A 288,358-nucleotide genomic window follows, 5' to 3' on the forward strand; every position below is an offset into this window, starting at 1 on the left:
AGACATCATCTACAGATACAAACAATCTTCAGACAACAGAAATCGAGGTCAGTGTCCTACAATCCATCAATAAAAAACAGACTGACTGACTTACTGGTTATATAAAAGAGCTTTGCTCAAGCCTGGAATTTGCCCACAAATACATCGAAAAGTTAGAACAGTCCAACAGCTCTCTCCAAACCTCCGTCAAAACACTCAACGAAAAAATGGACTTGGTCACAAAAGAAAACAAAACAATTAAAGAAACTGTTGTCTCAGATTGTTGAAGGAAAATATACCAGATCAAAAAACTATCTTTTGAAAATAAAAAGGGAGTCAGAGGTCCAAGCAGCAAAGTGTTCTTTAATGCTGGCAAAAAAGGGGAGCAATTAGCACTTTTACAACAAACCAAATCGTTTTTTTCTTCGGGGCGTAGTTTTTATTCCCTTGGGTGGGCATAGGTCACACCTATCGTCCACCCTTTTACAAAAATACTTAAGTAAATCCCCATTTTATTTGTGGTCACTCCTGTATTGAACTGGACCCTTTTATTTAAAAGCTTAACGTTTATAATTTAAGAAATAAAAGTGTGCCAGCGTTATTTTGAAGTTATTTATTTATTCATTCACTCATTTTGTTCAAGCTGTGAAGACAAAAAGAAAATTAAATAAAGGCCAAACCATGTCCTTCTGCTGTGTTTAAATGTAGGCTATACAGTATTAACTGCTTATAGAAAGCAAAATTCACCGCTTTGCCTTTTTTGACACCGGGGAAAAGAAGGAACTTGTCACTGGCAAAAGTCAGAACCTGCTGCTTCAAAAATGCACACAATGCGTTTGAAACAGCTGTACTGTATTTTGAAACAGTCAATAAAATTCAGTAACTCTATATTCACATAGGGTAATAAATATACAAATGTCAATTCGATGGTATTCTGCATGAGAAATAAAGAAAAAAAAAGGTTATGATATTATAGTGATATTTGACCCAGACAGATGTGATCACTAAGCAGTTTCCACTGTTCTTATATCCTTCTTCAGTTTCTTTATCTCCAACTGCAACTTAATTTTTAACTTTCATTGCCGCTTGTTAATGGACATTTTGTGAAAGAGAAAATGTGTCAAAGAGTATGACAATTTTGGTTGTTGGTTCTCTTAGGTTGCCGACACTGTAATTTTAATTATACATCTGATATTATCTAGCCAGTGATAATACAACCACACTGATCTGAAGGGCGATACTACTGAATGCTGATTTATTAACAAATAAAGATAAAACCATGAACAGGGACAAGCACTGCTCTTCACTTTCCCCACCCAGACTCATCAAGCCGGATACAGGAATTGAACCGTCAACCTTCTGGTGATAAATTAATTCCTCTAACCTTTAGGCCATCACTACTCACCTACAGGAATGTATCTAATCTGTCATCAATTTTGTGCCAAGCCATCTCCTTCACCTTGTTAATTGTAGTAGTATTGGCCTTTTTGGTGAAAACCCGTTTATTTTCTTCATATAGTTTCATTAGCAGGTTTGTTCTGCTGTGGAGAAGAACACTGCTCCAGTTTTCTCTTCTTTTCGCGATATAGTATCGTCTTTTCTACAATCAACTGTTCTGGGCTGCTTATGTACTCTGTGCATGCACACACCTCAAGCTTATTCCAGCCTAGTTAGACTTAGCGCTGACTAGAGGCAGCTAAACTGCGTTAGTGGAACGGCTTGAGCCTCAAGTTAAAGTTGACGTTAATTCTAGTCAGGCTTTTTCAAGTAAGCGCAGTTTTCTTTAGCTGTGTTGATGGAACACCCCTCTGGTTGTGGAAAAACTATAACTAACTATAACTATAACTATCTAACACTCAGTGACCGTTATATGCCTTATTAAAATCCAAATCTCTTCCATTACTCTCCCCTATCTCTTGCTGTGTACTATTATGCTTGTTTACATGTTTTTTTGTAAGTGTTTATTGTTGTTTTTGTTGTTATTATTTCCCCCTCTCCTTCTCATTATATGTTGTATTATTATATCATATATGACATCTAGTGACAGCAGAGGCAAATACACACACACACACTCACACACACACTCTCACACTCACACAACTCAAAGCAAGTATTTACCAGGATACATTTCACCAATAATCTTGAATCATGGCTTAACTTAAATTCCTAAACTGGAATTTACGTGGGACTGGCTCCCAAACTAAAGAGATTAAAATATTTATTTTCTTAAATAAACTAAATCCAGATATCTGCCTACTTCACCAGAATTCAGTCAAGTTTTCTCTGCTCCCTATAACTCAAGACAAAGAGGTATATCCATACTGATTCACAAGAGAATCCCCCTAATCTCCACCATCATTGACCCAGACGGCAGATTCATCATTTCAAATACATCAATAAACAATACCAGTCCAACCATAGCAAATATCTACGAACTCGACACACATGATCCCTTCTTCTTTCATAGATTCTTCACTTTATGTAGTTTCACAGAATCCAAAATTATCATTGGAGGTGATTTTAACACAGTTCTCAACCCAGCAACAGACCGAACAGGAACAGCAAACAGGAAATGGAAATCCACAGAGACAATAAAACAGTATACGGAAGAGTTTGGACTTGACGACAAATGGCGACTAAATAATCCAACAGCAAAAGAATTTTCATATTTCTCACCACTACATCATTTATCCGCTCATATAGACTTTTTCCTAACTAGTAAATTGATCATACAGGGCATAACTGACACCTCAATCCACTCAATTATAATAAGTGATCATACTCCTATCTCATTACATCTACACAGTAAACAATTCCATAAACAACCCTCCAGATGGCACTTCAGTACCTCTTTGCTTAAAGACCCAGACTTTGGCAGGTTTTTAAGTAAAATGTGGGCATCCTTCATGGACATAAATGACTCTCCAAATAACTCACCGACAATAATCGGAGAAACTGCAAAAACAGTCATCAGTAAATTGGACATGCTACGGTAAGCGTTTCTCATTTCTGGTTGCCGACTGTGGTTACTGATATGTTTTTGCTGCTCCCAGCTCAGTTACCTTTGCTATATTTCTCACTACTGTGGATAAATACCTGCTGTATATTTAAACGTACACTACGACTTTACTCACTAATCCCACAGTTATCTTCAGCTCAGCAGTTAGCTCATAGCTAAACTTGGCGAAACAGTTAGCGATGGCTTCTCTCTCTCCCTCTCGTCCTCCTGCTCTCTCTTGCTCGGTGTGTCAAATGTTTAGTTATTCCTCTGCCTCCATTAGTGAAAACAGTACATGTAATAAATGTAGTTTATTTGCAGTGTTGGAGGCGAGGCTTAGTGAATTCAAAGTGCGGCTCCACACCATGAAAAACCAATCAGGAAGGAAGATAATAAAATATAAGAGATTAGCTCCATGGTATAACTACGAAACCCGCAAATTAAAGCAAACATCATGAAAATTTGAAAGGATCTGGCGTTCCACCAAACTGGAAGAATCTTGCTTAGTGTGGGAGGATAGTCTTAAAACATATAGGAAGGCCCTCTGTAATGCCAGAGCTACCTATTACTCAGCATTAATAGAAGAGAATAAAAACAATCCTAAGTTCCTTTTCAGCACTTTGGCCAGGCTGACAAAGAGTCATAACTCTATTGATCTATGTATTCCTATAGCTCTCAGTAGTAATGACTTCATGAGCTTCTTTAATGATAACATTCTAAGTATTAGAGACAAAATTCATCACCTCCTGCCCTCAACAGGCACCGATTTCTCCCCAAACACAGGCACCTTAGAAACAGCTGTAAATCCTGACATATATTTGGACTGTTTTTCTCCAGTCAACTTTTCTGAACTAACTTCAATGATTTGTTCAGCTAAACCATCAACCTGTCTCTTAGACCCCATCCCAACTAGGTTGCTTAAGGAAGCCTTACCCTTAGTTAACACTTCTTTACTAGGTATGATCAATCTGTCTTTAGTAACAGGCTATGTACCACAGTCTTTTAAAGTAGCTGTAATTGAACCTCTTCTTAAGAAGCCTACTCTTGATTCAGGTGTTTTAGCTAATTATAGACCTATATCTAACCTCCCATTTCTCTCTAAGATCCTTGAGAAAGCAGTCTCTAATCAGTTATGTGACTTTCTACATAACAATAGTTTATTTGAGGTTTTTCAGTCAGGATTTAGAGCACATCATAGCACAGAGACAGCACTGGTGAAAGTCACAAATGACCTCCTAACTGCATCAGACAAAGGATTTCTCTCCATACTTGTCCTGTTAGATCTTAGTGCCGCATTCAACACAATTGACCATCAAATCCTATTACAGAGACTGGAACATTTAATTGGCATTAAAGGAACTGCATTATGCTGGTTTAAATCCTATTTATCAGACCGATTTCAGTTTGTACATGTTAACGATGAATCCTCCGTGAAGGCACACAGAGTTCCACAAGGTTCTGTGCTTGGACCAATACTATTCACCTTGTATATGCTTCCTTTAGGTAATACTATAAGGAAACACTCCATAAATTTTCATTGTTATGCAGATGATACCCAATTATATTTCAATTTATATCAATGAAGCCTGATGAAACCAATCAGTTAAACAAACTCCAAGCATGCCTTAAGGACATAAAGACCTGGATGACCTGCAATTTTCTACTACTAAACTCAGATAAAACTTATCATGCTTGGCCCCAAACACCTTAACACCTTAGAAACACATTATCTAATGATATAGATACTCTGGATGGCATTACCCAGGCCTCCAGCTCCATCATAAGGAATTTGGGAGTTATCTTTGATCAGGATATGTCATTTAACTCCCACATAAATCAAATTTCAAGGACTGCCTTTTTTCACTTACGTAATATCACAAAAAATCAGACACATCCTGTCACAAAAAGATGCAGAAAAACTAGTCCACACATTTGTTACTTCTTGGCTGGATTATTGCAACTCATTATTATCAGGCTGCCCTAACAAGTCTCTAAAGACTCTCCAGCTGGTCCAGAATGCAGCTGCACATGTACTGACTAAAACTAGAAAAAGAGATCACATTTCTCCCATTTTAGCTTCGCTACATTGGCTTCCTGTAAAATCTAGAATAGAATTTAAAATCCGTCTCCTAACTTACAAAGCCCTTAATGGTCAGGCACCATTGTATCTTGAAGAGCTCATAGTACCGTATTATCCCACAAGAACGCTGTGCTCCCAGAATGCAGGCTTACTGGTGGTTCTTACAGTCTTTAAAAGTAGAATGGGAGGCAGAGCCTTCAGCTGTCAGGTTCCTCTCCTGTGGAACCATCTTCCAGATTCAGTCCGGGGGGCAGACACCCTCTCTACATTTAAGAGTAGGCTTAAAACTTTCCTTTTTGATAAAGCTTATAGTTAGGGCCATCCAGGCTCACCTTGGACCAGCCCTTAGTTATGCTACTATAGGCCAAGACTGGCATTCATTCCAGGTTGCAATTGCCTGACCCTCATTCCCCTACAATATATATATATATATATATATATATATATATATATAATTACACAATAGAAAGTACAGTACAATAAATCAACGCAGCAACAAACAAAAAAAAAAACAAATAAAAAAATACACATCATTCTTGACATAACAAAACAGAAAAGACAAGATGGGACGAGACAGACAAAACCGGTTGATGGGACAAACTGCACAGTATGTTTTCTTGTAGGTTTGTTAGAGCATAAAGAAAAGACAGAAAAACAGAGAAATTGAAAAATAAAATGAAATAAAATAAAATAATCCAAGTTGAAAAGAATAGTTAAACATACACCTAAATTGGGGGCCATATGTGGAAAGAGGAATCAGTGTTGAAGGTATTGTAGAAAGGGGGACCTGGTGTTTTCATAGGATTGAATGTTGTTTTTCAAAGATGCGGTAAGTTTTTCTAGATTTGAATGGTCTGTTAGTCTGTCTTTCCAGTTCAGTAATATGGTCTTTTTTGGCAATGGTTAGTGATATTAATATGAATGGTTTGAGATGTTTGGGTGTATGTAATGTAGGGACATCGCCAAGTAAAGCAATGATAGGACATAAGAGAATGCTGACGCTAAGGATCTTGAATAGCTTGCTCATGACCTCCAACCAGAAGTTTTGGACGTATGGGCATTGCCAGAGGGCAATATATGGTCAAAGGTCATGAACAAGCCACCACTGAGCAACTGTCCCAGGCTGGTTACTCTCTCAATTCCAGCTGAGAAAAGAAAGGGTTTGTTACTGAGTAGAAACATGGCATTATGCCATAATGGAGTATGGATGCTGGAGAGCTGGTGAGAGGCTGTAATGGAGAATTTCATTTGACTTCTACCAAGCCGTTAGAGTGGTGCTGATAGTGCTGTTGTTTTTGTAGCAGGTGTGAGTTTTCATGGATTAATCCATAAATGGGAGATTTTTTATGCTCAATTCTTGAACTAAACTATTTTCGATTTCTAGCAAAGGTGGATTGGTGTTACTTGTCCAGTGGTGTATGTACAGTAACTAATGTGAGAGGAAATAGTAGAAGAAATTTGGGGCCCCAGGTCCTCCGTATTGTTTAGGCTTTTGGAGAGTAGCTTTTGGAGGGTAGATAGTTTAATTTGTGGTTTTTGGGTTTTCCAGTAGAATATAGTGACTGCACTATTAAGAGAGAAGAACCAGCCCGAGGGTGGGGTGACAGGAGTCATAGCAAGGAGGTAATTTATTTTTGGGAGGATTTTCATTTTAATGGTTGAAATTCGGCCAGTTAGAGATAGTGGTAATTTATTCCATCTTTCCTGATTGTCTTTTATTTCTTGTAACGGGGGGGTGTAGTTGAGTTTGAATATTTCGTTTAAATTTGGAGAGATGTGTATTCTAAGGTATGTAATAGATTTTGCTGTTTGTTTGAAGAGGGGATCCCTAGTCTCAGCATCCCAGTTGAATTTGGTTATAGGCAGAATTTCAGATTTTGTCCAGTTGATGGAGTAGCCAGACACCTTATTATGATTATTGATCAGTTTATGGACTGATGGGAGTGAGGATGAGGGGTTTGTAATGTATAACAGAATGTCATCAGCATATAGACTAATTTTATGGTGGTTTGGTTTTGATTGGATGCCTGAGATGTGGTCACATTGCCTGATGGAAACAGCCAGAGGTTCAATGAAGAGTGCAAACAATAATGGAGATAATGGGCATCCTTACTGAGTGCTTCTTTGTAATTGAAATGGTTTTTGATATAAGTCCATTGGTTATGACAGAAGCAGAGGGTGAACTGTATAGTGTTTTAATCCAATTGGTGAAATATGGCCAGAATCCAAAGCGATTAAGGGAGGTGAAGAGAAAGGACCAATCTACCCTGTCGCCTTGTTCGGAATCAAGGTTTGCTATGATGAATGGTGGCTCATTTGGGGAGGTGCAATTCTTATAGAAGTTGATCAGGTTAAATAATCTTTGTGTGTTTTCTGAGGAATGCCTCCCCTAATGAAGCCAGTTTGATCTATGTGTATTAATGATGAGATTACAGAATCCAATCTGACTGATAAAGCCTCGCTTATGATTTTTATGTGTGTGTTGATTAATATGCAGCAATAGTTGGAGCATTAAGTGGGGTTCTTATTTAATTTTGGGATTAGTGTAATATAGGCAGTGTTCATATGATGGAGTATAGTGGTATTTTGGTGAATTTCAGATATCACTTTAAACGTATAATATGTAATTTCGGCCGCTAGAGATCTCTCAATCAAAACAATAATAAAAGATCATTGGAGTTGTTGTCTTCATTGCAGCTTCTTCAGGTTAGGATTACTCCAGTGTTCACTGTTCAGGATGTTTTTACTGAGAGCTGAATTATCCACAAAGGTCTCCTCCTCTCCAAAACAATGGTGATTAAAACAGGTAAAAACACTGAATAAATCAGTTTCACACAAAAAATTTGTGTTTCTCTGACACTGTTCAGTGGGCACAGGACGTCTGGTAGGGGCTGCTAACCGAGCTGCTACTAACGTTTGCTCAGCCTGTTTCTCTGATAATTTAGGATCCAGACGTTCAGCAGGTTTTTACCAAGAGCTGAATTATCCTCAGAGGTCTCCTCATCTCCAGAACAAACAGACTCAGTGATTTAAACAGGTGAAAACACTAAACAAAACAGTTTCATGTAAAAAAATCAGTGTTTCTCTGACGCTGTTCAGCTGGCACTGGACATCTGGTAGGGGCTGTTAGCTGAGCTGCTGCTAATGTTTGCTCAGCTTGTTTTTCTGAAAACATCAGATCCAGACATTCAGCAGGTTTCTACCAGGAGCCGAATCATCTACAGAGGTCTACTCCTCTCCAAAAACAGACATACACGGGGATTAAAACTGTAAAAATACTGAATTAAGCTGTTCCACATAAAAAATCAATGTTTCTCCAACAATGTTCGCTGAGCATTGGACTGCCGGGAGGGGCTGCTAGCTGAGCTGCTGCTAACATTTTTCCAGCTTGTTTCTCTGATAACTTAAGATCGAGATGTCCAATGACTAAAATCCTTCATCTGGTTAAAAGATATATTTAAAAACAACCAAGATCTAAAAAGTTTGTCTTAAAAATGTGGCTTAAAACTGAATAAAAAGTCAATTTAAAAGAGTTTCTGTCGAACAACCAAAATGCCAATGTATTATCTTGTAGGTGTATGATCTTTGGTAGATGCCATTGGGGCAAACAGCCACAACACCAATGTATTATCTTGTAGGTGTACACTCTTTGGTAGACGCAATGGTAGTGGACAAACACAACGCAGACGCATGCATCCTGTGTGTGTGTATACTCTTTGGTAGAGGGGTATGACACCATTGACAGGTGACCAAATGAAATGGACTGTTACCTTGATTAAAATTACAGATGTCTCTGGGTTTGAAAATTGTTGGAAACATTTGGGATAATGTAAGTACACAACTCAACAAAATATATAACAGGTCTAGTTGTTTTTAGATATTTTAATGTGGAATAGTTACATATTATAGCTTTAAAGAGTAGAGGTGAAAGGAGAGGCCAAAACTGTTTATAAAATTCTGTTGAGTAGTCATCTGGTCCAGGGCATATATTGTTGGGCATGAGATGGAGCCCTCTCGTGATTTCTTCTTGGGAGGGAGGTACCTCTAGATTTTCTGATTGGGTTTGAGTTAATTTAGGTAGGGCGACGTTCTTCAGAAATCTGCATCTTTAGACAAGGTCTTCTGGATTGTAGTGTAAAGATTTGAATAAAAAGATCTAAAAGAGTCATTAATTATGGTGGGGTTTTAAGTTGTTTCCAGATGAAACTATGATTGAGGTAATGATAGATTTCTCTGTTTGTTGCTTTAGCTGATTTGCTAAAAATGTACCTGTTTTATTTCCAAATTCAAAATGCTGCTGTTGGAGATTAAGGAGAATACCTTTGGTGTTTTTATTCAGTATGCTTTTTAGTTCATTTAGTTCAGTACTTTTCAGGAGTTCCTTCATTAAGGAATCAGTAGGCATGTTAGAGGCCAGGAGGTCTGTTCTTTTGTGATTTCTTATTTCCTTTTGTATGTACAGTATTATTTTCCCTCTCTTGACAGTCTTTGCAGTTTCCCATAATGTACATGCTATTATTCCAGGAGTGTTATTGATTTCGATAAAGGATGCCCATTCGTGTTTGAAGTAGTTTTGAAATTCTTTGTCTTTAAGTAATGAGTTATTGAATTGCTATCTGGGAGGAGGATGAGGTTGCTGTTCTGCTAAGAAAATAATACTACAGAGATGATGATGCCATGGATGGCTGGATCAGTTATTTTGTGTGTAGTAGAGTTGTAAACCAAAAAGTAGCCTATGCGGGAGTATGATTTATGGTAAAGGTGAATAATATGAGTATTCATTAATACTGGGGTTACTGGGTCTCCAGATATCAGTCCATAATCTAGGGGGATGAGGAGTGGTTGGGTTTGATAGTGGAGGTTGATGATGAGCGATCTATGTGTGGCTCTAATACTGTTAAAATTGCTGCCTAGGATGATATGTGAATCAGGAAAATTAGATAGTGCTGAGAATAACGAGTGGAAAAAAGAAGAGCCTATGTTGGAGCCATAAGAGAGGCAGAGACTGATGAAGCCATGAGTTTCCCCTCCAAAGAGGCAGAGACTGCTGGAGCTGTGGGTTTCCCCTCCAAAGAGGCAGAGACTGATGGATCTGCGGGTTTCCCCCAGAGGAGGCAGAGACGAGCCTCATCTCCAAAGGGGCAAAAACCAATACAACGAATGCAAGTACAAGTCTCACCTCCGAGGGGGCGAAGATCAATACATTGAGTGCGAATACAAGACTCACCTGTGAGGAGGGAGAGGTCGGTCAAGAGTAGTTCATCCCCAGGGAGGCATAAGTGACCTGAGCAAAATGTAAGAGAGGGTGTTGGGGGAGAGCAGGGGTCAAGAGTGCATTCTGCCCAGCACAGGAGAGAAAGGGAGAGAAGAACCAAGAAGATCCTGGATCTAATTCACAAGACTGAGAAACCACTTGAAAGCTGAACTTTTAAGCATATGTGCAATGAGCTGTGGTTACTGTTGTTGAGAACAGTTGCTGCTGTATGATGTACTGTTCTTAACTGTGTCAGTTAGGGCTGTTGCTTAAAGAAGGCGCACCTGCATAGACTCTCAGGAAACAGGACCTTTGCTAAGTTGGTCACGTGCTTTGTGCATGCACGCTTCATGCATTGTTAGAACAGCCTTATTTGGTACCATGCTTTGCTATTTTTCATGCTTCTTTTTAATCCTTTTTTGGAATTATCCGCTTGCATATAACCAATGAAATGCTTTGAATTTATAATGTATGCATGTTCCATATAACCAATTAAATGTTTTGCATTTTTTAGTCAGTTTTTTGTGAGTTTTTGGGGGGCTTTGTGAGTTTTTTGATTTTCTCGATTTTTTTTTTAGTAAATTTGCTCTTTTCAGATATTGTAGTTTGCTTGTTGTGATGAATATTTTTTAGCTTATTAAATTTTACTCTTTTGAGATTTTGTAGTTTGCTTTTTGTGCTGAATAAACTAAGTAAGTAGAGCTTGATCATTGAAAGACAAAAACTTCTCATCTTTTTGGTCCTGATTCTTCATTCATCCAAGGGTCTTCAACTACTTTTTAAGTAAGGCCCATTGCTTTCTAATAATTCTCTAATATGTTAGAAATGCTAATCTGTGCCTAGAATTGCTAGGGCAGGACCCACTGCATGGGGAGAAAGCCTAGAACAAGGGGCTTCCACGTGTTAGGGCTTTGATAGGAGCAGGTTGTGGTTATTAGCAATAATTAATAATTGTGTTTGATAATTATTAATTATTAAAAATCAATAAAATTATTAATGTGAATTCATTAACGAGGCACCACGCTGAGGTCAGGGACTAATAACCAAACAGTGAGAGCAGTCTAAAAAAGGGGTTTTCACTTAAAAAATGTCAATATCTGAGAGACAAACATTTATAATGGTGAACACGGTGAACCACGTGGTTCACATCCTATGAAATCTATAAGGAGCTTCTAATCAAGCACCAGTCCTCAGTTAAAGATGCCAAAGCAAAATACCTCTCAGATATCATCACCAATAACCGTCATAACTCCAGGATCCTATTCAGCACCATAAACTCTGTAGTTAACCCCCTCTGTTTGCTGCACAACAAATTCCTTCCAAATCAGCTGTGAGCAGTTTAAGGACTTCTTCCTAAACACAATTGACAGCATTAGGTCAAATATTTCGCACCCTATCAAAAATGTCTCCTTTGCTATTGAGAACCCTCCTGTTTTTAATAATTTCCACCCTGTCTCTTTAGCCCTGCTTGGTCGCATAATTGCAGGCATGAGGCCCACGAACTGTCAGTTTGATATAATTCCAATAAATTCCAATTTGCAGCGGTTGGTCCTAACATACTGATGATTTGTAACAGTTCTTTAGCCACAGGCACACTCCTGTCTTGTTTTAAACATGCCATAGCTCAGCCACTCCTTAAGAAGCCTGATCTTGACCCGGCTATTCCAAATAATTCCATAATAATTCCATTTTCTAAGCTTTCCTTTTTATCTAAGGTTTTAAAAAAGATAGTTTTTAATCAGATTCTGCCCTCTTTAAACCAAAACAATATTTTTGAGAAATTCCAGTCAGGGTTCCGCGAACACTACAACACAGAGGCAGCTCTACTAAGAGTGACAAATGATCTCGTCTGTGCTGCAGATGCTGGTAAATGCTCTACCTTAAGGCTTCTAGATCTCAGTGCAGCCTTTGACACTGTTGACCACACGATTCTCCTGGATCGCTTGACACACTGGGTTGGCATCTCCAATCCAACCCTTGATTGGTTCCACTCCTACATTTCAAACAGACAGTTCACCATTGGCAGCTCATCCAAAGAAGGTTAACACAATTACAGAAGAGGAAGTTGAAGACATAGTCTATACTTTATGTCAGAGGAGATTGCAAATATCTCAAAACAACAGAAACTGATAAATGGAACAATACTCCAGGATGAACGACCTAATTGTCAACAGCTTGGAAACCAGGCCCTGGTCATACACCAGGGCTGTGGTGGCAGATGAAGAGCCCACTGAGTCTGATCTGGACTCCCTTGAACAGCAGGTGATCTCCTTGCTCGACAGCAAGGGGATAAAAGTGGACAGGAGAGATATCGAGGCGTGTCATCCTCTCCTTCCAAAAAACAAAAGCATGAAACCAGCCATAACAATTTGCTTTGTGAGCAGAAAACAAAAAACAGCACTGCTCAACCAGGAGAGAAAGCTGAAGGGAACCAATGTGTATATCAACCACCTGACGAGGAAAAATGCTGACATTGCCAGACAGGCACGCATCTTGAGGAAACAAAGCAGGATTCAATCAACATGGACATGTAACTGTAAAGTATTCATAAAACTAAATGGACCACCAAAGGAGGCCAGAGTGCTGGCCATCAAAGACATTGCAGAGCTGGACAAGTATCGGAGATGACAACCCACAGGAGATCAGTAAAGGTAATAAATCTGCAAACCATGACAATCACAACCCATGACAAGCTATGACAAATGTCATTTATCTCCAACTGGAGATACTGATCAACAAGGACTGATATCTGAATATGAAACACTTGGATTGAAAACCTTTGAATTCAGTGAACATAAAGGAAAATGATATTGATCCAGAGAACAACTTCCACATCGACACAAATGGAGTAATATACATTTCAATAGTAGGAACCTGAATTTAAACCTTTCTAAGATCAAACATTGTCTGACACAACTGAACAAGCAATTCACTGCAATAGCAAACTCTGAGACTTGGCTTAACGAGGAACAAACTGCCATGGTTGTCATAGAGGGATATGAGATGTATTTTACAAATAGAAATCAAAAAAAGGGTGGAGGAGTTGCCATATACATCGACAGAAACTATAAAAGTAAATCTATGAAAAGCATGTCACAAGTAGTAGACAATATCATGGAATGCACGACAGTGGAAATATAAATACAGAAATCAAAAAACATACTAATAAGTTGTGTATACAGAACTCCAGGATCACGTATTGATACATTTAGGGATAGACGGTCTGGGATATATGAGAACATAAATAATAAGAAAATGCTTTTTGTTTGTGTGGACTTCAATATTGATTTGTTCAACCCACTCAAACACAATACCATTACAGAATTCATCAATTCAATGTACAGTATGAGCCTATACCTTTCTATTACACGCCCAACCAGAATAACAACACACAGCGACACTAATTGATAATATATTTACTAATGTAAATGATAGGAAAGTAATAAGTGGACTAATCAAAAATGACACAAGTGACCATCTGCCGGTGTGTGCGGTCATTCAGAGCTATACAAGGGCAAATAAAGATGTGACAACTTACAAAATAATTAGACAAAAAACAGAAGGGGCACTTAATCATTTTAAAAAAGATCTGATGATACAAGACTGGAACAAAGTCTACGTGGAAAATGTAAATGAAGCATATAACACATTTTTGTCCATAACAACCGCTCTTCATGAAAAAACTGTCCTCTAGTGAAGACAGTCATAAAACAGAAAGGTCCTGAAAGGCCTTGGCTAACTAAGGGGATATTAAATGCATATAAGAAGAAAAAATTAGTATAGAAAGACTTTTTAAAGAAGTGAACAAAAGAAGCAGAACACAAATATAAGACGTATAAAAACAAACTGACAAGAATTATGAGAAGCAGTAAAAGGGATTACTACAGTAATTTACTGGAGGACACCAAAAATAACATAAGAAATACATGGAAAGTATTGAATAACATTATTAGAAATAGAACTGGGAAAACATTATAGCCAAACCACTTCCTAACCAAGACCAATAAAACTATTAATGATATGACCTTAGTTGCAAATGAATTTAATGAATTTTTTGTTGCTGTCGGTCCAGGTTTGGCAGGAAAGATCGTAAACACTTGCAGTGGGAATGAAGTGGAAAGTAAAAATGTAAATGTAAAAGAATCAATGTTTTTAAAGGGAACAGATGAATAAGAAATTATTGACACTGTTAAAGGATTTCAGAAGTCTACAGACTGGGATGACATTGATATGTCGTTCGTCAAAAGTATAATTGACTGTGTGGTGAAACCCATTACATATATAGACAATCAATCTCTGTAAACTGGTGTTTTTCCAAGTAAAATGAAAACAACTAAAGTCATACCCATATATAAGGCTGGAGATAGACACATACTCTCAAATTACAGACCTGTTTCTTTGCTTTCACAATTCTCTAAAATACTGGGGGGAAAAAATGTATTCAAGATTAGACGACTTTATCACAAAACATAATATAATTGTGATCAACAGTATGGATTTAGAAACAGGACTACATCATATGCACTCATGGAATTTGTGGAGGAGATAACAAACTGCTATAGAAAATAAAAATATGCTGTTGGAGTATTCCTAGATCTGAAAAAAGCATTTGACATGGTTGACCACAGCGTATTATTGGTGAAACTTCAAAAATATGGAATCAGAGGAGTAGCATTCTCTTGGCTAACCAGTTACCTAGAGAATAGGAATCAATATGTGCAAATTGATCTTGTTAAATCACAACTATTGAAGGTTAAGTGTAGGGTTCCCCAAGGCTCAGTTTTGGGACCATTGCTGTTTATTTTGTACATTAATAATATATGTGAGGTTTCCAGAACACTAAAAACAATTTTATTTGCGGACAACACAAATTTACTCTGCTGTGGGGATAACTTGGAATAACTTTTGGATACAGTAGGAGATGAACTGAATAAACTGACGAGTTGGTTTGATTCAAATAAACTAACACTTAATTTAAACAAAACAAAATTTATAACATTTGGGAATTGTTCAACTAACTCATGCAAGAAACTCATGATAAATGATGTACAAATCAAAATATCGAGTGTCTGAAATCAAATTTCTTGGAGTAATAATAGAAAATAGATTATGTTGGAAGCCACACATAAATTATATTAAAACAAAAATATCAAAGTCAATTGCAATATTATATAAAGTCAAAGATCTCCTAAATCAACCATCACTATACATTTTGTTCCTTCCAACTCCCATACATTACCTACGGTGTGGAAGTGTGGGGTAACACATACAAAACAAACACAGATCCAATCTTCATCCTTCAAAAAAGCCATAAGAATCATAAATAAAACCACTTACAGCAAACCAACAAACCCACTCTTCATCAAACTAAATGCACTAAAATTTAAGAACCTGGTTGACTTCAAAACTATTCAAATCAGTTACACAGTGAAAACTCAGCAGGTACCAAACAGTATCCAAAGGTTGTTTCAAATGAGGGAAAGTAAATGTGATTTCAGAGGAATATATATGTTCAAAAAACGATTAGTGAGGACAAATGCAAAACTTCATTGTATCACCACAAAGGGAGTTAATCTATGGAACAACTGTAGTGAAGAAATGAAAACATGTAGAACATTCAGTAAGTTTAAACAAATCAAAAATAACATACTAAACAGGTATAGAATGGAGGAACAAAGAGGTGGACTGGAATAATATGATTTGGTACAGTGTGTCTTTTTGATTTGTCTTGTTTTTGTTTGAATGTTTTTTGGCCTGGATTTGATTGATAAAGTATTGTAATAAACCTTGCTGTAGGTATGAATATTTAATACTGGACTGGCTGAAAAGTTACTGCTGCCACCACCTTTTTTTCCCAGCATGGTCTGGTGTCAGAGATCTGAGAAAGTTACACACTGACAACAATTTACAAAAAATATATAGACTTTATTTTACAGCAATGAGTTCAGACAACAGCATTTTCATGGACCGAGGATAGTACTGGCCAAGCTATAACATAACCACCTCAGACAGTCTGTCCCCCAGCTAAATAGCTGCCCTGAGTGTCACAGCACACAAAACCACCCCACACAAGTAACACACTAACAGCTGACAGGTGGGTACACACACACACCCACACGTCCTGTTGCAAGAAGCATTTAAGAAAACACATTAGACTTAACACAGTGAAAACCACATGATTCCACCCTAAATAGGCACACTTGATCTCACACTACTGTGGGGCTAGTTTAGTCTGCAACTAGCCGAGACAGTCATGTATCTCCCCCATACCTATCAGCTATCTTTCCCCCAGTTTGCCCTTGTTGCCACCAATATACTGCTGCTGCTGCTGCTTTTAAGATCTATAAAAGGTCACAAATAACCATAGAATAAACCAGGACAGTAACAGACCAAACTAAACACAAAAACACTTAAATGTCCTTATTTAAAATGACCACTTAACTGTCCGGTCAAACGAGACCCTCCCCCGGGGTCTAGGCTTGTGGCGCTGGTCCAACACGGCCCATATGCAGCAAGAGCCCATGGGGGAATTGTCGGTCCAGCACCGGAACAGCGGAGCGGCTGACAGCGTGTCAGACGCTCCAACACAAAGCTGGGAAGAGGCAGGGCACTCCTAGTGTTCCCCGGTCCCTGACTAAACTCAGCCCTACCACAGGAACATCTCCCCCTGTCCTATCTGTCTTTGCTGCCGGCAGCCCTAGACGGCTACGAACGGCACCCGCCCCCCTACCGTGAGTGCAGTGTCAGTAGCTTTGCCAGGCAAACTACCCGCGACATACATGTTCCGCTCCCCAGGACCTACTCCCGCTCTCTCAGCAGCCCCTTTACCAGTTCGCCACCTCCACAATCAAGGCCAGCTGAGTACAATCAGCTCACCGAGTCTCTGTCAGTGGCAACAGTCCAGATCAGGTGAAACCCATAGTCTTTAATTAGTTGTCCGCACCGTCACAGCATATTATAACCCAACTTCACTACAGTATAACCAAAAAAAAGGGGGGGGGGGAGTCATTCATGCACTAATATCATCCAGGCTGGACTACTATATATCCCTCAATCTAGGCATCTCTCAGGCTACCATTTCCCGTTTACATCTTATCCAAAACGCTGCTGCCCGACTATTAACAAGGTCCAAATAATGAGACCACATCACCCTTATCCTTGCATCCTTACTCTGGCTCCCCGTTCATTACAGGATAAACTTCAAAATTCTTCTAATTGTCTATAAATCTCTCCATGGTCTTGCCCCTACATATATCTCGGAACTTCTCACCCCTTACAGCACCACCAGACCCCTCAGATCCTCCAGCCAGAGGCCATTAGACAGGCTTAGTCTGTTGATGCTTTTGAGATGCATCTAAAGACTTACTTTTATTCTCTGGCTTTTAGTTGTGTTTCATCTGTTTCATTTATATCTGGTTTCTTGGGTTTTAATTTGTGTTTAAATGTGTCAATTTTACTCTTTCTTTATTTTTCACAATTATCTGTTATGCATGTATATTTGGGATCTGCAGAGAGCCCAGTATTTGTATTTGTATCTGTATTTGTTTAGGCAGCAATATTTGTATTTGTATTCAAATAAAAGTGGAAAGCAGCTTGAAAACCCTGTTTTTGTTTTTGTTTTTATTACGGTTTTAATTTTAGAAAATTAAAGCATCACAATAAGTGTTCATAAATAAACTACCTGACGAAGGAGGTCCCCACACTGAGTCTTGAACTGGAGTCTCCCATATCATAGACGACTGCACTGATTACTGAGCTAAAACTTTACTCATCATCTCATTGCAGACAGACCTCTACCTATTTATACACCTATAACACAGAGACAGCACACTGTGTAACGTGTAGGGAGGAACTTCAAAGACGATTCTTGCTTTGCACTTTTCATTCATTGCCTATTTCTTAAAACCTAACTTTGTGGAAAGGAGAAGGGGAACAAAAGGTTATGGAGAGTCCCTTGGGAGCACTTTGCGTGTGTCAGTAACTCAGCGTTATCTCTAGCGAACACCCCCAACTCCATGAGTGATGTACAAATTAGGAAATGTGCGTCATGTAGTAGGTGGATGTGACTCCCCTTGTTGAGACCTGCTGATAGATGTAGCAGGGGAGTGAGGACAGAGACTGAGATAGCGATGTAACTGACATCACTATCTTCTCGCTATCTCAACAATCAAAAATGTCAAAAACCTGCTGGTATTTGACAAACAAATATTCATAAAAAGCACACTATTTGTACTTTGCCGAATAACATATTTGTATTTGAGCACACCCCTAGTAGGTGCGTGGGATTTGGAGCTGTTTCAACTCCTGGAGTGAGTCTTGCCAGACTTCCCATTCACTTCTTTCTCTTTTTATTTCTCCTCCGGAAGTGAAACATCCCATATAACTGTTGAGTTCCCACAGTAGAGCTCTTCCTTGTACAGTGACTGGAGAGGCCAGACCAACGGGATCAAAGACATTGTTTACAGTGGACAGAACCCTGCACTGCATGAAAGGTGAATGTATCATCGGCATGTATCATATCTCCCAGCACAACCCAAGATTCCACTGTATAGGTGTCATCTCCCCGCTTAGGTCCAAATCCTTTATGCCTTGAGCATGATCCTCTGGTGGTAAGCCTTCATTACAGCTGGGCTGTTGGAGACTATCTTGTGGAGGCAAAGGTTTGACTCAGTGAGAGAGGCCTGGGTCCTTTGGAGAAGACTGATAGCCTCTGTGTCAGTGGGCAGGGACACAAGCCCGTTGTCCATGTAGAAGTGTCTCTCACCCTCTTTGGCAGTAAGCCTAAGCCCATAGATGGCAATGGAAGACGAAGGACTATTGCCAAAAACATGGACCTTCATGCAGTACTCGATGATGTCTTTTGTCAGATCATTATCCCTGAACCATAAGAACCTCAAGAAGTTGTGGTGGTCCTCTCTGACAAGAAAGCAGTGGAACATTTTTTGGATGTCTGCCATGATTGCCACTTGCTCCTTTTGGAAATGGATAAGGACTCCCAACAGGCTGTTATTGAGGTTAGGCCCTGTCAACAGCACATTGTTTAGGGAGACGCCACCTTCCTGCGCACTGAAGTCGAACACCACTCTGATTTGGTCAGGTTTTTGAGGGTGGTAGACACCAGATGTTGGCAGGTACCAACACTCCTTATCTTCCATCAAAGGGGGGCTGGCTCAGTGTGATATTCCTCAAAAATCTTTCCCAGAAACTATGAGCTGTTGTTTCATCACAGGTTTCCTGTCAAGAGTTCAACACAGTGAGGTAAGATGAGTTAGAGCTTGCTTACGGTTGTTCGGGAGTCGTCTTTGTGGAACTTTGAAGGGCAGTCCATAATGAGTCCATAATCTTTAAAAAGGCAGTATCTTCAATGGATAGAGTGAGCTTGTTGTCATTTTCAGTTGTTTGGAACACACTGCGATCCAGGTTATGCTCTGTAACTCTCACCAGGTTGTATTTGTGTGTGCTGATGAGACTCCTCCATTGCTCCTTGCCGTGACACACACTCTCTTTCAGGTCCATGAAGCTGTTCCAGGGTGTTCATTCTCTAACACATGTGTCTTGAAGGTACTCACTTTAGGCTTGTGGGCGTTCACAAGGCATACTTCCCCAACCACAACCCAGCCCAAATCCAATCTCTGTGCAAATGGGGCATTGTGTGGTCCATTAACCTGCTGTCTCACTTTATGTACTCTTACAATGTCTCTCCCTTTCAAAAGAAGGATTTGGGCATTTGGATCAAGCTCCGGGATGTGACTTTCCACAGATTTCAGGTGAGGATAATAACATTAAACTTTATTTTATAGCACTTTTCTTAACAAAGTGCTTTACAAAAGAAAAGAAAATCAACAAGGCTGAAAAAAATAAAGCAAAGAGGAGCACAGAACAGAGGTAAAGGCAGAAGTAGAGTAACAATAGAAGATGCACAATAATAGTAACAATAAAACAATAAAATGCACAGGAGTAAAAATAATAATAAATAAATAAATACAAAGAATATGATCAATTAATAGGTGCAAAATCAGTAAATAAAACATATCAAACATTTCCAAAAGCTTTCCCAAAGAAAACAAGTTTTAAGAAGACTTTGAAAAGAAGCTAGAGACTTTGTGTGTCTGAGTTCAGTAGGCAAGGAGTTCCAGAGTGTGGGAGCTCTAACAGCAAAAGCCTGATCACCCTTTGTCACAAGCTGCGACTAGGGAGTGACCAACAGGGCTCCATCTGAGGATCTTAAGGGTCGAGGGGGCATATACCAGGTCAATAATGCAGATATGGAACAAGGAGCAAGGCTGTTTAAAGCCTTAAAGGTGAATAATGAAATTTTAAAATCAATGCAAAAGCTAACTTGGAGCCAGTGTTGGGAGGCAAGCACATGGGTAATGCGGTCATACCTTTTTGTCAGAGTAATGAGACGAGCAGCAGTATTTTGGACCAACTGGAGACGGTGAAGAGAGCCCTGGCTGATACCTGAATAAATGAATAAAGTGCGTTGCAGTAGTCAAGCCAAGAATACATAAAAGCATGTATAATTTTTGGAAGATCGGCATAAGATAAAAATGACCTAATTTTAGAGATGATCTAAACACAACTTGACAACATTTTTGACTTGGTTATCAAAACAGAGGTTGGAATCAAATATTTCCCCCAGATTCCTAGCAGCCTGTGTAACTTTTCTTTGACAGATCGCCAAGGTTTGCTCCAATAGAGCTGACAGAATGTGGGGGACCGAACAGAATGACCTCAGACTTGTCATCATTAAATTTAAGAAAATTTTGGGACATCCAGGATTTAATGTCAGAGAGGCAAGATTTAAGTTTGACTAGGCTGCTCGGATCTAAGGGTTTTAATGGTATAACTGCGTGTCATCAGTGATAAAGCACATCATGATTCTGAAGTTGGCCAAGGGGCAACATGTATAAGGAGAACATAAGGGGCCAAGAACTGATCCTTAAGGGACCCCACAATTCAACTGAGCTGTTGTGGAGGTGGAGATACCCAAAGCGATAGAAAAATTTCTATTGAAGAGGTATGTTCGTAATAAAGTAAGAGCCGGGTCCTTGATGCCAACCCAAGTCTCTAGGCGATTTAGGAGGACACATTGACTGACAGTGTTGAATGCAGCAGTTTAATCTAAAAGGACTGAATTCAAGCAGTCACCTCTGTCTGCAGCTAGAAGTAGTGCATTAGTTACCTAAACAAGAGCTGTCTCAGTACTGTGAAGTCCTCTGGTTAAAAACTGATGCCACTCATAAAACAAATCAATTGAGATGAAATTACTTTCTGCAGGACCTTGGATAGAAAAGACAATTTGGAGATGGGCCTGTAGTTGCTTGAGGACAGAGGGTCCAAATTGGGTTTTTTAAGCAGAGGGTGGACAATGGCATGACATGGCCTTGCTAATAAAATGAGCAAGAAATCTGTCAGAGAGATCAACATCCGGTTCAGGAGAAGAGGTGGAGGTATCATCAATAACAGAGTTAATTAATGTAAGGAGAACTTTAGGATTATGGTTGTTTCTGGAGATAAAGTCTGAAAAATAAGCTGATCTGGCATCCTTAACTGCATTCTGGTAGGTTAATATTAGATTTTTAGGTTGATAAGCACTGATTCTGACTTGTTGGCCTTCCATTGTCATTTGGATTTCAGAGTCTTAGTGCTCGAGTGTGGTCATTGAGTCAGGGGAGGTCATGATTTTTGTGTCCTTGTTTTAAATGGTGCAATATGATCTAGGATGGATAGGCACTGATCATTAAAATAATTTAAAAGAGCATTAGGGTTAAGAGGAGATAAAAACAAATTAAAAGATGAAAAATTAAAAGCATCACAGACTTTGGTAGCAGAACCAGCATTGTGACGACCCTCTCTCACAGACTCTTTGTCCTCTGCCTGCAGGAGCCTGGTGGGTGGAGTTGGGTCATCAGGAAGATTCAGCTCACCTGGACTGCCCAGCTTCTATATAAGCTGGAGGCAGTCAGTTATCTGCCCTCTCCCCTCTGGCTTCTACCATGTTGGTTTTTGGTTTTGTTTAGTTTCATTTATCTCTAACTTATTTATGTAGAGTAAAGGAGGTGAACCAGTGATTAAGAAACTAAAACCTTAAAAGAAGTTAAAATTACCAAAAGTAACAGGATCGTATTTAAGATCTGACTTATAAAATACAGCAAGACCACCTCCTCTTCCAGAGGGCCTAGGATTATTAAAATAAGCAAATCCAACCTCATTCAGAGGAATGGCGTCCCCCTGAGACAGCCATGTCTCAGTGATCATAAAACAGCCCAGACTATTTGAGACAATAAAAACACTGATGATTAAAGATTTATTACTGATTGATCTTACATATAGGAGACCAGTTTTTTGGTGAGAGAGCAGTGGGGGAGACAATGGGGATACAGTCAATAGGAAGTAAATTGCCCATATTTGCTCTCCCATGGGGCTTTCTAGAAAGTGAGAGGTGCTCTGTCTTAGAAGCTGCCAACCTTCAGTTGCTCGCTGTCTATGTGGTCTGCAATTTACAATAACAGGGAAGGGGTGAACAGAAGAGCATTTTTGGCATGCTTGGGCTTGCATACATGAGGGGCCCTTGCACATTCAGTGGACATCATGACATGAGTCTACACGTAACTCAATCTTTTGTTTTTTTTCATATGCTCTTGTACGATCATCAATCTCTCTCTCTAGACATCTTGCTGCGAGGTGCTCTAACTTGTTCTTCAGTTGCCTCCAAGATCTCTGCCTGTGCATTGGCAGCAGCTGCCTCTCTCTGGAGATCCAAAGCTCCCAGTTCAGCATCCAGTCTTGCCTTCTCCAGAAGCGCCTGTGCATCCTCTGTTCTCTGTTTTGCCTCTCTCTCAGCCTGCTTGTGTTTCAGTTTGGCCTCTCTCTCAGCCTGCTCAAATTTCATCTTAGCCTCTCTCTCAGCTTGCTCCAGTTTTAGCTTAGCTTCTCTCTCAAACGCAAATGACACACGTACATGTGCTGCCTCTGCCCTTACACAGGCCCTTGCTGCACTGGCAGAAGATGCAGAAGTGCAGTCGCTGTTTGTGCTGACTTGAGAGGTTCTGTCATTCTCTTCGGTTGGATCCATGATGCAGTTTTATGTGCTGTGTCTGATCTGTTGCAGTGGTTGACTTTGCACCAGCTGGTCGCTTGCCTTTTTACTGTACTTATCCCTCTAATGGTGTTTCCTAACTAAAATTAGACAGCCAGCCTAACTCTATAAGAATTCCTCAATAAGCAACACTATAGTCAGGACATAGCCTTCCAGGTTTAATACAGACTTGCAGAACATGTTGTTGGGCCTCAAACCATGAGGTCACACAGAGAAGGCCTACATGTAACCTGTGAGGCCTGACCACGAAGTGCTTTGTTCCTTTGTTTCCCCCGGGACAAAGGAATAGCGCCAAAAATGCTGCTTAGACAATGGGAGTCCATTGCAAACTCCATTTCCAAGGATGCTTTGCGATTTTCACACCTCAGCAGGGAGCAGTCAACATACAGCCTCATTGGCGGAGACGCTCCTGCATAGCGGAGCGTCCTGATGATGCAGCCATGACATCACCGCCCCTTTAAAAACTGAACGTGCCCTGAAGCACACGCCTTTCCCATGTCACTGAGCTAGGGGTAACTCCTGTTCCTCTGTGAGTCAGCTGACTAAAGGGGGTACCCCACGCACGTGTTTTCCCCTCATCGAAGACTCCCCTCGCTGGACGAGACGAGACTTCACCCGTGTTCACCCGAACACATTCCCGGATCCGAGAGAGACCGCTGCTGCAACCAGCGTCCTCAATTTCCTCGAGACGGAAGAAACGCTTCTTCACCGAGTCGACTCTGCTGTTCTCTCCGCCACGCTGCCGAGAGCCAGCTGCCGTGCTTTTCGCCGACCGTGCGAGAACGACCACCGTCTGCATCCGAGCCCAGGACAAAGCCGGACATAACGACGGATTACACACAAACCCAGCTCGCTTTCTGAAGCGACCAAGTAAGAGGCATAAGTCTGGGCAGAGGCAGTGTTAATTGTGTGTTCTTATCAGCATTAGTTGCTGTTTTGCTGACATCTTTTGCACATCTGATGGTCAGATAACGTCGGACAAAGCTTCGCTTTGTCTTTCTTTATCCGCTATCAGACACGTGTGTTTTTCACAGAAGTGGGTGAGTGCGAGATGCCGTCCACCAGGCGGCGCCGTCTTGTCTCTGTCTAACCAAGACACCGCCACATTTCTGCCATCCGGTTCTCCAGCGACGTGACTTCCTCCCATAGTCACGTCCGCATCGCAGACTGACGACGTCATCACGTCAGGCCCCGTCGCCATCTTGTCACACGCAAGCTCACACACACACACACACACACACACACACACACACGCACGCACGCACGCACGCACGCACGCACGCACATGCATTCCCCTGCATGTGTCCAACCCTGTACATAGCTGTTGTGTTTGTTTGGTAGGATTAGATTTTAGAATAGTCGTTTATTGAATGAAGCATTTGTTAACTTTGTTAATTTTGCTAAGTTTAATAAACACTGTTCTTTAAAGAGAAGTTCTTCTGTCATTATTGTGTGTAATATTGTGAAAAGTGGCTGATTGAAGGAGTCAGAGCTCGAATTCAACCCTTCTTTGTTCATCCTTGAATGTTGATATCTCTCAGATATTAACATTCTAGGTGAACTCCCATTTATGAGACTACCTGGTTTGGTTATTGGTCCCGGTTTCCGGGTGGTGCCCCGTATTTAATTCATATTAATAATTCTATTGTCATAATTAGTTACTTATCCTTGATAATTGATAATTATTGCAAATAATCAACTGTGTTCCTCACAGATCCAACAGTTGATGCCCGAATTATTGATTAAGGTTAACAATATCTTATTTTCATAATTCATAATTATCTATGATAATTATGAATTATTGCTAATAACCAAACGCACTACTGCCCGTCCTGACAATGTTGACAAGTAAAAGAGTAAAACTGAAACAACAGAAACATACACTGAGTTACTTGTATACAAATAGTAAATGTATAGACATATGTTTGTTAAAGCACTCCATATAAAGCCAGGATTACACAGACTGTGCTCAAAATATACTAAATGTAAACTATATGCTTCTGAGGCAGTATGTACTGAACATTGCATATAGCATGAGCACCAATCAGCTAGTATCTAGCATTAATTTAATGCAAATATAAAAACATCCTATCAACAACATATATTCTTCAACACTGAAAGATAACCTTGCAAACACTAAAAAATCACTCACAGGCAATGCTCACGATGAGACAAATCAAAGGATTATAACAGATGTTAGAACACCACATTGATCTGCTGAGATCTCCCCTGCAACTGTAACATGCCGTCCTGCTTCCTGTTTATACTACAGCAATACTACATTTAAACAGAGAGTGGTGCTAAAGTGAACCAAAACATTACACCAACTTTCTGAAGGGCAGAACAACCTCAATAATAAGCAGAAAGTAAAATTATCACTTTTCTGACAATGTCAGAAAAAACTGAAAATGTATAAGCTTCATAAAAGTGGAATTTATGGCTGAGTTGTTGTATTAGATTGCATTGGATTGCACAGTTGTTCCTAATAAAGTGCTGCTAAATGTAGATTTTTGCTTGATACTTGCTTTATACTTCTTTATTTTTACCTGCAGTAACTTTTGATTTTGTATAGAGTTGAACTAAACTGTTACTTTATTACCAACTAAGTGATCTTTTTGTCATTAGAAGTGATGGCCAAGTGACATTTAGTTTCAAAGGGAGTACCTGATAGGATCTTTTTTTTCTTTTTTTCAACAATTCCAGTGCAGTTGTAGAATAGCTGCAGCTGATCTTGTGGGTCTGTTCATTGAGAGCCCACAACAGAAGAATTTTGGTTATTTGTTTACATTTCATTAGTTCATAAATTTATGAAAACATTGTGAAGTGTTGCTACACCTACTGAGTCACCATCCTTAGCACCAGCTGCACAACATTTTCTAGGTTGTGTGTTCTTGCTGAACCAGTTTCTCATGCCAATAATCAAAGGAATCCCAGGATGGTATGGTGATTTTTAGGTCAGCCAGTCAGACCGTAGGGGAACTGGATTTAAAAAACAACACTCCTGAAAAAATAGGTGAGTCTCACTCACATCACTCAAAATCTCGCTGTCACAGTGGTGAGCCACTAGAGGGTGCACATACCCTGTAATCAGCATCTTTGAACAAGACTCACATATACACAGTGTTGTGTTGTTGTGTAAATGATGCATGGCAGAATTTTTCTCTTGTTTCTCTCTTCCAGCATTTGTAAAAAATGCTTGACTCAAAGTATTCCACAGTTTCCTATAACAGTATGGCAACAATGTAGCAGGTTCTGCACAATGGAGCTTTAGAAGCCCAGTCCAGCCCTCACTCTAAGGATAAGAATCAATCTGCCCATGGTGAACAGCACAGGACTTTTCCAGTGGCTAACTTTCTTTTTCCTAGAGTCATCCCTGCTGCACAGATCCCCTCTACCTTGCTGGCCTGAATACAAGAGACAAAGCAGTTGCTCAATTTAACAATAGGTCTCTCTCATGCAAGTATAATTTTGTCTTTAAGGGGGTGTTGTTTCTGGGTCCATGGAACAACCAAGCAGAACTGATTTCTGTAGATTTGACTTACACACCATTTATTATTACACTTCACTCAAAGAGAAACACTTAAAACCTGCATAAGTAAATATGAACCCTTCTGATTTGATTCAAGTAAACTTGACATCAAATTTCAATACTTCAATGATCAAGTATATGTAATAAAATATTAACCTCTCATTTAATATTTCAGTTATATACGTGAACACTGTTTCATTATTGAAGTGAAGAGTGTGAATAAATCAAACTTCCATTTTTCTTATTGAAAATTGCACTAGTATTACAAGAAAGACGTAGTAAGACCAATGCAAGACTTTCTTATAAGATTAAAGTTTGTGAAACATCTTTTAACTCTTGATTTTATTTCTTGTGAAGGATCACAGATCTCTGGAGACAATATCCATTTCACTAATGGAAGTGTTTAATTCAACAAGTCCTACATATTAAGCAACAATATACATTGTATTGCCTATTGTAAGGTTCCCATCATTTCAGTTTATAATATGCTGTTGTGCATACATACACTTTTGCAATTAATTAATTTTACCACAAAGTAATTGCCATATGGTGAACCTATCACCAGCTATCAGATGTAAGGTTTGCCTGACTGCACTGATATGTATGTATGTATGTGTGTGTAAGATTTAATGTTATAGTGTTTTGTGGTTTGTATTTTCTTTGTTTTGTTCGTTTTCCTCTAGCAGCTAATAACGATTATTTTCAGTTTATTTATAACGGTTAGTAACGTTTATTTTCAGTTCCAGTTTATAACGGTTCATAACGTTTATTTTCAGTTGTTTACAACGGTTATAGAATGTAGTCAGTTAGAGCCAGAGCCCGAACAGCTGATAAGCAGCATTATTGTTTACTGTTGTCAAGACAACCAGGCAGCTCACGTTGTAATACGTCACGTGTAAACAGAGAGGATGAATGAGGGAGATTATATTGTAATGCAAATGTTGCGTGATTGAAGTTATGAGGGAATGAGATCATTGTTTTATACCTGAAATGATAAGAATTGTAAATAATAGACTGATATAGTACTTTCAATGCTCTGTTATAGAATTGATCATTTTTAATAGCCTATTTTTTATATATATATATATATAGTGATTCTGTTAGCCTATTGATAAATGGATATTAAATGGAAATAGCTAGTTTGTACATGATTACTGTATTTTGAAATATTGAATTTTTATATTATATTGTCATTGTTTTGCATTGTTGTTCTGTTGTTCTGTTGTTCCAACTAATTTAAGTTGGCAGTTAATGTTAAGAGTAAAGCCACTGAAGATCAGCCAACTCACAAAGTGTCAATTTGTTCTTTCAGGTGGGTAAATGTCATAATAAATTATTTTTCTAAAATATGTCACCCCTTGAGTGAGCTTCCACTCTATGGGTGTAACATGAGCAGAAAAAGAAGAATATCAGAAAATAAGACTAAAACCTACAACAGCAGAAGAAAAACAACCTACAACAGCAGAAAAAAACAACCAAACAAAATCTATATAAATAAAAGGAAAATTAGCACAGGTTAGATTTTCAATTCTGACTTTCATTTTAAGTTTTACATTTTATTGGATTGAGGAAAAGGCAATGTTTCAACCCTACTGGACTTTCAGCATGACAAAGGACAGGATATGTATAGACGAATCTGGCAGCTGATTTATGTGTTGCGCTCTCAAGCACTGCCGCCATTACTGTGGCCAGTTCATTACAGTTGACAGTTACCCCGTCCAACAGATGATGGTAGTCTGTGTGACTGTGGAGGTTGTTCAGTCTCTAAACTCTAGTCTGAAATGAATTATGACAAAGGCTTTGTGAAAAAATAACATGAAAGTGGGGAGTAGCTAGCATGAAGATTTGAGAGAGATATATGAAAGCTGTGGGGAGTAGCTAGTTAAACCCAGCATTTAATCATCTAAATCATCAAATTCCACGATTTCTTGCATTATACTTAGAATAAAAGCATCATTTAAAATTTAAAATTTTAATTTTTAAAAATTTATAAAATATTGAATGATACACATGATACAGAAAAGTAGAATTTGGCTAGGAAAAGTACTAAGCTAGCAAGACATCAGTGGGGTGGCAGCCCACCATCAGCCCCGTGTAGACAGATCGCTCAGGTACCTGGTTGGTCAGAATACGATCAAAACATGAATTTTGAATGGAGATATATGACAGTTAAGTTGGATTCATGGGGCAGAGGCTTGTGACTTTTATTTGCCATTTTTTTCCAGAGTTTCAGTTTCTTTGTAGAGCAGCTGATAATAACAGCACAGTAAAGAGTCATCTGTAAAACTGGACTAAATTTTGCTGCAAAACTCAATTTAATAGATTATAACCTGTATAACCCAGATTTGTCTACAGGCATGAAAGTGATGGTGGATACGAATTTCTTCCTGAATTGAATGTGTTATTCTGCACCTGTCCTAAATATAGAATGTGATGTGCATACATCTACCTCTCTGCATCTAGATTTTTGATTCCTCCATACAGATTCTGATTCTGATGGTTAAGACTGATTCCTTGCCATGTGGCATATTTCAGCTTTGCTCCTCATGGCAAAAGGGCATTGACGGTTTGTGTAGTATAATAAAAGCTAAATGTCAGCCAGTAAATTCATGAGATTTTCCTCCTTTTTTTGTCCTTTCAATTTTTATTTTCACACACAGTTTGTGTAAATTTGAGCTGGTTAAACATTAATTTCATGCCTTTAGACAGGATTTCTCTTCTCTTTCTGGGCTTTTCTTTTGTCTCCATCTCCCTGTTTGCCTGCATTGGTGTTGGCTTTTCAGCTCAGGGAGGGGTTCAGACCAGCAGAGAGTCCTCATGTCTTATTGGCTCATGCCTCCTCTCTGTGCCTCTGTCACTGTAATGAAAAGGGGGATCGAGCAGCGTTGTGACACAGCCCCCCTCCACCCATTCACTCTTGTCCTCTCTCTGCCTCTTTCTCTCCTTGCTTTCATCCCCTCCGTTTCCTCTGTGACTAATGGTGGAGATGGGTGGCCATGTGATGTTTTAATACCCAGGGATTTTCTGCCGGGCATGCTCTGTTGCGTCCATCCATCCCTAACTGAGGAGAGGTTGCCTATTATTGTCCTGCATCCAGCCGCTCGCTCATCTCTCCTTCCCAGAGGATCTATTGTTAGCTGTTAGTGACATTTACCATGGGTCTACCTGAGGGCTGGATAGTGTGTTAGAACATTGTTCTTTCACACACTCATTAATACACACACGTTGGAATACATGTGCAGTGGTAACAGGCAGCAGCAGGGACGTGGCAGCATTTGTACAGGTGGCTGGTAAGTGACATGCTTGGTGATCGTGTGCGTGTGTGTGAGCAAGTATGTGTTAGGGTTGGTGCAGAACATGTAATTCAACAGGGTTCTTGTCTGTTAGCACTAACGGTTACTATATTGTGTTTCTGATAGCGCATGTGCACCACTGATAACAATACAGCCAATTTTGATATAAACACATACCGATCTGTCCAGTATGTGTGTGCTTATGTGTGTGTGTGTGTGTTCCAGAAACAAATTTATCTATTAACTGCTTTATCCTCTGCTCATTAAATTAAACAGCATTCCTGTCAGTATGCTTTGACATTATTTATGCAAAACTTCATTTATTATTTATTAAATGATTATTGATGTGTTGGCTAAAAGTGATGTACTGATTGTGTTTTTTTATGTAATGCATGTAGTTCAAGCAGGAGAGGTGAAAGCCTCCTGTTTGTATAGTTTGTATTCAGTATTTGCTATGGTTATTTATATTTTGTGCCTCCCTCACTGGGTAAAAGACATTCAGATCAGATTCATATCATTTGCTTTAAGGTGCACCTGTGCTGTCACCATCATAAACACCGCAGCAACGGTGAGGACAGGCTGGGTGGATGTTTGCTGTTGCCACTTGAGCCGATGGTCATTGACAGCTTGTCACTTAACATCACCATTACAACCACAGGAAGCCCAACGCGAAAACTGTAGAAGAGTTTGTTTTTACTGTATCTTATATGACAATAATGGGAACTTATTCATAAACAAGATCAAGTATTGACCAACGTACTGGACAAATAAAAAATCTGACCTGATGAGGGTGCTATAGGAAAAGTCAGTGGATCACCTAAGTCATAAGGATTCATCCTGTGGGGACAATGAATGTCTATACCAAATTTGCAGTTGCAATCCATACAGCCAGCTGGCTAAAACATAGGCATGGACAGCATGTACTTCAATCTACCAATAACCTTTCTATTATTAATCATGTTGCTAACTAATACCTTAAAGGATTATTCTACTTGATTACAACTTGCTTCTTATTTTGTAGTTTTGACCATCATTCCTCTTCATTTCATATCATTCCTTAATTTAAAGGAGGGGTTCACAGTTTTTGTGTGTCTTAAAAGTCAGGTACCCATATAAACATTGAAATTGTTTTTTCTTGCTCTTCATATGTTGTTCATATCATTCATAATGAGCTTCAAATGTAAGTGATGGGGGACAAAATCAGCACTCCTTGTTCTGTACAGAAATGCATTCCAAAGTGAATCAGAATTCAGTATGAGGCTTCAGTAGTCTGAGTTAATCAAATAAATGGGCAATCTTCTGAAATGAGTCTTTTTAGTAAAAAACACAGAGGGAATTTTGTACAAAAAATACTCATTTTGGAAGATACCCACAATTTGATTAACTGCCTCATATTAACTTCAGATAAACTTTGGAACTGTATTTTTGACAAGACAAGTATGAAGAGGAGGAAAGATTACAGCAAATACTGTGAATGTGAACATGCCATTTACTAGTTGAGTCCAAAACAATATATTAGTGGGTTAAAGTGACATAGTCCTAATTAAAGCTGCAAGCAATGTTGGTCGGGACCTCGCACTCTGGCCCATCAAGATCAGATCATTTTGCTTTTTAAAAATGAGGGATGTTTCTTACAAGTGCGGTGTGCTTTTATTTTTAAAGTTTGATTGACATGTGTACTGTCAGGTGTGTAAAGACAATAAGTAACTGCAGCCGGACACAGAAAAATACTCATATATTTGAATGGAGAGTGTGAGCGAGTGTTAACATTTACTGCTTCCACATAGTTTTAGATACAGACTTCATTTGAACTTTAAATGAGTCACAAGACTTTGACCTACAAATCTTGAATTTACATGTTTTTTCTATCTTTTACTGTTTTTGAGATATTAGAGTTTTACTTTTAAAGTCTTTTCTTGCTCCTCCTGTGATTTTATAATGAGTGTGTATTGCGGAATGTTTCACAGCACCGAAGGAGTGACATCACCAGGAGAAGTTGGAGAGAAGGATTTTAGCGTACATTTCTTGTGAAATCTCTTCATAAATCCCATTACTTTGGCCAAATCTTACATTAAAAATCATATTTTATTAGGAAATTTTGTGGCGAATCCATTGATACAAGTTTGAAAGTAGCCTCTGTTTTAGACAAAGTTCCCCCCATTGTTTTACATTGTAAGGGTGATGTGGCACTGCAACTCTGAGGGTTTATAAAATCCAAACCGTTCGAGTTAGAAGTTTTTAACAACTTTTTTAAGCATAGTGTCATAAGTCATCTATTAAAGTTTGAAGCAGATACCATTAATCGGAGGAGATAGTGTTTGTTCGGGAGCCAAAATTGGGGCAAAGTTATTTTGAAAGGCTAACTGCGGACTTCCTGTTGGATTTAGGTCAGGGGTGTCAGTGTATGATTTGTAGGTCTTGATGAGACAAATAATTTCGTTTTGGTTTGATCTCTCTACGACATTCCTACGGGCCATGGCTGCCATTTTAGTGACATAGGTGGCGCTAGAGAGCACATTTTGGCACTTTAGGGGTTCATTTTTACATTTAATCAAATTTTTCACCAGACTTGATGTTCGTGCCAAATTTGGTGAGTTTAGGGGGTCAAATTTAGGTGTGATGTCCCGTAATAATAAAGAAACAAACAAAGAAAACAAATACACGAAAAACAATAGGGTCCTCGCCCTTAGGCGAGGACTACTGCCTTTTGGGCTCGGTCCCTAATTATGACAATAAGTCAGGTGAAGTTATTATTAGGTGACAAAGTGCAAAGTGTGTGTAGGGAGGAGGTCAGGGTGGATGGATGAGTCAACAAAACATTGGACTTTAATATGGAAGATCGCTGCTTGGTCCTGTTTCCAACCATGTGTCAACATTGATTTCTTTTAAGCAGGACCACAATTGCTCCCCAAGCTTAACCACTTGGTTTTTAGACTACGATTGCTCCCTAATCTTAATCACATGGTTTTTATTCTAACCAGGATGACATAGGTCCCCTAACTATAAAAAAGTAGTCATTTCAATCCCAAACTCTAACCAAGTCATTCTTTGCCTAAACCTAACCAAATCTTAGTGTCACATCATAAAATAGATTTATTTTCTTTGGAAGGCACGGATGTCTCTCTGCTGACAGGGGCATTAGATCCAGTGCTACAAAGTGCATTCAAGTCCCCAAAAGGGAGAAAGTTATATTTTAAATTCTTTGGTTAGCAGGCTAGGTAGCTAATTAGCTGCGCACATTAAACAGCACGTAAATGTACCTGCAAATGTTACTTGGGACCTGTTAGATGCTGGTGTGGTTCTTACTCTTTAACACTGCTAACAAAACACTGTCTGTCCATGACTTGCAGCTACAGCAGTTGTTTACTTTGTTTCTGTTCTGTATGGTGTAACACCAGCACTATGACAACCTGCCAGCTGCTGTCAGTCACGCACAGACACCGCACCTCTAGCCACCCAAGACAAAGAGGAGCATTTCTGATATTTCCCCAAAGACCTTTTTTCTTCATTTTAATAATACAAAACTGTTACCAATATACATATTTAAGAACTTATTTTAAACCACCACTCAACCTGAGACAGAAAGCAACAACACTAGGGACAAACATGGCCCCAACTCCTCCTGGTTGAAGACAATAAGCGACGTACTGAAGTCATTTACAAGGACATGCATCCATAAAGCCATGACAAAAATGCTAGATTTACATGGATAATAACAGCCCTACAACTGAGGTACACAATGCCCAGTACTTCCTATCTCCTGTGTAGTATGCCATCATTCATCTCATAATGTGGGATGAATGGTAGAGGTGTTTCTCCAGATGATGGTATGCAGAGTTGGTTGTGTGAGGGTTAAAAATATTTTGCATCAATACTTTAACACCAATACCCTTTACATTTGCATTTAATTACCTTGAGTGATGGATTGAGGCATCCATATATGATTTTTCAGGCATTTCCATATCATTAAGAACTAAGGCACATTGATTCTTTTATCAAGCTTTCCAAATTAGGTTAGATGTTAATGTGAAGTGTATTTACAGTAACAAACTGCTCCAACAGGTCAAGAAGGCATTATTATTAGTTATTATTATTAAGCTATTGTTTCATATTGCTGGTGTGACAGTTTTGGGATACATTTGATACTAAGTTTTTTGTTGCCTCCTGCCAATCATGTACAGGTAAAAATATGGAATTGTATGATCAGGGACTGTGAATGTGAGCTAAACTGAATCATATGAAATCAGCTTTAAATTGCAGCGAACTGGTTTGGTTTGGAATTCTGTTCATTGGTAAATTTATAGTATACAGAATTGGACAAGGAAAAAGCCCAGACCAAACAAGGGCAAGCAGACGGGGAGATGTTGGCAGCTTCCATTCAGTTACAGACTGCCTGTCAAACAGACAGAAGGGACTCTCCACTTCTATTAACCCTTTGTGGAGCAGCCACAGTGATTCTTTGTGACCAGCAGGAAGGAGTCCCTCTGCATACAAGTGGCTGCCTTTTTCTTGTTAAGATGCAGTGTTTTCTAATATTTGTACAGGCTTGGCGGGCCGACAGGCCAACGAGAACCCCTGCCAGGCAAAAAAAATTTTTTTTAATGCCAAAAATAACGCCAAATATCCATTCATTCGGAAATCAATAGCATTTGGGAGCCTCTTTGCAGTGCTGTTCCGAAACGTGAGTTAGCCTCAGTGTCGTTGACTGGGAAACTCTTGGTAGCATAGCTCCTTTTAAGGAATGTGGCAGTACGTAATATGTGTGTGTAGCAGGTGAGTGAGTGGTTGAGTGAGAGAGCAAGGGGCAGAAAAGTGACGGTGAATGCAAATGGAGCAGAGGAAAAGGTTTGCAGTAAGTTGTCAGTCTGGTAGTAAATGTACAGTACAGACTACAGTGTGTCAGTTAATAAATGCTGCAGCCCTTCAAGACCAAGAAAAATCTGTTGTTTCCCCAAGTGCTGGAAAATTGAAGGGAGTTAGCTCCAAAGTTAGCAACAATGGGTTAGCCCAACCCGAAGATGCTAAACAGAGAAATGTGTGACTGCTGAGTCTCCCAACTTTTGCTCAGCCCCCACTCTCACTCCCCACGACCGCCCTGCCACCAGGGCAAAACCGTCAACCTAGGGGAAACACTGAGATGTTACTAAAACATGCTCTTAGATTTTTTTGAAAACACATCTTAAGACTGATTGTAGGTACAGAAACATACACAGCAGTTAAAAACAGACTGAGAGGTTATCTCATGGGTGTGTCTGCATGGCATTTGGCAGCATGCTGTGCTGATTGCCACATGGCAGCGTTATACTAATCCCAGCCAATTCCACTTCAATCCGCCCGGCAGAGCTGATCAGAAGCAAAGCAGGATCAGAAGGCTTTGATTCAAGCCTTCAGTCACACTGTCATCAGTGTGTGTCTGTGTAGACACCAAGTGTATGTGTGTGTGTGTGTGTGTGTGTGTGTGTGTGTGGAGGGGGTGGGGGTGGGGGGGGGGGGGGGTCTTATGACTATTGCTTTTCTGTCTGGAGTGAGCTCATTCGCCTCAGATTAAGTGTACACTTAATCCATATATTGCATGAGTTTGTGTGACACTTTCAGTCACATAATAACACAATAACACAGACTATGTAGAACACCTTGTCTAATTGGTGGAAAATGTCTGAGTCAAAATACTTTTCTCAAAGTGCAGGTGATAAGGTATATTTTGTTTCTTAATTTGCTAATGGCTGCCATGTGGTTAGGATTAAAAGGTTAAATACTCGACTACACACACACACACACACACACACACTAACACACACACACACATACACGCGCACCCTTTGCAACCATGGCAACAGCCATAGTCATGGGACAGCCCTTTTTGTAGAGAAAGGAAGTAGGGACAAAAGAGGGTGTGGAGGAGGGGATGGAGGAAGAGAAATTAAGTAGAGGTCATTAGGGTGAGCAGGGAGGGAGACATATAGGAAGGAGAAAGAGAGAGAGAGAGAATGGAAGAGGCAAAAAGCAAAAAGAGTGAGAAGACAGAATTTGGAGGGTGGTAACACTCTTTATATATATATATTTTTTTTTTTTGTTTACCCTCAGGCTTTCAGTGTATCATCATCATCATAGTCTATGCTTGGACCCAATAGTCCAGTCAATAGTTGTGTTGCACATGGTCAGACTGTATTATGTTTAATTATATTCCCTACAGTAAATAAGCTCTTCATCATTCTTTAATTCACTTTAGAGTAGAGCAGCAACAGAAGTGTTTGCCTGGTCTCATACTGTATTCACATTATTATTCAATGTGACAATGCGACAATCATGCTGAGCAGAACGCAGCAGTGGAATTGACTTTATTAGATGTGTGTTGTAAGGGAGAGCATTACTGAGTTGTTCTTGCTTGCTTGATGTTTCCCTCAATATTGACGAAGTCAACAATCTCCATAAGACAGTACCAATTATGTTCAAACTGGACACCAATAACTGATGTATTTTCAACAACAGGCAAGCATTTGGTTTGGAAACAACAGCTAAATCTTATATGCATTAATTAATTAATTAGATTGAATAATTCAACACAATAAAGGAGAATTAAAATAGTGACCTTAAAATATTCAGTCATTTTCTACATTGGATATCCACACTGTGTCTAACTGATGTGAGTGCAGGAGGTATTCATCTGTGACAGACGGCCATTAATGACGCTGGGAGGGATCGCACACACAGACAAAGGCCATTAGCAAGTCCCTAAGGAGATGAGAGAGGGAGCAGGAGGAGGAAGAGAAGGGAGGAGCGTTTTCTCATTAATTATTCCTTCAACATCCCCTCATAATAACTGAAGTCTGGTTAAAATTTGCTCAAGGTTAGGGGAGGATCGTGGTCATTATTTAAGAGACCTAATTAATGACTGCGTGTTTGTGTCAATGTGCAAACTCTAGTTTCCAGAGTTTGCATCCTGTGTTAGATATGCTACACATACCACCACCCTGACCTCCACACCACCACCCTTCACTGGCACCCTTCACCACTGGCTCCTATGGATCAGGGTCGTGGACCCCCTAGCTATGGATTGCGCGCTTCTATGGACCGTGGCTGCGTGGACCTTGTGCTGCCGTGGACCTGCTTGACACCTGTTATTATTATTAGTCATATTACTATTATTATCATCATTGTTATTGTTATCATTGTTGTTATTGTGCTTCTCTGTGTCTCTCTCTCCCCTCTCCCCCTCTCTCTTTCTCTCTCAACCCAACCAGTCAAGGTAGATAGCTGGCCACCTAGAGCCCGGTTCTGCTTCCAGTTAAAGGGAAGTTTTTCCTTGCCGCTGTCACCAAGTGCTTGCTCATGGGGGAATGTTGGGTCTCTGTAAATTAAAGAGTATGGTCTAGACCTGCTCTATGTGAAAAGTGCCCTGAGATAACTTCTGTTGTGATTTGGCGCTATATAAATAAAATAAAATTGAATTGAATAAAGAACACACTACTTCCTGAATGAATGACGTTCAATATAAATCATGTGCTGCAGAATCAGGCAATCTGAGCATAATTTTTAGGACTGCCCAAAACGAGACTGTCCTCACCAGAAAAACAGTAGCATTGGATTTGTTCAAATGCCTGAAACAACCAATCTTTATGTTTTCCTTTTGTGGTCTTTCACATTCCTGTATAGTACCAACTTTCGTTGACTATTTGTCTCTAACCTAACCAAGCACTTTTAGTTACCTAACCTTGAAGATATAGCCACTTTTATTAGATTTTCATCAGTATCATCAGTATTCATGCTGAACATTTTCTGCATTAACCATTCAATGTATTTAGATTCTGTAATCACCCGTTATTGTCACCTATTATCTCCAGCCCTGTCAGAATTGTGTTATGTTGCCACTTATGCAAACTGAACATTTTCTGCTGCAAAAGTGTTCAACTGGTGAACCACAAGGTGGCTTTTATTATGAAGCTGCCACAGGAAATGCAGTGGGGTTAGCAATTAGCGCCTATGCAGTCATTTTCAGCCTCTTCTGTTAAATATTTCAAACAAATCATGGAGCAGCCTCAGTGAAGGGGTAGGGTTAGGGTTAGGGTTAGAGCTGCAGGCAACAGACTTTTACTCAGGTGTGTGTGAGGGGTGTGAGGACCAGAACCCCTGAAATATGTCATCAAACAACTCTTTTACTGTGCCGTGCTGTTGTTTACTACTCATGTTGTGTGTAGCATTGGATCAGTTTGTGGTTGCTCATGACATGATGGGAAAAGGCTGATTTTTGGTGGTTTTGTGTGCCCACTAACTGCTTAAGGTATATATACTGCCCCCAGTGATTGATACATGTCATTTCAAATGGATTTCGGGCACATGTAGTAGTAAAACACCACACCATCTGAAGGATTATAATCAAACCTTAACCATAGAGGTGGCAGATCAGAAAGCTCTCATATGAATAGGTTTTGTAATAGTCATATGTGATGTTTTGGAAGGCACTGATCAATACGGTATAAAGACTTGTTTCCCAAAACAGCATTTTTCCATGATATCTGAACATGCGCCACAAGAACTTATGTCAATTCATAAATGTTGGTACTCCTGCTATCTAGAAATGAACTGGGATTCTCTTTATCTTTCTGTGTGAAGAAACTCTCAACATGTCCAAAACTGAGACAGTGTCAGGATCATACAGCTGACTATAATCATTGTGTACTGCAGTTCTGGGACATTTTTAGATTCTGGCTAAAGCAAACAATCTGAGACACTTCAACTGGGTAAAACAAGCGTTTAAGCTGGGCTACCCAGTGTGTATGAGTGTGTGTGTTCTTGTGTCAGAGAACAAGGCAACAATAGCACAGTGAACACTGTCACTGCGTCCCAGCAGATATACAGTCAACAATCAGACTTTCTTATGTGCCTGTTTGCAGCTGCTCAACAAATCTGCAGTGTCATTAGGTCTGCAGACTGTGAGTGTAGGCTCCCCCACCCTCAAGCATCACCCACACACCACCCTGGTTATATAACCCTCACACCACCCTCTGGGCTGTTTCATCCCTCAGTCTGCTTAAGAATGCAGATGTTCCTCTCTCATCAAATGGGAGAGGTCTAATCCACTGCAGCAGCTATTAGCCCATCCTTGTTGTACAGCAGGACATGTGCCAGCAACAGGCCGCACAGGGATTATGATGCTAAATCTTGATTCTTTAAACCCATGAGTTGGATGGAAATAGAAATATTCTAATGTTGATGCTTCATCATCATTTTTGAGGTTTGAATTTGTTCTTGTAATATCCCACATCAAATACTGACCTTTACTTACAAGGTTATACTAGAGACAGGCTGTTTCGTCACAATAAGAAGCCTCCCTGTTTTCTGATCTTCTCCTGGTTTAATTTGCTGTAAATTTAACTTCCACACATCCTCCATATTTACCTGCTGTACTGATAAATTCAACATGTCATATTCATCACTGAGTTCCTTTTTTAATACAAAATACTGTTCTCACTAAATAATTCTAATCAGTTCTGCGTTGATGTTTTTTGGTCTGGTGGTTTAGGTTTTTTGCAGTTACACTACCATCAATGAAATGATGAATGAATACTTCCTGCAGATGTTTCAAAAGGTAAGCATGGATGAAGTTTTACCAGCATCAACTGCAAATTAAAACAGGAATGGACCAGAAAACAGGAAGGCTTCTAACTAAAATATGATAAATATGCTTATTTCAAATGAAAGCCTGTCTCTAAAATACAGTAAGCATGGTTCTTTCTGCAGTTGAGGCAAATAAAGGTACCGACTACTATCTCAGATTTTACAGTAACTGATAGGAACAATGCACAACTACAAAATTCAAACTCAAATACTTATAAAAAAGGATTGATCCTTTAAACTCTGTATCAGTGATGATGAATTGACCTTTTTTTAAGCTACTGCCAAGACTTCCTCCACAGATGTATCAAATTAAAAGCCTTCCAGTGTTTTTTGTGGGTTTTTAATGTGAAATATCTGCAGGAGTTTCATTGGCAGCATTGAGTATAAATATTTCCCTCAGGATCTCTACATTCATTCAGCATCACAGTCACAACCTGTCAGTTTGTATGTTCTTAACCTGGTTACTCAACTAATCTGACTTTAGTTTTGATGGAAAAAATGTCATAACTAGGCTAATAATGTTCTAATAATATTACTTAAAGGCACAAGCAGTCATTTTCAGACTATATAAATAACCATATCATAACCATATTCACATTCATACAGTAATTTGTGAATATGTGTATTGAAATTAATTATTTAAATGAATAACTTGAATGTTGCAAATCTGGGTAATGTTAATAAAGTAAGGAGTCATGTAAACATGTTGAATTTATTTAGTTATTTCTACTGTAGTTATAAGCATTTCAACTCTGTGCTGATATGAGGTGGCTGGATCAAGCAAAACAAAGCAAAACACAATGATTAGACTATTGTCTCTTTTGAAGTAGTGGTGGTATTTACATAATTGCGGTTTTTTAACCTAGCAAATCAGTGCAACCTAATTTACACTTTTTGGCAGAAAGCCATGAAATGTACTAAGCATTTTTTTTCATGTTGTAGATGCAAGGGTCTCTGGCACAACTTCACCTACTTCCAAGGTGCACAGAGGAGAAAAAAAAAAAAAGGTAAAAAATATAAAAGACAACCAATCATGTACATCCAGACACATATCAGCCAATGGGGCACCTACAAAGATGGGTTGGATATATGGTCATGTGGCTTCAGGCCAATCGTTGTCCCAGATTAAGGGGAGTGTCTAAGAAGGGACATGGGTGACACCATATTTGGTCCATTAACTAGAAAGGTGCAACTAAGGGGTGGTACTTGGGTTTGTGTTAATCCAAAAATGTGCCTATTAGATATGGCATACAATAAAAACACTTATTAGGATAATGATAATAACAATAATAATAGTAAGGATAAAAAGCTTTTTAAAGTGTTATGTATAGAGAGAGCAGAAAGATACATCATACAACAATATGAAATGATACAAAATAATCAAAAATAATACATTATAAAAAACCACTACGAAACCACATAAATAAGAGGTATTAAAAAACCACTACAGAAACTCATTAATTGAGAAATCTTCATTCATGCCCCATGGAGATAAACTTTGCAAATAGAAAGTCCAAAATGCTTCTTTCTTTTTCCTGAGAAAACTAACATTACCACCTCTTGGGCTGGACTTAATCACTTCTATGCCTGTGAAAAATAGAGATGAGATGTGATGTTGCTTTTCATTGAAATGTCTTGCAACAGGGCTGGTTACATCCTTACTCTCAATAGAGCTCCTGTGTTCAGTGATACGCTCTTTAAGAGAACAAGATGTCTCACCTATATATATTTTACCACATGGACACATATAGACAACATTTTTCTTTTTACAGGTAATAAAGTCCTTAATGTTAATTGTCTTTCCATTGGTAGGATGACTAAAAGACTTAAGGTTGCTGGTATATTGGCAATTTACGCAGGCTCCACACTTAAAGTTGCCTTGAAGAGGACACACCCTTCTGATTTGAAGGACCCCATGACCTATCCTGTAGTGCCACCCTCCAGCTGCCTAGCCTTCTCCTTTGGGGACACGGCCTCTGTGCTTAGTGTTGCTGTCCATTGGGGTCTTTTAGTACTTATTTATGTATTTCTTGGGACCATGTACAGTGTTAAACATAAATGCATTTGATGTACTGTACCAGAGTTAGCTTATAGCTAATTTTCATCTGTAGTTCCTTAGGCAGGTCACAATTAAAACATGTAACAGCACAATAACAAACAGTACAAAGCAAAAACATACAGGACACATAATACAAAATACAAGGCTACTGTTAACCTTTCCTGCTTCAGCGTTCAGACCGTGGTCGGGAAGCACAGGGGAGACTTTGTTTACTGTTCCAGGGCCGAAGTTGCCCCTAACTTCGGGGTTAACTCCCTCCACTTTATCAACAGGTAGCAAGCAAGAAACGGGAACTCAGCTTCAATCTTGAGGAGTTGCAGTGTTTATTCTCTGTCAGAACAGCTCAAACTGTACATACACTGTAGTATTACTGTCACAGCTAACTGCTAACTTAACTCTCTCTCACTACTCCGGTCGCCCCTAACACAGTCACACCCGCTCGCTCTCTCGCTCTCGCTCGACCACACACATGCGTCATGCGCACACCCTATGCACTAGGCTATTTCTTAAAGAGACTACGCCACTCGTATAACACTACACACAATAGCACATCACATACCCACACAATGTCAACTAGAAATTAATAATGTAAATGTGTCAAATTAAAAGCAAGATTATTTGCGTGAGATGAAATTTAGAGTCAGTGAATACAGAGCTGAGTAGTTTTTAGCAGATTTTTTAATTTGGTTTTGAACATACTGATGGAACTGCAGCTCTTCATATCATCAGATGGGGCATTCCACTGAGTTGTGGCTTTCACAGAGAAAGCTGAAGAAAGCTTGCCCAAATGCAGTGTGACAAAATGGTATGGTACAATCATGTATAGAGGATATTCTGGAAGATCTAATACAACTTACTGAGCGAGTGTACACAAAGTCACATAGTGGAGGAGGGGCCAAACCATTTAAACTTTGTAAACTAGGCACAAATTTGAGAATAATCTAAAATTCTCAAAGCTCAGTAAATTGTATTTCTTCAGTACCCTACAGTGACAGAAATGCATTGGCTTTTTGTCCAGAGTTTTTAGAGTTTGTTTGTATAAGAACTCAAGAGGTTTTATGGCTGTTTTTCCAGCCCTCCTGCCCCCAACATGTGATGCAATAAGACATATGGGAAAGAATCATAGCATGCTTAAATATCTTGGCTGCATCCAAAGAGAGACAGTTTTTAATATGTCTAAAATTTGCTAAGTTGTACTTTATGGTTTTAACTGTTTTTAACATGTTTCTTAAAGTTCAAATTTGGATTCAGTGTCAAACCATGATATTTAAAATCAGTGACTATGTCAATCCTTTCACCTTTGATGAGAATATCATTGTTAGGAGGTTGTACCATGGTTTTAGAGAAAAACAATCCCTTTGTCTTATTTACATTTAGACTCAGACATGATTGATCAAGCCAATGTGTGATCCTTTCTAATGCAATTGTTAGCTTAGCAGCAGCTAACTCAGCTGTTTTTGCATGTGTGTTCACAACAGTGTCATCTGCATACACTTGCAGTTCTACATCATGACACTGTTGAGGGAGATCATTAGTATATAGGCTCAATTATAGAGGACCTAACACTGACCCTTGTGGAACACACATTGTGCACTTTATGTTACTGGACAGTGCGTCACAAACTTTAACACATTGTATCCTATTAGATAAATATGACGACATCCACGCCAGTGCTCTAGATGAGAAGTTAAATTTAGAGAGTTTCGACATTAAAACATCATGATTGACTGTGTCGAATGCTGTACACAGATCTAAAAATACAGCACTAACTACTTCTCTTTTACCAAGACTTGATTTAATTTGCTCCATTTAAGTGCATGGTAGCAGTTTCGGTGGAATGATTTGCTCTTAAGTCCTTGGCTCCACAGTGTTAATTTGATAGAGGATAGGCTTTCATTCCATAAAAGAGTACACCTGGTCAGCACCAATGCTTCAGTGTTGGGTCTTAAATGGTGTTTCATTATTATTAAGGAGCTTAGTGTGTGAGAATCACCGTCCACGCCATTACTCCTTCACCCGCAACATACGGGCCTGCTGTGGGGACAATCCAGCATCAGCATCTGCTGCTGGTGTCTATCCACCTCAGACATTATTTTCTGCACACCACTGTTACTCAGTACAGTAACTTGGACACTTGTGGCTAGAACTGGTGATGTGACAATACTGTATATGACATGAACTGTGATTTTGCCATACCGTTGATACTGTGGCAGAAAAGCTTTTAAAGAAGACATATTCTGCACATTTCCACATCCATATTTTTATTCTGTGGCTCTACTGTAATATCTTTTCATGATTTACAGTTTAAAAAACTCTTTATTTATTTCTCTACCTTTACACAGCCCCTCAGTTCAGCCACTGTCTGAAACAGGCTGCTTTAGCTCCTGTCAATTTAAGCCCACGTGATGATGACCCCACTTTGTTCAGATCGGCTAGCTTCCAAAGCAGACTTCCGTTGACTCTGTAAACAAACTATAGTAGTAGGATTTCACTTATTCTCCTCGATCTTTACTCAAGATCGCAGCTTCTCAATTATATCCATACACGCTGGAGCCTGAATCAGATGTGGTGTGGGAGTGTGGGAGTGGACAATGCCAACACCCTCAGCAACAAAGATTACGGAACAGACAGCTGTTCATGGACATGTGGGATGAGCTGATGTTGTCTTGTCGTGAAAGCAAAAAATAACATTGCAAATGAAGCATCAGGTCAGGCTAGAACCTGGGCTTTGGCTTACAGGTAGCATATGTACATAAATGACAGAAAATCAAAAAAAGAGCAGAATGTCCCTCCTTTAATATCTCTGCAATATTCATTTACAGGACATACTTAATGTCAACAAGATCACATATGTTGCCTATTATACTGTTTAGTCAAATAGATTTGGTTTGCATTAATGAGCAGGTGTAGGAGATACATTAGCTTCTGTCAACTGTCTGTTTTGGAGAGCCCCAGAGGGATTTGTTGCTGCTTCCTAATTGGATATTAAAACAAATGTAACCTTGGTTCTTCAATCATACACTGCCTGAAGAATGATGTGCTGGCTGCGGTGTGCACCCACCATAATCTGTTCAATTCACAAACACAGACTTCATTCTTGCTGTCCAACTCAAGGTTTCATCAGGAGTACAGCTACGTCTGCATAAATGGGCCTGGACTTAACAAATAGCTAATCACAAAACAAATGTTTTGTAACCCTAACCAAACCTTAAAGTTGGTACTCTAAAAGTAGTATAAAGCCTTTTGTGCCTCCAGAGGGAGCTGTGTGAAATCTGATAAATTGCCTCAAGTGATGTCACTACAGTCAGTGTTGGTTGGGGCTGAAGACTAAATGCTTCCATGAGTTGTTTTGGGGAACCAACAACATACTTGGTTATTTAATTTGGTGTACTTGTTGTGTTAGAGATGTCGTGGGTCAGTAGAAGTGGGAATAACACTTTAAAACTTGTCGTGAGTGCAGTGCTACAGAAAGGTTAATGGATTTTTTTAATGGATTTTGGTTCCTGTGTACAAGTCAAAACGTGAAAAAAACAGTGAGGCACTAAAGAAAGCGTCAGGTCACCAAAATGATCAGGAATTACCCCTCTGGGGATATGAATATTCATTCATTCATTAATATTTAACAGCAGTCTGACCAGTGGTTGTCAAGAGATTTTATTTTGGTCTAAAACACTGGATAGACAGTTGACCTAACAACAAGCTCCACTACAAGAGAGCTGATAAAGAGCCACATTGTTTGAAAAATTTAAACAAAAGCAAAATGAAAAAACCAAAAAATAAATACTACACAATAAAACATCACATTCTAACATCCTCCTTGAATATCTTAAGCATATAGCATTGAACCCACAGTCTCATAGTACAAGCATGTCAACCATGGGTTTCTCCAGCGTGTGAGTGATTTCTGGTGACATATATTTAGAACGAATGGTTGTGCCCATGGAGCCATGCAGAAAGATGAGTGAGCAGCCAGTCTCACAGCAAATTATGATGGGAACACATTGATTATAGAGTGGATGTACAATCAGGAGCTATTTCAGGGACTGCACTGGCATCAACACACACTCACACAACACACACACACACACACATACAGAAGAAGATTACTATCATTATTTTGTGGCAATCAAAAGAAAACAAAAAAGCCCCAAAAATGTTGGTTGTTAACAGCATCTCTTAAATAAACTCATGCATGACTCAATTAGTGCTCCTTATTATGTTTCTATGGTAAGTGTGCATGTTTGTGTGTATTTTTATATGGGGTGCGCTTTAAACCTGCACTATTCAATCATTTTTATATGATTTTATATATATATTTTATATATATTTTATATATATATATGTGTGTGTTTGTGTAATGTAATGCTTATAGTAGAATTATCACCAAATCTGCAGCCCTTCTCACCTCTACTAAGTGTTTTAGCCTCTTACAGCTCATTGTTTTGGATTGACAATCTATGATGTTACTGTTTTGGTTCAAATTCACCGCTCTTGTTCAGCATCGTTTCTAGCAGCAGCAAGCAACAGTTTCATACTGACACACTACCTGTCCAGCCTCAAACCGCAGACAGCCACAGTTAGAGACTAGCTGGTGAACATAGTGAAGCATTTAACAGCTAAAGAGCCAGATATTTCCCTCAGGAGTTTTCCAACATTTTGATTTTTTTTAACTTGCAGCTCTAATGAGTTTGGTTCACACATAAATGCATGAGCCTGAAGACAATTTTTCATTTTCTACATTTTAAAAGTTTTAGAGACATGACCTAACTAACAATAACATAAAATACCATAACTCTTGAATACATTTTGATATCATCATTTAACTGAGATATGTGCACAAATAGTCTCTGGGTAATCCTGAGTTTGATGGCTTTTAGCCTGCAGGTTGCACTACAATGTGACAATAACTTAGCAGTCATTAGTCTGACTCACCTGAGATTTTGCAGAATTCATCCTAGTGTCGTCAATCAACCACAATTAATCTTTGTATTATTATCATCTTTATATATGCACATTTTTTGCTAATACTCCAAGAAAGGCTGCTGTTACCTTACCCTCACTGATGAACACTTAAATACCCTGAGCAGCAGCTTGCTCCCAACCCCAAGGGAACACATCATGGTTTTCCAGCAGAGTAATATGCCCACTTGAAGGTGCTGATTCTCATTCTGGCTAAAATATTTCTGAAAGTAACAAATTTAGTGGATTTTGCTGCCTTGGCAAACAGTATGTGCTCACTGAGTGCTTTCTAGTTGTTGTTTAAGTAAAAACATGGTATGGTCCTTTAATGCTTCCTTGCTGCAATGGAGCAGGGTGTGTGTCATCTGTGTCTGTTGCTGTGAGTTTCTCAAGGAGTCTGGATGAAATGATTAGACTGCAATGGTGTGTGTGTGTGTGTGTGTGTGGCGGGGGCTTGTGTGGACATGTGAGCGAGACAAAATGTGAGCAGGGTGGAGGATGAGTTGCAGCCCTCCGGTCATGTGCCATCCAGTCCTCTAAACCTCCTTCAAGCCACACATCCGTCCTTCCTCCACGTCCTCTATCTCTTCAGCCAGGAGCCCCTCCCTACACACCTGTGTTTTGCTAAGAAGCCCTGTGACTAATGCAGGTGTGTTTGATCCAGAGCTGGCCTGTGGCTAAACAGCTGGGGCCTTCAGCCAGTAGGGGGCCTCAAACAAACAATGTCTTAATCATTTGAGTTCATTTGAGATACTTCATTTTTATGTCATATTCTATTTGGGGGGACTGTAACATAGTTTAGGATTTCTGGATGCTATAAAATTTAGGTAGTGTACCTAGTTATATTTATCTTTTAAAAGTATTTCTGATGGTAAACAATTGGGAACGGGGTATTAAATCCTGGTTAAGGCCCTAACAAGACTTTTGACTGAAACACATCACCAAATATCAAAGTTCAAGGTTAATTTGTTGTCATTTGCATGCTTACACATGAAACGAAATTTGTACTCAGGTCCAGCAGCGTACAATACAATAAGTCTAAAAATAATCTATAACAATTAGTCCTATACTAAGAATAAATAACAATAATAAGCATATCTAATAAATACCATAGTGCAGTAGATTAAAAAAACTGAGCAGCATTTTAAAAACAGCAGCATTAAAAACAGAGCAGCATGTTAAGTTAAGATAACATGGCAGCATGACAGATAGCAGCACAGCAGGTAGAACGATGAAAGTGCGTTCCATGAGGCATGGAGTTCACCAGTCTAACAGCCTCTGGGTAGAAGCTGTGTTTGAGCCTAGTTGTTCTGGTCTTAATGCTCTGCAGCCTCTTGCCCAAGGGGAGGGGGTCAAACAGTCCATGGGCCGGCCTATATCTTTAAATTGTAAGGAAAACCTTATTTAGGTATATGTTTGTGTTGGATTACAGCATAAGCAAGATTTAGTAGCCAGTGAAGTAATTCATTTAGTTTGGGGACAATCTGTTTCATAAATCTGGTTTGAAAGGTATGTATGACTAGCTTGGTCCCTTGTCTGTGCTTTCCAAAACCGTTACGTAAAAATAAATACTTTGTAGGTTTACACACAAAAGTGACTTAATCAGGATTAGAAAAAGGTCATGGTTTGGGTTAAAATAAGTACTTTGTTAAAGTTAGACAAACGTGGTTTTCTCTAGAAATTTTAGAAATTTTCATTCTGACTTATGTGATTTGTGCTTTATGTATCAGCTCTGTGTTATTAAGTCAGAAATGTGTAACCTTGAATTAGTCTTATCAGGTGGCTCAGTGTTATGGAAAAGGTCATATTCTATGATTTCCTACTCTCAACAAATCTCAAACCAACAATGACTTAATAATTGTTTCCCCAAAATTATAAAAACATATAATTGAGCCACACTGGCAGTTGCACTTGGTGACATGGTCTTTCATTACCATGAACGCACAAAGTTTTATTTTGATTCCTACACACACCAGAAATACTCAATGGAGCACCAAATGTGGATTAATCTGCTGCTGAAAATAGTCCCCAATAAATCTCCCCCTTTTTTTTTTAGTGTTTGTTAAAAAACTGCCCAGCTAGAAAATTACGGAGCCCTTTTAAAAAATTAAACTATATATTTGTGAGCTGTTTTCATCCAGCATGGCTTTAGTTGGTTGCTTGGTCCTCACTGAAATATCTCAACAATTTATTGTGTGCAGATATTCTTGGTTCCCAGATGATGTATCCTAATGACTGGTGATCCCGGACTTTTCAGTGTTAGCATGTTGATGTTAATAGTATGCAGTTAACACAGCTTGCTGTACTTAGGCACAGTGGTGATTTGAGCTAAATGCCAACAGATTTATGGCTTCCTTATCCTGCAACCAACATATTGTTGGTTTAGTCTTTTCATGGTATTTGCTGATAATAATAAACATATTGAATAATTTCAACCTTTTCTGTTAGGGTCATGTTCAGTTTGTTACGTTCACTCACACCAGGGTATTTCATAGCAAGTCCCTCTTTTCTTCATAAAAACCCTCTCTGTCTGTCTCTTCATAACTTCACTATAATAATAATAAAAAAGAATCTGATGAATATGGACCATGTTTGAGTGATTTGTATTTTACAGCCTAAGGTTGTTTTAGATATGCTGGGATTACTGACCATGGTAAAAATTTGGAACAGAAGGTAGTTTTGCTTTTTCTCCACTCAACCCTTTCTACTTTCAACCTCAACTGTTTCAGAAAAGAAGAAGGTGAAAAAATAAAGAAAGACAGACATGGAGGTCTGAAGAAGAAAAGAAGAAAAAAAAGAATGAGTGGAAGTGACAAGAAAAGGCGACATGATGAAGGGATCAGTGGTTTGACTTATATACTGAATGAATGAGTGGAAGATGAGGCAGAGGGGAGTAAAGGGAGGGAAGCAGGGAGGGAGTTGGAGGTAGACAGCAGTGAGGAGGAGGAAGGGAGGGGGGTGATTGTTTCTGGAGCTTTGGAGGTTTCAAATTTCTCTTTTCTTTCGATTCTCCGCTCACATGCAAGATTGAAACTCTCCTCCTTTCTTTTCTCTCTCTTATTTTCTCCAGACCAGTGGGGTTTTCTGCAGACTGGCCCATTCCAGCCAAGCCCCAGCATGTTGTAGGCGGCTGCTACAGACAGCAGACTTGAGTGGAGATAGCAACAAAAAAGAGAAGAAAGTGAAGGAAGGGAAAACAGAGGAAGGTAAGCAATGCTGCACGTGTTCTTTACTTAGAACAGTGAAGGAGGAGAAAGAGGGGGCAGAAAATATGGAGGCATCTCTAGTTTCTTTTCGCTTTGCATTCAGTTTCTGTTAGGGGAGACATTTGTGTGTGTGTGTGTGTGTGTGTGTGTGTGTGTGTGTGTTTGTGTGTGTGTGTGTGTGTGGTCCAGGTATTCCTCATATTGTGAGGACATAAATCTGTTTACACAGTCATGTTGTGGGGACTCGCCTTCCTCATGGGGTTTTTAAAGTTAAGGTAAGTTTAGGTACTTGCCTGTGTGTGCTGTCAACACTCAGAAAATTCTCAACACTTTTTCATATAAACAACATAAATATTTTATGTCTGTGAAGATTCTCAGTCCTCCAGGTCATGGTTATCCAAGCCCTTGATTCAACCCTCCTTGGATAGATATCTTATATTTTCTTTGTTTACATTCACACAGTTGTGCATAGAGGAAATATTTTAGACTCCAGAGACAAACTGTATAACCTTTTACAAGATCTCAAACAGTTTGATGTTTCTGAGGTCACAATATTTGCAACCAGATTTCAGTGCAGTGGGTTTGGTGACAAAGCTCCTGCCCTCTTATTTGATTGATAACATAAAAACTACAGGGACTTCAAGTAACTATAGTGTTTAACTATGGAGTCCTGACAGATGATATTTTTTAATTTGTATTCAAAAATTATTATCTAAATAACTGATATATCTTTTATGCAGAGTATAACAATGTGTGATGATAAGATAGGTTATATCATCTTTAGGACCTCCATACTTGTGCATTCCTCCATTATTTTGTAATTTTCCAGCCTAATGTTGGAATATATTTATTTTTTCTAACATTTTCTTTTTAAGAATGTTCCTCGTTATGTATTGTGGTGGAAAATAAGTATCTGAAAGTAGTCTGGGTAAACCAACTCTTTAAAAAGGTACATGGACTTCATCCGACACATGTCTAGTTGGATCCCTGTTGTGTTAAGTTTCTGTATTTTATTACAATGAAAATGCTGTGTTGACTGTGTAGCTAGAATGATGAAGGTTGAAGGCTTCAGAGAACAGTTGGGAGCAGTATGTGGGACTAGGGCTGAGCTGTATATCCCTGGCAGCTGGCAGGCTACAGGTTGGCATCAGTTCTTTGGAGGTTTAGACTGATATATTGATTAGCTGTTGATATATTACAGATATGTCAGTATATATAATTAAGGTAATAAAACAGTGCTAGTTGTCATCTAGTGTTAGTTTAGTTTTAGTTTGTTTTACAAGATCTGTCAATCAATTTTAAAGTGATAGCAGCTTCAATCCCTGTAATTAGAACTCTGGTGGTGGGCAGGGCTGCACTTTGAGTTATATTTGGATCAAGGACTGTGCCTTACATGAAGAATTAACTATTTTGTCTATGTGGTCCATCTCTACTGTGACCACAAGCAGTTACCACTTCAGGAAAATGTCAGGAACATCACAGGTGCCTCTAGAAAGCTAGTGAAACAAAGAAAACAAAGATAATGGATTTTTTTATTTTTTTTATTTTAAGATCCCTTACCAGCTTCCCAGCCACAATCACTGACTGTTGAGTTCAATAGAAGCCAGAAGCGCTGCAGCCAGAACCAGCAGAACTGGCAGTGACTAGAGACACTAGAAACAGAGACCAGAGCAAATGAGAACCACTGGCCTAGTGAAGCAGAAAGTAAGAGTGTAGTGGTTGGGCTGGTGGATGGGTGTATGGCACATCTGGCTTTATAGCGGGAGATAGAAGTTCAGATCCTGTCACAATACAATAGTGGATGTTTGCTTTTTAAAACTGCAGCCACAATCTTTATTCAGAATCATCCAGGATCAATGTTCTGTCTGCTGATTGGGCTGCTTATACTACTACATAACATTCAAATGAGCCTTTTCTGATCTGCAATCTCTGTGGTTAGGTAAAAGTTTAGGCAACTAAAACTACAAGGAAAACATTTTGTATGAATATATTCAAATGTGTGAATGTGTAAAAACGTTTTGATCAAATGAATTCAAATGGTTGAATGTGTAAAAAATATCTGAACAAAAAGATCCAATTTTTGATCTGTAAGAAGATCTGTAGCTGTGCATGACATTTTGTAAACAAATGAAAAAGATTTGCACAAATAATTTCCAATGTATGAGTGCATAAAGATTTGCACAAAGATTTGCAGTTACAAAAAAGGTTTTCTGTTACACATCAGGTTTGCAGTTCCACATCTATCTGTTTGTGGATGAAAAAAGTTCACACAGAACTCAATTATATGTGTGAATCCCAAGTTTGTGGCTAGGAATAAAATCTATGAGTAAAAATCAAACCTACAAGTACAAATACTTTTGTCCCACATTTCACGCTTCCTCCTGAATAACTAATGGGGATGCTGCTGAAAGTGCTGAAAGCACCCCCCAACTGAACAGACTTAGCCTCTGAATTTAACAACGCTCTTGAACGGTTTAGATATTATAAGCCCTGAAAGTTGTAGTGCCACATCACACCTTACAATGTAAACCAATGGGGAGGCAATCTCTGGGCATGGGCTTTGTGTCAAACAAATGCTTCTGATGTGTAAACTATAAGTCTGACCACTTTAAAACCTGTATCAATGGATTCGGGACAAAATTTCGTACAAAAAATGTGATTTTTAATGTAAGATTTGGTCAAAGTCCTGGGATTTAGGAGGATATTTCACAAGAAGAGTATTAAAATCCTCCTCTCCAACTGAGAGAGAGAAGGAGGGAAGAAAGGGGGGGGTGGGTAAAGTCAGACCTGTCAGACCGGGTCTGACTTTATGTTGTCTTTAGGGGTGCTCGATTATGGCGAAAATCATAATCACGATTATTTTTGTTCAATATTGAGATCACGATTATTTAACATGATTACATTTTTGCCAATTGCCAATGTTGATATAAGCACATATTTTTTCCCACTTGGCTGAGGAGACTATTACACATGTAATCATATATTGTACTAATGATCAAGAAAGACTATAGCCTATATGAGGGAAGAACTCGGGAAGACTGGAGTTCCGGAGCTCAGCATTAAAACTTTAATGGACCTTCCAAGAGGGTGGAGCGGCAGTTTTTTTTTTTAGTTTATTAGACAGACAGGATTAATGTGTAGGATTTAATCATTGGTTAGTAGTCCGAAGTAGAGGTTGGCAGTAATGCACCTAATTTGCTGGTTGCCAACCGCTGTTATGAACCAAAAAGAGGAGAATAAAAGATTTTTCCAAACAGAGTGGTACATCCTGTCAGCCGAGGGATTTCCTATCTGTGCAGCTGAACACAGCAGCTCCTCTACAGACTGTTTCACCAGGATGGTACCGGTGTTTCTTCCACAGGTTTCACTTCACTCAGCTGGCCGACAGACTCACCAAATTTGGCACGCACATCAGGTCTGGTGAAAAACCAACCAGAATGCAATATTGACATCGAGTTGGTCCAATGATAGTTTCCAGACCTGAAGGACTCTTTATACATCCATGGAAGGACTATTAAGGACTGTTGTTAAGCTAATGGGAGAAAAGATCTGGACTGTGCAGCGCAGCAGTAGCAGGACACCGCCAGGGAGGCTGGAGAGAGAAGCAACCAGAGAAATAACCAGAAGAGTTAGCTTGTTTGTCATTGTTGCTAATGATATCAGACTGGTTAAGCAGCAGCCATAAAGTTCTGTTAACTAACAAACAAGAAGACCAACGGCCACAAATGGATGTTATGACATGAATATTTCATCTCCATGATAGAAGAACAAGGCGTCAGATAACGTGTGTCAGATACAGCTTCTCTCTCTCTGTCTCTTTGGTTGCTAATTTCATCTCTGATGGTTAAATGTCTCTCTGTGTGACTGTTGTGTGAATTTATCTCCTTAACAAGAATGCAGCAGATATATATATATAATGTGCTGTGGGTAGTTTGCTAGTTGAAGTTACAGTGAGATATCTGAGCTCACTCATTCATGTGGAATTGATCCTGTTTTTAATTGAAAGGTCACTTGTTGATTTTGTGTGATTAGTGTGCTGGAGGTCTGGCTGCTTGCTTCTGACAGTTTCTTTAGTTCGTTTTTAAGCTGAGCCGTATATTGAGTAATAAGCTTAAAGTAACTAGAATAACAAGTGTTAACTAGGGGTGTTACAGATTGTAGTTGATCCGTGATCCGTACGGATCCCCCATGGTTCGGCAGGCATATGAACTGTGGATTAATTGCAAAATTTAGTGTCTCAAAGGAGTGGACAAAGGAAGTGATGTTTGTCTCTCCTTCTTGCACTGTCTGAAAACAGCCTGGGTCTGAAGACATCTACATGCCCGTGACAGAAGCCCTTCGTTTGCACTGCAGCCTGATGTGTGCAGAGGCGCGAGGGCCTGTTCATCACTGCTTGCAGCTTTAATTTAAAGCTGCCTCAGTCTACCTCCCATTGCTGCTTCCTCTGCAAGTTGCTTACAACACGCCTCCACCCAAGCTCCTCCTTACATGCTGTGTCTAACTTAAACAATGTCATTTCTGTTGTCATTGTTGCCCGTTCTGTTCTGTAGCTGGAGTCTTTGCTGCTCTCACTGCCTTAGGCTTTCCATGTAAGCACATGGACAGGCATGGAGCTTCCAGAACAGAGCCATACCGCCAAATATAACTACTGCAAATGGCAGTAAAGTTTTTCTTTTGACTAAAGTGGTCCTGGCTGAAATACACATGCATTATTATATACAACTTTCAGTACAGGACTAATAGAGTGGAAACTCTATGTCAAAATATGAAATTGACTTTTAAGAGAATGTACCTCGGTTTACAGTTTGCTTTTGTTTTTTGTTTTGTTTGTTTTTTGTTGTTTTCATGAACTGTTCTTTCACTCACACAAGTGAGTCAATCCCATAGAGGAATTATTATTCCTCATGGAGGTGCGCCTTGCGGGTGGCAGCCTGGCAGCCTGTTGCAGCAGCGCTTGGTGTCTAACTCTTATTCATTTCTTTATTCTAACCCAGCTTTCTTTGTTATTTCGTTATTCTAACCCAGCTGTTAGCTAGTGTTTAGTTGTCCTAAACAAACTGGACTCACCAGACAATGCTCACTTACACAAGGGAAGAGCTCCTGGAGTATCGAGTCCATATGGGAGCCCCACCGCCAGACATCCTAGCAGAGCTAAGGAGTCGTCAAAGTGAGAAGAGAGCCGGTGTGAAGAAAAGGGAGAGATGGCAAAGGAACAGGTAGAGATTTAAACCTTGCCTTCCATCGATTGTCATGGGAAACATGAGATTGCTGGCCAAAAAGTTGGATGAGCTCACAGCACTGACGAACAGTCAGCATGAAGACAGTGGAGTGCAGCTTGTTGTGTTACACAGAGACATGGCTGAATGTGAACATACCGGACTGCTTGGTGGAAATAGCCGGCTTCATACTGGTGCAGACGGACAGGGGGACACAAAGCAGTAAGAGGAAAGGAGGAGGCTTGTCGTCTTTGTTAACTCCAAATGGTGTAACACCAGACACGTAACGATGGGGAAGAGCATCTGTACTCTGCTGTTGACTATGGGACTGAGACCATGTTACCTGTCCCGTACTCACGTTGTAGTGGTAGTTGTTTACATTCCACCGAGTGCGGTGGCAGTGCACACTGGTGACGTCATCCACTCCACCATTGCGGAATTACAGACAAAACATCCCAAGGCATTTATTGCAATAAACAGGGACTTCAACCATGAATCCCTCTCAAAAACAATGACAAACTTCACACAATATGTGAACTATAAGACAAGGGGGAACAAAACCTTCAACCTGCTGTATGCTAATGAAAAGGAGGCATACAGCTCCACTGTCCTTCCTCCCCTCGGCAGATCAGACCACAATCTGATACACCTTGTACCAACATACAAGCCTGTGGCATGTCAGCAGTCTGCCACCACCAGGACAGTCAAAGTGTGGTCTAGAGAAGCTGAGGAGGCCCTGCAGGACTGCTTCCAGTCTACAGACTGGGACCTGTTCCTGGGGGACCACAAAGAGGACACTGAGGGTCTATCCCACTGTGTTACTATCTACAGTTCTACAAGGACAGTGTTGTTCCAACAAAAAAGATCCACTGTTTTCCAAACAACAAGCCATGGATTAATAAGGATATTAAAACTCTCCTTAACAGGAGGAAGAGGGCATTCATGGCAGGAGACAGGGAGAAGGTGAGGTCAATCCAGAAGGAGTTGAGGAGGGAGCTGAGAAGGGCTAAGAACAGCTACAAAGCCAGGCTGGAGAGCAAGCTCCAGCTGAACAACACCAAGGAGGTGCGGAGGGGGGTGAAGGGAATCACTGGACTTAATTCATCAGGTCCAGCTGTGGAAGGGGGCCATGAACTCAACAATGAGCTAAACCTGTACTTTAACAGGTTTGACTCAACCCCCACCATCAGGACCTCAGCAGGACATGTCTCCACTAACATCCCAATCCACAAACCCTCTGCCCCTATCCATACCTCAGTTGCTGTCCTTCCTTTTTCTTCTCCATGCCCCACCACAGCTGCTGCGGAGGACAGTGCAGGAGGCAGTACAGCCCCCTCCCACTTCAACACCCCTCCCAACAGAGATGACCTCACTACTAACACATATTAGGACATTTAGACGACCCCTTTCCCCTCCCCCAGGCCACCCATTACATTTAGCAAGGTGAGACAAGAGCTATCCAGGCTCTGTTTCAACAAGGCAATGGGCCCAGACAACATCAACCCCAGGCTGCTTAAGGCATGTGCAGGACAGCTTGCAGAGGTGTGCCAGCACCTTTTCAGCCTCTCGTTGAGACTGAGGAGGACGCTCCAGCTGTGGAAGATCTCCTGCATCGTCCTGGTGCCATAGAAGAAACATCCCAGGACTCACAATGACTACAGGCCAGTGGCACTGACCTCGTATGTCATGGGGGTATTCGAGAGACTGGTTCTGCAGCAGCTGAGGCCCCTGGTGAGCAGCTCCCTGTACCCTCTGCAGTTCACATACGTGGGTAAAGTTGGCGTGGATGATGCCATCATCTACCTGCTGCAGCCATTAGACTGTACAACAATACCTGAAACAAAACTATCCCCTTCCGCCCCACCCCTTTCATGGATCCTGCCCACTCACCCGGTCACTCTGTAGAGAGCAATTACAGCTCTTATTGTGTTGTACATTTTTTATTACTATATTTATTTATTTATTCATATTACAGATGGTTACTTTTATCTGCTGTCTATCTTTACTGCTGTGACACCATGAATTTCCCCCCTTGGGGGATCAATAAAGTGTTATCTTATCATATCTTATTTGAATAGAGACAATGGCTAATGGCATCTGCCGGCTTTACATGTGTCTCTGACAATAAGCTAGCTTGGGGACAGAGCTGAGCTATGCTACTGAGTTATCTACTCACCAAATGTGTGTGTGAGTATGTGTAGGATTTGGTATTTGCATGGTTAGTAAGAGGAGAGAGAGGGGTGAAAGCACCAAAAGCATAGAGACATGCTAGCAGCCGTGGGAAGACGCAATAATTGCTTTTTAATCACTCAGAGACTTGGTGAATGGACTGCAAGGTTGCTGGCCTTTTAACAGATAAAATGTAATTCACTGGCTTTGCACACAGTGGAAAACTAACACAAAGCAGCCCAATGAAGCTGGGCAAAACACAAATCAGCTTAGCATCATAAACACAACCAAAACAAGCAGCAATATTTCCACGTTATTAATAGCAGCATGGTCCATTAACTTCACAACAACAGAAATAAAGCTTAAAATAACACACACTTTAGTAACCATCTCTGCCCAGACTTAAGCCTCTTACTTGTATTGCTTAAGGAAGTGAGTAGGATGTGTTTCAGTCCGCCTTTCAGGTCTGGCTCAGTTCCTCGGGCTTGGATCGTAACAGGGCCGTCTTCTTGCTCTGTCAGTGGGTTTCACAGCAGCTGATCCTTGGTGGAGTTGTGGAGGAAACAGTGGAGTCCACTCAGTCAAAGAAAAGTGGGGTTATCCTCCTCCTTCACTTCTACAGGAAAGGGTGAGAGCGCTGGCTTGCTTGATCCTGTAATGTGGTCAGTTGGACACAGAGCAAATCTCTACTCGTCCAGTGAGGTGGAGATTGTGGGGCCTAGTTAGAGTTAACATACGTACGGGGGTACTTCCTTATTTCCTGGAAGTGCAGTTTTGAGAGCGTCTCAGGTGTTTATACTCTTGGTGACATCACAGCCAGAGTGGGTTCCGGCAGGTCTTGTCCAATGGGAGCCAAGAGTTTGACTCTGCTGGATTTCGCACCTGCGTGTGGGAACTGAAGTCCATTTTGGACTCCTTTTGTTCGACTTGGTGCCGTTTCTTTGTTATCAGTCAGTCAGGTTTTATGACTGTGTGTAGGCCTGCTTTTGTCTCATACTTGGGGCATATGAGGCCCAACGTGTGTGTGTCTGTGTCTGCATTTCATACATCATATAGCTGCAGAGGTGGGGAGAGACATTTCTAACAGGAGAAAGAGAGAAAGACAGTACAGTGAGAGTGAGTTAGTGTGTGAATGCCAGCAGCTGCTCTGTGGGGAATGTAATCCATATGTGTGGTCAGTGAGAGCTGCCCCAGAGGAAAAAGAACAGATCCTTCCTGCAAAGACACAATTGTTTCTACCTCTCCCTCTTGCTTAAAATCCTCTCATTCTGGCCTCATGAACCCTGGCAACCAGTCAACTGTCTGTAGAAGAGGGAGAGAGGACTGTGTAGTGGCAGAGCAGTGGGAAGGCGAGAGTTAAACATGAAAGTGATGAGGGCAGGGGGATTTCAGATGGAGGGGAGAGAGGAGGGGGTGAGTGTAGGAGCTGCAGGGAGAGAAGAAATTTGGAGGGAAAAGGAGAGAGGGGAGGGAACAGAGGTAGGTCTGTTTGTGTGTTTCTGCTGTATCACACTCCTACTGTACAGACACATGTGCGTGACACAGATGTGCTGTCAGACTTGTACACTGCAGAGTTGTGTGTTGGTGTGAGAACAGCGTGTGTGTGTTTGTATGTTAGTCACAGAAGCTCAGTCCAGTACTCACTCTAAGGTGGATAAGAATTAGCTTGTCCATGGTGAACAGCACAGGAATCTAATAAAAATAATCTAGTTTGAAGAGACTCGTCCAGTGGCTTGCTGTCTACCTCCTTCCATAAAACTGAAAGGCACAGAAAAATAATGTCATCCTGCCAGTAACTGCTGATGGAGGTCAGATCAGAAAACTAAAATATTAGATCTGGCCAAAGTGTTGCCTGGAGCTCCACATTTTTAATTGCAATACATTTAGACTTGTGGCTGTGATGAACATGTTGTGATAGAGATTGTTTTGGTTAAACAAAAGAGTGATATCTAAAAAAATCCTAATTTACTTGTAGATCATCACCAAGATCACATTTAAGTCAAAATATGATGATTAAACAGGCAATTATTGAGGTTGTCAGCAGTTATTTTTGCATTAAAAACAGTATGATCTAACAGATGTAAACTTTAAAAACATGCTAAATCCTAGAATATTTGAAGTGCCATTTTATATATGGCACTAAGGTGATATTTAACTGCAGATGGTTATTGTGACACCAAGTAAAATTGTGCGCTATTACGCACAGAAAACATGGTGATTACTGGATCATCACTGTGTCCAGAAAAGTGTATTTAACTTAAAAAGAGTCATCATCTGCTCTCGGCAACATATTTGAGCTGTTGGGTTCATGTTTGAAACTTTGCATGTCCCAGACAACAACAAGGATTCAAACTGTCAGTGAAAGCCTGTGCATGTTTAAAGGGGATGAAAGAAGTGGATGTGAAGCCGCCTTATAATATATGATGATGTGTTCTTTCTGCTACCTCTTTTATCCAAGTGTGCCACAGGTGTGCCTGGCTCTTTTGGCCACCAAGTTACCAAAAGTGTATTTGGAACTCCTCTGAGTGAGGTCACACTTGACTGTGAGTCGCAATGCTGAGCTCATGAAAATAGAGCCCTGAGTGACAGTTGAAATCCTCTGTACAGCTGAGTACAGCTGTCCCTCACAATTGAGCAAGCTTTTCAGAGCCAACTTCCATTTTACGCACAGGGTGAATATTATATGATATAGTATATTTAAGTATATTGTGCAAGCATTTGATAGTCTCGTAAATGGAGAAGAGGGACAAGATATGTCCTGATATCACTCCCATGGATTTACTGGTGTGTGTCAGGTGTGATCAGAACCAGAGGGAGACCAATGCGAAATTTAGTATTAAGTTTCTATTTTTCTGGACAGTAAGTATACTTTGGGAGTGCACAGCTGATGTTGTTTATGGGTTTTTTCTCATTTTTCCCTGTCAAAGGTTTTTTGTTGAGTTATACCTTATCTAAATTGAGAGTCTAAGGATAGAGGGCTCAGAGGTGATGCAGTGCGTTGGCGTAACGATAGAAATGTGATGTTGATGATGTGACAATAACTTCGTTTCTCTTTATTTCCTATTATATGTCATTATGTGTCACATACAGTGGTGGCTGGTGACTCAACAAATTGGGGAGGACAGGAGGAAAACCAATATAGAATCTTACAACAAAGCGCATCATACTATATCATTGTTCCTCACCCGACAAAATCGTAGGGGTGGGGGGGCAATTTTATATGCCAATAAAACAATTTGCTTTCAAAAGCAAAAACCCCTGAGTGATGAAAAGGCTGCTTCTTTAAAAACATTTAGCATGTACATATTGTTTCTAAACAAACAAGTGCTCATTTTAGCTGTGGAGTGGTACAATGTGTCATTTTACCAACAAAGTTCAATTCACTCACATGATTTACATGTTTCCTATGTATTTTCTTAGTATACATAAATATATAAAGTACCACAAAGCTTATAATCTGATACAGGTACAGATCAGTGCTGAACACTAGAAAGACTGAACACTAAAAATATTCACAGGTCTAAAAGTGTACATATCAGAAAATATTAATGCATGTATCAAATACATGACTTACACACTCTTATCTATATGCACGGCATACAAAATATATTCTACAAAGCTGACATGTTAACACTTGTTATTCTAGTTACTTTAAGTTTATTACTCAATAGGGGTGTGCCCAAATACAAATACGTTATTCAGCAAAGCACAAATAGTGTTTGTTTTTTTTATGAATATTTGTTTCATAAAAATATTTTTAAAATGATTTGTTGAGAACCAAATCAAATACCAGTGCTCAGGTTAGTTACATTGCTATCTCAGTCTCTGTCCTCTGCTCCACTGTTAGGTCTATCAGCAGGTCTCAATGAGAGGAGTCACATCCCCTTGCTACATGATGCACATGTCCTAATTAGGACATCACTCCCAGAGTTGAGGGTGTTGTCCGCAGATAAAGCTGAGCTGCTGACACACGCAAAGTGCTCCAAAGGGACTCTCCATAGCCTGTTGTTCCCCTTCTCCTTTCAACCCTCTAAAACAACTTGAAACTAATACTGTAACAAAGAATTAACAAATAAATGACACAACCAAACACAAATCGAGAGAGAAAGGAGTGAAAGTTGAAGGAAAAGGAAATTCTAAATCTGAAGTCACTCAGATTCAGAATTTCATGAGGAAATAAAAACATTTGTGTGCTCTCCAGTTAGCATAACATATCACCATCATTCCATTAGTCTTGTCTTGTGTGTACACTTCACACTCACTTGGGTTTAATATGGTTTGATTATGATCTTGATGATCTTGCACTGAGATATGTGGATAAACTTTGGGTTTTGACACAACCAAGGTTCGACAATAATAGTGGCCCGATGACCTAGGGCCAGTCAATTAAGCAACTCACTGGCCTAATCAGGCCAGTGGAAAAAAAATTGAGATCGCAAAGAAAGAAAAATGTATTATAAACTCTGGACCCTCTCACAGTGCCCAAGCCAAATGAACAGAAAAAAACGCGTTTTGGTGCCATTTATGGTCACACTAGCTTGTGTCCTGTCCTCCTGACCAAGGGTGGGGCTCAGCCCCTCCTCCACCTGTGTTGTTTTTGTTTAATAAATATTGTATTGATAATGGTCCAAAATGGTGTGAAAATGTTATAGTATAGTTTTTAGTCAAATGACATCAAATTTTCTTGAGGGAGGACCCCCAACCCTCCTGGCCTGCTGTATATCAGCATTGAGGGGCCAGAGGTTGCTGAGTTCAAGCCGGATAGGGTTGTTTAGAGATGGCTGTCAAAGGGGGTGAGAGCACACCATGTTTGAGGTCCTGTTTTTGTGTGTGTGTGTGTGTGTGTGTGTGTGTGTGTGTGTGTGTGTGTTTTGTTGTTGTTGCATCTGTTTTGTTTTGTTTTTTGTTTTAAGGCCTCCGACGTTTGTTCTGTTGTTTCCAGGATCCCTTTTAATAAAAAGATTGATTATGGAAAGTAGTAGTCTTAGTTTTTATGTGATAATGCCGATAATTTCAACTTTTGGAAGTGGCACCAGTAAAAATTGTCTTGGGGCCAGTAGGTTACAGACCTGCAAATTTTTTTTATTGTTGAACCCTGACAACCTTTTGTTACATTTTAGATTCCTTAAGCATATTTTACAGGATAATAGCCTGTTTTGCTGGGGGAAAAAACTGACAATACGGTCTAACAGTTCATAAAAACTGATTGCTTTACAAATGTCCTCTTCATTGTTGTAATTGTCAGATTTCCGGCTGACTCAATGCACTGTGCCAAAGGTGTTTGCTGCCCTCTGCAAGAGGGGAGGATGCAAAATGGATCTTTTAATAAATCATGAAGTGCATTTTGAAAACACTAAATAATCTATTTCAATATCTTTGGCATTCACTGCACAAACCTCAAAAGCACTCTACCATTTCATCAGAGCTCTGCTGAATAAGAAACAGCTACTGCTGGTCAGTCAGGGCAGTTCAATGAGCCAACAACAATAACAACAATGCTCAGAGGGCACATGTGAACTGGTCCCTGCTGAAATGCACACACAGAAACCTGTACATGTGTGTAAGCAAGCACGCTGTTCTGACTGCTTGTCACTGCTTTATCGCTGCTGCACTGAGTTTAGGGTTATGGCTTCAACACCAAAGCCTGACCTACACACACACACAGTATGTCTTTGTTTTTAGACAGAGTGAGGGGAGAGGCAGAAGCAAAGAAAACAGAGAACTGCACAGGAGTATGTGTCGAGTCTCAGTGGAACACTCCTCTGTAGAGTTTATGAGATTTTATTGGAAGTGACTGTTCTCTCTCAAAGGAGGAAGTAGCATGGCGCTGTTATGGTGCCATCTGACTTTGACATCAGAGACCATGATTTGTGTCCTATCTTCTGCCAATAGTCAGCTTTGGTTTCTTTTAACTATGACCACAATCTTTCCCTATCCTTAACAAAGTAGTTTTAGTTGCATAAATGCTAATTTAAATTATTTTTGTAAGAGTCACATAAGTCATCTTTGAAGGTGCTGAGAAACAACCCATTAATTATATATAGAAATGGCAACCAAATCATGCAGGAATAAGTCAGAATTTTATCAGATGTTATAAGCAAGGCAACATTAAACTGTCACATTTTTAGGTTTTTTAGAAGATTGGATTGACAATGATTACATAGAAAACCCTGAAATTAAAAATGATTAAGCTGAGGACAGGGACAGTTAGGACTGCTGTATGCCTGCTCTGTCCACCAGGGGACAGTATGGCTCAGGCCTCTTGTCACTTTTAAAAAATGGAAAGCAGGTTGCTGTTGCCAACTGGGCCAGACGTCTGCTGCCAGTGTTTTGTGCTCTGCTGCTGTGAATTTATGAAATCAGGCCAGCAGGTGATTTATGAGAGGCATCTGTTGTAGTTGCCAGGACTGGAGAATATTCAGATAATAGCATCAGAGCAGCACTCGCACAACCTGAACTGTGTGTCATGTGGCTGGAAGGTGTGAGGCTGATGCGTGTTGTATGAGACTCCTGCAGTGATCCTCATACTGACTTTACAGTATTTTGTCTGTGGCTGGAGCTGCTGTGGTAGAACAATAGATATTGACCTTCAGTTGTTCCTTTAACCTGTGTCCAATGTGATTAATTTATTTAATTATCATCTGGTCTATTCTAATAGTATTCTGATTAAGCAGTGGCACAGTCAGTCCATATGTAAAGGCAACCAATACAAACTGATTATCTGATCATCAAAGTCATGTCTGAAGCAGCTCTGGGCTCGTATTTAGCAAGCACCTCAGAGTCTCTCGACCCTGTCTCCAACAAATTATCTTTATATACACCTAATTTGTTTTGCCAAATACTTTTTGAGGGAAACATAACATTATGCATTATGTTCAGTGGCAACATAATTTCAAGTGAAGGAAGTGCTAAGGTTTACTGTGCAGAATCATTGGGAGGTGGCCATTATGGCCATTGGGCACACAACCTTAACACAGGACACCAAGGTTGTGGTTAGGTGTAGGCAACAAAAGCACTTCAGTTAAGATTAGGGAACAATCGTCGTAAACATCTTGTCTTATGTTTCAAGTCACCGTAGCCTTTTTCAATATTTAACCATGATCTTTCTCTAACCTTAATAAATGTATGTATAGAATATTTTGTGACTTCGCAGGAGAAGGTTAAGAAAATAAAAAAGAACAATAAATAAGGGAAACAAATAGCTGTAATAAAAAAAGCAATAAGACTTTTGCTAGAGATAAATACTTCTGTAAACACAAATCCCTGACAACACAATAATATCCGCAACATTTTAACATCAGGTATTCCTAATAGGGAAGGAATGTGATGGATAATTGGCAAGTTCATGCTGAACTCAATTTCAGTTTTAAGTTCAATGTCCTGCATGTTATCATTCTTTACTGCATATCAGCAACAGCTAATTAAGCTGTTTCTTTACTTGACCTGAACTGCCTCATTAGAGCAGAAAAGCAGGAGCCTCTTCCCATAAATGTCACTAATCTGAGGCCTTTTCTTGTCCTCTGTCATAACAGTATGTTGACAGAAGACTGTCTGAAAGAGCCAGAGTGACAGAGGGGAGGGAGCATGATGCCTGACAATAAACCTGTGGGAAGATACATATTACGGATGGATAACATTTGTCTTCAGTAATTAAGTATATGGCCAAAATGCAATTTGGAGAGAAATGATGAGTTAAGCAAGAAATGGGATCCAAGGTCCCAGTCGAAAAATAATAATATTTTAGAGTGAGAGGCTAATAACAGATCCCTTTTGATACTGAACTGGATTGTATGTTACTGATTCTTGAAAAGGTATTACATATCATACCATCACATATGTTGAATATGCTGAATATAGATGCTGAATATAGATGAACATACTGAGATTAAGAGAAAAGTACAGTATATAATGACACAAAGATTAGTTTACACAACAGATGACCTCTTGAACATTTCTGTTTAACATATTGGATAAATACACAATAATTGTTGCTGAAACTCAGAGATTAAAATAGGGGCAATATACTGATCATGCTTTTTGTGCAAGTCTAAAAGTTTGAGAGTTGAAGCAGAACATGTTCCATTTGCAACCAGTTCCAGAGTTTGGGCAAGCTGTCCTTCAGTATGAAGAATGAAAAATAGAAATCTTGACTCTTGACTCTTGATAGAATAGAATAGTGTTATCTAATTACGTAAATGTGGAACTTCAGTCATGTGAAAACAGGTGGATGTAAATTAAGTACTTGGACAGTTAAGGCCTAAACGCACTGGAAGCAATAATTGACGCACGTCATCTGACGTGTGTCAATTGATGCTCCTATGGTGCACTGCAAACGTCAGATTTGAAATTCCAACACCACAGAACCAACACAAATTTGTCATTTTGTCCTTGTAATAACTGCTAGTTGGATGTAATGAATGAATGAAAAGGAGAAATGCAGAGGAGGAAAATGAAACTAAAACTAAGAGCATCTGTGTCCACAGTAAATCATTTGTTGACTGTTTGATGGTTATTTATTTGTGCGTTAAAACGTGACTGCCGTAAAATAATCAGAATATAAAGTTTTACTTCTCTCATTCAGAGGTTTTGTTCTCTCTCTCTCGCTCGCCGTGCTCAGCTGACTTGCACTATCTCTCTTTTTCGGGTGCAGAGAAAACAGCTTTGGGCGCTGGGCCCTCATTTGACGCTCCAAAAATCGAAACAAGGCCGGAATAGGTGTGTCAAGGCAGTTTGACGCGCGTCATAATGCTTCTAGTGCGTGTTCGGCCATTGAAAACAATGGGTGTAATTCAAAATGCATGCGTCAGACGCTTCCAGTGCATTTAGGCCTTTACACATGTTTTGGTCTTCAGGCTCTGTGCTTCAGCAAATTCAATATGAAATAATGGATACTACATCAAAGTGCCAAGCCTCAGCTATAATTTGAGTAGGTTTACATCAATATAGAAATAACTGTGTGGGAGATATAGCCCTTCTAACACAGTTCCCAAAGTTTAAGGGAGGTGGTGGTAACCCCTGTCTCTGTTCAAGATGGTCTCTGGTGTCAGATATGAATGTTCTCCTCTCCTTAATCTTTAACCTCCTTTGACCTCTTCCCAATAGAGGCTGTGAGCAGTTTTGGTTTGGTGATCACAGGCAGCTGATGTTGTTCATTTACAGTGTTCATTCAGTCTTATCCAGGGTCCTCATGGGTTTACTGATAGTCTCTGATCTCCTAACAACTGTCACATTTGATGTCGTAATGATGTCATACACCACTCCCTTCTTCCTCTTGGGAGGGGGTAGAGTTGGTCTATCTTTAGGGTGTACCAGCAGAGATCTTAAGGTGTTGAATGGTTTTCAGTAAGAGTCTACTCCTTGTGACTTGAAGACTCTGGCTAGATGTTTTAGATGTCCATGTAAAGGTTAGTCAGAGGTTTGTTCTTGAGTGTGTGCATGCCCCAGGATATTTTATTTATTGTTTTACAGATCTCTTTTGTAATGGATGTGTATGAGAGAGTCTTTGTAGGAGAGCATGTGTGATGTGACTCACTGCCTGAATATGGCCACTATCCCACTACAGTAGCTCAGTGCTTTGTGGACCTCTATGTGAGGCCTCAGCAGGACTTATTTGAATGGAACAGCTTAGGACTGGCTCAGCTGGGTGTCATGCAAGAGTAAAGGATCTGTCTTGTTGTGTGGTGTTGTCCTGGACTCTTTCTGATCTTATCCAGGCAATCTTGTAAGGAAGACATACCGCAGCTGCTTCCAGGCTGCAGCCAATTTGTATAAAAGAACCCAATCCCTGACCATCTGCTATGTCTTAATCCATATCAGGCCTGTCAGGAATTAGTAAGTGCCCTCCCAAAATGAAAATGAAAATGAAAATTGTATTGTATTGTTTTTATTTATCGGGACAGTGTACAGTTTTTAACATAAATGATGCACTGTGCTAAATTTAGCTTCAATCTAATTTTCATCTGTAGTCCCTTACAATTAAAAGATATAACAGCACAATAACAAACAGTACAAAGCAAAAAACACACACACACAAAACACATTATACAAAATACAAAATACAAACAGCACATCACATACACCCACAATGTCAAGCAGAAATCAACAATGCAAGCATATCAAACCAAAAGCAAGATTATTTGAAAATACCATGAGATCAAATCCAGACTCAGTGGCCACAGAGCTGAGCAGCCTTCAGCAGATTCTTCAACTTGGTTCTAAATGCACTGATTGAACTGCAGCTCTTCATATCATCAGGCAGGACATTCCACTCAGTTGTGGCTTTCACAGAGAGAGCTGACTGTCCAAATGCAGTGTGACAAAATGGTATGGTATGGTATCATGTATAGAGGATATTCTGGAGGATCTAATAGAACTTATTGAGCAAGTGTACACAAAGTCACATAGTGGAGGAGGGGGCAAACCATTTAAAATTTTATACACTAGGCACAAATTTGAGAATAATCTAAAATTCTCAAAGCTCAATAAATTGTATTTCTCCAGTACCCTATAGTGATGGAACTGCATTGTTTTTTTTTTATTGCTTTTTTATTGCTGTTTCTCCAGCTTTCCCCCAACATGTGATGCAATAAGACATATGGGAAAGAATCCTAGCATGCATAAATATCTTGGCTGTGTCCAAAGAGAGAGTTCCTAATATGTCTAAAATTTGCTAAGTTGTACTTTATGGTTTTTTAACATGTTTCTTAAAGTTCAAATTTGGATCCAGTGTCACACCAAGATATTTAAAATCAGTAACTATGTCAGTTTTTTCACCTTTGATGAGAATATTAGCGTTAGGAGGTTGTACCATGGTTTTATAGAAAAACAATCCCTTTTGTCTTGTTTACATTTAGACTCAGACATGATTGATCAAGCCAATGTGTTTCCAATGCAATTCTTAGCTTAGCAGCTATTTTTGCACATGTGTACACAATGGTGTCATCTGCATACGTTTGTAGTTCTACATCATGACACTGTTGAAGGAGATCATTAATATATAGTCTTAATAATAGGGGACCTAACACTGACCCTTGTGGAACACCCATTGTGCACTTCCTGTTACTGGATAGTGTTACCAACTGCAACACATTGTATCCTATTAGATAAATATGAAGACATCCATGCCAGTGCTCTAGATGAGAAGTTAAATTTAGAGAGTTTTAATATTAAAACATCCTGACTGACTGTGTCAAATGTTTTACTCAGATCTAAAAATACAGCACCAACTACTCCACCTTTGTCAAGCCTTGATTTAATTTGCTCTATAAAGTGCAAGATAGCAATTTTGGAATGATTTGCTCTAAAGCCAAATTGCATAAAATGTGGACCAAAGTTGCTTGTATTAAGAAATGTTGTCAGTTGTTTAATGACAACTTCCTGAGCAACCTTTGAGAGTACTGGCAGTATACTTATTGGTCTGTAGTTACTGGCTTCAGGTGGTCTCCAGATTTAAAAATAGGTGTGACAATGGCACATTTCCAGTCATCAGGAAAGGAGCTGTATTTAAAAGACAAGTTAATTAAATGAGCAATAGGGGGAGTTGCAATATCTTTGTGATTTAACAAACATAGTGTCAAATTGGAAAGCATCTCTACTTTTAGAGCTTTTTAAGGAGCTTTTACTTGTAACTCATTAGTCTCTACCAGCTCGAAAACCTGGCCTGTAGCATCTATAGGAACAATATCCAGTTTCCTTTCATACATTTTTTTCCTATTTCATATACAGACTCAAAAAAAAAAAAATTAAGATAGAAGCAACAGTAAGATGATCTTCAATTAACTTTCCCTGCACTTTGAGTTTAAAATCTCCTTAAAATTTTGGGTCCCTCCTTGTGAGATTATCGATGTTTTTCCAGATCAATTTACTGTTGCCTTTGCCTCATTCAATATATTGAGCTAAAAATGAGATTTAGCTTCTCTTAGCTCTTGGATAAGTTTGTTCCTTAAAACTTTATAAATCAGCATGTCAGTGTCTCTTCTAGTTTTAATTGCCTTCCTTAGTGCAGCATCTCTAGATTTCATTAGTTTCCACAAATTTTCATTAAACCACGGTAAATTATTTTTATTTTTAGATTTTATCTTTTTTCAAAAGAAAACTTTTCTGTTAGCTTCTTTAGTGCTGTATCTCCTTTGGAATATTGGTAACAGCAGGTAGCAGTTAGCAGTTGACAGCTAGCTAGTTTTTTTGATTTGAATTTGATTTTCTTCTGTTCTTGCTGATCAATGCTATTACTTCTATAAAGACCTTTCTGAAGATTTTTGAGGGTTATTTTGCAAAACTTTTTTGGGTCCAAGTTTGAGGTGTAATCAGGAGCTCACTCCCAGTGCAGCCACTCTTACAGAATTCACAGAAAAAAAATGTCTAGAAGAAACTGACAATCATAGGCATATTTACCTTGCACTTCACACGATGACATAGACATGGACAAACACACTGCAAAGATGGAACTAGGAGAGGTCACTGCAAATGTCAGTCGCACCGCCATCACACAAGTTCATGGAGAGAGAGAATACCGCTAACAAGGACCCCTTAATTCTCTTCTTGTGTTGACAAAATAACTCTTCTGTTAGCTTCCTCAGTGCAGTTTCTCCTTTGGAATGTTGGTAACAGTGGCAAGTAGCAGTTAGAAGTTGACAGCAAGCTAGTTGTTTTAATTTAAAAAATATATCCAAAGATGATATTTCCTCTTCTGTTCTTGCTGATAAATGCTGTTACCTATTCTTTAGATTCTTTACTGAAGATTATTTGAAGGTTATTTTGCAAAATACCCTACTTTTTAGGTCCAAGTTTGAGATGGATTCAGGAGCCCATCTCTGGTGCAGCCCCTCTTTCTCATAGAACATAGTGTTCAGGCCTGCACTGAGTTGCACCAGCTGTGCGTAAGTTCAAACGTAGCCTAGTTTGAACATAAATTCTTACTTAGGTCGGAGTTTACGCGCTACTAACATTTTAAGGGTTGCACCAGCTGAAATAATTACAACGTAGACATAAGTTATAACTTAAATGTTACGTCAAATGTTAAATGCTGTTGTCACCTAGCCCGTAGTAGGTGTAAAGTCCTCCATAAAGTAACGGTTGGCACAGTTGGCATGGCGCATTGTTTCGAAAGGTGGGATAAGTTGGAGGAGAAGCACATTATACCGGCTGTTTTGCATAGACAACGCGTTCTCCATGATAAATTACATCTGTTGGACATTTATGATGACCTTGATTTATACTCACGCTTTCATTTTCCATGAGCGGAGATACAACAGATTACCGACCTCCTGGCCGCAGACTTGTAACATGACACAGAGAGAAACGGTGCCCTCAGTCCTTCCCTACAAGTGTGTCTGGCTTTAAGTTATTTTGCCACAGGATCATTTCAAAACTTGTTCAGCTCAATTCAAGTGCATAAATCTACTGTATGTAGAACAATAAGATCAGTTGCACTATCGTTGTGTCAGCATTTTCACGATTACGTTAAGTTTCCAACTCAGCCTGAGCAACAGAACATGACGCATTAGAAGCTCTACCAGATAGCCCGTTTCCCCAACCTACTTGGCTGTGTAGATGGCACACACATCAGGATCAAGGGACCAAAAGACAACGAAAATGATTTTGTGAGCAGGAAGGGATACCACTCAATCAACACTCAGATTGTGTGTGATGCTGACCTTGTTATCACAAATGCTGTGATCAAATGGCCAGGGGCAAAGCATGACAGCTTCATCCAGGAAATCCCCTGAGAAAATGGCTCATGACCCCATACCTAAGCCCAGCAAGTGTCAGTGAGCAACGCTACAATTCAGCACACACAAAGACAAGAAATGTGGTGGAGTGGTGCATAGGTGTTCTGAAGAACCAATGGGCCTGTTTGCAAAGAGGTTTCATTCAAATATCATTTCCTACATTATTTTTGCTGTATATTTTACAAATTAGTGTTAAAAGCAGACAAATTCTTACCAGTATAGCTTTATAGATGGTCTGGCTTTGTGTTGGTAAAGTTATGATCATGATTCATTGTTTTCAATAGATGCATTGATCTTGCTTGAAGTGCTTTTAGTCAAGTTGAAAAATAACACTAGTATAACTTTTAGCTATATATATATATATATATATATATATGTATATATATATATATGTATATATATGTGTGTGTATATATATATATATATATATATATATATATATATATATATATATATATATATATATATATATATATATATATATATATATACATATATATATATATACATATATATACATCATATTTTCATATTTTCATATAGGCATCTTAATAGAGCCTGACAGAGCTGCATTTTCTTCCTCTACCACTGGTAGAGGAAGAAAATGCAGATGATAGGGGTGACATAGATATTCCCTTTTACAATGAGGATCCCCTACCAACAGAGGCAGCCACTGTCCGGGCCTACCTTACTGCATCCTACTTTGGATGAGCTGAAAATCAAAAGCCTCACATAATAGGCATGAAAAAAATGTTTATTTAGTAGGCCTACTGTAAATACAACAACACAATGTTTGAAATATAAAACTGCACAAATAAACACAAATAACACTTAATAATTTAAAAATCTAATTAAAATAACAATGAATATAATTAATATAATAATTTATAATAAATATAATAAATTAATCATTTTGTTAACAAGCTATGAACAAGCTACTGCAATAAGAGGCCTACTGTAAATACAAAAAAATGTTGAAATGTGAAATATGAAACTGCATAAATAAATAACACTCAATAATTTGTCTGGGGATGGTACATCTGCCTACCAAATTTCGTAAATCTAAGTCAAAATTAAAGGTGAGGGCTTTCACTTTGAAATTCTCCAGGGGGTGCCCTTGAGCCCTTGAGCCATTTTGCGACACCCATGCCCAAGACCCATATCTGATATCAAGTTCTGCAACTTCTGATGCATGTGCAAAACTTCATGAGTTTTCGAGCACTCCTAGCATCTCAAAAATGCTAAAAGTAATTAGGGGGCGCAATAGAGCCAAATTGCCATGCCTGTCGGGCCCTTGCACTTTCGTGCTCAGGCTCTAATAATCTCTACAAAAACAAAAGGTTCCTCACACTTTCAGTGCCAGGGACTGTTGGGCCCCTGGCACTTTCATGTTCAGGCCCTAAAAAGAAAAAAAACCTGGTTATATAAGGTCATATCCACAGGACATAATACACAGCAGCCATGGCCTAAATTTCAAAATAAAAGTAGTCACTGATCATCAGATCAGTTCCCACACTGGATTTCAACCCCAACTGAAAGTTGCAAAAAACTTACATCAAAGATATGACCTCAGTGCCCTCATTGGTAGAAAACAAGATACTCTATTTATTACTGATTGGTCCAAAAATGTGAAATGAAATGATTGTTCGTTTACTGATTATGTCAGATCAGCATACACTGATCAACCTGTTCTCATTCCTAGGGTGTCAAATGCTGATGCTTTGTCACACCCCTCGGCATCTAATACCAAAACACAAGGCACCTGTTAGGATCTGTATGAGACGCACCAAGCTTTCAATTAATTTCAGCGTAAACCGATCTGCATCATTATTAGAGATTATCAGAGCACATTATCAGAGCAACTGCTCCAGCCGTCCATTCACTGCAATATTAACCCTCTTGCAGTGCTATGAGATGCTGTGAGCATCAGGCAGTGGTTGGACTGGAAGGCCCGCTGCCTGGAAGTATTTTCCTCACTGTCATTGTTTTAATGTCTTCTTTTAATGATATCTTTAACACAAAAAATGTGTCTTTGATAACTCAGCAGTACCATAGGTTAATGTTACGGCTATCAGTTTTAATTATTTCTCCTTTGATTCTGAAAAATTAAGTTTTTTTCTCAGTATTGTGTAGTGGGAGTTTCTACACTACCCATAATCCTCAGCCACCGTTGCTATGGAGATGAAGACATTCTGGGACATAAACAGCTCCAGAGAACCTCAGAGTGTTTTGCGTTACAAAACCCTGCACTGTAATCACAATCTATTCCAAAATGATTCAGTATCTGAAAGTGAACTGATTTAAAGTGCTGAATGCTTTATTAAGTTTCTTAATTTCTCTCTTAGTGTCTTTCTTTCTGTACTGGACTAACTGTGCTATGCACTTTTGGACTGCAACTGGCTAGCTGTTGAAGAGACAGAAACATAGTGAGCAGTGTGTCTGACCCACATCTATTGATCAGGCTGGTAGGGTCTTATCTCGTAGAGCTCAGTGGTGACCCATTAGAATCAATAGGGTCACTGGCTTGATCAGTGTTCATAATATCAGTCATACTCTTACTCATACATTTAGTCTTGTTTAGGTTGCATTCAGACTGAAAATAGCCCTGTGTTGAAGGGGCTGCATTGGTGGGGGTGTGTCGTTTAAGCTCCCGGTGAGACCATGAAACACAATTAAGGAAGTCCAGTTGGAGCCACAGATTAATGCATTTAAAGACTTATCAGACATCAAAACACATGTGCAGAGCGGTTTGTAATACTCACAGACAGGATTTTACAACTCTGGAAAGTTATCATGGCAACCGTTTTATCTTTCGTCACGATGATCGTGAATACAGCTTTCACGTTATACCCTGTAGTGATTGCCCCCATTCGAATGAATGAGATGGCTGATGTCGGCCTGAATGCAGCTCAGTAGACATGACAACTTAAAATTCAGTGCTTTCAGTTTTTAAGGCCTTGTAATATTTGTGGTTTGAAGGACTTAATAGTTGTATTTTAATTTTATCCTCGCTTTCATTTACTGGCTAAGTAGGTAGCCAGTACAAGCCAGTAAACTTCACTGATACAAATGGAGGTCAAATTGACAAGCTGTCACTTTAGCTTTGTATGATATGTACAAAGTGAAATTAATGGCTGTGAGGACATGTTGATTAGCTATTGAAAACACAAGTTAGAAAATTACACATTTTGTTGAAATTCTAAAGCATATTTTATAAGACAAAATGATTGATTTTCTGCTTTGTTGGCTTTGTGTAAGACAAACCCTGATTGACCATAATATCTGGCACAGAGCCATATGCTGTATGACCAGTCTGCTGTAGGCTCCCTCCCCCTGCTAGAAGCCCCTCACAGGCTGCCAGCTCTCAGCTATGGATTATGTCCAGCTCTTTGCTGGTTCTCTGCCACATTGAGCATGCCTTTCAGACAATGATGCCACACACAGAAGCTCACCATGTTGGAGCTCCCACCTCTCACCTCAACACTGGGCATGACAAGTGATGACACTTAGAGATGCTCCATGTTATCTTACATGATGTAGAGTTTTGGGGTGCCAACCCAAAGTGAATTTTCACTCTACAAGTCTATGTTCTTCAGTTTTATATATCTAACTACAGTGATTGTGTGTTGGGCTCTGAGTGCTGCCAAAACGCAAATTGTCACAATTTTATATTGAATTTGGGAACAAGCAAAAGCAATTGTAATGATGTGCATTGCATAGTAATAACATAGTTTGAGTAACGTTATTGCTTCGCACAAATAAGTAACTACAGCAGGGGTTGCCGTCAGGGTGGAGGGAGGAGTAACATTAGAAGAAAACATTAGGAAAAAGCGTGAGTTTGTTCATTCATTTAGTCTATAAAGAGACATGAAAGCAGACAGAAATTCTACAGTATGTGTTGAGAAAACTGTGTTGGTAGCATGTTTATGTTTTTACAAAATGAAAGAAACTGCGCAATGGAGACAGTGATGACATATCTTTCCGTTGAGTTTCATATTAACAAGTACATAATATGATTCATATTTGTTCATATGATTTTCATATGAACAGGTAGCCTGACTGGATACTGATCCAGTATTCTGTGGCTGTAGGGCTGGTGGCTTAGCTGACTTATTTCTAGATGGCTTTCTTCCCGTTAGCTACTGTAGCAAACCAGAAGATGACAATGACCATAACAATAACCATGGCAATGATGGTACATGCAGATGCAGTGGCCAGTAGCTCCCTAAAACTTTGCTATATTTTTGTTTTAATTTGCTATTTTTTCACCTTAATTACTGAAGCACATATTACTAATGACAGAAATACACTCATCAACGTTGGAAAACAAAGGGCAGGGATTGGAATAAGTGCAGCAGACTTTGAAATGATCACTGCCAACAGCATCTCCCAAACACCCAGCCAGGCCAGCCGGACCAAATGTCACTGCAAGTGGTGCAATCGCCCCAGGAAGAGAGGGAAGAGAGCCATGATCAGAGCTTGGACCCTAAGGCTCTTCCTCTACCCAGCCTACTTCTGGCTAATGTCCAGTCACAGGAAAATAAACTGGATGAAATAAGACTAAGGCTAACTCAGCAACGGGAAATCAGAGACTGTTGTGTCCATGTCGTTACAGAGACCTGGTGCCATCCCAACATCCTGGATCAAGCTATTGCACTTGATGGGTGGACCATGATCCGCACCAACAGAACACAAGACTAAGTAAGGTAAGAGGAGGGGAGGCAGACGTTGTGTTTACATCAATGATGCTTGGTGCTCAAATGCAGTCAAAGTTGATGGACAATGTTTACTAGATGCTGAGTTTTTAATGTTAAGATGTCAACCATATTCTCTGTCCCAAGAATTCACTAGTGTGTTTGTTGTTGCTGTTTACACTCGTCCAGATGCAAATTCAAAAAATGCACTACAGGAATTGTATGAGGTCATCAGCATTCAGTAATGCCCTGGACAATGTTTATACGAACATTCTTGGCAGCTACAAAGCCCTCCCTCATTCCCATGCTGGTCTATCAGACCATTTTTCCCTGCTTCTCCTGCCTACTTACTCTCAGTTGATAAAAAGGGTCAAACCATCAGTAAAACTGTTAAAGTGTGGACAAATGAAGCTACAGCAGCTCTGCAGGACTGTTTTGAGTGCACAGACTGGCACATGTTCAGAGATGCCACCACCCAGGAGAAACACATTAATCTTGAGGAATATACATTATCAGTGACATCATACATCAGCAAATGTGGTGATGATGTGGTGATCACAAACACAATAAAATCATTTCCCAATCGGAAAGCCTGGATTAATGGAGAAGTGAGAGCCAAAAAAAGCTGCCTTTCGGTCAGATGACAAGGAAGCATACAACACTACCAGAGCAAGACTGAAAGCTGGCATTGAAGAGGCAAAGCGTAGACATCAGCAGAGACTGGAAAGAGACTTCAACACCAACAACACCAAAAATATGTGACAGGCGATCCAGAACATCACAGGCTATAAAAGCAGGAGCACCCCCATAATGTGTGAGGCCACGTTGCCAGGTGAACTTGCTATGCTTGCTTTGATATCCTCAGCAAAGAGTCAGCTCTGCTCTGCCTCCAGAGGACCTGCCACTGTTAGTATCCCCAGTGGATGTGGGAGGAATCCTGTTGAGAGTGAATATGAATAAAACTGATAGGCCTGACAACATCCCTGGCCACGTACTAAAAACACATGCCAACCAGCTAGTCGATGTTATTACTGACATTTTTAACATATCACTGTCACAGGAGAGTATTCCCACCTACTTCAAGACAGCCATCATCATTCCTGTACCTAAAAAGTCTGTGTCTGTGTCTAGTTTAAACGACTACTGCCCTGTGGCATTCACCCCCATTCTGCTGAAGTACTTTGAACAACTGGTTCTCCAGCACATCAAAGCCAACATCCCAGCCAGCCTGAACTCTCACCAGTTTGCATACAGAACTAACAGATCCACAGAAGATGCCATCTCCATTGGGAAATATCATGATGAACAAAATTCAGGCATAACTTGGCTAGTTCCTAGTTACCTGGTGTCAGGAGGTGCTGCACCTGTTGCAGCATGAGCTAAGATTCTGAATAAATATTTTTTAAGTTCATACTGTACATGATATAACAACTGTTGCTGATTATTACTACAGCTTCCAGGGTCAAGGTTTCTTAAGTTTCCACCTAAGCCAGTTCATTAGAGGATGATCGTGATGGAAAAAGGCAAGGGTGTGCACATCCAAAAATCTTTTCAGATACATGACAAAAGACACATGCCAACTAGAAAAACATCCACAATCTCAATTTTGATCACACCTCACTGAGATTGTGTACCTGTGAACTGTTTTTCTTTCTTGTGTTTTTTAGTTTTGACCTCAGCCAGTACTCTGTAGAAGACTAAATATGTTAGTCGTGTGTCTTTCAAAACTGTTGTTAATTTTAGGCAACTAAATTGCTTGGTACAGGTAAGAGAAAGATTGTGGTTATACTACATATTCTTTTTCTTTCATTTATTCCTTCCTTTTGTCCTTTCTTTTCCTCTTCTCTCTCTCTTTATCTGAGGGTCTATAAGTCAAAGACCTTCAGTTTTTGGAGTAATGACTGGTGTACACACACACACACACACACACAAACACAAATATATACACACATGAAAAAAGGCTGTCATTAATCCCATAGTCAGTCTGAGTTCTGACAGTAGCAGAGAACACATGGAGTTTTTGTTTAAGCATTGTCCTTTGAGAAAAAAAGGAAGGAGTGATACTGATACTGAGAGAGAGAGAGAGAGAGAGTAAATGAGATAAAGATAGAATTAGAGAGAGACCATGATAGAGATGGAGCGTATATCAGACAGACTGCAGGGACTGAATAAGCTGAGTGCTGCAATTCTTAGCTAGGAGGCACAGTGTGTGTGTGTGTGTGTGTGTGTGTGTGTGAGAGAGAGAGAGAGTATATGAGAGAGTGAGAGAGAGGAGGGGGATACAGAGAGAGAGGAGAGGGAGGGTGAGACAGGTGGGGAAAGAAGCAGAGAGAGAGGCATGCAGGCTGAAGGAGAGAGAAGAGGACAGTGGTGTGTATCTCCCGCCTTTCCTCAGTCTGTCAAGCAGCTCTCCACCTCTCTGTTCATCTCTCCATCTGTCCTCCCTCTGCCCGTCTCTCCGGCCCATCTCCTATGCTGTTGGTACATGACTGATTCAGGGGAGGATGTTGAAGTTCCGTGTGGACAGGAGAGTCAGGTATGTGGAAGGAGAAAGGAGGAAGTGAGCACTGGGGGCTGTAAACTGGGGTTAGGATGAGATGAGGAAGTAGAGGAGGAGGGGGAGGGGAGGCTGATGGAGGAGTGGATAGCCAGGAGCTTGGAGGTCAGAGATTACTGCAATGCAGTGCCAGCAGGAAACGCAGGGGAACTATATGCCCTGCTGTGTATGTATGGGTGATATGTGTTCAGTGATGTATACAGCATGTTGGTTAGTGTGTGTGTGTGTGTGTGTGTGTGTGTGTGTGTGTGTGGACTATGTGACAGTTTTTAAAAAAATGTACTCTAGGTCTTCTTACTAGCTTTTTCTGGAACTTTTAACCACATCTCACTGCCTTCCTCAGCAGGTGAAGTTTGCTCAGCCATTGATTACAGTGACATACTTAGGTCACATGATGACAACTGACCTATCCCTAACTAATCAAACTCCATCTGCTGAGGGCAATGTGAAATGCTGTTGAAAGCTCTGACAAAATGTTGCAAGTGGACAAAAAGAAAGTCATAATTCAAATAATTATTTTTCATAAATGAAATTTATTTTTTTTCTACATGAAAACACAATTTAATCTTATTAAATTGTTGTTGCTGAGGTCCTTTAAGGCTTCTTTTTTCCAAACCAGTCAGTCATAGGAAAGACTTATTAGTGATTGGCTATTTTTTTGATATAGACAAATTTACCAATTTTGTTCTCATTTCTTAAGAAATATAATTAAAGATAATTATGTTCATTCATAAGTGTACACAGTTTGCCAGTTATGGTGATAATAACAAAGTACTGGAAGGTCACACCTGACAATGTTTAATATGTGAGCTATGAGCCCTAATGATAGTGCTGACAGTTTTGTGCTGCAGCTGCTTAACTTAACATTAAGGTTAGCTGTAAAGAGTGACACGATGAGCTATCGGAGGTTCAGATTGAGAGCTTTTAAAGTTAAAGTGATACCCTTAAAACAATATCATGCTTTAATGGTAGATTCAGACTACTCTGTCCACCAAATATTATTGCAGAGCTTATTAACCAGACGACCGCCAACTGTTTCTTTTTGTTATTTATCCAATGCATGGAATTAATGGTAATAAGCTCCAGCTGTTGGCAACAGTCATTCTTATAAAGCAGCTGGGGAAATCAGTGGTCACAGAATAAAACGTTCACCTCTCAGCTTGGTAGGACACTGTTAAGTGTAAGTAAGTTATAATTAACATCATGGCAATTTGAAAATTGATATCTTTTAAATCATTATTTCAGTTTAATTCTATTTGCCCTACTCACACACCATATGAACGTTAAAAAGCTAAGTGGTCTCTGTAATTGGTACAGTTCCCATAGATTTTAGATTCTGTCTCATTCCATTTAATTGTGATATACAGACAAATTAAAGGAAAAACTGGTACAGGTCTGGATGTTTAACCCCTACAGTGAGGGGATCTGGTGGCTCTGTTAAGCTGTGGGGGGCATTTTGCTGGCATGGTTTGGATCCACTTGTCCCCTTAGAGGGAAGGGTCACTGCAAATCAATACAAAATTGTTCTGAGTCATCACCTTTATCCTATGATGAAACATTTCTATCCTGATGGGAGTGGTCTCTTCCAGGATGACAATGCCACAATTCACTGAGCACGAGGGGTCACCAAATGGTGTGATGACTATGAAAATGATGTGAATCATATTCTATGGCCTTCGCAGTCACCAAATCTCAACCCAGTTGAACACCCATGGGAGATTTTGGATTGACGTGTTAGACAGTGCTCTCCACCACCATCATCAAAACACTAAATGAGGGAATATCTTTTTGAAGAATGGTGTTCCTCAGCCGTGGCATTGATTCAAAAGTCTCTGGAACTCTTCTGGAGAGATGAACTTGGAAGCTTTGTCCATACTTCAGTATGGATACAGACACAGATAGGCACATGCTTCAACACATACTACAAGTGGTGGTCTGCATATGCAAAATGCGTTCCACACATGCACCCGAGAAAACATTGTGGAGACCTCACAGCAAGAGGAAAAGCTCCTTTTTTGTTGTACCTTGAACAAGAAAAAGTTGAAAAAGAAACAATGGTGTGTGCAACCCCTTAATGAGGAATACAGTCCATACACACAATACACTAAACAGTCCGTACACGCAATACACTAAATAAGCATCCAGATTGCTTTTATAGCGCATATGCAGTTGGTGCACAACTGCATGGGTCCACACAAATGTGGCAGCCATGAAGTGGTCTTAAGACTCTGTCCCACAATAGTGGGACTTTCGAGTATTAGCCTTACTTTACGTGAAAACCATTTGGAATTTATTTATTTTTCCTCACATACTATTTTTATTTTTGTTTTCACTTCCTCTGAGGTGAGCTCTGCATAGTACATCCAAAAAAGGTGCAGTTCAGGAATTAACTGGAACTGCCTTGTTTACCTTCAACATCTGGTCGAGTTGTGGTTATCAGTATGTGCTGACTGAAAGGTGGGAGACTCATACATTCCTCACACTCTACTAGTGAGTCAAAACAGCTGTGCAGCTGTCCTGTTTGTCCTCCAGCAAATAGAGTTTGGATCCCGCTGCCTGCTTTCTACTTTTTATCCAGCAGCTGTCTCTATGTAGGTTTGTAGGTTACTGACAGACTGTGTCTCACATACTCACACACATACCCAGGACATAAAGTACATATCTACAATCAATTAAGTAAAAGGCAGACTCCTGCACATAACCACAACTCATTTTCTTGGATGCTTAGATGTTCTCTGGCAACATTTTTTGTAGTCCACGAAGTGTGACATCCTTATACTGAATAGAAGTCACCAAGAGGAGGTTGAGGTGGATGGTTGGACAAACAACACTCAGGACTTTGACGTAAGAGTGTGGGGTTCACAACATGCATGTGACATACTGTTAGCTTTAGGCTACTAAAATTTGTAATTATTAATGGGAATTTTTTTTCTTTTTCCCCACTTCTACAGTTCTATTGCCAAAATGAGAAAGGCTCCTTGCTGGGTAAATGTTGATGCTGTCATCTGACTAATCAATTGTTACCGTGCAATCACAGCAATAAGCTTTACAAGCAGCATCACATGATTTGCAGACTGTATTGGCTGTGGGTTTTGCCTCTCAGGCTACATACAGACCACCCTAAGTTGTTGATGGAGGCTATGTACTGCATATTCAGCCTGACAGGAAGACTAGACACTAGTGCTGTGTCAAAAAAGGAAACAGCCAACATTTCATCATAATTTGTTATTAGGTAGAGTAATATACATGTATATAAATGTAGGAAATGGCAGTCCCTCTATTTTGTTTCTGGTTGATTACCCCTTGTCTTCATTGTGTCTCCCTCAATTCAAAATCAAAGATGGCTTTGTGGTTAAATATTGAGAAACTCAATTCAAGCTCTTACATTTTGACATTTTCATGTTTAAGAACACCATCTTTCCTAAGCTTAAGCAGGTGTTTTGAGCTTCCCAAACAGAGTCGTACAAATGCTTTAGTTTCCTGCACATACTGACTACTAAATACATGCTTAAACATTTTTGTTTAAGCAAATCATGTGAATGAAATTTTTAGGGTTGGATTTAAAGGTGCAGTGTGTAGGATTTAGTGGCATCTAGCAGTGAGGTTGCAGACTACAACCAACTGAACACCCCCCCTACAGTGGCCACAAAACATGCGAAAACACCACAGGCCCTCTCTAGAGCCAGTGTTTGGTTTGTCCATTCTGGGCTACTGTAGAACCATGGCAGCCTCTGTGGAAGAGGACCCACTCCCTACATAGATATAAAGGTCTCATTCTAAGATAATCAAACACAACAATTCTTATTTTAAGGTGATTATACACTAATTAAAACATTTATGAATATTATATTCCATGTCTGACAATATTTGGATCCCCCTAATCTTACACTCTCGTCCTTTAACATACAGACTATTTTCTTTGTTATGATTGTGTCACAGTAATTCAGTGATTACTACAAGTAAATCAGTGACTTCATTGTTATGACTCAATACTTGGTTTGTTTGGTAGCTCTGAGTCTCTGAGTGCTGGCATACAAGATGCTCCTCAGTGTAATCAGTATAAAGGCATATGTATGTGCAAAAACTGGGCCAGATGCCAGATGGAAGACGCACCTCCATGCATACACATATAAATGCTGACATACACACATACACACACACACACACACAGTGATTCCGAGAGCCCAGATCAGTAGGATCCAGAGTAGCAGCATCTGTATACTGTAAAGTAAATGAAGTGAGGACTGTGAGCTGATACAGGCAGACAGCTGCAGTCCTGCTGTTTTCTGGTCAACTGATGCATTAGCTGAGTGAGTGATGTTATCACTGATTAGACAGCATGTCGGCTGTCAGTGCTTATTTCTGATGCTGCTACCTGACTGCATCATGTTTTACCTAGCCCTGTTAACAGTTCTACTTTTTGGATGATAATGTAAAGTTCAGTAATAATTGTCTAATCTAATTGCCAAAAGAATTTGGATTGCCATTGCCACTACAAACAACCCTCTTTCTGGTTTCTGCTTGAGGTTGCCACATCAGTAACGTGTTCATGTACCTTCGCCCAACAAACACTCACACAATGTGTTCACACAAGGCAATCAAGAGATAATTCTCATTTATTATAACTTGTTGTAGTTTTGTCCATCATTCCTATAAAGCGTATTCACCAAGTGAATTTGATATTTGGGAACACAGGATGTGCAGAGGGCCCAGTATTTGTATTTGTATTTGTATATGTTTTTGTTGAGGCAGCAAAATTATTTGTGTTGGGTCTCACTAGCTGACCACATGTTTCAAGACCCTAAGAAACCTGAGGCCTTGGTTGTTCGCACCTAAGTGTGAAATCCCCACCCATGGAGGCAGGTTTACAAAACTAGAGATCCCCCTCTTCTCTCTCTTTCTCCTCACGGCTGCTGCTGGAGCAGCTCTCTGCTGCTCAGCTCTCTGGTGTAGCCTGCTCACAGCAGACACACACAGAACTCTTTTCTTTACGGCAGAAGACGCGAGAGCCAACCTAAGTCTCAGAAACTAAGTTTTCTAGTGCCAGCAGCTACCACACAAGTCTGCTGGCTGATTTAACAAGTACAGGAGCCATGAAGCAGAGTTAGCTTGCTGCTAACTCAATAAGGACTGCACAAAGGAGTGACCTGGGCCCTCTGACCTGCATGACTGGAGCACCGTCTACCCAGCAAAGCCTGCATCCTTCAGCTTTGGAGCCAAACTCTTCTCAGCTTGACTCATCCACAGATTCACCAGCTAAGAAGCAGAACACCACAAAGCATCTCTTTCTCCATGGACTTGGTAACAACTGGGCATAGCCTAGCAACATATAGTGAAGCACAGCACAGCTGAGTTAATGTTAGCATGCTTAACACATGTTACATCCAGTGACTAGGCCTTGCATGCAACTAACCTCTTCCTAACCTGGCACCTTTAGACTTTAACCAATTGGCCTTGAACAGAGAACCACACAGTTAAGAGGTTTAAAACCAAGCTTTGCAAACTTTGGCTCAGGCAGCACATGTGGTTCAAGACACCACATGGTCTGGCTTTTTGTATCTCTGGTTCTCTCATATTGTCTGCATGCCATGTGCTTAGTCATCAGATGACTTCAGATACACTTAGCTAGATTAATATTGTGTGTTTTGCTCTTTTACCTTTTTGTTAAATAAATGCTTTTGGATATACCTGTTGTCTGTTTAATGTTGCACAAGAATGAGTTTTGCCAACCACTGCTCTGCAAAGTATTCAAAAATCCTTCAACCTGTGGTGATTTTGTTTATAGTTATTAAGTTAATTATTGATCAAAGTTCCAAAATTGATAGATTAGTACACTGAAAGAATGAATTGGCTATCTTTTACCCTGACTCCAGGGTGGTGCCCCATTATTATTAATTCTTATTAATAATTTTATTGATCTTAATAATTAATAATTATCTTTGACAATCTTTAATTATTGTTGATAGCCAAACTTGCAGCCAAGGCCCAACATTTGTATTTGTATATGTATTTGAATAAAAGTGGAAAGAAGCTTAAAAATCCTGTTTTTGTTTTTATTATGCTGTTAATTTTAGAAAATTTAAGTGTTCACTTTAAAAAAGTGTTCATGAGTAAACTATCTTACGAAGGAAGTCCCCAAACCGGGTCTTGAACTGGAGTCTCCCAGATCATAGACTACCTATTCTATACCCATAAAACAGAGACAGCACAGCACGTAACGTGTAAGGAAGAACTTCAAAGGCAATTATTGCTTTGCACTTTTCATTTATTGCTTATTTTTTACAACCTAACTTTGTGGAAAGGAGAAGGGGAACAACAGGTTATGGAGAGTCCCTTGTGGGCACGTGTGTCAGTAACTCAGCTTTCTCTCTGAGAAAGCTTTTCTCTCTCACCCCCAACTCCTAGAGTGATGTCCAAATAAGGAAATGTGTGTCATGTAGCAGGTGGATGTGACTCCCCTCATTGAGACCTGCTGATAGACGTAGCATGGGAGCAGAGGACAAAGACTGAGATAGCGATGTAACCGACCTGTGTGCTGGTATTTGACATGGATTTTTTTTTTCTTCCCAAAAACAATACATTTTAAAAATATTTGTATGAAACAAATTTTTGTAAAAAAATGCTATTTGTGCTTTGCCAAATAAAGTATTTGTATTCGGGCACAGTCCTAATGGTGACAAAAATGAAATGATTCGATTGACATCCTGTGATGTCATCTTTAACATCTTTCTTCTGTCTGTTTCCAGTCAACATGACCCCATTGGACCAGGTGGACCAGCAGTGAGCCCGATCCAGCTGGAAGAGCACACACCAATACACACCTATCTACAGTAAGTACTACAAGCAGAACTGACCAGCAGTAATATACTGTATATTTTCAAACACTACTTCATAACAGTTCTTCTTTCTGCCTAATACTTCCACAAGAAATGTGAATCAGTCAACGGCTGAATAGAAAATGTATCATCCAGTCACGCTGCAGTGCATGAATAATTTCCACTGGGTGATGCATCACATAGCTGCACTGGATGCAGCATGAAATGCAGCATGAATAGTAGCACTCATCAACAGCTCATCAGCTGGCTGTAAAGGGCTGCCAGAAAGCATTTCAGACAATGCACTTCAAGGACATTATTGACATATTAGTTACAGAAATGTTTGTGGCAAGCAGAAAATTTACTTGCATTTAATCACAAAGCAAATTCTATAGTTCTCAGATATACTATATACATGACGCTCTATTATGGCTCTGTTATCTTCTCAGCAGGTTTATAAACATGAAAATTGCCTTTAAATGTGCTTGCAATGTGTGATTAGGGATCAGCGACATTGCTATATGTATAAGAGCAGTGCTGCCTCCAGCATCTCTAACCATTCTATAACAGACAGACTGTCAAAGCACACCGAAGAATTAAGAGGAAAGAGCAGAGTTTCATTTCAAGGAGTGTTAAAGGCATACTATGCGAGATTTTCCTAAAACAACGATGAAAAGACTCATACAAAAGTAATCCCTCTCAGTCATCACTTATGACCCACCAGAAGGGTGTGACGGTATATGTATTTACAGAGACCCTGCCCTCTGCCTGTATTTTATTATTATTCTGCTGTGTTCAGGACATTTCTGGGTGTCAACCTTTGGGCAGTGGGTGTGGCCCCCATTCAATAAAAGTGTGTAGGTTGTGAGATCAGAACTCTATAAAAATGGAGATCATGTGTCAGATCGTAAGCACGCATCCAAGAGGAAGCTATGTAAATGGTGGACACAGTGCTGATGTTCTGCTTGTTCAAAAGTTGTTTGATAAATTGCTCGTACTGTCTCCCTTACTGCCGGTTGTTGCACTTACAGCAGCGAACAGTTGTAGTCCACTAAAATAAAGTAAAGTGTTTCATTCTGTCTGCTGTGGACTCTGTGCTCTGCTGTCCACTGTGTGTGTGTGTGTGTGTGTGTGTGTGTGAAGCTCAGCCCTGCCCTTGTGCATAGAGGCACAGACAGAGAGCAAAAGAGAGAGTTGTTGAGCCAGGGAATAGAGGCCAAATTTAAATGTTGTGTTTACAAACAGCAACCGACAAATCCGACAAAGTATGCCTTTAAACGCACTATATGTAATATCAGCCACTAGGGGTCTAAATAACCAGCTTCATCGGGATAGGAGTACTCCAGTGTTAATCATTCGGGATGTTTTTACCGGGAGCTGAATTACCTGCAGAGGTCTCCTCCTCTCCAGAACAAACGGACCCGGAGATTACAGGTAAAAACACTGAATAAAGCTGTTTCACCTAAAAAATCAGTGTTTCTTCGACGATGTACGGCAACCACTGGACGTCCGGTACAGGCTGTTAGCCGAGCTGCTGCTAACACTTGTTCGGTTTATTTCTCTTATAACTTTAGATCCAGATGTTCGGCCGGTTTCTCCCGGGAGCCGAATTATCTGCAGAGGTCTCCTCCTCTCCAGACACAAATGTACACGCAGATTAAAATTGTTAAAAAGGAGGGGCTGTTAGCCAAGCTGCTGCTAACGTTTGCTCAGTTTATTTCTCTGATAACTTAAAAGTCTATAAAGTCTATTATAACAGTTTCTGTGGAACAACCACAGCGCCGATGTACTATCTTGTATGTGTGTAAGTTACTCTTTGGTAGATGCCATTGTAGCGGACAAACACAGCGCCGCTGTATGCATCTTGTGCATGTTTACTCTTTGGTAGAGGAGGTATGATGCCATTGATATGCGACCAAATGAAACGGTCTGTTACTTTGAGATTTCTGTAGGTTTGAAAATTGTTGGAAACATTTGGGATAATGTAAGTACACAACTCAACAAAATATATAAAATAGGTTAATAGACATTTTAATGTGGAATAATTACATATTATATCTTTAAGAGGGAAATTGTATTAGATGGAGCAGATGCATTAATTTCTCCACTGGTCAGCAGATCAATGTGGGGCTCCCTGAGGTTGGACCTCAAAGGAGAGATCAGGTCTGTAATCCACCTAATCCATAAATAGATTAAAAGGTCTACACCAGACTGCAGTGGTTTGGACCAGACAGGGATGATGTGACCTGGACCAGGCCAGGCCAGGCCAAACACTTGAGTGAACTCAGTGATGAACAGAAAATGTGCATTTAAAAGAAATAATGCATGATGGGCTGTACCCGCTGTTAGCTGGCACCAGTGGGACCTTATTTAGTTTGATATTTGACCCTACTGCCCTGCATAGGGATAGTTATCACTAGGCTAACACTTGATTATTTACATTCAGTTTGAATTACAATGGGATATTAACTATTTGCCAACACTAAATAAGTCACCATCAAAAGGGATTCTTTAGCTAAACGTTTGATGATGAAACTTGAAGACTCCAGTGCACTTACAATGAGAATGGACTTTACAGTGAAGTAGGAAACATCTAGTCTCAGAAGTTGAACTTCTAACCAGAAGTTCAACTTAGATGACATTTTAGGGATTTAAATTTAAATGTACTTTTTTGTGGAAAAACCACATCAGACAAGATATCAGATAAGATTAGACTTTGACAGATCAGTCAAGATCAGATTTGTACCATTTGTAATTTTGCCCTGTTCTAGTAGTCTCACACTCTCTTGTTGCAGGCTACAAGAGGATGAGGGGTTTAAGTCACAACAACGAAAATGCAGATTTACTATACTTCACATGTACTATTGGAAACTGCACTGTAAAAAAAGATTTGTTGACTCAACTTAACTTAGTCAAGTGATCTTGTTGCATTGACTAACTTAAGTTAGGTAAACTTAAAAGTGCCAAGTTCATTACACTTAAATAAATTAGTTGATACAATATGCAGATTGTTGACTTAACTCTCTGAGTTCAGTTATGTCAATGTAATGTGTCAAGTTTATCACACTTAAATAAATTACTTGATGCAACATGCAGTTTGTTCACTCAACTTCCTGTGTCAAATAATTTGAACTAGTAAAGATTAGTTAAGAGAACTGAAAAAGATGTTGGTTGAATTCGTTTTATCAAGTTTCTATAAAAGTGAATCAAGTTGGATCAACATGACATACTTAATTCTTTCAACTTACATTACCAAGTTACTTAAGCTTACACAAGTTGACAGATTTCAAAAACTTACCAGGACAAGCAAACAGTACTTACAAAGCTACAATAAATCTACATGAGAACTAACCAAGTCCAACCTAAATATTAACACATGAAAAAAAGTAGCTGAAAAGACATTTCAGTCAAGAATTTTATTCATGTAAAGTGTACTTCAACTTCAACCCACTCACTCACAAGTGTTCAGTGTTGCTTTTAAAACTAAAATCAGTGTGTAGACAAAACAAAAGCCTTCAGGCCCTCTCACACATCCTTGCTCTTGGCTCAGGGCTGCTCAAAAACTGAAATTAGTGTCCCACACATAAAAATCAGGGCAACCTCCTTTAATGAGAGAAAAAAAAGATTTTAAGTGACTTGTTCAACATACTCCAGTTGGGGGAATGAGTGCTGAGGGTTGCTGCAGTAAAATGCAGAAAAACTTAGAAAAATTCTCTAACTGAGAAACTGTCAGTCAGAACAGTTAACAATTTGGTCTTCAGTGTGTGGACCCTGGCAGTGCAGGAGTCCAACTCAATTCCCACGAACAGGCGCTGAATCACCTCAAAAGTGTATTTTAAGTCTTTTGGATAGTCAAGGTTCAGCATGTACAGCAGTCCCATCAGGTTCACAAAAGCGTTGGGTACCTCACGCAAGTGACACATGACAATCTTTTCCGCAATCACAATAGCAACATCGTTGTTCACATCTTCAGCTAAAAGGATTCCAATCACCATTTCCTTGATGATGTCTTCTTCAGAATCCTTTGGCTTTCTGCAAAAACAAAGAAAAAACAACAACAAAGTTGTCTGTGCTTTAGAGATGTTTTGCCATTTAGGGCATACACTCAGGATGCAGGAAAAAAAACAAGTGTAACCCATGATTCTATTTCAGGAAGCAGGTTTAAAAACTTTGAGCCTAATCCTGAACTCTGAGTTGATTAACCCTGAGATGGGAAACTGAGTTTTTGGTACCAGAACAGTTGATCAGAGTCAGTTCCATCAACTCCAATTATTTCCACTCTGAGTTAAGCTTGTGCATGGTGAATGAAAAAGCCATCACCAGTGCAGCTCAGATACTACAATTCAGCACACCAACGGGTAAATTAAAGACAGAGCCTTCATTTTAAAAGGATAGTTCAGATTATTTGAAGTGGGGTTGTATGAGGCACTTATGGATAGTCATTGTATTACCTATAGTAGATGGCGGTTGACACACCCCCAGTTTGGAGAAGCAGACAGGAGAAAAAGCATGGAAGCTGAGCAATGTATTGCTGTGGACAGGGTCAGCAGCAAAACATATTTAAGCCACTATAAAAAAGAAAAGGAAAAGGGAAACTGCTGTTATATAAGCCAAATATCGCTCTCTCTCCCTTAACCAGACTCTAGTAGCAAAATCAGTAATTTTACCTCGTAGAACACTGGAGTTACTGGTCTACCAATCTGTTGGTTTGTTTTTGTTATTGTGTGCCAATATAACCTTTTAAAACAAAAAGCCACACAATAAGGTGTTGGGGATTTATATATGCTTTTTTGACACAGGAATTATGCTCCCATTTTCCATCCTTATGCTTCCTTTGATACGGACTGAATCAATGAGAAAATAAAACAGCATGTCTGGCTCTGTAAGTGGGAGGAGACAGAGAGAAACTCAGAGTTTGGCAAAGGTTCACAGAGTTACCATGGTAACTGACTCAGAGTTTAAATTAACTCTCTTTCTGGAACTAAAAACCCAGAGTTTCTCTCAACAAACTCAGAATTTTCACTAAATCCACTTTCTGTAATACACTCCTGCTCATTGTGAACTAGTTTTCTTTGGATCATCTTGGACAAAATTACGCCATTTACCTCACACATCTTCATGAATGCAGAGGGATTCTCATGTACAACAGTAGGCCCTGCAATGCTGCTGCCCTCTTCCTTGGGTTTCGATGCCTGCCAAAACACATGATATATAAATACAGTTGCTATTGAAATTATACAACCTCAGTCCACAAGACATTCTGGTGACTTTAACAAAATTGAATGAAAATATACAATCTGAAGCATCAGTAGATAGTATGGGTGTAATGAACCATCAATCTGGACCGATATATGGATTCAATGATCAGTGATCCAGTGTCATTGATGCAAAGTGAAAATATGATCTATATCATCATCTTTAAGATACGCCTTTACTTTGAAACTCTCACAGCACATCTGTGTCACCATAGCATATTCCACCCATGCAATGAGCCTTCACAAGATGGAATAAGCACAGTACACCTCAAGTATCCAAAGAGCACCTGTATGTGATCACCACAAAGACACGGTAGTGCTTGAACTCCATTGTCTTCAGATAAAATAGATAAGTTATTTTGAGAACATAACAGTGAGTTTACATGTGAACATAGTATGATCTGGCTTAACAATATTTTAAAGTAAAGAAATGCACTTGCATCTTTGTCAAGGCTTTCCAGCAGGGGTGTCATTTCTTTATTCCCCTTGTAGGTCTCTCCCTGGTTTTCAGTGGACAGGAAAGATACGAAAAGTAACTAGTAACTAAGCTGTCAGACAAATGGTAGTGGAGTAAAAAGTAGGATATTTGCCTCTGAATTGTAGTGAAGTAGAAGTAGAAAGTTGTATAAAATATAAAATGAAAAAACTCAAGTAAAGTACAAGTACCTTGAATATGTCAGTATTAAATGTAGTAAATGAGTAAATGTACTTAGTTGCATTCCACCACTGAGCACAAGGATGAGCTGACTTTTCAGTTGAGGGACAGCACAAAAAACAAGTGTCGGAAACAGCAAGGCAGTAGCCCCTCCAGTTAATAGACACCATCTTCAGCTACTTATGTGTTTTAAATAAACACAAAAAATAGTGCACCAACAAATCTTACAAATCTATTTAGGCTGACACATTAGTGTACCATTTATGGTGTCTGGCCAATACAGGTGAACAGGCCAATACAGTGAAGTTGATAGTAAAACTTAAATAAATTTTAATTTTACCTTTTACTGGTGTGTGTGTTGATGGCAGCTTGGTTTCTAAAAAAAAAGAAAACAAAAAAAACCCCAAAACATATCAACAATCACAAATGTGCTTTAATCAATCAATTGCACAATGAGAAGGTGATGATCAAACAAACTATTAATATATTTCATCACATGATGGAACTGTTCAGTGCAAGAAAGTTTCAAAGCTCCTCCACTCCTGCCTGTCCACTGACACTGACAACAGACAGGGGAGAGAGGCCCTTTTTACACAGAGATTGCGTAATATCAGCGCAACGAACACTCTTCTACATTCTACCTTTTCTTTGTTTTTTTGGGTTTTTTTAAACACAGTACCAAACAACACAGGCATAAAGGTGTAAGATGTGTGACACCGCTGGCTCAGACAGGAGGGAGAAGCCTGAACAGCTCCGCTGTTCACCAGCCCTCGCTTTTTCTGCAGCAAGGAAGTTAAAACGACCATTGCCTTGATTAAAGTCCCTAACAAAACGAAAAAAAGGATAATGTTACTCCCTAACAGACGCGAACATGAACAGGTGCAGGGCCCGATGGCTCCCTCCCCCCTTCTCCCCCTGCCCGGCCGAGAGGCTGACGAGTGGGAGAACACATGGGGAACACATGCAACTCTTGTAATTCACTTCATTTTGCGCTAATTAATCGGTTAGTTACCGCTTAGTGAGGGTGGACCTATGGAAAGCAGAATGAAGTGAACTGACTCCATTTGTCAGCAAAATTTCCAACTGATGGCTAGCTAGCTTGCTAACATGCTAACGTATTCCCAATAAGCAAAACGAACAAAACATGAGATATGCATCAAATGAATGAAAGAATGAATGAATGAATGAATTCATATTGCCTACGATGAAGTTGCCAGTTTAAATATAAATATACTTACTTGATGATGGTGTGCGGTTCCAGCTCTGAGGAAGATGGCGGCTGACTTCTTTGCTTAATTGCAGATTTGCGTTGCACCGCGCGGAAGGCGCCATGACGTCATACAGCGGTGCATGCATGTTACATAAAATGACGAGGCTAACATAGTATTAGCAGTTAACTGAATGGATTAATATGAGTTTTTAATAATTTTTTGAAGTTGAAGTTGTAATTCATTTGCTTTGTTGTAATGGACAATGAGTTTGCCCAACATGATAACACTAGTCCATCTGACTGAGACCCCAAATCCTTTTTTACAGTGTGTGTTCTAAGATTTAAAAGTAATAAAAATAGTTCATGCCTCTGCTTTTCTGTCCAGGTACTCTGATTTGGACATGAATGGGAAGGTGAATAGTGCTGCTGAAAGGATCACTCATTCTAAAAGTGCCAACATGGTGTCAGACCTGTCTCCAGAAGCCCAGCCTTACACCCGGGTGAGCACCACACACACACACACGTGCAAATGAACTGATCCATGACAGATGCAGTGCTCCAGCAAATCTCACACTGCATGAGATGTACTGATGTAAATGTTACCAAACTGGGCTAATGCGATGACTTAATTTCAGAAATTTTTGCTGAGACTTGAATAAAACATTTATATTGCACATCGAACCTTAATCCCAGAAATGCCAGAACTCCAAAAAACGGTTTTAGGCTGTGATGCTACTGCTACTGCAGCACTCCTTTCATGGTCAATAAATAAACTGTGTACTCAGGGCATATATATTACAAACAGAGAAACTTTAATCTGTCATCAGTGTGATTACTCCTTCACATCTTACAATGTTTTCTTCCAAGATTGAGGACAAAATTAATAAATAATAACAATAATAATAATAAATAATAATAAAATTATTATAACTACTGAGATTCAACTCCAGCTTGTAGTCAGTGAATTCACTTGGATGGTGTCGATCACATCTATAGAAATGACAAGGCTTATTTGTTCATAACTACCTGATGGACACGCACTAATGAGCATTTTCATCATGTCATCTTTGTGTGAAGTTCACTCAAAATCTATGCCTGTACTTTATGGATTGAGACTTATTAACTCGATCAGTTCTGTCCATCCTGTATTCGTCACTATTACAGTATAGATTTTTTGTTATTTAGAAAATGTTCTTTAATAAATGTATAGCCAATGTATAAACCCCCTTCCTCTTCTTTTTCCATATCACTGCTGACCTGCAGATGTCTCGTACTCCCAGGAAGGCAGCTACATTTGGGAAGCGCTCCAACTCTATGCGCAGGAACCCCAAAGCAGAGGTCACCAAAGAGGGATGGCTGTACAAGCAGGTAAAACCTATTCTCTCTACTCTCAATATTAAAGGAGTACAGAAGGGTACATATGTAACCCAGGTTCTCTGAGTGGTGGGACTATCTCTCCACCCTACATATTCCCAACAAGTCTTCCAAATTAAACAATGTTGTTTGACCATGTGCACTCCAGATTGACATTTTTTGTAAAAAAAAAAGTAACCTTTTGCAGTTACGGCAGCAAACAGTCATAGTCGTAGTCGAGATTTTTGTATTCTGGCGCCCCTATTGCCAACAGGACAACATTAATTGTTACAAATCACTGTCGAACGGGAGAAATGTGGATTATGTGGTTACGTGATTCAAAGATGAAGAGAGGATCTATTTAATTCAATTCAATTCAATTTTATTTATATAGCGCCAAATCACAACAAAAACCATCTCAGGGCACTCAGGGATCTGTCGATGGGATTCTGGAATTGCAAGTATTTTGTGTTGGTCTCAGAAGGATTCAGCAGAGATTGAACTTTGAAGTAAAATTCGGTATGGCTGACTGGATTGATCTGTTTTAGTTCATTTTAAGTAGTCAAGTCAGTTTTATTTAAATGGTGCCAAATCACAACTAAGTTGTGATTATGGGGTGTTTCGTATAGAGCAGGTCAAGACCATACTCTTAATTTACAGAGACCCAACATTCCCCCATGAGCAAGCACTTGGCAACGGTGGCAAGGAAAAACTCCCCTTTAATGGGAAGAAACTTCGAACAGAACCAGGCTCTAGGTGGGCAGCCATCTGCCTTGACCGGTTGGGTTGAGAGAGAGGGACGGTGTCGTCTGAAAAATAAGATAAGTCTGAAAAGCAGGCATGGCAGCTTGGGTCAGAGTGAAGACTTGAGGCGGTGAATTCGGAGCATATGAGCAAAGCGAAGAATGCAAGTGAGAACGTGACTTCTAAATTACGAGCAACATGAGGAATGCAATATCTGGAACAGATGGTGTGGATGCTGACTGACAGCAAGTTAGCAGTAAGAGGAAGGCAGCAAGGATTTTTTAGCTCACTCTTGGCATAAAAGTTCTCTGTAGTTTGTGTAGAGTGAGGAACTTGAGGCTGCTAGAAAAGTTTTGGCAATGTTTGCTGCACAGGGGGAAATATAACCTGGCCCCCACCAGGGGGTGCAGATGATGCAGGCTGTGGCGGTGGAGGCAGCGGTGGCTCTGTGACATCACGCTTGCCAACTCTGGTGGTGATTAGCTCTGGCGATGAATCCGGACGCACGGGAAGTTCTGTGATTGTTGTTGACGCTGAGTAGAGATGAAACAGTCTGACTTTATTGTCTCTGTGGTTGAGGGGAATGCCTACCCTTACAGGAACTGTTGGAGGCAGGCGACAGTTCAATCTCTGACATGGGTTCCGTTTGTGGATGTAAAGACAGCTGAATCAAGAGGAGGGTGCACTGTGGATTCACCATGATGGATAGTAACCCATACTAGAGGCAGCTGATGAGGAGAAGTTGAACCCACCTACTCCCATGGCTATAACTGTCGTGTCCAGGGTTTTTGGCCCTCGCTGACAGAGGAGACGAGCCTGAGATCTATTGGGAAGCGAAGGGTCACGTTAGGGGAGCATAAGTGGAGGTGCCCACTAGGCCGGTATGTGCACTGCTGAGCGCAGCGGCTCCACTGGGACACTTGGCTTTGGTCTGAATGCTGTGTCATGGCTGGAGGAGAACCAGTTTCAAACAAATCTTCATCCGAATCGGATATGTTGATCTTCAGTTCATGATCCATGGTGAATTGCATTTTTGAAATCGAATTTGTCCAAGTTTTTTATAATGTAATCATGTGATTAAAGGTGGAGTGCGGTTTTGTCCGTCAAGAAATCTGAGACAAAACAAATAATATCTGGTGGTAGCTTGAGCTTGTTTCTGAGAAGCTAAACTGAAACTGCATGCACTTGAAGCACAGAATACAAGAGCGGAAGAGGAAGAGAGGTTTAGGTGGTATTTATAGGAATGCCAGAAGTGAAGTGGCATAGTTGAGGTGTAGTCCTGCTCCTGAAACTGAATATGCATCAATAAAGGAATTATTTACAAACATACACTATGTGCACACCATGCCTAGGTGCAAAACACCACCAAGGCTCAGCTTGTTCCACCAGAGGCTAAGGCCAACTGTATGGGTGGAGGGCCACTCAGTTAACATGTGCAAAGCTAGCTTTCAAAGAAAATGACGTAATTCTGAGCTAGTGTCCGTTCTTGCAAGAGCCATAGTCCCAGAGGCATGTTACGTAAAGCCATGTCCTGCTGCATTGGGCTCAGCAAATGCTCACAGAATGCTGTGAACGTGAAAGTGCTGGCAGCCACTTCTATTCAGTGGAACCTGATAAAAGTGGATGGGGTTGACCAGGAGTCCACCACACAGATCTCAGATAGAGGGGTATCTTGTTACAAGGCCCATGAGGCAGCCAGGTCCCAGGTGTGCTCTCTCATATAACTATTGGATTGCATCCACAATCCAATGAGAGCCATTACGTGGCAGGATGCATGGCATTCCTCATGCACTGAAAGGGCATGGAGTTCTCATCCTCTTTCAGATGACACAATGGCCAAAAAGAATGCCACCATGAAAGAGAGTGAGAAAAAGACAATTACATCTGATTGACAAGAGCCGTGACACTGTTTACATAAAAGTTGGTAAACTCTTCAAGTAAAGGCGTGGACTGTTTCAAGGGGCTCCAATGGCTCATGCTGCAAGGCTAACAGCACCATCTCCAGATCTCACGCAGGGACAGCTGGCCTTCTGTGGTAGGGAGTAACCCTACAATTACAGTTCAAAAACTGAGAAATAAGGTCACAACAACCCTCTGCCAGTGTCCAAGGCCTCACATGGGCTGCCTTTATGGCTGCCACTATTCAACTATAGTTGAGGGAGACTCTGCAACATTTACTGGAGGATATCATAAGCAATGGAGGAGAAGGGATGCACCCATCTCAAATTGCACCATGATTGATAGGAATATGCTGCCCTAGTTGATGGAGCCTGAGCTCCCAGCAGAAGCCCAAGTCCCCCTGCCCATTTGTTTGGAGCAGCCACCATGATAATGTCTGTCACCATGACAGAGCAGTTCCTGAGCTCTGGTAGGAAGAGCAGAAGAGCCAGATAGACCGCCTACAATTCTAGAAGATTGATGTGCGGTGCCAACCAGGGTCTATGCCATTGGCCACCGGAGCTACATGTATCTGTTACCAACACTCTTGCCTGCAGATATTTCTATGGATGAAGTCTGAGGGCACATGCTCAGAGGAGCCAGCAGCACTACGTGCACTATGACTACCATCAGCCCTAGAAGGCAAAGCCACAGTTTTCATATTACCTTGGCCATAAAGCAGAACTGGGACAAACAAGCACTGAAGGCAGCCGGTCTTCCAGAAGTTCAGGGAGCGTTCCTATCCTAGTGTCCAACCACATGCCTAGGCAGTCTGTGGACAGGGAGGGCTAGAACCCGCTCTTCCTCCTCTCAAGATGCAGGACCAGGTGCTTCAAGTGCTGCAGGAGCTGAGCCCATTGTTGAAAAATTGCTCCTTCTACTGGGCATACACCAGCCAATCGTAGAATAATCGACGATGCAAAAACCTTACCAACACAAAGTTCCCTGTATTGCATCCATGCACCATTTGAACATGTGGGGCTGGGGGATGGGTGGGCATGCAGAACTCAAAAGTTCTGCTGTTGTTCGTGAACCTGAGGTGGCAAACTGTCCTGAGGTGCATCAAGGAGGGGGCTGGGATCCTAGAATTGTCAGGGCTGAGGGGAGGGCTTGGGGGGCACCTGGCCCTGGTCCTGCCCATGCTGCTAACTATGTTTAGCCAGTCTTAGCTTAACTAGAAGCAAAGAGACGTTCTTGAACAGCTGAGCCCCCCCAAAACAGACTTGGAGGTGAACACCAAGGCCCCAAAGGCCTGATCCATAGGAGGCAGTGGTCCATGGCTAATCATCTCATGATCATGTCCATTTGCTAGCTGTCTTTATAGACCTAGCCAGCAATGAGCATCAGTCCCTGTAACAGCAAGCAGCAGCACAGAAAAAGGGCGGGACTGGCCAGACTCAAGGGGCTTGCTCCTGCTCCTCCTCTACCTGCTGTGCCTCCATACACATTTGACCTAAGAGGAAGTCCTAGACCTCTGAGTCAGAAAAAAGGATGTCAATTTTTTCAATCAATCCTCAGCCACACCCCCTTGCACTCTAATCGAAGGGGGGAGGATTACTCCCAGAGCAGCATGGGTGGATCTGGGCCCCCTTTGACCAGCAAGCTGTATGCATCGCGGAGCTCACGCCCCTGTTTCAACAGGACTCTATCCCTACCACAAAGGGGAAGAAGTCGTTCTCATTGCAATGGCGACCTAAGCGACTCTAGAATTTCTGATGATTCGGAGGGTCCCCCGCCACACCAACACCAAGGCTTGCACATTCAACAGAGTCCCTCGCAAGCAACATAGAACACATGTGCCCTGCTACAGGGCATGAAGACAACACTGGAGTCCTGTGGATCCACACCCAGGAAACGCCAACCTAGCAGTAGAAGGCAACAAGATATCTCACATTAAGATGAACAGCAGAACAGGACCTCACAGGTGGGGAGTGATGACCAAACCCACCCCCCAACCGAGCTCTTTGAGCCATATCCACTGCCTGAATGGATGGAGATGGATCTCTCAGCAGTAGTGTCCCCTCCAGTTAAGCATAGTGTGCTGTACCCACAACCTCAGCATGCACTAACGCTTAGCACCACTCCCATCTGGTACCATAGCCACCGTTAATTAGCATTCTGTCCATAACACATAGCATGCTTTAGATACTGTGTCAGAAGTGTAAGGTTAGACTAGTTAGACTAAAGTTCTAGACTAAATTAGACTAAATCCTTAGATCTGCTACTACCACTGTTATGCAACCATCACAGACACATCTGGCATATAGTCTTGGCAGTGCACTCCCCACGTAGAAAGAGGATTCACATGTCATATACAGGTACATTCAAACCCACAGGCCAGACTGGACTCTGTCCTTCCCATTCAGCTACATTTTGCACACCAGTCTGCGCTTTTTAACTGGCTAACTCCAACCCCTTTCAGGAGTAAGCCTATTAACCTTACCACCTTTCCTTTTCCTTCCTTCCTTTTTCTTGTTTACCTTTTATTTTTCTATTTTATGATTTTGTGTTGTCACTGATAACCAAAGAAAAGCAAAAGGATTGCTGAGGTTAATGCTTTGTGTACCTAGATTTAGTTAGACCTCTCCCCAGATGTTGCCTCAGTAACTCAGTAACTGCACAAACACCAAAGCCTCTGTGAACTCTGAACTGTATGGACTGTTTCAACCTTTTCTTGCTCTCAGGAATATGTTAAATGGTAAATGGACTGTACTTGTATAGCGCCTTTCTAGTCTTCAGACCACTCAAAGTGCTTTTACACTACATATCACAGTCACCCATTTACACACATTCATATGCTGAATGGGTACAGGGGCTACCATGCAAGGTCCCAACCTGCCCATCAGAGGAAACTAACCATTCACACACATTCATACACTTATGGCACAGCCATCAGGAGCAGTTTGGGGTTAAGTATCTTGCCCAAGGACACATTGACATGTGGACTGGAGGAGCCGGGAATTGAACCGTCAATCTACTGATTAGTGGATGACCCACTCTACCTCCTGAGCCACAGTCACCCCCTATATATATATATAATATATGGACTGTTTCCACCTTCAGGTTGTCTCAGGAAAATGTGGACTGTGTAACCCTCAGGTTATTTTCAACCTACAGGAACTGTTTTGTCCTTGGGTTGCTCTAAATACTGTGGTCAGCACCTCACTCTTCAGACCAAAGGGCGGAATGTTAGGCCTCATACGTCATCTGCATGAGACAAAGGCAGGCCTGCATGCAGTCACCAAGTCTGATAACAAAGAAAGGCACCAAGTAAAACAACAGGACTCCAAATGGACTTCAATTCCCATCATGCTCTTCTCACCTCACACCTTGGTGTGAAATCCAGCATAGTCAAACTCTTGGCTCTCACTGGATGAGACCCACATTCCCACAGTGTTTTGAGACTACTGCAGCCCACAAAAAATGTGGTTGAGCGGCACCAATTCTGGTCACATCCAGTGACAGAGGGGACTTCGGTGGACAGATTCATCACAGAACTGTGATAGAAGAGCTAAGACTGTGTGTTTCACCCAAGTGAAAATGATATGCTCAGATACAAGCAACTATTTAGCATAACAGATTTTCATCTAAAAGAAAGACTGCTAAGTGAAAATGGCCTATTGCTATACAGAAATATAGAAAAAGGCAATGCAGACCACCCACACATGTCGTTCATGATGCTCCATTGAAAGCTATAGACATAACAGCAGGGTGGAGAAGAATGGGCACCAAGAACAAGAGCAGCAAGACATCAGCAACCGGAACCTGCCAAAGGTGTGGAAAGAGACATGAGCGGTGCTAGTGCCCAGCCTATGAAGCAGTGTGTCACAAATGTGGAAAAAGCAACCATTTTTCCAAGGTATGTCGAGCAGCCAGCAACAACAACAACAATTATAGAACAAAGACTGTAAACCACATTGAGAGTGAAATGGATTCTTTTTACATCGGAACACTAGCAAGTGCTGAGGTGAGTGCAGCCTAAATCAACAATGTTAGTTGCACTTGGTGCTCGCCTGACCCCAAATGGCGTTGTGTCACTGAAATGTAAGACCACCAAAACCACAGCTAAACCACAGTTCTCTGTATAACGTCAGTCTGACATATTGATCATGGGCAGAGCAGCACGTGAAGATCTGCAGCTGGTTAGGAGGATTAACACACTCACCACAAAGTCTCCAGCCACCATAGAGGAGATGCATCCAGCGGTCTTCACAGGGCGGGGTGAGTTCCCAGGAGTCCATCACCTATATGTTGATCTAAACATCATGCCTGTGGTCCATGGCTGCAGGAACATTCCTCTCTCTGTCATCGACAAACTGAAAGACACACAAGACCTTGAGAAAATAGACGTTATTAACAACTGTCAAAGAACTGACAGAGTGGGTGAACAGTCTGTCATCACAGAGAAGAAGATGGGTACATTGAAGATATGCTTGGATCATTGTAACCTGAACAAGGCTGTAAAGTGCTAGCACTACTCCATTCCCACCCCCAAAGATGTGTGCAGCAAGCTAGCAGGAAAATACATCTTTACTGTCACCACGAGTGAGGTGTTCCAGCGCGAAACTGAAAGACCTTCGGTGACATACAAGATGTACACATTAGGGATGTGTAGAGGTCCCGGTATTTGTATTTGTATCTATATTTTTCGAGGCAACAAAATTATTCATATTTGTATTTGAATTCGAACAAAAGTGGAAAGAGGCTTAAAAATCCTGTTTTTGTTTTTATTATGCTTTTAATTTTAGAAAATTAAAATGTTACAATAAGTGTTCATGAATAAACTACCTTACGAAGGAGGTCCCCACACCGAGACTCCCAGATCATAGACAACTGTGCTGACTACTGAGCTAAAACTTTACTCATCGCCTCATTGCAGACAGACCTCTACCTATTTATACACCCACAGAGACAGCACACGATCTAATGTGTAGGGAAGAACTTCAAAACTGATTATTGCCTTGCACGTTTCTTTTATTGCCTATTTTTTTACAACCTACCTTTGTTGAAAGGAGAAGGAGAACAACAGGTTATGGGGAGTCCCTTGGGAGCACTTTGCATGTGTCAGTAGCTCAGCTTTATCTGTGGGGAACACCCCCAACTCCGGGAGTGATGTCCAAATTAGGAAATGTGTGTCATGTAGCAGGTGGATGTGACTCTCCTCATTGAGACCTGCTGATAGACATAACAGTGGAACAGAGGACAGAGACTGAGATAGCGATGTAACCGACCTGCGTGCTGGTATTTGACATGGTTCTTCCCAAAAACAAATATTTTTTTAAATATTTGTATGAAACAAATATTCATGAAAAAAAACACTATTTGTGCTTTGTGGAATAACATATTTGTTTTCGGGCACACCACTAGTACACATCATCACTGACAACATGATCATTGCTGCATCAACAGACCTGAAGCATGATGAGATCCTACACAAGGTAATGGGGAGAGCAAAAGCAGCCGATGTGAAGTTCAACAGAGACAAGGCTCAGTTCAGAGTCAACACAGTGAAATACATGGGGCACGTCATCATGCTAGGGAGACAGAGAACTGAAGATGTAAAGCAATTATGAAGTATTATGATACTTGACCTTACATATAGGGTGGCTGTGGCTTGGGGTTAGGGTTAGAGTTGGGGTAGAGCGGGTCGTCCACTAGTCGGAAGATCCTCAGCTCATCCAGTCCACATGTTGAAGTGTACTTGGGCAAGATACTGAATCCCAAATAGCTCCCAATGACTGCGCCAGTGGTGTGTGTGTGTGTGTGTGTGTGTGTGTGAATGTGCATTAGATTAGAGCTCGATGATCAGGTTAGGAATCATAGACAGTGTTACCAAAGGACCTTCTCACCATAGTCTTCTCAGCCAAAAGATTTCATCAATACATTTATGGCAAGACAGTGCAGACAGATCACGAGCCTCTGGAGATCCTCATGCAGAAGCAGTTGAGCAGAACACCAGCATAGCTGCAGGTAATGCCTCTACAACTGCAGTGGTATGATCTGAACATCATATACACACCAGGCAAGCACATATACATACATACTGCCCCATGCAACAACAAGCGGAGATGGAGAAGATGTCAACGAGAACTCCTGTGACGATGAAGGTTATAAGCCATGGAAGCCACAGACGTGCTGAGTGAGGAGAAACTCAGCCAGCAGAAAGAGACAGCTGCAGCAGACAGAGTGTTACAAGCTGTGTGGGAGAACCACAATAAAGGACAGCCAGAGAAACGATGCAGCATAGACAGAAGCCTACACAACTATTGGCCAATGCAACACATCATCAGCCTACAGAACGGTATCATGATGGTCAGAGACAAGATCATCATACTCCAAAGCTTCAAAAAAGTAATCTTAAAGAAGCTACATCTAACTCACTAAGGAGTTCAGTGGATAAAGGCCAAAGCAAGAAGAGCCCTCTACTGGCCTGGAATGGCACGTGACATTAAGATGATGGTGGGGAAGTTTGCACTGTGTCAACAGCTACAGCTACAACATCAGAGAGAGCCGCTCATCACACAAGTGCCAGAACTGCCATGGATGAAAGTTGGAGCAGACATCTTCAAGCTGAAAGGTCAGTCATACCTTTTGTTAATGGATTAACTGACAAAGTATTCGGAAGTGGGGAACTTACCGGATAAAACAGCTCACTCAGTAAGTCAGAGAATGAAGTCTGTCTTTGCCAGGCATGGAATCCGTAAAGAGCTCATGAGTGACAGTGTTCCATTTGCCAGCTATGAGATGAAGTCATTTGCTGCTCCATGGGAGTTCAAGCTGACACCCTCCATCCAAGGATATCCGCAGTCAAATGGACTTGCTGAAAGGACAATAAAGACTGTGAAACATGCACTGAAGAAAGCACTATAACAGGTACAGACCCACATCTAGTGCTGCTGTCACTGAGAAACACACCAATGACAGGCCTGGAGGAGTCTCCCACACAGATGTTAATGGGAAGAGTCCTGCAGAGTACACTCCCATCCCACAGCATGTGTACAGCAGACTACAAGACCTGCAGTTTTGTCAGCAGCACTACTACAACCGAGATGCCAAGCCACTACCATTGCTGGCCCCTGGTGCCACTGTACACATGCAAACCAGGCATGGATGGGAGCATGATGTAGTTATGCACAAGAGAGAAGAACCGCGTTCCTACACCATGCAGACACTTGCAGGGAAGACATTCAGTAGGAACAGGTGCCATCTAAAAAGGATACACCCGTGTTCGTGCAGAGACACTGACGAATATTCACAGGTACTAACAAATATTCACAGGTACTACTTCCCCATTAAATCCAAATCAGCTGACCCACCACCACAAAGCCCTCTAGTGAGTGCAGACAACTCTCCTGCACATCGCACCAGAAGTGGTAGAGCAGTCAGAAATCCTGCCAGATACAGAGACTATATCATGGACAATTTACTGAGGAGTCACTATGTTGATCTAAGTTTGACTTTTATGATCCTCATGGATCAATCACTTATTTCTGGGGTCTCGGTTTGGTATGATTTTGGAACAGCACAGGAAATAAAGAAAAGTAGAAAATAACATTTTGGTCTTTAATTTTTAAAAACGTAAACTTCCAACTCATTGGCCAAAACTATTACTGAAACAGTTAAGTTGTGCTGCAGTGGAAAAGGAAAACAACCTTTATGTTTCTTGCAAGGAGTCAGGACACCTGCTGACAGCTGTTTTATGCTGATTTATGGTCTAATTGTATATAAGAGTCGGAGTAAGTGGATTATCAAATTATTTTGACAGATATTGTTCGGGTCATGGAGTGTTTTCTTCGTATGTCTGCATGCACCGAACTGTAACGTGACAGTTCGGGGCGAATACAGGTACCATTACACCCCCGCTGTATAGTGCTGAGTTCGTCACGGTAAAGAGCAAGGCACAAGACCTTCCGCCTCGAGTCCATATTATTATTAGAAGTAGTAATGTTAAGAGTTATAAGGTGGACCCACCAGTTACTATACTATAACAGTATAATAGCGACAAACACAACAAACCCTCTCTCCTAGAAATTATGTATACTAAACTGTTTTCCCACTTGTGTTGGCAAACATAGTTGCTGCTTGTATTATGTTCATCAGCAATGTTTTTCAAATGAATTAAGCAACACATTTATTTACCTCACTAAAGTTCTAGGAGGGTGGTCAGAGTGGATGGTGGGCCTACAAAACTACTAACGATCTAAGGAAGATTCTTGTTTTGGTCAGAGATTAATACACACTGTGTCTCATGCTTTATTCACTTATGTATTAAACCATAGTTCTACCAGTGTCTAAACATAACCATAAAAAGTTTAATAATGCTATTGTTTATACCAGTGGATATTGTAGTGCAAAATTAGATATTTTAGAGGGGAAAAAATACGTTGCCATTGAAGATTTCACTTTTACATTTTACCAAATTGGTAACATGGTGCTTAATTTGCACTATTTTGAGCAAATAATCATAAAACAATAAATACAAGTTGAAGAACATATTAAGAGCAACATAGGTTGTAGGTTTAAATTTGCAATTCAGCAATTTGACAGTAATTTTTGGATTGACAGGATATGTTACTTTGTACTGAAGTAGAATTAGAATGGAGCATAAAACAGGGAAGCTCATATGGAGCACCTTCTTTAACCCTCATCACCAGTGTTTGTTCAGGCCCTGTGTTCTCTGGCTGTGTGATTCTGTCTGACAGTGTGCCTACATCAGATCAGCGGAACATTTAGCTTTCAGCAGTAATTACATTCAGTGCCAATGTTCAGTACTGAAACAGGAAGTACCTTCATATCACATGTCAAAAACTAAGTCTGGAGGCTGTGGCAGTGAAACATATTTGGCTTTGACATCAGCCCAAATTTACATCCCTTCTCATTCCAGCTGGCCTGGTGCTGGCCTTTTGTCATTTAAAGCTTAAATAAGAAATCCCCACTGACAATTAATTCATCCTACTAAACTGTCCATGTTCATATTAATGAATATGCCTCCCACTGCAGCTGTAAGGACCTTTGATGTGCTTTCTAGTTTTTAGATGAAAATGGAATTGGGGCCTACTGACAGTATCTAACAGATCAATTCATTGTTGGTTTTTGTCTTTTTATGAGATTTGTTGATAACAATAATGATGACAAGGATAAAGGTGATGATGCTGATGATGATTCATGATTGTGTGTCCCTGCAGGCCAGCAGTGGAGTGAAGCAGTGGAACAAGAGGTGGTTCGTCCTCACTGACAGATGTCTGTTCTACTACAAAGGTTTGTTCTCCAGCCCAGATATCTGCTTCTATGATTTACAACTGATTTGTAATAGAGAGCTGTCTTGTACTTAAATTATGGGCCCTATTTTAACTGGGCAAGCGTAACAACAAGCACTGCATGGCAGGTCTTGGGCTTGGACTGCATGGGCGTTTCCATGCGCACTTGCTACTTTGCACCGCAATGCAGAGTTATAACCGACCAGTCTGATGTGTGTAGAGTTGTGTGTTGTTATTCCATAGTAGCCTGGTGTCATTTTCAGGCGATTTAATGAAGGTAAACACAGTGAATGACTGTGCATACGTCTGGCGTGACACTTCTCAAATCGGAGGCTGCAGATGTATTAACATATTCTGTCCTGCTGTTAATGAACTGAAGAAGAAGCTTTTCATACAATATAAATAGCTGTGGAAACCAGATACTGTAAGAATCACCCACATTCATTTATAGATCAATGCAAACCGATTTACTGACATTCCTGCTTTAACCACATTAAGAATGATGTTTTATACCGATTTAAATGCATCTACTGGTTGAAGTGTTTAATTCAAATAGTTTTATATTGTAAACATTAATCTGTTATTGCAGCACATTAGCTGCAAGTATTTTGTTTGCTCTTGTTCATAAGGCAGATAAAGTATCAGCAGATTGACATTGCGTCAGAAACAGATGTGGTTCTGAGATGTCTAGTCTCAGTGCAAAGTCAAGGACACAGTTGCCACCAAAATACAACAACTAGCTTTGCATTTTTTCATTTGAATGCACCTCTCACTTGTTTTCCCAACACCTCTCTTCCCACTTGTGTACTGTGCGCTCTTAGCTGGGCACCAAATCATAGACAGGCAAAGCAAGTGTCAAGGTCAGGAAGGTAACATACTGCTGTTTGCACTGGTCGTTGCGCCACCATGAAAATAGAGCCTGATGTGCTGCCAGCATGAGAGTTACTGTTTTACATGTCAGTGTGAAACAGCAAAAACATACAGCAGTAAGTCATGCATCATTAAAAAAATACAGTAGCAACACATAGTTTGCATAGTTTTGACATGATGTCATATCAATTGCTTTTGCCATATTGCTGACATTATATCCAGGTGACAGCATAGCAGCTACACTGCCAAGTTTGCCACTCAACATTGTTGAAAAAAATTGACACCCATTTTGGTTGCTCTCAGTAGGTTACCTTTATTCTTTGTGGTGCTGTAAAATGTTTTACAATGTTTAATCAAAGTTTTATTTCTTGTTTAATCTGATGGTGTCAAACATTTGCTGACTACTGGCATTTCAACAGCCTAAACCATGATTTGATACCATTTCAAAGGGTTACAATGTTGTATACAATACTAGATAGTATGCTACTGATTTGATGCTATCTCAAACTACAAAAGTTCATTGGTTCTATAAGGCCAGGCTAACCATTATCCCACATATCCAGCGCACACAACTCAGCACCAATTGTACTGCAACATTGCCTGCCAGTATGGTGGGCATGTCTTTTCTATTAGCTTCATTCTTTTATTACTAATGTTGGAAGTTCTGTTCCCTCATGGTACTTCGGCTGTCAGTCACAAGTTGGCTGTGGCACACTCTGTGTCTCAATTAGTTAATTTCCCTCAGTGATGTCTGGAACTTGTTGGGGCTTTGAGAAATCTACATGGATAATGCCCTTTAGAAGGGGTGTTCCAACCATGGATAAAATAAGAAGAGCTGCTGTTAATAGCAGTAAATAAAATGTGGACTCCTATGTAAATTAAAAGAATGATAAAAATGAATCACACAAAAGTAATTAATCAATATAACGTTTACAAATGTGCCTGATTGGCATTTTACAATTTCTGTATAAATGCAAAAAAAAAAACAACCCAAAAAACCCCAACACAATCAGTATAGCAAGACCAACAATGTTTTACTAAAAGATTCCATCTCTCACCTTATATTTCAGCTCCACCTTATCACTTCACCCTTAGATTGCCTTAGAGAAACGTGCCTGGTCTGAATTATGCATGAAGTGTGCCCATTCTCAATGCATATTCTGTGTTTATACCAGTTTATGTGCAGCAAATGGTGTTTACATGTTTTTTGTGTGTACACATTGTTTATGCATCTGGTTCCATGTGTTGGGGAGTTCTGCTGCATGTGTGTAAAAAGTAGTATAGTAGTAATATATATAAAAGTAGTGTAGCCTTTTGTGGCTTCAGAGGGAGCTGTGTAAAATCTGATAAACTGCCTCAAATGATAACTTGATTCAGCGTCAGTTGGGGCTGAAGACTACAAGTTTGAAAGTTAAAGAAATCTAGGGATGTTAGAAAGAAGAGAGGTTACCAGACCTCTGTAGTCTGCTCCTCATCTGCTTGAGGCTAGAAGGCCCAGATATTAGCCACAACTAGCATTTTACACTCAAATTAGTACAGTCAAGTGAATTGAGTTGAATTGCATTGTGGGTAATGTAGACACCAGGATTCAAAAATTAAAGAAGCGGAATGCATGGAATACAAAAGGGGGTTCTGCTGTTTCAGTCTAATCCTGTCTTTTAAACTGTCCATCATGAGTCTGACAATGTTACATAGGAGTCTTTTAACTGCTCATGTCTCAGTGACCTGTTGTTACTTGTTTGTCCTGTGCCTTAGAGCCGATGGCTCCCTCAAATAACCTTGTGCAGGATTCCAGCAATAAAGCAGGATTCTCCCAAAAGAGGTACACAGAAAACATGCTTTGATAAGAGTAGAACAGCTAACAAAACAGTCCCTTCAGGATCCACTGCTGCAACTACTTCTTTTTCTTTGTTGCTGATTTAGTTCACAGTTCTGACTGTCTTTTGCCTCTCTCTGTAACCATGTAACAAAATAGTCCAGGTTAAAGATCATTTTACAAACCTGTCATTACAAACATGGCCTTTAAGTGGCCATGCTTTTCTTTTCTCTTCTTTCTGATTTTATTTTCTACTGGGGGATTCTCTCTTTATTCTGAACATGTCTGTTTTGTTCCCAGCCTCCCCTCTTTCTCTGCCTGGCCCAGCTGTGTTTTGGAAAAGAAGGCTGAGAGAGAGGGAGCGATGGAGAGAGGAATGTGTGACACTGCAATTTACCACTAGGATTGCCATGCCAGTGAGGACTGAGGGCCAAAAAATGGGCACAAGAGGAGGAGAAAAGCACCAGATTTTTGTTATATTTGTTGTGTTTTACAGAGCTGTTTCTGACTCCTCCAAGGCACAGCACTGTGGTTTGTGCTTGTAAGTGTATGGGTATTTAGACACATACAGTGCTGCTTGAAAGTTTTTGAACCCTTTAGAATTTGCTTTATTTCTGCATAAATATGACCTAAAACGTGATCCTAAAGTCCTAAAACTAGATGAAGAGACATCAGTTAAACAAATGAGACAAAAACCTTACACTTGTCCATTTATTTATTGAGGAAAATGATCCAATGTTACATGTTTGTGCGTGGCAAAAGTATATGAACCCCTAGGATTATCAATTCATTTGAAGGGGAAATTACAGCCAGTTGTTTCAATCAATGGGATGACAATCACATGTGAGTCTGGGAGGCTCTACCTTATTTAAAGAAGAGAAGTCTGGGTCTTCACTATCAAACTCACCGGTTTGTGGAAGTGTATCATGGCTCAAACAAAGGATATTTCTGAGTATCTTAGAAGAAGAGTTGCTGATACTCACCAGGCTGGAAAGGGTTACAAATCCATTTCTAAAGAGTTTGGACTCCATCAGTCAACTGTCAGGCAGATCGTGTACAAATGGAGGACATACAACACCATTGTTACCCTCCCCAGGAGTGGTCGGACAACAAAGATCACACCAAGAGTATGCATGCAATAGTCCGGGAGGTCACAACGGACCCCAGGATAATGTCTAGGTAACTAAAGGTCTCTCTTGCAGTGACTACAGTCGATGTTAATGTGTCCACCATCAGGAGAACATGCTGCCATCTACGGTTCGCTCAAGACCACGTGGATAAGCCAGAAGGTGGCTTATCACAATATTCTGTGAATGGATGAGACCAAAATTGAAGTTTTTGGATTGTTGCACATGTTTTGGGAACAGTGTCATTGGATTGAAAGTCAGCGAGGATGAAGGGTGTATTCCAACTATTAAGGAATCAGACTGATCAGTCTGCCTGTGAAAGCTTACAGCCACAGTGCTAAAGAGGAGACTGTGGCTGATTGTTAAACCTCTGAATCAGGAGGAACAAAGCAGATTCTGCCCTGGTTGAACAACAACCTGTATGTGGCACTCAGCTCCAAGCATATTTTTCCTACTAAAACAGTAAATCTAAAAAAAATGACTCTAAAATATATAGTTTAACTTTTAGAAAAGGCTCAGTCATTTCCTAAAATATACAAACACTGTGGTTTTTAGGAAATGTTACTCAAAGAAGAGGAAATAATGCATTTGTTGACACTGTCCTCCTCCGAGAGAATCACACAATAGGTCGTAATGTCAGTGGCCCAAAAACAACATAAAGTGGTTTTTGTGCCTAAACCATAGTGTTGTCACATCATAAAACATTATTTGGTTGTTTAGTTTGGATCACTTGTTGGGGACTCACAGGTGGATTAATACACATTTAGTGAGTATTTCTGGCAGCTGGAGCAGGTGGTGGCAGGGAGCATCATGTGATTCCTCTGGATGATGTCAGCAGCTCACCGGATGGTGCGCCTGGGGCTGCTGCACATGAGAAACCTCCAACGCTGGTTTGCGCAGCTTCGGCTGCATCTGAACCAGTGTCATGCCAAGGCACTTACCCTCTGATGGGAGGGCTAAATCCAAATGTCCACCCTATTTGACCTCCAACCTGAGCTCTCGCAGACTTCAGTTGTACGTACTGTGACATGTTCACATTTATCACGTTAAGATTTATTACCAAGAAGCATTGTTACAACAAAGAAATAATCTACCGAACACAAATTTCCTTACTTTTTGTGCTATGTTTAGTATAGCAGATTATAATAAAGAAATCCATGTTATTAATCCCATGGGCCTATTATTTTGTGTTTAGCTTACATTATACCTGACTACATCACAACAAAAGCCTATAAACAAGAGCCTATTATTATTGTCATTATTATTATTATTATTGTTGTTGTTGTTGTTGTTGTTATTATTAGGGCCCGTGCACCGACAGTGTGAAGGCCTGATTGTAATTCAAAGAATTATTATTATTCTTCTCTGTGAAGAAAAGCATTTTTTTTTAAACATGAGCATGGCAAAATGGCTCAACAGCACCCCCTAAACTGCATCCCCTGCGGCATGTTTCACCGACATGCGCAAACTGACTTCATCAGATTGACTTCAAAATTTGTGTGTGTCATATAGACTAGTTTGTGATCAAAAGTTATCAAAATCAGTTCAGTTCAGGTCAGTTTTCACTGAACGCCCTTGCAAATGTGATGCGGCAAATTTCGATGTCTCGCTGTAAAACAGGAAGTTGTTATAACTGTAATATACATTGTCCAATCTGCCCCAAATTTCTCATGCTTCATGAGGGTCCCATCCTGAATACATCTATGTGTCAATATTGAGACATACTCATAGCGCCACCTATTGGCAACAGGAACTTACATGTTCTGTACTTTTATGAGCTGTACCAAGCAAGATGAACAGATCCATCTGAAATTTGGTCAGAAAATTCTTATGTCTTTGATAATTCCATATTATGAAAATGGTGAGTTTTCGCTGGACACCTTTGCTGTGGTGGCACGGCGAATTTCGATGTTTCGCCATGAACAAACAAAGTGTTATAACTTGACTGTGCATGATCAGATCTTTTCCAAATTTCTCATGCTTGATAAGGGTCCAAGTCTGAAGGGAAGTTCAGGCTCATATTAAATCTCATTCATAACGCCACCTACTTGCAACAGGAAGTCTTAAGTGCCACTTTTTTGTTAACTACTCCTAGCAGGTTAGTTAGAAACACATAAAATTTAGTCAGTCAAGGTGTAAGACCTTGATGATGATAACTCAAGCTTTTGAGTTTTCATCAAGAGCCATGGCAACACCTTGCTCGCCACAAAATACAAAGCGTTTTTATGGGGCTAAACATGCTTGAAAACTCACAAACCTTTGCACACACATGACATGTCTTAAAGTCTGTAATATTGTATAGGTGGTGGGTATGGGCGTTGAAGAATGACTGGTCAGCGCCCCCTACAATATTTCAACCAAGCAGCCCCCGCACCATGTTAAACCTACATGTACGAAAATCGGTACACACGTATAATGCCAGGGCGCACAAAAAAGTCTCTTAGACCCATAGCTTAAGCCCAACAGGAAGTCGGCCATTTTGAATTTGTTGCTCAATTTTGGTGATTTTGCATGCCTTGTATTTTAACAAACACTTCCTACAGAATTCATCATAACGACTTCAAAATAAGTGTGTGTCATCTGGACTGGTTTAGCTATCATTAAAGCGCGTGGCCGTGGCATGCTGTTCATGTTTTGCCATGACAGAGGAAATTGCTATAACTTTAGTGTAAATGCTCCGATCTGCACCAAACTTCACATGTTTGATGAGAGTCCCTGCCTGAACAATTCTACATGACAATATTCCAGCAAACTGGCTCAACAGCACCGCCTACAGTATTTCAATGAAGCAGCCCCTGCCGCAGGTTAAACCTACATGTATGAAAATTGGTACACACATGTATCATGCCAGGGCACACAAAAAAGTCTCTTGGACCCATAGCTTAAACCCAACAGGAAGTCAGCCATTTTGAGTTTAGTTTTTGTGATTTCCATGCCTTGTATTTTAACGATTCAAGGAATTATTATTTTGCTTTGTGAAGAAAAGCATTTTTGAGGAGCTAAATGTGTTTGAAAACTTATGAAATTTTGCAAATTTGTCAGAAGTGGTGAAACATTTAGTATTTTATGGGTCTTGGGCATGGGCATGGCAAAATGGCCCGATGGTGCACCTTACAAAATTTCAAATTTGAAGCCCCTCTTTTCAGTTTCATGTACATAAATGGAATTCGGTGGGCACATGTAACATGTCCAGACGCACAAAAAAGCCTCTTGGAGCCATACCCTAAATTCAACAGGATGTCAGCCATTTTGAAATTAATTTCAATTTTTGTGCAGATTTTGCCATTTCCAGGCGTTGTATTTTAATGAACTCCTCCTAGAGATTTAACCCCACCAACTTCAAATTTTTTCAGTGTTATCTAAAGACCTTTGTGATGAAAAGTTATCAAGTTGTTATAACTTCAACGTACATCGCCCAATCTGCCTCAGATTTCACATGCTTGATAAAGGTTCCGCCCTGGATGCATCCATGTGTCAATACTGACTCATCGTCATAGCGCCACCTACTGGCAACAGGAAGTTACAGGTGCTGTACTTTTATGACCTGTGCCTAGCAGGACAAAGAGATCCACCTCAAATTTGGTCAGAAAAGCCTTAAGAAGATGATGATGCCATATTGTGTAGATAGTGAGTTTTCATTGAACACTGTTGCCATAGCAACACAGCAAATTTCGGTGTTTCACCATTGCAAAACAAACTGTTGTAACTCTGCTCCACATGCTCAAATCTTTCCCAAATTTCACATGTTTGATAAGAGTCCCGGTCTGAAGACATGTACAGGCCCGTATTGAATCATAGTAATAGCGCCACCTACTGGCAACAGGAAGTTATAGGCCCCATAGTTTTACTAACTACTCCTAGCAGGTTAAACAGATCAACCTAAGATTTGGTCAGCTAAGTTGTAAGACGTTGATGATGTTAACTATTGAGGCTTTTGAGTTTTCATCAAAAGCTGTTGCCATGGCGACGCATTATTCGCCATGAAACAGGAAACTGGGTTTGAGGGGCTAGGGGTGCTCAAAAACTCAGGAAACTTGGCACATGCATCAGAAGGGGTGTATTTAGTTGTCTCGTATGTTTTTGGACTTGGGTGTGGCAAAATGACTCAAGGGCGCCCCCTAGAATATTTCAAAGTCAAAGCCCCCACATTTAAATTTGATGTAGATGGACAAAATTTGGAGGGTATATGTATTGTGCCACGATGAACAAAAAAGCCTCCTGGAGCCATACCCTAAGTCCAACAGGAAGTCAGCCATTTTAAATTTATGTTGCAATTTTAGCGCTGTTTTTGGAATTTACAGGTGCTGTATTTTAACAAACTTCTCCTAGAGATTTAAGTTGACCGACTTCAAATTTGGACAGTGTCGTTAAAAGACCTTCACAATGTTATTAAAATCTTTAGTTTTTATTGAACGTTGTTGCCGTGGTGATGCGGTGAACTTCAATGTTTTGCACTGAAGCAGGAAGTTGTAACTTGAATGTAAATCGTCCAACCTGCACCAAATTTCTCATGCTTAATAAGAGTCCCGGCCTCAGCAAATCTACATGTCAATATTGAGTCATAGTCATAGCGCCACCTACTGACAACAGGAAGTCAACCTTATATGACAAACATCATCTGATTCATGTGAAATTTTCAAGGTGTGGTCAGTTGATATACAGTAACATGATGTATGTGTTCTGTAGCACCGCATAGTGGACCGGGAAATGATATTTAACTCTTTCATGCAGTGTTCCCTAAGAGCCCGGTCCTGAACACATCTGCATGCCTGCAATAAAAACCCTTCAACTACGCCGCGCCCCAATAGCACAAGGGTGCAAGGGCCCAATCATCACCGTTTTAATAGCTAGCCCCGGCTCTCTGTTTGGATTCAACCGGACCACCGAGCCCCAGTTAGTTATTCAGGTTAAAGTGGGAAAAACCAGCGGGTCTGTCGGCCAGCTGAGTGAAGTGAAACCTGCGGAAGAAACACCGGGACCATCATGGAGAAACAGTGCATAGAGGAGCTGCTGTGTTCAGCTGCACAGATAGGAAATCCCACGGCTGACAGGATGTACCACTCTGTTTGGAAAAATATTTTACTCTTCTCTTTTTGGTTTATAACAGCAGTTGGCAATGTTGGGACAGGCAGTGGTGCGTTTGGTTATTAGCAATAATTCATAATTATCACAGATAATTATGTATTATGAAATCAAGATATTGTTAACCTTAATCAATAATTCGGGCACCAACTGTTGGATCTGTGAGGAACACAGTTGATTATTTGCAATAATTATCAATTATCAAAGATAATTAACTAATTATAACAATTAATAGAATTATTAATATGAACTAACAAATACGGGGCACCACCCGGAAACCGGGACCAATAACCAAACAAGGTAGTCTCATAAATGGGAGTTCACCTAGAATGTTAATATCTGAGAGATAAACATTCAAGGGTGAACAAAGAAGGGTTGAATTCGAGCTCTGACCCCTTCAATCAGCCACTTTTCACAATATGTTATACACAATAATGACAAAAGAACTTCTCTTTAAAGATATAACAGTGTTTATTAAACTTAGCAAAATTAAGTTAACAAATGCTTCATTCAATAAACAGCTATTCTAAAATCTAATTCTACCAAACAAGACACAACAGCTATGTACAGGGTTGGACACATGCAGGGGAATGCATGTGTGTATGTGTGTGTGTGTGCGAGACAAGATGGCGACTGGGCCTGACGTGATGACATTGTCGAGGAAGTCACGTCACGTGAGACCCGAATGGCAGAAGTACGGCGGTGTCTTGGCTAGACAAAAGCAAGATGGCTCTCACCCAATTCCATGAAAAACACGTGTCTGATGGTGGATAAGGAAAGACAAAGCAAAGCTTTGTGTGACATTATCTGACCATCAGATGTGCAAAAAGATGTTGGTGCGTGTATCTGTGCATGCACGCGTGTGTGTGTTAGTCGCAAGAGAGGGAGGAGGGAAAGCGATTGTGAAAGGGAGAGAAGCGGTTCTTCTGTCCACAGAGAGCGCACGTACGGACGGCAGTCTGTGACGCACGTTGTCTGGTTTCTGATCGACAAAGCAATTTACTTTCTCACTCATGGTGGCACAAACACAGCAGTAGTCCCAAGCGGGACAAACCCAAAATAGTCTAGTGTGGTGAACAAAACTAACAGGCAGCAAACTTAAAATACTCCTAAGTGTAAGCAGAGAAAAATGGACTCAGTGGTCCGTCAACTCACACAAGAACAATAGCAATAAAGCTAAAAAGCTAAATGCTAAACAACAGCAACTGATGCTGAAAAGAACACACAACTAACACTGCCTCTGCCCAGACTTATACCTCTTACTTGGTCACTTCAGAAAGTGAGCAGGGTGTGTGTGTAGTCCGTCTTAATGTCCAACTTTGTCCTTGGCTCAGATGCAGACAGTGGCCGTTCTCGCACGGTCGGCGAAAATCACGGCAGCTGGCTCTCAGTGGCATGGCGGAGAGAACAGCAGAGTCGACTCGGTGAAGACGAGCGGGGCAGAGAAGTTCCACGTTTTCCTGATGTTACTTTGTTTCTTCCTTTTCGAGGGAATTTGAGGACACTGGTTGCAGCAGCGGTCTCTCTCGGATCCAGGAATGTGTTTGGGTGAACACGGGCGAAGTCTCGTCTCGTCCGGCGAGAAAGACGTGTGTTTCAGGGCGTGCTCATGTTTCAAAGGGGCGGTGATGTCATGCCTGCGTAATCAGGACACTCCGCTGTGCAGGAGCGTCTCCGCCAATGAGGGACTGTATGTTGACTGTTCCCTGCTGAGGTGTGAAAATCGCAAAGCATCCTTGGAAATGGAGTTTGCAATGGAGTCCCATTGTCTGTATGCAGCATTTTGACGCTATTCCTTTGTCTCGGGGGAAACAAAAGAAAAAGCACCTCGTGGTCAGGCCTCACAGGTTACATGTAGGCCTTCTCTGTGTGACCTTGTGGTTTGAGGCCCAACAGCAACCAGCATATTAGGTGCATTACTGCCACCCTCCGCTTCGGACTACTAACCAATGATTAAATCCTGCACATTAATCCTGTCTGTCTAATAAACTAAAAAAACTGCTCTTCCACCCTCATGGCAGGTCCATTAAAGTTTAATGCTGAGCTCCGGAACTCCAGTCTTCCTGAGTTCTTCCCTCATATAGGCTACAGTCTTTCTTGATCATTAGTACAATATATGATTACATGTGTAATAGGCTCCTCAGCCAAGTGGGAAAAAATATGTGCATATATGAACATCGGCAACTGGCAAAAATGACTGGCAAAAAAGTGATCATGTTAAATAATCATGATCTCAATATTGAACAAAAATAATCATGATTATGATTTTTGCCATAATCGAGCACCCCTAAAAACAACATAAATTGTGATTTACATACACACACACACACACACACACACACACACAAAGAGTTTAAATATGTATGTGATAAAATGTAAATATGTATGTAATGAATTGTTTTCTTTAAGAAACTGTTACTTGAACATTTTTCAGTGTGCTCCTAAAGTTATATGTGTGCTCCTAATTTTTTTATTTAGGAGCACATGTACTCCTTGAAGAAAAAGTAAGGATTGAACACTGCTGTCAGATGTGTTTAAACACTAAGTAACTGGCGTGTGGCGCAGTCCAAGGGCTTCTGTCACAGGCATGTAGGTGATTTCAGACCTGGGCTGACAGGTCTGACTTTGCCCATTCCCCCCTCCCATTCTCTCTCTCTCCCTCTCAGCTGGAGAGAAGGATTTCAGAGTACTCTTTTTGTGAAATATCCTCATAAATCCCATGACTTTGGCCAAATCTTACATTAAAGATCACATTTTTTTGTAGGAATTTCTGTCGCAAATCCATTGATACAGGTTTGAAAGTGGTTGGATTTATAGGTTAGACGTCAGACACCCCAGTTTGGCACAAAGTCCATGCCCAGAGATTGCCTCCCCATTGGTTTACATTGTAAGGTGCAATGTGGCACTCCAACTTTTGAGGCTTACAAAATCTAAACCGTTCGAATTATTACAAAGTTTTTAATGACTTTTGTACAGTACAGTGTGATAAGTCATGTATTAAAGTTTGAAGCCGATACCATTAACGCCCTAGGAGGAGATAGCGTTTATTCAAGGTCCAAAATTGGCACAAAGTCATACTTTCATGGGTGAACTGCGGACTTCCTGTTGGATTTAGGTCAGGGGTGTCAGTGCATGATTTGTAGGTCTTGATGAGACGAATAATTGAGTTTTGGTTCGATCTCTCTACGACATTCCTATGGGCCATAGTGGCCATTTTAGATACATAGGTGGCGCTCTTGAGCACATTTTGGCACTTTGGGGATTAATTTTTACATTTTATCAAATTTTTCACCAGATCTGATGTGCGTGCCAAATTTGGTGAGTTTTTGAGCATGTTTAGGGGGTCAAATTTAGGGTTGAAGTGGCGTATTAATAAAGAATAATAAGAAAGAAACAAACACACGAAATACAATAGGGTCTTCGCCCTTTGGGCTCAGGCCCTAATAAGAAAGAAACAAACACATGGAATACAATAGGGTCTTCGCCCCTTTGGGGCTCAGGCCCTAAAAACTACACTCTTAAGGCACATACACATGTGTATTAATATGCACATAAGGAGCAAATGCACCGGACATAAACAGGTGTGGAAGCAGCAGCAGACATACAGCATCAAGTTCTCACACTGCACTTTCAACCTGCCACAGAACATATCCCTCTCTAATGCACAGATGATGCCGTTATTGTAAAGAGCTTTGAGTGGTCTGTAGAAAAGCATGTAAATGCAGTCCATTTACCATTTATGCAGTGGTAAAAGCAGAACAAATGAAAGCTGTCAGAGTCTGCTCTCCCCCTCACCTGTTGCTGTGGGAATTATCCAATCATTCAGTCTCACTCTCTGCTCTGCCACACCCCTCATTAGTTCAACCACTTTCACCTGGCGCTACCACCTGCTCATCATCTGCAATCAAGCCAGTATATAAGCTGCCTCGGCCCACTCCCTCTTTGTCAGATTGTCTATGCTACTATGCTAAGTTATCTTGCCTTCATCACTGGATTGCCTTCCTGGTTCCTGATCAGCTTGTCTTCGACCATCGCTCCTTGTCTCTGCCCCGGTAAACCCACCAGCCTTCTGTCCCTGACTCTGAGTTCTCCCTGCCTGTTCCCTGGTCTTTGTCTGCTTTGGGAGTGGAAGATCGGGGTTCAATTCCCGGTGGAGCCATACTCATCAGAACTGTGTTTCTCCGACCGTGCTACTATTGCCTTGACATTGTGTGAAATAAAGACTGTAAAATTTATACCAGTGTCATTTGTGCTGCTATTGGGTCCATTCTATACCCGTTACAGTACAATCTGACCAATTATGGATCCAGCACACGAACCCTCACCGCTGAGTCACCTTGAAAGGATTGAAGGCGTCCTTCAACAGCATGAGGCCATGATGACAGCAGCTGTGACTGAAACCAAACAGGCAGCAGCAGCCCACGAGCAGGCGCTAACAATGTTAGCTGGACAGCTGCAGCAGTTAACAGCCCAGCTAACCCAAGCCCCTCAAGCCTCTGGGGCTGCTTCTCCTCCTGCTCCGCCTGCTACCGCTCCTGCACTTGCTCCAGCCCCTTTGCCACCCATGGATGCCCCTGAGCCCCAGGTGGGAATCCCGGAGCGCTACGAGGGTGACCGAGAGACCTGTGGCCCTTTCCTCACCAACTCTTCTCTCCTGTTTGCTCTGCAGCCCCGCACCTTCGCCACTGAGGGAGCGAAGGTTGCATTCGTCATCAACCATCTGACGAGCAGAGCTCGGTTATGGGGGACAGCCGAGTGGGAGAGACGGTCACCAGCCTGTGCTTCCTTTGACCTGTTTGCCACAGAGCTTCGCAAGGTGTTTGGCTTGGATACCTGTGGTCCTGAGGCAATCGGAGGTCTGATTGGACTGAAACAGGGCGAGAGAACAGTGGCAGACTATTCCACAGACTTTCGCACCAGAGCCAGCCGAAGCAAGTGGAACAACTCGGCCCTCTGCGACGCATTTCTCAACGGGTTGGCCGACTACATCAAGGATGAACTGGTTTCCCATGACCTGCCCACCACATTGGAAGGGGTGGTTGAGTTGGCCACCCGCATCGACCTCCGCATCCAGGCCCGGCGACGAGAGAAGCGTCAAGGGGGAGGTCATCGCCCTCTGCCGTCCCGCTCCCATGGGGGTGCCGTCGCAGCCAACTCTGCCTCCTCTTCAGCTCTGCAGACATCCTGAGCCTATGCAGCTGGGACGCACCTCCCTCACCCCAGAGGAGAAGGAGCATCGCCGTAAGGCCAACCTCTGCCTTTACTGTGGAGCAGCAGGGCACTTCATCTCAAGATGTCCAGCAAAAGCCAGGGCTCATCAGTAATGGGGGAGATCCTGGTGAGCCCAACTTCCCTAGTGTCTCCCCGTCCCCAAAGAGCTCTGCTCCAGGCCCGGCTCCTCCTTCCGGACGATCCCCACACCATGGCTACCTTCATTGACCCTGGGGCTGATGCCTGCATTATTGCAGGCAGCCGCTGGCCCTTCAGTTGGGGCTCGGGCGGGTTCCCTTGCCACAACCGGTTCCCGCTAGAGCCCTAGATGGACACATCTTGGGCAACGTCACACATCAAACCTCCCCTGTCCATCTGCTGCTCTCTGGCAACCACCACGAAACAATCCAGTTTCACATCCTGAGCTCACTCCGTCTGCCTCTCATCCTGGGGTATCCTTGGCTCCGTCTTCAGAACCCTCACATCGACTGGGTCACGGGGGCCATTCAAGGGTGGAGCCCCTCCTGTCATCTCAGGTGCCTGCAGCAAGCCTCCTTGCCACTTCACTCCCCCAGCCTCAGCTCCTCGCCCGATCTCTCCAGGGTGCCGCCGGAGTACCACGACTTCTGCCTGGTCTTCAGTAAAGCCAAAGCCACATCTCTGCCTCTGCACGGCCCCTACGACTGCGCTATTGACCTCTTGCCTGGGACTTCACCCCCCAAGGGGCGCCTGTACTCCCTGTCTGAGCCTGAGAGAAAGGCCATGGAGACTTATATCAATGACTCTCTGGCTGCGGGTCTCATCCGTCCTTCGTCCTCTCCTGCCGGGGCGGGTTTTTTCTTCATGGAGATGAAGGACAAGACCCTGAGACCCTGCATTGACTACTGAGGGCTAAATGACATTACTATCAAGAACAGGTACCCACTGCCACTCATCTCCTCCGCCTTCGAGCTGCTCCAGGGGGCCACCATTTTCACCAAGTTCGACCTGCACAACGCCTATCACCTTGTCCGCATCAGAGAGGGAGACGAGTGGAAGACGGCCTTCAACACCCCGACAGGGCACTACGAGTACCTCGTCATGCCATTCGGCCTCACCAACGCCCCCACCGTCTTCCAGGCCCTGGTAAATGACGTTCTTCGAGACATGCTCAACCAGTTCGTCTTTGTCTACCTGGATGACATTCTCATCTTCTCCCAGTCCAGAGATGAACACATTCACCATGTCCAAGCCGTCCTCCAGCGCCTCCTTGAGAACTCCCTGTTTGTTAAAGCTGAGAAGTGTGAGTTCCATGCCTCCTCAGTGTCCTTCCTGGGGTACATAGTTGCAAAAGACAGTGTACAGATGGACCCGGCTAAAGTCTCTGCCGTCACCTCCTGGCCTGTTCCTGAGTCCCGCAAACAGCTTCAGTGCTTCCTGGGTTTTGCCAATTTCTACCGCCGCTTCATCCGCAATTACAGCTCCGTGGCAGCTCCTCGCACCGCCCTGACCTCCTCCAAGGTGCCTTTTCAGTGGTCACCTTCCACTGACAAAGGCTTCCAAACTCTCAAGACACGGTTCACCTCAGCACCCATCCTTCAGATGCCTGACCCTAATCGCCAGTTCGTTGTGGAGGTGGATGCCTCTGATGTGGGGGTAGGGGCTGTCCTGTCCCAGTGCTCTGCCACTGACCAGAAGCTCCACCCATGTGCCTTCTTCTCTCTGTGTTTGTCGCCTGCCGAGAGGAATTATGATATTGGCAACAGGGAGCTGCTGGCGGTGAAGATGGCTCTTGAAGAGTGGCGGCATTGGTTGGAGGGTACCAAAGAGCCTTTTCTGGTCTGGACTGACCACAAGAACTTGGAGTACATCCGAAAAGACTGAATTCCCGCCAAGCCCGTTGGTGCCTGTTCTTTGCCCGGTTCAACTTTACCCTCTCCTACCGCCCTGGGTCTCGTAATGCCAAGCCCGATGCCCTGTCCTGGCAATTCCAGAGAGTGGAGGAATCTGGAAAGAGGCCAGAGCCCATCCTCCCTGGGTCCTGTCTTATCGCCGCGGTGACCTGGGACATCGATGAGAGGGTGAGAGCAGCGGCTGAGGGACAGCCTGGTCCCAGCTCCTGCCCGCCAAACTGCTTGTTCGTCCCTCCAGCCTTGAGGTCAGAGGTGCTGCAGTGGGCCCACTCCTCCAAGCTCTCCTGCCACCCTGGTGCTCGACGGACACAGCACGCCCTCCTCCAGCACTTCTGGTGGCCCAGCTTGAAAGAGGACACCCAGGACTTCGTCAAAGCCTGCCCAGTCTGTAATCAACACAAGACCTCCCGCCGGGCCCCAGCAGGACTTCTGCAGCCTCTTCCTGTTCCCCACCGCCCATGGTCCCACATCTCCATGGACTTTGTGATGGGCCTTCCCTCTTCTGAAGGCCATACGGTCATCCTGACCATTGTGGACCGCTTCAGTAAAATGGCCCACTTCGTGCCTCTGCCCAAGCTCCCTTCAGCCAAGAGAACTGCTCAGTTGGTCCTGCTCCACATATTCCATCTTCATGGCCTCCCTGTTGATGTGGTGTCAGACCGTGGGCCTCAATTTGCCTCTGTTTTTTGGAGAGAGTTCTGCAGTCTCCTGGGTGCCACCGCCAGTCTGTCCTCCGGCTTCCACCCTCAGACCAATGGGCAAACGGAGCGCATGAACCAGGAGTTGGAAACGGCCCTGCGGTGCATGGCCTCCCAGAACCCCTCCTCCTGGTCCTCACAGCTGTTGTGGGTAGAATATGCCCACAACTCCCTCATCTGCTCTGCCACCGGCCTCTCTCTTTTCCAATGTGCATACAGCTATCAACCACCGTTGTTCCCCACCCAGGAGAAGGAGGTTTCCTGCCCATCTGTCCAAGCCTTCATCCGCCGCTGCCGCAGAACCTGGCTTCGGGCCCGTTCCATCCTCCTTCGGTCTGTGGACCGCTACACTGCCGCCGCCAACCGCCGCCGCACCCCTGCACCTACTTACCAAGCGGGTCAGCGAGTGTGGCTCTCCACCTGAGACCTGCCCCTCCATGTGGAATCCAGGAAGATGGCACCCAAACACATTGGACCCTTCACTATACAGAAGGTCATCAACCCCGTTGCAGTACAGTTGAAGCTCCTGCGCTCCATGCGTGTCCATCCAACCTTCCATGTCTCCAAGGTGAAGCCGGTCTATGACAGTCCCTTGGTCCCTGCAGCACCGCCACCACCTCCTCCACGCATTGTTGATGGGGGTCTGGTCTACACGGTGCATCGCCTGATGCACTCCCGCCGGCGGGGGAGAGGCCTTCAGTACTTGGTGGACTGGGAGGGGTATGGCCCAGAAGAGAAATCCTGGGTTCCTGCTCGTTTCATCGTCGACTCCAACCTCCTTGCTGATTTTCATTGGTGTCATCCTGACCAGCCAGCTAAGATGCCTGCCCATCGGGGAGCCCGCACTTTGCCTCCACCAGACCGGTCTCTGGGGGACCGTTCCTTGGGGGAAGCTACAGATGATGGAGAATTTTCATTCTTGTATTACTGATGTTATCTTTTTAATATATCTCACATTGAGCCAAAATAATGAATAATAAATAGGTAATAATGATAAGTGTTGGTTAGTCCTTGGTAAAATAGAAGAATCCAACATAACTCTACAAGAGAATTCTGAATAGTTGTTTCATTGATTTAGGGCATAGTGGGACAAATCCCGGAGAGCTAGTATTCTGTCAGAAAAATACGTTTTTGCACGGTTGGACCATCAAAACATATCTGTTTTTACCAGCCCTCTCTCTGTGCCTGTCCTTCAGGGTGTGTGTGAGAGCATGCTGCATGCCTGTGTAAGGCAATCACAGCCAAGTGCCCCTCTTTACTCTTACTGCCAGAAGGGGGAGACAAAATCATGCACTCTAGCTTTAAACTGTCCAATGTCAATTTTCAATTGATACTTAATTGATTTTGTACTCCAGGGGTTTTATGCAAAATTGAACAAAAAAGGTTGTTGTTTAATTGTCCACAAAATATGAGCTGAAAAGTGAAAAAAAAATTCAAAGAATTAATTCCTAATAAAAAAAGTTGTTGAAGGTCTCTTGAAATATTTAATATTAATATTTAAATATATTTAAAATATTTAAAGTATTAAATATTTAAAGTATTAAATATTCCTTATATCATGGGAATTTGTAATTAATCTGAATCTGAAATTACAACCATGAGATTCATTATACCAATATGGACATTGAGGCTTGGAGTTCTTCTTTTCCACATTGTTCCACAGTCAAATCAAATTAGCCGATTAACCTGCTGACCTCCTCTGAAATGTTGACACCTAACCCTAACCCATGACCTACAACTTTTGCTAGGAAAGATGAAAATTCCCCATATTCACCAAGGTTATTAGGTATGATGTGAAGTATATAAAAATAGAACTCCTGATGGTAGGGCATCATCTGTGCATTATAGAGGGGATTACATATTTTGCTAGACTGCTTGTCCAGCCTGGTAGGAGAAGAAACTTATCCTTGTGTTATGAAAAGCACTATATAAATGCAATACATTACAGTCATGGTGGTTATTATGATTAATATTATTTACCCTTTATGGAGGGGGAATTCAGAATCATTTACAATATTCAAATGTGTGCTATCATTTGCGGTGTTAAAGTGGATTACAGGAACAAAATATTGTTTACAGTGCTGCATTCAGTTTAATGTACATTTCAAGTCAAGAAGGTGTAATTGAGGCAAGCAATGTGTTAAAATGATTACAGTGATGTTTTAGAAACACTACAGTACAGTATCAAATGTGTATTTGAATGAACAAATTCCTTAAAAAAGGTTGAAATACAGCATGTTTGGATCTAGCTTCCAAATAGTAACATAGAATGACTAAGTAATTGATTACGTAGTACATTATAACATTGTAAAATTATAGGAGGAAAAAGATATGATTGTCTTGGTTTTTCAGTAGACATTCTCAGTTCAGTGCAATGAATAATACAAAGTTTGATAACACGTACAGAAGAATAAAAAGCTTTTATTTTGATAGATGAGCCATGGGTTATTTTGCAAAACCTCATTGATAAAACTAAAATACTAAAACAATGAATTAAACAATCCACGTGTTACTATTTTTCATTTAGTTAGATGAAATCGGACTGTTGTAATGTAGCTCCACCTTTGCTGAATGCATGCACGCTCCAGGGCCACACTTCCTATCAGAGGGTAAGTATGTTGGTACGATACCGTGACAAACAGCACAAGCTTGCAGAGTAGGAGAGAAAACAGCTCTCCATGCACCCAGAGGCATGAGGGCGAGCGCACAGTTAAAGCACTCCAAATGACAATCACTCTAAAGCTTCATTTTGTCCGAGTAAACACGTAAACGGACAGCCCGGACACCATGGACAGGTAGTTGTTCTGATAATACTACCCTCTGGGGTCCGCTTGGAGGATGTGTTCCACACATGCACAGTAGATCGCCATCTACAGGAACCATGGATTTTTTAACCATGGATATTATAACAGCTGGATTCCAGACCAAAAATGGCGCCCATTCAATACAATGAGAATTGCTCGGCTGGTGCAAAAAGTTTCTAGCTTCTAGGTTTGCTTCCGCATTGTGCAGCCCGCTGAATATGTTCTGTAGTGTTTCTCCCGCTGGCCTCTCCCATGAGTTCCCACTTGACCCATAGACTTTACATTGTGATGACGTCACGGATTTTTAAATCGCTTTTCTCTGCTCGAGGAAAGTTTTACAAATATAAAACTTCCATGGATCAAAAAAAAAGGCTGAGCAGCAGCACCCTATGCAGCTCCTATAATACATCCATGACAGGAACACTGCATTGTGACTGCAAGGAATGGTGAGGACAGGTCCGAGCGGACACAGCAAATTGCAGGTATGCGGATGTCTGCACAGAGCCTACATGTACACCCTCTGATGATGAAATTTACATCATGCAGACCTTCGCAGATGCAGAAAGTATAAACAAAACACTCAATACAGAGTGAGTCTTAGAAAAAAGCAGGAGGAGTTAACGGATAGGTAATTAGAATTAGTTATAATTAGAAATAAATAAGTTATCCCAAGATATGAGTGGAAAGTATTGTTCTTGCAACTGCATTTATAACTTTTGTTTTGTTTTGTTTTTTTGACTGAAACATTGCTGAACCATGTCATGTGATGTTACTTTATTACGCTTTAACAACAAATATTACTGAGACCACTACAGAAAATTGCATATGAACATTTAATATCCAGGAATTCACATTATAGACACTACCACTGACTATCCCTGTAACAAATTGGCCACAATTTCACACATTGATCATACATGGTCCAGCCATATACTAGGTTTTCACCTTGTCTTGTTTTGGGGTGAAGGCAGAAATCTCAGAGACAGATATCTCAAACCTGGAAAATAAAACCAAACTGTCCATTTGACTGATAGATACCACTAGGGGTGATAATTTGGGTGAACTGATCCTTTAGGTAAAAATTACTAATTTAAGTGAATTCCCCTATAAAACCCAAAAGCAGTGAGTTCCAGCCTCTGAAACTTAAAATGTCTTTGTTGTGTGTTTACATCGTTATTAAGTGAATCTTGTCCCTGTTTGTGATCATCATTGTGTATACCTGCATGTTTGTGGCATTGTGTGCTTTATGCTCACATGGTCTAACAGATTGCATTTTCATGGTTTCAGTCTATAAATACAGACATCAATAAATCATTTAAATGTGTGTGGGAGACACAAGCAGGAGCGAGGCAGAGGTGTGCCTATTTACCTGGCGTCCTTTATGCATGCATGTGTGTGTGGCTGAAGTCTCATTGGTGCAGACAAGCAGCAGGTACAGTTGGCTGGGGGCCAAGATTCCTGCAACACTGAGGTCACATGGGCTGATCATTATCTCTCTCTCTCACTCTCTCTCTCTCTCTCTCTCTCTCTCTCTCTCTCTCTCTCTCTCTCTCTCTCTCTCTCTCTCTCTCTCGTATCGCTCTCTTATATCTTGTATGATTGCACAAGCCCTTCCCCCTCTCTCAGATCCCGCTCTCTTCTGTCTCCCTGCTCCCATGCCCCATTGTGCTCTCTCTCTCTCTCTCTCTCTCTCTCTCTCTCTCTCTCTCACCCACACATAAACACACACACACTCAGTCAGCAGCAGAGCGAGTGCTGGTGCAGAGCTATGTTCGGGAAATAAGAGGTAGGAGGACACAGAAAGGAATGTATCCCTTTTCATACTGCTGAAATTTTCATGCTTGCTTCCATTATTCAGTCAGCACTAGTCCTCCTCTTCTAGAGTGCTCCTGTTTATCACCACTGCATCTTGGTGTGTATGTGTGTGTGTGTGTGTGTGTGTGTGTGTGAGAGAGAGAGAGAGAGAGAGAGAGAGAGAGAGAGTGAGCCATTACCACTGCTTATCACAGGGACCCTTGGACCATAATGGATCTATTCTAGGAAGCTGTCACTGTGGGAGCAAAGTGTGCGCTGGGAGGAGAGCAGCTCTGATTCGGCTCTCATGTTTAGACTCTACTGAACATTCCTCCTCTTTTTTGCTGTCTTTTACCCTGCAGGTCAAATCAACTGGCTCAGGCTGACTTTGTTATTTCTCTCACACAGTATTTGTGGCTATGCACCGGAGTCTTATCCTGTTTGTCTGATGCTTCCCAGAATGTTTTCACACCTTCATTTTCCTCTTCACAGATGAGAAGGAGGACGCTGTGTTAGGAAGTTTGCCACTGCTCAGTTTCCGGATTGGAGGAGTGGACCCTTTGGATAACATCACCCGCAAGTTTGCCTTTAAGGTCAGTAAAATCCTGGTGCAGGGACAGAGGGTGCTGTGTGTAATATAATTTCATGCAAAAGATGAAACAGTACTGGAGAGCACAAATAAGTGCATATGATGTCCAATGCGCAAGACATACATTAATGAAAACAAATGCCTTCTATGTTGGTTCTTTGTAGTCTTGCATCTTCAAAGAAACCTTATTATGCATTGGTGAACACTTTTACAGCAGAAAGGTTCTCTGCAGCACAAGATGCAAATATTAAAAAATAAATAAATAGAGGAGCAGTAACTAAAGAATCATCTCAGAGTGTAGGAAATGTTCCAAAGCAGCAGTATTGAAAGGCTGTAGGTTTTCTGTCTGACAGCAGCTCCTCACTGAATTAACACTTCAAGAATCCCCTTGTGCAATGTGAGCACTAATTGCAAAAGCAGGATTTACTAATGTTTGAACTTCTTTCTTGGTTGCATTGCTGTGGCTCAGAGAAGGGTGTTGGTTTGGTTCTGATTTGATTGGTAGAAGCTGACTGGCTTCATGGCTGAGTCACATGATGTTATTTATGGCTGTTCAAGAGCCCTATGGGGAGATGCTTTGGGATTGGAATCTCATCCGAGTGGGGTTAATGGGACTTTTCAGTTGAAGAGGGGATCTTGAATTAGAACTTCCAATAATATAGATATGGATGCCCAGTGTGGGCATGGCACAGTTCTTTTTGAATATGAACTGAAATGTGTCTGTAGCCTAAAAAACTGAAATCCGGCTCTGAAAGTTTGATCAGATTCTTAGTTCTGCTTCTTTTTTTATGAGATTTTACAATATCTGATTTATGTAATCATTTTGTTAATTTCTCCTAAACTATACACCAGAACCAGAAACCCAATACTTGGAAATTACAGCAGATTGAACCTGAGGTGTTTTCAGTCACACTACGACTTCCTTTGCCTTGTTTGGACTCTAATGAAGTTGAATTGTTTCAAAAAAGGATGACATAGACCAACATCAGTAAAAAAAAAGCATGACTGATGAGTGTTATTGGATAAATAGTACATTTTTGACTTCCATAGACAACTGATTTAATAGGTGGACTGCACTGACCACATCTCCATTTAAAAATGTTTTTAAAATTCCCCAAATGCTTAACCATTTATAAGTAATGTGTCCAGATTCGATAATATCAGCACGTAGTGGCATGTAGTCTGAAGAAACATTGGGACTTTAGTTCACACTGTGGTTTAACTCGAACTCTGCAAGGTTCGTGTACTGGTAATAAAACAAAATTTTGGTGGGAGGTAATAATTACATAATCAAAGACCAAAAATGGATGAATTGTATTATTGCCCTTCCTGACAAACAGATCAAGGCTGTGTTTCCTCAGATCTGGATGAATCACATCAGCAATGCTCCAGAGGCAGCAGCAGCACAGAGCCACCAGACAGAGCTGTTTGTCACAGCTGAATAAAGATGAGATGATGAGGATGCAATGTGGGTTAGCTGAGCCTGAATCTGCTGAGTAAAGCTTTATATAAGTTGGAAAACCTTAGATAGCCTTGTTTCCCCTTCAGCATCAGCATGAAACACACACACTCTGACAGCCCTCTCTTTCTCTCTCTCTCTCTTTCTCTCAGCTCAGTCTTGTCACTCTCTTATATCTCCCTCTCTCTGTGCCCTGTCTCTCACTGCAATTCCTGTTGTCCATGATCAGTTTTCTTCACTTTTCAGAACATTTAGTTCTTTTTGTTGGCTCTTTCTTTACACATTCAGTGCAAGCTCTGGAGTAAAGTCTGGTGCATGTACCCAGTGTGTGTGTGTGTACACACTCACACATGCACACACACACACACACACACACACACACACACACACACACAAAAACACACACACACACACACACACGTATATGCTAGGTCCGCCACACACACCTGCAATGTAGACAGCCAGAGCAAATATACTCAGTACAGCTTTGACAGCTTGCCAAGGGTTAGTGTTCTGCTTGTTAGCTAATATTCCTGACTGGACAGTCAGTACTGTTTACTGTCCAGTCTCACTCGAGTGCCAGTAATCCTGCCATGAACCTGGCAGTTAATATTAACAGTGATCAAATACACTTGTGCACACTTTCAAAATCATGTTTCAAAGGTGCTTTATAATGCGGTAGAGTTATGACTAAATGCATCATAAAGAGAAAAACTAAAAATATACTGGAGGTAAAAAAGACATAGAACATAAATATAATAAAATGAGGTAAATACTGAACACTATGACAAGGCCTTTGAATCAAAGTTAGTCTTAAAAAGTGATGATTTAAAAGCCAGCACTGATTCTTCCAGGCTGACAGTGACAGTTACAGCCTGATCACAGCAGAAAGTGGCACAGAGAAAATCATCTGCTTGGACAGTGGACATAATTTCTAGGGACACTGGGATGGATAGGCTTATTTTTGAACTTTGGACAGGGCCAGGGTAACTATTTTACCCTCATAATGCTAAACTAAGCTAACCATGGCCTGACTCTAGCTTTGCACTTAATGCATAGACATGAGACTGATACTGAACTTTTCATCTCACCCTCAGAAAGAAAGCAAACCAGCATATTTCCTAAAATGTTCAAGTATTCCTTTAAATACAAGTAAAATCTGTCTATGCATTCACATTATTTTATTATATTTTTTTGATTTTTACAAATCAACATATTTATAGTTAGGATACCAAGGTATTCCACAAGGGAACTATTGTATAGGTACATTGTATGACTACAATGTACCAAGAAACACGTTTCAAAATAAAAACAAACAAAAAAAATAAAACAAGTGGTAGAGAAGAAGAAGTGCCATTTGCATGTAGTGAGTGCATTGCCAGTGACAAAGGTTATTAAAATATTTGATAAAATGTTGCATAATTCATAACTTTGTGAGCTGTTATGTTGGCTAGCCATGCCGGCTCCAATAGTTTATGTGGATAACCCCACCCACCCTATTTCCTGTCCCACCAGCTTTTGGCCACACCACATGTGTAAATGCTTCCTGGCAAATCTTGGTCTGACTGCAGCTTTAGTGTTGGGTTATAAAGTCCGGTCTCAACACCTGCATGAATAGGACTGTATGTTACTAGCCACACATCTGTGAATGACCCAGTAATAATGAAGCACATTAGAAAGAACTGGTGCCAATCAGCCAATACAAGTGTAAATTGTAGGCTATGCTACATGTATGGTAGTTTTGGAAATTCTAATACTTGGGGCACTACCACAAAGTGTTTCTTTGCATGGATTCTATTACTCAAAGTCACCTTTGTGTTGCAAAGACTTCCAACTTGTTTTGACTATTCAATGAGAGAAGTTCATCAGACAGCCTGCAACAGTACTCAAAACCTGTGTACATCAAAGGTGATATAATTCAATTTTTTTTTTCAATTCAATTTTATTTATATAGCGCCAAATCATAACAAAAGTTATCTCAGGGCACTTTTCATATAGAGCAGGTCTAATTTACAGAGACCCAACAATTACCCCATGAGCAAGAACTCCCCTTTAACTGAAAGAAGCCTCAAGCAGAACCAGGCTCTAGGTGGGCGGCCATCTGCCTTGACTGGTTGGGTTGAGAGAGAAAGAGGGAGGAGGAGAGAGACACAGGGAAGCATAATAACAGCAATGCTAAAAATAGCAAAAAATAATAATAATAGAGATGGCTTGTAATAATATTAGCAATAATAGCCGAACAAGGTGTCAAGGCTGGCTCACTCAGGTTCTGGAATTTCCTGTGGGATGAAAAAGCACAAAAACAACGGGGAAGAAGCCAAGTTAGTAACATGCATTAATGGTACATGAATGCATACAGATTGAGAGGAGGAGGAGAAGAGAGGAGCTCAGTGCATCACAGGAAGTCCTCTGGCAGTCTAGACCTATAGCTGCATAGCTAAGGGCTGATCCAAGGCAAACCTGGCCGGCCCTAACTATAAGCTTCATCAAAAAGGAAAGTTTTAAGCCTACTCTTAAATGCAAGAATCTGAAACTGGAAGATGGTTCCACAGGAAGGGCCTGATAGTTGAAGGCTCTACCTCCTATTCTACTTTTGGAGACTGTGGGAACCACAAGTAAGCCTGCATTCTGGGAGTGTAGTGTTCCAGTAGGGTAATAGGGTACTACAAGCCCTTTAAGATATGATGGTGCCTGATTATTAAGGGCTTTGTAGGTGAGGAGAAGGATTTTAAATTCTTTTGTAGATTTTACAGGAAGCCAATGCAGCGCAGCTAAAATGGTAGCAATATGATCTCTTTTTCTAGTTTTTGTCAGTACACGTGCAGCTGCATTCTGGACCAGCTGGAGAGTCTTTAGAGACTTGTTAGGGAAGCCTTATAATAAGGAATTGCAATAATCCAGCCTAGAAGTAACAAATAGTTGTTCTGCATCTTTTTGAGACTGGATGTGCCTGATTTTTGCAATATTACGCAAGTAAAAAAAAGGCAGTCCTTGAGATTTGCTTTAGGTGGGAGTTAAAGGACATATCCTGATCAAAGATAACTCCCAGATTCCTTACGGTCGTGCTGGAGGCCATGGCAATGCTATCTAGAGTAGCTATATGTAAGGGATAATGTACAGCGAGCAGGTCATTATTGGGAAATGAACCCCTTCAGAGTGATTCAAGACCTGCATCACCCTGTTGGGGTTCATTTCACAATAATGATAATAATATAATGAGCGCTTCCGAATAATATTACCTAAAGGAAGCATATATAAGGTGAATAGTATTGGTCCAGGCACAGAACCTTGTGGAACACCATGTCTAACTTTTGCGTGCATGGAGGATTCATCATTAACATGTACAAACAGATGTCGATCTACTGAATAGGACTTAAACCAGCTTAATGCAGTTCTTTTAATGCCAATTAAACGTTCCAGTCTCTGTAGCAGGACGTAATGGTCAGTGGTGTCAAATGCAGCACTAAGATCTAACAAGACAAGCACAGAGGAAAGTCCTTTGTCCGATGCAATTAGGAGGTCATTTGTAACTTTCAATAGTGCTGTCTCTGTGCTATGATGCACTCTAAATCCTGACTGAAAATCCTCAAATAAGCTAAGGTTATGTAGAAAGTCACACTACTGATTGATGACTGCTTTCTCAAGGTTCTTAGACAGAAAGGGAAGGTTAGATATAGGTCTATAGTTCGCGAAAATGCCCGAATCAAGAGTAGAGTTCTTAAGTAGAGGTTTAATTACGGCTACTTTAAAGGACTGTGGTACATAACCTGTTACTAAGGACAGATTGATCATATCTCTGAAAGAGGTGCTAACTAAGGGTAAGACTTCCTTAAGCAACCTAGTTGGGATGGGGTCTAAGAGAGGTTGATGGTTTAGATGAAGAAAACATTGAAGTTAGTCCCGTGTTTGGGGATAAATCAGTGCCTGTTAAAGGCAGGAGGTGATGAATATTGTCTCTTAAAGTTAAGATTTTATCATTTAAGAAGCTCATAAAATCGTTACTACTGAGCGCTATAGGAATACATGAATCAATAGAGTTATGACTCTTTGTCAGCCTGGCCAAAGTGCTGAAAAGGAAACCAGGGCTGTTTGTATTCTCCTCTATTAATGATGAGTAATAGGCAGCTCTAGCATTACAGACAGCCTTCCTATATGTTTTAAGACTATCTTGCCAGACTAAGAGAGATTCTTCTAGTTTGGTGGAACGCCAAATCCTTTCAAATTTTCACAACGTTTGCCTTAATTTGTGAGTTTGAGAGTTATATCATGGAGCTAACCTCTTATGTTTTATTTTCTTCCTTTTTGAAGGGGCAATGGGATCAAGTGTTATTTGCATTGAGCCTGCAGCACTATCAACAAGATTATCAATTTCAGGATGACTAAAATTCACATAAGAGTCCTCTGTAGTATTAGTATTGAGACATGCCACTGAATTCATTACTGCTGGAACTGCATCCTTAAATCTACCTACAGCACTATCAGATAGACATCTAGTGAAGACATTTTTGTCTAATGGCATGTAGTCTAGTAATAGGATTTCCAAAATTAAGTAATGGTCTAATAAAATAGGATTTTGTGGAAAAACCATTAAATGTTCGATTTCGATGCCATAAGTCAGAACAAGGTCGAAGGTATGGTTAGGACGGTGAGTGGGTTTGTTTACACTCGAAGAGAAGCCAATTGATCCTAATAATGACATAAACACAGTGCTAAGACTATCATTATTGACGTTTACATGAATATTAAAATCACCCACTATAATTATTTTATCTGTACTAAGGACAAAGTTTGATAAAAACTCTGAGAATTTAGATAAAGATTAAGAGTACGGGCCAGGAGGACGGTACACTGTAACAAACAGAATTGGCTGTAAGATTTTCCAGGTTGGGTTTGAGAGACTAAGAACAAGGCTTTCGTATGAATTATAATTAAGTTTAGGCCTAGGGTTGATAATTAGGCTTGAGCTGAAAATGGCTGCATCTCCACCTCCTTGGCCAGTGTTTTGAGGTATGAGTATTAATATGACTGGGGGGAGTGGATTCATTTAGACTAACATAGTCTTTGTGACACAGCCAGGTTTCAGTAAGACAAAATAAATCACAATCTGAGATTAGATCATTTACTAATAAAGTTTAAGACGACAGAGATCTAATGTTTAGGAGTCCATATTTAAATCTCCTATTTTGTTGTGCTATTGCAGTGGTGTTGTTAATTTTTATTAGATTTTTATGAATGAATCCTCTTCTGTTTACTTTAGATTTAATTGATTTAAGTAGTCCGGGGACAGACACAGTTTCTATGGGGTTTTGGGTGGGTAACTGCTCTAATGGAAGTGCAGAGAAGTGTGTAGGACTGCAGCTCTGCCTCCTGGTCTTGGTCTGTCCTCTCTGAGTTGTCATGATTCTGGTCTGCTAATAAACTCAGCCATATTTCTGAGAGCAGCTTCATCCAAAGTGGGACGTATGCCATCTCTCCTAATCAGACAGCGGTTAAATGATGACATTTCATCACTGGTCAGGTTGGGCAGGGGGCCCAACATTGTCTTTGCATATGTACACACAGATTCAATGTTAATTTTAGTGACCTCAGATTGGCGTAATTGGAAGTTGTTTCCACCGACGTGAATAACAATCGTACTATATTTACACTTATCTTTAGCCAGCAGTTTTAAATTTGATTCAGTGTTGACCGCTCTGGCCCCAGGAATGCGTTTGACTATGGTCACTGGTGTCGTTAATGTCACATTTCTCACTATGGAGCTACCGATAATCAGAGCTGGTCTCTCAGTGGGTGTGTCACTGAGTGGGGAGAACCTGTTAGAAATGTGAAGTGGTTGGTGGTGAACCATGGGCTTCTGCTTAAGGTTGGCCTGCACCAGCTACCTATATTAGCTAATGATGCCTCGAACACTGCAAATAAACTACATTTATTACATGTGTCATTATCACTAAAGGAGGCAGAGGAATAGCTAAACATATGACACACTGAGCAAGAGAGCACAGGGGAGCGAGAGGGAGAGAGAGAAGCCATTGCTAACTGCTTAGTTTAAGTTAGCTGCTAAGCTAACTGCTGAGCTAAAATAACTAACAACTGTGGGATTAGCCAGAAAAGTCACTAAAAGAAGGAGAGAACTAAGGCCCTGTTTACACCTGACATTAACATGTGTCTCGGATGATCCGATCACAAGTGGACAGCTTTAAGTACGTCTGTTTACACTTGGCATTAACATGCTTCTCTACATGCGTCTACATGAGTGACCACTTGTGATCGGATCTCACTTCACCGCTCTATATGCAAATAAACACTGACATCATTTCCGTTCACAAAGACCAAATTTGTTCGTTATTAACTGGTGGGAGGACCGGCAAGGGTCCATGTACCGTCCGTCAAAAGCTGTGTTCAACTTTTTTGATAACAGGATCAAGAAATATGCAATGCAGTGTGCCCCCTTACGAAAATCAGATGCCCATCCTATTGATTTGCTCTAGTGCTGCATCGAAATATATATATATATATATGTAGAGAGAGAGAGAGAGAGGGAGAGAGTTATGTGCAGGGATCTCCTCGCAGCTGCATCTCCACATTGAGAGATGCTGTGCACATTTACGCACGAGAAACAGCAGCATAACTTCATTGATTATTTAAATCTCTCAATCCACCTTCAATGCATCTTGGGTGCGCTTACACCTGTATTTAGAGCTGTTCACTTGTGATCAGATCACCCGAGACAAATGTTAATACCAGGTGTAAACAAGGCCTAAGAGTGCTTGAGCAGAATTGGCGTAAGTTTAAATATACAGCACGTATTTATCCACAGTAAGGAGGAATATAGCAAAATTAACTGAGTTGAGAGCAGCAAAAACGCTATCAGTAAACACAGTCGGCAACCAGAAATGACGCAATACCCTTACCGCAGCATGTCAGCACATCAGCACGTCAGGGATATGTTAATTAATTGTGATCTTATGTGCCATAACTTCACATTGGAGCATTTCTATGCATATTTTGAGTTGATGTTGAACTTGGCCCTCTCTTAAGTTCATGCTGGTCTGGGTGCAGTGTAACAGAGCTCTGTTTGTTTAGGTGTTGATTGAATGGCAACCTTCGGGGCTGGAAAATGAAGCCAATGCGGAAGTGCCAAAAACTGCTGTTCCTTGAATGTCCGCTTGAGGCTGGCTCTAAAAGTGAGCCAATCACCATAGACCCTCATGTTAAAATCCCCAGCTTTACAGCAAACATGTTTACAGCCTGGTGCAAAAAACAGTTTTGGTCTCTATAGGTAATTTCCCCTTTCATGACAACTATACGGGGATGAATTACAAAAAAATTCACCCGTTTAAATGTTATTAAACCATAAAGTTATGCATTATTAATAACCTGGCTGCTTTAAGTGACAGGTCGTCAGCCACTAGGTGGCTTGTTTCAGCAACCAGGCTTCATTCAGCCCGCCTCAGCTCCACCTCTTGGCTATATCCATATTTTTTACAGTCTATGGTGTTGACACTGACTTTGTCTGTGAGGCTGATGGCAGAAGTGGTTCTGAAGACTTTGGTGACTTGCTTGCTTTTATAAGGACAAATTTATTTGGTTATTGTTTTTTGTGATTGTGATTTTAGAATTAGTTATTTCAGTAGTAGTTATTTCATTATATTTATTGTTATGCCTCTCTTATGCTGAAACTGCTGATTCAGTGGCTACGTCAGTCTGACAAGAATTGCATACAGATGGTCAAACCAAAAGGTACTGAATAGTGGCATAAACTGGAATTCAATACTTAGTTGGTAGTATCATGTTGAGCCTGACCCAGTCATTGCGGCAATATCTCCAATACCCAAATTGATTCAAACAGACTTCCTGATCAAATGGTGCATCATCATCCCAGAATAAAATGTGTTTTTTGAGGCAGATAGAGAATGTGATTTTCTCTCTTTTTTTATGACTGAAACATGGCATTGTACTTATGGCAAGACAGAACATAACACAATGTGTCATTTGATAAAGTTGACATGACAGAGACAAAGACGAGTTCTTCTATTGATATGTTGTTGTTAAAGAATAAGGAAAGCAGACTAAACTGTATGGAAGTATGTATGATATGAAAGTATGTAGCCTATGGAAGTGTATATGTAGAGGATGCTGATGTGACAGTAAGGTGTAGGGAGGAAGTAAAAAACCTTGCACTCTGGCCTGTCGGGATCAGACCATTTTGCGTTTTAAAAATGAGGGATATTTCTTACAAGTGTGGTGTGCTTTTATTTTGAAAGTTTGATTGACAGGATGAGAATTTTCTGCAGGGTGAGACATGTCTGTCTTGCTCACACCTGCGGCATCAAAATTATGCAAGTTTTGGGCCCATTCACTTGAATTTCAATAAGTAAATTGAAAACTCTTGATGAGTTTGTGTGTAAAACAAATTATTTTCCTAATTTTCATCAAATCTATTTTTAGAAAAGGAAAGACTTTTAACACACATGACCTGGTCAAAGTTTGATTGAAATGTGTACTGTCAGGTTAGTAGAGACAATAAGTAACTGCAGCTGGACACAGAAAAATACTCATACATTTGAATGGAGAGTGTGAGCAAACCCACACCTTTTTGAACATTTAATGCTTCCACATAGTTTTAGATACAAACTTCATTTGAACTTTAAATGAGTCACGACACTTTGACCTACAAATCTTGAATTTACATGTGTTTTCTATCTTTTACTGTTTTAAACAGTAAAAGATGTTTTAAAGTTTTAAAGTCTTTTCTTGCTCCTCTTGTGATTTTATAACAAGTGTGTATTGCGGAATGTTTCACAGCACAGAGGGAGTGACATCACCAGGAGCAGTTGGAGAGGAGGATTTTAGAGAATGCTTTTTGTGAAATCTCCTCATAAATCCCATTACTTTGGCCAAATCTTACATTAAATGATACAGGTTTGAAAGACTTATAGTTTAGATGTCAGAAGCCTCAGTTTGACACAAAGTTCATGCCCATAGATTGCCTCCCTATTGTTTTACATTGTATGGTGAGATGTGGCACTGCAACTTTCAGGGCTTATAAAATCCAAACCGTTCGAGTTATTACAAAGTTTTTAACAACTTTTTTCAGCATAGTGTCATAAGTCACCTATTAAAGTTTGAAGCCAATACCATTAATTCCCTTGGAGGAGAAAGCGTTTGTTCGGGGGGCCAAAATTGGGGCAAAGTCTTTTTTTGAAAGGCTAATTGTGGACTTCCTGTTGGATTTAGGTCAGGAGTGTCAGCATATGATTTGTGGGTCTTGATGAGACGAATAATTGAGTTTTGGTTTGATCTCTCTACGACATTCCTACAAGCCGTGGCGGCCATTTTAGATACATAGGTGGTGCTATTGAGCACATTTTGGCACTTCAATTTTTACATTTTATCAAATTTTTCACCAGACCTGATGTGTGTTTAGGCGGTCAAATTTTGGGTTGAAGTGGCGTAATAATAAAGAAAGAAGAAGCAGAAAGAAACAAACACGAAATACAAGAGGGTCTTCACCCCTTGGGGGCTCAGGCCCTAATTAGAATGTCTGAACCGAACAGTTGTGCTGTTTAGGAAACTCATTTCTGATGCTGCAAACCTCTCTGTGGAACATCCAGTCTGTGCTGAGATGACATTTAATGACATGTCATTCAGAGAAGAATTCATGAGAAAATTGACTTAAAAACTCAGACTATGGAATGCAAGTTTGAGATTATTGAATAGAAGTCTGAGAATTCTGGAATCAAACTAATTCACTCCAACTTGATGATGATTCCCACTCACAGTCTTGCACACAGGTCAGAGGGAGCTACAGTGTATCTTGAATGGATGAAAAAACCCTAGAACATTTCTCCAGTACCCGCATTTAGGGAGTGGAGGACCATATTTCTGCTTTTGTCACAAGTTTTGCACCAGCATAATGAAACAAACAAAAATCATTCATATATTATTATAGTTTTTTTTAAGCTTTTAACCATATCCCACAGCTTTCTTCAGCAAATGGAAGATTTCAGTCATTTAATTTGGATAACATTTTTTGCCTTTAAGACAGTTAACAAACACATACACAGTGTTTTTCTATTCAGAATATTCAGTTTCATCCAGTATTCTCAAGTTCTGTTTAATATTCTCAGACTCTCTCTCCAGATTAATTATTAGTTATGTTCCATATTTTTGGATTTTATTTCCATATTCTTAAATTTAGTATTCTCAGAATTTCATTTCATTTCAATTTTCAGTTTCATTCAATATTCTATATATGACATTCTTATCTATCATTAATTATTTTTTATACAGCATGCTGTGATATGAGTATATGTATCTGTATATGCAGACTATTACACTCTTATCTGTATGCGACTTACTGTTCATGTCAACATATCAGGTGTTTGTGCTACAGTTGTTAGCTGCTTTGAAGATGTTAGATAAGATGAGGCTGCCCTCAGAGGCAGGCCATGTCAGCTTAACAGAGGGTGGAAGGAACATACATCAATGAATAATGTTGTTTTGGTGGCAGCTGAGAGTTCATGCTGTAGGTATTTACAGTAGAGACAGTGCAGGTTTGTGGCAGTGAAGTGAAAAAGCTTCTTGTATTCAGCTCTCAGTGTATTGTTCAGGCGTGGTGTTTTTGGTCCTTGTTCAGGTATGTGGTCCAGAGTGTACAGACATACTCTAACTATGAATTACATAATGACAGATAAGTGTCAGTGACATGAGTGTTCAGATGTGTTGTGTATGCTGGCCAGTTGAAGCAGAGTGTGTGTTTTTCTGAAATGGACTCCTCATGTCCTGTCTTATTGGATGAGCTCCCTCAGGGCACTGTAGAGGTGGGGCTGAGACTCTGTGGTCATGTCCCAGCATGCCTCCTTCATAGCTGCCTGGTGATTCCTGTCCAACCACTTCTGTTTATGACAAATGTCAGTTCAAAATCACCCAGAGACAAAGCAGGCAGGGACAGAGTCCACAGCCTCTGATCCCTCTGGTATCTGCCTCAATATAGAATATTTCTGTCTAAACTGTAATGAATGGGAATGTAAGGCCAACTGTAAATCAACATGAGTTGTGTTTATAGCTTGGAAACATACAGCAGCATTTCTGAGTTTTGGCTGGAATATCCTGGCTGAAAGAAAAACAATTTGTCCAAAATAGAAAACAAACGCTATTTATTTCTCTCTATCAGTTTACATATGATCTATTTGGACAAGAATGTTTGTCAACATTATTTCTAATCGCAGTGTAACCATTAGAATGTTTGTCTTCTACCTGGAAGCTCAGGTTTGACAGCAGAAACAGCTTTGTGTCCTTATAGAATAAAGCCTTTATTTTGTCTGTGTTGGCAATCATTCCTATCAGTAATACTAACACATGTACTCACCAAGGATTTTTAGCAAGATGCTAAAAGAATCACACATTGATTGACATAAAAAAAGAAAAGAAAAGAAAAGATTGGCGTAGTTACAGATTTTTAATATCTTGGTGTGACACTGGATCCAAATTTGAACTTTAAGAAACATGTTTAAAAAAAAAACGGTTAAAACCATAAAGTACAACTTAGAAAACTTTAGACATATAAGGAACTGTCTCTCTTTGGACGCAGCCAAGATATTTATGCATGCTGTGATTCTTTCCCAAATGTCTTTTTGCATCACATGTTGGGGGTAGGCTGGAAAAACAGCCATAAAACCCCTTGAGTTCTTATACAAACAAACTCTAAAAACTCTGGACAAAAAGCCAATGCATTTCCATCATGTAGGGTACTTGAGAAATACAATTTACTGAGCTTTGAGAATTTTAGATTATTCTCAAATTTGTGCCTAGTTTATAAAATTTTAAATGGTTCGGCCCCTCCTCCACTATGTGACTTTGTGTACACTCGCTCAGTAAATTCAATTAGATACTCCAGAATATCCTCTATACAAGATTGTACCATACCATTTTGTCGCACTGCATTTGGGCAGTCAGCTTTAGCTGTGAAAGCCACAACTCAGTGGAATGCCCCACCTGATGATATGAAGAACTGTAGTTCAATCAATACATTAAAGGCCAAATTAAAAATCTACTAAAGACCAATCAGCTCTGTGGCCACTGAGTCTAAACTTCATCTATGGTCTTCTCATTAGCGCAGGTAGTTTTGCTTTTAATTTGACAAGTTTACATAATTAATTTCTAATTGACATTGTGGGTGTATGTGATGTGCTGTTGTGTGTAGCTTTGTATTTTGTATGGTGTGTTCTGTGTGTTTTTTGCTTTGTACTGTTTGTTGTTGTGCTGTTGTATGTTTTGACTGTGGGGGACTGCAGATGTAAATTAGCTTTGAGCTGACTCCAGAGCAGTGCATCTTTTATGTTAAAAACCGTACAATGTCCCAATAAATAAATACAATCAACCAATAAATGATTGGAATCTAAATGACGATGACTTCAGAATTCAAGAGAAAAGTTAATCACTCCTCATACCAAATGCATTAAAACGGAAGAGTCCAATATTAAAAGTTTTGAGAAAAATAAGTAAAATAAATGTAGATGAATGAAATTAATTAAACAAGATAAAATAAGACTTTATTGATGCCCAGAGGGGAAATTCACAGCAGTGCTCATGTGTTTTCTGTTTAAATCCAGCTCCTGCTTTGTATCTTTGTAGAAAAGGCAATGCTCACTGAAAAAGATTGTTTTTGGGCTGGGTGATTACAATATTACCTACACTGTTCAGTGATTCTATTCCTGTTCAGAGCAAATATATATGTGTGATTTTGTCATCCCCTACAGATTTTGGGTGATCTCACTGCTCCCCCTGCTTTGCATTTTTGGAGTCTATCTATGAGTTTTTTTATACATAGAGCTGTGTTTCCTATTTCTTTCATTAGTTTAGTGCACAGTGAGACAACTGAAGAACAAAAGGATCCTGCGAACAGATCAGCAGGACCCCACAAGTTCATGTTAACATGTCCATATTAAAGAGTATGGTCTAGAACTGCTCTATGTGAAAAGTGCCCTGAGATGACTTTTGTTGTGATTTGGCACTATATAAATGAAACTGAATTGAATTGAATTGAACAGGTGATTTTGCTTGTCTACCTTTGCACAGCCAAGTCAAGTCAATTTTAATTGTATAGCCCAATATCACAAATCACAAATTTCCCTCAGGGGGCTTTTACAATCTGTACAGCAACACAAAACCCTCTATCCTCAGACCCTCGATTTCAGACAAACTGATTTGAAGTGTTTAGGGCTCCATATATTTTTACATGTCAGTTGATTTGTTTTTGTAAAAGTAGCCTAATCAACATTCAGAAGTAGTTACAGTAGTAATTAGAATCTGACAGTGTTAATAATTAAAGACTCAGTAAATCCAATGTTATTATTAAAAATAATACCAACTTTGTGATGACGACATGTCACATGGTAGCATACAGTATCTTTGTTTAATACAGAACCACTTCCTGTAATCTACTAGTGTCTAAAATGCTGACTGGAACAATGACTTTTCCTATAAGTAAAGAGAGGAAATATTTTATGACAGCTTCCCCTCTAAAATTAATCCTGTCTGAATTTGGCTAAGGTGATGTTATCTGTTTCTATGGATCACACTAGATCCTAGACAATCCAGGCACTTTGGCCTTAACTATACTGGTTCTGTTTTTCTGTTCATGGCAATCCAATAGTTTTTGGGACATTTCACACAAAATGGCATGGTAGCACTTGAAGGACGGTCAGGGATTTACTAAGATTAACAGGCTTCATCTTCTGGGAAAAATGTATGTTTATTCATAATTTAATGCCAATCCATCCAGTAGATTAGTAGTTGAGATATTTCACAACATAAGTGAGAACTTTGACCTGCTGGGGACCATGAACATCTGTACCAAATTCCATGTCAGTACTATGCCAGTAGTTGCTCAGATATGTCAGTCTGGAGAAAGTGGGGGACGGACTGAACAACAGACTGACATTGCCATCCATAGAGCCTAGCTAGCATGGCTAAAAACCAAAGAATCCCAAAAAACAAACTAAAGGAGCAGCCAGATCTCAAAAGAAATTCCTAATCAGATTCTTCTCATCTTTTATCTTAATTAGGCTTAAAAAGGTCTCAAGCTCAGGCAGACTGCATCTGTAGGAGTATTGGCTGTGACAAGAATCTCGACTGCACTTTAATCTTACTTAACAAACTAGAAAATTGTGGTCTTTTGTCAAATGGTAAACAATCTCATCCAGCTAACTGAGCTGTTCACCCACATGGAAGAGATATCTGCTCTTTAGTAGTTTGTTTTCAGTCAGCAGCTCTGTCATAGAGCTGTCGAAACCTGCTGTACCTGCAGCTTTACTACCTGACTCTGTAGAGGTAGAGGTGTGGCCATAGCCAGGAGACATTCTGTTAGGAGAGAAAGCTCTGTCCAACTGAAACTTTTGTTATGTTGTAGTCGTTGTAATCCAAGTTCTGCATGTTACCATTACAAATCTTAATTAATTCTCTTTAAGTATTTTAGTTCTCTAAGAAATGAGCAATTTCTGATTGCATTTTCTGTTTGCTTCAAGAGAAACGTCACCCTTAACATTTTAAAAAAAACTTTAAACACCTTGTTCTCATAACCCCCACAATGGCTAAATTATTAAACAGGAGTATAAGGTGTGCTTGTGTGTGTGGTTATGTCTGACTCAACAGGCAGAGTCACAGGGTTACGCCTACAGGTGTGTGTGAGTGCAGTGTGTGTGCAGTGGAGCTTAGCTTCACCTTTCCTAACAGCAAACAGTTCAACAGAACTATCAGCTGGCTGTGAAAGGCAAGTGTTCATTCCTTTGGGGCTTTTGTGCTACTTGTACCTGTGCTCTCTGTCCTGGGGTTCATGTCACTGATTCTGAGACAACATTCATCAGTGTACACTGCTAGCTGATCCTCTCCCACACACAGGCCTGGGGAATCCTTGGGATGCAAAGACAGTTTAGAAATAAATTAAACCAGGCTGAAAGTCTCACGCCATGCTTAGAGGGGTACAATGTTCAGTCACCCTACGAGTAGAGCCTTTCCAGTGGTGCAGCTAAAAGTCTCTCCTTAGTATAGTGCCTGAACAAAGGTCATGGGGTCATCCATCCATCCATTTTCTATATGCACTTATCCTGCTGTATGAGAGGCAGGACACACCCCAGACAGGTGTGTTGAGTGAAATATCTCCACAACTGTATGGATTGCCATTCATTTTGAACACAATCATGCCCCCCTCAAGATAAATTGTAATTACTTTGGTGATCCCCTGACTTTTCATCTACTTTCAACATTTTAATTTGTCAATTACTTTGGTTTAAGGCCTAAGTTCAGCCAATAGACTAATATAGGCTGTAGACTTTTTATCTTGTTAGTATGTATTGTGATGCTGCCCATACACCTGATGTCGGTCGGACAGACCGAAACATTGTGAACTAATAAATATTCCATCAGTAAGCAGGACAATATGCAGGAGTTTTCCTCTTTTTGCTTAAAGTTGCATTTTCCCTCCAAAGCAGTCATTCCCAATTCATTCCACCACAGGTTTTTTCACAGTTAATCAACCAGTAAATCCTTTAATAAACCCTGTCTATAAATTACAACAAAATGCCCTCAGCAGACAGTTTTTGTGCATGATGGCATAAACACTGTTAAATAGCTTTTTCACTGACTTTCAAAATGTGGTAGATCACATGAAGTTGATGCAATAACTCCTTAAAATGCATTTTATGTCTTAGAAATTATGACTGTCCGCCTGACAAGATAGTGATGTCACTTTACGGAGAACTGTTGTGCAGGTCAGTATTGTTTCCATTTTTGGATAGGGTTATCACCAAGTTGTGAGAAATTCAAAATGTGATGTTCTCACAGCTCTGTCAGGTTTTTCACATGGTTATATAAATCAGTTGACAGTCTGGTATGTCTGTGAGAGGGAGAGACAGCTGACCTGCTTTACAGCTGGGCGATTTTATCTGCACTAACTGCACTTTGCCTCAAGAAGTGAGTTTTGCCTCCTAAAGGTGGGACCTAAGGATGGAGACATCAATTGGTCCCACTACATTTGCTCCAAATAGAGATATCTCAGCAAGTGCTAGAAAGACTGAAAATAATTTTGGTATAGAGAGTCACGATTTACACTTGTTGATATTCCTCAGATGAAGAACCCCTTTTCCAATTCAATTCGATTCAATTCAATTTGATTCGATTCGATTCAGTTCAGTTCAGTTCAGTTCAGTTCAATTCAGTTCAGTTCAATTAATTCAATTCCATTCAAATCAGTTCAATTTATATTGCACCAAGTCACAACAAAAATCATCTCAAGGCACTTTTCACATAGAGCAGGTCTAGACCGTACTCTTTAATTTACAGAGACCCAACAATTCCCCCATAAGCAAGCACATGGCAACAGCGGTAAGGAAAAACTCCCCTTAAACGGGAAGAAACCTCAAGTAGAGCCCAGCTCTTGGTGGGCAGCCATCTGCTCTGGAGACACAGAGAAGCAGAATAACAACAATAATAACAATAACAATAATAAAAATAGAGATGTGACTAGCAACAACAAACAGCAGCAATAGCCGCAGAAGGACACCAACATTTCCCTTACCTGACACTCCTGTTGCATCGTCGCATATAAAGTCAGTATCTCAAGATTTCGTTGACGACTACTGAATTTATGACATGCATGTATTTGTAATACTTCAGACATAATAGTTGTTGTAGTGAGCACTGATAAGTCATGTGCTGTACCTGCACAGTTCAAACTGTGTATGTGTGTGTGTCTGTGTGTGTCTGAGAGGACAGCTGGGGAAGTATTTCAGTAGCTCCCAGTGAGTGGTGCAGCAATCTAAATGGCTGCATTGACTGCATTTACTGGAGGCTGGACTTGGCAACCTGGATCCTCACACATACACATGCAACACACACACACACACACACACTGACACAAAGTCACTCTACATTAAGAACAAGAACTTGAGGATGAAGCTCTGTGCAGCATTTCAGGTGAAAGAAACATGATCTAGAATTTTTTCCCCAAACTCATGTGATGCACTGTGCAAAGTATTTTAAGTTTCATAGATAATTAAAAATACTTTGTTTATTTAAATGTTTCACTTACAAGGATGATAGCAGCATTTCTGTTAGATGCAAATGAAAACAAAGCCTACTTAAATAATGTAAATGGCCTCAAACACCACACAACACGTGGATGCATGGTTGCTATGGCAACACATGACCATGTCATTTAACTAGAAGTTAACAGAGAAATCTCACAGCCATAAATGGACAGATTTTTCCTGTAACAGTAAATACAGGCCATTCTCTCACCTGTAATGAGATCATTAATATCAATTAAATATCAAAAATGAAGCACAGGGAAGAGCAGCATTACAGTTAGAGCTGTCCATGTTCAAGACAAAACAGTTCAAAACTGTTCAGAACCAAACATCTGCACCAGGAAATAAAGATGATAAAACTGATAACATCAGGTTGTGACTGATAAATCAGCACCCCAAGCAATATACTGTATCTATCCCCCTGAGCATCGATTGTACGAAATTGATGCTACAGTATGCATCTACAAGATGCATTTAAGATCATGTGTTTTGGATGCAGTATATTGGCATGTGAAGTAAGGCCAGCAGCAGACTCTGAAGAAACCATAACAACAATCAAAGAAAGTTATGCAGAGAAAAAATTAAAGTATGTAGTCTATTGTGATCTCAACAACACAGCTTCTATGAGTGTCGCCACGCTTAGTTACATCCATGGTGTGCAAAATCAGAAGTTCTTAAGAAAGATATTCTTGGTGTCAGTCCTAATCTTCCCTCAAGTGGTTATGCATTTAGTCAAGTATGTGAACAGTGCTGCTTGCATCACGGTGTAAAATTGTGTATGCTATAAATGTACATTTTGGTAAAAAACATGTACACTTTATCATAAGTCCAACAGGGGGAGGATGAAATTATAAGAATATTATTTTTTAATTAACCAAGTAACATTTACAAATACAGCTACATAAGTGAGTCATAAAACATAGAAATTGCACTGTCAAAGAAGAAACAATGTTTCATCAACACTGACTGAAGGAACATAATGGTATGCTGTGTTTTTAATAGGTGACTCACATGATGTATATCTTTAAAATGATCTTTGACACCTCCTCAGTCTCAATAAAACATTTTACCTGTATACATCCACAGTCTGATATGATACTGTCTGCTGCTGGGAACACTCTGCCCAGTTTTCACCCACAGAGGTTAGATAGTCCAGTTCTCTCTTGCTGGTAGATATGGCATGACGGGGTGTGAATACAGTCATGGACAGTCAACTATGAGAAAAATGTGTATAAGGAGTGTCTGAAGAATCTTAATGAAACTGATAATTATGTGGGATTTGACCTCAAGACCCAAAGAAACACTGGCACCTTCAAAACAAGGTCCAAGATTCAAATAAACCTAAAATGTACACTTATAGTAAACACAAAAAGCAACCCACTGGATTAGCTGTTGTAACTGCAGAGGCATCTATGGTTCATCCAGGGCAAACCAAGTTAGCTGCTTATTCATCTTTGTATGTTTACAAAGGATGATGAATAATAATACATTATTATAAAAATATTATTTCTGTCATATTAATTCTGTCATTCAAAAGAGAAAGGAAGTGTGAGAGCTCTGTCACTTTTACTTTCTCCTTCATTCATCCTACCATCTCTGACTACCTGAATGAATGAACAAAGGAAGGACAATGAAGGAGAAGGCTGCACATACACACACACACACACACACACACACACACACACACACAAACCCCTCCCGCAGCCCCGTCTCTGTTGCTAGGTTACAACTGCTTATTATGCAGCCATTTCAGCCAATTGCATCACCTCGCTGTCACTGCCGGAGGCGGGGCCTCACTGTGCTCCACCGTGGAAGGAAGTGACTCCTGTTTATCAGTGACATCATTTCCTCCCACTGTCTTATGGCTACACACATCACACATCACACGCACATGCACACACAAGTCGTCTTCTGCCTCCACTGCTGCAGCCAAGCTCAAATAAACAACCATGTCATGTTATGTATTAATATGTGTGTGTGTGTGTGTGTGTGTGTGTGTGTGTGTGTGCTGCTGTTTTAAATGTGTGTATCTTGTGAAGTACTTTGTAATGTATATCATTACTTCAATTTTATTCCACAATCATAGGTATCTGGTCTTGATAGAAATGAGAGTTAATGATTGAAAATATTGAATATTTAATAACAAAGATTAAATGGCAAGCATACATTATGCATTTTGTACATATTTACATGTAGTGCACTGGGACAGGACAGTATGATGTTGGTGAGGAGCTCGTAAAAAAAAAAAGAGCTTAGATCAAATTGAATTAAAACTCATTAGCAGAAAGCAGCAAAGTCATGAAGTAAAGTGAAGTGTTTGTGTATACCAACATTACATTTACTCAAGGTTCCCACAGCAGTTTTGACAACATTTAACCACAATTTATCCACACATACAATTATCAATTAAATGTTTTTAGGCTCATGTGATCTTTAGGCATTATTTTCTACCTAAACTGAAAATCTTATGAGTAAAAGGCACTGGGACTTGGAGGATGAACTTATATTCTTCCTGGTTTTAGGTCTACAAACTGGCTGTATAAGAGATTAAACTTTAGTGATCTGTACATGGAAATGAGGCCATCAGGACACTACATAATAGCAGAAATACAGAAAACTGAGGTTGTATCAAGGCTGGAGAAGAGGGGGAGCTCTGCCAGCTTACTTTTGAACATAATTCCTAGGCTACTGGGCTGATCAAATCAACACCCTTGAGCTATACAGTGGCTGTGACTGTTCATGAGAGGTTATGATTGATGACATTCTCAACAGGCCATGCTACAATGTAAATGTAGCATGTAGGCCACATAACTAAAGCTATCACAATGGATGTTTCCATTGTGATGCATTATGTATAGCATAGAAGGTCATTATGTACATTATTCAAGTATTTAAATACTATTTTGAGTAACTGGTAACTGAATATTTCTATGCTGGATGACTAGAAATAGTCAGTTACTCATGTATGTTGATCTGATATATGTTGCAGAATGGGGGTTTAAACATAAATTAAACTCATTACAACATAACTTTCAGGGAGTATGTTCTATCTTATAGACATTTGAAGCTCATGTGCAGTCAGTAGCTTTATATTTGAACATTGCATTTTGATGTGAGGTGTATGTGAGACTTTCCATTACTTGGTGATAGGTAATGCAGCATCTTTGTCCAATGTCTTTGCCTGTGCTGCCCTCTTGTGGTACACTGTCTATAATTGTTTTGGTTTCTTTAATGTTACATAATCAGATGACACCATCGCTGCATCTATTGTTGTTCAACTACAATAAGGAGTCGTCACATTGATCTTGTTCTAGACAAAACTGTTTTTCCTTCATTGGTGACTTTTGAACAGTAAGTTTCCATCCAAATTACTTGTTAATTATCAGTTGTTTGTGTGTAGGTGCTGAGGACACCAACTGACCTGTAGTTAAAACCTGCGTGTCCTTGAACGATCAATACGGCACTGAAAACATCAGGAACTCAAATAATGTTATCCAAGTGAATGCTTATATGAATTGTGTTTCAAAGTCTCTCTATACGTTTTCTATTCATCTTTGTTTAATATAAGATTTTTAGAGGCTCCAGATTTTCCAAAACAAGACAGACAGTCATAGCCTTAAAGAAACTCATATTCAGGTCCCAACATCACAGCAGTGCAATGACCTTTGACATCACAAACCTTGACCTTTACCGCCTCACTGTCTCCTCCTTCATCCACCCCTGTGAGCTCTGCTGGCCCTTGCTGTCTCCTGTTGTGGTAGAAAGTCCAGTAGGTATACCATTGTTATTTTACACTTCTTTCTATTAACTATCCTGTCTGCAAAGGATGCATGATTATGTATTGTACTGCATGTCTGAATTCAATTAGTTGGATGCCTAAAGATTGATGCATACCAATCTTGTCTTGTTCAGTGTGTTTGGTTTATTTAAAAATGGGCTGCATGCCAATTCTGGAATATCACTGGAGCTGAGGCATGTGTGATATCATCTGATCACTCTACATCTGGTTCTGACTGTTGTTTAAAGGTACACGCTGTGATTTTGTTATAGCGCCCAATAGTACTTCTACCACTTCCACTTTCATCTGCATGAACTAGTTTGAGTTTCAAGACAACAACAGTGAGCTGGGAGAGTATTTGGAGATCAAGATGTGCTGTTGGGTTGTGTAACAGACTCAGTGAGTGTAGCTTTAATGTAAGAACAATACACCAGATGATTGCATGTGGGTATTATTTCAGGACAATTCCATTTTTTGAATCTTGAATCTTATTTTTGCAGTTTTGGTCATCATCACTTCCAGTAATAATAACACTGTACTCACCAAGGTAATTGCTGAGATGTGAGAACACGGTGACAACTTTACAATAGAGTCTGATGAGTGAACAAACACGAGCGTTCAGATAATCAGACAGGTTTAACCACATCATCAAAACCACTTTTTGGGAGGTAAAACTGAATGTGAGTACATCTAAAATGTTGCAGATGTTCATATATCTATAGTAAGTACAGTAGGTCAAAGTTCAAGCAGGAAGTGGTTGTGTAAACTATGATGGATGTTTACAATAATCATTTTACTATTCACCCTTGTTTTCTGTTGCAAATAAACTTGGAGGTTTGTTTACAACCTGTCTGATCATCTTACTGATGTTCAGACTAATAGAAATGATGGACAGAGGTACAAAAATAAATGTCAAGTTTTATGAAAGTGGAATTATCTTTTCAATATCATGCTTCTTCAGTGCATGAGGTGAAGAATTTACTGCTGATGAAGATGATGGGGATGTTCAATATGACACTGACTGGTGTAAAACTGTGTTACTTATGTCCTGCCTCTTTCTCTCCCTCTGCAGGTGTGGTTGGAGGAGGAGGAGTGTGAGGACGGGGAGTTGAAGGGTCCTGTTGTGTTTTGCATGCAGGCAGAGCACGCTGGGACCAGGACATATTACTTCAGCACAGACAGCCATGAGGAGCAGGAGGAGTGGATCAGAGCCATGAGCGAGGCTGCAGAGGTCACCGCTAAGCCAACACAGAGGTCCTGCTCACACACATGCACACAGCCATACTGGAAATACACAATAATATAATATAATATACACAAAAAAGCAATCGTATTCTCTGGTGTATTATTTGGCCTGTCTACTATGTCAAGTTATAGCAATATTGTATGCATTATTCATATCTTTAAGTTACTGTGCAGTGTATCAATGTGGCCCTCCATTTGTAAGAAAGTGAGCAATAAGTAAAAGTTGATGAAGGAAGACAGTCATCAAAACTATCCAATGATTGATCGCTCTGTCCACATGACTTCATGTTTGCACCTCTTGGTTCATTTGCAATAAGTCAGTGTGAACACAAAACCAGAGATAAAAGACAACAATGGATCATTTTATTGGTTGGTCTGGACTAACTTGGCATGAAAACAATATTTAAAGGACAAATATACAATACTCTTCATTTCTCGTAACACAAAATCACACAAAATGAATGATATTAAGCATAATATCACACATTGATTGATTCAGTGACTAGGCCTGGTGTTGAGATTTACTGGTGTGAAATTCTTTTTCTGTCTTTGTATCTTTTTTTGGAAATAAAATAAAGCTGCCCATCTATCCTCATGCTCTATTTTTTCCTACAAATTTCACAGAACAAACTTGGACACCACAGCTCTCAACCACGCCCTGGTGACCCAGGCACCCGACCCCCAAACACAAGAGCATCCACAGGCACGCACACACAACAAAACTGACAGTGACCCACCCCCCCACCATAAGATCAATGGGGTAGACAACCTTGATACACCCCCACCCTCCACCCCTTGCTCCAATCAGGACGGAAAGAAGAACAATGGGAAACAATGTGAAGGTGGAGGTGAAGATGAAGGTGGAGGACCTGGTTGTGGCCAAGCTGCTCTCTCAAACCACCACCCAAATGGCTGGGGCAACTACGGTCCTCCCAACACCATGCCCCACAACAGCAACAGCCAACCCCCTCCATCCAGGAGTCACAGCGGACATCATGCCCCTCAGGGACATCCTGAAGGGGGCGTCGGCCCAGCACACGACCCCAAGGAGCAACAGGAGAACGTGGTGCTGAGAAGGGGTTTTGTTCCCAGGACAACTCCAGAGAGGGTGGCACAGAGGAAGAGTTCAATGGCCCAGCTGCAGCAGTGGGTCAACCAGCGGCGCGGCATGGCCTCCCAGGAAGACATCAACAGGTAAATAAGTGAAGAACCTGTCTCTGTCTTCAGGTTTCTTCCGTGTTGTCCTTGCACTTACCTTTAAATGGTGCTGCAGGGGTTGTGGAGACACCGTGGGGACACTGATGTTGCTGCTACTGTAAGTCAGTTACAGAGACCTTACACTGACAGTGAGAATTGCAATGAGTGCATGCAAAAGTATCCCACTTGTTAATTATTTTCATAGCTCACAGTAACACTGAGAAATTTGTTATCAAAGCACTTTACCTCCACTGCCTCAAATCCAGGCCTCTACATGAGGCTGATCAAATTTAAAGGAATAATTCCAAATTTGGGGAAATCAGAGAGACTGGATCAGTGGGAACCAGCTAGCCTGGCTTTGTCCAAAATACACAAACTAACAAATTTAAAGCTCATTAAATAACATGTTTTAATTGGTTTGTTTAATCCATACACAAACTTTGTCTATCCATCAAGTCTTCTGTGAAGCCTCTGATCTGGTCTCTGATGTAATGTCTCCATAAACAAAAGCTTATGCAATTAGAGCAATTTGAATGATGATAAAATCACATGAAAATAATACATACTAAATAAAATAAAATAAAATAAAATACTACATAAAGTGTCTTTAATGTTCTTCTCCAGCATAGTTTATTGTTGTTAATCAGTCCAGCTACTTAAAAATCTTGAGCTTATTGTTTTGTCAGTGCACCTAACTCATCATGAAATTCTATCCTACCTTTGGATGTTATTTTAGTGTGCCTGAATATAGAGAACAGCGCACAGTGACCTCAGGGAAAACACACTGACAACATCTTGCAAATAAGGAAACTTCTCTTCTTTCATCTTCAAAATGCCTCATTTCCACTATATGGGGCATGTTTAATGAATTTCATTTCCATGTACATAAGAAGTGCATGTGAAATATATTATAGATTATCTTACCTAGCATGAGATGTGTGCTGTAATACAGTGGACCTCCAAGACTGAAATGTGATTTCATTTATCATTGCATACATATAAAATTAAGCGGCTACACTTGGTAATTAAACTTTATAGACAACTTCACACTAGAGATAATGTCTTCATTGCTAGAAAGTAACTAAGTACTACTACTCTACTCTACTCACTCTAATACTGTACTTAAATATAATTTTGAGGCACCCATACTTTACTGAGTATTTCTAGTAGAAGTAGAAGTTAGAAGTTTAGAAGAGTTTAGAAGAGTAGTAGTTTTAATAAATAAAGTTTCAGGAGCAAGACCACACCATAACTGTGCCACTTTGGCATTTCTATAAATACAAGAAACCCTCTCCTTCTCTTTCACTCTTGTATTCTGCACTTGCATGCAGTATCAGTCTACCCTCTCAGAAACAAGCTCAAGCTACCACCAGATATTAGCCGTTTGTCTTGGATTTCTTGACAGATAAACCGTACTTCATGCCTAATCACATGATTGCATTATCTAAAACTTGGATATGAGCTGAAATTTCGATTAAAAAAAAAAGTAAACTCACAAATGATCATGAACTGTAGATCAACATGTCCAATTCAGATGAAGATTTGTTTGAAACTGGTTCTCCAGCCATGACACAGCAGACAGACCACAGACAAGCGTCCCAGCAACACCACTGTACTCAGCAGTGCACATACCGGCATCGCAGGCACCTCCACTCAAGCTCCCCTAATGTGATTCTCCATTTCCTGGTAGATCTCAGGCCTCCTCTCCTCTGTTAGCGGATGCAATAGGCATAGTTGCAGGAGCAGGCAGCTTCAACTCTCCCCTCATCAGCTGCCTCTCTATAGTCTGGGATACTATCTGCCATGGTGAACCTATGGTGCACCCTCCTCTTGATCCGGCTGTCTTTACATCCACAAATAGAGCCTGACATCTGAGACTGATCTGTTGCCTGCATCCAACAACTGACGTAAGGTAAGGCATTCCCTTCAACCAGAGCGACAATAAAGCCAGACCGTTTCATCTCTACTCAGTGGCAACAACAATCATCGAACCTCCCATGCTTTCGGCTTCCTCACCAGAGCCAATCATCTCCAGAGTCAGCAAGCGTGGTGTCACAGAGCCTCTGCTGCCTTCACGGCCACAGCCTGCATACTCAGCACCCCCTGCTGGGAGACCAGGTTGTATTCCTCACCAGAGCCAATCATCTCCAGAGTCAGCAAGCGTAGTGTCACAGAGCCTCCACTGCCTTCACGGCCACAGCCTGCATACTCAGCACCCCCTGCTGGGAGACCAAGTTGTATTCCATGCAGCAAACATCCCCAAAACTTTTCCAGCAGCCTCAAGTTCCTCACTCTACACAAACCTTCCAGTAAACAAACCACTGGCATTGGGATGCCAGGTTTGCATCAACCCTCATTCACATCAACAACCCTTTTCTCACCTGATAAATTCAAAGCCATTACTGGCAGGGGGATACCAGGCTCCAATTATTCCATCCCCGCTTTACCTCTGGTTTCTGTGAGCGGCACTAGGCACCTGTTTCATTTTAGAAGAGAAACATCAGCTATTTTCGCCACACTTTAGAAACATCTTGCGGTTCCACCATAGACACTGGGTTGCCAATTACCTGTTCATTCTCACTAACGTTGCTTCAGTAATGCCTGCCTTTTCGTGCACAGGGTTGCCAGTTACTAATACAAATAATCTAACGTCTCTTTAGTAAATCTATAGTTACTGGCACGGGGTTGCCAGTTACTAGTACAACTAATCTAACATCACCTCAGTAACATCCATGGTCACTGCCACCGGGTTGCAAGTCACTAATACAGCTATAACATCACTTTAGTCATATCTATAGCTACTGGCACTGGCTTGCAAGTTTCTAATTCAACTGTAACGTCGCTTTAGTAATATCTAGCTACTGGCACCAGATTGTACACCTGGTTGCCAGTTACTAATAAAACTGATCTAAAGTCACTTCAGTAACGTCTGCCATTACGTGCACCGGGTTGCAAGTTGGTAATACAACAAATCTAATGTCTCTTCAGTATCGTCCGCTGTTACAAGCACCAGGTTGCAAGTTACTAATAAAACCAATCTAACGTTACTTGAGTAACTTCACGCTGTTTCCATTATTCTGCACCAGGTTGCCAGTTGCCCATTCTTGGCTCGCTTAAGTACTTCAGATGGAGCACCCAACACCAGAATTCCAGGGTCCTCCACCTCCCCTCAGGTTTTTCAACACAAGCACCAGCAGACTACATAATTCAGGGCGAATGACACCGAGATGTCAGCACCCCCCGTCATCCAGCTCCAGCAATCATAACAGCCGGCCTTAGCAGGGGAGCCTGGCACTGGGATGCCACTGTTCCCTGCCACCCACTTCCAGCAACTGCAGCAGCCAACTCAAGTCGGGGCATCTGGCACCGGCAGCCAGCAACCCATCGTTTGATCTCATCACCATGACAGTTTCATTACCTATGCCCCTTCTGTGATGGCCATCAAAACACATACCATCCATGTTTACCTTAGCATCTTAGACATCTAGACATTTACTTCTCTAAACTCATTAGCAGTATCTGCTTCTCTAAAGTCCTGGTCTCTAGCCATTCTCATTTAATTTCACTCCTCAGAGGACTTCTATACCAAGAGCCAGCTAAAGATACTTGCCGCCTTCCTCCTACTGCCAACTTGCCATCAGACAGCATCCACACCATGTGCTCCAGATATAGCATTCCTCATGTTGCTCGAAATTTAAAAGTCACGTTTTCACTTGCATTCTTCAGTTTTATCGTATGCTCCGAATTCACTGCCTCAACTCTTCACTCTGACCCAAGCTGCCACGGCTGCTTTTCAGACTTATATATTTCTCAGATTACACTGTCTCTCTCAACCCAACTGGTCAAGGCAGATGGCCGTCAACCTAGAGACAGGTTCTGTTCAAGGTTTCTCCCTGTTAAAGGGGAGTTTCTGCTTGCCACTGTCACCAAGTGCTTGCTCATGGGGGAACATTGGGTCTCCGTAAATTAAGAATATGGTCTTGACCTGCTCTACATGAAAAGTGTCATGCGATAACTTCAGTTGTGATTTGGTGCTATATAAATAAAACTGACTTGACTAGACTATGTTAAATTAACTAAAACCGATAAATCCAGTCAGCCATACCCACTTTTTACTTCAAAGTTCTATCTACACTAAATCCTTCTGAGACCATCACAAGCTACTTGCAATTTCAGAAATTACAGAGTTTAATCCAGACAAGTGGCTACTCGTTTCTGGTTCCACCAGCACTTCCATCACATACTCCACCTGTCTGGCATTTCTCCTCTTCATTATTCCGCACACTCCTTCAGGAATGGAGCCACCACTTCAGCCTCCTGTAATGGCATCCCAAAGCACTTCATATGATTGTTGATGGTATGGTCCTTGCTAGTGAATTGAAGCTTATTTAGTGGAGTTTCAGGAGCAGGTCCACACCTAAACTGCACCATTTCCAGCATACCTATAAATACCACCAACCCTCTCCTTCTCTTTCACTCTTTCACCCCCACCCCCCCACCCACACACACACACATACCCTATTTCTCTCTTCCTGTTTTTTCCTGATTCTTCCTCTCCTTCATAGAGTCCTGGGGGGTCCGTCTTTACTCGGGTGCTATGGCAGATTCCCTATATACTTCTCCACAATGCAGTCAGCAAGCGGAAAAACTACAAACATCAATTGTTCTTCTTAATAAATCATTTCAAATGCATCTTGTTGATGATGTGGTCCTTGCTAATGAAATACTTCCACCACACTTCAGATGGGAATATTATACATTTTGTACTTTTACTTCAGTAGCATTTTGAATGCAGGATTTTTATTTATTTATTTATTTTTATCATTGTTTTACCAAATCAGAGGATCTGAAAATTCAAGGCTATACCTCCATCTTACCTCCATTGTTTCCTGTTCTTTCAGCCCATCTCGTTATTACCCAGTGAACCGAGGGGTCTCAGCCGACTACTATGGCTACCCTTGTGGCCCCCAGTATATGGAGGAGTACCCTCTCTACCCACCAGGGGTCCGACCGGATAGCATCTGCTCCGTCTCTGCTGTGGGTGGATATGACCGCCGCTGGACTGTTGAGGAGAAGCGCCGCTCCCTGAGGGATGGACCCCACCAGTTGTATGGACCACCAATGTCCAGGGATACATGGGGACCACAGTACTATGGTGGAATGGAAACCACCATGAGGCGTCTGTCCATCCAGCCACGCTCCAGATCTGTGCCCAGGTCACCATCCACGTCATCGGGTGGGCCCTACTCACCAGTGCCACCGAACTTTGCCTCACCAGCTCGATCGCCATCTGCCCACTTCGACAGGTTTCCAGGAAGAATGAGGGACGACGTGATCTATGCCGATCCATCCGTCTATAGCCTGAGGAGATCCCTCAGCTCACCAAAAGTGAGACAGCAAGTGTGTGTGTATGTAGTATCATACAGTGGATATAAAAGATAGCACCCACCTCAACTTGACAGTTTCCTTTGCCATAACAACAGGCCACAACTCACTTATTTAGATTTTGTGACAGTTATTTATTTATTTCCGAGCATTTGTCCCATGGTTTTACTGGTAATGAGACTGAATTTAGGTTTGGATTTAGGAAAGTAAATTTAACTAAATGTGTCATCAAAGATTAATATTAAGGCTCAAAATCCAAAGTTTGTAAAAGAAAATTCAAATTTTAAAATTTCACACACCCTTTCCAGAAGATAAAAGATATTCAAAAAAGTCAACAGGGATGAAAGAAAGAATGAGAGATAAATGTTTTGTTTTCATAAGCTGTAACCATATTCATCTTACTCCACTCTAACCTCCCTTTCATTCTTGCCTCCATTCTTCCCTTCCTTCTTTCCTTATAACCTTCCTCCCTTCCTTCAGTATGACTACCCTGGTGATAGGAGGTCCTTAAGCCAAGGATTATACCACTACAACTACCCTGTATCCCCTTCCATCCACAATAAAATGGTATGTGCCGCTAATGTTCTGACATACATTTTCATCTACTGGATAACAAACACAGTCACACACACATAGTGATGGCACTTGATGTAATGCTATGACTAGCTTTGCTTTGCAGCTGCAGGCAGCTGTGGGGTTTCTTCTGCACATCTGTCCTTCGTCTTAACCCTTTACACATCACTGTATGTCTGCACATTTTCTCCTGACTTTTCTTACTTGTACTCCTCTCTGCTGCTCTATCCTTAACTGGAGCTGCTCTTGTGTGCATAAGTGCATGAGTGTATGTGTGAATGTATGTGGGTTTACACATAACATAAACTTAGGAAATGGCAGGGGGAACTAACCTCCATAACCTTCACCAACTTTACTCATGATCAGCTGAATATAAGGCTTCCAAACAGATCCATAAAGTTACAGAGCCCCTTTAAAACATGCACCTCATTACATTAATGTGATGGTAAGTTAACATGTCGGTCTCATGTCTGAAGACAGGGTATCTGTACATCATTAAAAGTCTTAAAAGGATCTTAATAACATTGATTTCAATGAAGAATATGAAAGGTCTTACATTTTTAGATGATGCCTAGACTCATAAAAAATCACATCGACCCACCGGACTTAATAGTACGTAATTAAATATAAAATCACCTGTTCGTCGGTCTCCACCAAGTCTTTTTTTTTACTCCCTCTCTTCTTATTTGTTGTTTAGCCCTTTGGCCCGGTTCTGCACAGACTGCCTGCTTTCATTAGTTTACTCACCACTAGCTGGTGTCCCAATGTGACCTTATCATATGATCATAAGCAACATTATGTTGGCAGTTTAAGAGCAAAGTCAGTGAAAGTTCTGTGAGTGTTTCAGATGCAGTCAGGTTGTTTAGATGAAATTAGTTGGGCAATCTGAGGCTCATTCATTTCTGTAAAGTTTATATGCATTACATTAGTTGAGGCAATAAACAAACATTTTAAGCATTTATACTCTGGCGCCTCATTTTAGGAAAGGTGCCATAAAGCCCAACCATTCAGGCAAAGTGAGATCCTGTTAGTCATTTTTGATTAGGAGTTGTTGTAATGTCCACTGGTGTAGTATGCGCTACATGGTTACCTGGTTACCTGGATTTGGGGGAAGATTACCAGGCTTTGTTTGCAACATTATCAAAGAAGTCATACAGCCCAACACAGTACTTCAGAAAAAAACTATACCATTGATAATTTCCTAATCCTGAATGTTTAAAACCAGTTTATTGTCTTAAGTGATAATTAAGGTCACATCATTTTTAAAAACAGGATTAAAAAGTCCTATGTGCTAGTTAAAGCTTGGTTTTGGAATAGGACTGCTGTCCTGTCTGTTGTTGTGTTATCAGCCCTGGTCTTCACTTAGTCTGAGGCTTAATTGGACTCTTGATTTGGGCTGGTGTGTTCAGTTTCAGACTTTGACAGCCCTGTCTTTGTTTACTTGCACCAGGTCTATCAATGTTGTTTTGAATATTGCTTTGTTGTTTTACAAACTTCTGTTGTCCACATTAAGGATTTCAAGCAAATTGCATTTAAAAGTTACCAAAAGTAGTTATGTGAGGTTTTCTCCTAGCAACACTGCAACACAAGTCATTGCATTAAACATTTACATTATTATATTGTTGATGGTGGTAATGTGGCAAGGAACACTTCAGTAGAAGCTGGCTAGCTACTAAATATGACTTCCAAAAATTGGCTTTGCAAGCATTTTATGAGGAAAGAAATGATGATTGGTGGATTGATTGTTGTGCTTTGCTTTGCTTTGCTGCTGCCTTCTCTGAAAGCCTTCTATATGTACTGTATGTGTCTGTGTGATCACCATATGTGTTGCTGATGCTGCTGCTTGGCTCAGGAGGACATATTAGACCTTCAGCTCCAGCGCAACCTGGAGTACCTAGACCAGCAGGTAGGATTACTCACACACATTGTTTGTCATGACATATATCACATACTCTGTGTTTCCCAGCCAACGTTCACATTGTCAAAACCTCATTCCTTATTACAGTCTCATTCCCTTTGTTCCTTCTTTCCTTCCAATCAATGTTTGTCTTTAAATTAACTTTATTATATATTTATTTATGTTGTTATAAGATTCTGATGGCAACCCAAATGGTGTTCATCCTCAGCAGCAAAGCTCTGTGTACAAGTAAGAGAGGAGAGAGCAGCACGAGGAGGCAGGCTTCAGCTAGCAACGCAGCCTTATAACTGCTGCACAAAGGGGTTAAGCATTAACTAGTAATTCCCTTTCCCTTTTCTTCTAAATGATACTTTTGACTTATTATGGAACTTCAGTGCCAATACTGGCTGGTCCAGTCTAGTTAATTTTAGTCCTCATTCCAGGCCTGGAACAAGGTCTGTAAACACCACTATAAAACAGCAGATACTCTATGTTCTCCATCATTCCTGCTTAAGCTCAAATGCCAACATCCGTGTGGCTGTGAGGGTCAGTGTGATGTAAATTTTGTCATCTGCCCATGTCCATGAGGGTCCACAACCTTCGCCTCCAAGTCCCCATGCAGCCTAAAATGTATGACTGCACGTACCATGTCCAGACAGCCTGTGTCAACTGCAAATGTGTCCACCAGCGTAGACACTCAGGGCCCAATCCACAAAGAATGGATTGTGGCCACGAATAGCACTGTGAATTGCGCAGCATTTGCACCTGCAATCTGTCCCGTTTTAAGGTCCTATTCACAAAAGATTTTGCGCTGATGATATGCTGGCATAAACACACCCATAAAATTTTGCAGCTGAGTGCAATTTAGCCTTGTTTTGCATCTGTTTGAGTGAGTGGAGTGGTTTCCGGTGTTTCAGGCTTTTCTCCACATTCCAGCACACAGATTGGTCCAAAATGAAAACTGCAGAGAGCACAAAAGCCTCAAATTGCGTGTCTTTAATTAGCACAGGTGCACACACACAGAACTCTCCACAATCACAAACCAACTTTCATGTATTTTGCGTCTTTTACTGCTCTAGTATTTCGCATCAATAATATAATCTACTGAAATGTCCATCAAAATAGACTACAGCTACTAGACTCAGGCAGGTCTGAAACGTGCAATGTCTTACAAGAGTGTTGTTCAGGTGTAACTGAATGTTTCTGGGATTTCACAGAAACATCAGTGGTTATGTGTCAAGGCTGGCTGCAGTACATCAGGTCTGGTGAAAAATTTGATAAAATGTAAAAATTATCCCCCAAAGTGCTAAAATGTGCTCTATAGCGCCACCTATGTAACTAAAATGGCGGCCATGGCCCGTAGGAATGTCGTAGAGAGATCGAACCAAAATTCATTATTCGTCTCAACAAGACCTACAAATCTACCGCTGACACCCTGGACCTAAATCCAACAGGAAGTCTGCAATATGCCCATGAAAGTATGACTTTGTGCCAATTTTGGACCTCGATCAAACGCTCTCCTCCTAAGGCATTAATGGTATCGGCTTCAAACTTGAATACATGATTTATACTGTGCTGAACAAAAGTTGTCAAAAACTTTGTAATAACTCGAACGTTTTAGATATTGTAAGCCCTGAAAGTTGTAGTGCCACATCACATCTTACAATGTAAACCAATGGGGAGGCAATCTCTAGGCATGGACTTTGTGTCAAACAAATGGTTCTGATGTCTAAACTATAAGTCTTACCACTTTGAAACGTGTATCAATGGATTCGAAATTTCCTACAAAAAAATGTGATTTTTAATGTAGGATTTGGCCAAAGTCATGGGATTTATGAGGATATTTCACAAGAAGAGTGACATTCTCCTCTCCAACTGAGAGGGAGAGAGAGAGAATAGGAGGGGGGGGGGGGGGGGGGGGTGGTTGTGGGGGTTGAATGGAGCTCATTGAGTGAGAGTGACAGTTTGGTCATAAAGTGCTGCAGAAAAATAAAATCAAAACTAAAATTTGTAGCTCTGTACTGCAGTTTTTCCTTTATTAGGGCCCAAGCACCTAGCGGTTCGCTCACACTCTCCATTCAAATATATGAGTATTTTTCTGTGTCCAGCTGCAGTTACTTACTTTCTCTACACACCTGACAATACACATTTCAATCAAACTTTGACCAGGTCATGTGGGTTAAAAATCTTTACTTTTCTAAAAATAAACTTGATGAAAATTAGGAAATTAATTTGTTTTACACACAAACTCATCAAGAGTTTTGTTTACTAATTGAAATTCAAGTGAATGGGCCCAAAACTTGCATAATTTTGATGCCACAGGTGTGAGCAAGACAGACATGTCTCACCCTGCAGAAAATTCTCAGCCTCGCACCATTGAGATTTGATGCTTCGCCATTACAGAGGAAGTTGCTATAACTTTATTGTACATGCTCCAGTCTGCACCAAACTTTACATGTTTGATAAGAGTCCCGGCCTGAACACATCTACATGACAATATTCCATCAGTGATGCAAACTGGCTGAATAGCGCCCCCTACGAAATTTCAGCGAAGCAGCCCCAGCAGCAGGCAAAACAGTGAACAAAGGAAGTGATGTTTATCTCCTTCTTGCATTGCCTGAAAACAGCCTGGGTCTGAAGACATCTACATGCCTGTGACAGAAGCCCTTCAACTGCGTCGTTGCCCGACATGCATGGAGGGCCCGTTCATTGCTGCTCGCAGCTTTAATTATTTTTGATCCCCCCCAATGTCTGACCAAAGATTTAACCCTTGATATCATTCAATATCAGTTCAATATCATTCAAGCTTCACAAGCTTGAAGATTTGAAGAAAGAGAGAGTGAGGGAGTGAGTGAGGGGTGAGTGTGCACGCAGCAACACCAACTATCTGACAACACTAATAACTCCACCCTAATTGCGTGTGGCAATTATCGCTGGTCTTTGTGAATTAGACTCTTTTTGCAGCAAGGCTTATTTGCATAGAAAGGGGCCAATTTTGCACTGAATGCACAAATATTACCTAATTTACATACATGGAAATGGCATAGGTGTACCATGACGCAATTTGCTTGACAGCACAGTTTGCAGTGCATTTCACCCTTTGCGGAATTACACGCTATCTTTTTGTCTCATTTGCACAGGTTTAGCAGCCACAAAAGCCGTACAGTCCTTTTGTGGATTTGGCCCTCAGTGTAGTGTAAACTAATCCATTCTTGCATCTTCCTCCTATTTTTGAGTATACCAGGCCTCAAAGGCTTCATAGGCCCTGATGCAGGTCCATTCCTAGGCATAGGCACCACCAGCTGGAGTAGCACTTAAGAGATGAAAGACATTTTTTCTAATTAATTTCAGATAGCTAGTCTACTTTTAAAAGCCTCTTACTGCTGTCCTGTGCACATGACATTGTTAATTGAACCCACTCATACTGTGCTAATTATCTGATACTGAGAGGAGTGAGCAGGCAGACTCTGTAGGGGGAAACAATGCTGACTCTTGCTGCCTTATCATTAACCCCTCATCACAGACACAGACTTAAATAATAGAGTCTCCCTCATTGATTCTACATGCGACATAGAAACAACCAATCCCGCTTGTTTTGATTCCCTCAGGAAGCTGTCAGTAGCTGAGCACTTCAACTATACATGAGAAAAGCTGATTGTCGTGGTCAACAACTTCCTCATTCAATATATCATTTTTCACCAGGTACCAGGAAACAGTGTGCAGACATTGCTCAGGAAATTAACGACTTCCTTCTGTTTCTGTATTGTGGCAACAGTAGGAAATAACTGTCCAATCGCAGCTCAGTATGAAAATAACTTACTTACTTAACCTACTTAACTTAATGACTTAATTACTCCAAACACACCTGCACATGCCTCTCTGTTACATAGCATTGAGCAAGTTAACCATGAAACCACAACACTGCCTTGCGCCAGCTGTTTCAAGTAATGACATCCATATTAAAATATTTAATATCATGGTCTGGGTTAATACTTGATTCTGATTGGCTGCAGGGTGTCCATCAATTCCTGATAATGGACACCTACTAAGTAGTTCCAGTGAAACTGTCTGTTCACCGTTCTAAATTAATGGGCTGGCTAAAATGCACCATAGAAATGCACCACAGCAACAGGGACGTGGTCAAAGCCTCCATTTACAATTTATTGCAACATTTTAACAAGCTAACATGCAATTACAACAACAAGTGACTTCATTTCTTTCTAACCTATTTGGGGAATATTACAACTTTGATGACTGGGATGCAGCTGAAGAAAGAGAAATTGAAAAGAAAAGGGAGAAATGGCACAAAGTTAACACCAAGAGAATTATTTAACAACAATTTAACAATTATTTAACAGCTGACACCTCGACATTAGAAATAAAAGAGATGAAAACGAAAAAGTGAATATCTTATTTACAACATTGAGTGTAGTCTTTCAGTGCCTCATCCTCATCCTCTGAACACAGGATGGCGGCCGTAACACACAAACTGCAAGGAGTACACTGCCCCTCTGAACTTGCTGATACCTTAAAGCAATCATCTCACATTCTATTCGCTGTTCAACTTGCTACCTCAGGCTGTGCCCAACAGTACACATGGCCTATCATTTGTTTGTGAAAATGTTGATATTGATTTGGGGACAATGACATGGCTGGATAGCTTGCTAGTCTTGTTGTTTAACATACGGTCAAATTATATTTACTCTTTGTCAACTGTATACAGTGTTGTTGACTTTGAATCTCGCTAGCATAACGTCAGCTTTCTGGCTCATAGCTGAGCCACACTATGAGCTGAGGAGACTACAAATGTCTCCTGTTGCCAAATCATATCTAAGGTTTGTCCTATTTACTGGTGCAGTGAACAACGTTTCTATCGCATAAGAACCTTATGGGATGGTAGTAGTCAAACCCTAAGGTATTACCAGGGAAACAGAGTTATGGCTTGTGAAAAACTTTAGATTTTGATTGCAAAACACATGAAAATATAAATTAATGGTCTTATTTTTTTTGGTAAGTGATCATGGTAGTGGGATATGCCCTTTGAGGTGTCCATTATCAGGAATTAATGGACTCAGCAGAGGAGCTCTGGCCTCCCTGTCGTCCATTAATTCCTGATAATGGACACCTCGTCGGGCATTATCACTTACATAGGAAACTTCAAAGTATTATAGGAAACCAGTAGGTTATGTTTTAAATACAGACCTTCCCAGCTGTCCAATGTATCTAAATTGCTTCACTAATTTCAGTGTGCACTGTAAATTGTATAATGTAGGGGAAAAAAATTTAAAATATAATCATAATAAATATTTGATCATAACAGATTGTCATAAGTGGAAATGTGACACTGATAATGACTGTATCTCAGCACAGAAATGACAGAGACTCTGTGGGGAGTGGAGCAGAAACTACACAGATGTTCAGTAACCTTGATAATGTGAGAATCATACAGAATAACCAGGTTTATTAAAAAAAATCAGGCTCATTACAGATCAAACTCTTTACAGGGACACTAGCATCTGAATAAAGTTACTAAAAGACAGACTATATGTTGCTGATTGCATGTTACAGACCAGATGTAGAATGAAATATCATTCAATTATTTTATATATTATAATTATTATAAGATAATAAAAAGATAAATCCCCCCAAGAGTGCCTGTGGATGTCTGGCCTGAAATGCCTGGGCACTGAAATGTCCTGAAACAGCGCTGGCATGCCATCTGTGCAGTCATAATTTGACACTGCACGTTGACATATGGACACTCACATGCGAACCCTTGTGGGCCCTCAGCAGCAAGTATAGTTTGCACTGTGACTGTGAGCTCAAGAGGAGTCACATCCACCTGCTACATGTGGCACATTTCTTTATTTGGACGTCACTCCTGGAGTTAGGGGTGTTCCCCAGATATAAAGCTGAGCTACTAACACATGAAGTGCTCCCAAGGCATTCTCCATAACCTGTTGTTCCCCTTCTCCTTTCCAAAAATGGAAAAAATGGGCAATAAATGAAAAGTGCAAAGCAAGAGTCACCTTTTAAGTTCCTCCTTACATGTTACATGGTGTGCTGTCCCTGTGTTATGGGTGTATAAATAGGTTAAGGTCTGTCTGCAGTGAGGCAATGAGTAAAATTTTAGCTCAGTAGTCAGCGCAGTCGTCAGTGATCTGGGAGACTCCAGTTCGAGACCTGGGGTGATGACCTCCTTCTTAAGAGTTTATTCATGAACATTTATTATAACACTTTATTTTCTAAAATTAAAAGCGTAATAAAAACAAAAACAGGATTATAAAAGCCTCTTTCCACTTTTATTTAAATACAAATACAAATACAAATAATTTTGCTGCCTTATAAACTATAGATACAAATACAAATACTGGGCTCTCTGCACATCCCTACTAGTGATGTAGTGATCTAGTAGCTTACAGCCACCTAATGTGACCTAAAGTTCAGTGACTGCAGCAAGTAAACGCTCTTTCACATGTTAACACAAAGTAATGTGGGAATTATAACTCACCATGAAGTTTCTGTGGAGGATGAATCGCTGCATGCCACTGTTCACTTCAGCTCTCCATGTAGTCTAATGCTGCATTGAAGTCACATTGGAATTACCAGTTTCCTGCCTCCACCGCATTCACATCAGATCGGAATTACCAGTTGCCACTTATAGATACGATTCTCATTAACATCCAAGCTGCATCCAAATCGTAAACATGGGAATCTTTCCCATTATTACCTTCCCTCCTACATGACGTAAATGCAGCATCGCTATAGTTACAAGAAGTGTTTGAGGTGCCACAGTTTGTGACGTTTACTCATCTGTAAAGAGTCAAGCAACAAGTGACAGGATAGGGGCACTTCAGGGGCCAATTAGATTTCAGCTGGCCCCTGGATCTGCCCATGTTTGAACTTGACCATCAATGAACTAATCACTACAGGCTGCAACTAAACTATTCTTTCCTCTGTTAAGACATTTAAGTGTGTCTATGGCTGCATTTACTGCAGCATCAACATCCATATCAACACCATCTCCACCTCCACCTGCTGCTGCTCCATCTCTCTCTCTCTCTCTCTCTCTCTCTCTCTCTCCATTCGTCAGTGCCTTGTGTATATTTTTTATGTCTTTGATTTAGGGCTGGGTGATATGGACAGAATCAAATATCATCATATTTTTGACCAAATACCTCAATATCAATTTTGCGACAATATTGTAAGGATTACTATTGATGCTTTCACAAAATAGTTACACAATGAGATTTTTGATAAATAATCATCATCAGCAATGTGGATATAATTACTATGTGGGTAAAGGCAAATAATAGAACAGCTAGTACAGTCTGGTAAATTCAGAAAATGACATCACTGTACTGTAATGCAGCCTGTAAAACGAGGAAAAAAAAACACTTATTGATATATTGCCCAGCCCTACTTAGATTAGTTTTACTACATCACCTCATCTTTCATTTGCCATTGACACATTTATTGCCTCCTAATGCATCACTTATTAGATATATGCTAACAGTGATTTGATAATAATAATTTTAACAATAATAGTTTTTCTTAGGTGAAGTTGAACACGGCCAAAGTAAATGCTCTGTAATCAGTACATTATTATTTCTCTTCATCCTACAGTTGGACTGTGTCTATGAGCTCTCCTTCATTGGCAGAAAACGCCTGGAGAGCTGTCCCTGGCACTGTCCAGGAGCTGACTGCATAATAAGCCACTGTCTTAGTAAATCAGAAGCTGAATACATACAGATTGCGGTGGAAAACTCAATGAAAACCATAAAACACTTTTTTTGAATCACAGTGACGCCTTGAATTCATGCATGCCTATAGTCCTCACAACACTTAAACTAAATTTTCACCTTTGCCTGTACAGTCTTTTTGACCTCCTCTTACAACACAGCATCATAACGACTATTTCCAGTCCATTAGGAACCTACTTCGGAAGTCAGCTAGGCTCATCTGTCATATCCATACACACAATCATTTTCTCCATTTATCTCACTTCACATGGAGCTATAAATGTTCTCTCATTGTGTTGTTTTGCTGTCATAATGATTGGTTTCAGGCATAACTGTTTTCAGTCATAATACTCAAAGTCATCCTGCATCATTTGATCACAGTCCTGCTCAGTCACAGATCTTAGGATGACTTTGTCCTCAGGGTTGGTGAGTGTTGGCTTAGCAGGGTTGGAAGAAACATTCCCCTTAATTAAAGCCACACTCATAAGAATTATCATTACATATTTCAACTTGATTCTCTATTCTGAGACATGAACCAAAGAGCTTTCATCACTTTAACAGATGACATTGTGACAACGTGCAGGTATGCATTATTACTGTATGCATTATCAGTGTTAACATGTTGTATATATCAGGCTGAGGGATGGCTCCATGGAGTTCTTTTCCATGTGGCTGCTGGCAGATGTTCCATACTGTATTTGTGAAGAATATGAATCACCTGTTGGTTGCAGAGCACACGAAAGCCTAGCCAGCAAAATAAGTACTAATTGTTCATTGCAACATAATCATTTCTTTGTTGGCAGAGGTTTTTTTCATTTAGACACTCTCTCTAGCACAACAAATCTTGATCTTGATGACTTTTTGAATAAATTAAGCAGAAGCATTCCTCAGAATAAAGAGCAAAAAACATTGAACCTTCCTTTCATTGGAGCAGTTATTGTCTAAACTGTTTAATTGATACTGATCATTTCGATCATTTGTTCAATCTTTGTTTTTATAGGTGCCTCCTTTCCATGATGTCTACAGCAGAGAGTTACATCCTACGCTGAAGCTCAATGAGATTGAAACCAGTGTAAGATGCAACACCAGACACACATTATTAACATACAAACACATTGGGCCTCATGCAAGAATGTTTTTGTATTCTTATCCTAAAACTCACTTAGGCTAGGTTCACATTACAGGCCTTAATGCTCCATTCCAATTTTTATTTTTGTGTCGATGGTTCACATTCATGTTTGTAAGTAACATGTGGCAAGCTCTGGTTTGAGGTCTGAAACTGCCATGCATGTACAGATTTAACTGAAATAGGAGCCATGTGCGTACGAGAACAACAACAATAACATTTATTGTCATTTGTCCGACAGTCAAATCAGAAACATGGATGACATAGCTGTGCTAGCATACATAGGTCAGCAGACAATTCAGATGATAAGGATGACAAAGAGAACAAGAAGGTCAAAAGCCATGGTTCTGTTAGCGGCTGTTAACCCCCATTGCTGTTGTCTCTCCTCCATGTTTATTTTTACTGGGCTGTGAGGTGCTGACATTGAATGATGATAAAAGGCAATATGTTAAAAAAAACACATGAATTCTGATCTGAGCATTCTGATAGCTGTCGCACAGCCAGAGATCAAATATGAATCAGATCTAGGACCATATATGCAAGTGGCACAGATCTGATGTACATGCAGCTGTATGTTTGTATAAGTGATTTTCTCACAAATCTGTTGTATGAGTGTTTCTTACATGAAGCCCAGATGATTTGCACTTCTTCCAAATACACTATAGGCAAACAGTATGAGGCAGCAGATTAATTAACATGGTTCAAGAATGACATGTTCAGTTATCATGTATGGTTGTAAAGATCTGTTGTCTGGTACTCCTTGTTTTATGTGTTCTCCCTGGTTTCTACAAAATACATGTGTAACCCTAACCCTAACCCTAACCCTAACCACCTGTTGTCCCATCTGACACAGAAACTCTTGGGTCGACTGTGTGAGCAGAACAGAATAATGAAAGACCATGAGGCTGTTGTCCACAGACTGAGAATGGACAAGGTAAATTGTTTTATTTGCTGTATTATATCATAATGTAAATAAATGTTTTGTGATGTAAAGCTAACCAAATCTGTGCTGTTCTAATAAAAAACAAAGTTATCTATGTTTTCAACACCTCTGCAGTTGAAGATCAATGTTTTTTTTTTAAATTCTGATAGAAAACCATACAAATGATCTTATCTTCCAGTATGTAATGATATATACTCATTGCACCAGAAACTCAACTCACCAGAACAATAGAAAACACCTGACAGTGTAATGCAATGCAATACAACAGGTCGTGGTGTCTCAGTTGAGCAACAACAATTTTTAATTATTTCAGAGTTGAACAGCAACAGGATTTATTAGTGGACTGTTGTATCGGATTGCATTACATTGTGCAGATTTTACTTTTGTGGTCACTCAGTATATGCAGTAAAGGAGCTTGTGAACTTGTCATTTCCAATAAACTCTTCCTTCTTTGCTTGTCATGCCTTATGTTCCCAGGACAGCCTAGAGGAGGCATTGGTGGCAACTCATCAAGAGATGGAACTGTATCATAACCAGCCTCTGGCCATGGAAAAGCTGCAGTTCAAAAAGGAAACCCTGCAGAACCAGCTTATAAACATCAGAGGAGAGCTCTCCCAGGCCTCCAGTGTAAGACACATCATCACATATTCAGAATTCTATCTTTTGATCCAACAAAAATGCATAGATGCATACTTAATAACATTTTCATTTTAAAGTATTTTGCAAACCTTTGAAATTTCCATTAATTTCCATTGCCATCGTTTCAATCATTCTGTCATACAGCTGTGTCTATCAGTGTTGCCAGTTCTCAGCAATAAATTTGGTGACTAAAATGTTATGATAGTTGAAAAGAATGATGACCCAAATGCAAAAACAAGAGCCAGGTTGTAAAAAAAAACCCCTAGCTTGCATTTAAAATCTGTTTTCATTTTGTCATTTATACTTTGAGAGTCAAAGGCATTAATCTCAGAAAGGCATTATTTATGTAAGACACAGATGTTAGAAACATTCTCTGACTAGGGCTGCATTAATATGTACCTCTCAGGCTTTAACCACCACTCGTATGGAGTTTGAAGCATTAGAGGATGAGGCTAATGCCATCCATGGAGATCTATGGGAGCAGCTTAATGCAGGAGTGCAGGTAAGACATCACACTGTCTGTTTGTCTTTGCAGCCCAGTTATAATATGCAAAGGGAATGGAAAGCTTCTTTCCAAAAGAACATTTTGAATGTGCAGTTACACACCAAGAGCAGCCATTCATCCATTATTTATATAAGACCTTCAATTAAGATGAAGTTCATCCATATTTAGGATCTCTTCTTTTGAATTTAGAGATCCTGTGAGAAGCTTTTTCCCTCTCTTCTCAGAGTGCAGCCACCCCAAAAGAGTTTTCCCTAAAAGTGTAAGAGTTATGACATACTGTATATAACCATGATGAATATGATAGGGAAACAAGGTCAACAACACTCTTAACAGTTGCAAATGTTTTTATGGGACTTAAAGGTCTTCAATGATAAGAAAGAGGAAAATACAGTGTAAAATGGGGGAGTTTCTGTACACAGAGTCAATGGTTAGGAACATACCTCAGTTGTGAGCTCACGATTCAGCTAATTTTTAGTATACAGAGAAAACGACATTGTGCTATGAGTATTCTATGACATGGACCTAATTGGAGTGTATTAGTCTAACTCTACAGCAATTATTTGGTCCAAGTTTCATTTCATTCAGTATTTTTTAGTTTTAATTAAATGTCCAATACACAATATTAGTAACATTGTCATGATGTTTGGAAAAAGCAGTTTTCATAGGGACTGTTTATTTAATAAAAAGTAGTTCACTTCTGCTCTTTAATGTACTTTATCTGTCCTGGCTTTTTTCAGAGTGAACTGGTCCGAAGGCACATCCAGAAAGAGTTTTGGAGAGTCCAGGATGTGTTAGAGGGATTGCACAAGAATAACTCATCCAGAGGCACTGACACAGCCAAGCACAGAGGTGCTGGAAACAGACCTGGAAAATAGTTACATTTATGGAAATATCAGTGTTTCTTTCATGTATATTCTAATTACTCTTTCTCTTGTACAGTGGCCTGCGGTGCATCAGGCTCCTTTAGCACCAATAGTCCAGCCAGTCCCCTGAGCTCAGTAAGCCTCACCAGCCCACTCAGCCCCTTCTCCCCAGTGCCCGGCTCCCAGGCCTCCCCCACCAAACAGCTGGGCCCGGAGGTAAGCACCGGACACACCCAGCCAGGGGCCAATCCCAGTCCAAAACCTTGCTCAGGCCTATGCTCAGACTCAAGAACCAACCCTGAAGTGCGTAGAAGATCGAGCCCTAAACATCGTCCCAAGTCATGTATGGTGCCTCATTTTAAATGTGACCCCAAGCCTAGGTCTAGACCCAAAAGTTACAGGGAGCCTGACACAAGCCTGCATGCAGAAAATATAAATTACTATAGTTGTGAAACCCATGAACACACCTTTCCTCAGCCCTCCCTAGATTTACAAATCCTTAGGGAGTCCTTGGGTAGATTACACCCTGTGATAGAGGAAATGGACCAAAAAATCAACTGCCAAACCAACTCAAACTTTGACCAACATATAAATCAAGCCAATTCCAGTGCAGAGGAACAGATGAGTTTTCTCCAAGTACAATGCCAGGACTCTAAGTATACCAATCAGCATTCAGACAAAGTCCAAACCCACTCGCACCTTAAGGAAGTTAGTTTGTTAACCTCAAATATTTGCAGCCAAGAAGTCAAGATTGGCCTCAGAAAAGACATCTATCCAGACTCCCACCAATCTTACTTCTCAGCAGGATACCATGATGGCCTCGGAAACATGCCCTCCAACAGACAATTTTCTATGCTGGAATCCCAGAACCAGTTTCTACAGGACACATATCAGACTAATGTGTTATCATTACACCACAGCCCATATCTTTATACACCCTCAGTCCCCTGTATTAGAAGTGCTAGTCCTGAAACCCAACACCACCAGTTTGCTTTGCGATCATCCTTCTGTGCTGGTGCAGGTGCCAGGCCACTCACTTACCCCAATAATCAAGGGGAACTTAGTACTGATCCAGTGATTTGTGTCATAACACAGTCTAATTCACCCAGTAAGCATTCAGGTAAAGTGTTCATGCAGACCAATCTTTAAAAAATGAAGAATTTTTTGTGTTGGAGTACAGAAAGCGTACCTTAGTGTTATCTGTCTTTTAGATAAAACTGCGCTAAGATTTTTTTAGATAAGACTAAGCTACACTTTATCTACTCCAACACAAAAAACTCTTCCTGGCACTAATCTCTCCAACTCTGTCATGGCTCAATATTTAGCTGATTTTGACAACAACTTAACTCTTGCAAGATTTCAGAGCAAGACTTTTCCTTGAGTGAGACTTGGTTAGACACAATAACAAACAGACTGGATTGAAAGGTAAAGAAAAACATTTTATTTCTCTGTATGGTTCTTTCCATAATGTTGTCAGACACTTAGAACAACAATCTGAGCCTGTCAGTGGCAAAAACAAGTGCTTTTAGTGGACATACATTGATGGGGCGCTATTTGCCCCAAAGGATAACATTGCAGCTTTTTTCGCGGCTGCAGCGCTCTTACTCATCACTGGACCAATTTCAAAACTTGTCCCTATTAGTCACCTAAACACAAAAAGATGGGAAAATAGGAAAAAATACCTAAGTTTCCCCTTAAGATTTTGGGGATTTAATTTCATGAGTCTTGAGATAGAAGCCTAAACATTTGGTTAGATTTATGGCTATGATGTATGGTAAGTTAAGGGTTCACTTGTGCTGTTACATAAAGTTGCATTCTCTCATTGATGTCAGTCTTTCATAAAAACCTCTATGGTACAAAAAAATTCACTTGCTGACCTGTTCCAGGCTTTCCTGTCAACCAATTAAGATATATTAAAATATATTATTTGAACAAAAATGAGTAATCTGAGTTGGTTTTGGTTTACATGGGGAGAATTGATAAGGTCTCTCTTAAATAGCAATGTCAAGCTTTTCTTTACCCTGTCAATGCCATCTTCAAAGACGAATCCAGTCTGTTTCTTAGTAATACAATACTGTTCAAATGTTCCATAGCCAGATTAGCCAAAAAACTGATCAGTGTCCTCTTGACAACTGAATTGTAGGTGACAAAATGACTTACACAGAGAAAGTTGAAATGTGGTGGCTGTTTCACAGAGCCTTTCATGGACTGTGTGAATATAATAATTCACTGAAGGCCAGTTTTTCATTGTCCACCACGGGATTTTCACACCTAACTCCTTAACATGGGATCAAGGCCCCATTCCACAGAACCATTCCCATGAGTCCTCTCTGCTCTGCACTTTGCCTGGCTTGTTATCACCCCTCCTGATGCGCAGCACTTTCTCTTCCTCCTACCCCTCTCCCCTTCTTCTGTCTCTTGTCTCCTTCCCTCCTGCCCCTACGGTGATCTAGGAAAGTGTTCCCCCAAGACCTCCCCTCCCTAAATCCTATTACCCTTTGGAGCCCTCCCCCACTTTCCCTCCCTCCATCCCCCCCCCGCCCTTTGACAGCACCGCCTGGCTACGCAGCTTGGGCATCGATGATGGTTACCTTGATGGTGAAGATTCTCACATCAGAAAGGTATTTGGGTGTTTCTGCCCATCCTGCCCTTGCTTCAACCTGTCCTAACTGTTGTCCAACATCATCCTTTAAAAAACATCATTCTTAACCACTAGAGACTATTTATCCCTGCAATTCCACATGTTCTTCCTATTTCCAGACCTCTGCTAGTTCAAGCGCTGCACCCATTGCCACATATTATCCCTCTGTGTCTCCACAACAGTCTGTATCTGACCTCCCAAAGCACATGTTGCTGCTTACCCTTTGCCTCTAATGGTACCTAGACAAGAGCTGTGGAGTTCTAAAGCCAAAGATCATTTGTAGTGATGTAGTCACGTTACTTATGACATGGTCACACCAGAAAGTGTCACAGTGAATGTTGCTGATGCATGTTCATGAAATAAGTGGTGCTGGATGCTTTGAGGTTGACCACTTTTGCCCTTGTCTTTAAGCAGTTGAATTAAAGGAACTTAAGAGTTTAGGGTTAATTTGGGACACTCAGATTTTCTTTGTTCCCTCAAAGGTCAGCATTGTCAAGATAGTTTGTAAGTTGTCAATTGTGCAAATTCATAAAAGCTCATTGAGCAAATGCACTGATCTCTGTGATTCCACTGAAATTAAACTATTTCAGACTGAAATGTCACTGTCATACATTTTGGTGTGTCTGCAAGTTATGTATTGCTTCTGTCAGGTATACCAGGTGTTTTAAACATGATGCACAGTAATACATTATCCAATGCACTATGTGTTTAAAAAAGGTGAATGTATACCGGAGTGTGCACTGGAATGCTTCAGGTTTAATGGTGATCACATTATGAATCATATCAGTTCTCTGTCTTGCAGTCCAAGTTTGGAGAACAGAACAATATGAGTAACATGCAGGACCACATCCAGGACAGGCAATCCACCATGAATAAAGGTACAACAACCAAAGCCCCATCCAAATTTTCATGTGATAACTCACACTACAGAGCTTGAGCATGATCCAGTATCCATATCATATCCATATCCATATCCACTAATTAATTCCAGTAATTAGTTCTTGGATTGGTACACATAACCTCACAGGGCAGGGGATTACACTGATGACATTCCTTCTACTGACATTTGTAAATTACAGATGGAAAAGAACCCATAATTCATTTCAGAATTTTGTCTTATGAAGCGTGATTGTACCATGAAATCAAATGAGACTGACAGGACATGCATATATTGCCTTATAGTGTGAGCTTTGAGAATTGAGCTCTCTCTTCTTTCCCTTAGATTTAAACTTATCTCTTGTCTCCCTTGCCAGTTGGCATTGTTCCTCCAAGAACCAAGTCACCTGCTGATGAATCATACAGCAGCTCTGCTGGAGTTTCCCGGCATAACAGCAGATTGCCTAATGGAATGTCTAGGGTATGTCAACATAAACTACATGTAATTAATGCCCACATTACGATCAAAGCCACAGCATACAAATAAAACATTGTGCAGAAATCAAGCCATCACCTGTCAATTCTGTCAGTCAAGCAAATACAATCCATCTGAACTGCGTGAGCTCAGATTTAATTTTCACATGCTTACATAAGCTGCATACAACAAAGAAACACCCACATAACATTCTGAGCACCACCAACTCAACCTTTTTACCTAAATAAAAATAGAAAATACATCTTCAGGTAATTGAAGGAGTTCAGATGTTTGAGATATTATTGATATCAAGGAGGTCTGGAACAAGTCAAAAAAGGATGTGGAGGTCCTGCCAAAATGTCTTTTCGTTTTGGACATGAATAGATGTTAAAATTATTTCTTTCCAGAGGTGTCTGTCTTAATGACCTCATAAATGTAAGCTCTGAACTCTCATCATCAAATTTCCTGTGTGGTTCCAATCTAGAACTGCCACAGTTAAGTGCTTAAACTCCCATGTTATACTGTTATCTCCTGAAGCAATTTAATAATTACAATTACAAAATGAGAGGGTTATTTGATATCTCAAGATAACAAGATGATTTAACTGTTATGGTTTTAAAAATACATTTCAGCACAGCATAGTACTAAACATAATTGCTATCTTAAGAAAGGATAATGAGCCAAAAACCAAACAAAATTAGTAATGACATTTACCTTGGTCTCTACAATACATAGTGCTAATACTAAGTCAATGCAAGGCAAGTTTATTTGGATATTGTGTAGAGATTCATACAGTGCTTTGGTTAATGCATTAAAAACAAACAGGAAATACAGCATAAACAGATACACAAAGGACAAATAAAAAGTAAAGATGATTTTACTGTTTTATATAATTTAGTTAAATGGAGGCATGTAAATATTACATAATAGTGGCCAAGGGATTGAGCCTTGGGGAACCCCATGTTTGTCCACTGGGATGCATAGTTGCCAAGTAAGACAACATAGCTTTTACCCTGGTGATAGGACCTGAACCACTTTAACACAGTTTTCCACTCTATTTAGTAGTGTTTTATGGTCAGCAATGTTAAAGGCAGCACTATGTTTTGCCTGAATAAAATAATGTTTCTTTTCCACATCATTGCCGTAGGAGCGTCCAAAGAGTGCTGTGTTTCCTGCAGAGGTGAAGTCGAAGATGAGCGTGGAGGAGCAGAATGAACGAATCCGTCGCAACCAGAGCAGCTCTATGAGGGACAAGAGGCGGAGCCTAAACCTATCAGGTGGCCAGTCTACAGCCAACTACAAAGTGGTATGATCAACCATGTGATGATACTTGTCAAACATGTCCTACAAGGACAGCAAACACATTGATGAATTCACAGCCTGTATGGTGCAAACAGCTTACCAGTGGAGCAAAACCTAACCATGTGTTTATACTCCTATACTCCTATAGTAGAGAACTGGTAAGCTTTGATCAATATTTTGTACATTTAACACATGCAAGATGGAACTTCTGTTCATGTAACAATCATATTGTTATGAAAATTGATATTCATATTTGATTTAAATGGTATATTATGCTAGAAACCTGCAGCATCAGAAAGCCTAAACGACATCTACTCACATTCCAGGACCTGTTTAATGAGGGGAAGATGTGTGGCACCCCACCACTGCAAAGCCATAGGGTTCACTTCCTGGTAGTGGTATCTCTGGTTGGGTCATGTGGTTTAAATATGTACAATGTGAGATTGCATCTTTTCCACTGTAATAACAACTATTGCTTGTTTGTTAGGACACCAATCCTGAAGTATAGTATGGCAGGAAGGGGGAAAAAGGGGGAACCACCCCTCCAAAGACATTTTCAAAAAGTGTGTGTGTGTGTGTGTGTGTGTGTGTGTGTGTGTGTGTGTTTGTTTGCAGGTTCGTAGGCGGCTGACAGCTCATGAGATTGACATCAAAGACTTAGAGGCAGCGGTTAGAGGCCCGGGGCTGGAGTCTCCTCGGGAGGAAATCGCTCGGCTGAGACGGTTACAAGTTGAACCAGAGCACTACGACCTGGATATCAACAAAGAGGTGAGATCAGTCAGCTGATGCATCACTCCCTCATTCACTCTTTCATTCATTATGGTCATTGCATTACACTACTGTATGTGTAATATTTGAAAATGTATGACTTTGGTACCCTAAAGTGTTTATGTACATTCATGTGTGTTATGTTTGTTCTAGCTGATGGCTCCTGACAAGGTTCTGATCCCAGAGCGCTACCTGGATGTAGATGATACCTCTCCTCTGAGCCCAGAGGAGCAGAAGGAGAAGCAGAAAAAACTGGAGCGGATCAAGACCCTCATTGCTAAATCAAAGTGGGTTTAGACTCAAACATAGATTTATTAGTCAGTTTTCTGTACTGCTCTGTACCATATTTTCCAAAATGTTAAAAAAAAAAAAAAACCTAAAGGAAAACACTTAACATAATAATTCTGTAATTGGACTCAAATTATATGTGCCAATTCAAAGCCTGGACACATGAACCCATTACTTTTCAATTGCAGAGAGAGGGGTTCATTTTAGCAAAGTATATAATGTATATATTAATAACAAAGACTACAAAATGTTCTAATATGCAGATGACATTGTCTTATATAAGTCAGTGTAGCATAATCATTATCCGTGACTAACAAAAGAACCACCTTACTTTTTTTTTTCTTTGTCTTTGCATTTCCTTTCATCTACCCTCTACAGTCTGCAGAACATGGTTCCTCTCCTGGATGGACCAGTGGAGGGTGGAGCTTCGGTCAGCTCCCAGCAGCAGTTGCAGGAGCAAGAGAAGCGTATTGAGATCTCCTGTGCTCTGGCTGCAGAGGCCTCTCGTCGTAGCCGCCTTCTCTCTGGTGAGGACTCACTCCACACAACTGCTACCAACACCATCGCCACATCACTAACCTTCTCCCACTAACTGCTCATCGTGATCACACAGCACAGGACAAGCCACAATACTTAGTCCCAACACTACCTCATGCACATTGCTGCACATACCTTCATGAGGTCTAGCCAACTAAAATGTCATCTGCCAGGGTATTATTACAGGCAAAAAACATTTAACAGCCATTTCTTTTCATTTCGAAATCTATAGCTGGAAGGCAAGACCTTTTCATTCGTTTACTGCTGACAGTTCCTGTTACTGATTTTGCAGGTTTGGCCATAATTCTTGTTGGTTATGATAACATTTTTTGAGAATAACCTCCATCCCCCCTGCCCATTTTTAACTGTTCACAAACAGTTGAAAACTTCATGAGACATTTTTGAACATTTCCTTCACATTCAGCAACATGAGATCCAGATTAGAGTCCTTTAATAACAGGCCTGATCCTAAAAATAAGACACAGCTGCCCAGTGCACACTCAAGCTACAAGCTGAAAATGAGATAATATGGAACTCAGTTCATTCTAAAATAACTGTTATTTGAATTTAATTATATTACATACATAGCAGCAGAGGATATGCAGTGTTCATTAAGTATGTTTCTGTCAAATTAAAACAACAGGTGTGGCCTAAATTTAGCATACCTTGTTCTTCACAAGCTGCTTAATACAAAAACTAAAACCAAAACTATTATATTGATCAGCATAAATATGTGAATCAAAGTATAACTGGGAGAATGATTCTTAAAATTCATGTGAACTGTTAAACTAAAAAGACATATCACTGTTAAAGTTGTTGGGACACACTTACAATTCTACAATTGTGTTACAGAGAGGAGACTCTTCACTCACACATGATCTTTGGTTTAGTGCAGACACCGGCTGCAAAGAGCACACAAACCCAACAACAGCCAATTTTTCATTTTGGCATGTTGTCAATGTTAGGCATATGTTTAGTGCCAGCCAAAAATGGGAAGCTTCAATGAATGAATGTTTTGTACACTGATCTTTACTAATAAGAAAGAGAGAGGAGAGATAAAATAATCAATAAAAATAAGTGTATTTTACAATCTGAGTTTCAGATTTAACACACACACACAGAGAAAATGAATTATGCACTGTAGAGCAGCATTGCAGTAGGCAGGTACAGTAAAGAAAGGAGCGATATTTGATTATTTTTTTAGCCAATACCAATTCATTATAATATGCCTGGAATAGCACCAATACCAATACTAAGGATTGACTGTGGACATCTCTAGTTTATGATACCACATACACCAGAGCAGCTACTCATTATTTCACTACATCCATCTTAGATTCATGATGTCATCAGACATCATGTTTTAATGCATGATCCCATGTTTATCTAAACAGGAGTATTTACATTAGGAGAAGCAGATTTTTTGTTTCTTTGTCTTTGTTTCGCTGTTGCATGCTTTTGTGTTTTTTCAAATTGCATTGCATATGTATATGATAAGCTATTTTACAGCAATCCTTTTACAGATATCATTCAATTAGTTGTATTTAGTAAAAAATTATTAGACAGAACAAAAGCAAAAAATAAGTGCTTTTTAGCTTCACCGACTCATGATAGAGGTGTTCAATATTGACCTACTATTGTATCGCAAGTCCTATGTTTTCCCTTCAGCAAATCTTAGAAAGGAACAAAACTATCGAATCCAAATCCTCAGCACTGGTGAGACAGACAGCCAAACATCAGCAAGAAATTCTTCATTATGGTGCACTATCAATGTAAGTCAATATGACTTACAGCATCAAAGATTTATTTTGATTCTGGATCATACCCATATTCTTTCATGAGTCAGCAGGCTCAAGTGGATTTATGCTTCATAGCAAAAATGCAATAAAAGTATCTTTAAGTTCCTTTTACTTGACTCTTGTGATACTTCTGACACTGTCCCGAGTCACCTCATAGTTCAGTAGTGCTGAGGACTTCAGGGGAGTCATACATGTGTCGCTAAGCCACATCAGGACAAGGATACATGGTGATCCAAAGAAACCAGATTTAATACTTTTCTTAACCCTGAAAGTCAGTAGATGTGTGTGTTTTCTAAGTCACATGTCTAGATGCTCAGGAGTCCCTCCTCTTCAGCTACTTACCTCACCATATTTCTCCCTTTGATTGACTCACTCCTTGTCTTGCTTGCATTTTCCCTCTGTTCACTCCTCCTGCCACCTTTCATCTCACTCCAGCTCAGTGCGTCTCCAGTCCCCCCACCTCCCCGACCAGCCTGGCCCCTCCCCCTTCCTCTGCTGACTTCCCCAACTCTGCTCACATCATGAAGGTGTGAGACTGACCAGGTGAGTTAGCATTCACCACACCCTTCTTCTCTCATCCTGTTTAAACCCTCTGCTTGGTTCACTCTCTGGAACTGCTTTTGCCCACAATCCCATGAGTTTTATGATATGATACAATATGAATATGAAATGAATAGCATGTTTACGTGAGGACTGCTATTTAAAATCTAAATAACTTCATTCAATTCAATTCAATTCAATTCAATTCAATTTTATTTATATAGCACCAAATCACAACAAAAGTCATCTCAGGGCACTTTTCACATAGGGCAGGTCTAGACCATACTCTTTAATTTAAAGGGACCCAACAATTCCTCCATGAGCAAAAATATGGCGACAGTGGTAAGGAAAAACTCCCCTTTACTGGGAAGAAACCTCGAGCAGAACCCGGCTCTAGGTGGGCTGCCTTCTGCCTTGACCGGTTGGGTTGAGAGAGAAAGAAAGAGGGAAGGGAAGGGGTGGGGACAGAGAAGCAGAATAACAACAATAATAACAATAACAATAATAATAATAGAGATATGACTAGCAATAACAAGTAGCAGCAATAGCCGGAGATGTTGATGGACCATATTTGGTCCAAGCACTCCATATAGCCCTCAAATGTAATGTAATGTAATTAAATGAACACAGCAAAATTTTGGATGATCACTTTCCTCTTTGGTTTACAAGAAGTAGGAGAGACAAAAGTATTTAACTACCTGCTTGGATCTGTGCAAATATATTGCACATAATTGAGCACTAGAACTTAAGGTGTAAAAACCTCCTTTTCACTGAGCTTGAAGGTCTGAAGGTCCATTTTGACCAATTATCAACAAGATCCATCATGCTTTTTACATATTTTTTTCCAAAAACTTTGGAATTCTTTCTCATTATGAGGTGCAGTAGCAGACAATGTCTCCTTCTGTCGCCCAGAATATGTTGTACCATAGATGCTAAGGGAGCAGAAGTTAACAGGGAACTATAACAAGACTCTTACAAATCTGCCTTTCCTGTACAAAAACAACATGCCCTGCTGTATATAGTAGTAAACAGTACTGAGTGACATGCAGGTAATCTGAAATGATCTTTGCATCTCTCTCATTTTTTCTTCCTTTGCTCTGGTTGCCTGTAGTTCAAGCCCTGGCTGCTGTCAAGTTTGATGGAGCATCTTTCTGAGGATTCACTAGACAAGTTGAACAATGAAGATTGCCCCAAACAAATGACTTTGAATTTTTTTAGCACCTAAACTGAAACAACAAAAGCATGGATATCTGTCAAAGGAGGTTCCTTGGAGGCAAGAGCAAATTTACATCCCACATAGAAGCTACAAAGACTTAAAAGCTCATGTCCCCAAACTTCAGTTCATCCAACCCACAACTGTTGCCCAACATGTGTGCCCAGGCGCACAAAGGAAGACTCCAGTTCTCTTACCTGATTCAAGAGGTATAATATTTCTATAAAATTTAGCTCAGGACATATTCTACAAAATAGAGATCACTGATGAACTATGATGAGGATGATGAAATGTTTTACACTCACTATGACAAAAAGTCATTGAACTTTGAGGTTTGATGTGGATCAGTTAACATGGGGAAACTACATATGAGAGGCCCACACTGGAGATAAACCAGCAGAGGAGCTTCAGAGATAAATAAAGAGGGAGAGTTTGGGACATGGCCAGATGAATGTGACTGAGGTTGTGTATCTGGATACTAAAACCAGAGGAGGATGTTCATTATCAATTCATCTCCATACCAACCATGGAAATCCCCCAGTAAGGATCAATGACTGAGGTTCGGTATTTTCCCACAGTGACACATATTCTTACACTTTGACAACCAACCATAACAAGAGTGAAGCCTCTTGCCCTTTGTGAAAAGCTGAGCACTCTCCTTCTGAACTCACTGTGATGCCGGTTTCACCTAGACCTCCATTCCCTACCCTACTCCTATCCTATCAGCCTGATCTCCTATCAGTTGCACTCATATGCAAACATTAGCATTACATACATTTTGGGGGGACAAGTAATTACACCTGGATTATGTTTAACTTTAATGCATCATCCATCTTTCACACCAAACACACCAGAGTGCAACAGTTTATGCAAGGCAGAGCTGAAGATGAAGAGCATTTCATAAACCACGACTCATCCTACAAAGTTGCTAACTACAGCTACTTGTCCCATGGAAGAATCAGAATATGGTATATGTGAAACACAGTATTCATTTTCTAACCTGGTATCCCCACTCTCTCTCAAATTTGCTGTCATGCTCAAGATTTTTTATTCAACTACTGTAGAATCAGGCAGTAAAGCCCCTGACATCAGAGATGCACAAAATGAACTCCACCTTCATTCTTTCTTTCCCATCATTACTGTTATCATCATACCTTTCGCCTGCTGTCAGTGATGGAATTCCATTGTTCAGTGAGGTCAGCTTATTTTGCCCTGTGCAGTGTTGCACTGATGTGTTTGGTGTGCCCTGTCAGATTGTTCAAGCAGAAAATCCTTTGTTTTAGTTGAAATAAGATCATTTTGTGTTATCTGCATGATTAAGTGTTGTTAGACACTAGGACAGACACACTCACTGTGGTTGGACTCGCTGATATACTTTTGTTCAGTCTAAAGTCTGTTCAAACCTGAGCTGCCACAAAGGAAGTGACATCATCTTTCCCAATCTCTATCAATCCATCATTGAAATGAGCATAACGGCAGGAATGGAATGTGTACTTGATAGACCATGCGTATTTCAACTTTTGCAATAGCAGATTAAAAAAAAATGGAGGGGAGTGACACAATCCTCTCTTCTGATGTAAAGAAGCATCTGTATGAGGCAGCAACAAAGCCAAAAAGGAGAGACAGAAATTGCTTTAAGACAAAGGTAAGTTCAGAAGCTTTTTCTTGGTGGAATTAAGAGTTTTCACTTCAATTGTCTCACAGCATGTGCTCATGGAAGCTACAGTATGGTAAGTGCAGTAAGGTTTCAGCAAAGACAAAGATAAAGATGGTGGTCATCAGATGGTTAGACAATGAAGATGTTAGCACAGACTGTAAGTAGGAAACATTAGAGTTCCTGGGACATTTAAACAGCCATCCACCAATCAGACCTGCACACTGTCACTGTACATTGCTGAATGGAAACCTCACATGTCTGAGCTGTTTTGGCACAGAACATTGGCACTAAGTATAATTCTCTAATCCAGTACCATTGCATATGACTGTAATTCATATGAGACTGAGTTGCATCCAGAAGCAACACTATCGCTTTGCAGCATTTGGTGATAGTGTCACATTTGGTTAAATCATCATAGTGCTCAAGAAATTACCCCAGTGATTATCTACAGATATAGGTAAAGTATGTTGGATATATGTTTATAAATGGTAAGCTGTATGTGGAAAGTGAAAATAGAAGTGACCTTAGAAGTGTAACTCTGTCTGTGTAAAGAGAAACTAGCTAATGATGCAGTCATTTGAGAGGAAATATACTGGAAAATACTGTCATGTAACATATCCCAACAAGATCTCATCCCATCATGCAGTGCCATAAGTCTGAAACATGTCTGTGTGTTTGTTGTGATGAATGGACATATTCATGTAATGACTTGCAAAGGAGTTTGAATCTGGAGGAAATGCAATGATTGATGCTACCACTGGAGGGCACCAAGGTTAGAAATGTTCAAAATTTGAACATTGTGGTTTAGTGGCAACTTAGTGGCATAGTGGTGAAACTCCAAAAAAACCAATATTATAAAATTGAATAAAACATTTTGAAATTTTAAAAATATGGTTTGAATGAATACAAAAAAATATAAATTAACCACATTTTTTGAAATAACCATTTATATGAATTATTATTGAAATGTTATCATTTTTATTTTCATAGTAACATAATGTCTTTTTTTTATTCCTCAGTTGCATTTCCCAGTGATACTTTTATTTCATAATGTCATTTTTTTAAAGATTGAAGAAAGGGTTACTTAAACAAAATTCCAATAAAATTCTGTAAAAATTATGAAATCACATTCCATATTAGTCAGTATTGGCTTCTCTTTTTTGCTTTGATTTTAAGCTGCCAGTTAAACAGAACATGTATGTGGCTAGTGGGAAGTTGTTATTTCCATCTGCTGGTATTTTAGAGCAGCGTGACTGACTGGTAAAAGTGTCTGCCATATGTAAAGATAAAACACCCATCCTTAGAAACACATTGCAATTTGTATCATAAAAAAGTGTTTGAACTTTTTGCAAAATAACATCTTGTTCTCACTGGACAAAAAGTATTTCGGATCTTTCTAGTTTTGGCCAAGTCTCTTCATTGCAACGTCCACCAAAGTTGAACTCTGTGACCACACACACACACACACACACACCTTCCCTTTGTCATGTGTATCACCATTCATTAAGCTTGTTTTGGTGTTACACACTTCAGTGTTAAAGTGAACTGTCTTTGTAGAAAGCTGTGTGTAATATGTTACAGAAAATGAAGAAATGGAATTTTATGTTGTAAGCAGTTAATGGCTCTCACTAAGCAAAAACAAACAAGGATCTAAGAGAATACTTCTATTTTTTCTTGTTTCAGTTTTTTAGAAAGGGAATACGTTCAAAAGAGGCAGTACATATTTTTTTAGGTGCATTGTTATTCAACGACAAGTTGACAGGTGCAATTTTTACACTCAATAACTCAACATTTTGCATTTTTCCACGAGACTATGTTTTTATTTTATTGCTGTTGAGGATTGTGCAGAACATAGATATTTTTGGATTAATTGGAATATGATGTGTTAGGAACTGACAGCCAAAAGGTGGTGTCCACTATTTGATACTAGATGTAGCATTTGTGGCTGATGAAAATAAAGAATATATACATTATATAAATTGGTCAATGTATATAATATTTTGGATTTCAGTTAGAGTATATCCTACTATCACATGTAACCATTGCTACTTTGGGGGGAAAATAGACAAAATGCCTGAACTATGCAAATGATAATAAAGAGACAAATATAGTAATACGCTTGCTTTCAGAAAACCTTGCAATAAAGTGAATGTATACAAATAATGTGTTTCTCTAGATGCTTCTGAATTCACCACAATATTTTGAATGATAAAAACATGTCTCACTGTCTGAAATGATGATATATTTACTGCTGTTTAAACCACTTGTTGATGATGAATTTCACTGCCAAAAATACTGAGACTACTGAGGTAAACTGTCCAGCCCACTTGTTACCAATAGGCTCTCTGATGATATTCTACAGACTTTGTGATATCGAAATGTATGTCTGAATGAATAAAGTGCAAAAACAAAGACAGACTGAATTCTTTCATATGACAGCTTAGAAAAGTCAGGCAGTCAAAAATGCAAACATTTTTAACTTCCTTTTTTTGTGGATAGCAAAATGTTGCGATCTCCATAATTAGTGTGAATTTTGTTGTCCAAATCTTTATTTATTATTATTATTATTATTATTATTATTATTATTATTATTATTATTATTATTATTATTATTATTGTTATTATTATTATTATGTACATTTTTTGCAAGCTTTCAACTCCTCTATACTTTGAGTGACAGAAACCATTCAAATATCAAAATGTTCAGCTCTTTAAAAAATCACTCAAATATGCTAGAAAGCTGAAAAGTAATAGCAAATGTTCAAAATATTAAAATTTATAATGGAAGTCTATGGGAGGAATATTTGAGAGCTATTCATATTTGATGTACAGGTGTCACATGGGGAAATGCTTAACATATTAAAACATGGTACCAATATCACCACCATGTTGTCAGTTATTACATATCTTACGTTTTGGCTAATAACTCACTATGTCCTATGAAAAAAACATTTGGGTAGGATGTTCCTTGGATGATGCTGATTAGACAGATATAGGCCACGCCCATTTGCGCCTATAAAATTTTTCCGCCATTTTATTTTTTTTCATAAACTCATGTTTTGCTTCTCTTGGCACATATTTCATCCAATCTTCACCAAAAAAGCACATCCCATATTTAGAGAACCCCAAACAAAACTCTGTTATTGGTTAGCAAACTTTTGAAGGCGTGGCCTAATGCACTTAATGGTCAATAACTCCTCAATACTGAATTGGATTGCAACCATGTTTGGGAATGTTGTACAGAAGGTGACATTACAGTATAACATTTCATAAAATTCTGTTAAGAGGGGGCGCTAAAGTAATTTTATAACATGATATTTCAGTTTAGGAATTGCATCACCATTCAAATGCACTTCAGCATGAGCAGTCAAACAGTAAACAGTCATTTAGCGTCATTTTGCATTTACAACACTGTGATTCTGACAGTCTTCAGTTCAGTAGTGCATTCAATCTGTCACGGGTTCAAACAGTTTAATTCAGTTCAGTATAAAACTAGGCCCGTACAACTACTGTTTAGAGGGTTAGAAGCCCAGCAGCTGCCTACTTGTAACAGAGTTAACACATCATGATTGTTTCTCTTGTTTTTTAACCAGGAAATAACACATTTATATCATGGCTGAGCATTCAATAAACAGTGAGGCGCCTCACTGTTAAAAGCTACTGACTCAATCCCCCACAGTTCAGCATGCATGTGAACCACCAATTAACTGCAAAATTTAAGGTCTCATTTGAGACAAAGTGACCAAACTGCCGTAAGTATAAGTCATGGACAGACAGCATGTCGCTAACAGGGATTTTAAAGAGAAACAACCAAACCTAACTCATCTAACGGGTCCGAAGTAACATCGGCAGGTATGTTTACACGCTGTTTAATGTGCTGCAGCTGAGCAGCCAATTAGCTATCTAGCTACTAACTGATGTTAGCGGTGCACTTTTCCCTGGTGAATGTTTGTTTGGTGGCTTGTTCAACAAGCTAAGCTGCAGGACAAGACTTGTGTTCATGTTTGTAAGTTATCAAGTTTTGAGTATGTGGACACAGGCTATTGTTTCACTGACTACCATGTTTAAAGGAGGAAGGTACCATGCCTCATAATGCACTTTACATTTGAGTATTGAATATTTCATATATTTTAAGATTATATTTAAACATTGGACATCTTGAATGTTGTTTTCATTTAAGACCATGGGCAAAAGTTTCTTGCTTTAAGTGTTTTACAGAATAAATCAAAAACAAAGTTATATTTGTTTCCCTTTTCCTTTTTTTTCTTTTTGCTGATACGAAAAATGATCCGATCCTTGACTCAAAACTGTGATATGATGTGAGTTCTGTGATCCGTTGCACCCCTAGCTTCAGCTTTGTTAGGCACTTGCTGTGTCCCCATATATTTCCTTTTATTAGCTGCAGGAGACACTGCAAACAAGCCATAACATAGGGAGAAGTCAGTACAAAACTCCCTGTATACCTCCTTATTTATCACAAACACAAACAAGCTTATTTCAATTCCACAAACAGCTGTCCATTCTGTAGGTGTTTCTATGGGTTGTTCATGTTGTCCACTTGTATATTTGGGATCGGATTTTGGCTTAAACATGTATAGATGTATTTAAGAAGTTTCCATTTTGAGAAAAGATTTAATAAAAGAAGTGAAATGTCACTACTGTTGTTTGTTTACGTAGCCTCTAACTAAATAAGTTTAATGAACTGTAAATCATGCAAAGATATTCCAGTAGAGCCCCAGAATATAAATATAAACTTGGAAATGTGCATGATATGTCCCCTTTAAAGCTTTTGTAAGGTGCTATATGTGCATTGATGTCTGATTCTTGTCTTGCTTGTTTGTTAGAAGTTCCCAAATCAATGACCAAAGTAAAATCATCAATACTACAATAGAGAAATGCTCACGATAATGAAGTCCTTTAGTTTCTTAGGGTTCTCTGGTTTTGTGGTTTTTCATATTCAGATCAATTGAGGAAGAGAATCTTAAATATGGAATGAAATAAAAACAGAGGGAAGGAAAGAAGCAAAGAAAAAAGGAAAACATAATAATAATACATTTAATAATTTGTACCACATATTTCCTTCATAGTGAAACTCAAAGTGCTACAGTAGTAATGATATAGAACACACAACATAAGAAAATAGTAATAACAGTTAAGATGAAAAAGCCTTCCTGAATAGAAAGGTTTTTAAGCCTGTTTTAAAAGAGTCTAGGATCTGTGCTGCCCTTAGATGGTTAGGAAGGTTGTTTCACAAGCGTGGCACAGCAGAGCATAGGGCTCCAATTAATTTCAACGTGGAAATTCCATGTTGGAAAAAATGAGAACATTCTCATTTTTTCAACATGGAAAAAATGAGAACGGAAGGAAAGAAGGACTCTAGGAAGGAAAGGGCACAGGGAAAATAATGAAATTAAAGGTACCCAATGGAGTCTTCTAAACAAACAAATATATTTTTACATTCACTGTAGCTGCATTTCCTTCTTCATAAAACACTGACTGACAGCTGACTTTTTTAATAATAATAAAGGTGATTTTCTTACACTGATGTTTGCTAGCTACCAGTCTTTTCCATCATGCCTTTTGCAGGTGCGTGCTACAGTACATTTCTTGGCGTGTTACAACCAACAATTGTTAATCATAGAATTGCATGAATCCATCAGCAGGAATGTGTATCACATCCTCATACATTGTGGCAGAAAGGGGATGAGGAAAATAGAGTAGTACAGCCCTTTATATCCTGGAAGGAAAGGGAAGGGAAGTGGTGCAGGGGAGGAGATAAATGAGACACACCTGTAAGACAGAGAAGGGGAAAACTGACAATAGCAGCATGAAGGAGAGCTGAGAGGAGTGAGAGTAAAAGGGAGGTAATAAGTAAACTTAATCCAGTTTCTGGACAACCCACCTAACCTCTTAAAAGAAAAATAGTGAACTACATAAAAGTAAAAGAGAGTGGAAGTAGTGAAAGAAAACCAGCTGGATTTTCCGGTACCACCGTGAACAATCCTGGGCTGAGGACGAGTGCTGATCCACAGAGCGTGTTTGGGAGGAAAGATTGCCTGTCTTTCCGAGGATATGCTTGGAAGCTGTTTCCTGACTGGGTTGGATCTGCAGAAAGAGAAGCTAAGTGCTAAGTCTTCCTGCCTGTAACTCTCCAGGCTTCTCCTACTCTCTCCTCCTTAACCCTAAACCCCCTACTCAACTGCCTCTTTACCTGCTTCCTGGCTCTTTGGACAGAGGCAAAGCACTGCCCGGAAAAACCAGTACAGGTCTGAACACTTGACCCCTACAGTGAGGGGATCTGATGGTTCTATTATGGTGTGGGGGGCATTTTGTTGGCATGGTTTGGGTCCACTTGTCCCCTTAGAGGGAAAGCTCAAAGGTGTAAATCAATACAGAGTTGTTCTGAGTCATCACCTTTATCCTATGATGAAACATTTTCTGTCTTCATGGGAGTGCTCTCTTGTCTTCCAGGATGACAGTGCCCCATCCATAAGGCACGAAGGGTCACTGAATGGTTTGGTGAGTATGAAAATGAGTGAATGAATAAATATAATGAATAAATATACAATAACATGAAGATATCAACAATCATATCAAATATAACATAATAGAAGGAAGTTTTCAATACTGCATGCAAGGCTTCCAGCGGATGTTTTTCCCATTTTGGGAGGTCTTGTCTGGTTAATGGACCCCACACTTCACTACCATATAATATCATTGGATTGGACTGAATTTAGAATTTTGAGCCAGGTCCAGGTAAATGGACTGCACTTATATAGTGCCTTTCTAGTCTTCTGACCACTCAAAGCACTTTTACACCACAAGCCACATTTACATACACATTATGAAGTTTATAGACTTATAAACAAAGTTCGGGAACCAAAGACCACGCCTTGTACGCATCCCATTTCCGCACCACAGGGTATTTAGACACACCATATCCACTCCTCTCCCCCTTGTCTCAGCTTGCAAGCACCCTGTGACACACCAGCATCTAAACTTAAAAACTTTCTTACTCACATCATGGACCTCGAACTGCTCCTCAACGCTTCGGACGAGGACTTGTTCGACGTCCCGGAGTCCCCCGGCGTCCGATCTTTCCGGCAGCCTCGCCTGCGCTCCTCGGTTTCCCTCATCCCGGCCTCCCGGCCCTCATCCTCCGTCGACAACAGTATCGTAGAGCCCTCGATCCCCAGCGGCTCCAGGGGAAGGTCCCGTACTCGGCGTCCAAAGGAAGCTACTCATTCCCGACGCTCACTCCAGCCTCGCTTGAGATCCCGGAGCCTGCCCAAGAGGAGCAGCCACCGCGCGCAGCGCTCTCCTCGCCACCAGCGTACGGACCGCTCCTCGGCCCCAAACATGTCCGAGTGGACCGTCACTCGCTTAAAGCATTTCCTCAGCCAAAATAACATTTCCTTCCACCGCACCGACAATAAGGCAAGACTGTTTCAATTATACACAAACTCCCTGCAGGACAGCACTCTCTCCCGTCCACCTTCCCACGATCTTCCGGGTTCCCGTGACGTCGCTCCACCAGACGCACACCTTCCTCCTCAGCAACCTCAGCCTCTCCAGTACAGTCTGCTTCTAACCCTATGCAGGCTCTCTCTGCTCCACAGCCATTTCCTCCTCCTACTTTCTCTTCAGCCGCACTTACATCCCATGCATATACATCCCACCACCCCAGCATCCCTTTCTCCTCTCTGGCTCCTATCTCTGCTGCCCCTTCCCTCCCGGCCATCTCAGCTGCTCCTCCACCCGCACCAACCACGGCAGCACAAACAACAGCGGGCCCCAGCAGCTCCACGAGTTATACCCAACCTTTTCCCCCTCTTTCTTCTTTTCACCCTCTCCACCCCCCTGCCCCGTGCCTCGGTAACAGACAAGCGAAGCCCAGCCATGCCATACCACTTTCCATCGGCGGCTCCCCCACCATCCATCACCCCCAAACCTGCCTTAGATCACCCGTCCATCCTCGGCCCCCTCCCCAAAGGCACGGACAGGAGAGGGAGACCTGTCCTCTACCAGGGAGGACGGATGATCTGCAATAACTTCAATGACCTCGGTTGCAGCTCCTCCAGCTGCAAATTCCTCCACACTTGTTCATTCTGCGGGGGAGCCCACGCCAGAGCCACATGCCCACACAACCCGACAAAGCAACAGCTGTGTAAGTATCTCAATACCCCCATTAACATCAATGCCCTAGCCACCGCCCTAAAAAACCATCCAGACACCCAGTTCGTCAACTTCCTCATTCAGGGCTTCACCTACGGTTTCCATCCGGGTCTGCAGGCCATGCCCGAGTCCACTCACAACTTGCAATCAGCCCTGTCTGAACCCACCACAGTTGACAGACTACTGCAAAAAGAAGTTGATGACGCCTTCATCATCGGCCCTTTCTCCAGCCCCCCTTTCCCGTCTTTCAGAGTCAGCCCAATTGGAGTGGCAACCAGGAAGTACTCCAGGAAAAAGAGGCTCATCATTGACCTCTCGTCCCCCCACAGTTCCACTGCTCCAAGCATTAACAGCCTGATTCCCAGCCTGGACTTTTCCATGCAATACGCCACCATGGACCATGGACACTAGACTAGCCAACCGAGCTTCCCCTCAAGACCCTCCGTTCATCACGGAAACGGGAAGGGTAGCAACACGTTTTTGGTTCCACCACCACATGCGCTCAGTGCTTGCCAGATCCAGAATACCCCCAGACCAGTTCTCAGGACACTCATTCCACATTGGAGCCTCTTCCACCGCCTCTAGACAAGGAATTCCCAACAACATCATCAAAATCCTCGGCCGTTGGTCATCCCCCGCCTATCATACCTACATCCATCATGATCTGGATAACATAAAGAAATCCCATTCTTGCCTCTCCGGTTGAAGTCTCTTTGGGGGCTTCATACAGATGCCGGATCATCGAGACAGCACCTCCACCCTGAGTTTCAACCCCCTGTTCCCACTTACCTCCCTGAAGTCGACGCCTCTCCTCCTTTCATCTATCACTCTCCTATCCACTCCCTCCTTCCCCTCTTTCCCGCCTGCTCTTCTTTCTCCCCATCCCTCAACCCCCATCCCCTCTCGACCCTCACCCCCGCATCCTCACACCCCCGACCCTCTCCCTTCCCCCATCCATCCTTCCCTCTCCAACCATCCCTCTAACTATCCTTCCTCCTTTTCACCCTGCTCTTCCATCACACTCCCAATAAACCATTAAATCCATACTCTAGAAGGAGTGGTCTTGGTTAGTGAAATGAAGTTTATAGACTTATAAACAAAGTTCGGGAACCAAAGACCATGCCTTGTACGCATCCCATTTCCACACCACAGGGTATTTAGACACACCATATCCGCTCCTCTCCCCCTTGTCTCAGCTTGCAAGTCCCTCCCACCCGACCCCTCCGCTAACTTTCCTCTCTTCTCTGCTTGAACACGGGAACAGGGGGCTTCGTACAGATGCCGGATCATCGAGACAGCACCTCCACCCTGAGTCTCAACCCCCTGTTCCCACTTACCTCCCCGACGTCAACGCCTCTCCTCCTTTCATCTATCACTCTCCTATACACTCCCTCCTTCCCCTCTTTCCCGCCTGCTCTTCTTTCTCCCCATCCCTCGACCCCCATCCCCTCAACCCCTACCCCCTCATCCCGCATCCCACGACCTCGACCCTCACCCCCGCATCCTCACACCCCCGACCCTCTCCCTTACCCCATCCATCCTTCCCTTTCCAACCATCCCTCTAACTATCCTTCCTCCTTTTCACCCTGCTCTTCCATCACACTCCCAATAAACCATTAAATCCATACTCTAGAAGGAGTGGTCTTGGTTAGTGAACATACACTGATGGCAGGGGCTGCCATGCAAGGTGACAACCTGCACATCAGTAAGAACTAATCATTAAGATAAGAGAGGTTGGGTTTTTTTAAAAAAAGAATTTTTGTAACATCACTTGGAAACTTTCTAGGTGGGATCATGAGCAACTAGGGTTCAATTTTTATACTTTGGTTCTTCAAAGTTGTCATGACTGGACTTAATCCCACACTCCCTGATTCCCAGGTCTATTTAATCTGATTCACACACACATACTATTATACATATATATATATAAATATATATATATATATATATAAATCTCTCTCTCACCCCCCTCCCATGGGGGGTGGTGGTGTGTCTTCCTCAAGCTCGGGTCCTCTACCAGAGGCCTGGGAGTTTGAGGGTTCTGCACAGTATCTTAGTTGTTCCTAGGACTGCGCTTTTCTGGACAGAGACCTCAGATGTTGGACCCGGAATCTGCTGGAGCCACTCTCCTAGTTTGTGGGTCACAGCCCCCAGTGCTCCAATTACCACTGGCACCACTGTTGCCTTCACTCCCCACATCCTTTCTAGCTCCTCTTTTAGCCCTTGGTATTTGTCGATCTTCTCGTGTTCCTTCTTCTTGATGTTGCTGTCGCTTGGGATTGCTACATCTATTACCACTGCCTTCTTCTGTTGTTTGTCAATCAACACGATGTCCAGTTGGTTAGCCATCACCAGCTTGTCAATATGGATCTGGAAGTCCCACAGGATCTAGGCTTGGTCATTCTCAACCACCTTAGGAGGTGTCTTCCATTGTGACCTTGGGACCTCCAACCCATACTCAGTGCAGATGTTCCTGTACACTATGCCAGCCACTTGGTTATGGCGTTCCATGTACGCTTTTCCTGCCTGCATCTTACACCCTGCTATTATGTGCTGAACTGTCTCAGGAGCATCACCTTGTGCTGCCATGATTAGTGCTTCTGTGCTGTCCTTCAGTCCAGCCTTTTCCAGCCACTGGTAGGATTTCTTGATATCAGCCACTTCTTTTATCTGTTGGTGGTACATGCCGTGTAGGGGCTTGTCCCTCCATGATGGTTCTTCCTCTTCCACTTAGCAGTTCATCTTTGGGGGCCAGCTTCCTGATGTATTCCTGGATGTTGGTTGTTTCGTCCTGGACAGTGGCTCTGACGCTCACCAGTCCTCGGCTTCCCTCATTCTGCTTAGTGTACAGTCTCAGGGTGCTGGACTTGGGATGAAACCCTCCATGCATTGTGAAGAGCTTCCTTGTCTTGATATTAGTGGCCTCTATCTCCTCCTTTGGCCAGCTTATTATACCAGTAGCCATTGTAATGGTTACTGGATCTTGTTCTGAGAGATTGCTGTGGTCTGCTCTTAGATCCACTAGCCACTGAGCATTGATGTTATGTGATGCCTCCTTCTCCCATATGCTCCTCCAGTATTGTTCAGTCTCAGCCCTGGGAGGATCTGTTCTTGTGTTATTACCTTGCCACTGAGAGTACACTTTGGATGGTTCAGTGGAGAACATACTATTTATTCTCCTGGCTTCTGCTTCTCCTGTGTATCTCTTCAGGCGTGTAGCCAGAGTTGTGAGCCTTTGCTTGGCAGTCTCCAGTGCCTCAGGTATAGACAGCTTGTTGTACTTCCTGGGTATCCCTTTCGCCCCCACACCTTTCTGTAGCTCTGAGAGTTGACTAACTTCTCTCTGTGTTGCCTTGATCTTGGCCTCCAGCCTCCTTCTCCATGGAGGGTAATGTTCTTTGTGGCTCATGGTGTTCATCTTGTAGCCAAGCATCTCTAGGATCACTGTTTGCTGTGGTGTATATCAGCTGATTGGTCTCAGTTATGGTCCTGGTAGGGATAGTACATAGTGCTGCATTCACATCCTCTAGCAGACTTTCAGAGGGTACTTTGTCACTTAGCCTTGGTAATCGGCTACAGGGGTGCTGGGTGTCCAGCTTAGTTATGATAGTCATTCTTAGGTCAGTTGCCCTTGTGTTAAGGTTGTAAGGGCTTGTTGGGGCTTGGTACCCAATCTCGGAGTGTGGGGAGGATGATATCTCCCCTCTGACCTGTCGTCCTGGCTCCCCCTTGCCGTAGCATGTTCGTTGTACCTCATCAATCTCTAGTTGTGATAACAGCTGCCATTTGCGGATGTTGGAACACTGAGCTAGTAGTTGTTTCTTTGTAAGCTTAGATGTTGGGTTTCGAAGCATCCATATATCCCACAACCTCTGCATGTAGCCCCTCTCATTGGGGTTACTTGTATAGTAGCATTCCAACAGATCCCTATTCTCTGCTCTGCTCCATCTATGTCTTGTTCCAGTAGCCCATTTCTCATCAGGGTGTCCTGGTTCCCCAACACCTGACGCGGACCTTGTTGACCTGGGCAACGTCCGAGCCAGTACGACTCTCGAATTTGTGGTTATATATATATATATATATATATATATATAAGATATCATATAGAGTATTTTTGTATCTTTTATATAATTCATACAGTTAGTGCCAATGTTTGACTGAACTTGTGGAGGATGTTCAGACCCTCTCTGGAGGGAGACAGGAGAACCAGGTCATCAGAAATTTAACCTTTTTGTCCTGCAGAGTCATACCAGGAGCTGTGGATTTTTGTAGTTGTTCTGCCAATGTATATATATATATGTGTGTGTGTGTGTGTGTGTCTGTATATATATATATGTTGAAAAGGGCTCGGTTCCTCAGCTCGGATGCTGACAGGGCTGCCTCCTGCTCTTTCACGGCAAGCTGTGGTGGAGATAACAGCAGAGTCGATTCAGTTGAAGAAGAGCAGGGCAGAGAAGTTATCCGGGTGTACGTGAAGAAATCCTTTTCTTCCTTCTGCAGACAGTGAGAACGCTGGGTCACAGCAGCAGCGGTCTGCTCTCGGATCCAGTGATTGTGTTCGGTTGAACACGGGGAGAAGTCTCAGCTTGTCCAGTAAGGGGAGAAACTTCCAGTCGGTGGGGAAAAAGACACGTGTCGTGGAAAATCCTCAGATGGGCCAGTAACTCTTCAGATTACTCACGACTCAACACAAATCTCAAAAATTCATAAGAAAGAGAGAGACTCAAAAATACACTGGAAGCTGGTAGAGTTCAATGTGAATAGGTTTACTGTGCATATAAAAAGATACAGAGCAAACCAAGGCCTTTTGTCCTGGGACAAAGAAAAAATCTGATGCAAAATCATAAAACCTCATATTATATACTTTTCATAAAGTATATTCACTAACCAAGACCACTCCTTCTAGAATATGGATTTAATGGTTTATTGGAAGGGTGATGGAAGAGCAGGGTGAAAAGGAGGAAGGATAGTTAGAGGGATGATTGGAGAGGGAAGGATGGATGGGGGAAGGGAGAGGGTCAGGGGTGTGAGGATGTGGGGGTGAGTGTCGAGGTCGTGGGATGCGGGATGAGGGGGTAAGGGTCGAGGGGATGAGGGTCGAGAGATGGGGAGAAAGAAGAGCAGGCGGGAAAGAGGGGAAGGAGGGAACACCCTAATCTGTGCTTGATACCCATACACTTAGTCAGGAGCTGTATCGTTGCATTTACAAAGTGTGGACCATTATCTGAACTGATTTTATCAGGTGCGCCAAATCGTGGTATGACCTCCTTAATAAGAAACACTGCTACTGCTTATTCATAATTCTTAGCTGTAGCTATAGCCTCTATCCACCAACTGAATCCATCAATAATAAACAACACGTACCGTTTGCCTTGTGCCTGTCTGTCTTTTCCCATGTCAATAAAGTCCATCACTTTTTTTGTCTGAACGGACCATCAGGCACCGGAATGGTAGCAATAGGCGTCAGAAACGCTTTTTTGGCAATGTCATAGCTGACAGCAATTGAGCTCTCGCTGCCCCATGAGTTACAGGCGTACCATCAGCTCTCTGAAATCCTCTTTGCCTCCATATGTTGCCAAAAATATGACAGACTCTGTAAGCATAGGCTGAGTCTGTATAGATGTTAACTGTCTGTCCCTCAGCCAACTGACATGCAGCAGTCAAAGCCTTGATTTCTGCTAGTTGTGCTGAAAAGGGTTGATCTAACCCTTTCACCTGTACCGGAGAAAAGGTTTTCATATCATCATTTAACTTGGCTATGCCATATCCAGCATGGCGACCCATTTCACCTCCAAAACATGAACCATCAACAAAAAGAGTTAGCTGTGCTTCAACTGGTTTATTGTACATGTCTTTTCTAGCTCTTAAAAATGTTTCTGTCACCTCTGTGCAGTCATGCGGCTCCCCATCTGTTGGCATTACCATTTTTGTTGCTGGATTTATGGTAGTGCATCTCCGAATGTTAAGCTCTGGTGCGGAAAGTGTAACTTCATAAGCTGTTTTTCTCCCATGATTGAGCACAAATCTGGAACCTGTCAATAATGCATGTAACTGATGTGATGTATATAATATTACTGGGTGTCTCATAGTTATGGTGCCAGCTTTTTCAGGGGCGGTGTCATCACAGCTGTGTCACCGTGACTTCCTGTGGTGTTGGAGCGTCTCTGCCAATAAGAGGCGAGAGTTTCCGGATTTAACACCAAGGTGCGAATTGAGCAGAGCAAGTTGGGAGATAGACTCCCTTTGTTTGACTGGCACCTTCCTTGTTATCAGGTATTGTGACTGCATGCAGGCCTTTGTTTCATGCACATTGAGTATGAGGCCCAACAAAACTATGATGACATCTTGTACAGGCATGCTTAAAGCCCCTTGATGCTGTCTACCATTCTACACTCAGGTTCATTACTGGCAGTATAACATTCATCATTGCATCCTGTAAAAAAAGGTTGGGTGGTCCTCTCTCTCTGAGAGGCAGGATTTTCATATGTATTTGTTTATTTACAAGGCCTTTATTGGTAAGCTGCCTTCTTACATTAATTCCATGCTAGTTTGGTCCACTGGACCCCATTGCACTAGGACTAATGACTGGCTTACACTCCATGTCCTTCGTGTTCATACAGAGCTTAGAAAAAGTGCTTTTGGCTTCTTTGCACCATCAACCTGGGCCACACTACAAAGCACTTTAAAAATGAGTTCATTGGTAACTCTTGGTCATTTTAAATCCACTGTCTCAATTTTTTTAACTTCTAGACCTGTTTTTAATTGATTTTGTTGTTGCTCTATTAATTGTATTTATATGTTTGTTTTATTGTCTTCTTTCTTGCTCAACGTCATTGTGTATGAGGGCTTCACCTTCATGATTTTCGAGTTTAAATAAAGACAAATAATATAAAGGTTAGACCTGTATTTGTCATTTAATGGTTATTAAGTTTCACTACAGAAATCATTCATTAGTATTGTAAGTTTCCGTTGATTATGATTTATTCTAAATAGTTTTACTGAGACTAGGCCTGTATCCCCCAGGTCCCAAAGTGCTTGTAAGCAGCTAATCGACATCAGAGCTGCTTGTGTGTCTTCGTGGGAATCAACTTCTAACTGTCAGTCGTTGGTCCACCACCATCATCACAACACAACACAGAGACTGTATCAGACATATAAATGAGACTAAATGGGGGCGGTATAGTCAGAAAAGGTATATATATAGTCAGAAAAGACAATCCCCCGTTACATAGACTGACTAAAAACTTTTCTGCCATTTTGGATTTTTCATTAAACACATTTTTTGCTTTTGTTGGCACATTTTTCATCTAATCTTAACTAAACTTGATATATACCATATTTAGACAATCCTGAGCAAAGCTTATGTGTTTGTTTTTTGGTATCACTTATCATTTTGTCTGTACTTTTTAAGGCGTGGCCTGATGCCCTTAACAGGCCATAACTCTTCAATGCTAAGTTGGATTTACACCAAATTTGGAAATGTTGTACATGCAGCCACACTGAACATGTGTGTAACCCACAGGGGGCGCTAATGTAACATATAACACGATATTTCTATAATTCTGTTGTCTTTAATGAAATGAAACTTGGTACACAAGTTCTCCATGAGAATGTGCATGACATATTCAAACTTGGCAACAATAGCCTCGCCTTGTGGCCCTTAGCGATACACCACCATACTACTTATTTAATTCCATATCTCTTAAAAATAATATTCCATGGTAACAAGTTTAGCAAATTTATACAGATGGGGTTGCTGAACAAGTCTGCAGCATCTGATACAATTTGTAGGTGGTGCTACAAAATTTTAAAAAGTTGCTGCTGGAGCAGAAACTTGCAGCAGCAGTAGCAGCAGCTGGCAATAGCAGCTAACAGCTTGCAGCTCTCACAGGAATTTTCTTCAAAAATACAAATATTCTAGTTAACTATGTAAACCCATCAGAACTTTTAAAGATGGTCTGAGGTATTCAGGAGCCCAAACTAAAGATAAGCGATGAATGAATTAAATGTCTTTGAATAGCTGATGACATCACTCAGGTAGTTGACCCTTAACCTGAGAATCCCCAGTGCTCAGTGTGCGCCTGCTCTGCTAGTGTCTGCTAGTTAATGTTCACCTCACAAACTGATAACATCACGCACAAAGGTCACACGAAGAGAAAGAAAGGACTGCCAGTCACAAAGGAGCAAAGCCAGCAAGTGAGAGGAGGGAAGATAAAAAGGGATTACCATGGTGGTCATCACAGAGCTCCAAAGTAAGTGTTCCCACAGTTCCTCTCTTCTGAAGTATTAGCTTGTAGAAGCTTTGCATCTCAAGGTAAAATACTACATGTATACCAAGAAAGTATAGTATTTGGAAAGTTTATCATTGAGGTCAGTTTACTCAGGCCATTATCCGCAAGCATCACAGAATCATGTCTAGGAATTGTGCTGACAGTTTGACTTAAAAATTACTCCTGTAAGAATGAATGAACAGGGCTGATATATTCAAAACTTCTAAATGCTCTTAACAGTGGTCCTAATCTCTGATTGAGTCAGAAAATGGGATTTAAAAGCTTGGTATAAAGAGGTTCAAACATAGTGTTGTAAAACTAGGACTACGATCATGTCTTCCCACATTGCCCATCTCAAACACTGAATCAGCCAATAGCAATCCTCCAAAGGTGGCGAGACATGGCTGCTTCACATTCATTCATTACAATGTCATGCACACCTTGTCATGATCAATCATTCATTGTGTCCAATGTTATATATACCTACTTAATACAGTATTTCATAAATTATTTATACAAATCTGTGGAGGTCTTCTAAAATGTTTGTTTGTTAATTAAATACATAATTGATTGTGTCTGGTTCACTGAAACAGAGAAAACGGGGTCAACATAAAAATAAAATTTAATACTTGTAAGTGCAATAACTTCATGTGTCATTTCTGTTTTCTTGTCTATTGTTACTCTTTGAAACTCACTAGAATTCTTTGTACTTTTTGGAGGCTCACAACCCCAAAAATGATTGCACTTCAATATAATAATAATAATGATAACAATAATAATAATAATAATAATAATAACAACAACAATAATAGTAATATTGTATAAAGAGTGTGATCATTTGATTGTATTCATGTTGAAATAATTTGGGCGCTAACACCAGGTGTTTACTCTAAAAGCAAAATGACATCATCCTCAAAATTCTGATGCACATAAAAAATTTTAACACATCAAAATTTGACTCTGAGAGGCTTACATACAGTGAAAAGCAGTGAATCATTAAGTCTTATAGTTTTCTCATTAGCTACACCATGGATTGCTAAAAAAAAATACAATCACACCAATTAAATTTCATCTGTCTTTGATCTAAATGGCTAACACAGGTTGAGATCTTGGACTCATTAGTTTTTGTAGAGTAGGGATTTCTGTAACAACTTACCCTACTTCCAAAGTGCATGGAATTGCATCAAGTAAACTGTTTATTAGTTTTAGGCCATGCAAGCAGGTTGCCTTGGCTGCTGCGCTCTACTGGTGTAGGTAAGCCTGTAAAACATGCACTGTGACACTGCACCATTCTTCATGCTCCCATCAGCAATGGACACTAAAAGTATTGTGAATATGTGGTTTTGGAGCTTTGAGGTGCAATAAGCATAAACACAGCTGTGAGTGACTATAATCACTACTGTTTCCCTTTTGCCAGTTAAATGTGAGGAAGCTCATTGATATTTTTAAGAATATGGCTGGTAATGTTCTTTGTTTTTGTAATTATCAACAAATCCCATAAAAAAGATTGAAATCAACCAACACTGAAACCCCCCCGCCACAGACAATAAGTCAAAAGGAAAAATATAGAATAACCCAAAATAAATTCACTGATCTACATGAATCTACAGTCTCCTGTGCAGGTTAGGACATTTCTGCAGTTATCCCTCAGAGATAAATTAAGTAAATAATTAAAATTAACCATTGACAACTGTTTGCATGCTCTATGTATCTATCACTAAATTAAATGCCCGCAAATCATTGTGCTGAACTTTTTGTATTGACTAAATGAACTGACTACAGTTCCCCTGTGTATACTTGTCTTCCAGAGATTGGCATTGGTCTGATGGGATTTGGTTTATTTTTCCTGCTCTTTGGTGTGCTGCTGTACTTTGACTCTGTCTTGCTGGCCTTTGGGAATGTGAGTGATCACTCACACACACACATCTGCTCAGTGTCATGTCATTTAACATTTTAGAGTTAATGACCAACTTGTTAATTGAGATAATGTATGTATTTCACAGCTGAAGACTTTGTTTTAAATTCTAATTATTATAATTATGTTAAATATGACATGATTATTATAATTACCAATGTCACTTTAAATGAGAAGGAATGAAAGAGGTATACATTGTAGGTGTTTAAACAAGAAAAATGGCTGCCAATATGGAATAACCTTAGGCTCAAATCTCATCTTCAATAAGACTTGCAGCAAAGGTCTTAAATGAATTGTATATGAAATCTTCTTGACTGCTTGGCCACCAGGATCCAACCTATAGGAAAACTTTAGACTAAACAATCAGCTGGTTATATTATTTACTGGATATTATCCAAACACAGGCTGTGTGTCTGTCAGGTTTTTCATTAAGGGAGCAACTCATCAACATCTTAATTTGCAGTGAGTTAACTGACTGGAAAATTAAAAATCACATAAAATCTGCTGTCATTTAAACATTTGAATCTTGCATACATATCGTGTATCTTTATAGGGTGATGATGATGATGTTTTTAATTATCATGATGAAAGGCTTCTTACTCTAAACAAGTGTTTAATTAGATTTAATAAGCTGATAAATTCCCTGTTTGTGGTAGAATGACATGCTCTTACAGTAACTGCTAAAAGAGAGTATTTAAACACACGCTAAATATTTACTTTGGGTTACAATTTAAAGCTACTATTTGACTATTTCTCAGTTAGGTGCCACCTGGTGGAATATGAGACAAACAAAACATATTCCATCAGAACCACTGAAAAATTCAGCAATATTTTACTTTAAATCCCCCATTAATAATTTATAATCAGTGTATAAACATTTAATAAATGGCTTATAACACACTGTAATTTAGTTATAAATAGATATAATAACAGATATAAGAAGTGTTTATTAATGTACAGTATCTGTCAGCAATTATAACTTCTCCCTTGAAGACATATTTTATTACTATATTGTCATTTCTTATTATAGTTCTAGTTGTCGACAAATACATTAATAAACACTTATTTCTGCTTACAGCTACATTATTGTGTGTAATGGACCATTGATTAATTGCTTGTTTGCTGCTGATAAATGCTAAATAGTACTCAAATTGTTACCAAAAAGCTTCAACAATAATGTTAAAGAGGACCTATGATGCTCATTTCTCATTTTTTTGATTTTTATTTTTTGACTTGATTAAAGTAGCTTTGCATGATTCACAGTTCAAAAAAACTCTTTATTTATCTTATACTGGCCCTTTATGCAGCCCCTCACCTCAGCCTTTGTCTCTAACAGGCAGTTTTAGCTCCTGTCTCTTTAAGCCCCCCCCTCCTGATGAGCCCACTCTGTTCTGATCGGCCAGCTTTCCAGAACTTACCAAGGGGCAGCATGTATCACAGTTGTGTTAAGTTACTGTTGATGCAAACCAAACATTTCCTGCCTTACTGCTTCAAATTAAAGGCTTTAAAATTACTAAAGAACAGGAGACTTTTATTGTGAAGAATTTACAGGCAGTGAAACATGTTCCCCAGTGAATTAGCAGAGATAATTCTTTAGCTTTTTAGCTAAAAACCGGGCAACACAACAACATCTAGAGATATTTGGAACTCTTTGTTGAGCAGATCAGTTAGATACAATGCAGGGAGGAATAGTACAAGCAGAAACTGCTACAGTGATGATGATGTTTCTACATATGTTTACCTCATTATTTGACTCATTAACATGAACATTGTAACATTACTGAAAATATAGAAAAGCATAATAGGTCCCTTTTAAGGAGCAAAGTTAAGTTGAGAAACTAATATCTGCAGCCTCTTGTAAAAGCAGCGCTCTACAGTTTGTAAAACAGCAGGGGTCTTATGTAGACCCATACCTGTGCATGTGTACTGCACTGTGAGCCACAGAACAAGAGACTCAACCAGTGGCAAGTGGCTGCAGCATCACTGGGTAAGGTTGGGCAAATATTTCCATACTTCATTTCCTGTTACACTCTGCTGTCACCCCAGGTGGAAAGTAACTAAGTACTTTTCTTCACCCAAGGACTGTACTTAACTACAATTTTGAAGTACTTATACTGTACTTGAGTAATTCCATTTGATGCTACTTTATACTTCCACTCCACTAATATTTCAGAGGGAAATATTGTACTTTCTACTCCACTATTTTTATTTGACAGCTTTAGTTACTTTATAGAGGAAGAATTGACACAATGGTAACAAGCTTTTAAAGTACAACACATCATTAAAGACGAAACCAGTGGTTTCCAACCTTTTTGGCTTTTGACGTCTTACATAAAGCAGTGTGTAGTCGGGTCACATTTCAGATGTGTGTGAGTTGTTAACAGCTCCACCAAATAGTGATTTTTCCCTCTAAACTTCTTATATGGTTTAATTTCAGTAATTGTTCACATGATCCAATATTTCACCAAAAATCAAAGATTGGAGAAAAAGTCCAAAAACTGAAAACAGATCTGTGTATCAGAACTTTGTTTTGGCTTCTTTCCTCTCCCATTCTTATCATCTCACAACCCCTCAGATGTATCTGGTGACCCTTTAGAGTGTTCCAATCCCTAGGTTGGGAACCACTGGACTAAACTAGCTAACTGTATATAAAGTAGTTAAAACTAGCTCCGCCTCCAGCAGCTACAACAGTAACATGCTGCTTATACACTTATGCTTCCGTATTAATTATCTGATGATGTCATATATAAAAAATATATCAGTCAGGGACCAAACGACTGCTTTTACAGCAATACTTTAACTACATCAAGCAAATAATACTACTACTTAATAGTACTTTTACTGTAAAAGGATTTTTCATGCAGGGCTTTTAGTTGAAACAAAGTATTTTTACATTGTTTAACTGGTACTTTTACTGAAGTAAAGGATCTGAATACTTCCACCACTGACTGTTAGCCAACAATGGAAGGCACAATGACACAAAGTCAATTTGTTGTAAAAGACTAAGAGGAGGGAATGGGTTTCTGTAGAAAAATAATAGATAAAATACATTTTACAGTGATAGATATCATGTGCACCTAAATCTTCAAATGTTGATAATAAGGTCACTTTACCGATCGTATTTATTCCTGGTCATATCGTTAGTACATAGTCAGACGGCAAAGCAACAATAACACTCTAAGGTGTTCTGAGGAATCCCACAGAGACTAAAGGTATTTTATCCAACCAAACATGTGAACAACATGTGATTCTAGAGACAGGGACATCTTCCTACAGTTAAACAAGAAAGTTTACAGGCTGATTGTGAATACATCAGCAATACCTGTGCACAACAAACACAAAAAAAATAGCAGAAGTGTAAGAATATGTTTCTAATTTCCCCTCATGTTTTGTTCTGATCCCTCTCCTTGTAGATCTTCTTTTTGACTGGTTTGACATTCATCATTGGCTTCAGGAGGACAGCCCACTTCTTCTTCCAAAGACAAAAATTTCGAGGTTCTTTCTTCTTCCTGGGAGGCGTGTCTCTGGTGCTGTGCCACTGGCCAATCATTGGTATGCTGGTGGAGAGTTATGGCTTTGTGCTTTTATTCAGGTAAGTTCACTTGTTTGTGTTTCTGAGACAGGAAAAAAGGTTTCATATGAATCTTTCCCTCATTGAAACCAAACTTTTCCCAGAAATGCCAGAAGGGAGGTCATTAACAGATTTAATAAGCAATGGTAATCCTCCATCTCCTGTTAACCGACCCGTTGGATGTAGGATATTGCTTGTTTGCACGTTATTCAATCAAGATAAATACAGTGGACAGCCATGCATACTGGTACGACACTCTGGCACTTCTCAAATCAGATGCTAAAGATTAGCATTGATAATCACATCCGATGACAGAAAAACAATGGTAATATAAAAATACTGTACATACAATAATATTGAATTTTTAACCTCAGGAACTACACATTATACACATCCTCTGATTGTTTCGTACTGTGTGTGTACCCAAAGCAAAATTTTTGGACAACAACAGAGGTTTACAGCACAGAGGAATAATATATCAGGCTTTGATACACACACAGTACTTTTAAGTATTGTTGGTTTCATTTTTTGGTTTTGCTCCAAACATGAGATTTGTTTTTAATGAGAAAAATATAAAAAATCACTAGCCATATCCTTTAATGAAAAGAAACCAGAGAGTGAAGTCCATATGTCAGAAGTCCATGAAAATATCATGAATGGGCTGGAATTGTGGAAATCTTTGGGATGGATCAAGGTGATGGTGGGGCCTCCTGTGCTGTAAAATTACTCAATTCTATCTCAATTCTTTCTGGTGCAGGGAAAATGGCAGCCACAACGTGATATAGTTTAGATGCCAAACCCCAAAAATAATGGTTAAAACTTGGAAATAAGAAAGAAAACAAAATATGCAAAAACAACAGTCTGACGAGGAATGAATCCATGCTCAGGATCAACAATAACAAAGTCTGCCAAAAAAGAAAGAACAGAATTCAAAGGTGGCGTCCACCATGGCAGAAAAAGCGAGGTGCAACAATTGTTTGCGGACTTGAAGGACACATTAACTAAAGGAATTAAAGAACTCAGAGATAACCTTAAAGACTTTTGACAAGATATGGAACAGGACATTAAGACAATCATGCAACAAACAGCAGACTTACATAAGGACATGAAGATAAAGTAAAGTGTGTGGAACAGCTGGATATGCGTGTGAGTGAGCTTGATGACACCAAGACCATATAGCAAAAAACACTGGAATACGTGAAGACATGAATGGAGGAGATTGGGGATCAGATGGACCATTTGGAAAGTAAATCTAGGCAGAATAATCTCTGCATTTATAACGTTGAGGAAAAAAGTGAAGGCAGTAACATGACAGCCTTCAAAATTCTGGAAGTGTCAGGTGAGCTCAACATAATCCAAGCGCACCGTATACATAAGGAAGAAAAATTCTACAAGACCTATCATTGCAGCTTTCCTGAATTTTGTCACAAAGAAAAGAGTACTCAAAGCAGCATGGGATAAGAAAGAAGTCTGTATTTATTTCGATCACAACTTCAGGTTTAAAGCAAGACAGTAGAGAGTTCTGTATAAATGAATCTGGGAACATCTGTAATCACAAGACATAAGACACACATCCTTGCACCCACAAAATTGGAATTCTTCAATAAAGACGGAACATCTACAACATATTCGAACCCAGCAGAGGCAGCCAGAGATTTGGAGCAGAGAGGCCTATACAAAGCAGTGAAGGCAGAGAAGGTCATCACTCAGCCAGCAGGCCCTCAGGAGACTCTTGGGGAGAAAAACAACTCATCACCAGCGTCAGTCAACAACCAGAGTCTGTAAAGGAACTGTGAAATCGACCATTGGGTGGAGACACTTGTATAATTTAAGTTTATATTAAAATGGAGTTAATAGACTGGAGAAGCCGAATATATTGGCAAAAGAGAGAGGAAATGGAGAAGAAGACAAACAAATAATGGACAATATGAGAGACAATCTGCGTAAAGAATCTATTATGTTGAGATTTTTACAATTTTTTTCTTTTTCTGTAAAATATAATACAGTACAGATTAACTATGTTTAAAAATAAAGTAAAGAAACAGGTTTTCAGACATAGAGCAGTAGAATGAATAACTAAATAAAGTAAAGAGGCAAATGAAATAAATAGGGGAATGGAGGGGTTATAAACAAACATCATTCATTTTAAGGGGAGCAATCTCAGAGCTTGGATTAGTAGATACATGGTGGATGCTAAATCCAACCAAAAAAGCATATACATATTATTCAGGTAGATTCTCAGTTTACAACAGATTAGATTATTTTTTTTATGTTGTCATGTGGTCATGCCACAGTGACCATAAATATAAATCTGAATATAAAGGGAGGAGAAAACATATGGAGGCTAAACAACTCACTCTTCCAAGATAAAATATTTTAAGAAAAGATAAATAAAATACTTCAAGAATATATGGAGATAAAAGATACTGGGGACACTAATCCAGTTATTATATGGGAGGGAGCTAAAGCTGTTTTACTTGGACACATAAAAGCACACTCTGATTCTTCCACAATTCTTGTTCTTATTTCAAACTTTCAAAACATAACAATGACACTCACTAATCCATCTTCTCGTGCTTTTTATTGTGGACATAACAAACGCGTTTCAGCATAAAGCCATCATCAGCGTAGAGAACAAAATAAATAACAATACAAATATAGACAACCAGGTGAGGCCCAAAGTCAGTGACAAGAACATATAATTATACAATAGGATCCATGTGTGAAAACACACATGCAGCCTCCCTTGTCTGTATTTGTATTGTTATTTCTTTTGTTCTTTACGCTAATGATGGCTTTACGCTGAAATGCATTCGTTATCTGTCCACAAAAAAAACAGAAGATGGATTAGTGAGTGCCGTTGTTTTGTTTTGTTTGTTTAGTCTTTATCACAACCGTGCACCCGATACAATCTCAAGATTTTGAGTTGTGCGCACCACTGCTTAGTACCAGTTCTTATTTCAGACCTTACATATACCCATTCCGCATAGTAGTTTTAAAAGATGGAATGCAATGCTTACAAATTATATCTGGGACTATAAAAGGAAAAGGGAAAAACTTAGTATGCTAACCCAACCTAAATAAAAGGGTGGGCTTAGCTTTCCAGATTGAATGATCTATTTTCATGCTACTCAAGTAGATATAACAATGCAATGGATGAATAACAGAGTAAAAACAGGATGGAAACTAATATAAAAATGGAATGATAAATGGATTGTACTTGTATAGCACCTTTCTAGTCTTCTGACCACTCAAAGTGCTTTTACACTACAAATCACATTCACCCATTCATACACTAAATGGGTACAGGGGCTACCATGCAAGGTCCCAACCTGCCCATCAGAGGAAACTAACCATTCACACACATTCATAGACTGATGGCGCAGCCATCAGGAGCAATTTGGGATTAAGTATCTTGCCCAAGGACACATCGGCATGTGGACTAGAGGAGCCGGGAATTGAACCACCGATCTTCCAATTATTGGACGACCTGCTTTACCTCCTGAGCCACAGCTGCCCCAAAAACAATCAATACTAATATCAATGTGAACACTACCCTCCTTAAGTTTAAAGGAAATGAAAAAATACACTGGAAATAATAGGTGTGTAGAAAATACATTAATGAATTGGAGATATAATCATAAAATATATAAATTTGACAAAGAATGCATACATCTGAGAGAGATAGCCAGTGATCCAGATTTTTTTGCCTAATAAAATGGATAAATTACTAGAAGAATGGGAAAGAAAGGGATTGCAAGTGTATTTACAGATGATTACAAATAATACAATAGACTCATTTGAAACATTAGCAACCGAATTTATTTATAAGTAACAATAATTTATTGAAATATTTACAAATAAGAGGCTTTCTCATGAAACAGCAGGGAGAAGAACAGATTCAAAGAATGCATGGGTTACTGGAATTTATAAACAAAAACAGAAATAGTGAAAATAGTAAAATATCAAAACTGTATATAATCCTATAGGAAACAAAGGTAAATGTAGACAACACCAAAGAGAAATGTGCTGGAGGGAATGTGCGGAACAGGAAGCTAACCATGCACACATTTTTTATTTTTGCCCAGTGTTGAAAACATTTTGGGGGGCAGTCCTGGAGAAAGTCACAAATATTTTTTCATTTAAAGAAGTTATTACAAACATCCAATTAGGTACCACCCCATTAGAAATAGAGAGGGAAGGAGATAAATATCTATATACAATAATTCGTATAGCCATATTAAAACAAATAGCATAGAATTGGCTGGATGTTAAACCACCGTCTATTAACACCTGAAAACAGTCAAAGAGATTAAAGAAATGGAAAGAATCACTTATAAGTTGAGAAACAGAAAAGAGGAATGTAAAAGAAACCAAGGTAAATGGGTTACGGAAATGGATGGAGTAGAACAGTAAAACTTAGAGTACTACAATTTTAGTTATTTTTCTTTTTTTTTTTTTTTAATTTTTATTAAATTTCTTTGGTTATGCCAATAGCAAAACTGTATAAATGTGGCAGGTTAATTCAAATAATAATAAACTGATAACTTGCAATGTAAAAACCTGCGATAAAGTAATAATAAAAAAATCTTTTTGGTACATCACACCAGAAATTCATATCAAATCTGCAGGAAGCTTTAGCATGAGCCCAACAATGCCCAGTGCTACCCTGAGTACATATGTAACTTATGTAGTTGCAGTTTGCAGCGCAGCAGGATGACGAGCAAAGCAGGACACTGGAAGTGTTGCTGGTTGTTCAGCAGCTAAAAGTCTTTACAGCCTTTCAAAGGATGGAAATTTATGTCAGGACTGGCTGAAATTCTTCTCTTCATTATGGGCAAGTGGTTGTGTGTGTTCAGCACATTTTACAGCCGACTGTCTGCTTAATGAGATTCAGTATGCCACAGGATTTTCTACTGTTTCATCTTCATTTCATTTTTGGATGAAGTTTTAAAACATGGTTTCTTTCTGTTCCTCAGCTAAAGGAATATAATACATCTGTGCTAAAGCTAAGCTAGCAACCCCTGGCTATGTTTGAAAAACAGACTTTTACTTTGTGAGGAAACTTAGACACAATCTTATCGTTCTGAAACATCCTATTGAAATCTCAGTGGTGAAACAGCAGTTTCTTTCCTTCATTCAGGATCAGACTCCACTCCATAGATGCTATATACTGTCTTACATCTCCAGCTGTAGACATTACTTCAGGTAAACATGCTGCATTATTTAATAGGTATTATTCTGATTAGCTGGGGATAAAGGTGGTGGCCACACCTACAGCCAGTCGGAGTAGGTGCTCATTAGTAATGCCGATTTTATGTAAATGGCTTCAGAAACAGCCTGCTGAAAGACAGAGGGGAATCTGGGCTGTAAGGAAAGGTGGCTTTAGAGAAATCTAAACAGCTTTTGGTGAATAAAATGTCACAGATATGCTTTAAATAGAATAATTTATAAAAATTAGTCAAAAAGGGCCTTAATACCATATCTTTAAAATACAAAGAAATTACTGCAGACCTATGAAAAAGGTCTCAACCGCACAACACACCACATCAACCCGCCAAATTTGTTTTTTGGTGTTTTTTGTTTTTGTAAAGCTACTTGGGTCACTTGGCTGATAATGATGTACATAGGCTTTGTCTGGATCATACATGACACAGGACCCCCCTATTGTCAGTGTTAATTATGAACATCAAAAGACCATCCTTGAACAGAGACATTATATACACACACTTGATATCACATGACAAAAGTTTATTATTTGGGTCACATGATGACACCTGAGCCCTCTCAGTTCGCCAAATAAGACTGTGATGCAGTGAACTTTTGAGTTACACATTGTTTACATTTTTAAGTATCTGCTGGTTTTCCCTGTTTTACATGTTATCACAGTGTTGTGTTTCTCTGTGTAGGTCCTTCTTCCCCATGGCCTTGGGATTTGTGCTGTCAGCTGTGAATATCCCTTTCCTCAATGCAGTAAGAATGTTTTGTTTGTGGCTTAGTAGTTTAACACATAATAGGCTTAAAAAGACATTCACTTATAAATTCCTCAGGGATTGTCACTGCAAGGATAATAACATCTCCTGTTTTTTCAGTTATTCACCAGCAGCTCCTCCATGGTCTGAGCAGAGGAAGGAATACCAGAGAACTGATGAGTGAATACCAGAGAACTCATTAACGTTAAATATTGGAATTTATTAATGCTGAAGTATTGATTTATTTTTTACAGTGTACTGCACTGTGTGCCATATGAAGTGACAATTAATACTGAAATCAAGCAGTTAAATTATAAGCTGTTTAAAAGCTAATTTAACATAAAACAAGTTATTTTAAAAACCTTTTAATATCGATATTTAAAGCTTTTTTGAATGAAAATTAAAACATTTCACCACACATTTATTCCATGTTAATTGTTTCCGATCTTCATTTGAGTCATGTAATGTTTACATTTTTTTTATGGCTGCACCATCAAATAAAAATATTCTACATGTCATACACATTTCCCCAAAATTCAAATTGACATTCTCTTGAAATTGAGATCTCTACCAGAACATAAAAATAGATTTTTTTTTCTTTTTAAAAATAATTTAAGAAAAAAAATTAAACCATGACAGTCAAGACAAGGCAAAACAGAAAAAAGGGGAAATACACGAAAAACACTATTATACTGCCACATTAAAATAAAAACAACAGCACATTGATAAAGCAAATCAGATCAACTCAAATATGTTGGACATCATTAATTAATCTTGTTTAAGAAATCAAGACAAGGGCTCCATATTTTTTTTAAAATCCAACATGAGAGTGCCTGTTGCAAAAATGAATCCTTTCTATTAGAAATGATAAGCCACCTCAAATAACCCTCTGTCAAAGGAAAGTAGGGAAGGAGACCACCAGTTCTTGAGAATTTGTCTTCTTGCTGCCACCATTCCAAACTTTGGTCGGCTCTGTTTACACTCTGATACAACTGATCTAAGCTCAGAACAGCCAAGTAGAGCAAGTACTGGATCAGCATATCCAGCATATAAGAGTATTAGTCAAAATCTTGTAACTATGAAACATGGGACAGCTTATGGATATATAAATTATATGCAATTTACTGTGTGAGTAATGGAGCCTGTGTACAACCTTAAATTGTATTAGCTGATATCTGCTTAACTGGGGAGTTTTTAGGATAACATATTTTATATATCTGTCAATGTTGTTTTCTGTTAATCAGCCAGGACAATCTTGAAAAAGAAGACTTCCCTGGTTAAATAAAAGTTAAATAAAATAAAATAAATGAAAATATAGTTTGCATATTGCATTCTCTCTAGCAGTATTATTTATGGATTTTTGCACATGTTCTTTTTGTACTTAAGGGTCCAAACTTAACAGCAGCAAAGACTGGATAGCAAATGAAAATAAAGTAAGTACAAATTGTAAACTATGTCTTACTGTATGTGTACTAAATGTGATAAGGTGAATAAATGTATGCATGATTGCTGGCTGGGGTGGGGTCAGATGGGAGTCTGAAGTGACATCAAAAGCTAAAAGTTTCATTTCATTAAGTGTGATATTTGGTGTCCTGAAAATATGTAAAAATACAACAAATAATTGCTGTGACAGTGATTACCAGGAACAACACTTAAGATATAATCTGACATGAATCTTAATAACATTGGCAACATGAACAGTAACTGTGTGATGGGGGATTGTTAAGTTCATCAGGAGAGCTCTTTGACTATTTCAGTCCTAGATCAGTGGGAAAGCCTCACGGGCAGAAGTGGTGCCATAACAGCAGTAAGCTGACGTTTGACTCACCATTTCAACAAAGTAATTACTTGCAGTTATTACATGGCCTCCATTTCATAATGCAGGGATATTAAAACACAATGACAGGGGCCACTTGGGAGCTACAAACATCTTAAATGATTGGACTCAGGACCTTTAGTCACAGTTTTTGGCCCATCATTTTTTGAGGTGAGATGCCAACTGTGATGACTTGGATAAAACTAATACTATAAAAATCTGTTTTTTGTTCATGACATAAAAACCGCATTCTCTAATTATTTAAAGAGGACCTATTATGCTCATTTCCAGCTCTAAATTTTGATTGGACTCCACTATAGTAGTGTTGCATGGTTTTCCTAACCACTTTTCCTTGATCTCGATAGAAAACGTCATTAGGTCAAGGAAAGATGTGAGTGAGAATTTATAAGGATTTAGGAAAAAGACAACTGTAGTGCTAAGAGAATCTGACTACCCTTACAGTGGGCTACGTACTTATGTGACGTCTGATGTTATCGATGTGGGTCTGCCATGGTGAAACTACAATGGTCTGGAGATGGACTACAAAAAGTGCATCTTAGATACTTCTTTCTGTGTGTTCTTACTGTGTTGTTTCATACAGGCTACATAAACGTGGACAGCACAGTGAAACAAAGACAAACTCTTCAGTCAGGCTTTGGGGGGGACCCAGTGGGTATGGGGTATACATAAAATTTAACACACATAGCCAAATAAATAATGTAGGCTAATATAATACTTGTACTTTTTTGTAGATTTTCATGTGGTGTGAATGTCCAGGTTTATAAAGTGAAACACTTTGTAATAAAGCAGCCCTTCTCAGGATGAATACTGAGCTCCATCAGAGCTTTTGGGGCATTTTTATTTTAAATAGCTAAAAGTCCAAACTCTGTCTTCTCTGCAGAGATTCCTCTGTCCTGTCAAGTAATTACAGTTTTCATTTTTGCTGTTTAACTGCAATGTCTGTAGTGACACTACTGTACGCATGGAAGCGTTTCCATATAGTGAACACACTCTCTCTAATCATTAAGGTAAATCATTAAAAGAAAAATGTTTTGTTTTACAATAAGTTAGTTGTTGCCTGATTGGACAGGTAAGCCTATTATTATGCACAGACAGGAGTTTCAGTGTTACTGTGTTCAGGGGACTTGATGGTCAGTTCCTCACAGAGGTGAACTTTTTAGTTCCTCAGATACTCTTGACATAGGCTTTTATACTAGTCCATTTAAAAGTTCAGTTCACCCTTTTTACCCTCTCTTAACTCCGTTTTATTTGTCCAGGTTTGGAGATTTCTGTTTCTGGGAATTTTGCCTCAACATCAATACTGTGGCTCCTTAACAGACTTTGTTAGTCAGGTTATATATATCAAATTTATATCAAGTCAAGTAAAATCAAGTTTATTTATAAAGCACATTTAAAAACAACCAGTTGACCAAAGTGCTGTACAATAAAATTAAAACAACATAAGGTAAGAGCAAAAAAAAAAAAGTCAAGAGAGTAGAGATGACACAACAATACGATCCCATATGCAAACAAAAATAAACAAATAATAGTAAAACATAGGGCTTTAAGGACACTCAAAGGCCCAAGAGAACATGTGGATCTTAAGTTTAGCCTTAAAAGTGTCTACAGAATGGGAATGCTTAATTTCAAAAGGTAAACTGTTCCAAATTTTGGGGCAGCTATGGCAAATGCACGGTCACCCTTACCCCTCAGCCTCGATCGAGGGACAGCCATGAGCAGCTGGTCTGAGAATCTGAGAGATCTGGTGTTGGGGAGGGGGCAGAGGAGCTCCAAGATGTACTGAGGTGCCAGAACCAGTTGCTAGACTACTGTTTAGGATGCTTGATATTGTAGGACCAACAGTGTCAAATACTTCTTTTAAGACGCATGATGGGAGAATATCCAGATGACAAGAAGTTGGCTTAGTGTGTGTGACTATGTCTATAATATGAGCAAGGGGCACAGGCTGCGTGAGCAGCGCATGTGTGTCTCGGAACGACTTGCTTTTCATTTCGGCAGCCATGTTAACAGGTTACAGCAGCCATACAACCTGCATGAGATGCACATCTCACGCTTGGCTGCTGCTGCGCGTCATCTAGAGATTTGGGGTCTCGCCTATTTTTTCAGGGTGATGCGCGCGGTTCTCAGCAAAAACAGACAGAGAAAATAATCTGTTGCCAGTCATATTAACATCATACCAGCAACATTACACCTTTCACCATGGTTTCAATGCCTATATATGTAGAATGTCTCACAGACATAAATGGCACTACTGCAGGTCAGCCTGCGCGGTGCACTCCAAGGCAGGGAGCCTCTCTGGCTGGGAACTCCAGCATGGAGAGTCAGTGACACAGGGGTTCCTGCCTGTTGTTTCACCTGCTTCAAGGCAGAGATTTTGTGGTGTTACTTTCTTTGTTGGTTTTTATTTATTTTTCCTTATAGTGTGTTTGGCTCGTTTGGGGAACTTGGTGTCGCCTGGAGGGATTTTCTTCGCTTGGAGCGGTGACAGCGATGTTTAACTGGCAGAATGATTGATATAATCAATAAAAAAAAACATCCTTTGTGAGGACTGTATGTGACTGACACAGAAGTATCCCCAACCAGACCCCACCATGCCCATCAGAAAGAAAGCTGCTTTCACCTCACATATTATTTATTTATTTTCCTCACATAAACAATTGAGCACACGCTTCTTAACTTTTTTCTGACTAAACTAAATATAATGAAATTTATAATGAAATGATATGAAACATGCTATTATTGATGGGCATTATCAAAGCCAAACTCTGTGTAGAACAGTGGAGGCTGGTCCATAGAGGCAGAGGAGGTTGATCCTCCCCTTTTTGAGAGGCAAAAGGGAGCTCAAAATAATAAAATAATAAAAAAGAATATTTGGTTGAAATAAACCATTACAAATCTCAGTATTATTTATAAAGTATTTTTTCTCTCTTCTTTGAAAAAAATCCATTACTGAAATTCTGTTTAAAATGTTTCAACAGCAACACCTGCAGGGCGAGAGGAGAAAGGGCAGTGTGTGAAGTGGTGGGGGGGGGGGGGTGCAATTGGTGGAGGTGGAGTGGGGGACAGAGAAGGACGGGTGCCTGCTGTCCTCCGCAGAGCGGGATCTCTTACATTGGACTTAATGTTTTTTTTTCATGCTAATCTGTGATTGGCCATGACACGTAAAATGACGCTCCAAGGGAGGCTGTCCTCCCTAATCAATCAACAACCAGAATGCAATATTGACATCGAGTTGGTCCAATGATAGTTTCCAGATTTCATTTTCAATTCTCTCCACTGTAAGGCAGAGGAGCAGCAGTAGATAACAAGCAGTAGATAGCTCCTTGCATTAGCCAATGCAACAGTTGGCTTGTTTTAGCAGCCTGAAGGACTCTTTATACATCCATGGAAGGACTGTTAAGGACTGTTGTTAAGCTAATGGGAGAAATTATCTGGACTGTGCAGTGCAGCAGCAGCAGGACAGTGCCAGGGAGGCTGGAGAGAGAAACAACTGGAGAAACAACCAGGAGAGTTAGCTTGTTTGTCATTGTTGCTAATGATATCAGACTGGTTAAGCAGCAGCCATAAAGCTCTGTTGACTAACAAACAAGATGACCAACAGCTATAAATGGATGTTATGACATGAATACTTCATTTCCATGATAGAAAGAAGAAGACGTCAAATAACGTGAGTTAGATACAGCTTCTCTCTCTCTGTCTCTTTGGTCGCTAATTTCATCTCTGATGGTTAAATGTCTCTGTGTGGCTTTTTTGTGTTTTTTATCTCCTTAACAAGAATGCAACAGAGATCATATAATGTGTTGTCGGTAACGTTAGTTTGCTTGTTGAAGTTACAGTGAGCTGTCTGGACTCACTCATTCATTCATTTTTAATTGAGTGGTTGTTCAGTCACCTGTTGATGTTGTATGATTAGTGAATGAGTGCAGGAGGTCTGGCTGCTTGCTTCTGACAGTTTCTTTAGTTCGTTTTTAAGCTGAGCCGTATATTTAGTAATAAGTAACTAGAATGACAAGTGTTAACTAGTGGTGTAACAGATTGTAGTCGATCCGTGTTCCATACTGTGTTCCACAGTTCGGCAGGCATATGAACCGCGGATTAATTGCAAAATTGAACATCTCATTTAAGACAAAGTAAACAAATGTGTTTACTTTCACGTGTCACTAACAGGGATTTTGAAGAGCAACGATCAAACCAGCATCTAACGTTCCAAAGTGACATTTGAGTTATGTTTACCTGCTGTTTAATGTGCTGCAGCTGAACAGCTAATTAGCATCTAGCTGCAAACTGACGTTACCGGTGAATGTTTATTATCATCAAGTTTTGATGATGTGGTTAGAGGCTGTTTCACTCACTGTTTAAAAGAGGAAGGTTTCATGCCTCATATTGCAATAACTGAGCATTGAATATTTTATATATTTTATTTTATTTTATTTAAACATTGGACATCTTAAAGTTCCTTGCTGTTTCTGGCTGTAAGTGTGTTACAGAACAAATGTAAAAAAAAGTTTTATTTGTCTCCCCCCTTTTTTTCCCGCTGATGCTAATAATGATCTGATCCGTGATTCAAATCCGTGATGCAATCCGAACCGTGAGTTTTGTGTTCATGTTAACACCCCTAGTGTTAACATGTCAGCTTTGTAGACTATATTTTGTATATTGTACATATAGATAAGGGTGTGTAAGTCATGTATTTGATACATGCATTAATACTTTCTGATGTGAACCTACACTTTTAGATCTGTGAATGTTTTTAGTGTTCAATCTTTCTTGTATTCAGTACTGATCTGAACCTGTATCACATTATAAGCTTTGTGCTAGTTTATATATTTCTGTATATTAAGAAAATATATAGGAAACACGTGTAAATCATGTGATATCTAATCTTTTTGTGATGAGAACATAAATTTGTTGTCACAATAGAACAGTAAATTTGAATTTCATTTTGTTGGAAAGATGACACATTTGAACCACTCCATGGCTAAAATCAGCACTTCTTTGTTTAGAGACAATATGTATATGCTAAATGTCTTTAAAGAAGCAGCCTTTACACCACTCAATCAAATTGTTTTATTGGCATATAAAATTGCCCCCCACCCCTCCGATTTCATCAGGTGGGGCAATGATATAGTTTGATGCGGTTTGTTGTAAGATTCCATGTTGGTTTTCCTCCTGTCCTCCCCAATTTTTTGAGTCACCAGGTCTGTGTCCACTTTCACCCCCAGATTGTGCACAGTTGGCTTGTGATACTGTGCCAAAGAACCCAGATCAACCAGGGGGATCACAGAAGTGCCACCAAAGACCATGACTTCTGTCTTTTTTTCATTAACATTTAGGAAGTTTAGAGACATCCAGGCTTTAATGTCATGTAAACACTCATGCAATGGCTTAACACTGTAGGAGTCACTGTAGGAGTCTGTCATCTGCATAGCAATGAAAAGAAATGCCATGTTTCCTGAGAAATGAACCAAGTGGGAGTAGATAGAGGGAAAATAAAAGAGGGCCAAGCACAGAGCCCTGTGGTACCCCACATGAGAGGGGAGCAGTGGAGGACACAGAGTCATCAAGGCTGACACAGACGGTTCGATGTGACAGGTAGGACCTGAACCATTCAAGTGCTGTGCCACTGATGCCCACCCACTGCTCCAAACGAGCAATCAGGATTTCATTGTCCACTGTATCAAAAGCTGCAGTCAAATCTAAAAGTACAAGGACAACACAGTGACCAGAGTCAGAAGCTAAAAAGATGTCATTAAAAACTCTTAAAAGCGCTGATTCTGTGCTGTGCAATGTTTTAAAACCGGATTGGAAAATCTCAAGAATATTTTGTTCATTTAAAAAGTCCATAAGCTGAGAATAGACAACCTTTTCTAAGATTTTAGAAAGGAAAGGCAATTTAGAGATAGGCCTGAAATTTGCCAAAACAGTAGGATCCAGCCCAGGTTTTTTTTAACAAAGGTTGCACAATGGCATGTTTAAAATGAACAGGAACCACTCCAGAGGACAGACTGCTATTAATAACTGTGAGAAAAGATGGTCCAACAGTCTGGAAAGCCTCCTTAAAAAGTCGGGGAGGGACAGTTTCATCTGGAGAACCTGAGGGCTTCAAATGACCAACAATCTCCTGAACAAAAGGGCAGGGTCACAGGCTCAAATGCGTCCTACCCAGCAGAGCAGGGGACAGACACTGAAGGGTCAATGGCAGGAGGTGAAATAAGTGCTCTGGTAGAAGTGACTTTATCAGTGAAGAAGTGAAGAAATTTTTCACACACAGCCGGGGAGGCCTCAATTCCAACAGTCTGTGGTGCATTCAGAGCAGAGTTGATCACTTTAAACAACACACAAGGCTTGTGGCAGTTTAACAGGACAATATCAGAAAAATATTTTCTTTTAGCCTCTTTCACAGTGGATTGGTAATGACGCCAGTAATCCCTCAACATTTGAAAAGACACTTGCAATTTGTCCTTTTTCCACTTTCGCTCAGCTCTTCGACAATCCTGCCTGGCAGCACGGGTTGTTTCATTCAGCCAGGGCTCCGCCCCCGATTTAGTTTTATGCTGTCTGGTCTTCAATGGAGCTGCAATGTCTATGGCAGTTTGACAGGTGTCGAGAAACCATGAGTTAAGAGCCTCTGTATCCTCATACACAGATTCAGGCATGATGCAGTGTTGACTGAAGGCATCTGAGAAATGAGCAGCAGTGGAAGGGTAAATAACTCGATATGTGCGAGCAGCAGCGCGAGGTTTAACTGTTTGACAGCAAACAGCAGCTTCAAACAGCACAGGCATATGATCAGAGAAAAAAGCGTCACATATCTCCAGGTTAAAAACAGGCAAACCATGAGATAAAACAAGATCAAGTGTGTGACCACGTTCATGTGTAGGCCCAAGCACAGACTGCACAAGATTAAAAGAGTCAATGATGTTTAAAAAGTCCCGCACAAAAGGATTTTCAGGGCAACACACATGAATATTACAGTCTCCAACAATAAGGACCCGGTCATACTTAGGCATAATATCAGCCAAGAACACAGAAAAATCTGATAAAAATTCTCTGTTGTATTTAGGAGGCCGATAAACCACAGCACACAACACCGTGTTAGAATGCCCCAGCTCAAGCAGACTCAGTTCAAAGCTGGTGAAGGAGGATGACAGCGATATCTGTTTGCATTTAAAGTCACTCTTAAAAACAGTCGCAATTCCTCCTCCTTGGCCAGACGTCCTAGGAGAATTAAAATAGCAGCACTCATCAGGTAAAAGTTCTGTGAAGACACTGGACTCACCAACACTCAGCCAAGTCTCGGAGATAAAGAGGAAATCCAGTTCCCGGGATATGAAGAAATCCTTAAGGATAAATGATTTATTCCCAAGTGATCTGGCATTGACCAGACCAAACCTGGCAGGAGCTGGCGGGTCAGAGTGACAGCTGACGAAGAGGCCCAACACAGAGGCCGCAGGATCCCCAGATTCACTCCGCGCCAGTGGAGACAAGGAGAGCAGGGTCTGCGGGGCTGGAACACCACATCCGAGCCCGCCACTGGGACCAAACAGGCAGCAACGGGGTCCAGGGAACGTCAAGAGACACACAGGCGAGGCCCAGCTCCATATCCGCCTCGATCAGAATGTACCAACCCGGCCCTCAGCCTCACAAGACAGCTGCTACGCTTTTCTTGGCGTTGGTGACGTTTTTGCCGCGGGGGTGGCGCTAGAGTGCGGCGGAGGTATGTCGGGATATCCGATAGGAAATGAGGGTCAGTTTTTCTCCCATAATGATCAAATTTGACAAGATTTTTGGCAGTGATTCTCAGATCTAGCAGCATTTGGTGATCATACACCAGTAGAGTGTTGACGGTATGTGCAGCAAGTGTTAGAAACAGCAGAAACACACACAACAGTTGGAGCAGCTGACGGCTCGCCTGACACACTGGCGCCATCTTGCCAACCAACCTTCAACGAGATTGATTGACATCTAGTTTCAGGTATTAGGAAACACAAAATGCTGATTCATCACTCATCATGACTGATTAATCTATAAGTCAAACTTGTCTTGATTTGGCTTTAAGTTTGAGCAAATTAATTCCCCATAAGTCAGTTTTGTTATTTTTTTACATTACAAACATTGGTCTACAGTGGTATGAAAAAGTTTAGGCACCCCTCTGAGGCTGCATAATAATTTACTCTGTCTTCACAGAAAATGATCACATTGGCATGCCATTCATTTTCGATTAAAAGCTGAGTACTGGGGTACTTTCCAGACAAAGATTTTTAATGTAGCAATATTAAATTGTATGAAATTAAATCAGATGTGAAAAATAGGCTGTGCAAAAATTTGGGCACCCTTGTCATTGTGTTGATTTGAACACCTGTAACTACTTAGAACTGATTAATTGGAACACAAAATTGGTTTGGTGAGATCATTAAGCCTTGAACTTCATAGCCAGGTGCATCAAATCATGAGAAAAGGTATTTAAGGTTGTTCTTCTCTTTGACTCTCCTCTGAAGAGTGGTAACACGGGGGCCTCAAAATAATTCTCAAATGACCTGAAAACAAAGATTGTTCAACATTATGGTTTAGGGGAAGGCTACAAAAAGCTATCTCAGAGATTTCAGCTGTCATTTTCCACTGTGAGGAACATAGTGAGGAAATGGAAGACCACAGGCACGTTTCTTGTTAAGGCCAGAAGTGGCAGGCCAAGAAAAATATCGGAGAGGCAAAGGCGAAGGATGGTAAGAATGGTCAAAGACAACCCACAGACCACCTCCAAAGACTTACAACATCATCTTGCTGCAGATGATGTAACTGTGCATCGTTCAACAATTCAGCGCACTTTGCACGGGGAGAAGCTGTATGGGAGAGTGATGCAGAAGAAGCCTTTTCTGCACACACGCCACAAACAGAGTCGCTTGAGGTATGCAAAAGCACATTTGGACAAGCCAGCTTCATTTTGGAATAAGGTCCTATGGAATGATGAAAACTGAGTTATTTGGTCATAACAAGGGGCGTTATGCATGGTGGCGAAAGAACACAGCATTCCAAGAAAAACACTTGCTACCCATAGTAAAATTTGGTGGAGGTTCCATCATGCTGTGGGGCTGTGTGGCCAGTGCCGGTACTGGGAATCTTGTTAAAGTTGAGGGTTGCATGGATTCCACTCATTATCAGCAGATTCTTGAGAATAATGTTCAAGAGTCAGTCACAAAGTTGAAGTTACGCCGGGGCTGGATATTTCAACAAGACAACGTCCCAAAACCCTGCTCAAAATCTACTCAGGAATTCATGTAGAGGAAAAAGTACTATGTTCTGGAATGGCTATCCCAGCCCCCAGACCTCAATATCATTGAAAATCTGTGGGATGATCTGAAGCGCGCTGTCCATGCTTGGCAACCATCAAATCTAAGTGAACTGGAGATGTTTTGTAAGGAGAAATGGTCCAAAATACCTTCATCCAGAATCCAGACACTCATTAGAGGCTATAGGAAGCGTCTAGAGGCTGTTATTTTTGCAAAAGGAGGCTCGACTAAATATTAATGTGATTTTTCTGTTGGAGTGCCCAAATTTATGCACCTGTCTAATTTTGTTTTGATGCATATCGCACATTTTCTGTTAATCCAATAAACCTCATTTCACTACTGAAATAATGCTGTGTCCCTCAGTTATTTGATTGATCAAAATGAAATTGCTGATCCAAACACCCAATGATTTATAAATGAAAATAATGGAAATTGTCAGGGGTGCCTAATACCACTCATACCACTTTATATTGAAGACAATATAGACTGATTTGTTTTTAAGATAGTGTGATTGGTCCATCTATCCAACAATAAGGCATACATTTATTTATGTGTGGTATATAAATAACAAAAATTAGGCAAATAAATATTATATAATATTTATTTATTATTATATAATATTTATATAATATTTATTTACCTAATTTTTGTGCACTTGTTTCATTTCAGCTCAGTGTAGAGAAATACACCCATATGGACAACCAACTTTCTGTGCACGCCTATGACGACACTGTCGACACCACGTATCTGTGACATGCCCACCCTGTGAAAAACTAGTGGTATCTGGGGGGCATTTGTAACAAGTAACAGTATAATATAACAGTAACATTTACAACAACTGGCTGCGAGTTGAATTACTTAAAAGAGCCTCTGATGAATAGATCAAATCCACTTGAGTGTCATTGGAACGAATGCTTCAGTGGAAGGGATACAACTCAAGGAAATCTGTGCTCATGTTTTGTTTTATTATTATTATTACTATATTATTATTATTATTAATTATTATTATTATTATTATTATTATTATTATTATTATTATTTTGTCCTGTCTATTTATTTTTCTAATCTCATGTAACCACAGTAAAATGGAATAGTCTCTCCACTTTGTTCTTTGAGGAGAAAAAAACATTGCATCATCGTTGGTAATCTGTATTTGAATCTGGTTTTGGGTTGTATAGTTGTCTTTCTTTTGTATTGGGTGACACAAAAGTAATTCTTTTACAATCATTCACTGAAATTTTTTATTGAGACTTTAACAGTGACAGTTATTTTCTTTTCCCCCTATGAATGTATAAATTAAATAAAATACAGTCAGTGAAAATATCAGATCTAACATAGGATAACAACAGACATCAGTCATTTTCCATAACGTAGACCAAATGAGTTGAAGTTGTATGAGGACATGTCTTGACGTTTCTTGACAGTCTGTTGTAGGACAACCTTTGGGATCCACCATCCTGTCCTGGGAAACTTTCTATCAGCTGAATGGACCTTATCAGCAGGTAAATTCCCGGAGGACATTGATGATTGCAGTATTGATACATGGCTTAAATCTCTCAGAGCTTTGAGTATGACCTGATCTGCAAGACAAACAAGAGAAAGATGTCTGACTTCAAACAATTTCACTTACAGCTTGTCTACACAGAAAGTGTTTCAGCCATGTGTTTCAGTTGTCTGATTACTTCTATTTTGATCAACATAGACCTAATCAATACAATCACCATATATGTCTAAACACAACCATGCCCTATTACGTTTGATTTTGTTCAACTGTGAACAGCTCCTCCATTTCCTTTGTGCATCATATTGTGAGATAATAGTGTCCATCAACAGCTTTTAGTATACATACTAACTGCTCAACTTATTCATAAATGCTTATGAGAAGGACTGCAAAGCTTGTCAGTTTTAATGTTGGTTAACCAAAGTAAATTGATAAAACATTAACAGTACTTAAATTCTCTTATTTCTCCCAATAGCACCCACAAATCCCCAAAGCTAATTCTCAAACCAAAAAAGATAAACATAAGGAGATAAGATAAACAGGAGGTAGAGTGGGTCGTCCACTAATTTGAGGATTGGCGGTTCGATTCCCACCTCCTCCAGTCCGCATGTTGATGTGTCCTTGGGCAAGATACTTAACCCCAAATTGCTCCTGATAGCTGTGCCATCAGTGTGTGAATGATTTCCTCTGATGGGCAGGTTGGGACCTTGCATGGTAGCCCCTGTACCCATTCAGTGTATGAATGTGTGTGAATGGGTGAATGTGATTCATAGTTAAAAAGCGTTTTGAGTGGTCGGAAGACTAGAAAGGTGCTATACAAGTACAGCCCATTTACCATTTACCATCAAGAGAAGTAGTGAATTTCTTGGAGCATAACCATCATGAAAATATGTGGAGCCCTGTCAGTAAGGAAGCATTATCAGTGATGATGGATGAGACACTCTGGCCAATTCTAATGCAGGAAAATCATCAGGAAACACACTCATCTATTTAATTTGTATTTCAGCTGCTGTACAGTTGTTTAGTCATCCATTGATGTCACTACAGCTATCTACACTGGCTGTGTTAACAGCTCACACTTTAAACATGTTACTCTTGTTTGGGCCCCAACTTGATTTTTTTCTAACTCATTTTATGTTCTAAGAAGATCGATTGTATGTTTGGCTGTAAAACATCTGGGTTCTGTTCCAGAAGTAGGAAAACCTAATTCAAAATCACATTGACATTTCTAAAATAAAAGTCCAGTGTTGGAACAGAGCCTCAACAGTATGCAGTGTTAACTTAATATGTTTAGATATAGACAGTAGTTTTTTGTTTTTTTTAAGAATCTAATTCGATATTTATATTTTTCATCCCTCCAAAAGAGTTCAAGTAGAATCAATGCCAAGGCTGAGGAACACCATTCTTCCCTCATATGGTGTGTTGATGATGGTGGTGGAGAGTGCTGTCTAACATGTCAGTCCAAAATCTCCCATAGGTGTTCAATTGGGTTGAGATCTGGTGACTGTAAAGGCCATAGCATATGATTCACATCATTTTCATACTCATCAAACCATTCAGTGACCCCTCACGGCCTATGAATTGGGACATTGTCATCCTGGAAGAGACCACTCCCATCAGGGTGGAAATGTTTCATCATAGGATAAAGGTGATGACTCAGAACAACTTTGCAGTGACCTTTCCCTCTAAGGGAACAAGTGGACCCAAACCATGCCAGCAAAATACCCCCCAAAGCATTACAGAGCCACCGGATCCCCTCACTGTAGGGGTCACGCATTCAGGCCTGTACTGGTTTTTCCTTTAATTTGTCATCCGTCTGTATGCACAGTATTAGAGGATATTATTATAAATCTATTAGCGCTTTGTTCTGCAATTATTTTTAAGTTACGCTTGTTTAAATTATTTGTTGTCATCTTGGATTTCTACAACCAAGATTATAATACATCAGTTAACGTGGATGAGGTGAAAAGGAATTAGTAAATTCACGCTCAGTATTGGGGAAATGCAAGCCAGACTTTCCTGAATCCTGACACCTGCCACATCCTGGCATCATTCATTTCAGCAGCTGCTGTGCTGCTGCACAGCTGACCCTCTCCTCTGCGCTCCAGGTGAGACAGCACTGGTGAAATATTGAGCAGACTTTGATTTAACATTTGATTTGGCTTATATCTACAAATTGAAAGGTGCTTATGGAATAGTTATGACTCACTACAAGCTCAAATACAGATAACACTGCTGGTTTGAATGTTTAGGATAACGTGGATCTATAATTAATGTTTGATATGAAGTGAAATTAAATGTGTGAGAGGATTATTATGCAATCCAGCTTCAGTTCACTACCTCACCATCTATGTCGCCAATTTCCCCGAATGTATGCATGGATCAGAGTTTACGTACAGGTGCACACATTCTCCCATCAAATTTGTTTTTATAGATCACAACTTTTGCATGGGAAGTGGTGTATCCCTCTTACAGGCCCCATTCTGTGCATATGTAACAGTTATAAATGAGACTCCAGGACACTTTAGTGGCTATGGTTAGTTCTGACATGTCTGTAATAACAGCAGGACAGTTAAGTGTCTGTGGTCAGTTCTGACGTGTCTGTAATAACAGCAGGACAGTCGAGTGTCGAGTCTCATGTAGCAAAGAAATGCTACATGACAGATCACACTGAGTTACAGAAGCTAGTGGAACATAGGATAACCGGACATGACTTCATGACTCTATGAGCCCTAGCCAAAGCTTTGTGAGTAAATGGTAAATGGACTGCACATATATAGCACCTTTCTAGTCTTCTGACCACTCAAAGCACTTTTACACTACAAGCCATATTTACCCATTCATGCTCACACTCGCACACTGATGGTGGCAAGCTACCACACAGGGTGCTGGTGCAGCCATCAGGAGCAATATCTTGCCCAAGGACACTTTGATATGTGGACTGGAGGAGCCGGGAATCAAACCGCCAATCTTAAGATTAGTGGCTGACCACTACTGTACTAATGATATGTTGACAGAGTATAATCCAGGGTCATGTAGTGATCTGTATTTGCATAATGCTTTTACAAGCCTTCAAAACACTGATTGTACCTTCTCTATAGTAGGTGGATTTAAGACTGTTGGTGGTGTAGACCTCTGTTGACAAAGCAGCCATCATCAGAACAACGAGTCGTAGCATCATGACAGACAGTATGTTAGAGCTGCTGAAGTTCCTCTGCAAGTAGACAGAAATGATGGAAATAAACACTAGACAGATAGTTTGCTACTAAGTCAATATTACACAAAATAACTAAATTTGCAAAACATATCCTGACTTTAAGTGTCCCAGTAAAGCTAAAAACACCACAGCCGCACCGTGCATGATGTGCGTCAAGTACCGCCCCGAACACCAACAGGAAGCGTCTCTCTGCAGCATGTCAATAGTTCTATGCAACACTTTCTCATCCCAGGTCGTCAAATACTGATGTTTGTCACACCTCTCTGGCATCTCATGCAGACACACAAGATATGGTAATGCTTTATATTAAGGGCATTATGGCATTAGTTAATAGGTAATAAGGCCCTTATAAGTCCTTGTAAGATTTTTATTGACATTTTGTTAATAAGACTAGTGTTAATATTAACATCATTAACACATTTATTGTTAGATCATAAGACATTTAAAAGCATTTATAAGAAACCTTTTAACAGTTTATAGGCTGCTTAAGAACGTTAATAAAAGCCTTTTGAGTTTCTCATAATTGTTTAGAATAGCATTAAAAACACATTAATTGAGTTTAACTAACTTACCTATTATGTCATTGTTAAACCTTTACAAAGCTTTTTTCTGTTGCTTTATTAAGGTTGAAAAAACTTTATTATTCATTAATTAGCTGTTAACTATGCACTTATTAACAGTTAACTATGCTTTTGTAGCTCTAGCTGGAATGAGCACTATATGTTATAAAGGTTGATAAAATGTGAATAAAAAATTACATATAAATACAATATTTTAGCAGTGAAGCACAAAAACACACTTTAAGACATTTTTTTTTTTTTAAGTTTTCATCACTTTCATATAAATGCAACCACAAAGAGAACATTCTATAAAACATAGCTGCAAATAAGCCTTTGAAAAAACATAGTACAATTATTAGTGCAATTACGGTATCTTTTAACATTGAGATAAACTGTATATTGTAAAAGACATTCTGAAAATGTGATATAAAACATCACTATAGTGCAATGGTGCAAAAGTAGTGCAATTTTAACAAAAAATGAGGTAGGTTTTAATTTTTAAAAAACTTTTTAAAAATCCCATTAAACAATGTTTAAACATTTCTATTGATATATTTATAATGTATCAATGCATAGCAGCTGCTGTTTTGCACATCAGCTAGTCTCTGTCAACATGGATGAAACATTGGCAATCCAAACATTCAGCGCTAAGTCTATTAGATACAATCATATACAATCACTGGAAGAATTACAGAGTGGGATGCACCAGCATCAAACTTGTTATTAATTGACAATTACTGGCCATATCTGTGAGATATTCTGATGAGTGGTCCACAAAGACAAGCTACATGCTGCTAAATGATGCAACACTGGTAATAGTAGGGGAAAAAATCAGGAGTGATTCAACATAACGTCAACTCAATTTCACTGAATAACTTTTCCCCTTCCAAAAGCCCAACAGTTTCCCTGATTTCTTAAGGGCCTGAACTGCATCGCCAATACCTGTACTGCCACGAATGGCATCTAGACACTTTCGAGCAAAATCACAGAGCTTGTGCTTTCTTGTATGCTGATCTTTGAACTCGGCATACTTTTGAGTTGCAGTAATAGCGAGTTCTGCAATTGCTGCATTCATGGCAATTGTGTTGCAATCCACTCCCACCGTTTTGCAAGCAGACCCCCCAGATGTTGCCAAACCAGTCAAGACACTGAAGGAGTAATCGAATATGGTTAAATTATTCGGATCATATTAAGTTCAGTTCACTAAACCCAAGATAGCTGTTAATAATCAATTTTTAGTTTTAAATGATTAACATAAATTACCCCTTGAAACACAGCTCTGTGTGTCCGTTTTGCTTCCTTTCTGCCTTGTTTATTTCTTTCCCTTCTTCTTCGTCTTCATGTTCTTATTTGATTTCTTCCTCTTCCTCTTATTCTTGCTGAGGCTGAGGAGCTTGAAGAGTCTGAGGAGGAGTCAGTAGAGGATGAGTTACTTGACTCAGATAACCCAGACAAATCAGAAGCTGACTCGACAGAGGCCACAGAGGATGGCCCATCATTTCTTATGTTGGTGTTTCTTGATGCTGTATAAAGACAACACAATGAAACATTGACCACAATAGACAGTTAAGAGAGGAGTGGAGAGGAGAGGAGACAGGTTAAAATAAGCCTTTAGGCAGTTTAGACATGGTCTGTGAAAAAGGGCTTACAGTACAATATTAGGAAGGTGTCCCTGATGTTTAGGGCACAAAGTGTACACATCTATTTAACAAAGTAAAATTACATTATACTCTGTATTGGTTAAAAATTATTTACGTATATTGAAACAGTTGCTCTCTTAAGAAATCCCTCTCCCTGGTTAGCGCTTTGATCATGTCTTCCTGACACACTATTTTCTGTTTGGCCAGCTCCAGCTCAAGTTTGTACTTTTAGAAACTGAGTTTGGCAGTGGGGACCATTTGGGCAGCACCTGGGGTTGGCACAGAAATAACAATTCAGGATTAATATTAATCTGTATCATGGATTAAGCCTTCCAGGGGTCCAGGAGGGGTTATACAGGTGGAACTGAAAACACAGATGGAAATCATAACATAAACCAAGTCACAGAAAGTTAACAATTGGTGACATCAGATGGACAAGCAGGCAAAATATAGGACTTGGCAATGTTAGCTAATGTTATTTTTAACCCTTATAGACCCACCATAGACAGGGGATTTTAGGGGGAGATAGCTGGTCAACAGTATATGCCACATAGAAGTGGTATATATCATCTGAAAGCTGGGAACCTGAAGATGGTCATTCCCATGCTCAATTATGTCTCATAAGTTGGTGCAGCAATTTTTGGCTTCATACCATTTGTTACACAGATTTGGTGCAAAATTTAACCATTTGTGACCACTCGACAATTGATAAAAATGGTCAAAAATCCCTCCAAAATACCACACTAATACACCAAAACCTTGAGGATCACTATAGAAAAATTCATGATATCAAAAACTTGACATTTGGAGATTTCTATAAGAATTGCTTTTTCTTGAGATTGGATGGCAACACTTCTGTTCTGGAAATTGCTCAGAAACCCCCTTATTGTCAATTTATCATTATTGAATTATTGTCATTTTATACAGTGAGGTCAAGTTTCAAAAAATAATCTAACTACAATGAAATGGCTACTATGGGGCTTAACATCATCACACATAATTACAATTGGGCTCATTGAATCCACAAGAATCTCAGCTTTCCAGTCATACCAATTTATGAAATTCCAAGACTGTTTAGGTTCCCCAGTATGCAGAAATATTAAAATACACCATATTTAGAATAAGAGAAAATATCACATGTATACTGCATGCAAAAAACTGCATGGTTTTTGCCCAAAACTGCATGGGATTAGCATAAAGTGGGCATGTCTGTAAAGAGGGGACTTATGGGTACCCATAGAACCCATTTTTACTCAGATATATTGAGGTGAGAGGTCAAGGGACCCCTTTTAAAATGGCCATTCCAGGTCTTCCCTCACCAAAATTTAGCCTAACTTTGGAGCAACAAGCTAGCATGACATAGTTGGTACCTTAGGTTGTCAGGTTTCATATGGTACCTGTATCTTCACTCTAGTTTTAAAACTGAAGCCGCTACAGCCTCTGAAAGACAGTAATGTCCACCAAGGGTGTAGGCACCTCCCTAGGTCTATATTATTAACACTTATGTAGTCTTATTGACACATAATAATGTTAATAAGCATCTTATAAGGACTTATAAGGGCCTTATTACCTATTAACTAATGCTTATTACAAGGACCTTAATATAAAGTGTTACTCAAGGGAACCTTTGGCATCCGTATAGTGATGTACTGGGCTTTCAACTAAATCCAATGTAGACCCACCCGAGGCAATATTCCACGCTTAGAGCAACTAGTGTGGTCTGGTTAGGTTTAGCCACAAAAACCACTTGGTTAGGTTTAGGCACAAAAAAGACTCAAATAGGGTTAGGGAAAGATCGTTGTTTGCGTAAAAATGATTACTTGAAACATTGTCATGGCAACAGTAAACACCACGACAAAAAGCTATCCCAAATCGCGATTGGAAACGTGACACTCATGGTTGGAAGCAGGAAGTGAACAGTGGTCTCCTGCAGTACAGTCTACTTTTTATATCTGCCCCCTCCTAAGAAGGAAAATTTCACCTTATATAGATGTCTCATGGTGTCTAATAATGACACTTAAGGGTGGCTTGTGCGCTGGTGTCAGACTGGTGCCCAATACTCTCTTTAAAACAATGAGAGCTGTACAGACAATAAAACATTTTGAAACCAATTTTTTGGTTGCCCAAATCATTGTTATGGATATTATGAATTTTAGACCATGGCTGCAGTCCTGTAACTATTTATACTACCCAATAATATTAAAATAGCCTACTTAATTCAATCTCAAAATGTCTTCTGTGAAAAAGGCCTATTGCATCAGTCATATCTTGTGCATTGTAGAGGCCAGACAAACTTAAGAAATTAAGTGTTGACAATGCAGAATTTACTCAATGTGCACACTCATCGACAAAACAAAATATGTCAAAAAATGTAAATAAACCTAAATACAAAACAAACATTATTAGTTATTTTATGATATGAAAGTCTGTAACTGAATGTAAATGTATATTTTAGACTGCAGCCATCAGATGATGTGTTTTAATGGACTCTGGTTGCGGGCAACAGACACAGCAGTGGACTCACTATTGAATGCACATTCAGGAAACATCAAACATCACACAGGAAACCCAAAATAATTACACCACATTCAAGGCCAGTTTTAGCTGTTAGGGGGCTCTCAGGCAAAAATGAGCTGTGAATTCTTATTGATCCCCCCACACACACATTCTTCCTTTTGCCCGGAAATAAAGCAGTATTCCTAATGTGGAATTATACCTAGCTCAAGTTTTCTGTTAAATTGTGATCATTTGATTTTACACAGGTTTCTTAGTAAGAGTACAGTAATTCCAGGCAGCATTGGGTGTAATTGATATTTTCCTTGATCATCAGTACTGATTCTTCTCCACTTCTAGTTTTTGGCATGTTAAGAATAAACCTGAAATACAGTGGAAACCGCTTATAGTGATCATGGTTACAGTGATCAATTTATATGGATCAAAAAGCTTGGGACAGAATCATTCCTGTACTAACGCTGTTTGAATAATTCACTTAATAGCAAAATTATCAGGCGTCGCAGTGCACCTCCACAGGGTTATGGGGAGGTGTGGGGTGCGGTTGTGGGCATCTTTATTTGTAACCGCTGTGAAACAATCAGAAAATAATGTTTTCTTCCTCTCAGTCTCGCCACCACCGCTCGCTCTCCTTGTGCACTCTTTAGCTTGCTCGACCACTGCTTCTCTCTCTCTCTCTCATCTTTTTTAAAATAAGTCAGGAAGCCATCAGCAAAGCATAACTTTAATTTTAACGATATAAACGAAGAGAAATGTCCTTCCCTCTTCCTAGTAATGTTTTTGTCTGCCCTCATGGCAGGGTTGTACAGCATTACAGGTTGTGTTTCTCCAAAAGTTGATTCTGGTTCAACTTTCTCACTGTGGCCCCCAACTCCGCAGCCTAAACGCACAACGCACAACCCATCTGTTCTGGACCGATTCTTTTCACAGTATTGGTTCCTTCGAGTTGATACATGTAAATGTATCGAACCTTTTGAGTTTTGATACTTTTTGCAAAATGTGCCATCAGTTTCTCCGTGACACTCGGTTATAGTACATACATATTAGACAGCTAGTGCTGCCTGCCCCACAGAATTTCACATTAAATTTTTACATTAATAAAGATAAAATATTAATTTAAATGCATTGATTTAGCATCCCACTTGATTGTAGGCAGGCTATATAAGCTCCATACGATGTTACAGAAATGTGATGTGACACTGACCAATGATCTGTCAGTCTTTTTGAGGGGCAGGTAGCAGACCTCCTACTTCAAGAGAGCAGCAGTTTGTTCAGTCTCGTTCAATTTAACCTGCTGTCTGTCTTGAGAGAACAGTTCATTTGATCTCATGCGGTGAGTAGCTGCCAGGCTGTCCCGACTCGAGTCACTCACTGGCGTTCTCATTCGAGACAATGATCCCCGCTCATTCATTGGTGCTCATTCATGTTTTGAGTGACCACAGTAGCAGGCAGGCAGGCAGTGTGAGCAGTACCCTACGATAACAGTGAGTGGGTGTGGGCAGTATGAGTGGGAAAAGTCCGGGATTCATGAGTACTCGGTACGTTTGACAGGCTGACCCGGTACATACCGGACACTAAAAAGATTCGTTCAAAAAGATTTGTTCGTTCATTTTTGCACATCACTAGTTACCTGAGGCTGGTGGTGCATGCACAGTGAAATCATGACGGGAGAAAGTCATTTTATCTCATTGAAAAACGTAGTCTCCTTGAAGCTTATGACAAATTGCCAAAAACAACCCAATGAGATGCAGCTGTGAAACAACAAGCGTTTGAAACAGCTGTTCTGTATTTTGAAACAGTCAATAAAATACAGTAAATAGCGAAGCTGTCCATTTCATTAGTTTATATTCATGTAATAATATACAAATGTCAATTAGATGGTAATCTGTGTGAGAAATTAAGAAAAAGAAACAAAATCAGTTATAATAATCATCCGCTCACAGTGATCAATTTGACTTGGACGGACATGATCGCTATAAGTGGTTTCCACTGTACATCAAAGCAAAAAACCACCTTTATTTTGAATGATTTGTGGGTTTCCATAAACAGTCATGAATGACAAGATGTTGCTCTGATTCCTCAGTGTTTAACTGTATATAGTATAATCTTGACCAAATTACCCACTCATCTCGATGAACAATCAGGCAACATGATAAACGAACTAATACACATTACTCTTCCTGTCACTCCCTTACAATAAAGCCTTTACCAGCCAAGAGATGTAAGGCTTTTATTCTGAAGCATTCAAGCAACAGCTTTCTGTTTCCTAATGTATGTATGTCATGTCATGTAGAATGTAAATTACATGCTCAACACACAAACCGAAACAACTAGTTACATGAGAGCCCAGATACTGCCATCTATTTTGTATCTGTACGTGTGAACGCACTGTGAGTCTGGCGTGTCAGCAAATACCTTGGTGTGTAAAAACAGATCTAAATTAAAGCTGCAAGCAGCAATGATCGGGCCCTCGCACCCGTGCGCATGTCGGGGCAGTTAGCGCAGTTAAAGGGCTTTTTTTGTAGGCATGCAGATGCATTCAGGGCCGGTCTCTTATGGAACATTGCACGAAGGAGTTAAATATCATTTCCTGTGTCCACTATGTGGTGCTAGAGAACACCTATTAAGTGTTCTCTAGCATGTTGCTGTACATCAACTGTAGACCATGCCTTGAAAATTTCATGTGAATCAGATGATGTTTGTCATATAAGGCTGACTTCCTCTTGCCAGTAGGCTGCGCTATGACTATGACTCAATATTGACGTGTAGACATCTTCAGGACAGGATTCTTATCAAGCAGGAGAAATCTGGTGCAGGTTGGACAATGTACATTCAAGCTACAACAACTTCCTGTTTCATGGCGAAACGTCAAAGTTTACAGCGTCGCCACGGCAAGGGCATTTAGCAAAAACTCAAGATTTTGATAATTTTTGATTACAATAAGATGACACTCACTGATTTTGAAGTCATTATGATTACTTCTGTAGGAGGAGTTTGTTAAAATACAAGGCATGCAAAATCACCAAAATCGACCACTAAGTTCAAAATGGCTGACTTCCTGTTGGGTTTAAGCTATGGGTCCAAGAGACTTTTTTGTGCGCCCTGGCATGATACATGTGTGTACCGATTTTCATACATGTAGGTTTAACATGGCGCGGGGGCTGCTTTGTTGAAATATTATAGGGGGCGCTGTTGAGCCATTCTGCCACACCCATGCCCACCACCTACACAGTATTACAGACTTGAAGACCTATCATGTGTGTACAAAGTTTTGTGAGTTTTCAAGCATGTCTAGCCCCTTAAAAACAGCTTTGTATTTTGTGGCGAACAATGTGTTGCCATGACAACGGCTTTTGGTGAAAACTCAAAAGCTTCAATATTTAGCATCATCAAGGTCTTACCTTGGGTGACCAAATTTTATGTGTTTCTGGCTAACCTGCTAGGAGTAGTTAGCAAAAGAGTGGCGCTTAAGACTTCCTGTTGCCAGTAGGTGGCGCTATGACTATGACTCAATATTAGCCTGTACTTGCCTTCAGACCAGGACCCCTATCAAGCCTGGGAAATTTTGAAAAGATCTGATCATGAAGAGTCAAGTTATGACACTTTGTTCGTTCATGGCGAAACATCAAAATTCGCCACACCAGCAAAGGCGTTCCGTGAAAAATCACTATTTTCACAATATGGAATCATCAAAGACTTAAGGCTTTCCTGACCAAATTTCAGGTGCATCTGTTCATCCTGCTTGGTACAGCTCATAAAAGTACAGAATATGTAACTTCCTGTTGCCAGTAGGTGGCGCTATCTCAGTATTGACACATAGATGTATTCAAGAATGGATCCTCAAAAAGCATGAGAAATTTGGGGCGGATTAGACTATGCACATTGGAGTTATTATGGCGAAACATTGAAATTCGCTGCATCGCAACGGAAAGGGTGTTCAGTGAAAAGTCATGATTTTGATAACTTTTGATCACAAACTAGTCTAGATGACACACAGAAATTTTGAAGTCAATCTGATCAAATCTGTAGGAGGAGTTCGTTAAAATACAAAGCACGCGAATTGCTTAAAATGGTCGTTTAATTCAAAATGGCTGACTTCCTGTTGGGTTTACAGTTTGGGTCCAGGGACTTTTTTGTGCGTCTGGGCATGATACATGTGCGTACTGATTTCTGTGCATGTCGGTGAAATATGCTGCAGGGGATACAGTTTAGGGGGCGCTGTTGAGCCATTTTGCCACGCCCATGTTTGGGACATATATAATATCAAATTTTTCACCACCTTTGATATATGTGCAAAGTTTAACAACTTTTCGTGCATGTTAAGGCCCTCAAAAATGCGTTTGTTTTGGAAGAAGAGGAAGAAGAATAATTCCTTCAGATCCAATAGGGCCTTCACACTGCTAGGTGCTCGGGCCCTAATAAAGATAAGGGAAGCAAATCCATTTTTAATTTTGCAATGAGAAATGATAAAACAACAACCGCAGTAAGCAGAAAAGAGGTGCACATGATGAAATATGAAACCTTGAATATGTCACCAAGGTATTGCAAACATTGATTACATTATGCAATTAGTTAATTTAGTTGTTTCATTAACTACAGGAGAAAATACTGATGGCAAACAAACATTTCTAGAAATTATACTGAGTATTATTAAATGTAAGGATGTAAGTACCACCACACATGGTGTCAGTTATGTTCACAAGATGATGTCATGCAGCATCATACTGACACAGAGAGCATATCATATGGGGAATAAATATATATATATATATATATATATATATATATTCTTATCCATTATGCAATACCATCAGGGAGGTGTCCGATCGGTCCCAAATTTATTCATGACATGACAATGACCCCAAGCATACAGCTAGAGTCATAAATTTTCAGCAACGAGACGAATGATGAGTCCTGCAACAGATGGTATGGTATGGCCTCCACAGAGCCCTGATCTCAACATCATGGAGTCAATCTGGGATTACATGAAGAAGCACCTGAGATGGCCTAAATAATGAATCCACAGAAGAACATTCTTTCTCCAGGATGGTTACAACAACCTACTTGCAAGTTACCATGAAAAACTGTGTTAAAGTGTACTGAGGAGGACTGCTGTTGTTTTAAAAGGCAAAGCCGCCACAGCAAATATTGATTTCATTTAGGTTTCTGCTGTTTACTCAACTTTTCGTAAGCATTCTCACTTTACTTTTAGTGCCTAAAACATTTGCACAGTACTGTATATACACACACACACACACATACACACATACATCATACATACATATAACTTTTATCATAAAATCTCTCCAATTGACACCTTTGGCTGTTTCCATCAGTCACATGATCCTAGCCTTGCATTTCATATCAACCTGCCAAGAGTCTCCCAGTCTCCCAGACACGTAAACATTTGTCGGTTTTAATGTTTTAAACAGACCACTGTTCTTTTTCTGTGGAGGACATTTCCTAAGACAGTATAATATGTCACAATCAGATAATTTGGAAGAAAATTAAACTCAATGACTTCAATATTTATGTACTGAACCCTTACTTGTCCTGTCCCTTTCCTTTAACATGGACCAGTCCACACACAGATTCTGACTGAGTGCAGCTGGACACTGGTTGCTGGGGAACATGTAGCTTTGACCTCAGCACCAACATACCCCGCAGAGATGAAAAACTTGACTATTTTTTGATCAATAATTCAGCAGTGCCTGTTTACGTCCATGCTCTTGTTTGGAATGTACAACTATATCTTAGGCTTTGACTTTGGGATTTAGCCACCGAACTACAATTTAGGGGGCTCAATTGGCAGAAATGGAATACAATAATCATACGCATGTTTTCATTAGTGTATAATCACCTGAAACTAAGAATCATTGTGTTTGTTTGTTTAGAATGAGCCCTTTATATCTACATAGGGAGCAGGTCCCTTTCCACGGAGCCTGCCATGTTGTAGAATTTCACAGCCACTGTAAGTTCTCCTACATGCTTGGAAGGGGAGGGGGAGTGGTATTCAGTCGGTTGCAGTCTGCAACGTCACTGTTAGATGCCACTAAATCCTAGACACTGGTCCTTTAAGCATATCTTAATGCATCTAAATGCTTTGCTTAAGACAAGGTGACTTGTTTTTATGACTGATACCAACAAGTTTACTCCTAGTCATAGACCTGATGGGAAAATGATGGCATTTTTACAAAAAAAATGATAAATAAATAAAATAAAGCTTTTTGTCCCTATATAAAAAATATCAGACTATTTTAAATTGAACTGAAATTGACATTTCGTGACTGTTGATGCAGTCTGACATTCATGGTTCTTGTGAACTTTGGTGAGTTTTCATCTAGTACCATCATCAGGTCAAAGTACCTTCTGATTTCCATTGCTGGAAACACTGATTAGGTTAAATTGTACATACCAGTGTCACGCATATAAATAGTTCATGCTTAAATGTTCAGAAAACACAAGGGCAGTACTTCTAACATCTCTAACAACATCACACTCCCATGCTTACAACATGAAATACATAACATGAAATACAATACAGTAAGGTTGCCAATGACCCTTTATTCTGACAGTACCCTGGCCAATAATTACATCTACTTTGCTGTTGTCACTCAGGATTTGTCATTCACTGAGTGACAACAGCTTCCTGCCTCATTTCCAAGGACTTTCTTCCCATCCAGTCATAGACACACGTTCATATGCCACTAGTCCAAGCTCCAGTAGCTTGCTAATGATGTACTTTCCATTATGATTGTTGATCCTTCGAAACAACCACATGCTGTTCTCTGGTCTAACCACAAAACAATTACTGCTGATGTTTTTGACTATGACCACTGTTTGTAATGTAGACATTGGCCTGTATGAGAATACAGATGCATCAGTTACTTACACACACACACACACACACACTGGTGTTGGGACTGTAAGAACCTTAACCAAAGTATCTACATCCTCACATCATCAACCAAAGACCTCCTGGAGATACAAACAGAACATGAGTGGAGATGAAATGTGATGCTCTGGTCTTACCTGTGTGCTGAAAGCTGGCAGTTGCGCTGACTGACACCCACACCCCCCCTCCTGAGCAAAAGTCTCATTTATAGGGTGACACCTCCTGCGTCATCATCACTGTTCACTGGTTGGTGTGTGGTGCCACCACATATGCACCAATATGCATGCACATACACAGACACACACATATTGCTCATGATTTCCTTCCTGTTCATTCACCTCTTCTATTGAGATTTGGTCTTACAAATATTAGTAAAATTCCAAAATGTTGATTCATATGTGCACATACAGATTGAGTTTGGTCACTACTTTGGTTTTTCTATAATAGACATGAAATGAGGTTTGTGGTCAAGACAAAGGCCTGGAGGTCATGGCAATAAACACTCAGCACACAGTGAAGTGGGCCGAGCAACAGAAGAAACAGATTACTAAAAATATACACTGGAGAGATGTGCATTTTCTGTAACTGAAGAAAAATAATTTGTCTTGTATATCCTCAGACCCTTTGCATATTTATATTTTTAATATGTAATACAGCCATGAAACACAGATTCATTGTTCACATAGAAGCAGAACAGGAATAATGAGGGGTTTTCACTTTGTAATTTTTTCAAGCAAAATCATTCCGTATTTTAATGACCATGAGCAAGTGCACTTATCAACACTCATACAACACTGGCCAGATTGTCCACTGAACACCAGCCACAAATGATTCCATATATTCTACAGTATACCTGAAATCTGATAAAGGACAGTTCCAGTTATAACAATTTGGTAATGTTTTCATACTTTGGTCATTGTTCATTAAAACGTCCTCAAGAAAACCTTGGCAAATAAATTCAATAACTGGACAAAGAGATCTGGATTTATTTATAGAGCTCTTCAACCTGCATGCATTCCCTCTGTCCTCCTGAATCCTAGTAAGATCTTTTCATTTCTCCCAAGCAGTGTATCCCTGCATAAATGGAGCCAAAGGCAATAGCCAGAAGGAACAGTGCTAACTACTTAGAAGCATCACAGAAGAGGAAAGTGTTGAAAACAGGTAGGACTGCCCTTAGTGTTTTATAAGGTGGGGTATACAATCCATGGAATAATAATGCACTATAATGCATTATACTAGCACTGAAACACATGATTCTAGCAACGGAGTGAGTTATAAATTAGTGGCAATTAGGCTCATGAGGAATTGTAAAATAGTGACTTGCTAGTGACTTGAAAATAGTGACTTGATACATTCAGTAAATAATATACATTTTGGCTTCTTTGTTCATGTGCAAGGAGCGTATACAAAGCCAAAGTCAGAAGCACTTTGAAAAAAGGGAATACTAATTTTGCCTGGTGACTACAATAGTGATGGAAAAAACGGGCCAAGGGTGATGTAGTTCTGAACTTTTAATTCATTAACTGCGCAATTTTTGGTAAGTACTTTCTGCTTTGGTAATTCTTTCAAAACCAAGGCCTCTAGTTTGACTTATCCCTCTAACCTTACATACAATGTAGACAGACAGCAGCAGTACTTGTAAAGCTAGTTCTAACAGACAAATACAGTGGAAACCGCTTATAGTGATCACGGTTAAAGAGATCAATGGCTTATATGGATCAGAAAGCTTGGGACAGAATCATTCCTATACAAATGCTGTTTAAATAATTTGCTTATAGAAATCCAGTAGTCCGCTTACAGTGTTCATTTTGGGTCTTTTCATACATGAAATCATATGGAAAAATTTTTAAAACTACAGCAATTCTATTTTACTCCCACGATACATGTATGATATGCAATTAGCGGCTGCGGCACCATTATCGGGCATTGTGGCGCACCTCCACAGGAGTGTGGGCATGTTTATTTGTAATCACCATGAAACAATCAGAAAATAACATTTTATTCCTTTCATCCACCGGCTTTTTCGCTACCACTGCCTGCTCTCCTCATCCACTCTCTAGCTTGCTCAACCACTGCTTCTCTCTCTCTTTCTTGGGAAGTTGGGAAGACAACATCAAAGCGTAACTTTACTTTTAACATTATCAAATGAAGAGAAATGTCACCCCCTCTTCCTAGTTATGTTTTGTCCTCCCATATGGCAGGGTTACAGCTCTAATCAGTCTGATCGCTGGCTGTGATTGGCCACCACACCATTACAGGTTGCTGCAGGCTGCTGCAGCCCCCACCCCCATAGCATAAATGCACAACTCGTCTGCTTCCAGCTGGTTACCTGAGGCTGGTACTGCATGCACATTGAAATCATGACAGGAAAAAGAAAATCTCTCAATGAAAAACATAGTCTTCTTGAAACTTATGACAAACTGCCAAAAAAGAGCCAACGAGATGCAGTGGCAAAACAGCAAGCATTTGAAACAGCTGTTCTGTATTTTGAAACAGTCAATAAAATTCAGTAAATACTGACACTGCCCATTTCATTAATTTATATTCATGTAATAAATATACAGATGTCAATAAGATGGTCATCTGCATATCTGCATCTGCTTATAGTGATCATTTTCACCCGGACAGATGTGATCACTATAACCAGTTTCCACAATAATTGAAAATAATGAGCTGCGTTTGTTTTCCGTGTACCAGCCAGATAAATTACTGTATATAAGATTATATGGCTCAAGGGTCTCTGGACAAGATCCAGAATTCATTGGGCCTCACGCAAGAACCCCTTGTATAAGTAGATTTGTTCTTAAATGGCACATACCAGTGGTTTCAGAGTATCTGTGGCATTCACCAATTTTCTCATACTTACAATTTTCTCTGAGGTACAAATGAAATTCATGAGTGGTCCAGACTTGTCATAGGGTCCACACATAGTCTGCCTTTCTCCACAAATGTATTTGTACCTTGCTGACAAGCTGACGTCAGCTCATCTTGCATGCCCATAAACAGTCATCCGTTCCATAGGCTTGGCTGCTGCTAAGGTTTTACCATGTGTTGTTTGCTTTGGACATTAACATATTCCTGATCGGATTCCGGCTCCAACATGTTCGGATCAATTTGAGAGGTTGACACTTCAAGTAAAGGAGAAAAAGTCATGAAATCCTGCTGCTGTAGTTCATTTGATGGTTTACTGATGTAGCCTTCGGAGCCAGCAGAAGTCACCTTCGGGGCAGCTTCTGAGAGCTGACCTATCAGGACAGAGTGGGTTCATCTGGATGGGGGTCTTAAAGAGGCAGGAGCTAAAATGGCCTGTTTCAGACAGAAGCTGAACTGAGGAGCTGCATAAAGGGTTAGTATGAGTTAAATGAGGAGTTTTTTGAACTAGAAATTATGTAGAGATATTCCAGTGGAGCCCCAAAATAAAAAATATAGACATGGGAATGTGCAGAATATGTCTTACGTTCTTTAAGAATCAAAATGCCTGACAATACCCGAAATTCACAAGACTAAATAAATACAGTATATAACAAAAAAAAACTGAATGAAAAATTCATATTCTGCTCACTTTATCATTATTATCATTAACTGTTTACTCTGAGGTTATTTAGATTTTATAATTGTTGTTTTCATATTTCGGCACAACAGCTTTTTAATTTCAGTAGTCTCTAGGAAACTTCTCTCAGTCTGGGCATTTGAGAAACTCGGGAGTTACATTTCTTTCCAGAAACATTATTCTGGTTACTCAGGAGACCATAGACCTCACTGTGGACAGTGTTATTCAGAGCTATTGGAGATTGTGCTTAATTCGAAAGAAGGCCAGTGGTTTGGTGTTTGTAATTCTATGTTCAAAAGTGGGTGTACTGATTTTAACAATGCATTCAAACAATGTAGATAAATTCTAAAACACACACCGATTTTGTTCACAAAAAATATATTCAAGTTACTAAAAACCCCTTCTTCAAAGACGGTTCACTATGAGTTCTACATATGTCTGTCCATCTATTTTCCTGTGATTATTGAGGTTGCTGTCACTTTGACATTTTTCTCCCCAAACACATCCTCCAGCTTTTCCAGCAGGATTGGAAAGCATTCCTGTGTCAATTGGTAAATATAATCCCTTCAGTGATTCTGGAGTGAGTGTGTGTGTGTGTCTACCCTGGTGTTGCATAGCAGTAGGACATGCCTAGAAAACCCAGTCCCATTATAGTGACACCACCTCAGTCCACCTAAGGACACGACTCACTGTTCTACAACTGGGAAAGAACTGTTACTACTGAACCATATATTTCTAAAGCTTTTTATTGTCATTTAGATTCAACTGAAATAATCTTCCAGAAGAGTTCCAGAGACTTGTAGAATCAATGCCAAGGCTAAGGAACACCATTCTTCAAAAAGATATTCCCTCATTTGGTGTTTTGATGATGGTGGGGGAGATCGCTGTCTAACATGTCAGTCCAAAATCTCCCATAGGTGTTCAACTGGGTTGAGATCTGGTGACTGCAAAGGCCATAGAATATGATTGATTTGATTTATTGATTTATTGATTGGGACAGTGTGCAGTTAGATGCACTGCACTAGAGTTAGCGCGCAGCTAATTTGCATCAGTAGTCCCCCACAATCAAAACATACAACAGCACAACAACAAACAGTACAAAGCAAAAAAGCAAAAAAACAAAAACAAAACAAAACAAAACAAAACAAAACAAAACAAAAAAAACCCCAAAAAACAACAATAACAAAAAAAAGAGCACACCATACAAAACACAAAGCTACACACAAAAGCACACCACATACACCCACAATGTCAATCAGAAACTAACCACAAAACTAGACTCATTGGTTACACAGCTGATTGGTCTTTGGTAATTTTTTTAGTTTGGCCTTGAATGTATTGATAGAACTACAGTTCTTCATATCATCAGGCAGGGCATTCCACTGAGTTGTGGCTTTCACAGAGAAAGCTGACTGCCCAAATGCAGTGCGACGAAATGGTATGGTACAATCTTGTATAGAGGATATTCTGGAGGATCTAATAGAACTTAGGGTTAGGGCCAAACCATTTAAAATTTTATAAACAAGGCACCAATTTGAGAATAATCTAAAATTGTCAAAGCTGAGTAAATTGTATGCTAGCAGAACCGAGCATTAGGTGTGAGTCTTGATCGAATATGATGAAAAGTGACTAGTTTGGGCCCAATAACACTGAAATTGACAGAAACACATGAAATGCATATTCTCTGTGTGTCTTCACTCTGCTAGCAGAACCAAGCATTAGGTGTGAGTCTTGATCGATTCTGATGAAAAGTGACAAGTTTGGGCCCAATAACACTGAAATTGACAGAAACACATGAAAATGCATATTCTGTGTGTGCCTTCACTCTGCTAGCAGAACCGAGCATTAGGTGTGAGTCTGGATCGAATATGATGAAAAGTGACTAGTTTGTGTTCGATAACACTGAAATTGATAGAAACACATGAAAATGCATGTTCTCTGTGTGTCTTCACTCTGCTAGCAGAACCAAGCATTAGGTGTGAGTCTGCATCGATTCTGATGAAAAGTGACTAGTTTGGGCCCAATAACACTGAAATTGACAGAAACACATGAAAATGCATATTCTCTGTGTGTCTTCACTCTGCTAGCAGAACCAAGCATTAGGTGTGAGTCTGGATCGAATATGATGATAAGTGACTAGTTTGTGTCCGATAACACTGAAATTGATAGAAACACATGAAAATGCATATTCTCTGTGTGTCTTCACTCTGCTAGCAGAACCAAGCATTAGGTGTGAGTCTTGATCGAATATGATGAAAAGTGACTAGTTTGGGCCCACTAACACTGAAATTGACAGAAACACATGAAAATGCATATTCTGTGTGTGCCTTCACTCTGCTAGCAGAACCGAGCATTAGGTGTGAGTCTGGATCGAATATGATGAAAAGTGACAAGTTTCTGTCCGATATCACTGAAATTGATAGAAACACATGAAAATGCATGTACGGTGTGTGCCTTCACTCTGCTAGCAGAACCAAGCTTTAGGTGTGAGTCTGCATCGATTCTGATGAAAAGTGACTAGTTTGGGCCCACTAACACTAAAGTTGACAGAAACACATGAAAATGCATGTCCTGTGTGTGTCTTCACTCTGCTAGCAGAACCAAGCATTAGGTGGGAGTCTTGATCAAATATGATGAAAAGTGACTAGTTTGGGCCCACTAACACTGAAATTGACAGAAACACATGAAAATGCATGTACGGTGTGTGCCTTCACTCTGCTAGCAGAACCAATCTTTAGGTGTGAGTCTGGATCGAATATGATGAAAAGTGACTAGTTTGTGTCCGATAACACTGAAATTGATAGAAACACATGAAAATGCATATTCTCTGTGTGTCTTCACTCTGCTAGCAGAACCAAGCATTAGGTGTGAGTCTGCATCGAATATGATGAAAAGTGACTAGTTTGGGCCCAATAACACTGAAATTGACAGAAACACATGAAAATGCATATTCTCTGTGTGTCTTCACTCTGCTAGCAGAACCAAGCATTAGGTGTGAGTCTTAATCGAATATGATGAAAAGTGACTAGTTTGGGCCCAATAACACTGAAATTGACAGAAACACATGAAAATGCATGTCCTGTGTGTGTCTTCACTCTGCTAGCATAACCGAGCATTAGGTGTGAGTCTTGATCGAGTATGATGAAAAGTGACTAGTTTGGGCCCACTAACACTGAAATTGACAGAAACACATGAAAATGCATGTACGGTGTGTGCCTTCACTCTGCTAGCAGAACCAAGCATTAGGTGTGAGTCTGGGTCGAATATGATGAAAAGTGACTAGTTTGTGTCCGATAACACTGAAATTGATAGAAACACATGAAAATGCATGTTCTCTGTGTGTCTTCACTCTGCTAGCAGAACCAAGCATTAGGTGTGAGTCTGGATCGAATATGATGAAAAGTGACTAGTTTGTGTCCGATAACACTGAAATTGATAGAAACACATGAAAATGCATATTCTCTGTGTGTCTTCACTCTGCTAGCAGAACCAAGCATTAGGTGGGAGTCTTGATCGAATATGATGAAAAGTGACTAGTTTGGGCCCCCTAACACTGAAATTGACAGAAACACATGAAAATGCATGTACGGTGTGTACCGTGACTCTGCCAGTACAGCAGAGTGTTTTGGGTGAGTCTGGATCGATTCTGATGAAAAGTGACTAGTTTGGGCCCAATAACACTGAAATTGACAGAAACACATGAAAATGCATATTCTGTGTGTGCCTTCACTCTGCTAGCAGAACCGAGCATTAGGTGTGAGTCTGGATCGAATATGATGAAAAGTGACAAGTTTCTGTCCGATATCACTGAAATTGATAGAAACACATGAAAATGCATGTACGGTGTGTGCCTTCACTCTGCTAGCAGAACCAAGCATTAGGTGTGAGTCTGGATCGAATATGGTGAAAAGTGACTAGTTTGGGCCCCCTAACACTGAAATTGACAGAAACACATGAAAATGCATATTCTGTGTGTGCCTTCACTCTGCTAGCAGAACCGAGCATTAGGTGTGAGTCTGGATCGAATATGATGAAAAGTGACAAGTTTCTGTCCGATATCACTGAAATTGATAGAAACACATAAAAATGCATGTACGGTGTGTGCCTTCACTCTGCTAGCAGAACCAAGCTTTAGGTGTGAGTCTGCATCGATTCTGATGAAAAGTGACTAGTTTGGGCCCACTAACACTAAAGTTGACAGAAACACATGAAAATGCATATTCTCTGTGTGTCTTCACTCTGCTAGCAGAACCAAGCATTAGGTGGGAGTCTTGATCGAATATGATGAAAAGTGACTAGTTTGGGCCCATTAACACTGAAATTGACAGAAACACATGAAAATGCATGTACGGTGTGTGCCGTGACTCTGCCAGTACAGCAGAGCGTTTTGGGTGAGTCTGGAACGATTCTGATGAAAAGTGACTAGTTTGGGCCCACTATCACTGAAATTGACAGAAACACATGAAAATGCATGTACGGTGTGTGCCTTCACTCTGCTAGCAGAACCAAGCTTTAGGTGTGAGTCTGCATCGAATATGATGAAAAGTGACTAGTTTGGGCCCAATAACACTGAAATTGACAGAAACACATGAAAATGCATATTCTCTGTGGGTCTTCACTCTGCTAGCAGAACCAAGCATTAGGTGTTAGTCTGCATCGATTCTGATGAAAAGTGATTAGTTTGGGCCCAATAACACTGAAATTGACAGAAACACATGAAAATGCATATTCTCTGTGTGTCTTCACTCTGCTAGCAGAACCAAGCATTAGGTGTGAGTCTGGATCGAATATGATGATAAGTGACTAGTTTGTGTCCGATAACACTGAAATTGATAGAAACACATGAAAATGCATGTTCTCTGTGTGTCTTCACTCTGCTAGCAGAACCAAGCATTAGGTGTGAGTCTGGATCGAATATGATGAAAAGTGACTAGTTTGGGCCCACTAACACTGAAACTGACAGAAACACATGAAAATGCATGTACGGTGTGTGCCGTGACTCTGCCAGTACATCAGAGCGTTTTGGGTGAGTCTGGAACGATTCTGATGAAAAGTGACTAGTTTGGGCCCACTATCACTGAAATTGACAGAAACACATAAAAATGCATGTACGGTGTGTGCCTTCACTCTGCTAGCAGAACCAAGCTTTAGGTGTGAGTCTGCATCAAATATGATGAAAAGTGACTAGTTTGGGCCCAATAACACTGAAATTGACAGAAACACATGAAAATGCATATTCTGTTTCCCTTCACTCTGCTAGCAGAACCAATCTTTAGGTGTGAGTCTGGATCGAATATGATGAAAAGTGACTAGTTTGGGCCCTATAACACTGAAATTGACAGAAAAACATGAAAATGCATATTCTGTGTGTGCCTTCACTCTGCTAGCAGAACCGAGCATTAGGTGTGAGTCTTGATCGAATATGATGAAAAGTGACTAGTTTGGGCCCACTAACACTGAAATTGACAGAAACACATGAAAATGCATGTACGGTGTGTGCCGTGACTCTGCCAGTACAGCAGAGCGTTTTGGGTGAGTCTGGATCGAATATGATGAAAAGTGACTAGTTTGGGCCCAATAACACTGAAATTGATAGAAACACATTAAAATGCATATTCTGTGTGTGCCTTCACTCTGCTAGCAGAACCGAGCATTAGGTGTGAGTCTGCATCGAATATGATGAAAAGTGACTAGTTTGGGCCCAATAACACTGAAATTGACAGAAAAACATGAAAATGCATATTCTGTGTGTGCCTTCACTCTGCTAGCAGAACCGAGCATTAGGTGTGAGTCTGGATCGAATATGATGAAAAGTTACTAGTTTGTGTCCGATAACAGTGAAATTGATAGAAACACATGAAAATGCATATTCTCTGTGTGTCTTCACTCTGCTAGCAGAACCAAGCATTAGGTGTGAGTCTGGATCGAATATGATGAAAAGTGACTAGTTTGTGTCCGATAACACTGAAATTGACAGAAACACATGAAAATGCATGTACGGTGTGTGCCGTGACTCTACCAGTGCAGCAGAACGTTTTGGCTAAGTCTGCATCGATTCTTATGACAAGTGACTGGTTTGTGTCCGATAACACTGAAATTGATAGAAACACATGAAAATGCATGTACGGTGTGTGCCGTGACTCTGCCAGTACAGCAGAGCATTTTGGGTGAGTCTGGATCGAATATGATGAAAAGTGACTAGTTTGGACCCAATAACACTGAAATTGATAGAAACACATTAAAATGCATATTCTGTGTGTGCCTTCACTCTGCTAGCAGAACCGAGCATTAGGTGTGAGTCTGGATCGAATATGATGAAAAGTGACTAGTTTGTGTCCGATAACAATGAAATTGATAGAAACACATGAAAATGCATATTCTCTGTGGGTCTTCACTCTGCTAGCAGAACCAAGCATTAGGTGTGAGTCTGCATCGATTCTGATGAAAAGTGATTAGTTTGGGCCCAATAACACTGAAATTGACAGAAACACATGAAAATGCATATTCTGTGTGTGCCTTCACTCTGCTAGCAGAACCGAGCATTAGGTGTGAGTCTGGATCGAATATGATGAAAAGTGACTAGTTTGTGTTCGATAACACTGAAATTGATAGAAACACATGAAAATGCATGTTCTCTGTGTGTCTTCACTCTGCTAGCAGAACCAAGCATTAGGTGTGAGTCTGCATCGATTCTGATGAAAAGTGACTAGTTTGGGCCCAATAACACTGAAATTGACAGAAACACATGAAAATGCATATTCTCTGTGTGTCTTCACTCTGCTAGCAGAACCAAGCATTAGGTGTGAGTCTGCATCGAATATGATGATAAGTGACTAGTTTGTGTCCGATAACACTGAAATTGATAGAAACACATGAAAATGCATATTCTCTGTGTGTCTTCACTCTGCTAGCAGAACCAAGCATTAGGTGTGAGTCTTGATCGAATATGATGAAAAGTGACTAGTTTGGGCCCACTAACACTGAAATTGACAGAAACACATGAAAATGCATATTCTGTGTGTGCCTTCACTCTGCTAGCAGAACCGAGCATTAGGTGTGAGTCTGGATCGAATATGATGAAAAGTGACAAGTTTCTGTCCGATATCACTGAAATTGATAGAAACACATGAAAATGCATGTCCTGTGTGTGTCTTCACTCTGCTAGCAGAACCAAGCATTAGGTGGGAGTCTTGATCAAATATGATGAAAAGTGACTAGTTTGGGCCCACTAACACTGAAATTGACAGAAACACATGAAAATGCATATTCTCTGTGTGTCTTCACTCTGCTAGCAGAACCAAGCATTAGGTGTGAGTCTGGATCGAATATGATGATAAGTGACTAGTTTGTGTCCGATAACACTGAAATTGATAGAAACACATGAAAATGCATATTCTCTGTGTGTCTTCACTCTGCTAGCAGAACCAAGCATTAGGTGTGAGTCTTGATCGAATATGATGAAAAGTGACTAGTTTGGGCCCACTAACACTGAAATTGACAGAAACACATGAAAATGCATATTCTGTGTGTGCCTTCACTCTGCTAGCAGAACCGAGCATTAGGTGTGAGTCTGGATCGAATATGATGAAAAGTGACAAGTTTCTGTCCGATATCACTGAAATTGATAGAAACACATGAAAATGCATGTCCTGTGTGTGTCTTCACTCTGCTAGCAGAACCAAGCATTAGGTGGGAGTCTTGATCAAATATGATGAAAAGTGACTAGTTTGGGCCCACTAACACTGAAATTGACAGAAACACATGAAAATGCATGTACGGTGTGTGCCTTCACTCTGCTAGCAGAACCAATCTTTAGGTGTGAGTCTGGATCGAATATGATGAAAAGTGACTAGTTTGTGTCCGATAACACTGAAATTGATAGAAACACATGAAAATGCATATTCTCTGTGTGTCTTCACTCTGCTAGCAGAACCAAGCATTAGGTGTGAGTCTTGATCGAATATGATGAAAAGTGACTAGTTTGGGCCCAATAGCACTGAAATTGACAGAAACACATGAAAATGCATATTCTCTGTGTGTCTTCACTCTGCTAGCAGAACCAAGCATTAGGTGGGAGTCTTGATCGAATATGATGAAAAGTGACTAGTTTGGGCCCCCTAACACTGAAATTGACAGAAACACATGAAAATGCATGTACGGTGTGTACCGTGACTCTGCCAGTACAGCAGAGCGTTTTGGGTGAGTCTGGATCGATTCTGATGAAAAGTGACTAGTTTGGGCCCAATAACACTGAAATTGACAGAAACACATGAAAATGCATATTCTGTGTGTGCCTTCACTCTGCTAGCAGAACCGAGCATTAGGTGTGAGTCTGGATCGAATATGATGAAAAGTGACAAGTTTCTGTCCGATATCACTGAAATTGATAGAAACACATGAAAATGCATGTACGGTGTGTGCCTTCACTCTGCTAGCAGAACCAAGCATTAGGTGTGAGTCTGGATCGAATATGGTGAAAAGTGACTAGTTTGGGCCCCCTAACACTGAAATTGACAGAAACACATGAAAATGCATATTCTGTGTGTGCCTTCACTCTGCTAGCAGAACCGAGCATTAGGTGTGAGTCTGGATCGAATATGATGAAAAGTGACAAGTTTCTGTCCGATATCACTGAAATTGATAGAAACACATGAAAATGCATGTACGGTGTGTGCCTTCACTCTGCTAGCAGAACCAAGCTTTAGGTGTGAGTCTGCATCGATTCTGATGAAAAGTGACTAGTTTGGGCCCACTAACACTAAAGTTGACAGAAACACATGAAAATGCATATTCTCTGTGTGTCTTCACTCTGCTAGCAGAACCAAGCATTAGGTGGGAGTCTTGATCGAATATGATGAAAAGTGACTAGTTTGGGCCCAATAACACTGAAATTGACAGAAACACATGAAAATGCATATCCTGTGTGTGTCTTCACTCTGCTAGCAGAACCAAGCATTAGGTGTGAGTCTGGATCGAATATGATGAAAAGTGACTAGTTTGGGCCCACTATCACTGAAATTGACAGAAACACATAAAAATGCATGTACGGTGTGTGCCTTCACTCTGCTAGCAGAACCAAGCTTTAGGTGTGAGTCTGCATCGAATATGATGAAAAGTGACTAGTTTGGGCCCAATAACACTGAAATTGACAGAAACACATGAAAATGCATATTCTCTGTGGGTCTTCACTCTGCTAGCAGAACCAAGCATTAGGTGTGAGTCTGCATCGATTCTGATGAAAAGTGATTAGTTTGGGCCCAATAACACTGAAATTGACAGAAACACATGAAAATGCATATTCTCTGTGTGTCTTCACTCTGCTAGCAGAACCAAGCATTAGGTGTGAGTCTGGATCGAATATGATGATAAGTGACTAGTTTGTGTCCGATAACACTGAAATTGATAGAAACACATGAAAATGCATGTTCTCTGTGTGTCTTCACTCTGCTAGCAGAACCAAGCATTAGGTGTGAGTCTGGATCGAATATGATGAAAAGTGACTAGTTTGGGCCCACTAACACTGAAACTGACAGAAACACATGAAAATGCATGTACGGTGTGTGCCGTGACTCTGCCAGTACAGCAGAGCGTTTTGGGTGAGTCTGGAACGATTCTGATGAAAAGTGACTAGTTTGGGCCCACTATCACTGAAATTGACAGAAACACATAAAAATGCATGTACGGTGTGTGCCTTCACTATGCTAGCAGAACCAAGCTTTAGGTGTGAGTCTGCATCGAATATGATGAAAAGTGACTAGTTTGGGCCGAATAACACTGAAATTGACAGAAACACATGAAAATGCATATTCTGTTTCCCTTCACTCTGCTAGCAGAACCAATCTTTAGGTGTGAGTCTGGATCGAATATGATGAAAAGTGACTAGTTTGTGTCCGATAACAGTGAAATTGATAGAAACACATGAAAATGCATATTCTCTGTGTGTCTTCACTCTGCTAGCAGAACCAAGCATTAGGTGTGAGTCTTGATCGAATATGATGAAAAGTGACTAGTTTGGGCCCACTAACACTGAAATTGACAGAAACACATGAAAATGCATGTACGGTGTGTGCCGTGACTCTGCCAGTACAGCAGAGCGTTTTGGGTGAGTCTGGATCGAATATGATGAAAAGTGACTAGTTTGGGCCCAATAACACTGAAATTGATAGAAACACATTAAAATGCATATTCTGTGTGTGCCTTCACTCTGCTAGCAGAACCGAGCATTAGGTGTGAGTCTGGATCGAATATGATGAAAAGTGACTAGTTTGTGTCCGATAACACTGAAATTGATAGAAACACATGAAAATGCATATTATCTGTGGGTCTTCACTCTGCTAGCAGAACCAAGCATTAGGTGTGAGTCTGGATCGAATATGATGATAAGTGACTAGTTTGTGTCCGATAACACTGAAATTGATAGAAACACATGAAAATGCATATTCTCTGTGTGTCTTCACTCTGCTAGCAGAACCAAGCATTAGGTGTGAGTCTGGATCGAATATGATGAAAAGTGACTAGTTTGGGCCCAATAACACTGAAACTGACAGAAACACATGAAAATGCATGTACAGTGTGTGTCTTCACTCTGCTAGCAGAACCAAGCTTTAGGTGTGAGTCTGCATCGAATATGATGAAAAGTGACTAGTTTGGGCCCAATAACACTGAAATTGACAGAAAAACATGAAAATGCATATTCTGTGTGTGCCTTCACTCTGCTAGCAGAACCGAGCATTAGGTGTGAGTCTGGATCGAATATGATGATAAGTGACTAGTTTGTGTCCGATAACACTGAAATTGATAGAAACACATGAAAATGCATGTTCTCTGTGTGTCTTCACTCTGCTAGCAGAACCAAGCATTAGGTGTGAGTCTGGATCGAATATGATGAAAAGTGACTAGTTTGGGCCCACTAACACTGAAACTGACAGAAACACATGAAAATGCATGTACGGTGTGTGCCGTGACTCTGCCAGTACAGCAGAGCGTTTTGGGTGAGTCTGGAACGATTCTGATGAAAAGTGACTAGTTTGGGCCCACTATCACTGAAATTGACAGAAACACATAAAAATGCATGTACGGTGTGTGCCTTCACTATGCTAGCAGAACCAAGCTTTAGGTGTGAGTCTGCATCGAATATGATGAAAAGTGACTAGTTTGGGCCGAATAACACTGAAATTGACAGAAACACATGAAAATGCATATTCTGTTTCCCTTCACTCTGCTAGCAGAACCAATCTTTAGGTGTGAGTCTGGATCGAATATGATGAAAAGTGACTAGTTTGTGTCCGATAACAGTGAAATTGATAGAAACACATGAAAATGCATATTCTCTGTGTGTCTTCACTCTGCTAGCAGAACCAAGCATTAGGTGTGAGTCTTGATCGAATATGATGAAAAGTGACTAGTTTGGGCCCACTAACACTGAAATTGACAGAAACACATGAAAATGCATGTACGGTGTGTGCCGTGACTCTGCCAGTACAGCAGAGCGTTTTGGGTGAGTCTGGATCGAATATGATGAAAAGTGACTAGTTTGGGCCCAATAACACTGAAATTGATAGAAACACATTAAAATGCATATTCTGTGTGTGCCTTCACTCTGCTAGCAGAACCGAGCATTAGGTGTGAGTCTGGATCGAATATGATGAAAAGTGACTAGTTTGTGTCCGATAACACTGAAATTGATAGAAACACATGAAAATGCATATTCTCTGTGGGTCTTCACTCTGCTAGCAGAACCAAGCATTAGGTGTGAGTCTGGATCGAATATGATGATAAGTGACTAGTTTGTGTCCGATAACACTGAAATTGATAGAAACACATGAAAATGCATATTCTCTGTGTGTCTTCACTCTGCTAGCAGAACCAAGCATTAGGTGTGAGTCTGGATCGAATATGATGAAAAGTGACTAGTTTGGGCCCAATAACACTGAAACTGACAGAAACACATGAAAATGCATGTACAGTGTGTGTCTTCACTCTGCTAGCAGAACCAAGCTTTAGGTGTGAGTCTGCATCGAATATGATGAAAAGTGACTAGTTTGGGCCCAATAACACTGAAATTGACAGAAAAACATGAAAATGCATATTCTGTGTGTGCCTTCACTCTGCTAGCAGAACCGAGCATTAGGTGTGAGTCTGGATCGAATATGATGAAAAGTGACTAGTTTGTGTCCGATAACAGTGAAATTGATAGAAACACATGAAAATGCATATTCTCTGTGTGTCTTCACTCTGCTAGCAGAACCAAGCATTAGGTGTGAGTCTGGATCGAATATGATGAAAAGTGACTAGTTTGTGTCCGATAACACTGAAATTGACAGAAACACATGAAAATGCATGTACGGTGTGTGCCGTGACTCTACCAGTGCAGCAGAACGTTTTGGCTAAGTCTGCATCGATTCTTATGACAAGTGACTGGTTTGTGTCCGATAACACTGAAATTGATAGAAACACATGAAAATGCATGTACGGTGTGTGCCGTGACTCTGCCAGTACAGCAGAGCGTTTTGGGTGAGTCTGGATCGAATATGATGAAAAGTGACTAGTTTGGGCCCAATAACACTGAAATTGATAGAAACACATTAAAATGCATATTCTGTGTGTGCCTTCACTCTGCTAGCAGAACCGAGCATTAGGTGTGAGTCTGGATCGAATATGATGAAAAGTGACTAGTTTGTGTCCGATAACAATGAAATTGATAGAAACACATGAAAATGCATATTCTCTGTGGGTCTTCACTCTGCTAGCAGAACCAAGCATTAGTTGTGAGTCTGCATCGATTCTGATGAAAAGTGATTAGTTTGGGCCCAATAACACTGAAATTGACAGAAACACATGAAAATGCATATTCTCTGTGTGTCTTCACTCTGCTAGCAGAACCAAGCATTAGGTGTGAGTCTGGATCGAATATGATGATAAGTGACTAGTTTGTGTCCGATAACACTGAAATTGATAGAAACACATGAAAATGCATGTTCTCTGTGTGTCTTCACTCTGCTAGCAGAACCAAGCATTAGGTGTGAGTCTGGATCGAATATGATGAAAAGTGACTAGTTTGGGCCCAATAACACTGAAACTGACAGAAACACATGAAAATGCATGTACGGTGTGTGCCGTGACTCTGCCAGTACAGCAGAGCGTTTTGGGTGAGTCTGGAACGATTCTGATGAAAAGTGACTAGTTTGGGCCCACTATCACTGAAATTGACAGAAACACATAAAAATGCATGTACGGTGTGTGCCTTCACTCTGCTAGCAGAACCAAGCTTTAGGTGTGAGTCTGCATCGAATATGATGAAAAGTGACTAGTTTGGGCCCAATAACACTGAAATTGACAGAAACACATGAAAATGCATATTCTGTTTCCCTTCACTCTGCTAGCAGAACCAATCTTTAGGTGTGAGTCTGGATCGAATATGATGAAAAGTGACTAGTTTGTGTCCGATAACACTGAAATTGATAAAAACACATGAAAATGCATGTTCTCTGTGTGTCTTCACTCTGCTAGCAGAACCAAGCATTAGGTGTGAGTCTTGATCGAATATGATGAAAAGTGACTAGTTTGGGCCCACTAACACTGAAATTGACAGAAACACATGAAAATGCATGCACGGTGTGTGCCTTCACTCTGCTAGCAGAACCAAGCATTAGGTGTGAGTCTGGATCGAATATGATGAAAAGTGACTAGTTTGTGTCCGATAACACTGAAATTGATAGAAACACATGAAAATGCATATTCTCTGTGTGTCTTCACTCTGCTAGCAGAACCAAGCATTAGGTGTGAGTCTGGATCGAATATGATGAAAAGTGACTAGTTTGTGTCCAATAACACTGAAATTGACAGAAACACATGAAAATGCATGCACGGTGTGTGCCTTCACTCTGCTAGCAGAACCAAGCATTAGGTGTGAGTCTGGATCGAATATGATGAAAAGTGACTAGTTTGTGTCCGATAACACTGAAATTGATAGAAACACATGAAAATGCATATTCTCTGTGTGTCTTCACTCTGCTAGCAGAACCGAGCATTAGGTGTGAGTCTGCATCGATTCTGATGAAAATTGACTAATTTGGGCCCAATAACACTGAAATTGACAGAAACACATGAAAATGCATATTCTCTGTGTGTCTTCACTCTGCTAGCAGAACCAAGCATTAGGTGTGAGTCTGGATCGAATATGATGATAAGTGACTAGTTTGTGTCCGATAACACTGAAATTGATAGAAACACATGAAAATGCATATTCTCTGTGTGTCTTCACTCTGCTAGCAGAACCAAGCATTAGGTGTGAGTCTTGATCGAATATGATGAAAAGTGACTAGTTTGGGCCCACTAACACTGAAATTGACAGAAACACATGAAAATGCATATTCTGTGTGTGCCTTCACTCTGCTAGCAGAACCGAGCATTAGGTGTGAGTCAGGATCGAATATGATGAAAAGTGACAAGTTTCTGTCCGATATCACTGAAATTGATAGAAACACATGAAAATGCATGTACGGTGTGTGCCTTCACTCTGCTAGCAGAACCAAGCTTTAGGTGTGAGTCTGCATCGATTCTGATGAAAAGTGACTAGTTTGGGCCCAATAACACTAAAGTTGACAGACACACATGAAAATGCATGTCCTGTGTGTGTCTTCACTCTGCTAGCAGAACCAAGCATTAGGTGGGAGTCTTGATCAAATATGATGAAAAGTGACTAGTTTGGGCCCACTAACACTGAAATTGACAGAAACACATGAAAATGCATGTACGGTGTGTGCCTTCACTCTGCTAGCAGAACCAATCTTTAGGTGTGAGTCTGGATCGAATATGATGAAAAGTGACTAGTTTGTGTCCGATAACACTGAAATTGATAGAAACACATGAAAATGCATATTCTCTGTGTGTCTTCACTCTGCTAGCAGAACCAAGCATTAGGTGTGAGTCTTGATCGAATATGATGAAAAGTGACTAGTTTGGGCCCAATAACACTGAAATTGACAGAAACACATGAAAATGCATATTCTCTGTGTGTCTTCACTCTGCTAGCAGAACCAAGCATTAGGTGTGAGTCTTGATCGAATATGATGAAAAGTGACTAGTTTGGGCCCAATAACACTGAAATTGACAGAAACACATGAAAATGCATGTCCTGTGTGTGTCTTCACTCTGCTAACAGAACCAAGCATTAGGTGGGAGTCTTGATCGAATATGATGAAAAGTGACTAGTTTGGGCCCCCTAACACTGAAATTGACAGAAACACATGAAAATGCATATTCTGTGTGTGCCTTCACTCTGCTAGCAGAACCAAGCTTTAGGTGTGAGTCTGCATCGAATATTATGAAAAGTGACTAGTTTGGGCCCAATAACACTGAAATTGACAGAAACACATGAAAATGCATATTCTCTGTGTGTCTTCACTCTGCTAGCAGTACCAAGCATTAGGTGTGAGTCTGGATCGAATATGATGAAAAGTGACTAGTTTGTGTCCGATAACACTGAAATTGATAGAAACACATGAAAATGCATATTCTCTGTGTGTCTTCACTCTCCTAGCAGAACCAAGCATTAGGTGTGAGTCTGGATCGAATATGATGATAAGTGACTAGTTTGTGTCCGATAACACTGAAATTGACAGAAACACATGAAAATGCATATTCTGTGTGTGCCTTCACTCTGCTAGCAGAACCGAGCATTAGGTGTGAGTCTGGATCGAATATGATGAAAAGTGACAAGTTTCTGTCCGATATCACTGAAATTGATAGAAACACATGAAAATGCATATTCTGTGTGTGCCTTCACTCTGCTAGCAGAACCAAGCTTTAGGTGTGAGTCTGCATCGATTCTGATGAAAAGTGACTAGTTTGGGCCCACTAACACTAAAGTTGACAGAAACACATGAAAATGCATATTCTCTGTGTGTCTTCACTCTGCTAGCAGAACCAAGCATTAGGTGGGAGTCTTGATCGAATATGATGAAAAGTGACTAGTTTGGGCCCAATAACACTGAAATTGACAGAAACACATGAAAATGCATGTCCTGTGTGTGTCTTCACTCTGCTAGCAGAACCAAGCATTAGGTGTGAGTCTTGATCGAATATGATGAAAAGTGACTAGTTTGGGCCCATTAACACTGAAATTGACAGAAACATATGAAAATGCATGTACGGTGTGTGCTGTGACTCTGCCAGTACAGCAGAGGGTTTTGGGTGAGTCTGGAACGATTCTGATGAAAAGTGACTAGTTTGGGCCCACTATCACTGAAATTGACAGAAACACATAAAAATGCATGTACGGTGTGTGCCTTCACTATGCTAGCAGAACCAAGCTTTAGGTGTGAGTCTGCATCGAATATGATGAAAAGTGACTAGTTTGGGCCGAATAACACTGAAATTGACAGAAACACATGAAAATGCATATTCTGTTTCCCTTCACTCTGCTAGCAGAACCAATCTTTAGGTGTGAGTCTGGATCGAATATGATGAAAAGTGACTAGTTTGTGTCCGATAACAGTGAAATTGATAGAAACACATGAAAATGCATATTCTCTGTGTGTCTTCACTCTGCTAGCAGAACCAAGCATTAGGTGTGAGTCTTGATCGAATATGATGAAAAGTGACTAGTTTGGGCCCACTAACACTGAAATTGACAGAAACACATGAAAATGCATGTACGGTGTGTGCCGTGACTCTGCCAGTACAGCAGAGCGTTTTGGGTGAGTCTGGATCGAATATGATGAAAAGTGACTAGTTTGGGCCCAATAACACTGAAATTGATAGAAACACATTAAAATGCATATTCTGTGTGTGCCTTCACTCTGCTAGCAGAACCGAGCATTAGGTGTGAGTCTGGATCGAATATGATGAAAAGTGACTAGTTTGTGTCCGATAACACTGAAATTGATAGAAACACATGAAAATGCATATTCTCTGTGGGTCTTCACTCTGCTAGCAGAACCAAGCATTAGGTGTGAGTCTGGATCGAATATGATGATAAGTGACTAGTTTGTGTCCGATAACACTGAAATTGATAGAAACACATGAAAATGCATATTCTCTGTGTGTCTTCACTCTGCTAGCAGAACCAAGCATTAGGTGTGAGTCTGGATCGAATATGATGAAAAGTGACTAGTTTGGGCCCAATAACACTGAAACTGACAGAAACACATGAAAATGCATGTACAGTGTGTGTCTTCACTCTGCTAGCAGAACCAAGCTTTAGGTGTGAGTCTGCATCGAATATGATGAAAAGTGACTAGTTTGGGCCCAATAACACTGAAATTGACAGAAAAACATGAAAATGCATATTCTGTGTGTGCCTTCACTCTGCTAGCAGAACCGAGCATTAGGTGTGAGTCTGGATCGAATATGATGAAAAGTGACTAGTTTGTGTCCGATAACAGTGAAATTGATAGAAACACATGAAAATGCATATTCTCTGTGTGTCTTCACTCTGCTAGCAGAACCAAGCATTAGGTGTGAGTCTGGATCGAATATGATGAAAAGTGACTAGTTTGTGTCCGATAACACTGAAATTGACAGAAACACATGAAAATGCATGTACGGTGTGTGCCGTGACTCTACCAGTGCAGCAGAACGTTTTGGCTAAGTCTGCATCGATTCTTATGACAAGTGACTGGTTTGTGTCCGATAACACTGAAATTGATAGAAACACATGAAAATGCATGTACGGTGTGTGCCGTGACTCTGCCAGTACAGCAGAGCGTTTTGGGTGAGTCTGGATCGAATATGATGAAAAGTGACTAGTTTGGGCCCAATAACACTGAAATTGATAGAAACACATTAAAATGCATATTCTGTGTGTGCCTTCACTCTGCTAGCAGAACCGAGCATTAGGTGTGAGTCTGGATCGAATATGATGAAAAGTGACTAGTTTGTGTCCGATAACAATGAAATTGATAGAAACACATGAAAATGCATATTCTCTGTGGGTCTTCACTCTGCTAGCAGAACCAAGCATTAGTTGTGAGTCTGCATCGATTCTGATGAAAAGTGATTAGTTTGGGCCCAATAACACTGAAATTGACAGAAACACATGAAAATGCATATTCTCTGTGTGTCTTCACTCTGCTAGCAGAACCAAGCATTAGGTGTGAGTCTGGATCGAATATGATGATAAGTGACTAGTTTGTGTCCGATAACACTGAAATTGATAGAAACACATGAAAATGCATGTTCTCTGTGTGTCTTCACTCTGCTAGCAGAACCAAGCATTAGGTGTGAGTCTGGATCGAATATGATGAAAAGTGACTAGTTTGGGCCCAATAACACTGAAACTGACAGAAACACATGAAAATGCATGTACGGTGTGTGCCGTGACTCTGCCAGTACAGCAGAGCGTTTTGGGTGAGTCTGGAACGATTCTGATGAAAAGTGACTAGTTTGGGCCCACTATCACTGAAATTGACAGAAACACATAAAAATGCATATTCTGTTTCCCTTCACTCTGCTAGCAGAACCAATCTTTAGGTGTGAGTCTGGATCGAATATGATGAAAAGTGACTAGTTTGTGTCCGATAACACTGAAATTGATAAAAACACATGAAAATGCATATTCTCTGTGTGTCTTCACTCTGCTAGCAGAACCAAGCATTAGGTGTGAGTCTTGATCGAATATGATGAAAAGTGACAAGTTTGGGCCCACTAACACTGAAATTGACAGAAACACATGAAAATGCATGCACGGTGTGTGCCTTCACTCTGCTAGCAGAACCAAGCATTAGGTGTGAGTCTGGATCGAATATGATGAAAAGTGACTAGTTTGTGTCCGATAACACTGAAATTGATAGAAACACATGAAAATGCATATTCTCTGTGTGTCTACACTCTGCTAGCAGAACCAAGCATTAGGTGTGAGTCTGGATCGAATATGATGAAAAGTGACTAGTTTGTGTCCAATAACACTGAAATTGACAGAAACACATGAAAATGCATGCACGGTGTGTGCCTTCACTCTGCTAGCAGAACCAAGCATTAGGTGTGAGTCTGGATCGAATATGATGAAAAGTGACTAGTTTGTGTCCGATAACACTGAAATTGATAGAAACACATGAAAATGCATATTCTCTGTGTGTCTTCACTCTGCTAGCAGAACCGAGCATTAGGTGTGAGTCTGCATCGATTCTGATGAAAATTGACTAATTTGGGCCCAATAACACTGAAATTGACAGAAACACATGAAAATGCATATTCTCTGTGTGTCTTCACTCTGCTAGCAGAACCAAGCATTAGGTGTGAGTCTGGATCGAATATGATGATAAGTGACTAGTTTGTGTCCGATAACACTGAAATTGATAGAAACACATGAAAATGCATATTCTCTGTGTGTCTTCACTCTGCTAGCAGAACCAAGCATTAGGTGTGAGTCTTGATCGAATATGATGAAAAGTGACTAGTTTGGGCCCACTAACACTGAAATTGACAGAAACACATGAAAATGCATATTCTGTGTGTGCCTTCACTCTGCTAGCAGAACCGAGCATTAGGTGTGAGTCTGGATCGAATATGATGAAAAGTGACAAGTTTCTGTCCGATATCACTGAAATTGATAGAAACACATGAAAATGCATGTACGGTGTGTGCCTTCACTCTGCTAGCAGAACCAAGCTTTAGGTGTGAGTCTGCATCGATTCTGATGAAAAGTGACTAGTTTGGGCCCAATAACACTAAAGTTGACAGACACACATGAAAATGCATGTCCTGTGTGTGTCTTCACTCTGCTAGCAGAACCAAGCATTAGGTGGGAGTCTTGATCAAATATGATGAAAAGTGACTAGTTTGGGCCCACTAACACTGAAATTGACAGAAACACATGAAAATGCATGTACGGTGTGTGCCTTCACTCTGCTAGCAGAACCAATCTTTAGGTGTGAGTCTGGATCGAATATGATGAAAAGTGACTAGTTTGTGTCCGATAACACTGAAATTGATAGAAACACATGAAAATGCATATTCTCTGTGTGTCTTCACTCTGCTAGCAGAACCAAGCATTAGGTGTGAGTCTTGATCGAATATGATGAAAAGTGACTAGTTTGTGTCCGATAACACTGAAATTGATAGAAACACATGAAAATGCATATTCTCTGTGTGTCTTCACTCTGCTAGCAGAACCAAGCATTAGGTGTGAGTCTGGATCGAATATGATGAAAAGTGACTAGTTTGGGCCCACTAACACCGAAACTGACAGAAACACATGAAAATGCATGTACGGTGTGTGCCGTGACTCTGCCAGTACAGCAGAGCGTTTTGGGTGAGTCTGGAACGATTCTGATGAAAAGTGACAAGTTTGGGCCCACTATCACTGAAATTGACAGAAACACATAAAAATGCATGTACGGTGTGTGCCTTCACTCTGCTAGCAGAACCAAGCTTTAGGTGTGAGTCTGCATCGAATATGATGAAAAGTGACTAGTTTGGGCCCAATAACACTGAAATTGACAGAAACACATGAAAATGCATATTCTCTGTGTGTCTTCACTCTGCTAGCAGAACCAAGCATTAGGTGTGAGTCTGGGTCGAATATGATGAAAAGTGACTAGTTTGTGTCCGATAACACTGAAATTGACAGAAACACATGAAAATGCATGTACGGTGTGTGCCTTCACTCTGCTAGCAGAACCAAGCTTTAGGTGTGAGTCTGCATCGATTCTGATGAAAAGTGACTAGTTTGGGCCCAATAACACTAAAGTTGACAGAAACACATGAAAATGCATATTCTCTGTGTGTCTTCACTCTGCTAGCAGAACCAAGCATTAGGTGGGAGTCTTGATCGAATATGATGAAAAGTGACTAGTTTGGGCCCATTAACACTGAAATTGACAGAAACACATGAAAATGCATATTCTGTGTGTGCTTTCACTCTGCTAGCAGAACCAAGCTTTAGGTGTGAGTCTGCATCGAATATTATGAAAAGTGACTAGTTTGGGCCCAATAACACTGAAATTGACAGAAACACATGAAAATGCATATTCTGTGTGTGCCTTCACTCTGCTAGCAGAACCAATCTTTAGGTGTGAGTCTGGATCGAATATGATGAAAAGTGACTAGTTTGTGTCCGATAACACTGAAATTGATAGAAACACATGAAAATGCATATTCTCTGTGTGTCTTCACTCTGCTAGCAGTACCAAGCATTAGGTGTGAGTCTGGATCGAATATGATGAAAAGTGACTAGTTTGTGTCCGATAACACTGAAATTGATAGAAACACATGAAAATGCATATTCTCTGTGTGTCTTCACTCTGCTAGCAGAACCAAGCATTAGGTGTGAGTCTGGATCGAATATGATGAAAAGTGACTAGTTTGGGCCCACTAACACTGAAATTGACAGAAACACATGAAAATGCATATTCTCTGTGTGTCTTCACTCTGCTAGCAGAACCAAGCATTAGGTGTGAGTCTGGATCGAATATGATGATAAGTGACTAGTTTGTGTCCGATAACACTGAAATTGATAGAAACACATGAAAATGCATATTCTCTGTGTGTCTTCACTCTGCTAGCAGAACCAAGCATTAGGTGTGAGTCTGGATCGAATATGATGAAAAGTGACTAGTTTGTGTCCGATAACACTGAAATTGATAGAAACACATGAAAATGCATATTCTCTGTGTGTCTTCACTCTGCTAGCAGTACCAAGCATTAGGTGTGAGTCTGGATCGAATATGATGAAAAGTGACTAGTTTGTGTCCGATAACACTGAAATTGATAGAAACACATGAAAATGCATATTCTCTGTGTGTCTTCACTCTGCTAGCAGAACCAAGCATTAGGTGTGAGTCTGGATCGAATATGATGAAAAGTGACTAGTTTGGGCCCACTAACACTGAAATTGACAGAAACACATGAAAATGCATATTCTCTGTGTGTCTTCACTCTGCTAGCAGAACCAAGCATTAGGTGTGAGTCTGGATCGAATATGATGATAAGTGACTAGTTTGTGTCCGATAACACTGAAATTGATAGAAACACATGAAAATGCATATTCTCTGTGTGTCTTCACTCTGCTAGCAGAACCAAGCATTAGGTGTGAGTCTGGATCGAATATGATGAAAAGTGACTAGTTTGTGTCCGATAACACTGAAATTGATAGAAACACATGAAAATGCATATTCTCTGTGTGTCTTCACTCTGCTAGCAGTACCAAGCATTAGGTGTGAGTCTGGATCGAATATGATGAAAAGTGACTAGTTTGTGTCCGATAACACTGAAATTGATAGAAACACATGAAAATGCATATTCTCTGTGTGTCTTCACTCTGCTAGCAGTACCAAGCATTAGGTGTGAGTCTGGATCGAATATGATGAAAAGTGACTAGTTTGTGTCCGATAACACTGAAATTGATAGAAACACATGAAAATGCATATTCTCTGTGTGTCTTCACTCTGCTAGCAGAACCAAGCATTAGGTGTGAGTCTTGATCGAATATGATGAAAAGTGACTAGTTTGGGCCCACTAACACTGAAATTTACAGAAACACATGAAAATGCATATTCTCTGTGTGTCTTCACTCTGCTAGCAGAACCAAGCATTAGGTGTGAGTCTTGATCGAATATGATGAAAAGTGACTAGTTTGGGCCCACTAACACTGAAATTGACAGAAACACATGAAAATGCATATTCTCTGTGTGTCTTCACTCTGCTAGCAGAACCAAGCATTAGGTGTGAGTCTGGATCGAATATGATGATAAGTGACTAGTTTGTGTCCGATAACACTGAAATTGATAAAAACACATGAAAATGCATATTCTCTGTGTGTCTTCACTCTGCTAGGAGAACCAAGCATTAGGTGTGAGTCTGGATCGAATATGATGAAAAGTGACTAGTTTGTGTCCGATAACACTGAAATTGATAGAAACACATGAAAATGCATATTCTCTGTGTGTCTTCACTCTGCTAGCAGTACCAAGCATTAGGTGTGAGTCTGGATCGAATATGATGAAAAGTGACTAGTTTGTGTCCGATAACACTGAAATTGATAGAAACACATGAAAATGCATATTCTCTGTGTGTCTTCACTCTGCTAGCAGAACCAAGCATTAGGTGTGAGTCTGGATCGAATATGATGAAAAGTGACAAGTTTCTGTCCGATAACACTGAAATTGATAGAAACACATGAAAATGCATGTACGGTGTGTGCCTTCACTCTGCTAGCAGAACCAAGCATTAGGTGTGAGTCTGGATCGAATATGATGAACAGTGACTAGTTTGGGCCCATTAACACTGAAATTGACAGAAACACATGAAAATGCATGTACGGTGTGTGCCGTGACTCTGCCAGTACAGCAGAGCGTTTTGGGTGAGTCTGGAACGATTCTGATGAAAAGTGACTAGTTTGGGCCCACTATCACTGAAATTGACAGAAACACATAAAAATGCATGTACGGTGTGTGCCTTCACTCTGCTAGCAGAACCAAGCTTTAGGTGTGAGTCTGCATCGAATATGATGAAAAGTGACTAGTTTGGGCCCAATAACACTGAAATTGACAGAAACACATGAAAATGCATATTCTGTGTGTGCCTTCACTCTGCTAGCAGAACCAATCTTTAGGTGTGAGTCTGGATCGAATATGATGAAAAGTGACTAGTTTGTGTCCGATAACACTGAAATTGATAGAAACACATGAAAATGCATATTCTCTGTGTGTCTTCACTCTGCTAGCAGTACCAAGCATTAGGTGTGAGTCTGGATCGAATATGATGAAAAGTGACTAGTTTGTGTCCGATAACACTGAAATTGATAGAAACACATGAAAATGCATATTCTCTGTGTGTCTTCACTCTGCTAGCAGAACCAAGCATTAGGTGTGAGTCTTGATCGAATATGATGAAAAGTGACTAGTTTGGGCCCACTAACACTGAAATTGACAGAAACACATGAAAATGCATATTCTCTGTGTGTCTTCACTCTGCTAGCAGAACCAAGCATTAGGTGTGAGTCTGGATCGAATATGATGAAAAGTGACTAGTTTGGGCCCACTAACACTGAAACTGACAGAAACACATGAAAATGCATGTACGGTGTGTGCCGTGACTCTGCCAGTACAGCAGAGCGTTTTGGGTGAGTCTGGAACGATTCTGATGAAAAGTGACAAGTTTGGGCCCACTATCACTGAAATTGACAGAAACACATAAAAATGCATGTACGGTGTGTGCCTTCACTCTGCTAGCAGAACCAAGCTTTAGGTGTGAGTCTGCATCGATTCTGATGAAAAGTGACTAGTTTGGGCCCAATAACACTAAAGTTGACAGAAACACATGAAAATGCATATTCTCTGTGTGTCTTCACTCTGCTAGCAGAACCAAGCATTAGGTGGGAGTCTTGATCGAATATGATGAAAAGTGACTAGTTTGGGCCCAATAACACTGAAATTGACAGAAACACATGAAAATGCATGTCCTGTGTGTGTCTTCACTCTGCTAGCAGAACCAAGCATTAGGTGTGAGTCTTGATCGAATATGATGAAAAGTGACTAGTTTGGGCCCATTAACACTGAAATTGACAGAAACACATGAAAATGCATATTCTGTGTGTGCCTTCACTCTGCTAGCAGAACCAAGCTTTAGGTGTGAGTCTGCATCGAATATTATGAAAAGTGATTAGTTTGGGCCCAATAACACTGAAATTGACAGAAACACATGAAAATGCATATTCTCTGTGTGTCTTCACTCTGCTAGCAGTACCAAGCATTAGGTGTGAGTCTGGATCGAATATGATGAAAAGTGACTAGTTTGTGTCCGATAACACTGAAATTGATAGAAACACATGAAAATGCATATTCTCTGTGTGTCTTCACTCTCCTAGCAGAACCAAGCATTAGGTGTGAGTCTGGATCGAATATGATGATAAGTGAGTAGTTTGTGTCCGATAACACTGAAATTGATAGAAACACATGAAAATGCATGTACGGTGTGTGCCTTCACTCTGCTAGCAGAACCAAGCATTAGGTGTGAGTCTGGATCGAATATGATGAAAAGTGAGTAGTTTGTGTCCGATAACACTGAAATTGATAGAAACACAAGAAAATGCATATTCTCTGTGTGTCTTCACTCTGCTAGCAGAACCAAGCATTAGGTGGGAGTCTTGATCGAATATGATGAAAAGTGACTAGTTTGGGCCCCCTAACACTGAAATTGACAGAAACACATGAAAATGCATGTACGGTGTGTGCCGTGACTCTGCCAGTACAGCAGAGCGTTTTGGGTGAGTCTGGATCGATTCTGATGAAAAGTGACTAGTTTGGGCCCAATAACACTGAAATTGACAGAAACACATGAAAATGCATATTCTGTGTGTGCCTTCACTCTGCTAGCAGAACCGAGCATCAGGTGTGAGTCTGGATCGAATATGATGAAAAGTGACAAGTTTCTGTCCGATATCACTGAAATTGATAGAAACACATGAAAATGCATGTACGGTGTGTGCCTTCACTCTGCTAGCAGAACCAAGCTTTAGGTGTGAGTCTGCATCGATTCTGATGAAAAGGGACTAGTTTGTGCCCAATAACACTGAAATTGACAGCAACACATGAAAATGCATGAGCCTGCACTGGTAGAGTCACGGCACACACAGCATATGGTTTTTCATATGTTTTTATCAATTTCATTGTTATTCCACTCAAACTAATCACTTTTCATCATATCCAGTCCGATAACACTGAAATTGATAGAAACACATGAAAATGCATATTCTCTGTGTGTCCTCACTCTGCTTGCAGAACCAAGCATTAGGTGTCAGTCTGGATCGAATATGATGAAAAGTCTGCTCAAACTAGTCACTTTTCATCATATCCAGACATCGATCCAGACTCACACCGAATGCGTGACTCGTGACCGAATGCTGCTGTCCACCGCAACCTGTAGGCCTATCCACACGCCACTATCTCGGTTAAGAAAAGGTGTTTTATAGCCTGTGATTGAGTGAAGTTTCTCATTTAATTATATATTGCCATGAATATGTGGTTGAGTATATTTAATATAAAATCATCTTTCTTTAAAAAGTCATCAATTAATCAATCAATTAATATTGAGTCATGGCATCCTATAAAGCACTCCAGCATTGTGCATGCGTGTAAACAGGATGAAGACGGGGTTATGAAACTGAACTTTACGTTTCACATCCCTCATTTAAGCCCTAAACTTTCACTTCCGTAATATTCATCAAACTGGACTTAAGATTGTGCATTTTATTCAACCTCCATTCTTATATAATGTAATTATTTATCAATTTTATTCATTAATTATTTATGTTTAATTTATTCTCTTGTCACTTTCATATATTTCATACACTTCGTTTCTTTTTCCATAGCACAGTCCATATTTCCTTTGTACAGTCAATATTTCATTTCAACTTTATAGCCAATTTCAAAGCTATGCTATTCTGTAAACAGATTTTGAATTTCAGTTTAATTTTAATACTACTTCATTTCATTATTTTTAATATTATGATAGAGATTATTATTATTATCATTATAAATGTATAGATGTTTAGTTTGTCAGTTATTACGGAGATTCTTGCAGGCTTTCTATCGTTGCTATGGTGGTTGCTACCCGTAGCCCCACCGCAGCATCATTTGAAATCTTTCACAGCTGATTGGCTCGCTGTCTGATAGATAGCCAATCAGATAGCTCTCTGTCTGACAGATAGCCATTCAAACGGTGAAATATTTCAAATGATGCTGCAGTGGGGCTACAGCGCGGGCTTGGAATTTACAGTCGGCAAACGAGGGAAGACTTTCTTAGCTAACACCAGCTAACTTGGAAAAATTAAAGTGGATTTCATACTTGAGCACACGTCATAAACCCTTTATTTGGCGGAGAAACTGGAAATAAAGCGCCTCGGAGCCCACCAGCCACGGAATACTGTCATCACTCAAACTGCTGGTAAAATTAACCGCGGGTTCAACGTGGTGAAGTTTGCCAAGAGGAAAAACCGCAATGCTGTCCTTTTCTGAGCCGTCTGCTGGTAAGTGAAAGCATTTTTTATCACCCTGCTTTGGTGGTTCTGGTCCGTGCATTAGCCATATTGTTGAGCTTGATCGATTGAGGTTGTTGTCATAAAGTTGTCACAGAATGGGCTAGTATCCTTTAAAAAATGTCTGTTCACTTCGTTGTGGTGTTGAGCTCTTTGATGTTCGCTTATGGCCCTGTAGGCTTATTTGTTCTGAGCTTTGTTGTGTCGGCTTATGACTATAGAATATCACAGTCTTAAGTTAACAATATTACAGAGAGGGTGTGCCTCAGTGATGCAGTCGAGCGTCCAACTTGGGTTAATGCTTTCTAGAAATCATGGCGTTTCCCAGACTGAATAAATACCTCACATATAAACACAAAACTACTTTGCTAGCTCAATCTTGTTGTAACTAAGACATCGTTGATTGAATCCGTTAATTTTTCCACGGACAGACTTAGCTATTACGTCCGCAAACTTCACATATATTTTAACGCTAGCTGCGCCGTGTCACCGGCACCGCTGATGGAGAATGCCGAGTGGGAGCTGAGATATGATCTCAACTGAAGGGTGGTTAAGTTTTGCTGTGTATGGGTGGGTAACGATAAAGAGTGGAAAAGGGTTCGGGTTTTTCAGTGTGTGTGAGGGTGTAACCCCTGGGACACACTGGATGCGTGAACCTCAGCAGTGCCTGTGCATCGCTGAACTGCTGCGTCGCGCAGGCTTGTAGCGTCCACACTGGAAGCGTGTCTGCTGCGGCGTTTCTGCCACTGGCAGCCCTATCTTTCTATCATGTTCCCTGTCTATTTCTGCTGAGAACCGCGGTCACGCGGCGAAAATAGGCGAGACCTCGAATCTCTAGATGAAGCGACGCAGCAGCCACGCGCATCTCAAGCTTCATTTATACAAAACAAACTACAGACACTAGCAAAGCAACACAGTACATACAATAAAGCCAGCAGAAACGTCAGACAGGTCGGACCACCGTGATTAAATATTTATTTCTAGTATAGAATCTCATAATAATGACTTACTATCTCATAATAATGACTAAGTGGCATAACGCCTGTGGATGGCGGTGTTAAGTCATTTTCAAGCTAATTCATGAACTGAAAAGCATTAATAGGGGAAGACGAAATGAGAATGAATCATAGAATGAAATGGTCTTTAATTAATTTACAATCCTAAATTTTGATTATTTTAACAGGAGCATTTTTTTGTCTCATTACCCTTACTCGTGCAAAACTGATTTTCAGTCTTGTTGCTATTCCTGCCGATTGCCTGCCATAGAATCAGTGATTTTGGATGATTTTCACTCAGAGGTGATGAAAATCCACTCATATTTTATTAATGACAGTGGAAAGGCTCTGTGGGATGAATATGGTTATGAAATTGACAAGTGACAAGTTCGAGTGGAATGACATTGAAATTGACAGAAACATATAAAAAAGCATATGCTGTGTGTGCCGTGACTCTGCTAGCAGAATGACGCATTCGGTGTGAGTCTGGATCAAATATGATGAAAAGTGACTAGTTTGTGTCCGATAACACTGAAATTGATAGAAACACATGAAAATGAATATTCTCTCTGTGTCTTCACTCTGCTAGCAGAACCAAGCATTAGGTGTGAGTCTGCATCGATTCTGATGAAAAGTGACTAGTTTGGGCCCAATAACACTGAAATTGACAGAAACACATGAAAATGCATATTCTGTGTGTGCCTTCACTCTGCTAGCAGAACCGAGCATTAGGTGTGAGTCTGGATCGAATATGATGAAAAGTGACTAGTTTGTGTCCGATAACACTGAAATTGATAGATACACATGAAAATGCATATTCTCTGTGTGTCTTCACTCTGCTAGCAGAACCAAGCATTAGGTGTGAGTCTGAAAAGTGACTAGTCCAAACTAGTCACTTTTCATCATCATCATGTTATTGGGCCCAAGCCCAATAACACTGAAATTGAAAGAAACACATGAAAATGCATGTACGGTGTGTACCTTCACTCTGCTTGCAGAACCAAGCATTAGGTGTGAGTCTGGATCGGATGTGATGAAAAGTGACTAGTATGAGCCCAATAACATTGAAATTGATGGAAACACATGAAAATGCATGTACGGTGTGTGCCGTGACTCTGCCAGTACAGCAGAGCGTTTTGGATGAGTCAGCATCGATTCTGATGAAAAGTGACTAGTTTCTGTGCGATAACACTGAAATTGATAGAAACACATGAAAATGCATATTCTCTCTGTGTCTTCACTCTGCTAGCAGAACCAAGCATTAGGTGTGAGTCTGGATCGAATATGATGAAAAGTGACTAGTTTGTGTCCGATAACACTGAAATTGATAGAAACACATGAAAATGCATATTCTCTGTGTGTCTTCACTCTGCTAGCAGAACCAAGCATTAGGTGTGAGTCTGGATCGAATATGATGAAAAGTGACTAGTTTGTGTCTGATAACACTGAAATCGAAAGAAACACATAAAAAAGCATATGCTGTGTGTGCCGTGACTCTGCTACTACAACAGAGCGTTTTGGACGAGTCTGCATCGATTCTGATGAAAAGTGACTAGTTTGTGTTGAACAACATTGAAATCGAAAGAAACACATAAAAAAGCATATGCTGTGTGTGCCGTGACTCTGCTCATGTAATGGGTGATTTTTGATGATTCTGGCTCAGATCTGATGAAAAACCACTAATTTCTGCTCCATGACATCTGAAGTGCCTTTTCAGCTGTTATTTGTTTCAAAACAAAAAACAAAAAAAAACGTTTTCTGTGTCAGAATCCAGAATCAAATAACGAAAAACCAATCAAACCCGGCCCGTTTTGGTTTTTACCGATTTGTTTTATCGTTATTCCTAAATCACGTGATCTATTCCTTTTTCCCTATGAAAATCCAGTAAACCAAATTCAAATGATCGTGCAATTTTGGTTTTTGCAAATTCCTTTTTCATTTCTCATTTGGGACACACAATAGCACTAAGTAATAAGATATTATCCTTGTTTTTATTTCTTTATTTTAATTTTACCAGTCCAGTGGGCGGACCGAAGAGGATACATATGAGTATTTTCCTCACTGTCGATTTTAATATCTTTCACATTTCTCTACACAAAACATGAAGGTCTCCTTGATATGGTTATGGAAATCCGTTTTATTTATTTCACCTTCAATTCTGAGAAATCAAGTATTTTGCCAGTTTTGTACGGTAGCGGAAGCGGCTACATTAGCCTATCCATGATCCTCAGTGACCGTTGCTATGGTGAAGACGCCAGCGACAGCCTTAACATATAGACAGTATAACATTATGTAGTACTGCAGATTATTATTCATGATCGGGATCAACGTACTGTACTGTACATTGAACTGTAAGGAAAATAATGTGTGTATGTATAGTATATTCAATCAGCCATAAACTGTGCAGTAAACAGAATTTGAAGCTCTGCGATTGGTTGACCGGAATACCCGCCGGCCTGAAGTGTTTTCTTCACTGTGACCATGTTAAGGTTTTCTCTTAATGATATCTTTAACATTTCTCAACACAAAAACACCAGTGTGTCCTTAGTAACTCAACAATACAAAAGGTTTATCTTAAGTCTATCAGTCATAATTATTTCTCCTTTGATTCGGAGAAATAAAGTTTTGTCAGGTTTTCATAGTGGAAGGCTAGGCAAGAGCATGGTGTTGTGGGAGGATGTGACGCGTTTGACTACTGTTTTGGGCTGTCTGCCGTCAGTGGGCTTCATTCCATTTCAAATTGCCGCCGTCCACCGCAACCTGCATCCAAACGCCACTATCTCTATTAAGAATAGGTGTTTTATAGCCTGTGATTGTAAAATGTGAACTTTCTCATTTAATTATATATTGCCATGATTTATATTTAATATAAAATCATCTTTCTTAAAAAAGTCATCGTCAATTAATATTGAGTCATGGCATCCTATAAAGCACTCCAGCATTGTGCATACGTGAGCGTGTGCGCGCACGCGTGTAAACGGGATGAAGACGGGGTTATAAAACTGAACTTTACGTTTCACATCTCTCATTTAAGCCCTACACTTTCACTTTCGTAATATTCATCAAACTGGACTTTAGATTGTGCATTTTATTCAACCTCCATTGTTACATAATGTAATTATTTATTAATTTTATTTATTAATTATTTATGTTTAATTTATTCTCTTGTCACTTTCATATATTTCATACACTTGGTTTCTTTGTCCATAGCACAGTCCGTATTTCCTTTGTACAGTCAATATTTCATTTCAACTTTTATAGCCCATTTCAAAGCTATGCTATTCTGTAAACAGATTTTAAATTTAAGTTTAATTTTAATACTACTTTATTTCATTATTTTTAATATTATGATAAAGATTATTATTATTATCATTATAAATGTATATGATGTTTAGTTTGTCAGTTATTACGGAGATTCTTGCAGGCTTTCTATCGTTGCTATGGTGGTTGCTATGAACGCTGCTATCATAAAACCATGTAGTTGTAACTGTTTGATGATGTTCTTTCAATGAAAAAAAAAAACAGATTTTACGCGCCCCAGGGATGAAGTGAATTTGAAATCCCAGACTTTAAGCTTTTTTGTTTATAAGTGGGAAAAGGCCAGACATGACAGATCCAGATACTAACCCTAACCCTAACCCACAGCCCCACCTGCTGTCACCAAAAAACCACTCATTTCTGCTCCATTACATGGGAAGTACCTTTCCTCGGAAAACAGTCTTTTTTGAGGCAAAATAAGTGGGAAACAGCCAGGGTGAAACATAAACTACCATTCTGTGTGTGCTGAAACTGCTCATGAAATGTAGGGCTTAAATGAGGGATGTGAAATGTAAAGTTCAGTTTTATAACCTCGTCTTCATCCCGTTTACACACACGCGCGGCTGTCGCTGGCGTCTTCACCATAGCAATGGTCGCTGAGGATCATGGGTAGGCTAAAGTAGTCGCTATCTTGATGTCCGCAGATCTGTTCGATTCTCAATCCAAAAAGGAATAACGATAACGGCAAAACCAAAAACGGGCCGGTTTTGATATATTTTTCGTTATTTGATTCTGACACCAAAAACGTTTTTTGTTTTTTGTTTTGAAACAAATAACAGATTTACCGTTTTTTAGTTTTTGAATTACAAATAAATGACGAATTATCTGATCCACCGCAGCCTCATTTGAAATATTTCACAGTTGATTGGCTCTCTGTCTGATAGATAGCCAATCAGATAGCTCTCTGTCTGACCGATAGCCATTCAAACTGTGAAATATTTCAAATGATGCTGCAGTGGGGCTACAGCGCGGGCTTGGAATTTGCAGTCGGCAAAAGAGGGGAGACTTTCTTGGCTAACACCAGCTAACTTGGAAAAAATAAAGTGGATTTCATACTTGAGCACACGTCATAAACCCTTTATTTGGCGGAGAAACTGGAATTAAAGCGCCTCGGAGCCCACCAGCCACGGTGGTACTGTCATCACTCAAACTGCTGGTAAAATTAACCGCGGTTTCAACGTGGTGAAGTTTGCCCAGAGGAAAAACCGCCATGCTGTCCTTTTCTGAGCCGTCAGCTGGTGAGTGAAAGCATATTTTATCATCCTGCCTTGGTGGTTCTGGTCTGTGCATTGGCCATATTGTTGTGCTTGATCAATTGATATAGATGGTGACGAGTGTCAGTGTGTCCATGCTTATCTATTGAGGTTGTTGTCATAAAGTTGTCACAGAATGGGCTAGTATCCTTAAAAAACTTTGTTGTGGTGTTGAGCTCTTTGATGTTCGCTTATGGCCCTGTAGGCTCATTTGTTCTGAGCTTTGTTGTGTCGGCTTATGACAATAGAATATCACAGTCTTAATTTAACAATATTACAGAGAGGGTGTGCTTCAGTGATGCAGTCCAGTGCCCAACTTGTGCTAATGCTTTCTAGAAATCATGGCGTTTCCCAAACTGAATAAATACCTCACATATAAACACAAAGCTGCTTTACTAGCTCAATCTTGTTGTAACTAAGTCATCCGTTGATTTGATCCGTTAATTTTTTCATGGACAGACTTAGCTACTACGTCCGCAAACGGCGCTGCGCTATGTCACCGGCACCGCTGATGGAGGATGCCGGAGTGGGAGCTGAGATGTTATCTCAACTGAAGGGTGGTTCAGTTTTGCTGTGTATGGATGTGCCGGGTAACAATACAGAGTGGAGAAGGGTTCGGGTTTTTCAGTGTGTGTGAGGGTGTAACCCCTTGGACACACTGGATGCGTGAACCTCAGCAAGTGCGGGTGCGTCGCTGAACAGCTGCATCTCTCACGCTTGTAGCGTCCACACTGGAAGTGTGTCTGCTGCGGCGCTTCTGCCACTGGCAGCCCTATCTTTCTATCATGTTCCCTGTCTATTTCTGCTAAGAACGGCGGTCACGCAGTGAAAATAGGCGAGACCTCGAATTTCCAGATGAAGCGACGCTGCAGCCACGCGCATCTCAGGCTTCATTTATACTCCCGGGCAGATGCGCACACGTACAGCTGCAGACACCACGGAGGGGTAGTTGATGTGTTTATACTACCTTCTGGGGTCCGCTCGGAGAACGCGCACCACACCTGCGCAGTAGATCGCAGTCTACAGGAACATAACGTTGTGACCACGCGGACAGGTGCACAACAAATTGCAGAGCCCACGCGCACACCCTCTGATGACGAGATTTATGTCATGCGGACCCTCGCGGACTCGTGGACGCTGCAATTATAATTTGAGTTTCACACGGGTTGTGTGGCTACTCTAACCTGTAAACATGGGCGCCGAAATGAAAAGTAAGAGGTTCCGCGACGCACACGCGCTGTGCACGCATCCAGTATGTCCCAGGCGTAATTCCTCTCACAGTCTCGGAGTTCAATCCATTCGGTAAAGGGTCCGTTTTGTTTTCCCCACAACTCCTAATCAGTTCAGTTCAATCCAGTTTCACAAACATAAAAGAAAGACAACTCAAAACTCCACCCCAGGTTTTCACCGCTGATCCCCACAAAACAAAACAAACCACTGACACTAGCAAAGCAACACAGTACATACAATAAAGCCAGCAGAAATGTCAGATAGGTCGGACCACCGTGATTAAATATTTATTTCTAAACGTTACAGTTACGCATGGAAGCCCATTTCTGCCACTGTAATGAAAAAAAGATCCTGTAAGTCATTATAATGAGAAACTATCTCAAAATAATGAGTTAATATCTCAAAATGATGACTTAGTATCTCAAATTAATGACTATTTCATAATAATGACTTAGTATCTCATAATAATGACTAAGTGGCATAACGTAGATGGCGTTGTTAAGTCATTTTCAAGCTAATTCATGAACTGAAAAACATTAATAGGGGAAGAAGAAATGAGAATGAATTATGAAATGAAATGGTCTTTAATTGATTTACAATCCTAAATTTTCATTATTTTAACAATAGCATTTTTTTTCTCATTACCCTTACTCGTGGTAAACTGTTTTTCAGTCTTGTTGCTATTCCTGCCTATTTCCTGCCATAGAATCAGTGATTTTGGATGATTTTCACTCAGAGGTGATGAAAATCAACTCATATTTTATTAATGACAGTGGAAAGGCTCTGTGGGACGAATATGGTCATACAATTACTAATTTCCTATGATTCTGGCTCAATTCTGATGAAAAATGACTAGTTTGTGTGGGATAACACTGAAATTGATAGAAACATATGAAAATGCATATACTGTGTGTGTCATGACTCTGCCAGTACAACAGAGCGTTTTGCATGAGTCTGCATCGATTCTAATGAAAACTGACTAGTTTGTGTCCGATAACACTGAAATTGATAGAAACATATGAAAATGCATATACTGTGTGTGCCGTGACTCTGCTACTACAACAGAGCGTTTTGGATGAGTCTGCATCGATTCTGATGAAAAGTGACTAGTTTGTGTCCAATAACACTGAAATTGATAGAAACATATGAAAATGCATATACTGTGTGTACCCTCACTCCACTAGAAGAACCAAGCATTAGGTGTGAGTCTGGATCGAATATGACGAAAAGTGACTAGTTTGAGCCCAATAACACTGAAATTGATAGAAATATATGAAAATGCATATTCTGTGTGTGCCTTCACTCTGCTATCGGAATCAAGGATTAGGTGTGAGTCTGGATCGAATATGATGAAAAGTGACTAGTTTTTGTCGTATAACACTGAAATTGATAGAAACACATGAAAATTCATATTCTCTGTGTGTCTTCACTCTGCTAGCAGAACCAAGCATTAGGTGTGAGTCTGGATCGAATATGACGAAAAGTGACTGGTATGTGTCCGATAACACTGAAATTGAAAGAAACACATGAAAATGCATATTTTGTGTGTGCCGTGACTCTTCTACTACAACAGAGCGTTTTGGACGAGTGTGCATCAATTCCGATGAAAAGTGACTAGTTCGTGTCATATAACACTGAAATTGATAGAAACTCATGAAAATGCATGAAAATGTATATACTGTGTGTGTCTTCACTTTGATAGCAGAACAGAGCATTAGGTGTGAGTCTGGATCAATTCTGATGAAAAGTGACTAGTTTGTGTCCGATAACACTGAAATTGATAGAAACTCATGAAAATGTATATACTGTGTGTGTCTTCACTTTGATAGCAGAACCGAGCATTAGATGTGAGTCTGGATCAAATATGATGAAAAGTGACTATTTTGTGTCCGGAAACACTGAAATGGATAGAAACACATGAAAATGCATGTACGGAGTGCGCCGTGACTCTACTCTACAACAGAGCGTTTTGGACGAGTCTGCATCAATTCTGATGAAAAGTGACTATTTTGTGTCGTATAACACTGAAATTGACAGAAACAAAGGAAAATGCATATACTCTGTGTATCTTCACTCTGCTATCAGAAACAAGCATTAGGTGTGAGTCTGCATCAATTCTGATGAAAAGAGACTAGTTTGGGTCCAATAACGCTGAAATTGACAACAACACATGAAAATGCATGTACGGTGTACGCCGTGACTCTTCTACTACAACAGAGCGTTTTGGACGAGTCTGCATCAATTCTGATGAAAAGTGACGAGTTTGGGCCCAGTAACGCTGAAATTGACAAAAACACATGAAAATGCATATTCGGTGTGTGCCGTGATTCTGCCAGTGCAGCAGAGCGTTTTCTGTGTGTCTGCATGGATTCTGATGAAAAGTGACTAGTTTGGGCCCAATAACACTGAAATTGACAGAAACAAAGGAAAATGCATATACTCTGTGTATCTTCACTCTGCTATCAGAAACAAGCATTAGGTGTGAGTCTGCATCAATTCTGATGAAAAGTGACTATTTTGTGTCGTATAACACTGAAATTGATAGAAACACAGGAAAATGCATATACTTGTGTGTGCCTTCACTTTGCTAGCAGAACCGAGAATTAGGTGTGAGTCTGCATGGATTCTGATGAAAAGTGACTATTTTGTGTTCGATAACACTGAAATTGATAGAAACACATGAAAATGCATGTACGGAGTGCGCCGTGACTCTACTCTACAAAAGAGCGTTTTGGACGAGTCTGCATCAATTCTGATGAAAAGTAACTATTTTGTGTCGTATAACACTGAAATTGATAGAAACACATGAAAATGCATATTTTGTGTGTGCCATGACTCTTCTACTACAACAGAGCGTTTTGGACGAGTCTGCATCAATTCTGATGAAAAGTGACTAGTTTGTGTCATATAATACTGAAATTGATAGAAACACATGAAAATGTATATACTGTGTGTGTCTTCACTTTGATAGCAGAACCGAGCATTAGGTGTGAGTCTGCATCAATTCTGATGAAAAGAGACTAGTTTGGGCCCAATAACGCTGAAATTGAAAAAAACACATGAAAATGCATGTTCCGTGTAGCGTTTTGTACGAGTCTGCATCGATTCTGATGAAAAGCGACTAGCCTGGGCCCAATAACACTGAAATTGACATAAACAAAGGAAAATGCATATACTCTGTGTATCTTCACTCTGCTTTCAGAAACAAGCATTAGGTGTGAGTCTGCATCAATTCTGATGAAAAGTGACTAGTTTGGGCCCAATAACACTGAATTTGACAGAAACACAGGAAAATGTATATACTTGTGTGTGCCTTCACTTTGCTAGCAGAACCGAGCATTAGGTGTGAGTCTGCATGGATTCTGATGAAAAGTGACTATTTTGTGTTCGATAACACTGAAATTGATAGAAACACATGAAAATGCATGTACGGAGTGCGCCGTGACTCTACTCTACAAAAGAGCGTTTTGGACGAGTCTGCATCAATTCTGATGAAAAGTAAATATTTTGTGTCGTATAACACTGAAATTAATAGAAACACATGAAAATGCATATTTTGTGTGTGCCGTGACTCTTCTACTACAACAGAGCGTTTTGGACGAGTCTGCATCAATTCCGATTAAAAGTGACTAGTTTGTGTCATATGATACTGAAATTGATAGAAACACATGAAAATGTATATACTGTGTGTGTCTTCACTTTGATAGCAGAACCGAGCATTAGGTGTGAGTCTGCATCAATTCTGATGAAAAGTGACTAGTTTGGGCCCAATAACGCTGAAATTGATAGAAAGACATGAAAATGCATATACTGGGTGTACTCTCACTCTGCTAGCAGAACCAAGCATTAGGTGTGAGTCTGGTTTGAATATTATGAAAAGTGACTAGTTTGTGTCGTATAGCACTGAAATTGATAGAAACTCATGAAAACGCATATACTGGGTGTACCTTCACTCTGCTGGCAGACACAAGCATTAGGTGTGAGTCTGCATCAATTCTGATGAAAAGTGACTAGTCTGGGCCCAATAACGCTGTAATTGACAAAAACACATGAAAATGCATGTACGGTGTGTGCCGTGATTCTCCCAGTGCAGCAGAGCGTTTTGTGTGAGTTTGCATCGATTCTGATGAAAAGTGACTAGTTTGTGTCGTATAACACTAAAATTGATAAAAACACATGGAAATACATATACTGTGTGTTCCTTCACTCTACTAGCAGAAACAAGCATTAGGTGTGAGTCTACATCAATTGTGATGAAAAGAGACTAGTTTGGGCCCAATAACGCTGAAATTGACGAAAACACATGAAAATGCATGTTCCGTGTGTGCCGTGATTCTGCCATTGCAGCCGAGCGTTTTGTACGAGTCTGCATCGATTCTGATGAAAAGCGACTAGCCTGAGGTCAATAACGCTGAAATTGACAAAAACACATGAAAATGCATGTACGGTGTGCGCCGTGACTCTTCTACTACAGCAGAGCGTTTTGGACGAGTTTGCATCAATTCTGATGAAAAGTGACTAGTTTGGGCCCAATAACGCTGAAATTGACAAAAACACATGAAAATCGATGTTCGGTGTGTGCCGTGATTCTCCCAGTGCAGCAGAGCGTTTTGTGTGAGTCTGCATCGATTCTGATGAAAAGGGACTAGTTTGTGTCGTATAACACTGAAATTGATAAAAACACATGAAAATACATATACTGTGTGTTCCTTCACTCTACTAGCAGAAACAAGCATTAGGTGTGAGTCTGGATCGAATATGATGAAAAGTGACAAGTTTGGGTCATATAACACTGAAATTGATAGAAACACATGAAATTGCATATTCTGTGTTTGCCGTGACTCTTCTACTAAACAGAGCGTTTTGGACGAGTCTGCATCAATTCTGATGAAAAGTGACTAGTTTGGGCCCAATAACACTGAAATTGACAGAAACAAAGGAAAATGCATATACTCTGTGTATCTTCACTCTGCTATCTGAAACAAGCATTAGATGTGAGTCTACATCAATTCTGATGAAAAGAAACTAGCTTGGGCCCAATAACGCTGAAATTGACAACAACACATGAAAATGCATATTCGGTGTGTGCCGTCATTCTGCCAGTGCAGCAGAGCGTTTTGTGTGAGTCTGCATCGATTCTGATGAAAAGTGACTAGTTTGTGTCGTATAACACTGAACTTGATAGAAACACATGAAAATGTATATACTGTGTGTGTCTTCACTTTGATAGCAGAACCGAGCATTAGGTGTGAGTCTGCATCAATTCTGATGAAAAGTGACTAGTTTGGGCCCAATAACGCTGAAATTGACAAAAACACATGAAAATGCATGTTCGGTGTGTGCCGTGATTCTGCCAGTGCAGCAGAGCGTTTTGTGTGAGTCTGCATCGATTCTGATGAAAAGTGACTAGTTTGTGTCATATAACACTGAAATTGATAAAAACACATGAAAATGCATATACTGTGTGTTCCTTCACTCTACTAGCAGAAACAAGCATTAGGTGTGAGTCTGGATCGAATATGATGAAAAGTGACAAGTTTGTGTCATATAACGCTGAAATTGATAGAAACACATGAAAATGCATATTCTGTGTGTGCCGTGACTCTTCTACTACAACAGAGCGTTTTGGACGAGTCTGCATCAATTCCGATGAAAAGTGACTAGTTTGTGTCATATAATACTGAAATTGATAGAAAAACATGAAAATGTATATACTGTGTGTGTCTTCACTTTGATAGCAGAACCGAGCATTAGGTGTGAGTCTGCATCAATTCTGATGAAAAGAGACTAGTTTGGGCCCAATAACGCTGAAATTGAAAAAAACACATGAAAATGCATGTTCCGTGTGTACCGTGATTCTGCCAGTGCAGACGAGCGTTTTGTACGAGTCTGCATCGATTCTGATGAAAAGCGACTAGCCTGGGCCCAATAACACTGAAATTGACATAAACAAAGGAAAATGCATATACTTGTGTGTGCCTTCACTTTGCTAGCAGAACCGAGCATTAGCTGTGAGTCTGCATGGATTCTGATGAAAAGTGACTATTTTGTGTTCGATAACACTGAAATTGATAGAAACACATGAAAATGCATGTATGGAGTGCGCCGTGACTCTACTCTACAAAAGAGCGTTTTGGACGAGTCTGCATCAATTCTGATGAAAAGTAAATATTTTGTGTCGTATAACACTGAAAATAATAGAAACTCATGAAAATGCATATACTCTGTGTTCCTTCACTCTGCTAACAGAACCAAGCATTAGGTGTGAGTCTGGATCAATTCTGATGAAAAGTGACTAGTTTGTGTCATATAACACTGAAATTGACAAAAACACATGAAAATGCATATTCGGTGTGTTCCGTGACTCTTCTACTACAACAGAGCGTTTTGGACGAGTCTGCATCAATTCTGATGAAAAGTGACTATTTTGGGCCCAATCACACTGAAATTGACAACAACACATGAAAATGCATATTCGGTGTGTGCCGTCATTCTGCCAGTGCAGCAGAGCGTTTTGTGTGAGTCTGGATCGAATATAATGAAAAGTGACAAGTTTGTGTCATATAACGCTAAAATTGATAGAAACACGTGAAAATGCATATTCTCTGTGTGTCTTCACTTTGCTAGCAGAACCGAGCATTAGGTGTGAGTCTGCATCGATTCTGATGAACAGCGACTAGCCTGGGCCAGATAACACTGAAATTGACAGAAACAAAGGAAAATGCATATACTCTCTGTATCTTCACTATGCTATCAGAAACAAGCATTAGGTGTGAGTCTGCATCAATTCTGATCAAAAGAGGCTAGTTTGGGCCCAATAACACTGAAATTGACAGAAACAAAGGAAAATGCATATACTCTCTGTATCTTCACTCTGCTATCAGAAACAAGCATTAGGTGTGAGTCTGCATCAATTCTGATGAAAAGAGACTAGTCTGGGCCCAATAACGCTGAAATTGACAAAAATACATGAAAATGCATATTTTGTGTGTGCCGTGACTCTTCTACTACAACAGAGCGTTTTGGACGAGTCTGCATCAATTCTGATGAAAACTGACTAGTTTGTGTCATATAACACTGAAATTGATAGAAACTCATGAAAATGCATATATTGTGTGTACCTTCACTCTGCTAACAGAACAAAGCATTAGGTGTGAGTCTGGATCGAATATGATGAAAAGTGACTAGTTTGTGTCATATAATACTGAAATTGATAGAAACACATGAAAATGTATGTACTGTGTGTGTCTTCACTTTGATAGCAGAACCAAGCATTAGGTGTGAGCCTGGATCAATTCTAATGAAAAGTGACTAGTTTGTGTCATATAACACTGAAATTGACAAAAACACATGAAAATGCATATTCGGTGTATGCCGTGACTCTTCTACTACAACAGAGCGTTTTGGACGAGTCTGCATCAATTCTGATGAAAAGTGACTAGTTTGTGTCGTATAACACTGAAATTGATAGAAACACATGAAAATGCATGTACGGAGTGCGCCGTGACTCTTCTACTGCAACAGAGCGTTTTGGACGACTCTGCATCAATTCTGATGAAAAGTGACTAGATTGGGCCCAATATCGCTGAAATTGACAAAAACACATGAAAATGCATGTTCGGTGTGTGCCTAGATTCCGCCAGTGCAGCAGAGCGTTTTGTGTGAGTCTGCATCGTTTCTGATGAAAAGTGACTATTTTGGGCCCAATCACACTGAAATTGACAACAACACATGAAAATGCATATTCGGTGTGTGCCGTCATTCTGCCAGTGCAGCAGAGCGTTTTGTGTGAGTCTGCATCGATTCTGATGAAAAGTGACTAGTTTGTGTCGTATAACACTGAAATTGATAGAAACACATGAAAATGTATATACTGTGTGTGTCTTCACTTTGATAGCAGAACCGAGCATTAGGTGTGAGTCTGCATCAAATCTGATGAAAAGTGACTAGTTTGGGCCCAATCACAATGAAATTGACAAATACACATGAAAATGCATGTACGGAGTGCGCCGTGACTCTTCTGCTGCAACAGAGCGTTTTGGACGAGTCTGCATCAGTTCTGATGAAAAGTAACTATTTTGTGTCGTATAACACTGAAATTGATAGAAACACATGAAAATGCATATTTTGTGTGTGCCGTGACTCTTCTACTACAACAGAGCGTTTTGGACGAGTCTGCATCAATTCTGATGAAAAGTGACTAGTTTGGGCCCAATAACGCTGAAATTGACAAAAACACATGAAAATGCACGTTCGGTGTGTGCCGTGATTTTGCCAGTGCAGCAGAGCGTCTTGTGTGAGTCTGCATCGATTCTGATGAAAAGTGACTAGTTTGTGTCATATAACACTGAAATTGATAAAAACACATGAAAATGCATATACTGTGTGTTCCTTCACTATGCTAGCAGAACCAAGCTTTAGGTGTGAGTCTGCATCAATTCTGATGAAAAGCGACTAGCCTGGGCCCAATAACACTGAAATTGACAGAAACAAAAGAAAATGCATATACTCTCTGTATCTTCACTCTGCTATCAGAAACAAGCATTAGGTGTGAGTCTGCATCAATTCTGATGAAAAGAGACTAGTTTGGGCCCAATAACGCTGAAATTGACAAAAATACATGAAAATGCATATTTTGTGTGTGCCGTGACTCTTCTACTACAACATAGCGTTTTGGACGAGTCTGCATCAATTCTGATGAAAAGTGACTAGTTTGTGTCATATAACACTGAAATTGATAGAAACTCATGAAAATGCATATATTGTGTGTACCTTCACTCTGCTAACAGAACAAAGCATTAGGTGTGAGTCTGGATCGAATATGATGAAAAGTGACTAGTTTGTGTCATATAATACTGAAATTGATAGAAACACATGAAAATGTATATACTGTGTGTGTCTTCACTTTGATAGCAGAACCGAGCATTAGGTGTGAGCCTGGATCAATTCTGATGAAAAGTGATTAGTTTGTGTCATATAACACTGAAATTGACAAAAACACATGAAAATGCATATTCGGTGTATGCCGTGACTCTTCTACTACAAGAGAGCGTTTTGGACGAGTCTGCATCAATTCTGATGAAAAGTGACTAGTTTGTGTCGTATAACACTGAAATTGATAGAAACACATGAAAATGCATGTACGGAGTGCGCCGTGACTCTTCTACTGCAACAGAGCGTTTTGTCTGAGTCTGCATCGTTTCTGATGAAAAGTGACTAGTTTGTGTCATATAACACTGAAATTGATCAAAACACATGAAAATGCATATACTGTGTGTTCCTTCACTCTACTAGCAGAATCAAGCATTAGGTGTGAGTCTGGATCGAATATGATGAAAAGTGACAAGTTTGTGTCATATAACAGTGAAATTGATAGAAACACATGAAAATGCTTATTCTGTGTGTGCCGTGACTCTTCCACTACGACAGAGCGTTTTGAACGAGTCTGCATCAATTCTGATGAAAAGTGACTAGTTTGGGCCCAATAACGCTGAAATTGACAAAAACACATGAAAATGTATGTACGGTGTGCGCCGTGTCTCTTCTACTACAACAGAGCGTTTTGGACAAGTCTGCATCAACTCTGATGAAAAGTGACTAATTTGGGCCCAATAACGCTGAAATTGACAAAAACAAAGGAAAATGCATATACTCTGTGTATCTTCACTCTGCTATCAGAAACAAGCTTTAGGTGTGAGTCTACATCAATTCTGATGAAAAGTGACTAGTTTGTGTCATATAACACTAAAATTGATAAAAACACATGAAAATGCATATACTGTGTGTTCCTTCACTCCACTAGCAGAATCAAGTATTACGTGTGAGTCTGGATCGAATATGATGAAAAGTGACAAGTTTGTGTCATATAACACTGAAATTGATAGAAACACATGAAAATGCATGTACGGTGTGCGGCGTGTCTCTTCTACTACAACAGAGCGTTTTGGACAAGTCTGCATCAACTCTGATGAAAAGTGAGTAGTTTGGGCCCAATAACGCTGAAATTGACAAAAACAAAGGAAAATGCATATTTTGTGTGTGTCGTGACTTTTCTACTACAACAGAGCGTTTTGGACGAGTCCACATCAATTCTAATGAAAAGTGATTAGTTTGTGTCATATAACACTGAAATTGATAGAAATTAATGAAAATGCATATACTGTGTGTACCTTCACTCTGCTAACAGAACCAAGCATTAGGTGTGAGTCTGGATCGAATATGATGAAAAGTGACTAGTTTGTGTCATATAATACTGAAATTGACAAAAACACATGAAAATGCATATTCGGTGTGTGCCGTGACTCTTCTACTACAACAGAGCGTTTTGGACGAGTCTGCATCAATTCTGATGAAAAGTGACTATTTTGTGTCGTATAACACTGAAATTGATAGAAACACAGGAAAATGTATATACTAAGTGTGCCTTCACTTTTCTAGCAGAACCGAGCATTAGGTGTGAGTCTGCAACAATTCTGATGAAAAGTGACTAGTTTGTGTCATATAACACTAAAATTGATAAAAACACATGAAAATGCATATACTGTGTGTTCCTTCACTCCACTAGCAGAATCAAGTATTACGTGTGAGTCTGGATCGAATATGATGAAAAGTGACAAGTTTGTGTCATATAACACTGAAATTGATAGAAACACATGAAAATGCATGTACGGTGTGCGCCGTGTCTCTTCTACTACAACAGAGCGTTTTGGACAAGTCTGCATCAACTCTGATGAAAAGTGAGTAGTTTGGGCCCCATAACGCTGAAATTGACAAAAACAAAGGAAAATGCATATACTCTGTGTATCTTCACTCTGCTATCAGAACCAAGCATTAGTTGTGAGTCTACATCAATTCTGATGAAAAGAGACTAGTTTGGGCCCAATAACGCTGAAATTGACAACAACACATGAAAATGCATATTCGGTGTGTGCCGTCATTCTGCCAGTGCAGCAGAGCGTTTTGTGTGAGTCTGCATCGATTCTGATGAAAAGTGACTAGTTTGTGTCGTATAACACTGAAATTGATAGAAACACATGAAAATGTATATACTGTGTGTGTCTTCACTTTGATAGCAGAACCGAGCATTAGGTGTGAGTCTGCATCAATTCTGATGAAAAGTGACTAGTTTGGGCCCACTAACGCTGAAATTGACAAAAACACATGAAAATGCATTTACGGAGTGCGCCGTGACTCTTCTACTGCAACAGAGCGTTTTGGACGAGTCTGCATCAATTCTGATGAAAAGTGACTAGTTTGGGCCCAATAACGCTGAAATTGACAAAAACACATGAAAATGCATGTTCGGTGTGTGCCGTGATTCTGCCAGTGCAGAAGAGCGTTTTGTGTGAGTCTGAATCGATTCTGATGAAAAGTGACTAGTTTGTGTCATATAACACTAAAATTGATAAAAATACATGAAAATGCATATACTGTGTGTTCCTTCACTCCACTAGCAGAATCAAGTATTACGTGTGAGTCTGGATCGAATATGATGAAAAGTGACAAGTTTGTGTCATATAACACTGAAATTGATAGAAACACATGAAAATGCATGTACGGTGTGCGCCGTGTCTCTTCTACTACAACAGAGCGTTTTGGA

At 40.2% G+C, this 288,358-nt stretch overlaps 3 protein-coding genes, 1 long non-coding RNA gene and 1 pseudogene across 13 annotated transcripts; 2 read left to right on the forward strand and 3 right to left on the reverse strand.

The window, feature by feature from the left end:
* Positions 1-49,927: 49,927 nt before the first annotated feature.
* Positions 49,928-186,497, forward strand: plekha6 (pleckstrin homology domain containing, family A member 6). Of its 9 annotated transcripts, none has more exons than XM_067588527.1 (27): positions 49,928-50,074; positions 75,805-75,895; positions 85,187-85,270; positions 92,761-92,875; positions 93,639-93,743; positions 105,596-105,668; positions 127,454-127,554; positions 150,947-151,128; positions 151,744-152,313; positions 157,218-157,704; positions 158,182-158,268; positions 160,127-160,180; positions 168,914-168,985; positions 169,893-169,973; positions 170,460-170,609; positions 171,028-171,123; positions 171,864-171,975; positions 172,066-172,205; positions 174,443-174,610; positions 175,433-175,508; positions 175,884-175,987; positions 177,129-177,287; positions 177,899-178,051; positions 178,205-178,338; positions 178,718-178,866; positions 181,111-181,218; positions 182,327-186,497. In XM_067588527.1, the coding sequence occupies exons 4-26, from the start codon at positions 92,777-92,779 to the stop codon at positions 181,206-181,208; spliced, it is 3,450 nt and encodes a 1,149-aa protein (XP_067444628.1). In that variant the 5' UTR covers positions 49,928-50,074; positions 75,805-75,895; positions 85,187-85,270; positions 92,761-92,776; the 3' UTR covers positions 181,209-181,218; positions 182,327-186,497. The 9 variants fall into 9 exon arrangements, with proteins under 9 accessions (XP_067444628.1, XP_067444632.1, XP_067444631.1 ...); XM_067588531.1 differs by having other exon boundaries at positions 151,013-151,128; XM_067588530.1 differs by lacking the exon at positions 181,111-181,218.
* Positions 89,216-90,982, reverse strand: LOC137182310 (uncharacterized). Of its 2 annotated transcripts, XR_010928313.1 has the most exons (4): positions 90,361-90,982; positions 89,923-90,135; positions 89,707-89,823; positions 89,216-89,287 (listed from the first exon to the last, which is right to left on the reverse strand). It is a non-coding gene; the product is annotated as an uncharacterized lncRNA (long non-coding RNA). The 2 variants fall into 2 exon arrangements; XR_010928312.1 differs by lacking the exon at positions 89,923-90,135.
* Positions 186,498-200,390: 13,893 nt separating the features above from the next.
* On the forward strand, positions 200,391-212,406 carry golt1a (golgi transport 1A). The gene is made up of 5 exons (XM_067588625.1): positions 200,391-200,512; positions 202,339-202,430; positions 205,859-206,037; positions 211,926-211,989; positions 212,109-212,406. The coding sequence occupies exons 1-5, from the start codon at positions 200,488-200,490 to the stop codon at positions 212,136-212,138; spliced, it is 390 nt and encodes a 129-aa protein (XP_067444726.1). The 5' UTR covers positions 200,391-200,487; the 3' UTR covers positions 212,139-212,406.
* An 11,991-nt stretch (positions 212,407-224,397) lies between these two features.
* On the reverse strand, positions 224,398-227,821 carry kiss1 (KiSS-1 metastasis suppressor). The gene is made up of 2 exons (XM_067588626.1): positions 227,704-227,821; positions 224,398-224,692 (listed from the first exon to the last, which is right to left on the reverse strand). Exons 1-2 carry the CDS (start codon positions 227,792-227,794, stop codon positions 224,469-224,471), a joined length of 315 nt encoding a protein of 104 aa, XP_067444727.1. The 5' UTR covers positions 227,795-227,821; the 3' UTR covers positions 224,398-224,468.
* Positions 227,822-229,243: 1,422 nt separating this feature from the next.
* On the reverse strand, positions 229,244-230,288 carry LOC137182196 (coiled-coil domain-containing protein 106-like; annotated as a pseudogene).
* Positions 230,289-288,358: the final 58,070 nt, after the last annotated feature.

Source organism: Thunnus thynnus, chromosome 4 (genome assembly GCF_963924715.1).
Source record: "Thunnus thynnus chromosome 4, fThuThy2.1, whole genome shotgun sequence".
NCBI lineage: Eukaryota > Metazoa > Chordata > Actinopteri > Scombriformes > Scombridae > Thunnus > Thunnus thynnus.

Excerpts from the sequence above, each read along its gene's own strand:
- plekha6 (XM_067588527.1), top strand. The coding sequence starts at position 92,777 with ATGAATGGGAAGGTGAATAGTGCTGCTGAAAGGATCACTCATTCTAAA. Across the intron at positions 93,744-105,595 it reads AGGGATGGCTGTACAAGCAG|GCCAGCAGTGGAGTGAAGCA; the intron begins GTAAAACCTATT and ends GTGTCCCTGCAG. Across the intron at positions 171,976-172,065 it reads TGACACAGCCAAGCACAGAG|TGGCCTGCGGTGCATCAGGC; the intron begins GTGCTGGAAACA and ends TCTCTTGTACAG.
- golt1a (XM_067588625.1), top strand. The coding sequence starts at position 200,488 with ATGGTGGTCATCACAGAGCTCCAAA. Across the intron at positions 206,038-211,925 it reads GGCTTTGTGCTTTTATTCAG|GTCCTTCTTCCCCATGGCCT; the intron begins GTAAGTTCACTT and ends TTCTCTGTGTAG. Across the intron at positions 211,990-212,108 it reads ATATCCCTTTCCTCAATGCA|TTATTCACCAGCAGCTCCTC; the intron begins GTAAGAATGTTT and ends CTGTTTTTTCAG.
- kiss1 (XM_067588626.1), bottom strand. The coding sequence starts at position 227,794 with ATGATGCTACGACTCGTTGTTCTGATGATGGCTGCTTTGTCAACAGAG. Across the intron at positions 224,693-227,703 it reads ATCCACCTACTATAGAGAAG|ATCAGGTCATACTCAAAGCT; the intron begins GTACAATCAGTG and ends TTTGTCTTGCAG.